At 42.6% G+C, this 283,145-nt stretch overlaps 6 protein-coding genes across 7 annotated transcripts; 2 read left to right on the forward strand and 4 right to left on the reverse strand.

Moving 5' to 3' along the window:
• Positions 1-912: 912 nt before the first annotated feature.
• Positions 913-63,367, reverse strand: FEZ1 (fasciculation and elongation protein zeta 1). The gene is made up of 10 exons (XM_054998263.1): positions 63,225-63,367; positions 55,921-56,262; positions 43,733-43,832; positions 26,758-26,844; positions 16,054-16,222; positions 12,074-12,345; positions 10,210-10,290; positions 5,496-5,571; positions 2,526-2,591; positions 913-1,188 (listed from the first exon to the last, which is right to left on the reverse strand). The coding sequence occupies exons 2-10, from the start codon at positions 56,229-56,231 to the stop codon at positions 1,172-1,174; spliced, it is 1,179 nt and encodes a 392-aa protein (XP_054854238.1). The 5' UTR covers positions 56,232-56,262; positions 63,225-63,367; the 3' UTR covers positions 913-1,171.
• Positions 63,368-68,439: 5,072 nt separating this feature from the next.
• ELMOD3 (ELMO domain containing 3) lies at positions 68,440-90,529 on the reverse strand. The gene is made up of 11 exons (XM_054998629.1): positions 90,444-90,529; positions 89,010-89,087; positions 86,442-86,511; positions 83,912-83,977; positions 80,131-80,222; positions 77,015-77,138; positions 76,530-76,652; positions 75,435-75,565; positions 74,593-74,669; positions 73,010-73,137; positions 68,440-69,728 (listed from the first exon to the last, which is right to left on the reverse strand). The coding sequence occupies exons 1-11, from the start codon at positions 90,456-90,458 to the stop codon at positions 69,511-69,513; spliced, it is 1,122 nt and encodes a 373-aa protein (XP_054854604.1). The 5' UTR covers positions 90,459-90,529; the 3' UTR covers positions 68,440-69,510.
• Positions 90,530-94,464: 3,935 nt separating this feature from the next.
• On the forward strand, positions 94,465-120,104 carry RETSAT (retinol saturase). Of its 2 annotated transcripts, none has more exons than XM_054998409.1 (11): positions 94,465-94,671; positions 98,505-98,687; positions 99,254-99,495; positions 100,406-100,607; positions 102,350-102,547; positions 104,506-104,625; positions 110,109-110,247; positions 113,295-113,404; positions 113,801-113,967; positions 116,281-116,440; positions 118,669-120,104. In XM_054998409.1, exons 1-11 carry the CDS (start codon positions 94,500-94,502, stop codon positions 118,812-118,814), a joined length of 1,839 nt encoding a protein of 612 aa, XP_054854384.1. In that variant the 5' UTR covers positions 94,465-94,499; the 3' UTR covers positions 118,815-120,104. The 2 variants fall into 2 exon arrangements, with proteins under 2 accessions (XP_054854384.1, XP_054854385.1); XM_054998410.1 differs by lacking the exon at positions 94,465-94,671 and adding an exon at positions 95,037-95,053 and having other exon boundaries at positions 99,243-99,495.
• A 125-nt stretch (positions 120,105-120,229) lies between these two features.
• Positions 120,230-125,978, forward strand: LOC129342299 (caspase-7-like). Its single transcript, XM_054997988.1, has 4 exons — positions 120,230-120,478; positions 121,707-121,879; positions 123,780-123,930; positions 124,173-125,978. The coding sequence occupies exons 1-4, from the start codon at positions 120,286-120,288 to the stop codon at positions 124,418-124,420; spliced, it is 765 nt and encodes a 254-aa protein (XP_054853963.1). The 5' UTR covers positions 120,230-120,285; the 3' UTR covers positions 124,421-125,978.
• Positions 125,979-130,965: 4,987 nt separating this feature from the next.
• On the reverse strand, positions 130,966-141,466 carry TGOLN2 (trans-golgi network protein 2). Its single transcript, XM_054997681.1, has 4 exons — positions 141,287-141,466; positions 138,819-140,161; positions 134,929-135,012; positions 130,966-134,053 (listed from the first exon to the last, which is right to left on the reverse strand). The coding sequence occupies exons 1-4, from the start codon at positions 141,402-141,404 to the stop codon at positions 134,048-134,050; spliced, it is 1,551 nt and encodes a 516-aa protein (XP_054853656.1). The 5' UTR covers positions 141,405-141,466; the 3' UTR covers positions 130,966-134,047.
• A 22,148-nt stretch (positions 141,467-163,614) lies between these two features.
• On the reverse strand, positions 163,615-257,900 carry TCF7L1 (transcription factor 7 like 1). The gene is made up of 13 exons (XM_054997544.1): positions 257,877-257,900; positions 256,991-257,338; positions 256,277-256,340; positions 253,923-254,053; positions 191,797-191,880; positions 175,577-175,709; positions 175,217-175,319; positions 173,274-173,357; positions 172,175-172,318; positions 170,572-170,731; positions 169,608-169,715; positions 168,040-168,100; positions 163,615-164,740 (listed from the first exon to the last, which is right to left on the reverse strand). Exons 2-13 carry the CDS (start codon positions 257,216-257,218, stop codon positions 164,304-164,306), a joined length of 1,737 nt encoding a protein of 578 aa, XP_054853519.1. The 5' UTR covers positions 257,219-257,338; positions 257,877-257,900; the 3' UTR covers positions 163,615-164,303.
• Between the last annotated feature and the right edge of the window lie 25,245 nt (positions 257,901-283,145).

Genomic DNA, 283,145 nt, shown 5'->3' on the forward strand with positions numbered 1-283,145 from the left:
GGAGTTTTTGTCTGTACGGCATGTAGCAGCTGCTTCAGCACAGGAGGGGAGCAATAATACACAAGGATGCTATGTAGCTGAAGAACTTGTATATTTCTACAACACTAAGACACTTCTCCAACCAAGATATTATTCTATTTGGCTGGTGGCCCAACATGTCAACAGCTGTTTTTTTCCAAAGATGTTCCCCTTTAAGTAGAATTATTAAACCTCTAGAAAAAAATGTACAAAGCTCTGGGCCACAAAATATCCAATGAATATTCCACCTCCGTGAGCTTTTAATACTTATTTCTAAATTCCTTCTGATGCCGAGAAGGTAAAGGACCTACTCAGATGGACGCAAATGAATGAAGCAGTAAGAAAGTTTCAGGCATATGGAACCACACATCTTCCACTTTTCTATGTTTGCTACCAATATATATTTTAATAGTTTTTCCCTTTTCTGCAAGGGTTTTCTTTTCTCTCTCTAAAATCTATTCTATTTCTGTATGGCACAGAGTAAGTCACATCCGGGCCCATATTCTAAAATCAGGTCCATTCCTTTAATTTGGGTCCCTCCGCCCTTTGACTAGAGGATTAAAAAACCCAGCAATGAGATCTTGAATGGCAAACCACTTCAAGATGGTCAGAAACATTTTTTTTAATGAAAGCAACGTTTATTTCAGTATTCAAATTAGTCTCGTAGCTGTTTGGGGGAAGTTGGGTCTAGAATACACCATGGGGTGAAACAGAGGGCCAAGCTACAAGTGACGAATGGCACTTGAACGGCAAGTGAACAGACTCACGTGTATTCCTCCCTGTTCACTTGCGCTCCACTACATGATCAAGTGGAGCGTGAGTGAACAGGGAGGAATACACGTGAGTCTGTTCACTTGCCGTTCAAGTGCCGTTCGTCACTTCTAGCTTGGCCCAGTGCCTCTCCAAGATGGAGGTGGGCAAGAGAGAAAGAGACGAGCAGCACTTGCTTGCAGTCATGCATTCAAATGTTTACTAGAACTAGAAACGGACAGCAAAGGGGAAGACTTTTGCTCATGTTTAATCCGGGTTAATGCTATACATCTTTAAATACACAATTCAAAGTTTACATTTTATGTCATGCAGTCCCTGTGATGGAATGACACACTGGCCTCATTGTCTCCTGTTGGTTCCACAACGCTCAGAGCCTCAGAGCTTAGGTAGGACAGAGAACTGGAAGAAGGAAGGAAGAGAGGAAGCAAGACAATTCAAGTGAGGGCATTTTATGGATCACATTTTTTTCCCTTATGTCGATGACAGAATTAAATGGAAGGCTATTTTTCTTGGTAACAATCGTTGGACTTGCAATAGTTGGTCAATACATTTGTGTTAGAAGACTGAGGATTTTTTTTTTAAAAAGTGTTATTCTGCTGTGTCCTCCACCCAGCACACCTCCCATCTGTTGGCACTGCAGCAAAAGAAAAGTTCTCAGGCAACCAGCTAGAACCCACTAGCATAAGAGACATGAAAAGCTTGTCCCCGTGGAGTTTGTGTCAAGGCTTCAATAGGATGAAGTTTCTGCAAACCACACAGCAACTGTCCTCACCACTAAACTCATCTCTGCTTGTTCACAGAATAGATCTGGGGAAGTGCTAGTGTTGCCAGCTTCTGGCCGGGGCGGGGGGTGGGGCTGGAGATCTCCCAGAATTAGAACTGGCATCTAGACAACAAGGATCAATTCTCTGAAGAAAATGGCTGCTTTGGAGGGTGGGCTCTATGGCATTGTACTTGCTGAGGTCTTTCTCTTCATGAAACCTTACCTTCTCCAAGTACTACCCACAAATCTCCAGGAATTTCACAACCTAGAGTTGGCAACCCTAAGAACTGCAGACCTGGGATACAGCACGTAATAACCCAAGTACAGGAATGCTTTGAAAAAACCCACGCAATGTGTTGCAACCTTTTGGGGTACACTACATCTCTCTCTCCCCTCCACACCCCTTTAGTGCAGCGCTAAAATTCTGAACCACTTTTTCCTTGTAACTTCTCTCCCCCACCCCTTTTCTGTTTCTTGAACTCTAAGTATAAATGTAACCTTATTGGATGTATCTGATGAAGTGAGTTCTGGCTCACAAAAACCCAAGCTGAACCCATACTCAGAGTGCTACTGGATTCCTGTTTAAGTTAGCACAATTCCCACTCTGGAATTATGATCAAGTTTTATCTAGCATGTCTTCATTAGCCATATTAACTCACTCCTGCCTTTTTCCCTCTCCCCTCTGCAGAATACCCCATTCTCTATTTTAAAATGTAAGCTCCTTGGGATCAGAGACCTTTCCATTTTGGCTACAACAGGCCATTCCTACAGAGGTTTCTAGAAATAAGGAATAGCAGCATTAAAGTGTGCCTCACGTGTCTGAATGAATCGTCACATATCGAACACCACAGTCAAAACCTTCATGTCAGCTCACACTGCCCCAAACACAATACTTTTCAACTAAAGCCGTTCACACATTCAGCTACAGAAATTAAATGATGTGTGGACAGCCCCCTTACACATTCATATTTACCTTTTAAAATGTAGTCAGTTAACAACGTAGGGACCTTTTCATTGTCTTCCTTCATTGCAAAAAGAACTGGGAAAAGAAATTGAAGGCAGGGGAGATCATTAGTGAATCATTCAAACGAGCAAAAGTTTCATGTGGGGTTTCAGTGACACACATGCGCTCATTTGGTGCAGGTGTGGGAACTTGGATACGTGTGCTTCCCTGCCTAGGCACCTAAGAGCTGCTTGTGTGGAGCCAGCTGTTTCCTTGCACAGAAATTTCTTTTCCTATGAAGTTAGCAGGACACTTGCAGGCTTAGGACGCCCTTGTATGTTTCAAAGCTCATACAGGTTCGGCTTCAAAGCAGGAACACTCAATCATACTCAGGGCTTTTTTTCTGGGAAAAGAGGTGGTGGAACTCAGTGGTGGAACTCAAGACCGCACAATGACGTCATTTTGGGTCAGCTGGAACAAGGGGGGAGTTTTTTAAAGTTTAAATTGCCCTCGGTGAAAATGGTCACATGGCCGATGGCTCCTCCCCCTCATCTCCAGACAAAGGGGAGTTTAGATTGTCCTCGGCAGCGCGGAGGGCAATCTAAACTCCCCTCTGTCTGGAGATCAGGGGGTGGGGCCACCAGCCATGTTACCATTTTTAAGAGGTGCCGTTCCACCGCGTTCCCGCTGAAAAAAAGCCCTGATCATACTACTGCTATAGCAGGAGGAGCTATGCCTGTCAGAATTCTAAGACTCAAAGGCCTAAGAACCCTGCACCATATTGAATCTAGTAATTCTATTAATAGATTGCAGCACAGCGGTTAAATTTAGTCTTGGTCAAAACAGAGATCTTTCTCCATACCATAACATTCAGAGGAGCCCTTACAAAAGAGACCTGTGAGATGGGAAATCTACCCAGAAAATGGGAAAGTTAAACATACAAGCTGCATTACTTCATGCTCTGTTAGTAGCAACTTGGATACTAAAGATTCAAGGGCCTGTATTTGGAAGGGTTGGCTGGTCTTTGAACGTTATTCAGGAACATTTCTTCCAGCTCAGTAACTGGTCTCATCTAAATATAACTTATGTTTGCATCACTGTCTGATGTAGCTTTGCACACTAGTTAATTAGGAAAAAAAAAAATCCCACCAAATTTGTCCCTAGTAACCTCTTTGCCAAGGCTTTGCCTCGAGACACAAATTGTCACTTACACAAAACTCTCTGCACAAAACAGCCATTCACAGCACTGCACTCTTTTCAAGAGGACTAAGCCAGTGTTTGTTCCAGCTAGTTCAAAATACAGTTGCCATGGAGACTCAAAAGGAGACTGACGATTCTCCCAGAATGCACAAGGGCCTGTCACAACATCTCAACCTTTCAATTTTTGTTCTTCAAATTGTTCAGTCAGAGTTAGAGGCTAAAATTCTCTAGCTTATGAACCTGGATGTTTATGAAATAGCTTTGAAGCAACAAACTGTTCCGGAACATGTTGACTTCTGAGGGCAGAAACATGGAAATTAAGTGCCACCCAGAAAAAAAGAGTGCAGCAATTTGACAACAGATACATAAAGAAGAAATTGATGACACGACATAAGAATTTCAAAAGAGAAAAGCCAGCTGCTACATAGTATTAACTTGAGATAGTCTGGCATTTAGACCAGCTCGCATTTTGACCCACTCCTAAAATTACATCTCTGATTACGTGTGAATGCAAACCAAACCCAGGTCTACGCAGATCAGAGAATGGGAGCGTCCTTCATTAGAATTTTGTTTCCACAGTAAGGTAGTTAAAGGGAAAGATAAAAAGGATGATAACTTTTAAACATTTTGCAAGACATCTGAAAGGAAAATGAGATCAAGCCATTCTAACATGACAAGAATTGATAAGGTTCAGCTTTAGAAGAGTGCATAAACATTAAGAATTTCAGTTTAATAACTGAATATTCTGCTTACGAAAGTCATAGAAATGTCTTTTCCAATCCAAAGCTAGACAAAGCATACCAGAGATGCTTTAGGTACAGGATATACAGTCATATGCGTTTTATCTAAAATGGATGCCTGTTTGTGATCAAAAAGAAGGCAGCTAACCAGGGCCGTTTCCACACTACTCACCTTCATCTGGAATGCTGCAGAACGTTGTGAAAAAAATGTGGAAGGTAGAGTCTCCTCATGCGAGAAGATGCTATCTATCTTCCATGTTTTTTTCGCAACATTCTGCAGCGTTCCGGATGAAGGTGTGTAACGTGGAAACAGCCCAGCATTTTGTTAAGTTACAAAAACAGAATTCTCAAAGAATAAAAAGGAACGACAATAAAACTTCATGTCAGTAACATAAGCAACATCCTTTTTTAAAAAAACCTGTCTAAATGAAAAGTGTTTTGCCTTTATTCCCAGAAGATCTACAGCACTTTGTTGGGCCTCTCTCAAGAAGAACTTCTATAATCCTGGATCCCCAAGTAGAATAGGTTGACCTATTGTATTTAAAGTCTTGTGTGATATAGTTAGAAGGTACATGTTCCTACCAAAAATCTGGGCCATATATGTCTCTCAGAAATGCTGAACTTCTCTCAATATTGGGCATGTTGCACTGTGCCTGCTCAGGTGGTCAGTGCACCTTCCAGACTCAGGGCCAAGCTAGAAGTGACGAATTACACTTGAATGGCAAGTGAACAGACTCACGTGTATTCCTCCCAGTTCATTTGCACTCCACTCGATCACTATGTGTCAAGTGTAATTCAAGTGTAATTTGTCACTTCTAGTTTGGCCCCCAGTCAAAAGGGAAATCCAGCTAGCACAGATGGTGATTTCTTCAAACCCATTCATTACCACACCACTACTTCCCAAAATGTTAGCTACTGCTGTTTCCCTCATGAGAAAGTTTGAGGATTTTATTATCCTGGTAGTCCAAAGATTCTAGAATATTTCCACTGCAAGCGGGATGGGTTGTTCTCAAAGTTGAGTTCTTAACCACGTTCAGTACACAGCGGACAAGCAACTTACTATTTGTAAGCATCTGTAAGTCTTCAACTGAAGGAGGCGCACCTTTCTTCTCGTATGGAATAACTGTGTTCAAATACTGGAAAGGAATGATAGCAGCATTTATCAGTTTCCCCATTCCTTCTGGGAGGAACAGAAAACAGAACTACCTGCCCACCATCTCCATTGCTCCCCAAGGAAAGGTTGCGAGGCAGTTCACAAAAACGTTTTTTAACAGGGGGCTGAAAGCAAGCGAGTGAATGTTTTGACTGGTGTCTGGATCACAACTTTTAATGTCCTCATTCAACCACCTTTATGGAGAGTCTTCAGAGTGTCGACACATGCTATAGTGTTCTCAAGAGTTGCCCGCTAGAGATCTCTGTCTGTGTGGAATGCTGCAACATTCCAGAGATGTACTCTAGTTTTTGAGAATGCAAAGCACATTTTTAGACCCCAGAGATTCAACACTTATGAAGCCAGATTGGCACCCAGCTGTAATGCACATCAAATGAGACAGCACTATGAACTCTACTCCTATATCTATGAAGTTGCTCAATAGCTTATAGCAATTATGGTCTGAGTTCTAATAACAACAAATTAATGTTTTAGGGTCATTATACAGTTCTTTTTAAAGACTGGAAAAGTGGTCATATTATCAACGTCACTCAGAAAGGGGGAGGGGGCTTTTCCCATAATATAAAATGAAACATCATGCCTGTTTGTGGAAAGATACATAAAGTGACCTACAGTCAGGGCTTTTTTCCAGCTGGAACATGGTGGAACGGAGTTCTGGAACCTCTTGAAAATGGTCACATGGCCGGTGGCCCCGCCCCCTGATCTCCAGACAGAGGGGAGTTTAGATTGCCCTCCGCGCCGTTGGTGGCGCGGAGGGCAATCTAAACTCCCCTCTGTCTGGAGATCAGGGGGCGGGGCCACCAGCCATGTGACCATTTTCTCCGAGGGCAACCCAGAGTTCCACCACCTCTTTCCCCAGAAAAAAAGCCCTGTTAATGCACCCGGAAAGCGAGTTGCAATGACTGCTAGGAGCCTGGACAGTCCAGCTAACTGTGCTCTCATCAGCTTGCTCTTCCTCCCTCTCTCTTTCTCTCAGAGCCAAGCTACAAGTGATGCCTTACACAGGTTGGACACTTGTCAGCTTCCCTCAAGTTTTGAGGGGAAATGTAGGCATCCTGGTTTTACAGCTTAGCTCTCCATTACCGACGAAAAAGGGAGAGAAAAAATTCTCGCGGGAACCAAAAAAGGAATTGTTCACTTCTTACGTGATTATATTAAAGTGTTTTCAATACCAATTACAAGAAAAATTATACAATCTGCTCATATACAAACAATAAAGATGTCCAGAATGTCTATCATCTGTGTGTGTTCTCCTTTATCACGGTGTGCAGATGAGTCTTCACAAAGTCTTCTCATATAAATTCAGTTTGAGAGTACAATGAACAGAAATTGCCACGCCCAATCTGGGGCCGGCTACAAACAGATTTCGTCCCCTTCGTCAGGGGCGTGGTTTATAACTGTAAAAAACAACATTCTTATATTAATATACAGTTAACATCACTAAGTGTTTTACACTCCCCCAAATGGAACTGACCTGTTGTATTCCCACAGCATAAAGTATTTCAATCAATATTTAATATGGACGCGTATGTCTCCAGTATCCAAGCCACAGCAGCTGTATCTTCTCCTGCGTGTGGCCAATCACTTCAACTACGGTTTAAATCACGTCCTCATTATTCAATCTCAAAACTTTAAAGCAACATAACTGATTACAAAAAGCAGTTCAATGACAGTTCCGTATTGAGGCTGTGCGGTCTGACCGTCTGCAAGAAGACAATCCAAAAAGCTTCCCTCCTCAATAACCTAATTTGATTTGCATGTCCCTTAGTTACAACCTCCAATACCGCTACTTTAAAGGAATTATCTTCATGGTGATGCTCGATGAAATGTTGTACCAGGGGCGCCTCCATTACTCTGTGTCTAATCCTAGACATGTGTTCAAAAATCTTAGTTTTTAATGGTCTTATCGTACAACTCACATAGAAAAGAGCACAAGGACATTCAAGTAAGTATACCACACCTGATGTGTAACATGATGCAAAATGTTTAACCGTCAGTTTCCGTTCCTTAACAATAATCTCCTTCCCCTCTAGCATTAATTTGCACAAAGTACATCGACCACATTTAAAATTTCCCACAGGTAATGATGTTTCCTGGGGCCGAATACGCATATTAGCATGAACTAAATCATCCCTTAGGCTCCTAGATCTTCGTAAACCACATAACGGTGGTTGATCACATCCTGCAATGTCCTCAATAAGAGACCAATGACGAGCAACAATTCTTTTAATTTTGTTTGTTAAGGGTGTATAATCCAATGCCCATCTAATTCTTTGGTCTGGTTGGGCTTTCCGAGTCTGAAATAATACAGATCTATCTATAGCTCTAGCCTTAGAGAGGGCTTGAGAAATAATTTTAGGTGGATAGCCTCTGTTTATGAACATTTGTTTCATCTGCCTGCCATCCCTGTCAAAATCAGTTATTGCGGTAGAATTCCGTCTAATACGCAAAAATTGGCCATATGGTATATTTTGTCTAAGGTGCCGAGGGTGGAAGGATCCAAATTCCAAATATGAGTTCCGATCTATCTCCTTAGTGTAAGTTCTAACCTGTATTTTGTGGAAAGCATCCCGATACGTAACTACATCCAAAAAATTAATTTGGTAGGGATCTGACCGCCAGGTAAACTTAACATTAGCATCTTATTCATTAAGCCATTTACAAAAGTCCGGTATCTGGGCAGCTCCCTGAAATAAAAAAATATAAATCATCCAGGTATCTGCAAAAGAAGAGGATGTTACCCCTGAAGGGGTTATTATCTTGTAAAATATGAAGTCTCTCCCATCGAGCCATAAATAAATTTGCGATGCTGGGCACCACAGGGGACCCCATTGCAACGCCTTTTTTCTGAAAGAAAAATTGGTTTTCTGAAAGAAATGGGTTTTCTGAAAGAAAAATTGATCTTCAAAACAAAAATAGTTTTTTTCCAAAACCAAATCAAGGAATTGTAGAAGGCAAGATGATGGAATGGTATTTTCTGTTGATGTAAAGACTTCTTCTACTACCTCTCGGGCTTCCTGATGAGGAATAATGGTATATAAAGAGTTAACGTCCATTTGGATGGAATTTGGATCCTTCCACCCTCGGCCCCAGATTGGGCGTGACAATTTCTGTTCATTGTACTCTCAAACTGAATTTATATGAGAAGACTTTGTGAAGACTCATCTGCACACCGTGATAAAGGAGAACACACACAGATGATAGACATTCTGGACATCTTTATTGTTTGTATATGAGCAGATTGTATAATTTTTCTTGTAATTGGTATTGAAAACACTTTAATATAATCACGTAAGAAGTGAACAATTCCTTTTATGGTTCCCGCGAGAATTTTTTCTCTCCCTTTTTCGTCGGTATATTTAGTGGGAATAGCCTCCGTTCCTTTCTCTTAGCTCTCCATTACAGCTGCAAGACCAGGATGCCTACATTTCCCATCAAAACTTGAGGGAAGCTGACAAGTGTCCAAACTGTGTCAGGTGTCACTTGTAGCTTGGCTTTCAGCATGGAGTGGTGATGCTTGCAAAGGCAGATGGTCAGGCAGGGGAACAACAGGCAATAACCACAGCTGCCAGCAATGCTGACCTAGATAGGCCTTTAGGCCATCCGAACTAGATGGACCTTTATTCAGACCTGGCAGGGCTCTTCTTTTACTTTTTATCATTCTGCTAGGATTTTTCAACCAAGATTTCAAACATATTTATTCATTTAGCACTTAATGGAGTCTAGGGAGGGCCTTTGAGAACCCATGTTGATTAATTGTGCAAATTAACTTATTAAAATTTGAAACTCCTAAGAATTCATGTTACTTGGATGGAGCTGGGGTGCAAACCAACAAGTGGCTTGGCTTGTGCAGACGGTGGCAGATTAGCCACTATCGATAACCACTTCAGTTTGGCTTTTGATTCAAATTAGGGACTGATGCCACTTTTGATTGCCAGATGCCCAGCAAAGCATAGTTTAATTTTCAACTTAAAAGCAAAATATGGTCCTTCTTGCCACTAGGCATCGGCTGCCCTTGGTAGGGACTTATTTTTCTTTTCCTCTCCAGCTGCCTAAACATCAAAGGTGTTGACCTACAGGTCAGCAGGATTTCCCTCCAGCTGGGGGACAAACCATTGTACACAGAGCAGCAGAATGTTTTAAGTAGCCTACAGCAAGAAATGAGAAGGGTACAAAAACTCCAAGGTAATTCAATTGTTACACGAGTAGCAAGAATTTAGTACCAGTGTTAATCCAATAATCCACTCTGGGTGGAATTATACTTTATGAGGCAAACACAGTGTGATCCATGTGACAGTGGGGGGGCAACAGCAAGGGAGGACTGGTGCACAGGAGTGGGGCTCTTATCCTTCCCCCAGTATGCTGCATCTCTCCTGCAAATGTCTCCCACCCGTGTAATGGATGTGCTTGTTCTCCTGTTATAATAGGAAACAACTGGGAGTCATTTGTAGGCACAGGGGGAGGTTAAGCCCCCCCACCCGCCCTTTCCTACCTTCTAGCCCTCCCCTGAAATTGTTCCTGCAGTCATGCTGTCCAGAGGCTTAGGAGAAACGAACATGCTGGTATAATTTACATTTTCACTCTCAGCGGATATCGTTCCCACCTGTTTATCAGCTGCTGAGTTCCCAAATGTCTGCCGGATACCGGTCTGCAGGATATTTGAGATTCCTTCCATACTGAACCGCTACACAGAAAAAGAAAACAAAACCTTCAGGTTTTCTTTCAGATTGTTGGTTTCAATTACAAAATTACCTAATCAGATACAGCAGTAGAGTCTGTTGTTTCTGTCTCCCGCACATATGCATTGTACAGAATTTGTGCAGTGTACCAATGCATTTGTTTATGTTTTACTTCATTTATACCCTGGCCTTCCTCCACAATGGGGCCCAAAGCAGCTTACATCATTCTCCTCTCCTCCATTTTATCCTCACAACAACCCTGTGAGGTAGGTTAGGCTAGGAGTATGTGACTGGCCTAAGGTCACCCAGCGAGCTTCCATGGCAGAGTAGGGAATCGAACCTGGGTCCCCCAGATCCTAGTCCATTCCTCTAGCCACTACATATTCATGGATGTAAGGCTGTGACTACAGTCAACTCCTTGTCCTTAGACACCTATATTAGAAATTCAGTATCATTGTCCATTCAATCACATGGTTTCTGAAGTTTAACACACCTTTTTCTCTCCACGTGGAAAGCTGGCAGAAGCCCACGACAGAATTTGTCGTTTTGTTTTTATGAACGGCTCCAAGCACATATGCTGGCAGGGCAGCCAGTAAACCATATCATCTTTGTGAACAGAATCATATTGCAAACATTTCTCAAGCTAATCATTGAAATCTCATACGCTAATAGTGGGGTGGGCAGAAGATAAAACTACTGGAGGGAGCACTAGCCAGTTTGTGGACCACTTACAATTTGCAGATTGATTGGATTCTTGCAAAGAATATTGTGTCAAGCAGACTTTGATCCAATCCTACAAGGCACTTCTTAAATTCTTCAGCAAGAGTACCAGTTCACAAACACTTAGCAGTGATCAGTTATGCCTTATCTGTCAATATATATTCATTTTTTTTAATTTAAAGCACGTTTTTAGGCCCCAGAGGTTCTCATTAAAAAAGCAAAAGACTACACAAGACTGAAGTCAACTCAACACTGCCACAAGGATCTACAAGTTTCTCTATACAAGACATCTGGCACGTGAAGCACATGTGTCAGCAGATGCAAGGTTAGCTGGGAAGGACAGAGCCAGTGGCAGAGCAAAGGCTTTGCTATACACTGAAGCTGTGTGAAGGGGTTGTGAAATGCCAGAAGGGAAACTTTAGCCCATTTGAATCTCTCTAGGTCCAAACCCGGCTCTGGAAGGCAGCTCCAGCCCATTTCCATTTTTCACTGCCCTCTGGTTGCGATCCCAAACAGTTGGAGAGATGAAATTGACAGAGGTTTCCCAGAGGCGAAGATGGAATTAACAAACCCTCTGAGGAGCGATCTCCGTTAGCTCTGTCTTTTTAAACTAAGTTTCCCAGATAACATTGTGCCTCCCTACATTTGACGAACATGCACTGAGGTGTATCGTGTAGAGACAAGACTCTTAGCTGTATAATGCATACTTACCTAAGAGAAACATCCATACATGTGATTAAACGTATATAAGCTTATGCAGTAAGAAATATGCATGTGTAATATGAGAATCAATTTCTTGCAGGTAATTTTGAAAAGCTGAAGCTAGCCCTGCTCTATGAATTCTGTAAACATGGTCTGTTATTGGGTTTCTATACTGCACTCATTCATGCTTACTTACCGTGTTTCTATTGGTTTGCATTAAAATAACACAACACAAACTTGCAGTGAAAAAACCTCCCACTGCATACAGCCTTGTGAAGAGAACCTTAAATCCCCACTTCTGAGCCAAGCCCAGAGTTCTACTTTATAAACCCTCTTACGGAAGGAATGCTGGGATTTCTCACCCACCTTGAGTGGCATCTGGGTTGCCCTTTCTATCCGGCTGCTCTGCAGGCTTAGCCCTTTCTCTTTCCTCCTCCTTTTCATCAGCTCTCTGTGCTCTTTCTGCTTGTTCTGGACTTCGATCAGCACCGTGATGAAGGAGTTCTTCACCTCCTTCTCAAACTCCAGCTCGTCGCGGCGAGCCAGCTGCTGCACGAGTTCTTCGGAGTAGTCGCGGATGGCACCTTCCACGCGATCCAGCATCTCCAACAGCTCTGAGTCAGACATATGCCCCAAGCCTTTGAAGAATCAGAAGAGGAGAACAGGCACGTTGTCTGCTAGGTCTATCGCCCAATTAAAGAAATGTTAATTATCAGCGCAATCCTAAGCAGAGTTACATACTCCTCAGACCATTTAAGTCAATGGGCTTTAAAGGGTGTAACTGTTTAAGACCGCATTGTAAACTGCATGAATTTTCAATCAATGAATAAATTTAATTTATATCCATTTATGTAATAAGATACTTCTTTTAAAAAGGCATGCTTTCCGCATTTAGAGATCAATAGAAAGCCTTTTTAATTTACTAAAAGGGTATCCCCAATTAATCAAGCTGCAGATTTTAAAGAAAAGGCTATTATTTTTAATAACAGAATTTCTTTTAAAACTTGTAGCTGACATATGGCATAACCCCCCCCCCTTTTTAAAAGAGATATGCAATCTTCGAAGAGGTATTCCCCCATGTGAAAAAGAGGAAAGCGTATTCTAAGACGGTACATGCCACTTAAATCTTTTAATTCTCATCTTAGAAACAATATTTTTCTAAAAGCTTCCCAATTTATCAGAAGCGCTTTTTTAGCCAAGTAACAAGTTTTAAATCAATTAACCTTATTGATCAACTGAATGTTGCAGCCATACTATTAGTATCTCAGCTAGGCAATATTGGTGGAGGTTTTACATTTCATGGACTGGGATTTTCTAACATCAGTTAAATCAAGGCCACGATGAGCCACTGATGCTCTGATCAGAATAAAAGTCAGGCTGGAGTCAGGTCACATAGTGCTCATAGGATAACGGCAATAATCACGATACATCTTATTTGGATTTTCACTAAATAAAGTTTTAGTTCAAGTGTTTAAAAACTGTCTACTGGGATTAGCCTGGTGATTCCCAGACTGCGTTGCAAGAAGCATGCTTCAAAAATAAAACCTATCCGAGAAAAGTACAAAGCAAATACTTGCCATTATTTCCCACCTGGCCAGGTATGGAAGGTGAATCAAACAAAGACAGAAAGATTCAGGAAGAGAGCTCCAGAGGCTGTTGGGGGACAATGGGAATCATACTGCAAGTGGGCAGTAGCTTTTTCTTAGCACTACTGCTGGAAACGGAGAGGTTCCACCCCAGGTTACGTCTAATCACTACGCATTATAGAGAAAGCCCTCTTGTCACATAAATGACATCATCATCTGGAGATGAGCAGATAGGTGTAGCATATACCCCATCACAATCTTATCATTATTTCATCTGTTTTGGATAGCAAACTCATGCAGTTCGTGGCCAGCCCACAAGTACATCGGAGGAGTGGTCCATATCTGAAGATCACTTCACACATTATGTTTTCAGCACGCATACGCAGACACTAAAATTATCATCAAAGAGCAGAAAAAGTCCATGTTGTGTTTGGATACCGGTGAACCTCTGACTGAGCAAAGTACTAGCAAATGGCTGAACATAGGCAGGCAGCTGAGGACACCTTTGACACAGCTTGTTCTTAACCAAAGAAAGATCTTCATTGTATTACAGTAGAATATAAAATACCAAGAACACACAATATGTAGGAAGGTATAGCACACTAGGCTAGCAGCTAAGTAAGAAAAGAAAGAAAGTTGCTAATGTATAACTATAGCACTTGAGAGTTACAAAGATACCTTAGTATCCCTTCTGGGAGTATGCATATTGGGTTAGAGACTCCAGGAGAGGAGACGAACTTCCTCTACCTCCCCCTTTTCTCCACCACTGCCATGAGCTCAGCAGGTGGCCTTGGGTAAGCCACTCCTCTCAGCCCCAACTCCCCAGCTGTATTGTGGGGACAATAACAACCCTGACTTTGGCCGTTGCTCTGAGTGGTCCCTAATCAGTCTAGAAGAGTGGCATTTAATTAATTGATTGATTGATTAGATTAGATTAGATTAGATTAGATTAGATTAGATTAGATTAGATTAGATTAGATTAGATTAGATTAGATTAGATTAGATTTTTAGTCCGCCCTCCCCACCGAGCGGGCTCAGGGCAGAGCACAACATTTTAATTTACATAAAAGCAGATAAAAACATTAAAATAAAATTTAAAACACTACATACAATAAAAACTTCTCCTCAGATGGCAATGGAAGAGTTACTTCATTTCAAACATGGCCCATATATTCATATCTATAAATATATATAGGGTGATGGACAGATCTTTTCAGGTCAAGTATGGCCGGCGGGGGCCCAGCCTAGCCTCCACCATATGCCTGATGGAACATCTCTGTCTTACAGGCCCAGCGGAAGGATAATAAATCCTGCTGGGTCCTGGATTCATCGACAGAGAGTTCCATCAGGCCAGTGCCAGGACTGAAAAGGCCCTGGCTATGGTAGAGGCCAGGCGAGCCTCCCTTGGACCGGGGACCACCAAAAGTTTTCGTGTCCTCTGGGGTATATACACAGATATGCTGGACCCAGTCCACATAGGGCTTTATAGGTCAGCACCAAAACCTTGAACCAAAGCCGATACTCAACTGGTAGCCAATGCAGCTGGCATAATATAGGTGTTATATGTTCCCCTATCGGGACTCTTGCAATCACCCGCGCAGCTGCATTTTGAACCAGCTGTAATCTCCGGATGAAGCCCAAGGGAAGCCCTGCGTAGAGCAAATTGCAGTAGTCTAATCTAGAGGTATATAAGCACACTGTCATTATTAATATAAGCGTACTGTTGTTATTACGTGAGATAGCACAGATGATTTTCTGATAAATTCTGTCAGGTAGGAAACAACTGCAGAGAGGGCTTTCTCACTGGTAAGCCCCAAAATATGGCTGCAGTTCCCTACTGAGGTTCAACAGATTAGCCCTTTAAGCAAAATTTAAAGACTTATTTCTTTAAACAAGTTTTTTTCACACTTAATGTACCTGTTTGGTTTTATTCATTATTGAACTTGGGTTTTTTTTCTGCCTAAATATCTTCTCTAAATACTTTACTGTTGGGTTTAAGATGTATTTTTGTTTTTAATAATAATATGTTTGTTTATTGCTTTTCCGGCCGAAGCCATAAGCCATACAAACACCAACAAAATATGAACTGTACACTTGAACATACCCAATTCACACAGACATAACTCGTCATTATCACTTTAAACTATCTAAACTCATGAAGATTTTGTTTCTTTATCACCGTGGCTAAAAAGGAAGCCACTATAGCAGAGGTGTTTTGTTTTTAGCTGTCTTTTCCACCATGGGCATTATAATATTGAAAGGTGTGGTGTATGTTTTATAAATAAATACATAAATAGTGTTTCTGCAAATGCCAGAAGTGTGTACATGCAGGACTCCACCAGTGAATGACCAGGTTTCCCTGAGGCAAGCACAAATCCTTAAAAGTTCATACCCATGATTTCTAATGAATGAAGAAGTTCTACATCTAAGCCACTTTCAGAAGCATTACAAGTCAGGGTGCTCCTAAAAATTCTCCTCAGTGAGAAATCGTCACTGAATATAGTGTTTTCATCCAAATTGTCCGCGTTGCAGAACAGAACTGCTTGAATCTGGTAGTCCGTGGAAGCAAAACCAGTTAATCTTTCCTGACTGATATACACAACTAAAAGGTGGGAGTGGGTGGGCAGGAAATGTTACACAGAGAGGCCAGTTCAAAACAAGACCCCAAAACATGTATAATAATAGGAACAACCATGGACCAATAGAAAAGCAATGGACCAATGAACTGGGCCATCAGAAACTCTCCCCCCATGTCCTCACCTTCACAGGACCAATTATTGTTGAGGGTTTGTGACAAAGCCTGTATCTCTTGCAAAAGGACCGAATCGGCCTGACTGCTGGTTTCCCCACCGTCATCTTCCTCCAAAATCTCTTCTTCCTCTTCAGGGTCTGGCGAGTTCTGCATCATCTCCTCAATTTCTTCAATCACCTGTTAAAAGAACAGTCGCATCAAATCACGTCAGAATGACGTCTGGCCTTGATGCTAAGAAACCATGGCTGTTACTATGGAGACAGCACCTTTCAAGTGTGCTGGTGCAAAGTGTGTGGTGTAGCATTTCTAACAGCTACAAAGCTTTTCCTTTATAAAAGCTTCACGGTCTAAGTAAATGTCCAGGAATATCATACCACATACATTATTATACCACAAATGCCAGAGCGTACTTTCAAATGGGGATTTAAAGCAGCAGCTACAAAACAGTCAGCTACGCCCAGCCGTTGCAAATGGGGACTGACAGAAGGATATTAAAGTCAGGACATATTTTACTCGGCTGCTACTTAAATAAGAGGCTTTCAGGTAACCAAGAATGGGAAATGTTTGCAGCAGCTATGTCAACCCCTGCACGCACGAACGCTAAGAAAAGAAAAAAGCAGAATAGTGCAAGATCTAAAAGCAATTTCATGCTCGATTTACACTTGCACTAAGGGCACGGAGGCGGGAAGGTCACGCAAACGGAAAACATTTGAATGACTCCACATGTGGGTAAATTTGACAAACTCTTATTTAAAAAATGAACTGCCATGGCTTTAACTTGGAAGAATTTTTAACACAACCGTTACCATTCCTGTCCCTAAAAGCCAGCTCTGTGAAGGGCCCAGACATCACATGCCACTGAAGCTTTGTCACAGCGGAATTCTCAACATATTCTTTGGCCCTAAAAAGCAGCAAGGGTGGGTGAAGGATATGAATTGGGGTTGTGGCACTGAGGAAAGGGGAGTTTAATATGCCATCAGGGTGGCTGTAGTGATTCTGGGGCCCTGGAGAAAAGTCCGTAAGAAGAGCCCTGCTGGGTCAGACGAGTGGTCCAGCATCTAGTCCGGCATCCTGTCTCACACAGCGGACAACGGGTTCCTCTGGAGCGCATAGAGGCCAAGGCCTTCCCCTGAAGTTGTCTCCTGGTACGGGGATTCAGAGGTTCCCTTTAGTTACCATGGCTAGTAGCCACTGATAAACCTATCCACCATGAATCTGTTTAATCGCCTTTTAATGCTGTCTGTGCCTATTGGCATCACTACATACTCGGGCAGCGAATTCTACATTTTGATCAGTGGCACAGGACTTCAGAATCCACCACCCTGCCTGGAGGGGAGGGCACAGGAGATGGCTGCCAAGTAGGGATACCATACACCCCTCACACCCTGTCCCCACTTACCTGGCCAACAGGGGGGCGCGCACCTTCTGTGCACTCTCCCTGCAATGCTGCGCGCTCCCGTGCACACCAGTCACCTGGATCAGCCCAGTTTGGCCTGGATTGGGGCTGCTGCAGAGCACAGGAGCACTCCTGCGCTCTGCAGCGGCTCAAAACGGGTCAAATCCATGCCCAAACGGGGCCGTTTTCGGTGCTGCAGAGGGCAGGAGCGCTCCTGCACTCCACAGCAACTCAAAATGGGCCTGATCCGTGCCAAAATGGGCCCGAAACGAGCCCGTTTTGGCATGGATTGGGCACATTTTGCGTCGCTATGGAGGGCGGAAGCCCTCCACAGAGGCCCTGATCCAAGCCCCTGTGGAGCGTGGGCGTGCTCCGGGAGGCGGGGGGGCGCCGCTTGATGACATCACTTCCCAGAAGTGACATCATCACACTTGCGAGAGCGCTGCACACATGCATGCACACACCCCAGAAGGTGAGTGCCAGGCCCCAATCCCCCTGACGGGAGGTTGAGGGAGCCTGGCAACCCTACTGCCATGTCAGTCAGTGCCTCTTCTTTCCTTTTCTTTTCCTAGGCAGCTATCATTGGGCCAAGCTACAAGTGACGAATGACACTTGAATGGCAAGTGAACAGACTCACATTTATTCCTCCCTGTTCACTAGCCCTCCACTTGCGTTCCACTTGATCACTTGTAGCTTGTCCCCCAGATGTCCTGTGGCTAAGACCTCCTGTTAGGATGTCTCCTGTCATACTTTACTAGGCCTGGTTGGTTCTGTGTCACTCTGGAAGGATTGCTTGATTCTAGGTAGTTCTGATGCTAAAAGTCGTTCTCTGCTTGGAATGTAGCAACTGCTGTTACCTCTTTCTCAGTTTATCTTTTGTCTGGGAGGCTGGGAAGCGCTCACATCCTCTCTGCTGTTTTTTGCAGTTCGTCTATTAAACTTAGCTAACTTTCCTGAAGGGGGATGGGAACTTTGGGGCTGGGTTTATAATCCTATAATACATTCTGTGCTTGTAGAAAAGCACCATTCCTGGCAAAGAATGTAACCGTGAATGAACTAGTAGCTTATCAAATAAAATACTTTAACTCACACAGTTCCTAGACTCATGCAGTGAAGGTTCTGAAAGTTACTTGGCAGAACCTTACACCTCCACTGTATACCATTGCCCTGACTGAAAATGACCCGTCGCACACATACACTTCAATCCCTGGCTAGTAAAAAGACAGATACTGACATTCTGCCTTGTTTACAGTTTGTCAAGTTTTTATCCTATCATAAGCTTATGTGAACTAGAGCCCACAGTCTTTTTAGTCATTTAAAGAGCCACAGAACTCTTTTATTTTTGATGTAAGATGCCTGGCTTCAATCAAGCACTTGCGTGTGTGCTTCTAAACGGGGGAATCTTTGTCAGGGGGCCAGAGGAGGCTCTCAGCAGTCCTGCATAACAGATCTCATGTCATCCAATAGGGTGGGGGACACAACTGCAGTCTCAATACCCCCCTCCATATAGTAAGTCTTTCAAAACACTTGAAAGGGGCAAAAATAGGATGTTACCTGTCACTTTTCCTCCATAAGAATATACTTTCCAATGTTACCTGTTGTATATTTATGATGAAGCATATTTTAAATATAAATCCCAAAGACATTCAAGGCAAGCTCGTTTACCTTGTTTTTATCTGGATAGTCTAGCTGCTGTTAATGGAAGCTGAATTATTTAGGTCACTGTACATATACTCTGAAACAATAATTAAATGTAATGTTCAGATAAATGTCTTTTAAAGTTTCAAAATCTACTCTTTCTTCTCTGCCCTGCCTTCAAAAATGTGCATCTGTTGTTGTTAAAAATGGAGGAAACGTGGCAACAATCAGTGTAACAATTGTTGATTAGGACACAGTGGAAGCCCCTAACAAAAAATGATCTGGTATTTACTGACTTCATTCCTCTCCAGTTGTACAAGATCCTTTGCTTTGCTTACATCCCTTCATGAATATACTGGAGGGCATCTGCACAGCAGCCTGAAGGCATCTCTAATGAGCACATGGTGAAACAGTTCTGCAGCAGAATACGCATTGATGCCTCATTAAAATCAGTTAACTCAGCACATAGCAATAGGCAGAGAATACCTGAACCTGTACCCTGCCAAAGGGGGGAAATTTCCTTAATTATGTTTCCACTCCAAAATATAATCTTTGACACCAGTTAATTAATAAACAGGCAGACCCCAGGGCTCTAGACCACCTGGAAATCCTTCCTCCAGATAAGAGAAAGATAGATATAGTTACTCATTGACAATGAAAACATACCGCGCACGTTTTCAGAGGCAGAGTCTTCTTTGTAGCTTCCCAGCGTTTGGGAGAAGATACATGTTGCAGTAAGCTTCATAATTACTGTGGATCAAAGCCTTGGCTGATGTTCTATGTCTTGGTTTATGCAATCCTCCAAACCATGAACTGGATTCAAAATTTGCTACAGTTTCACATGCTACATGATCCTTCCGCCATTTTTTTTGCTTCCCTTACAAATTCCCTTTTAAGTCACCCACAGTTTCCCATTATTTCAAAATTGGTAAACTACAGTTGACACCTTCCTCCCAAACCATAATCAAAACTCATTTTGAACCACAGTTTACAATTATAATCAAGTCTGCCTATTCAAACGTTATGGAAACTAAAAGGGTGGCTATGCATGAGGCAGGGGGAAGTATGGACATGTGATTTGCTTCTAATCCATGAAAACTATGGTTTGCAAGTTTCATATGAATCCAGCTAATTTTTTCTCTGTAGGCTGCACCTATCAAGTCTTTTCCTGCCAACTTTCCCCACGATTACATCATCCATTCCACCAAGTAAGGCTCAACAATGAAAACAGAAATCTAGGGCACAGACCACGTTGGGAGAGAACCCAATATCACATTCATTCCATCTCAGCATTTATCTGCTTTGCCCAATGCTACTTGTTCAAAAAGGAGAGATTTGGGGCAGGGTTTTTTCCCCTCTCTTACTCAAACATATTTTGCACAAATTTCAAGATATCAGGCAGGCAGGCATGATCCCATTTGTTCCACTTTGCCTGAAGACTCAGTACTGATTCAGCCACAACACTCTGCATAATGAGAAGTGAAGTACTAATAAAGCAGGAGGCAAGCACAGTTCCAACGAGTACCAAAGAGAAATCGGAAACCATGACTGTGCATCCCGGAGGTCTCAAACCAGCAATGCTGTCTGCAGGGTACAGGCGCTTTACTTACTCTCCATAGCAGCTTACCATAGGATAGAGCTTCTGCATCATGCTCTAGAGTGCAGCATTACACGTCGAATTTTAGATTACAACTCAACAAGAAACATGTGATACATGGGGTCAAATAGGGTTCTATTAATCCCTATAAAATGGGAAATTGTAGCCTGGCTCCTGGATCTAACTGAATCCTTGTTGGATTGTCCATCCCTGACTGATCATCTGCTTGCCTCCATCCACGCTACCAACCCTTACAAAGCAACCAGATGCATGCCATTCGTTGTCATACTCTTGAAGAATATAAAGATCATGCTGTTTGGACCAGTCTTTTTGATGACTACTGGCTCCAAATGGCATTCCAGAGCAAAGACACATGCATTTCCATGACCATATAACTGGAGAACAAGGTAAGAATCTAAGACCCCTTCTGGAGCAGACCATGTATGGTGCAATCCTGAGCAGAGTTACTCCAGTCTAAGTCCATTGATTTCGATGAGCTTAGACTGGAATAACTCTTCATAGGGTTGCACTGATAGTACAGTATCCTGTTTTCTGCACTGGCCATCCAGATTATTCTGGGAAGCCACAACAATGAAGAAATAACTGTACCCTTCTGTTCTCCCTACCCAGCATTCAGTGCTGTTGTTGGTAGCGTGACTGTCTCATTGAATCTGCAGTATTGAGGAACAGGGCATTTTAGTGGCAGTACAGACCTACCCTGTGAAATTCTTTGCCCAAGAAGGTGAGTTAAACCCTTCAAAATCCATTGACTTCAATGTGCTCTGGATGCCTTAGACAGGTATAACTCTGCTTAGGATTGCCCTGCTTATTGGCCGGATTTCATAAAGGTTACAAAACGTACTTTTTACAATTGGGTTTTAATTCCTGATTGGAGGGGTATGCAATATTTATGCCTCGTATTTTAATGTACAGATTTTTCAAAAATTAATTGCTAAATTGCTATAATAAGAAAATCCTGTTACATCTTTCAGATTAACTATTTTTTTATTTAGATAGCATGATCTTTTGTAATCTAATCCCTACCTTTGCAAAAGATAGTGGGACTGATGAAGTAGGAGATCACTCCAAGGAAAAGTTTATACTCTAAAAATAATTAGCTAGGGATTTTCTTAATATTTTCTATAAAGACTAACATAGCCACACTTGATTAATTATTAGACTTACATTTACACAGTTTTAACTCTTACAGAATTTTGTATCTTTGCATGTTGTGAGCCATGCTAAGTGCTAGATACAAGCTTCTTAATAACTAAGCCCCTAACATGATTACCAGCCACAAACGGATTATACCAGACCTTTGGAAAGAGTTTCAGGGTCATCATTCAAAATGATGAGGGGGGGGGTCTCATCCTTTCCAAAACTGAATTAAAAAATTAGAATACCTTAGAGGAAAAAGAAGGAAAATGTTACCAATTTATTTAGGTCTTTATCAAACCAACTATCTTTACCCTCCTTTTATATAAATAATAATCCAAAAACACTCACTGGGGAAAAAATCCAACTGCAAAACACATCACTTGGAATGGTGTGAATCTGCAGCAGTTCAATGAACTGGGTATCATTGCCATGGAAACCATGAGAAATTCACAGGTGCAGCCAAGAGCCGCTCAGTGTGGAATAAGCATCATACATTAATGACTGACTCACGCCAAAACCTGAGAGATGAAAGAGGTGGTCTCGCTGGACCACAAGCTCAGGATTCTATGCAAGAAAGACCGCATAGGATTCTAAGGCCAGTATTATGCAGAAGACCTACCCATAACTCTAGCAACCCCACCTTGGGCATTCTCCAACTGCTGCAAATTTGTACAAGAGACATTCACCATTTTTAGACTCTAGTAGAAGCTCAGCACAGCCTACGCTTGACATGGCTCAAGAAAACTCTTTTCACATGCACCACACCAACATGTTCCCCATTGCCTACTAGTGAAGGCAACTGTTGTACAGGAAAGCTACCATGGGAAGGTCGTACGTGCCTTCCATCTGTTAGATCCAAGAAGCCTACTTCTTCCCAGGGATGTGGCATGCAGAATGCTTGGGCTTGAAGTATAAGTATCATGTGCACATAGCTCTGGGAAAGAGTAAGGGTCCGGAATGATTGAATTCAGAATTCCTTGGGAGAGGAAACTGTTCTACATTTTCAAGTGATACATCCCCTCTTGAGCTTTTTCTGCCATTCACTGACTTATCCTGCCTATTCCCCCCAACATCCCCATGCATCTCGCCATCCTCTTGCATTTAGCCAGTTCTGGCATGACCCTTTGTGATTTCCTTTTCTTGGAGAGTGACACTGTGAGCAAAGAATGCCCTTTCCCAAAAAAAGATGAGATTTATGCCCCATATAACTGATGCACAGTTGTATAACTTTTCTTATTTTGCATGATTTATTCTCTATTTTTTCCATTTTGCATAATTTATTCTTCTGTTGCTATTTATGCAATGGGACAAGGACTGGAAATCTGTTTCATCAGCTCTTTTAAAAGAAAAAGAAGTCATTTAAAAGCATGCATTTTCCCCTCTTTATAATGCTAACAACAAAGCAGAGAGCTCGGTTTCAAATACTGAAACTGAGAATACATTGAAGGGTTAAACTCTCTCTGCCTTCCCTGCATGGGCCCAGAGGCTATGCAAGTCTGCAATTAGACAGACTGAGAGTGGAAACACACGAGGCGAACTTCACGTGAAGAGCACTTGATTGGTCCCACAATCTTTCCTGGGAATCGTAGTCTTACCCAGCCACTCACCCACTCCCAAGAAACTAGAGGAAAACCAAGGGCCAAACCAGAAGTGATGAATTACACTTGAATGGCAAGTGAACAGACTCACATGTATTTGTCCCTGTTCACTTGCACTCCACACAATTGCGTGGAGTGCAAGTGGAGCGCAAGTGAACAGGGAGGAATACATGTGAGTCTGTTCACTTGCCATTCAAGTGTAATTCGTCATTTCTAGCTTGGCTCCAAGTGCAGTGGATTTTCTTCCAAAGAACAGCCACTCGGCTGGAGAGATTCTCTTTCAAAAAATCCAATCAGCTGGTTTTCCTTCAGGAGCTCAAGAGATGGGATGGGGGAGAAGAAGAATGGGACTGGGTTTCTCTCTTGCTCACAAACCACCTCAGCTTTTTTCTTGTTATGTTATTCCCCACCCCACCCCCACCCCCCACCCCATCCTGAGTTCCTGGAGGACTTTTGAAGATAAGAAAGAGAGAGAGAGAAAGTCCCTCTCCCCGGCTGAGCTGAGATTCCCATAGCGCTACAATTCGCAGGGATCTTTGCAGGATGAAACACTTACCTGTGTGTCTCGTGTGTTTTGACTCTGAGCGTCTCTCTACACAACATGTCTTTCACAGGGATGCTCAAGTGACTTACTTCCTGTGTGGTCTTATATTCAAGTGTGCTCTGTCTCCCTAGCAGTGCGTGTGGATCCACAATGAGAGAACAAGTGTAACAGCCAAAACCAACGAAATGCCTGACGCGTGGAGGACAATCGTCAATTTCCTGCAAGGCTCCACAGGAAGTGTACTGAGAAAGAACCCCTGCCAGGGAGAAGAGGGAGAGAGTCCCTCTTCTCCCTGGCAGAGATTCTTTTTCTAGGCATCTCCTCTAGTCTGCTTGGCTTCCTCTCGCTGCTGCCAGTTCCCCTTGCTCACCTAAAAGCACTCCGCAGCCAGAGGGGTTCTTTCTCACTACATTTGCCGTGGAACCTTGCAGGAAAACGACGAGTGTCCTCCACGCATCAGGCATCTCATCTGTTTTGGCTCTAAGATCTTTCACTTGAGCATCCCCATAAAAGATGTCTTGTGTAGAGAGTCCCTGAGATACATGATAATCTTCCCATCTTGGCTATCAGAGCTGTTAGCAACTTCCAGTTGCTACAGTTTACTGTTATGTGATACGTCCAAACCATCAAACTAAGGCTTTGCTTACAAATTCAGATTGCAAACCAGCTGCAGTTTGGGTTTGGGTTAGTCTGTTGGTACTAATGTAAAAGTAAACTATGATGTGCAATAATGAGAAAGTCTTCAAAAACATAAGGAGTGGGGGATACACAAGCATGTAGAGCAAAACAATGGTTAGGTCTTCCACTGAAACCAACCCCATATATATCAAGAATACTGATAAAGTCACACTAGAAATGGCCTGTGGTATCTTTTCTATCAAGGGTCCACTGATAGTTTCATTCAGAGAAGTATACAATGGCTGAAGTAGTACTTTGATTGAGTCATACTAAAAAGGGAACATGAAGTAGACTGGTACGTTAATCTTTTACAAAAATGCATCCCTGAACTCCTGAACACTGGTATTCAGAAAACAACAAAAATGTAGTACTCTTACAGAAGCCAACACAGGATATATGGAATGGATGTGGATAACTAAGATTGTCTTGTAAGTGAAATAGGGAGTGTTACCAATGTTACAAGTGTATTCATTGAAACCAGGAGTCAGATTAGGTTCTAAGACAGAGATATATTTTAGAAGATGAATAAACATTCTTAAACGAAGGGGTTCTGATTCAAAAAATCCTTTCCAACTTTGTTCCATGTAACGTACAGTGTAAGAAACAGCTACACCCTTCTAAGACTGCTTACTTCAATGGACTTAAAAGGGTGTACCTCCACTCACTATTAATATGTTATTGGATGTAGAGAATTATCTCAAGAGACCAAATGAAGACAATTCTTGATAAAAAAAAATAATTAACAATTAATTTAAAAAGTTAATGTGAATAGTGGTGCTGATGGAGATGCGAGCAGAGATTAGTTGGAGCTGTAACATTTAACTAAGGGAACGCTCATGAAATCCTTTACTTTGGCAAAACATCCATTTTAGTGTTACTTAAACTCTACTGAAGTTTCCCAAGATAGAACTTCAAGGCTGGAGGAGCAGCAGAGATATGACACTGATTTAAGGTTTTTTAAATTATATACTCCATAAACTTCAAGAATGATTAATATTTTATGCAATGAGATTTGCCCTTTGCATTCAGAAAAAGAGAACAGCAATTTTGGAGGGTGTACGTGCGCGCATGTGTGCATATGTGCACAAATATCACATTTATGACACTGTAAAAAAAGTTGCATTGTACCAGCATCACCTATTCATTCTGAGAAGTTCTTTAAACGGTCCTTTTCTCTTTTGGCAATATTGTTTCAATACACTGTGGAAGCTGTTTTCACCCACATATGAATTGTCAAATGCTGCTGCAGAATTCACATGACAATCTCTCAGCACCGCAGACAGATTAGAAGTAGCAACATGTTTTAACAAGCAGAGAGTGAGATTCACAGAACTCTTGAGTCCCAGGATGCCCAGAAAAAGGGCAGAGAGAGAGAGACAGAGACAGAGAGAAACAGACAGATGCTCTTTCTCCACTATCACATAGCAAAATTAAAGTATGGGAAAGACATGTGCAAAATGTACACATACCATCAATGGCTACTATGGGGTAGAAAGAAAAGAATGTAAAGTGAGGTTATTAATGTAAACCGTAAAAGCTCTGTACAGATTTTAAATTTGCTCTCTGCCTCTACAGCATTAGGTATAACGGCATTTAAAACCACTCAACAGCCCACATCAGACAGCATATGCAACAAATGCTCCTACAGGGAAAGCAGGATTTCACCCCAACCGATGCATGATCATTGGAATATCAGTACAGAGCCTCAGTGCACAGGGCTTTCCCCACTTGACTGGGTTCCCAGTTGCATGGAGAAGGGCTTTGTGCTTAGGCTCCATTAATAAGTTTCATACACGGGGAATGGAGCTCGCCATTGCAATCCTGCTCACGCCACACGCACGCCCATTGTACATGATTTGAAGAGTGCGAAGATGGCCCAAATTAATCAGCTTCCCAAATATGGTTACGATCAGTTTGCAAAACAAATATGCCGAGTAAGAGAAGGAGCTGGTGGTAGGTGTGGCACAGTGGATGAGCACCACTGCTTTGCTTGCTAACGTATAAAAGATGACTGTCTTACGGAGACAAGCCAATTGCCTTAACAATGTGGTGGAAGAAAACCACCTTCTTAAAATCTACATCTTTCAAGGGCAGGGTGTATACCTGATCTGCAGTGAGTAGAGGCTCCTCATTAATACCAGAGTCATTTTCACTCTTCTCGTTAAGCTCTTCCTCCTCCTTCTCACGGATCTGAAGGGAAAAAGAAAATACCCCAACTGCATTCCGATTCAGTAGCTGGTATGGGCTTCACCAGTATGTGATTTTGTCTCCACTGATCTTTTACCACTCAGGCTGTCCAAATATTTTGTCTCTTAAAAAAAAAGTTCTAAGAAGCAGTTAAAGGATCCAGAGTATTTTGCAAAATCAAAACCCCCTTGAGATGCAATGCAGCCCCTTCATGCAGCATGCTTTGGTGGTTCAGCTTTCCCTCTCTCTGAGTTCAGAGAAGAAAGTTGGTTAGGGAAGCGGAGAGGGGAAAATTCAGAAGAACGAGATCTCAGAAATGTAGGCGCCTCCATGGCATCGATGAAGACGGCCAACTTTAACTATGCTCTGCAATGCCACTGAAACATGCACAGAGAAGCAGTCCCACAAAATGCTGATCATGTGTTTTTATGTCAATATTTAAATAAGCTATACTTGGTTAGGTCGGTTTCAGGAGACAAGCAAGTAGGTAGGAATGCAATGTACCTGTCAACATATGGTTACAGAGGCATAACAACTCTTTATATACAATTACTATATTACCGTGTAGGAGAGGTCCGGAAAGATACTGTAACCGATACTCATATTAAGGAGTTACAGGTTGGGTCAAGAATCCCTATTCTCTGTCCTGACCGTCATATATGAGTTGTGGGTGGCTCCTCAATTCCTACATGGAGAAGGGTGTCAGCTCCCCCACTCCCCTCCTTTTTGCTGACTCACTGTGGTCCCAGGAGTGTGCACTTTAGCCCATACAAACACTTGTGGGTTTCCCCCCAGCAGGCTAAACAGGACTGTTGCAAGTCATAAAAATGGTGCAGAGGGAAGGCTGAAGCCCCTCCTCCATGCACACCGCAGGCATGATCCAAATCAGGCACTGTGTGAGTGGGAATTGAGGAGAACCCATATAACTCACATGTGTCCATTACAGGATGGGAACCCAAGGCAGTACTCCATAATGTGTGAACCGGTAGAATCCCAAATCTCTCATGCAGTTCCTTCACCTTTGCACCACAGAGAATGCATATAAAGATACCACTTGTAATATTTCAGTTTAGGTACCTCCTAGTATGGTACAGATATACCCAGATATTAACTACAACCCCAAATTTAAAAACTGAAGCCCAGCTGGAGAACAAAAGTGTCATTTCCAGATTATTTTTCTTCTTCTGTTACAAGATCTCAGTGCCCGTCCTTGCTACCAAGAGGTTGTTGCTCAGCTGCCAGCTTGTAAGTGCCATTCCATTCAAGCTGAAAATGCCAGGAAGTCTGCCCTTCCCGTTCTAGTTTTATTTAGGACATTAATCAATATTGGCTTGTATCACTGTTTCACTGGCCCCAGCACTTTATTTGACCGAATTGCCGCACTAAATGATGATTCTCTTTCTGTGCAGCTGAACTCACGTAACACCAGAGGAAGAGATCAATGCTGCAGAATCGGAAATCTTTTCCAATCCTTATCTTACTTTCCCTTGTAATATTGCTGTGTATAAATGTATCCTGTTAAGTACAAAGAGCTCCCCGTGAGAGAGCATAGATGGTTCTGTGTGCTCTTTACGTAGCGCATTACTTCCATGCACACAATGTCCACAGCTCTCTCCAGCACCAGGGAAGCAGCTTTTTTTAATTAAAAAAAGGTGATCTCCTCTCTCAGCCCAAGTCCCAAATGCCCAAGAGGTGCCAGAACTCCATATAGTGGTGCAGGAATGAAGTTCTGGTGCATCCCCTCTGAAGAAAGCCCTGCCAAGACCTATGGCTTGAAGACTGCATTGAATTCTGCCCTGGACCCATTGTGACCCATCCATCGCTCTGTTCTGCTGAGACCTGAGAACCCAGCATGCTTAGTAGGGAATGTAATTACTTTCTAGAATTCACTGCCACATAATCTAATAATGATTTTAAAGAAGGATTGGACAAATTCAGGGAGGATAACTATGGAATCTCCATACAGCAGTTGCTGTTCAGACAATGGAAGCGGGATTTTCCTTGATGCTCTTGTAAACTTCCAGGATGCTTTTCACTGAAATAGGATGTTAGACTTGATTTGCTCTTGATGTTATCCAGCAGCAATTTTCTTATGTTCTTCACCTGTATTTCTATAGTATTTAGGATGATTATTGTCAGGCTAGCTCCAAGTTTTTGTAAGTTCCTTGGCAACAGCCTTACAATAGCCTTGTCCTACCCCAGGGAAGACTGGGGTGTTTGTTCATCTATAAGCAAGTATTTTCTTTGGCTGGTCCACTCATCAACTCTACTGAGTCCGTTTCCACACGGCTTACCTTGGCCATTTCCACATGGCTTACCTTGTTCTGGAAAACAGCGAAATCTCGCACGAAATTGCACGAGAGGACGCTGTTATTGAGCAAGAAGACACGATAATAGCGTCTTCGCACGAGACTTCACATGAGATTTCACTGTTTTCCGGAAAAAGGTAAGCCATGTGGAAACAGCTCTTGTCCTGGAAAACAGCAAAATCTCGCACAAAATCACGCGAGAAGACGCTGTTATCAAGGTAACAAGGTAAGCCGTGTGGAAATGGCCCTGAGTAACCTTGTCTCCAAGTTCTATTTTTTTTTCACAGCATGCATAATTTTTATAAAACTCTTACATCCCCCATCCCTTCATTGGTCCCCCCCCCAAAAAAAAAACTAAGAAGGCCCTAAACTCTTTAGACTCATCCTGTAGGGAACGCTTCCCCTTGAGCAGTAATTTTCAGGCAGGAATTGCTTTTTGCATTTCCTCTGCAGCTGTGCATTGCAAAGGAAGATGAGAAATAGTGGAGAAGCTGTTGTTTATCTTCCCCCTGAGGAACACCGGAGAAGTTACCAAGGAATCCCTGAGATTCTCTGGAATGCAGATTGAAAGCCAGTAGAGCAAAGGTTACTCCAAAGCAACTACAGCTTCTTTAGAGCACAGCATTTAAATGGTACACTACTTCTGAACAACAGAATATCAATGTAGGGGGGATTCCTTGGAGCTAACTAACTACAAACTGGTTGAATATGGTTGTGCTGATTAATACTTCTCAAAAACTCAGTGAGTTTAAAAACTGAGGCTAGCTTAGCATTCAGGATTTGGGGTGGGGGGACCTTGGTAGCAATACTATTTCTAAACTCATTATTAAATGTTAAACTAAACATCCAGAAAGCCAAAGGTGCCAGTAGCTCCACCCAATACTGGTGTATCTATTCAAGCCCATCTGGCATTCTTCACAGGATGTAGAGAAGGGGCTATAAGATTATGGAGTCAAACACATACCTTCTGTTTTTTTAACATCTAATCTGATGAACAGTCATAAAGAACTTAAAAGCTTGCACATTCTTTTGTGTTACTTTGATTGATCTTTATAAAGGTAATATCCGACTTTTGTCTTTGGGCCAATGTTGCTACCTGCAGCTTTATCTTTTAACTGAATTTGGTTTCACCAAACATTAGCTTTCATTGACTTAAGAAGCTGGCTTATACCATTGTTCTATCTGACTCATTATTGTCTTCTCTGGTTTGCTCTCAAAGGGTTTAGGTAGAGGACTCTTTCCTGATATTTGCTGCCTGGATTGCTTTAACTGGAGATTTCAGGGATTGGACCTACATGGAGGTCAGATGTAAGCCAGCAAGAAAGCATCAAATGGGTAGATCCTACAAATGTCAGTCCAAGAATTGCTTATGCTCTGTTTCAGCATTTTGTCAACTCTGTATTGGATTCTTGCTAATGTATGTCTTTGTAAACTTGTACTTATTTACCCTATGGCATTATTTATATAAATGTCTTAGATATTGAATGTACTAATCTCACACTACCCTGACCTGGTTAGCCCAGGTGAGCCTGATCTCGTCAGATCTCAGAAGCTAAGCAGGGTTGGCCTTGGTTAGTAATTGGATGGGAGAGGAAGACCAGGCCTGCAGAGGCAGGCAATGGCAAACCACTTCTGTTAGTCTCTTGCCATGAAAACCCAGAGCCAAGCCACAAGTGATGAATGACACTTGCCAGGCAAGTGTCATTCATCACTTGTAGCTTGGCTCCCAGTCAGAGGTTGCCATAAGTCAGTTATGGCTTGAGGGCACTCTAGTCTCCACCAATGTCACACTATGTAATCCACCTTGAGTCTCAGTGAGAAAGGCAGACTATAAATGACATAAATTAAATGCAAGGTGAGTTTTCATGCAACCCTTTGGCTGCCTAGAGAAATAAACAATCATTCTTATCTATATGCCTTTTATTATTCTTCCATCTGCCAATGAACCTACCTTATTCTCAAACCTAAGGCAAGGGTCTTTCATCACACGCTTTAGAATTATTTCCATGACAAGCACATTTCAAAAACAAAGTTCATCTCCAGTAAGTTGGTTCATGATCTAGTAGTATTCTTAGGTTTAAAAAAACAGAACTTTTTTTATCCTGAGAGAAGGAGAGATTGTGTTATATTCAGTGACTTCCAAGGTCAGTGAGTGATGCTGGCAACACTACAAGACAATATAGGAAGAAGCTATATCATGGAGTGGTTATTCAAGGTCAGTTCAAAGATTTAATCTTCCTCAGCTTTCGTTGAATGAAATTGCTAGCAAGCAGGGGTCATTTTGTAGAAAAAGAGCTGGAGGAACTCATTAGCATAACTCATTAGCATATGCCATGCCCCTTTACAGCATCAGAAGTGTGTCATTAGCATAACTGATTTGCACATGCCACACCCCCTGACATCACCTATCCTGGATGTTTTGGACCCAATCCTCGCCATTCAGGGACGAGATGGGGCCCAAAATGGCAAAAAGGGGCTGAAAATGGCCAAAAAGGGGCACAAAATGGTCAGGATTGGGCTGCTGCTGAGCGGGAGAGAGATCCACCACCCGTCAGAGGCCCAATCCGGGCCGTTTTGGCCCCGATCCAGGCTGAAACGGGCCCAAATGGCCAAGAGTCAGGTGGGCAGGGCCACCTGACATGTGACCTCTTTGGGGAACAGCCGGAACTGTGTTCCTATGCGTTCCCCCTCAAAATGAGCCCTGCTAGCAAGTAGGTAAAACGCCATCTGCATGGACACACTGTGGCTCAGTGGTAGAAAATATGCTTCAGAGGCAGAAGGTTCAAAGATCCTTTGGCCTTTCCACTTCAGAAAAATCAGTTGACAGCAAACACCTTTTTCTGCCCAAGACTCTCAAGAACCACTGCCAGTCATAGATAATGCTGAACTAAATAGAACAACCATCTGACCCAGTTGGGATTGCCAGCCTCCAGGTAGTGGCTGGAGATTTCCCGGAATTACAACTAGTCTCCAGGCCACAGAGATCAGTTCACCTGGAGGAAATGGCTACTTTGGGGGGTGGACTCTATGGAATTATGCCATGCCAAGGTCCTTTCCCTCCCCAAACCCCACTTTCTCCAGGTTTCACCCCCCAGATCTCCAGGAATTTCCCAACTTGGAGCTGGCAACCCTAGACCCAGTGTAAGGTGACTTCAAATGTATGGCATTGGGCCACCACTGGAACATTCAGAAAATTACATGGTACAGACCTACAGGGACTATACCACTTCAGAATGCAGGTGGGAGCTTACAAGTTTAACGATTCCCTTGCATTAGAAATTAGGGGACATTGGGGACGTGCGAGGAACTCGTGGAGAGAGGAAATCCCTACTGCCTTCTCCACATGGCTGCCCTCACTTGTGCACCTTCTTTCTGGGGAAGTAACTCAGAGGCACCAGGTAGAGAAGAAAGGAGAACTGCATTTGCTCACATTCTTTCATGTGTGGGGGGTGTGAAAGGAAAGAAAAAGCAGCAGCAGCACCTCCACCTCCTCTTTGTCCCAGCCACTGTTGTTTGTCCGCCTTCTCTCAAGGGCAGCGTCACCCACCACGAAAGGAAGGAGGAGGCAGAGCCCTGCCTCTTGCCTCAGGCACTGCCTTTTTGCCCCACCAGTGTCCTTTTAATTTTTTTGCAGCAGCTGCTGCCACCAAACACTGCCAGTGCTCCTCCTGGCAGTCTCTTCTCCCCAACAGTGGATCTTAACAACAACAACAACAACATCAACAACTGTGCTTATATACTGCTCTTCTAGACAGATTAGTGCCTCACCCAGAGTGGTGAATAAGTTAGTGTTATTATTATCCCCACAATACATCTGGGGAGCTGGAGTTGAGAGGCTTAACCAAGGCCATCTACTGAGAGATGCAGTTTGGTGTAGTGGTTAAGAGCATGGGACTCTGATCTGGAGAACTGGGTTTGATTCCCCACTCCTCCACTTGAAACCAGCTGGGTGACCTTGGGTCAGTCACAGCTTCGAGGAGCTCTCAGCCCCACCCACCTTACAGGGTGTTTAGTTGTGGGGATAATAATAACATACTTTGTAAGTTGCTCTGAGCAGGGTTTTTTTTCTGGAAAAAGAGGTGGCGGAACTCAGTGGGTTGCACAGAGGGCAATCTAAACTCTCCTCTGTCTGGAGATCAGGGGGCGGGGCCACCAGCCATATGACCATTTTCAAGAGGTTCCGGAACTCCGTTCCACTGCATTCCAGCTGAAAAAAAAGCCCTGACTCTGAGTGGACATTAAGTTGTCCTGAAGGGCAGTATATAAATTGAATGTTATTGTTGTTATGGCAGTAGTGGGATTCAAACCAGTAGAGTGCTGATTTGCAGCTGAACCACTTAACCACTGTGCTACAGCAGCTCCTTGTGGGTTTCAGAGACCTGGCAGTGTTTGGGCTGAGAGGGAGCCCATGGCCATGCAGCTCCCTCCCTTCACAGACTCCATCAGAGTTCAGCTGCCACCCTCTTAACTGTCCTACATTCCAATGCATAGCCAACCATCAAGAAGGCACCTGAGAACTCACGACGGAACATAGCAAGGTCTTGCTTTTCTTTAATGTTTTTAAAGGGTTTTACATTCCCCTCACCTATTCTGTGCATTTTGGAACTGAGGTACGGGAACAGGCTGAGTGTTTGCTGCACCAAAAACCATTTTACTGCATTGTGCCCCTCCCCCCACAAAACATATAGTTCCTTAGAAGGAAGTGCCACCGATGAGTGACAACTTTGAAGTTTAGGACTCTGTTTGAAATGTGAGCATGAGCACAGAGAAAGAAATACTCGAGTAGCACATGCTCCCTTGGTTTCCAGTTGGATTTGAGAAAGCCAACAATTTCTGCGTGATCTGCCCGCTGTGTGGGGCCAGCCCTGAACAGCAGCAAAAGAAAGGTCACAATATGGTGGGAGGGGCCAGTCATCATTGGAAGTGGACTCTGTACATTCGGCAGTGCAAAGGCACTGCCCTACGCTATTGACGCTAAGCCTATGCATTCAGACTGTGCTGTTTTAAGTTGGTGCTAATATATACTCTTGTATTCACTAGAATAAATTACAAGCTGCCTTAAATGTCAGTCATGGTATAAAGATGGGATAGAACTTTTTTTTTTACAATAAATTAAAATCTATTAGGCTTTGTGCATGAATAAAACTCTACAGCTGCGTTGCTGCAAGTTCACAGTCTACCTGTTTACACTCATGCTCTGTGTACTTCTAAGCAGTACGAAATACATGGATTTTCCTATAGAGAGACTAATCCCCATGTATTCTCTGCAGGAAAAAAGCACGCATTTTGTATCGCATGAAGTGCAGTATGTGCACAAATGGACTGGGCAGCTGTTGTCTGCTTATACACACCGTCTTATGTGTGTACCTCTGGTTAAAAATACTCTCACAGCAGGCCTTGTACAAAACAGATACTCATGTTCCTATATGCTTATAATATTTATATGTCATTTTTTAAAAAAAAATGTCTAGAGCAGAGAACCACCACAGAACAAGTATCAACCAAGACAAGAGTTTATGGTTCACCATTTAAAACATTTTGTAAAACTCTAAAGGATTAACAACAGCATGCAGGCAAAGGATCCGGTTTGATTAGCAAAATCATACATGGAAGAGTAAACTCCACAACCATTACCTGTGAGACCCTGACCTGAACTGGGGGCTGGTGCTGCTATAACTGAGCTTTCAAAGACAAAACAGAGAAACTATCTTATCTCGACACAACTAAAATAAAAATAATATACAGTGGGTTGGATCAGATTAATCCCTTCTACTAAGATGGATCCAATGGCTCTCTTTTGCTAAATCCTGGTCTACACATTTGGTAGAATGAGGTGGCAGACTGAACTGTGCCGATTCACACTTCCAGTGCAGGATTCATTTTTTGAAAAATGTTCCTCTGTATACAAACATTCCCTCAGGTTAAAAATTAACACTATAAAGAGTGGGCTGACATGCTAGTTGTTTCCTTGCAGGGAGTTTTTTATGCTGGAGAACAATAAAAATGCATCTGCCAGCTGCAGCCTGAAGCCGTGTTGCACGTCCCTCCAACCTCTCCCACGGGGCAACCTTGCAGCATTGCCCTTCCGATCACATCACATTTCTATCACCTCATTCCACTGCAGGGGCAGACCATAACTGTGCCTTTCTCTGACAGACAGAGACTTCCTCCAATGGCAGAAGACCTTTTGAGGAAGACTTCGCAGAAGAGAGTCACAGCACCCAACGCAATATAAAACATTAACGGATACAAAATAGGAGTAGTAATTTATCAACAGAAGTATAAAACAGCATGGAATACAAACCTGGCTCTGATACAAATCCATATAGGAAAAAACAACATTCTAAAAATACGTTGTCCATATTATGATTTCAAATAACATATTAATGTTTCATTAAAAGAGAGGGGCAAATAAAATGAATATTGACTACGCTGGAAGATATGATAGACAACTCTGTTGTGCTGTTGGTTTTGTCATTTTTGTCTCCATGGAAACATCTGAAATGCCACATTTTATTGTGTTTTAATGTGTGCTTGCATTATTTTAACCTGTTGGATTTGAATAATATTAGTTGTTTGTGCATAATATTATGAATGCCTTTTTATACATTGGTTATTGATATAATACAGCTATTATTTTTAAAGAAATGAAACTGTATCTTAAGGGGCAGGCTTAGAACTCATACAAGGCAGACTCAGTTACTAATTCCTTCTCCCAAAAGCTTGGTATTATTTAGCACTTGTAGACAAGATGAGGTTCAGTACCGGCTGGCCCGTAACTTTCAGGGGCTTATTTTTCTCTTTCACTATCATCAGCCAATCCTGCTGGGTTACTGCCACTTGCCACCATTTCTTCCATATACACCAGTAACCAGCACTGCCTTGGATTCCTTATACATTCTTGTTTCATGGCCAAGTCATTTCCTTACCACCACAGAATCCTTTAAGAATGACTTCTTGCTTTCACCCGTAACTTTCTAGCTCCAGACAGGAAAATAGAGTAACAGAAGACTAACTTCACTAGACCATTTTCAGCTGCACTTCAGCACCATCATTGCAGATGGCCAGAAGGTAGTATCACAGTTCCTACTCAGCAGCCATCAGGTGACACAAGGGGCCAACAGAGTTCACCTGGTCCTATAAAACTGCTGATTCCAGTCTGGCTTTTCAGCCTTCTTTTAGATTTTCCTCCCTATTTTATCTGCTTCTTCACATCTTACTTTATCTCACAGCCACCAGCCTCTACACACTCTTAAGACTAGAGATATAATTGGTGGTGGACAAAGCCCTCAAGTCAGAGTTGACTTATGGTGACCCCTGGTGGGGTTTTCATGGCAAGAGGAATAATAGAGGTGGTTTGCCATTGCCTGCCTCTGCAACCCTGGTCTTCATAGGTGGTCTCCCATCCAAGTACTAACCAAGGCTGACCCTGTTTAGCTTCTGAGATCTGATGAGATCAGGCTCACCTGGACTATCCAGCTCAGGATAGAGATATAATTACTTGGCAGTAATTTCTATAAAGTCAAGGAATTCAGGAGATGATACAAGGATGAATCAGATATACTAATCTTGCTACTCAACTGTAAGGCAAAAGAGAAGCCATCAAGAGAGAAAAACATCCTAAAATGAGAACCCCAACATATTTAGTTACAGGCTGTAATAGAGGCGCTACTATCTGGGCATTTTGTTCATTATATATACAATAGGTCTATAAAAAACTGGGCTATACCCTGAGCTAAGAGAAAGAAACAGAAAGTGAAGAAAACAGGAGTAAATGTGAACAGAAAGCAACTAAGGTCAGACACCACTCTCAGCCATGCTTGTGTGTGCTATGTGCCATCAAGTCACCTCCAACCTATGGCAACCCTATGAAGGAAAGACCTCCAAAACATCCTATCATTAACAGACTTGCTCAGATCCTGTAAACAGGAGCATGTGGCTGTTTTTATTGAGTCCAGCCATCCCATTTTAGGTCTTCCTCTTTTCTTCCTGCCTTCCACTTTTCCTAGCCTTATTGACTTTTCCAGAGAATCTTGTCTTCTTATGATGTGACCAAAGTATGATAGCCTCAGTTTTGTCATTTTAGCTTCTAGGGAGAATTCAGGCTTGATTTGATCTAGTACCCACTTATTTGTCTTTTTGGTTGTCCGTGGTATCTGCAAAACTCTCCTCCAGCACCACATTTCAAATGAATCAATTTTCTACCTATGCTAAAAAAGCATAACTTTAGTTTGGCATGGAACTTTAGCCAAGGTGTACCATTCCACTCCACCGAGCAATTGATCATAAAATAAGCTTTTGATTGGTGACATGACCATTTCCATTTAAAGAATGAGAACTTGCATTTATAATAGGAAAATCTCTGGTTAAAAAAAAAATTAAGGCTGTGTCTATGCCAGGGTAATTGAAGGAGGTAAAAGGTAATTTCCTTGAACAAGGTATTTGTGGACAGGATTCCTCCAGCCACAATAGCTTGGATCCCACAGAATGTATCCACAGATTGAAGTGATTTCCATCCACAAAATGTGACCTCCTTTCCTCCACAGGATCCAACCCAACTTTACCACTTTTTCACCTCTATGAATATTGGCTTGGGTAGGTCCAGCCCTATCTGGAAATATTGTAACCCCACCTTGTGTGGAAGATTGGTAAAGGGTTAGTGAGTTAGTGATATCTGCGTTGACAAACTATGGTTTCCAATTGGCTGGCACACCAGAATCAGAAACAATGGTTTGTAGTTGGTTTGCTAACTGTGGTTTGGTGAGATGTCTGAATTGGAAAACCAGAGGTGCAGCATCACTCCATTACCAGGGCTGTTGCACCATGGTGTGTGAGTGGGACAAGAAAAGCTGACAACAAAACAGATAGGCCGTTTCCACACGGCTTACCTTATTCTGCAAAATAGCAAAATCTCGCGTGAAGACGCTGTTATCGCGCGAGAAGACGCTGTTATCGCGCGAGAAGACGCGATAACAGCGTCTTCTCGCGAGATTTCGCTATTTTGCAGAATAAGGTAAGCTGTGTGGAAACGGCCCTTGACAGCTCTAAACTGTGCAATCTGGATGATCAAATCACGGTCTGGGATCTAAACTGTGGTTAGCAGCTTATATAGTTTTGGTGTAATTTCTGTCTTGATCCAGAGGAAGTGGGAGATCAAAGGGAAGACAAAAAAAAGTTTAAAAAGTAAAAGTGGGATTGAACCTGAAGTTAGAGATGGATTCTAGGTCTGAAAACGTTGAAGACTACTTTTAGATATATGGTGTGACCCTAAAATTATAGGCACTGAGTTCAGGCTTTGTATAGTTTGCAGGAACACAATTTCTTTATGCTTGGTTAAAGAAAGAGGTCCTTGATTTCAGAGATATGCATTATGTTGAAGCAGGTTTGGAAAATTAAATAGTAATAGTCCATAGGAAGGCAATGGCAAACTACTCCGTAAAAAGTCTGCCAAGAAAATGTCGTGATGCAACGTCCCCCATGGGTCAGTAATGACTCGGTGCTTGCACAGGGTGCTCTGCACCTTTACTAAGAGCCCATGGTGCAGAGTGGTAAGCTGCAGTACTGCAGCCCAAGCTCTGCTCACGACCTGAGTTCGATCCTGGCGGAGGCCAGGTTCAAATAGCCGGCTCAAAGTTGACTCAGCCTTCCATCCTTCTGAGCTGTAAAATGAGTACCCAGTTTCCTGGGGGTAAAGTGTAGATGACTGGGGAAGGTAATGGCAAACTACCCCTTAAAAAGTCTGCCAAGAAAACGTTGTGACGTTCCCCCATGGGTCAGTAATGACTCGGTGTTTGCACAGGGGACTACTTTTACCTTTTTTTACCTTTTACCTAATAGTCCATCATCCATAGTGTCAGTACAAAATCAATAGGCTTAATTCACTGAATGCATCTACCACCCAGCCACAGAGAGGGCAAACTCATGCCAAGCTTGGCCTAATGCATTTGCTAGATTTTTTATCCAGCCCTTCTCCCAAGGAACTCAGGGCAGCATATATGGGTCTCCCCTCTCCATTTTATCTTCCTAAAGACCCTGTGGGGTACATGAGGCTAAGAAAGAGTGGCCCAAGATCATCCAATGTGCTTCTTGGCTGAATGAGGTTTTGAACTTGGGTGGCTGCTGCTGAGCTGTCATTTAGGATGTTCCGAACGAGTTGATTACTAAGAACCACAACTCACTTTAACATCCATTCTAGAATGTGTTGCCTTTGAGGACTGGATTTCAGAACATTAGCTATATTGTTTTTTTTTTTTTTTAAGAGATCACCCAATGCCATGACTACCACATATAGAACACCAAGAGTTGCCCTTTGGAAAGTCCCCGTATGCCTCTCAAAACAGTATACACTACTGGGGGAAATTCTGTATAGTCTGAGGGCTTCCATTGCCAGCTGAAAATAACATCTCTTTGCCATCTGTTGTTCATGCTTCCCAGCCTGATTAAATTAGCTCTTTACTCCAGCAAAGCCATTAATAATGTAAGGACTAATAAGTTATTGTTGACTGAACAGGAGAACGAAGCTAGTGGTGGAAGCTGCAATTTTCCATTAGTTAGTCTGCAAAGCATACGCGCACACGTGCACACACTGTTGACATAGTTTGGGACCAAATAGTTGCCCTCTTCATTTGAATTGGGGTATGTAGATTCAAAGACAGTCAAAGACTGCTCAGCCAGCCACCTTCATTTGCAGATGAGGACATCCAGCATGATCAAGGGGAAGGAGGTTCCTGTACTCTGCAGTTGGAACACTATATTCTAGCCGCCCAGGGGTGGCCAAACTGTGGCTTGGGAGCCACATGTGGCTCTCCTAGACATATTGTGTGGCTCCTGGAGGTCTTTGAGTATCGCTGTGGCTGTACAGTTTAGTTTAGTTTAGTATTCCCCTCCCACCCTTCCCTTCTTTCTTTCCATGCCTTTCATATTTTCAATAAAAATGTTGGTGTTGCCAGGTCCAACTCAGAAAATACCTGGGGACTTCGGGGGTGAAGCCTATCAAGGACGTGATATCACTTGTGTTAAAAGTCAGGTGATGGCTCTTCGCAAGCTCCACCCCTTCCGATTATGTCACTTCCAGCATACTGCACCCAAACCCCACCCCTTCCTGTGATGCCACTTTCAAGACACTCCCCCAAACCCACCTCTTCATCTGAAGTCACTTCAATGCATCATGTCTTGCGGCTCTCAAACATCTGACGTTTATTCTACGTGGCTCTTACATTAAGCAAGTTTGGCCACCTGTGTTCTAGCCCCACTTAAGGCCATTGTGGAAAGGAGATTGAAACTAAAGCAAGAACTAGTTCAGCAGGGACCAAGCAGTGAGAGTCAAAGAGCAGCAGGACCAGCTGCAGGTTTTTATATGCCGTTGGTCACCAGGTACTCACCATTAGCCCCTCTGTTGCATGACATTTCCCTCCCAGTCGGACTCATGACCCAACTTCCCTCCTGCCCAGTCATGGTTCTCATCTTTCTGCCAGCTGCAGAAGTGCTGGAGGGAGCAGAGTATGACTTTCTTGCATTCCTTTCAGGCAGCCCATTTGTGTTGGTAATTCAGAAATCAGAAAGCCATTGTAATATTGCAGGAGAACCTGGGTCCAGTGGAAGGGCTGCTCTTGCATTTTGCTTTCTCCATTGTTTGTAGGCTCTTTTGCCATTAGGGAAAGGAAGATCGATGGAGGAAGGGGGTGTCTTCAGCTGGGGGGGGCTCTCTATCAGGTTGTGGGTCTCCCTACCACACGTCACCTTGCAAAAGGCTTCTCTAGAGACAGCTAAGCAGATGCCTTGGGAAGAGGATAACATGCACCCCAAAACACATAGTTTGATTTGCACAAAGAGAGAAATGCTGCTTGTATTGCGTTTCTCAAAATCTTCCCATTTAACCAGAGCTTTAAAAAATCTCACACAAATCCAAAGGCCAAAGAACTGAATTCAAGATTCAGTACTGAAAGTATAGCTTTTCCTCATGCATATTCAAAGTTGAGAACTTCTGTATAAATTTAAGCATTGCAAACTCAGCCATATCAGATTTTTTTCTCCGAAATAAAAAAGAATAATAAAATGTTGGTTTTAAAGTGAGGAATTGTTTATGCCCCTCTCTCTTGATCTGTCCAAATCCAAGCCCACAATACAAAGGAAAAAAAATGACCGTTCTACTTTAGGATGGAATATTTCAAAGGAAGCCCCGTGGCGCAGAGTGGTAAGCTGCAGTACTGCAGCCCAAGCTCTGGTCACGACCTGAGTTTAATCCTGATGGAAGCCGGATTCAGGTAGCTGGCTGAAGGTTGACTCAGCCTTCCATCCTTCCATGGAATGAATACCCAGTTTCCTGGAGGTAAAGTATAGATGACTGGGGAAGGCGATGGCAAGCCACCCCGTAACAAAAAGTGCCAAGAAAATGTAGTGATGTGACGTCCCCCTATGGGTCAGTAATGACTCGGTGCTTGCACAAGGGACTACCTTTACCTTACCTATTTCAAAGTATACTTATTCCCTTAGAGACTTCCAAGTCTTCATTTCTCTTATAATTCTAATCATGTTACCTCTCCCAGCCCAAATCTCTACAGGGCTTCCTAAACACTCCTTGATGCTGCATAAACTCCTCATCCTTACTCCCACAGCCTTGCCCCCTCCCTGAGCTCTTGAATATTCCAATATACCCCCCTATTCAAAATCTTTGCTCCTCCAGATCTATCACCTTCAGACAACCAAAAATCCCTTGCTTCCTCAAACAACTCTGCACTTCCCCCTTGCTGCCCCATATGCCTGGGAACTGCATCCCAGAACAGCCTCTCTTATTTCAAATTCCTCTTCAAAGCTTACCTTTTACAGGCAGACATGGAATGCAGGGAGCCAACACCATCAGACAGGATAATGAAAGAGCCAACATTATTTAATTTTACATCCATTATAGCGACTTGCAGTGTTAAGAGCAGGGCCGGTGCACCCATTGAGGCCAGGTAGGCGGTGGCCTCAGGGCGTGAGGGCGCCGGAGGGGCGCCGGAGGGGGTGTCGGGGGCGGAGGCGCATGCCACAGAGCTGGTGTGGCTGTGCCGCAGCTGCTGCAGCCAGCCAGCCCCATGCCATGCCAGCCAGGTGCACCAGCCGCAAGCCGTTGACGGGGCGGCGTGCGGAGCGCGGAGCAGCCTCCACCCACCACCCCAGCCATCCGCCAGCCAATGCCCCTGGCTTGCGCTGCGTGATGACATTGTCGTGTGATGACATCATCACACAGTCCATAGCGCACGTGCAGTGTGTGCATGGGGTGTGTGTGGCCGCAGGCACCAGAGACCCTGGAGCCGGCAGTGGTTAAGAGGCAAAACACATCTCACAAAACACATCCCACAAACACATCCCACAATGTGGGCCGTTGATGGGATGCCAAAGAATCAGGCCTCCACTCACTGAGCATCCCTGGACTGATTGACTAAGGCTACACGGGAAATAGAACAAGGTGGCCAGATTGACTGCATGCATCTGCAGACTGCAAGTTGGCGGGCGGACTGCTGTACTTGTTAAGATGTTAAGAAAAAACCCTGCAAATGAAAACTAGTACAGAAGCCAAATGGTTGGTCTAGATCCTTTCTCCCTGATGTGCAAAGGTAGTATAGCCCACCGGTAGTTTGAAGTGGTACAGTCCGTGCTTCAGCTCTACCTTCATTCCACTGCTCATGTAGACCTGGCTTAACATTCCTTCAATAAGCTGACAAAACTGTTTGGGGAAGAGACCATAGCTCAGTGGCAGAGCACCTCCTTTGCCCACAGAGAGTCCCAGGTTTATTCCCTGGCATCTCCAGCCAGGGAACAAGTGATGTGGAAGACTTCCCCCCAACCCCCGAGATCTGCTGCTGGTCACAGCAAACAAGACTGACCAGTGGTTCAGTATAAGGCAGCTTCATGTGTTTTGGGGCATACTCTTCTCTGGCAACCTTATTATTCACCCCCACTTTGGTTTAAGGTTATGGGAAAGGCCAAAAGTGCTATAATCCCCTAAGAGCATTCTACTTCTGGCCTCTCAGCAACTCTTCAAAAGATGCAATGGCTGCACAAGGCCTTGGTTTATTCCCTGCAGTGCTTTGCAATGTGCATTCTTCCCCCATCACAGTCAGCTTTGTTCAGCAAACGGCCAACACTATTGTTCTGAACGTGTCAGGGTAGAAGGCGGTACAGACCTTGTCAATGTCCGTCTCAAAGCAAACAACAGCCTCGATGACAATGCCTCTCTTTACATACTCATATTAGACTGTTTCATTCATTATTCTCTCCCTCTCTCTTGCTTACACACAGACACACACACACACAGCATTAAGCATGCTTCTTCATTAAACCAAAGGACGACAACCTCAGTTCAAACAGCACTGGAAGATCTGTTCTGCTATCCCACAAAAGCTTCGTTCTCCCATTCTATTAATACTGCTTCATGGAATAGCAGCCAGTTTCCATTTCCATTCTACTTGCCTTAATGCTTAACTATTGTCTTCCCACAGGCCATTTGACAAACTGCGCATCCACACCAGCCTGACATGATTGTTTCATCTTGAGATTAATGGAGGGAGGGAAGGGGAGAAGGCACTAATCCAGGTAAGTACCTCTGTGTCAGAGACGTTGCCATTTAGCGTTTCGATGTTAGGGTCCCTCCAGTCTTCAGTGATGGATGGGATATAATTGTCTGTAAGAGCATCCCAAACCCTAGGGGAAAAAGAATACGATGTTAATAGTAGGAAAGTGCTTGGACAAGGGTCTGTGGGTAGGAAATGGCAATATTTCAGGGCAATTTCTTCAGCAGGTAGAGTTCAAAAAGGATGGTGAAAAAAATGGGAATGACAAAGCTGCCTTGTTCTGTTTCGTTGAATGTCACAAACAAACAAACAAACAAACAAACAAACAAACAAACAAACAAACAAACAAACAAACAGGATCAAAACTGTCTGCTACATGCAAGAGGAAGACAGTATTTCAAACAGGTCAACTCTGCACATATCCAGTGCATAAAGTACTCACAACTGGATGATACAGTTTACCATCACAAATGTAGCTGAAATATTTATTCCCAGCGTTTAAAATTGAATTCCTCTGCCCCTAAAGAGAAATTACTTCATTCAGCTTCATGACAACCCTATAAAATAGGTCACAGCTGTTCTCATTTTACCTTGCGGGGACCCAGTGGAGAGATTGTGACTTGCCAAATGGCTACCCAGTTGAGTCCACAGCTAAATCAGGATTTAAATCCAGGATGCCCACATTCTCGAGTCCACCTCTATACACTCTGCAATACTTCTCTTGGGATTCTCACATTTACAAAATACACAGGTTTCGTCTGATATCCTTACCCTGTTTAAAAATTAGATCGAGGTGAGTTATGGATTCTCCTCAGTTCCAGCACACTTGATGCCCAGTTCAAATTGGGAATGGAGAAGGCTTTCACCCATGCCATTTTCCCAAGATGGAATAGTCCAAAGGAATGTTATTTGGCCCGGTGAGGAGGATACCCGCACATATCAGAGGGGAATTGTGGGTTTCCCCAACAGGCCAAATTGTGTCTCCCAGAACCTACAGTTGGGAAAACATTGCTGGGCAGAATGTTCAAGCCCTTCCTGCCCATGCATTCCAAACCCAACCTGTGTATTGTGTAATGTGTGAATTGGTAATATTCTGCTTGTCCCCCATTCTCTCCAGTCATAGCTGAAACTTAGTCTTAGGCCAACCAAATACAAGGCTGATTTTGCACAGTGTACCTTCTCTAATCCTGGTGAGGTGGTTATCTACAGTAAGCAAGTATGAGCCTCATAAAATCTAAAGTGATTACTCACATCTGCCTATTGCCACTGTGAATGAATATTATTACAGTCTGCATCACTAACCCTTTATACACTTCAACTTAATTGGGGCGGGGGGCAGCGCAGTTGCAGTGGTAAACCTTGTTCCTGGCCTATATACTTTCAGTAGAAGGTCTGAACTGGCCATAGGCAAATACAAACTGTATGCAAAAAACAAGGTCTTCAACCAGGTGGACATACAGCTGCTATCCACACTGGGTCAATTTCAACTGCTAGTTGAATATACGTAGAGCAGGGGCAGACCTTGCCACCACAGTTCAGTTCCTCCCACAAGGTGAACTGAGTGCGATACACATTACACTTTACATTGGTCTGCATTTTTGAATACAACTCAGAGACTTCAGTTGGTGCTGAATGTTACATCTCGAGTATGCACTCAGCAGTCATTCCATTGGCTGCCCATCAGGGTTCAATTCAAAGTACTGGCTAGCGGCTATCACATACATGGTCCTTCATGGCTTTAGACCACCTCTCCTGCTATGCTGCGCCATAACAGCTTCTCTCATCTGAGCAGGGGCTTCTGAGGATGCCACCCTGTAAATGGGCAAGATCAACAGCTGCCTGTACACAGGCATTCTGTGTGGCCCATGCCTTGTGGAATGTCCTGCCGGATGAGGTCCAGAAAGCTCCTCATCTCCTGGCATTCCGCAAACAATGCATAACTGAATTCTTCAAGAGGGCATTTTTGCAAAGGTAACAGGGCTGTGTTATAATGGAATGGTTCAGGTAGGCATGCTTACAAAGGGAACCGAACTGTGGATTATATCATCCATTGTGAGCACGCACACAAAGATTTTCTCTGCTGCTGTCTCCCCACTCCTTCATACCACCAGATCCAGCCCAAACACCATATGAAAACAAAGCACAAGACCTGCTGTTAGCTTGGATAAGCCAATACTGGGCTCTCCAAAGGGTCGCTCATGAGTTACCAGTAGCTCCCCGGCAGCTGCAGAGCAGCTACAACATCCAGGAAAAGATTGCAAAAAGGGCTGTTTCCACACGACTTCCTGCTGCTCGTAACAACCCGGAAGATCGTGCAAAAAAACGCGGAAGATCGCGTTTTCTCGCGCTAGATTTGCGTGATGTCACGTGACATTGTGCAAATCTCATGCGAGAAAACGCAATATTTCGCATTTTTTGTGTGATCTTCTGGGTTGTTACGAGCAGCGGGGAGCCGTGTGGAAATGGCCTATATCTGTTCTAGATTTTTATTTTATTTTTTTTTAAAAAACCCTTTATTTCATAGGATTTCTTTGTGGATAGCTTCACCGCCAATGCTCTTTCAAGTTCACATTTTGTTTCTAGGCCCAAATAAAACTTGGTAACAAGCTGGGGTGGAGGCAACAGGAAGTGACTGTCAAAGAAAACTTTGGCACCCTCCAAGCTAATCGTTGTTAATCACATTTGACCCCAGCTTTGGTAATGTTGTCATCTGGGAGCGCTCATGTTATTATCACTCAGGGAATACATAAAGAAAGCATTGACCAAGGAAAACCTGACTCCCTTACTCCTCCTTGAGCACATAACGGAAGCATACATATCTGTGGGGAGAAGGAGAGGGGAGAGGTTGGGATTGGCAAATGACTGCTGAATTTATAGATGCACAACAGCTGGTGCCCTTTTGGGCCCCCAGAACTGCTGGCCCCATCCCCAGATTTTGTCCCTTACAGTGCCTCCTTCTTGAAGGCCTTGATATGTGGTCCTGAGACCACTGGTCTGTGGTTACACTGCATGTTCTCTTTATATGTATTTATTGACTGTCTACTATCTAACCAGTTTTATTTGAGTCCTGTTCTGTTGGCACGCTTTTTATGGCCAGTGGCTGAAACAAGTGAACTGAACACTCAACTGCCTCTCAGTTTCCACTTTGCTGCGTGCTTGCAGAATTAATTCAACACAAAATCAACGGGAGTCAAGCACAGTACTTGGCTGACCTCAGGCCTTTTTCACTCACATGAGTGCATTCTTCTCAAAATCAATGAGACTATCGTATAAACAGATATATTTGAGTGGTCCTTGGATAATACAAATCACTTTTATCTAGAAAACAAGGGAACAGCAATACTGGTATAAAGTTCCACGGGGAGGACACAAACGTCCATCCGCTGCTGGATTCAAGTTCCACCCTGTGGAATGACCTGCCTGAGGAGGTCAGGAGAGCCCCCACCCACTCTCTTGGCTTTCTGCAAACTATGCAAAACTGAACTATTCAAAAGGGCTTTTTACTCAAATGGGAGGGCTGTATTGTAGGGAGGGGGTCCCAGATGCTTCGCTAACGAGTTAGGGACTGTACACTTCACCACTACGTTTCCTTACATATTATCTGTTGCTTTAAATATGTACTCCTATGTACTATCTGTGTTTTGTGTTGTCTGATGTCAATCCTAGAAGTGATTATGTTCTGTTTCAGTATTTTCTTCTACTTTGTATTGGATTATTGCTAACACTACGTCTATTTAAACTTGTATCTATTAACCTTATGGCATTGTTTATGGAAATGTACTTGATATGGATTGTACTAATCTCATACTGTGTAATCCGCCCTGAGTGTCAGTGAGAAAGGTAGACTATAAATGATAAAAATAAATAAATTGGAATTTATCTTTCATTCGGAGAGGAGGCAATCCAGTTTCAAAAGCCAAATCAGTCCTGAAACTCTCCAGGCAACCTTAAACCAGAGTTACCATCTCAGCCAGATCTATTTAACAGGATTTTTGTGTTGCTTGGAGGAAGGGCAGAGTGGATAGATTGTTTTCAATTGGCCTAGGTTTGCACCTATGAACTAAGAGGTCGTTATTTTGTATAATTCGGTCTGAAAAACATGGAGCTCTACAGTACATCTTTATCCATGTTTTTCCAATGGTAAACACAGTTTCTATTCAGAAAAGAAAGAAACCACATTTTTGGAGCCAAGCCAAAAAAAAAAATTAACGAGAGCAGCTGCAGGGAACCAAACAGGGAAGGAACAGATTCAACAGTAAAAAGAACAAAGATAAAGTGAAAAATCTGGTGGTTGTAGTGTAATACAAAGAGAAATTATGCTTCCTTCCACGAAAGGGATGCTGAATTTATTTGAGCTACCAACACAGAAGAAACCTCCATTCAGCACTACTGCCAGCGCTAGCCTGCCGCTCAAATTCCCAAAAATATGAATACTATACTATGTCATGATTTAAGAAATTAAACTAGTTGTAACGTTCAAGTTCAAGAAACTGGTCATCTGTGCCGAGTTACCTAACCCTAGTTTAACAGATGGTAGGACAAATCTCCCTGAAGGATCGCCTGTTCCCAATCAAGCTCGACCATTTATCTTCCGAGATTCCTCTCCGAGCACCCCTGCCCTCAGAGCTTAGGCAGATAGAAACCAGACACAGGGACTTTCCTGTGATGGGAAATGTCAACTTTGGCACCACCCTCACCATCTCCCAGGCACCAAGTCAAAACGTGTGTTTTTTAATGGATGCCGATTTTGCTTGGCTAATCCTGCAGTGCTACTGATGCTTTGATTGCAGATTTTTTTAATGGTTTGATGGAAGTTCTTGGTTTTATTTGATTCGTTGTCATTGTCAGAGTTTACATTTTCTTTTTTGTTAGCAACCATGAAATATAGCACATTCTTTTCTTAAACAAAGGAGAGTAAACCAGTATTTATTTATGTACTTTGTTTATAGTCTGCCTTTCTCCCTGAGAGTCAAGATGGATTACAGGACAATGCAGAAAAACATTGTGAGAGAACCAATGACTAGGACTAGGTCTAGGTTCGTGAGAAACCAAGGACAGGACTAGGATTACAGAATTAGAGTACAATACAAATAACAAACCATCTAAGGACAGGTATACTCTAAAGCAGGGGTCCCCAACCTTTTTGATTCTTTGGGCACCTCAGGAATTCTGACACAGAGTGGTGGGTGCTACCACAAAATGGTTGCCAGAAGAGGTATGGAACCAATGACAAAATGGCTGTCACAAGAGGAAGAGCCACATACAAACAGGAAGCTTACATGCAGTGGAGAAGAGGAATAATTTTAAAAATATACTTAGAAAGGGGAGTGAAAGAATGGATAAAAACAACAATGTTATTTTAATCTTAAAAGCCGATCAGATCTCAAAAGGCCAATCAGAAGCCCTGCTGGGCAAAACCCCCACCTGGCCCCATCCACATTCTAAAAACACTTGGTAGGTAAAATGGGCCCCATGGGTACCACTAGGGTTGCCAGCTTCAGGTGGGGCCTGGAGATCTCCAGGAATTACAGTTGATTTCTAGGTGACAGATCAGCATCCCTGGAAAAAATGGCTGCTTTGGAAGATGAACTCTATGGCATTGTACACCACTGAGCTGCCTCCTCTCCCCAAACCCTGCCTTCCCTAGGGTCCACCCCCCACAAAAAAATCTCCAGGAATTTCCCAATCCAGAGTTGGCAACCCTAGGCATCACCCTGTCCTGCTGCCCTAACAATACAGAAGGTAGTTTACATGGTTTAAGACAATGCAGTAAAAGCTGGCAATGCCTGCAACAACCATTGCAATGGATTATAATCTGTTCTGTTATCAAAGTGCCCTCCTGGGCTTTTCAGAGATGCTGTGCTTTTCTTACATGTGAAGCACTGCTGTGTAAGGGAAAATCATTATGATGGTTAGACACATGTGTCTTTCACTGTGTATACATTAAGGTTGCCAGGTCCCCCTGGCAACCTGGGGTGTGTGTCCCCAAACCTGGGGACGGGGTGTGCCTTGGGGGGGTACTCACCATGCATGCGCATAAAGTGCGCACAAGCACACTGAAGCTTTCATTGTAATGCTGAGGATGATACCTTTTCTCCCCTGTTGGCTAGGTCAGAGGGGGCAGGGGGCAGAGCCTGGGAGTGGGGGACCCCCTCTCAAGGGACTGGGAATCCTAGTGTACATTTGAATGGAAAGACAAGCAGCAGAGTACAGAGAGACGGGGAATACAGGGGAAGTCCTACTTTTCAAAGTCTTTATGCCAGCTTTTCTGTGAGATCCAAATCAACGTAAACAAGCTGAATTTCTTGACCACATTTTGAGCTTCTACATAATTTGAAGTGCTCATAAAGCAGATTACAACTAGGGCTGCCGAACTCCTAGTTAGGCTCCCGAGTTGCTCACTGATAGCAGGCAATATCCCAAAGGGTTTGCCCCATTGCCCACTGATACACAGTAGGTAGTAATAAGCCCTCTGGAGATCGTCCGCCAGTAGCAGGTTACCTGAGAAAGAGTGCACCACGCACACTCCTGGAATGGTGCGATGATGCCACTTCCTGAAGTGACGTCATTGTGCCAGCCATGGGCATGCTCTTGTTCTTTGCTGGGGCCAATTTTGGCGCCAAACAGGCCAGAGTTAGTCCTATAAAAAGCATGGGCGCATGCCCATGGCCAGCATGATGATGTCACTTCCGGGAAATGACATTATCATGCCTCTTGGGGAACATGAGGAGATCGCTACAGGTAAGTCCGAGGTCCCCCCTCCCTCTGGGAGGGTATAGGGACATGGGCACCCTACTCCCAGTGGCAACTGGAGAGCTCCCAGAATTACATCTGATCTCCAGACTACACATATCAGTTCCCCTGAAGGAAATGGCTGCTTTGGAGGGTGAACTCTGCAGTATTATACCCCACTGAAGTCCCCTCCCTAAGCTCCACCCGCAAATCGCCATGAATTTCCCAAACCTAGAATTGGCAACCTTAAAGCAAACAAATTGAATGAGTTCTTTCTTTTTAGATGATGGCACAGCATCTGAGTTCACTTTACTATTGCACTACGTTTTGCAGTGAAAAGCCACAATGCCAAACAAAATTGAGAATTAGGGAAGCCAGCTTGAGGTTGGGAACTTCCTGGAAATGTTGGGAGTGGAGTCTAGAAAGGGTGGGGTTTGAGGAGGTGAGGAGAGACCTCAGCAGGGTATAATACAATCCACCACAGCAGCCATTTTCTCTAGGGAAACTGATCTCTATGGCCTGGAAATCAGTTGTAATTCTGGGAAATCTTCAACTACCACCTGATAGTTGGCAGCCCTATACTTGACAGAAAGCAACTGCAATGTTTTATATGACTAGCTGGTCTAACAAAGTATTTAGGTGATTTAGGTAATCTGTTCACTGTCCTTTGATGATCAAATCATGATGTTGGCTTTTTCCCTTCTGATGGTTTCTTACAACAGTCATCTCCAAACTTTCTGCTCACAGGATCTATATTTAATTCCAGTCTGCGATGGTACCCCCTCCCTTTTTTTCAACTGTATAAGTTCATGTTTCTCCACTCTTTGTTTCTGTCACGTTCTCTGTCAGTCTCTCCCACCCTGCTCCTTCTCTTAAAAAAAAATAACTTAAACAAAAAGAGAGAAAAAATGGTGCTGGCCCATTTCCATGACTCATTTTAGTTTACAGCAAGGCCCAGCCCAGTAGTCATGACCCATCCGCTGAATAAAATAAAACTTGAAGCTTTGAAATCCTAAGCACACCTAGGCCGATTCCAGACGGGCACAAATAAAGCGAGTGCTTTCGCTTTTCCAGCGACCTCACTCGTAAAAACCCGTAATGTCCCGTCCCTGCTTACCTCCGGTTCATGGCGCTGTGTTGCGCTCCAGAAGCGGACGGTGTGAACGCCGTATTGCGGGTTTGCACACTTCTGGACGCTTCGTTGCCGTGGAGAGGCCCTCCCCTTTCCCTCCTTCCTTTGCCGGCTGGCCGGCAACAATATTCCCTTAATTTTTTTTTTTAAACCGAGTGCCATTTGCGCAGTTGCACATTTGCGCACATCAAACTGCGCAAATGCGCACAAATGCACAAATGCACAAATGCACAAAAGTTGACGCTGCGTATTCGCATACCTGCACATTTGCGCATTTGCGCATTTGCGCAAAACTCGTAAAAAATTTTTTTTAAAAAAACCGAAATGCGAACCAATGAAGGCCCCCGACGTCAACTGTGACGGGGAGGAAACAACCAATCCCGGGTACCTCAGTTGGCCGTGCGAACATCCGGAAGCGGGATGGCACGGCACGCTGCGAGACAAAGCGGATGGAGACGAAAGTGAACGTGTGGCCGGTAAGCGATTATTTCCGCAGAAAAACCGCAATTTCTGGCCATCTGGAATCGGCCTTAGTAAGAGGAGTAAGCTTCATTTAACTTTACTAGGACTTACTTATGTGCAAGCATTGTAAGGATCATTGTTTCAGGATATCTAAAGCTTATCCGCAGAAAAGAGCAAGAGTCCAGGAGCACCAATAAGACTAACAAAATTTGTGGTAGAGTATGAGCTTTCGTGAGTCACAGCTCACTTCTTCAGATACTGGAATCTAGAGCATTATTGTTTTGTTGAAGAACGGCATGTCACCATGGCTTTTGGCTAGACTAGTCAGCTTAAAGGTTTGCACCGGAGAAGTAATATACTCTTTAGCTTCTCAATACCTGATTATTAATCTCCTGGCAAAGGTGCATCACAATAATGCTCTAGATTGGTGTCTGAAGAAGTGAGTTGTGACTAACAAAAGCTCATACCCTTCCCACAATTTTTGTTAGTCTTATAGGTGCTACTAGACTCTTGTTCTTTTCTGCTGCTACAGACAGACTAACACGGCTACCCATCTTGATTCTAGTATCTGAAGAAGTGAGCTGTGACTCACGAAACCTTCCCACAAATTTTGTTAGTCTTATAGGTGCTACTGGACTCTTGCTCTTTTCTGCTGCTACAGACAGACTAACATGGCTACCCATCTTGATCTAAAGCCTATCAGTATTGAATGGACCCTATTCCAACAAATCAGCAAGTTCTGGGTCCAATAGTACCTCAAAGACCAACTAGATTTCCGAGGTATGAGTTTTTTCAAGAGTTTGATGAAGGACACTTTGACTCTCAAAAGCTCATACCTTGGAAATCTAGTTGGTCTTTAAGGTGCTATTTGGACCCAGATCTTGCCCTTCAACTGCAGACCAATGTAGCTACCCGCCTGAAACGACCCCATCCAGACAATCATAGTAATGGCACAGGATGACGTCCTCCTACACGGATCATGTAAGAATTACAGTCATCATGTGAATAACTCTGTTGTTTGATTTCACCCTGTTCCTCGTAACAGCAGTGGTTGGGGTTAGCGCTTTAGAAGATCCACATCACTGCTGCTGCTCTTTGCATCAATATCTTATCAACCCAAATTTACATGATGCGCTTCACATTCGCTTCAGTATTGGGGGTGGGGGTGGCTGTGTATATTTCTTTAAAATGTTTGTATATTGTACTCTCAAGTCTCAAGGCACATCCAAGGCACATGTTTGTATATTGTACTCTCAAGTTCTCAAGGCACATCCAAACAGTAAAATATAACAAGAACATAAAACACTAAAAACAGGAACCATGAACAGCAATATAAAAATTGATCTAAAACCTTGTACTAATAATTAAAAAGCAGTTAACAAGGGTAAACTGTTCCAGTGAGCCACTGAAACACCATCACCACAAAATGAAACCGTTCATATTATCCAAATCAGACAAGCACAGAAAGCCCACTGCATAAACAGGGCCAAAAAGAGGAGTTGGATTATCTGTGATTAGGATCGCCCATGGTTTTTAAAAAAAACTAATTAGGAACCCCAGGCAATTGCTTGGAAGATTGGGAAAGGGTTGCTAGACGAGAGGATACTTAACTCCGTTCTTCCAGAGCTCCAATCCACTCTGCATCGTGGGTGCAGGAGTTCCAGATACAATCATTGAGGCGAGTTGAGGAGGGTGAATCATAACAGCAGCCTCTAGAAACCAACTGCTTTACACGCTCCAAGATGTTTATTAGCACTTTATTCTGGGCCAACATGCTGAACCAGCGGTAGAGATTCAGGCTTCCTCCCACACTGGTCAACCCAAACCAGCCCTTATCCTTACAGCATTTTCCTAGGTCCCCTCGTCAAAGTTCTAACTGATGTTTCTACTGCACTTAGTAATGAATTTTGTTGCTGGGTAAAAACAAAACTCCGAGATCTGTTTTAATTACATTTATTTTGGGAAACACTATAAAAATGGTAACAGAAGACCATCAATTAAAGGGAGGGAGCATAGCTCAGTAGTAAAACACACTGCTTGCTACAGAAGCTCGCATGTTGCATCCCCCGCACCTCCAGCTAAAAAGCACTTTGAGGAGCAGGGCTGGAAAACAGCAGTGTAGGTGGGTTCCAGCCTCTACACATTTTGCTTTAGACGCACAAAGATGGCACCTGCAAAACACTGGGGCGGATACTACCCCCTGCGCTCCTACGCCACTGAGCAAAGTTTGAAGTCTTCCTGACTATGGACAGATGATACTTGAAGATGATACTGAATCAGAACATTGGTCCATCAAGGTTAGTATTGTCTACTCAGACTGGCAGAAGCTCTCCAAGGTCACAGGCAGGGGTCTCTCATAACTCCTCCTACTTGATCCTTTTACCTGCAAATACTGGGGGACTAAACCTGGGATTTTTGCATGCCAAGCAAATGGTCTACTATTGAGTCATGGCCTATCCACTAACAGCTATTCCTCCACCTTAATGGCTATTTACTGACAAAAAAGCACTAGAGAGCCAATCATGGATCTTTCACTGTTTCATCAAATTTGATCCTCAGCCACGGATGTTCAAATTGGCGTCAGGGATTCCAAAGCAGGGGAAGCAATCTATTTAGATCAAGTAACCCTGTGAAGAGGGTGATGTGCCAGCAAAATGAAAGGTGAGGGGGAGATTAGGGGAGTGCTTAGCTAGACGTACCAGGATACGCTGAGCCCCAGTGGTTCTGCCAGGGCTTCAGGGGCTGCCTCCGAACCTTGGCTAGAGAATTGGCTCTGAACAAAATGAAGACCCTGACTGGGCCGGCCCTTAAATGTTGAATACAATGTTGTAATGTTGGATATAAATGTTGTAAGTAAATAAAAATGATCTGGCGTTCCTCTTTTTAGCACACATGCAAGGGGTTTGTTTATGATTTACTTTATTCATCCCTATACTTTATTTATTATACCTTTATTTAATTGTTTTATTTATACCTCACCTTTCTCCCCAGTGGGGACACAGAGCTGCTTACATCAGTCTCCTCTTCTCCATTTTATCCTCACGACAACACCTTCCGGATCCTAGATTAACACTCTAACCACTACACACACTGGCTTGCCTACCCCTATTCTAAACAGATGCATATACTGTCTGTAGACAGGAGCATGAAATATTGTAGTTTTATCATTTTGACCATGATAACAGCAAAATGGCTGCATGCCTGTTAATTAATGTTATGAGCAAACGGGAGGATTGCGAGCGCCAGGTTGGGAAATTCTTGGAGATTTGAGAGGTGGATCCTGGAGAGGGCGGGGCTTGGGGAGGGGAGGGGCCTCAGCAGGATAAAATGCCTTAGAGAGCCAAGCTACAAGAGACAAATTACACGAGCAGGAGCATGTGAAGGGAATGTTAGCGTGGAAGCTGAGTTTTAAAAGAGATCGGAAGGCTTTGTCAATTTCCCCTCTCTACAGAGCCTAAGAGATGGCTGCTCAGAGGGTTTGTTAATTTCCTCTTTGCCACCAGAAGGCTCTGTCAGTTTCTCCTCCCCTTCTAAGATTGGAAGAGGAAATAAACCTGAGCAGCATCTCCCTGGCTCTGTAGAGAGGGGGAACTGACAAAGCCTTCCAATCTCTTTTACAACTCAGCTTCCCGGCTAACATTGTGACTCCCTTCATATGCTCCTCCTGTGTAATTTGCCTCTTGTAGCTTGGCTCTTAGAGTCTATCCTTCAAAGCAGCCATTTCCTCCAGGGGAAGTGATCTCTATGGCCTGGAGATCAGTTTTAACTCTGGGAGATCTCCAGCCACCACCCAGAAGCTGGCAACCCTAAAAGCCAGTAGTACTATTTCATTCACACACCAAATTCCTTTAATATTTCTTTTCATATAATGGAGCATTTCTAATCTACTCACTCCTCGTCCTGCAGATTTTCTTCCTCTTCTTGTATCTGGAGGTGGTTTTTCACAGGAGCCAGGTTCTCAGTTTTAGCATTGTAATTCCGAAAACAGACATTGAGCTTCTCATCAAACTCATTGACCAAGTCTTCCATGGATTTGAAGCTGATGATTTCAGAAGAGAAGTTCTCAAGCTCAGAAAGGGAGGGGTCTTCCAAATGCAAAGGGGAAGATCCATAAAAATAGCGGGATTTCTCATCCCTGTCATCAATGTAGCACGGCCTTAGGTCCTCAAACTCTTCATCCAGGTTTACCAGAGGGGCTTCCATCTTGGGCTGGCTAAGGACAAAGTGATGACTTCTGGGATACAAAGAAAGGACATTAATGAACCAAGAGCAATAAAAACGATGGCAGGTGGTGCCCACTGGCATTGGTAGAACAGAGAAGTCCTGCATTGCTCATCTACAAAATAAATAGTGAATGCAAACTACATACTGTCTCAAACTGAATTTTTATACACTGACTTCAGACTCAGATAATGCACTGCCTGATCTAACCTTAACGATAATAAATTGTTACACAGGCTGAGTGAACAACAGCAGCCAGGAAAAGTACAGATCTCTGCAGAAAAACTAAACTAAGCCGGTATTTGTTCTTGCGTGAAGCTGCTTTACTGAGTCAGGCCATTGATCTATCAAAGCCAGCATCATGAGTGGCAGCAGCTCCTAGAGGTCTCAGGACTGTCTCCCACCTCACCTAACACCTGTACGTTTTTTAAGCTGGAGATGCTGGTAGAGATTGAATCTGGGATCTTCTGCATGCAAAGTGGATGCTCTTCCACTGAGCCCTTTTCCCCAGACAGTAGTTATATCAGCAGTCCAAGCAGAAGAGGCCTGCTCCTCATGTAGGAAGCTATATTGGCCAGCCGGCTGGCCAATCTAGGGCAGACCATGCTTGTCCACCAAGCACAGGCACCAGGGTGCTAGCATCTCTGTTGCCTTTCTGAGTCCTTAATTGGTTAGTGGATTCCGTAAGAATTAATTGCCTACGCTTGTCAATCTTTACTTCCTACTAAGCCTCTTCCTCATCTACTATTTTTTTAAGAGTAAAGATTACCAATGCCCATGAAGAGCCTTCCTTTCCCTTCCCCTCCCCTTTACCTTTAAGGTGCACACATGAGACTTTTCAGGTAGGAAATGAGATTGACTCAGGAGGAAGCTGACAGGCTGCCATCCCCTAGACTGGTGCTAAGGAAGAGGGCAGACATAAGGGGGCTGGGGGCCACTCAGCCTGATAGGTCAGTGCCTCCATCACCCTAGTAGGCCAGCCTCCCCAGAGTATGCATGTCCAGTCTTACAGTCCTCCCCACAATATTGGACATGCCAACAGGGCAGCATGGCGATAGCCAGCCAAAGCACCATTAGCCTAGGAGACAGGCTAAAGCAGCACTTTGAAAGAAGCATTTCTGGAGCAGTAAACAGAAATCAATTTTCCTTCACAGCATCACCTTGGTGTGCATGCTCACATTGCTCAGGACAGTAAAAAACAATGGAACATTTGGCAGAGACAAAGACAGAGCATATGATAAAAATGAAAGAATCCCCCTGCCAAACGTCACTTTAGTCTATTATTTTGTTTTGCTCACTGGCCAACCTGATACCTCCAGGGCACCCATAAGCACAGCATGAAGGCAATTGTCCTCCCGCACTATTAGTCCCCACAGCATCCGGTACTCACTGCTTCTGAACATGGCAAAATGGAATTGATAACCAGGAGTGAATAGATGTAGCCTGCTGTGACCTAAAACAGAGACTGCCAACAACCACCAATGGAAAGGGAACAAAGGCAAGGTATCCTTTTAATTTGATCAAATAGGACACAATCCAGTCAAGCATTTTTAAGAAGCATTGAGTGAAGCACATGCTAAATTTTCTCAACATCAATCAATTAATATTTAAAGTTCATATATTACAAAATCTCACTTAATAACTGGTTGACAAAGTAGTTTATCTATGAAAGAAGATTCACAGTTTTTTTAAATTACAGTGAAAAACATCTTTAAACCCAGAACAGAAAACCCCAATTAAAACAGCAGCAAATATATACAAAGATATTACCTAAAAGGGACACTATGTTTAAAGTACCCATCTCTTTAAAAAAAAAACTAGTAATGGTTAATGTACTCAAAATATTTAAAATGAAGGATGTGTACTATGAAATTACACAGAAATTTTCAGGGCAAGATTGCCAGAAAGGGTCAGTTGGGAACCCTGGTTGGATGTAACTTCTGAGCAAGGTGTGCAAAAAAGGAAGAAATTAAACCCTAGTTTGTCATGTGCTCATTAGGGAACAGTGCAATTAAAACAAAAACAACAACATTGTCTGGAAAGGCTCTTCCACCAGGGGTGGCTCAGTTTGCTTCCTGACTTTCAGCCTTAATTTGTTACATTTATCATTTCCGACCTGACCCAGCTGAAGTTCCAAACTGTGCTGCTAACTGCTTTGGGATATTACAGAGTACGTTCATTACTGCAACCACACATGGCACCAAGCTAATGCCCTGTAGTCCACATGCCTCATCCAATCTAAAAGGAAACTGTCCATTTGCCTGCTGTTTCCATCCAGTCCGCTTGCTAGTGGATGGATTGCTGCCAAGAACTCTTCTGCTGGGTTAAATTTTCTCCATTGTTAAAGAGGCCATTGCAAACACTAGGAATCATTTGGCCATTGATCTGCTTCTGTGACAAGCCTCCAGCACAAGGCAACAAACTGTTACTGTTGTTTACGTGGATTTGCAGATATCCGAAATCCTGCTGCAACTTTTTATGGGGGCCAGTCTAATTTGGATGGCAATTCTTTATTCTAAGGTGGTGCACATAAACTTCCATTCAGGTCCTGAGCTAGGCCTCAGACATGTTGCAGTAGCAAAATTAGTTATAGCTGGACAGTGCACTAATTTCAATAGATTCTCCTGCTCAGCTCGGCCAAGATACCTGCGCATCCTAATCCGTATTTGCTCGACTGTTCAAAGTCCTGCCCCTTTCATATGGTTCCAACTATAGCTACGCTTCATTCTGAACTCTGCAGCGTGACCATTTGTTATTTCACTCCTTAACAGCTCCTTCCACTCCCCTTGGCTGCTGACCTTTCTGGCCTCTAATTTTTAATTTTATCTATCTTCATTTTGAATTCCCCTAAAATGACCCTCTTCAGGAGCAAGAATCACCTCCATTCCCAAGGGGACACTGGGCTTCTAGGCAAGAAACAGAGGGAGGCCAGAGCTTCCAATGCACTGCTTCATTTCACATGCGGCCTCACATTCCCTCCAGCCAAACACGATGTGACAGAACCAGCTGAACGTGCAAGTGGGGTGGATGGGGGAGAATCAGAAACAGGAAAATATTTCTACAAATGCCTCCAGTCTCCCTCTGCCTTTCTCTTTGGCAGGATTCTACCCAGCACCAGGAGCACCCCTTTCCACACACATAAGCCACTTTCCACCAAACTTTTCAGTGAACAAAAACGTCTCTATCCTCTGTATCTGAGGTAATTCTCATATTTTCACTCAGAGATCCCATGAGATTTGTGGCTATCAGCATCCTCCCTAAGGTCATAATATTCAACACCTCGTAAATTTGACTAAGACCAGTGGTCAACATCTAATGCAGCTCCGTATTCCAAGGTGGGCAGTCTTATCCATACGCCCACCCTCCCTTGAGTCTACAACCTAGGCCACAATACCTCACCATTAAATTCTGCATAGTGATCGTGAAAACAAGTAGGGGAACTGCAGGGACTTGCTGAGGGGAATCTCATTTCCCCCTGCATCTCCTCCCCCATTCTTTCCTCTCCCTTTCTTCCCTCCTACACATTCACTAACAAACCTATTAGTTGCCCCCCATCTTCTTCTGCTACATTTATTATTTATTTACTTCATCTATATCCCAACTTTCTCCCCAGTGAGGACCCAAAGCAGCTGACATTCTTCTTTTTTTATTCTCACAATAAATTTGTTAGGAGGATTAGGCAGAGAGGGTGTGACTGGCCAAAAGTCCCCCAGTAAGCTTCCAGAGCAAAGTAGGGATTTGAATTTGTGTCTTCCAGATCCTAATAACCCCACGCTGGCTATTGTGTTGTGGCTGCTGTTGAAAAGTAGCAAGCAGCCAGCCGTGGGTGAGTCATGCAAGTCTCAGGATAGTAAGTCATTTGGTGGTGGGTTTCTGGGCCTGGCCCAACAAGTCCTCCCTCAAAGGCCAAATCAGCCCTGCCCCCTCTCCTACCTTTTACTGACAGAAATTAAAGTTTGAAGGCTGGCAACCCTGTTGTGGTTGCCTAGCAACAGCCAATGAGCGCATTCATTTTTTAAAGCTACAGGTGCTGCTTCTATAATTTTGGAGGTTTTAACTCCTCCAATGTATTTTTTTTTAGATTTCAGATTTTTCTGCAAACTTGGGAGTTTTTCTCAGGTTTGTAGAAAGATCTGTTTTGTGTGTCCATGGCTCTAGTATCTGGATTGAAGTATCCACAGATTTGGCCATGTTGAGAATTTAATTTAATTTATTTTATTTTATTTATTGTATTTATATTCCGCCCTCCCCACCCTCCAATATATCAATCAATTAGATATATTGATAATTCCAGATTGCTGAAGCAAGAAAACCAAACCACACACAACAACATAATCCCACCCTCTATCACGAGAAAATACTAGGGAGCTAGCTAAGATATCCTGGGGAAATGCCTTAATGATCCCAAACATGGCAACCAGCCACATCCTGCACAGGGAGGCCTGGTCAAATTACGTGAAGCCAGATGATGTGCTAGAATTTTAAGGTAGTAAAGGATGGTACCACTTCAATCCACATTTTTAATATGTGGTGTAAAAACTCCCTGCAAATAAAAAAAATAAAACATAGCACTTTAAAGTAAAAGATTCTGCCCTTCACACGTCACATAATGCTCCTGCACTACTTGCCATTTACAGGGAATGATTAAACTAGCAGAACTGTGAAAATGCAATCCGTCACTTAGAATCTGAAGTGGTACAGTCCATTCCACCATCTCTGCCTCCTCATTACCACTTCGTTCTTCAGGGTTGCCAAACACCAGGTAGGCCCTAAAGTTGTCCCAGAATTACCACTGATTTCTGTACTATAGAGACCAACTCCTCTGGAGAAAACGGCAGCTTCCAAGGCTAGACTTTATGGTATACCATAGATTCTAACTGAAATCCTTCCTAGGAAGTAGGGTTGTCAGGTCCCGTGGAGGCCAACCTGGGGGATGGGAGGGCTGTGGGGGGTCATGTAGCTGTTCCTTGTTGCACTGGAAATGATGGGGGGGGGTGATTTGATTAAAATTAAATCAAGTTTCATCAAATAAGCCCTGTGTAGGGGCCTGCCTTTCTTTGTCATGCCAGGAATGAAGTCATTCCTGGCATGACAAGGAAGAGCTCTGGAGTGCATGGGAGCGTGCTCCAGAGCTCCTGGATTCATTCCCTGCACCCCCCCCCCCTGTCAGACAGGTGAGAGGTCGTGGGGGTGGAAGCTGGGAGCAGGGAACCCCACTTTCACCAGGGGACTGGTAACCCTATTAGGGAGAAAGAGTTGGGGTGAGGATATGAGAGGTGCAATGTCAGTTATGCAGCTACATTATTTCTGCAGGGAACCTGGAAGTGACGTAGGATAGCTTAATTCCTAGAGTTACTTTACATCACCTCTGGAGTTTTCCTAGAAGGGGCACAGTGATTCAGGCAAAGTAGACTTAAAAAAAAAAACTCCTCCCACCACTCTGAGTGATGGAGGGAGGTCTAGCACATTGCAGGAGGCCTGAAAGTCTCAATCCTTTCCCAAATTCCCTCCTCCACAGGCACCACCCCCAAATTTCCAGGAAGATCCCAGGCCTGAGTTGACCAACCTAGGTCTTCAGCAGAGGAGTCCTGAGCCTGAGCAAAATTAATGTAGTGAGCCATCTTCTCAAGGAAAAGTGTGTCCCAGGGCAAATTCATATCCTTCCAACAAATAATATTCGTTTCAACTCTTTGCAAAACCCAAAGGAAAAGAAGTAAAAGGTTGGGGATATCCCAGCATTTCTTTCTCTTTCCACTGCCACAACAATCTTGTAAGGATTGCCACTTTACCATTTGGTAGGCCAGGAGCTGAGATTAGGCCCAGGCTTTTCAGTTCCAATATCCCCCTTTCCAAAATTCCACTGGGTAAATGTTTGTAACCTATAAATGATGAGTGTCAGGACCAAAAGCATACGCAGAAGGTGTAAACCTTGTGCTATCTCAAGTCCACCTGACTTTCCCTGTTGTGCTCTGCTTGCAGTATCTAAAGGCCTCCCCAAGGAGTTACAAACACTTTGTAGTAATTCTGTCAGGACAGCAATAAACAGGAGGTCACCTTGTTCCCATCACCCAAGCGATGTATAAAAGCGTCCTTCCCTCAATCTAACCTTACACGAGAGATGAGAAGCCAACACCCTTCTGCACCCACATACCACCTGCTTTTGCCCAAATGGCCACTCACAAATAACTTCCCCTTCCTCACAAACACAACAGCAACTGTGCCCATGCACAATCTCCTGTCTCATGCAAAGTTGCAGCTGAGAGAAAAAGCATTATCACGCTCTTCCAGAGGCATAAAATACCTCACAGCGGGCATTACCACTTTCTTCTCCAGGCTCAAAGCTCATCATTTCCCACACAAACAGTACACAAATATCCCATACCGCTGGACTTCTTGTACACCCTAACAGCCTCTTTGTGAAAATCCCCCCTACACAGCCTCCTGACCTCATGAACGAAGGCCTCGTTGTCTCCAGCATAGCGGAGCCACTGCAACCCACTCTTCAAACAGTTCTCTTTGTCTCACTGACACACACAACACCCCCTCCCACCCTCTTCATATGATCCCAATTGACCTGTTTTGCATTGTGCACACATTCCCACCTGTACACACACAACCGGACTGGTGTACACAAAAGTAAAAAATCTATTCTCTCTTCCAAACAGGTGTGCAACTTACACACACACAGACACACATACATAGAGCAGCCCCCTCCCATTCCATTTTCTCCCAGGCTCAACATATACAAGATACCATACATGGACATATTATACGCAACTGTACTCCTTCCTCCCATACTCAACAGTGCTGTGTCAAGCCAAAATTATTCTATCCAAGACAGAGGACCAAATTTCCATGTTTAGCCCAGCCTTTTGCAGCAAACAATGGGAAAGGAGTGCTTGGAAACCCTTGCGGATGAGCTTCTCTAGCGCTCATCACCCCCCCCCCTTCACTCCAACGCCCAGAAATACACACCTGAGTGTAGCAGCAACTCTGCTCTCAGCTCAACATCCCATTCGGTGGGCCCAGATGATGGAAGGATGAAAAAAAGAAAGCCCCCAACACAAATGTGTTTGGGGGAGCCAGCCAGAAGCTGCCTGCCTGCCTGCCTGCGCAGAACAGCGCTGTTCCCAGGCACTCGGCTGCCTCCCCACTCTGCAGAGAGCTTTGGCAAGCTGTGAGCCCAGCCTTCCTCATCAATATGCATTCGCTCCAAGACACTGACACCAACACGGCACTTCACATCCAGATGTCAGGTCCCTCAAAAGGCACAGGAGCCCTACTTGGACCCCCGCCCCCCACACACACACAGGAAAAAAGACCCCTCACTCTGGGACCCCAGAGAGGCAGCCAACGTAGGGAAAGAAGGGTTTTCCTTCATCCAGAGGCTGTGAGACATTGCAGTCAATGCAGTCCTGAGGGGGCTCCATTCATAACAGTCATATCTTTTTTGCCCTCCAGCGGAGTCAATTCAATACAAAAGATTCGAATAAAGCAGCGCTGGAGCCAAAGCATCTGTTCCTTAGCAGGCTATTCCAGGACCGAGGGAATGTGTCATTCACACTGCAGGGTGGAAATGTTGTCATACAATCTGTTCTTCAACCCCCAAAGTGTGTATAAATAAGAAAGATTGGGGGGGGGGTGCACTGCAGGTAGCATCTATTCCACCTGCTTTCTGCACGTTTCCTACAAATCTGTTTCAGACAAAATATTTGCAGGAGTTTAACTTTGTTGATTTTAAATATATATATATATACTTTGTTATCTTTTACATTTAAATAGACTGTGCTGCACATTGTGAGACCACAAGTTTAAAAAATCAAATTCAAATAAAATAATCTATCATGGTTTTATCCCGCCCCTCTTCCAATGAAGTCAGGTTCCCTTCTTCATTTTATCCTCACAACAACCTTGTGAGGCAAGTCAAATTGAGTACAAGCGAATGGCCCACGGTCACCCGCTTTCTGAACCCAGCTCTCCCAAGCCAGGTTGCTTTCTGGTTGGGGAGGTGGGATTTGTCAATGGATCACAAATTAATTTGTTTCATTATTGTTTATTATATGTTGATTTTAGAATTGTTGTTTTCTTGATTTTATTGATTTTAACTTGTTCACCGCCCAGAGCCCCTGAGGATGGGCGCTTTATCAATTGAAATATAAATATAAATAAAAGCAGTTTGACAATGAAGAGTTTTTAGAAGATTTTATACATATTTGTTCTTTCCCGTTTCTCTGTAACTGAAGACTTGAAAATATAGATGGTATAATATAAACATGACTTCTTTGACATTATCTGAAGCTTGATTGCTTTAAGCAGAAGAAAGCATTTACAGTTGCATAGAACTGTACTACAAATCTACAATCCTTATACCTCAATGTAAATCCCATTGCTTTTGATGGAAGTTGCTTACAAGTTTCAGCATTAGTCTAAAACAAGTGGGGGACCCATGAAGACCTGCGAGGGGCATCTAATTTCCCCCTTCCCCACCATGTCCTCTTTTCCTTCCCTGCCCCCATAGCACCACCTTTTCCTGCTTCCTTTCCTCTTTCCCACCCACTTTTGCCAGCCCCCCCCCGTTTTCACCTTTCCCCCTCCCGCAACCAGCAGCCTCTCCCCTATAGCCTAGTCGCATGATGCCAGATGAGCTAGCCCCATGCATGGTGGGAAACCTGCAAGGTCGGGTGGTGGTGGTGCTTTTGCGTTATTCACTTCTCCTCATATCCCCTTCCCCACACTATTTCTTTTTTCCCTCCTCCTGGCAGCCTCCATATGCTCACCTTTTCCTATGACCTTCTCTCTTTAAACCCACTAAACAACTTATCTTTTATTGCCCCCCCATCTTCATCTATATTTATTAATTTACTTCATTTATACCCTGCCTTTCTCCAGGTTACATCATTCTCATCTCCTCCAATTATCCTCACAATAACCCTGAGAGATAGATTAAGCTGAAAGGGTGTGACTGGATCAAAGACACTCAGTGAACTTCCACAGCAGAGTGGTTATTCAAACCTGGGTCTTCCACATCCTGCTCTGAAACTCTAAATCACTACACTACAATTACCTTTTTTTTTTTGGCAGTTGAAGCTGTTGTTGAACAGTAGTAAACAGCCAGTCCTGGGAGAATCATGCAAGTCATGTGGTATCAAGTCATGTGGTGGTTGTTTTGGGGTCTGGCCCAAAACACACACACACACACCCACACACACCATTCACTGACAGAAACCAAGCATGGAATAATGGTTGAACTGTTATGGTCGCCTAGCAACAGGCACTGAAGGCAGATGGTTAAAGATAAAAGGTGCTCCTTTTATTATTTCGGTTTTTTAAAAAAATTGTTCTGTTTTTTTTTTTAGATTTCATTTTTTTCTGCAAACCTGGTGCATTTTTCAGGAGTGTTGGAAGATTTGTCTTGTCCATTCATGTTTCTAGTCTCCAAATGTAAGTATCCTCAGATCAGGGCAACTGGGCTATTCGTATACAAGATTATAACAGCAGCGTACTTTGACAAGTTTAGATTATCAGATCAAAGTGTCAAAAATACCTAAACTACCTTTGCACAGTCGTGTGCAAAGAATTACAAGGCATAAGGCATCATAGAAAGGCAGGAAGAGAGCATTTAGCTCATACAAAAACCTGAAACATTTGAATACAGCTGCTCACCACTGCAGTGAACTGTCAGAAAACCTTGAAGTGTAGGGGGGAACAAAGGGTCAAAGGAATGGAAGAAACAGCAATAATACATGCAAGCAGAAAATGTCCATGTGCAAAAGGTCAGGGGAAACAATGGGAGCATAGAGACCACATTGTTCCAGTGTTCCTTTTGAGAAATGGAAGAACAGACAGCAGGAAGAACTGCGGATGAGAGATCTAAAAATGCCTAAACAAATGAGAAATGGTTTAGCCCTGGAGTGTATTTGGATGACACATTTCACACAACAGCTACATTTATTAGTTTTATCCCTTCTTTCAGCAATGATCCTGCTCAGTGGTTAATTTTGCATTATGACTACTCAGTTGTCCAAAGCCTCCAGCATGGATTCACTGTTGTAGTAGAGGAATGCAGCCTCAGATCCATCAATCTTTCCTCTGGTTTCTAAAGCTTATTTTCATACAGAGCACAGTCAGCATGTTTTAGTCTGACTTTCCACTTGAACCAGCTTTCTGGTTTCACTTTTATCTGCAAAATTATAGGCACCAACCATCACTGCTTCCTGTAAGGGATTCCAATGGGATGACACAGACTGTTGTTGGTACTGTTCTAATCTTCTCACACTGCTCAAAGGATCACTTAGTAGTGAGCTTCTACATTGCTAGGCAATAGGAAAGACACCACTCTCCCACTTCTACAGCCTTACCAGCGACAGATTTTTACAGGAAAAGAAGCAAGATTTGGGTCCAGTAGCACCTTAAAGACCAACTAGATTTCCAGGGTATGAACTTTCGAGAGTCAAAGCTCCCTTCATCAGAAGCTCTGACTCTCAAAAGCTCAACCCCTGGAAATCTAGTTGGTCTTTAAGGTACTACTGGACCCGAACCTTGCTCTTCTACTATAAACCCACACAGCTACCCTCCTGAAACTATTACTGGGAAGGGCATTCTTACTCTTTAACAGGCCCATAAACAGGAAGCCATATTCTTCCCATTGGTGCTGTTTGGTTTTCCTTCCCATCTTCCTTCCATACTGCTGAGAAGCAAAATTTTTCCTTTTTGAAGACTGTTTTCTGCCAGTATGGAGCCCCGTGGCGCAGAGTGGTAAGCTGCAGTACTGCAGCCCAAGCTCTGCTGGCGGAAGTTATGCCCTTCTACTAGGGTTTCTAACCTCCAGGTGGTAGCTGAAGATCTCCTGGAATTACAACTGATCTCCAGGTGACAGAGATCAGTTTCCCTGGAGAAAATGGCTGCTTTGGACAGTGGACTCTATGGCATTATACCATTTTGAGGCCCCTCCCCTCCCCAAACCCCACCTTCTCCAGGCTGCACCCCCCAAATCTCCAGGAATTTCCCAAAATGGACCTGGCAACCCTACCTTCTACATTGATGCCAGTGGACTTAGAAGGCCGTAACTCTGCTTAGGATTGCACTGTTAGTCTATAATACACCATAATCAAGGAGTCACACCTGGATCTATTCAGACTCGCACCAAATTATCATTTAGAGGAGTAAACTCTACAGATTTTTTTTTTAAGCTCTACAGATTTATTAAGTGTTAGTTCGAGCTCAGTGGTCTCCCAAGTTTCCCTTAGGGCCCCGGACCGGTGCCCCAGAAAAGGTGGCTCAGCCGTTCTGTGGTATCAGAGCAGCTAAACAATTGGCAGGTACTGAACTGTGAGCCCTCTCCCAAAGTTGAGCTTAGAGCATATCCAGAGGCTACAGTCGATTGCCTCTTCATGCGATTACACCTTCCATTTTAAGCAGATTCTTAGTCAGTCATTTTCCTCTTGAGATGTTCTTCTCCAACAGCTTCCTCAGGAGCATTTCTGCCTGGCCATTGCTGGAGACAGAGAAATGATGAGAGAGGGTTCTGGGTTGATTTCGCGTAGTGATAAGGCTGCTTACCTTAACGTCACTCCACAAAACAGCGGCAAATTCACATCACTATTCAGTACTTGCTTAAACTTGGGAATTTAGCCGCTTGAGAAAAATCTGGGCATAAAGGATTCTTGAAATTCAGTATGCAGCAGTGGTTCAGGACACAAAAGCCCGCTCTTCAGGCTGGGCAACATTTCAACACAACTGTGAATCCACCCTTTGTTCACACATCATATTGGGAGAAAAAAAAAACCCTCCACAAATGGAAGACGGGCTAATTTTCAAAGGCGCTCGGCCACTGCAAGAACTTGTGTTTTCTCCTCAAAGTGGGTCTTGGGTCACCACACTGTAGCACAAGCCCAAATGTACTCAAGCTTCTGCTCTAAAGCACACATGGCAGATTTATTAATTTAGCTCTAAGAAATGAGCAATTCTTTGTCTGTAGTGGGCACAGCCCTTTATAAAATCCCAAAGCACACCTCAACTCATCTTCCCAGTTTTGCCTCCATCTAGATAGTTGTTCTTCACTTGTGCACAGAACTCTTCCACACAATATACCACCAGTACCTGTATTTGGAATTTTTGGTAATGTACAGGTTTATTATTTCTCAGTAGTTTGGAAATGTAGGATGAACAAAACAGACACATTTTGGGAGGGTGGGGTTGAAGACTGCAATTGGTTTAATAGAAAAGCCCATCATCAGCCAGGGCAATCACTTTACATATACAGCTCGTGTGCCATCCAGCATGTCTCAATGCCTTAGGGTAGAAATAAGTCTCTGGGAAGCACATGGCAGCTCCTCAAAGGCCCATCACATGGCAGCTATAACTGCATAAAACCAAATTCATCCAAAGACTTAAGCCACACAGTCAAGGACCCAGCACTGACACACACTCCCACCTGCTACTCAATAAAGGAAGCAGGGTGTGTCACAACACAATGTCTGCCGCGTGGTTGGGAGCTGCAGACCTTGTCTTGTGGTTCCAGCCACGGTATGGTAAGATTTTAAGCAGCTACTGTGTCATTGCTGGTTACTTGTTACCACCCTTAATAGCATGTGAGTCGGGCAGGTGCACATATACAGAGGTACCTCTTGACAATCTCATTAAACAAAAATATGTCACCAGGCAAATGACAATGGAAAATTTATGCTTTCAAAGGGATGGAATAAAATGATTCAATAACTTGTATAGTCCCAGATGAAATCCTTGCTAGGGAGGAAAAAAAACCAAGCCCCACGATTAGCATCTGATTACAACAATTCAAGATTCACTTTAAGCTCAAGTTCCAAAATGCAATGCACATTGTTTGTTTAGCTCTAACAAACTGATGTCCTCCTCAATTCTGGGAACTGGAAGAACATTTTATTTTCAGGGTACAAGAGAGGATTTTGAATTCAAATTTACACTCCTGCTGCAAAATGTGATTGCTTGGCAGCTTAGTGCTACTAACTGGGGTGAATGAATCCTGGTAGGACTGGCATTCTAGAATGAAAGAGTTTGCTCTTGATCCCCAGACTCCACCCCTTGGGCTCTCACTATACCACACTTAGCGGCTCTGACCCACACTGAAGCCCTGTGTTCTACTCGAGCAGCATTTCAAGAACTTCAGCCCTTCAGACTCCTGCGTGCCCTTCTTGCAGCAGCCAACGAAGCCCTTAGGAGACCACACCAACCAGCACCGTTGATCAATCATGTGCAAGGACTTTCCCCTCCTTCTGGGCTCAGCTCAGCTCTCTTGCTCTGGCTCAGCTGGCAGGTCACACACTCCAGTAAAACTGGACTCTTTATTGTTACTAACAGAGCTTAGGTTGGGACCAAAAACCTCGGACGAGACAGCAGGGGCCTGAGAGCCGTCTTCCAGCGCTGAAACAGAATTCCCATTCATGTACATGTCCAGATGTCTAAGCAGTTGCTTAGGGTTCCTTTTGGAAAATGCCTCCAGTTCTGTAAGCAAAGAAACACGACATGTTCAACTAGACAGAGTATGCTTTCACTCCCATTTTGCAGTCACCCCATTGGCTTCCCATCAGTTGTTGGGCTCAGTTCAAGGTCACACCTATCACATTCAAAGCCCTTCATGGCCCTGGCCCCTCCTATCTGTGCAACCGACACAGAAATTTTATCTCTATGCTTGACTTTATGCTTGTTTTCAAATTTTCTGTTACCGTACCCTATTGTATCTGTTCACTGAATGTCCTGTTGTTCATTATTGTACTTTGCTCAGTGCATGTCCTAGCTGTTGATTATATTGTATTTCACTTGAACTGTGTAATCTTCCTTGGATCTCAGTGAGAAAGGCAGACTATAAATCAATCAATCAATCAATCAAAACTGTGCTTATATTCTGCTCTTCTAGACAGATTAGTGCCTCACCCAGAGCGGTGAACAAGTTAGTGTTATTATTATCCCCACAATACAGCTGGGCAGCTGGGGGGCTGAGAGGAGTGGCTTACCCAAGGCTGCCTACTGAGCTCACGGCAGTAGTGGGATTCGAACCAGCAGAGTGCTGATTCGCAGCCGAACCACTTAACCACTGTGCTACAGCAGCTCTCATAATAAAAGTATAGTGAAGCATTATACCGGTGAAAATAATTGTGCACCCCTCTGTGTGCCACAGGTGTCAGACTCCTCTTTAAGACCCTATTCTACTACAAAACTCACTGGGAGACCTTGGGCCAATCATGGTTTCTCAGCCTCAAGTACTTCACAAGGTTATTGTGAGGGTAAAACTAAGGCATGGAGAACCACGCACAACTTTCTGAGGTTTTTGGAGGAAGAGTGTAATGAAAATTATAGACTGACAGAAAGAACACAACATAGGTCATATGGTAAGAGCCACTATTCACCAAACTGACCAGATACAAAATTTTGTTAGCTGAAAAAGTTTATTACAGCCTATGTTGTTATAACCCAGATGTGATTACTACAAGTTGAAAAGAGGTGGGAAAAGATTGGGTCAGCACACAGGACTGGTTTTTTTTCTTTACTTGGGGTATATTGTGCTTTTTCCCTCATCAGTGTCAGCATTCAACAGCTATACCAATGACACTCCCCAACCCCATCCAAAGCAACAAGAAATAAACAAAACTGCATCTTGCAAGTCTTTAGATTTTCTAAACAGTCAAAGGCAAAAGGTATAAGTAATCTGCAGGCCTGCCGTAAGAGCCAAACTATATGTGCTTATTTTTAAAGAGTTCAAAAATATGCATGCATCCTGAAATTTTCATTTTGATTTTTAAGAGCATGTTTAACCCTAACTTTTTTTTAAATTAAAGCTCAGAAATTGTGTACATACACGTATCTGAAACACAAGTTTGTCTAGTGGGTGTGCATCAGATACTAAGGCTGAGTTCAGACATCATGACAAACTATCATTAAATGGCAACTGCGCATGGACACAGCTTGGGGCAAAGCTTCCCTCCTCCCATTTCCCATCTCCTCTTGCGCATGTGCAGAGCTTGATGAAAACTTTCCAAACTACTTGCATTACATCGAAATGCAGGTGGTTTGGCAAACTGGACCTTATTTCATCCCCCACAAGTTGGTAGTCAAAATGGGATTCAACAGAGGTTTAAAATCTTGGCTTGTGGAGGAAACAAAGTCTGATTTGCTGGGGTGCCTGTATTCATATATCCACTGGAAATCGGAGCTTAAACTAGGAAGATTTTAATCAAGCTCTGTTCACAGGAAGAGAAGTGATGGAGTGAGGAGGGATGCCTGAGCATACAACAAGCTGTGTTTGTGGTTGACTGCAGTTTAATTATAGCTACTTGTGACGTCTGAATGCAGCCTTAGATACTATCACTTATGCAAATTAAATGACTGCTTGAACATTTATGTAATTTTCATAATTAGGCCAAGGCACTGAAGCTGTATTTGCTTGATGCAGAATTTAGACTGGGGAGGTGGGCACACAGTCTTATGATTGCACGTAGCAGTTGTCAGGGCCTGCCGCCGCTGCCGCAGGGCGTGGCACTGGGCGGTCTGCTCCTGACATCATAGGGGGGCCAGGGATTCTGCAGGACCCTGCTCTGTGGAAGGAGGGGCAGTATACCTCACCCAGACTCCCTCTCAGTCCACTCGCTGGCCTGCTCAACCTGGCCTGCTTACCCTCTGCGTCCTCCATCTCCTCCTTCCAGAACTCTCCTTCAAGCTTCCACCCTTGCATCTTACTGCTCTCACTCCACATCATCACTCCTCACTCACACCCACCACCCCAGGGCTCTTCCCAGCCAGCTTTTATAGGGCTTCCTTCTACTGTCCCACCCCTCTTCCAGCCTGGTCTTGGGCTGCACCAAGCAGTTGCAGCTGGGGTAGCCGATCTGGCCCCACTGACCAGCACCAGCTGTGCCTTGTTCCCTGGCTGCCCAGCCTCCCTGCCTTGGCTGATTGCTGAAGGCCTGTCCAGCTGCAGTCCCCTGGCTAGTAGCCCGGCCTCCCTGGCTGAGCTGATGGCTGAAGGTGGGTCCAGCTGCGGCTCCTTGGCTGGTTGCCCAGGGCTTCCTGCAGAGTGCCTCCAATAGCTGCACCTGGAGTGGCTTGGCTTTTGGCAACTCCTGGGCCAGGCTACTATTTTCTAGCTGGGGCGTGGCTTTGGGTTGTTGGGGCTGCTGCTGCTTCTCCTCCTCAGGTAAGGTCTTTGGGTGGGTGACTGCTGGGCCCCCAATCCCTCTGCCCTTGCCCCCTTCTGCCTTGCTTAGTCCCCCTTCCCTCCTCAGGGGAGTGGAACTCGCTGGCTTCTCTCTGTCTCCCCCTGCCTCCTGAGGCCCTGGGCCTTTGCCCCTTGCCCCTGGCACCGGCAGGTTCTGGCTCCCCTTGCCCATGGAAAGGGTTGACCTGCTGTCCTCTGGCTGCCCCCTCTGTCTGCCAGTCAGACCGGTTGACCTGCTGTCAGCTGGCTGACCAGTTGACCTGCTGTCTGCTGGCTGACCAGTTGACCTGCTGGCTGCTGGCTGCCCCCTCTGTCTGTCTATCAGCCCGGGTGACCTGCTGTTCCCTCCTACCAAGTCTGGGGGCTGGGACACAGACCCCAGACAGCAGTATTCACTTTATTTAACTGATAGCACATTTCAGTAAGCAAAGGTTAAAGTGAAGAAGTATTAATAAAATTGCACACTATTTGCACTTTGCTATATAAAATTCCAAAAATTGTAGTTAACAGTGGTCTTGCAGCGTTCCTCCGATGTTTTCTGTGGTTTAGGTTGAACAGGATCCGAGCAACCCACCTTTTAGAACAAACCCAGAGTCAGAAATTGTCTTCTGTTGCGTCTTCCAGATGTTGAAGAGACGCAAAAATATAGCCACATATAAATCATTCAGTACTGCAATGACCTGCTGCCGTCGATTACACTCTCTGTAAGAGACAAGCACACAACGTTTTACTCCCAGAGCTGCATCAGAAGAGCCCTGCAGGATCAGACCATTGGTCCATCCAGTCCAGCAACCTGTTTCATACAGTGGCCAATCAATGGCCCTGCAGGGCCCCAAGCACAGAGGGCACAGAGGTCAACGCCTTCTCCTAAAGCTGCCTCCCAGCACTGGCATTCAGAGGCTTATTGCCTCTCTGTTCCGAATCACTAGGCCGTATCAACACACAAAAACAGGACGACTCAAAACAACTCAAGAGGACCCTCTTCTGAGAGGCTGCCGATTTATGTTTCCATGATTAAAAGAAGCATGTTCTTGTAAAGACATGTAAGTTTGTCGGGAAAATTAAAATTAAAATTCCTGTTCAATTAGAAGCCGTATCGGACAGTCACATTTGTCACGTGTCCTCTGTAAATTCATTCGTTTTCATTTCTTCTAATTCCAAAATAATTTTTAGCTGCTCTAGTGTGAATCAGCCTTGTAGCAATTTGGCTACAATGGTTTAAATAAAAAAATTCAATGGAAAATTCAGACATATAGAATTTGCTCAGTTAATCTTTTAAATCTTTAAAACTTATATATAAAAAAGTTTTAAAGATTTAAAAGATTGACTGGGCAAATTCTATATGTCTGATATACATGTATCCTGGAATGATTTAGCAGAAAGTTGATATCTGGAAAGAAAAAAAATAAAAGACAGACATGCCATCATAAAATGGCCATCATAAAGAGCCAGTGTTGTACAGTAGCGAGAGGGCTGGATTACGATCTGGGAGGCCCTGGTTCAAGTCCACACTCTGCCACGGGAACTTACTGGGTGACCTGGGCCACTCACTCTCTCTCAGCCCAAAGTCCCTGACAGGACTGTTGTTATAAGGATAAAATGGAGGAGGAGAGAACAATACCGTAAGCTGCTTTGAGGGCTCACTGGAGAGAAAGGCAAGGTACAAATCTCTCTAAATAGGGGTATCAAACTTGTTTGTAATGATAAAGGGACAGTGTTATCAGAAGAGGCCTGGCTCCCTGGTCTTTTTCATGATGCTCAAGGGAAGTTGAAGAGGAAGCAGAGACCTATAATTATTTCATTCAACCTAGAGGGTCAATATGGTCTAAAGCAGGGCTGCCAGGTCGCCTGGTGGGGGATCCCCTGCTCCTGCCCCCGCCATCACTCACCTGGCCGGCGGATAGAAAAGGCAGGGGAACAGGCCTTCTGGACATGCTCCTGGTACAGCACAACGACGTCACTCCCAGGAGTGACGTCATTGGACAGGTGCCGGGAGTGCTCCCGCGCTTCTCACTGGGCTGGTTTGGGCCCCAAAGTGTGTGCACGAGGAGAAGAAAAAAAAAAAAGATGAGTGCCAGATCCCCATCCTCCTGCTGGGAGGGCAAGGGACCTGGTAACCCTAGTCTAATGGCACAAGTTGCATCACATTAAACCCACCTGGAAAGGCGTTCTTCTCTCAGTACCTGGATCACAATACGAGTGATATTGACTGACATTACACAGAAAGGGAAATTCTGAAAAAGAGCCAGGAAAAAAAGTCAGAAACGTGGCTCCTCTTCTGTCCAATAACATGAAATACCTATTTAGGCTATTTGTACCCTGCCCTCTCAGTCTGTAAACTGTTGCAGATTCATTTTGATTTAACATATTCTCTCCCCTCTTTAAATGCATACATACACGTGTGTCAGACAGAAAAGTCCACATACAGCCGTGGATCAGAGGCTCCCACCTGAATCTATCGTTAAAAAGTGAGTCAAAAATTTAGATTCCAAGATTTTAAAAAGCAAGTTCTGGTTTTAGATAGCAAATTCTTCCAATGGATCTCGAGATTTGCTTTTACTGATTATCTTTCCAACAGTCCAGCTAAACTTAGCCTTTGATTAACCCATCTGACTGGTTCCACAGCAATTTCTCTGCTCCTTCTGTTAACAACAGAATAAAAAAATATACCAAATAACTGAGACAGGAAAAAATGTATATATGATGTCAGAAAAGTTTCTAGCCCTCATGATTGTTAGTGCTTTCTCTCTTTTCGTTAGAAACTGGGAACAAGAGAGTGTTAGGGCTCTGAGAAGAAAGAAAGTGAGAAATCTTCACTCAGTAGAAATTCTAGACCCTCTCCATTCACAGAGCCTATGGTTCTATTTATAAAACCCATTTAAAAATAAAACCTTGCAACCAAAAGAGGAGCAGGACTGCAAAGTTTCCCTTGCCATAGGCTTACAACAGCTAATTTAAAAAACACACACACACACCAGAATCAGAGAAAAGGAACATGCCTGTGTTTCATGATGGGATAGTTTGAAAATCTCTCGCGCTATAGGTAATATCCGAGAATCCATCACAAAATACAGTGTTTGCATCAGTCCTAGCAATCCAGTCCCACGCAGATCTGTGCCAGGATCCATCCCTTAAGTGCAAGACAGACAGACACAAAACTGTTAAGCCAAGCCAATAAATACTCTTACGCAGGTCATATTTGAGAATTATTGCTACATTAGAGGATTAATTGCTACGCACACAAAAGGCAATGCTAAAATTAATGTGGCCTGATGAAAGCTTAATGCTATCCCTTGTGAGCCAACAGTACAATACATCCTTCCATTATGTAATCAACATTCTGCTGCCTCGGAACTGGAAAGCTAGGGCGAAATGGCGATCAGGATGACAGTGTGAAATTTCCTGGGCCTTCATCTTGTAGTTCAGGCTCACAGGAGATTACTAGAAATCCAAAGTGAGGAAACGTTAAGATAGTCACACCTCTTCTGCTGAGACGTATTGTAGCATAAGAGCACAAACTCCGCACAGCAGCACTTTAATCATCTGCAGCAGCCAATCTGCAAACCTGGTTTTGCAAGAGCCATAAATGCTGCATAACTGCCCTGACCTAGATGGCCTCGGCCAGCCCAATGTTGTCAGATCTCAGAAGCTAAGCAGGGTTGGCCCTGGTTAATACTTGAATGGGAAACCACCAATGAAGTTCAGGGTCACTATGCAGAGACAGGTAATGGCAAACCACCTCTGTTCATCTCTTGTCTTGAAAACCCTACAGAATCGCCATAAATCAGCTGCCACCTGATGGCACTTTACACACTTAAATGCTGCAAGCTTCGGGCTACACTGATCCCACTGCCTATCCACACATTAGATGGTATCTGCAGCAGGATCACTGCAGGCTTTGGAGTCTACACAGACAAGCTTTATAGTATCGGCTCTAGGATGACTGCAAGAGAAAAGGTCCAGGTCTTTCTTATAATCATGACTGACTTTTAGCAAGGCCGCTGAGTTACAATAAGCAAACAGAACCAAGCCTATCACCGTGATGCAATCGCCCAAGAGTACAAAGTCTCCTCCTTCCACTCATTGCTCCATACCTTGAAACCCCAACTCTTCCCAATGAGATCCATAGCGGGCACAATCAAATCGGGATCCTGTTAATTTCTTGTAGATGGTTTGCAGAATTCTCATGTGCACTTTTTCATTATTGTCCAAGCCACCTGTAGAGGGAAAGTGGATTAACTTTTCTAGATAAATGAGGGTGAGGGATACAGTTTCCTGACAGACCGCGTTGATTGTCCAGGGCCCTGCTCCTTGGCTTCTCCATTTCAGGATCTCAGGCCAGAGAGAAAGACCAACTTTTGCCAGACTTCTTGGTAGGCAGCTGCCAGACAAGGCAGGCAGTACTGCACTACATGATCCAATGAGGCAACAACATAGCGACCTGTTTCTTTACATCCTTAAATGTACCACGTCGAAGGACGTGGTAAAGATAAGAAAACTGTAATCAAAACAATGCAGCTTGGCAAAAGAAATATTGGGGAAAGACTTGCCTCTGTTGTAGGAAGGAAGCAGTACTCACACTGAGCAATTGCCAAGGCTAAGTCCCTCTCGCTCTGCAGCTGCTGATGGAGACGGGGAGGACCAAAAAGGAAGTGGGCAATAGCTGCCAGCCCTCTTCTTTGTACTGTTGGCTGAATCTTTTTCTGGAAAAAAGAAACAGCAGGACTTGAGTCCAGTGGCACCTTAGAGACTAACAAGATTTTCAGGGTGCAAGCTTTCAAGAGACAGAGCTCCCTTCTTCAGACACAAGGGATGTATATGCGGAGAGGCCTCATGTCGAACTTGCTGTTGCTTCCAACAGTTATATTTTTGACTCAGGTTTAGAACATGCTACTAATAAATAAGAAATTGTAATCCAGACCCCGGAGAGGTCTCTCTAAAGTTGTATTAAGTGCATCGTGCCAGATCTGATGGAAGAGTACTTCCATTCAGATATTATCTTGGATATAAGCAGTGAACAGCACGACCCATAGACTGCTTGAGCTAATGTCGGCCCTTAAACCTTCTTGTTTCCAGTAAGGTTAAAAGGATTAATTCATCTTATAATTTGTATTTAGTCTATTTCTAAACTTTTCCTATAAAATGCCCAAGGCAGCTTACTACTAACAGCATAAAATGCCATAATTACTCACCAATTACTTACCAATCAATTACTCACAATAAAAAAATTAAGCCCCAAGTAAAATAGTCAGATCTCCCTGATGGCCTTCCAGTTTTTCAGACAATGTTGGAAAGCCTGTAGTAGGGATACCATTCCCCCGGTGGGGGTGGGGGATCCCCCGCTTTCACCCTCCACCCCCTGCCTCCACTTACTTGGCTGGTGGGGGAGGAAGGCAGGGGAACGAGCCTCCTGGGTGCACTCTCAGAGTGCCACAATGATGTTACTGGCATCACAGCACTGCCCTGAGAGCACTCCTGCACTTTGCCGCAGGCTGATTTGGGCCTGTTTGAGGCCCAAATCGGTCTGCTGAGAAGTGCGTGCACACTCCGGCACCTGCACAGTGATGTCACTGGAAGTGCCATCACCAGAAATGGTGTCATCAAACAGCCGTGGGGCCAGCTGCACAAATCCATCATTAAGAGGGGAAGAAGGAGGTAAGAGCCAGGTTCGTTCTCCCTCACCCTGCCTGGAGGGTAAGGGGACCTGGCAACTCTAGCCTGTAGAGAATAAACTAAATATACCTCCTGGGGGAGTCCCACAATCTGGGTGTGGCTGTTGAGAAGACCCACCAAGAGCCTTCTAAATCAGTGGGCTCTATAAAAGGCCTCCCCAAATGATCTCAAGATCATCTGGGGAGGCCTTTCATAGAGCCTACTGTGTTGATGTAGGTGAAGTTGGTCCCTCAGGTGCTTTGGGCCCAAGCTGTTTTGAGCTTTCAAGCTTATTACCAGCACTTTGAATTGGGCCCAGAGACCAAATGGAAGCCAGCACAATTGATACAATACCTGCTGTATACATTCATTCCATCAGATGACTGTTAGTCTTCTGACTGCTGAACTTTATACCAGTTGTGGTTTCTGAATAGTTTCCAAAAACAGCCCTGAGTACAATAATCGAATCTAGATTTAACTGGATCCATGATGGTGGCTGGGTCAGCTTTCTCTGGGAACAGCCACAACTGATGAACCATCCCAAGCAGTTGAAAAGCGTTTCTGGTTTACTCTGCCATCTGCTTATCCCCTGAGAGGAGTCCAGGAGTAAGCTGTGATACCTACATTTTGTCTGGATTAAGTTTTAGTTTATTGGCCCTCAGCCAGTCAAAGCAAAGGCACATCTGCTACCTGAAGGAGCACCAACTGCAATTTCGGGCATCGAAAAGCTTCACATGAAATTGGTGATAGTTCTGCATGCCTCTGGCTGCAAACGGAGAAAATTCCATTGGACACTTGCAGATGATCAAAGGTCTACTTCTCTCCCCTCCGCACCCCTATTCTCACTTCATTCACACCCCCACACGAAGGGAAGAGAAATATAAGGCTGCATTGTAACAGAATGAGATAAATCCTCAGCTAAGAGCTTTGTGGTATTGGACAAGATCCTAAAAGGTGATGATTATACCTTGAAGAAGCATGAAGGCACCGCAAGCAGGGCTTGCATAGAACTGAGATTATCAAGTAGGGTAAAACAGCAGGGCTTTTTTTCAGCGGGAACGCAGTAGAACAGAGTTCTGGCACCTCTTGAAAATGGTCACATGGCCGGTGGCCCCGCCCCCTGATCTACAGACAGAGGGGAGTTTAGATTACCCTCCGCGCCACTTTTCCCAGAAAAAAAGCCCTGTAAAAGAGGAACATGGAGGAATTTTTACAAGGAGCTAGCTAGGGAGCTAGCTACATTGGACAAACTGGCCAGTCCCTTTGACAAAGAATTAATGGACATAAGTCTGACATCAGGAACCAAAACATTCAAAAACTAGTGGGGGGACATTTTAACCCTCCAGGACATTCAGTTGCTGACCTAAAAGTAGCAGTTCTCCTGCAGAGGAATTTCAAAGGGAGATTAGAAAGAGAGATTGCTGAATTGCAACTGATAACGAAGCTCAAAACAATGCATCCACCTGGTGAATCGAGACAAAGGCTTCCTTTCTCATTACCAATGCTAACTCTCCACACCCACTACCCCTCTGCATACTCCACCCTATTCAATCACACCTGCCTTTGTCATTCCCCTGCTATTATCATTCCGCTTCTATAATCACTCCACTCTCCAAGATAGAAGGACAGATGGACTCACATTCTAGCTGTATCTGAAGAAGTGAGCTGGGGCTCACAAAAGTTCATACCCTACCACTAATTTTGTAAGTCTTATAGGTGCTACTAGACTCTTGCTTGTATCATGAAGAAGTTCTATAACAGAGAGACCTCAAACATCTCCCATGACAGCAAAGTACAGTATGGAACTTTCAGTCCTGTGTGTTCCTTGGCAAAGAGACAGCCACAGATTAATGGGGTAGAGAAAGGAGATTTAAGCTACCATCTGAACTCTGTAAGACAAGGACTGTTTATCAAAATGAAATAAGAATACTCACCCCAGAAGTGCTTTGAGGACTGAACAGTTGCTGTCAGCAGAGCATTTTGAATGCCTGAAACATTTAAGCAGCACAATTGTTTAATCAATCCTAGTTGGCACATACGTACCCTGCAGTCGGAGAGATCTGCTGTTTGAAAATGCTGCAGTGCTTCATTGAAAGAGATTAAGGGGACAGGCCCAAGAGGTTTCTCCACAATTCCTACAGTTGCAAAAGAGAGAGACAGGATAGGTGCACAAGGCAGTCGACAATCCTTAAATCAATAAATCCATCACACACAAAAATATTAAAATCATAACATTTTATGCAACCTATTGGGATCTGTGCCATTTAACTTGTTCATAAAGAAATTTATAGTCAGGGTGAGAAGGGAAGTGGCAAAGTATACCGAATTATGAAATTTGGTGAAATGCAAAGCTATCTACAAACTTTGGAAAAATCTCACCAAACTGGGTGAGTGGGAGCAGGCAGACAGCAAAATGAGATTCGGTGCATGTAAATTCAAAGATACACACGAGGCAGCAAAAATCCTAACCTGATAAGGTCTGAGATGATAGTAACTACCCAAGAGATACTGAAACTGTGGGTAGCTCAGTAATGAGTGCAACTCATTGTGCAACAGCAGTGAGAAAGGCAGCATGCAGTCTGTAATAGTCCCTGCAAACTTCATTCTTTGGCTCATACTTATCAAAGCATGAGAGAGAAGCCTGCCTCTGGGGTAATATCTCAGGACAGTAGACGGGGAAATTTTTGAATTTTCACTTATTAAATTCCAAAATTTCCCCTACCTCCATGGGTATTGAATTAAAGTGGTATAAATCAATAAAAGGATAGGGATTGTAGACTATACTACTGTGCACTGTCTGTTACTGTTATTTATTATGTCATGTCTAATTGCTTATTTTTTTTCAACATTATCATCTCTTTATCAGGCTTCTGCTTGTTTTCATATTTTTGCAATCTATATCCTATTGTATTGTTCACTGAATGTCCCAACTATTAATCATATTGAATTACACTATATAATCCAACTTAAATCTCAATGAGAAAAATGGACTATATATAACGTAAATTAAAAAAATACGTCTTGATTTTTAACTTCTAGTGACCTGCTGGTGGCAGCAGAGAGCAAACCCTATTTTAGAATGAGAATGAGTGAGAAAACCCTGGAGAGGTTTTCCCTAGCACCTTAACAGTATTGTATACTTGGCCAACATCCTAGCAGTGTTGTATACCTAGCCAAGACACCAGTATTTCAGATTTTACAACTGTCTGCATCATTTCTTTGTACTTGGGAGATGACAAAAAACTGTGAAGCTGAATAGCGTGTGTTACACTGAACGGTAGCTAATTCCATTTGACACAGACCTTCCTGGGCTTTTGCATTCTATGAAGGTGACACTGTTGCTAGCAAAGAGGAAATTTGCCACACATCACCAATGTGAGTACAATACTGCTACCAATTTTCAAAACATGTCTTCAGCTCAGGCAAAAGGTCCGTTTCCTATCCGCCGAACTGCAGACATACAATGCATGCAGGAAGGAGAGAGATCCTTGTGAATTTGTAGTCAACAATCTCTAATTTCTCCCCAGTTCTGACATCAGAACCAGCTAAACACATTCTGTTGCAAAGCCATCACAGTCCCGTCAACTGTTGATTGGCAATAGGTCAAACGTGAGAATTTCTGCAAGCGATTCTCTGCTTACTGTTATTTGCTGAGTGCTTGTAATGCTCTTTCTATGTTTTGCTTGAAGTTTCTTTAACATGCTTGCTGTCTGATGGACATGAAGCAAAAGTGGACAACTGCAAGCATTAAAGCCTCGATGACAGTATGACAGGAGCTGTAACCTTCCATTAACCCCTTAAGTTTTCTTCAATATCTTTTATCTATGGAAATACTACCGCACAACAGTCACACCCACGTAGCTGATGCTGACACAGAATCCCCAGAAAAAAAGTAGCTCAGGATGATTTAACGTAGCAGAAGCTTGCACAACACGTGGCCCACAAGCTAACTGTGTGCTCCTCCCTACGTATCAGCAGCCCCTCGCCACTGGGATGGGGGAATGGTAACTTTCCGTTTCTTGCAGCCCGCCTCTCCTCAGCTCTTTTTTTGGGGGGGGGGGTCTCTTTCAATTGCAAGCTTCATGATGCCCTTACAAAGATCATTGACATGCACTTGCTCAGCACTTCATGGGCAAGCAGAGGAAGAAACTCGGCATTGTTTTATGTCTGGCAGTTATGAAACTGAGAACAAAGAGCAGGCACGGGCGCACTGCCTGCAACATGTTGCTTCTTGGCTTATTCTCTCACATACACACCCTTCACCAAATGAGCAGTAGTGACAGTGGCAGCATGTAGGAGGAAGCATGTGCTCTGCATTGCACAGGCACCCAGCCCTGGCTGCATTCTTTTTAAAGTCAGGTGTGGTACTGGGGAACTAACACTCCCAAGCACACCAGGGTCCAAGTCGGCTTGAGACTGCAGCTCAGGGGAAAGGTACATTTTTCTTCAGACCAGTTGGCAACCACACTTGCCACTCACTCCTTTCAATATCATCATCATACACTATCGCAAACGAGCCCACTTTGTGAACACTACAAACCCCGTGATGTGGTACATCATGATGACAAACTTATAGACACACCAAATTGCAATGGGGGATCCAAAAATTCTGGAAAAAAACCCACACCATAGTCCACGACTAGTGGTATTCAAGATGCATTTTGCTTGTAAGCAGGGCTTTTTTTCCAAGAAAAGAGGTGGTGGAACTCAGTGGGTTGCTCTCGAAGGTTGCCAGCGGCGCAGAGGGCAATCTAAACTCCCCTCTGCCTGGAGATCAGGGGGCAGGGCCACCAGCCATGTGACCATTTTCAAGAGGTTCCGGAACTCCGTTCCACCATGTTCCAGCTGAAAAAAAGCCCTGCTTGTAAGACACACTGGAGAGAGTTGAAATGGTGTTCATTCTCATTCATTTCCTAGGGCTTATCCTTGCATTATGTTTGGCCAGGAGACTGCATGGCTCTCTAAGGATCAAGCAAAGTCCATACACTCTGCGGATGCAGAACTATGCAGCCCACATGTATTGTCGGCCTCCCAAGACTTCATGACTAGCTGTACTAGGGATTCATTATTCTTACAGTCCTAATCAATGAAGATTATATCAATCTTACATGATAGCTAGTGCTGAAAAGTGGTTAGAGTGTCGGACTAGGCCCAGGACTCAAATCTCCACTGAGCGATAAAACTCACCAGGTAACCCCGGGCCAGTCACTATCCCTATCTCTCAGGACTGTTCTAGGGATAAAATGGAGGCAAAACAGAATGGCCTACCTGATGAGGTCTGGGTGGCTCCCACCCTACTGGCTTTCCATGAACTATGAAAAATGGAATTATTCAAGAAATCTTTTTGCACAGGAAATAGGACTGTACGATAACAAAATGGCTCAGAAAGAAGAATGATGTAAAAAGGTTACATACTGTAGACTATACTAATGTGTACAGTTCATTGCTATAGGTAGCTTCCTTCTATGTACCTTTTGCATCATTTAACACTTTATGTTAATACTTATTCTTTGCTTCACCTAAGTTTTCAGATCTCAGTTTAGTTTTAGATTTCGACAAGTCAACCCCCTTTTGATAGTATTGACTTATTTTGTGCAATCAGCCTAGAGTTCCAGCGAGAAAAGCAGACTATAAATAACATAAATAAATAAAATAGATAGTATTTTAAATTAAGAATTGGAATGCACCATTTCCACATCTTTTATTTCTACTACGCCATTAGACACAGTAGCTAACGAGCCACAGCACCCTCCTCCCGTCAGCAAAAAGCAACTATTTCAATGTTTAATTGGTCTCCACTGCAAAGGAAATGTTACAGCTGTACCTCCTGGATGAACGTTTTCCACAGCCTCCCATTCTTCTCGGGCTCGTAGCACCTCTTCACTAATATCTGGCAACAGAGAAAGAAAGGGGTGGGATGGGGGATGGGATTCTACTGCAGAAAACTTCAGAACCCTTTTCAAAATTAAAATGGTAAGGCTCGCTTTACAAAAAAAAAATTAAAAATTTCATTCTACATACAACTGGCTCCACGTCATTTGCACATATCTCAGACTCTCCAAGAACGGTTTCAACATGGGAAAGCAAGGCAGTGTGTTTTTGACACAATGTACATATTTGCTTTTCAGAAGAGGAGATATTAATGGGAGCGTCAAGCCCAACATTATGAAGACTAGAAGCTTGCCTAATCCATGCTGTTTGGCATTTTTATAAAAACTTCCATGTCAGCAATTGTGCAAAAGTGTATACATTCTCTATTACCTCCTAGGGGATAGTTATGGGTAAACATGGAAACATTTTAAGCCGAATACTTCAAGTATTTTTAACTATTCTGTAAGCCTATGCATACTTACGAACAAGTCCCCTGAACTCTGCAGGACTTACTAATAAGAAAACATACATAAGGTTTCAAGATCAATAGCCATGTTGGACTGTAGTAGTAGTAGTAGAACAAACTTCAAGTCCAGTAGCACCTTAAAGACCAACAAAATTTTCCAAGGTATAAGCTGTCGTGAGTCAAAGCTCACTTCATCAGATACCAAAGGATTGTGCCACAAGTTGATTTATTCTCGGTTGTAAATTCCAGAGGAATGTATCCTATTCCCTGCCAAAGCACTATGGATAACTTCAGAAATCTTCAGAGCAGTGGCACAGCTAATCAAAGATCCAGAGGAGTTAGCCGTGTTAGTCTGTAGTTGCAAAATAGTAGAGTCCAGTAGCACCTTTAAGACTAACCAACTTGGTTTGCAAGAGAGTCACTGCAGCCCCGCAGGCGTCACCAGCATGTCAACCAGTGGTCCCACCGGGTCTGGGGCTGCCTCTGGCAGCAACTGTCGTCTTCAGCAGACTCAAAACCAAGTCAGTGAGGTGGTAGATATCATGAGAGTGAACGTGGACAAGGTTTTGGAAAGAGATCAGAAGCTATCTGAGCTGGACGACCGCACCGATGCTTTGCAAGCAGGAGCAGCCCAGTTCGAAACAAATGCTGCCAAACTGAAAATACCGGTGGAAAAATTGTAAGATGTGGGCCATATTGATAGCTGTGGTGGTGGTGGTTCTCATCATAATCATTATTGTTTGGAGCGTGTCCCCATGAACTTTGAGAAGAAACCCTGAATCCGACAAAGTTGTTTCAGTGAGACACTCCGGTCTCTTACGTCAGACTTGCTATATTGCCAAGCTTCTTGTGGGTGCACAAATCAACCTCTTTTTTTGATAGCAAAAGTGTTAACTTTTCTGTAGTTTATGTGCCTTTATATAAATGATGCACTGTAACCTGTAAATGCTGTTAAAACTGGCTGTGTTGTGTGAACTTGCAAGAAAATGGTTAAGACTTCAGGATTTTGTGATTTGAGAGTGTTATGATAGTAATGTCTACTTCTGGAATGTATTTTAGAAGATAGCAAGTATATCCTGTCCTGCAATACCAAATGATTGTTCAAGTGTTGCTGTCAGAAATTTGACTGTACAAAGTGTTGTTTACTAGTTGCCTTGCAGTAAAAGGTCTGATCCAGAAAGGAATTGTCCTAGGATTTAAATCACAGCTTTTCTAAGACTGACTGAAAAAATACTGCTTTGGCTTGAAAGCCTTGCTTCTTCTGAAGGGTGGCCTTTTCAGAAAATGCCCCAGCAAGGTGAGAGACAGGCTTGTAATTGTTTATTAAAAGTGCATTCTACCCCCCCCCCCAAAGACGACTAACCAACTTTATTGTAGCATATGCTTTCAAGAACCACAGCTCTGTTCGTCAGATGCATCTTAAAAGTGCTACTGGACTCTTTACTATACAGTTACTCAAGTAATCTATTTGCAAAGTACAGCTGCTGCAAGGAACCTAAGGATACTAATAGAATTTCTATCTTGCCTACTGCCTGAGAAGAGCAACGTACACAAGGCTTTGTGGCAGCTGCTGCTTTCTTCTCACAGCAAACAAGCAGTCTGATATCTTTCCCATGAATAGAAACTACTATGCAAAACATTTAAATCTTTCAGTGGTTGCCTGTAAAGTTGCAGATCAGTGAACAAGGCAGATGATCCCTTTACCATGAGCAGGGAGCAATTGCAAACAGGAGAGAACTGCCCCCACATCAGTCCTCAAAAGTAGCATTTCAGGACGGAAGGCTCCCATTCAGAAACAGCCACGAGAGGCTGTCCTCCAACACTGCCCTTCATCAAGCGCTTGTTTAGCACTCAAAAGCAACAATCTGTTTGGTTATTTAAAACATTTCTGCCCAGCTTCTCAAGAGGAAAATCATCATAAAGGCAATACAACCACCATTCAGCTACAGAGCTTCAGTGTCCTACATCGCCAGTAAAGCAGAAGAACTCAAGGTGGAACATTCACTGAACCCCTTACCAATTTCTCTGCATCCATTGGCTGCTGTGGACAGAGATTGTAGGAGCCCATTCTGCTTCAAGGCAGAAATCTTAAAACAAAAACAGAGGAGGGGGGGTCAGAATACAAGGTGATGCATGAAGCAGCAACAGTCTTTCTGCAAAGGAATGTCTCATCCTAATGCTCCTTATGGTCTTGCATGCACACCTTACTCAACATCTGAGGTCTTCTCCATGTGTTTCCACCATATGAAGACCAGAGGAGGATCTTGTCGCTAACAGCATTCCTTCCTGGAGTGTTCTCCCAAGAGAAGCTTGCATGGCACCATCCCCATTCATCTTTGGCTGGCTGCTGAACATGGCCTTAGCCTTCAGCCTGTAAATTTTTAAAATCTTTTTCTGATGAATTGTAGTGCTGCTGGTCTTGATGAATGCTTTGATGATGGTCATGGCTATTGTTATTTATTTAATTTTTTATTTATTGTGTTTTTAGATACTGGAGCTTGCTAGCCTTTAAAGGTTTACAATTTTAAAGGCTAAGACTATTTTTTTTTATATTGCTATGTATTATACATAGCAGATTTTTCTGTTTTAAAATTTGTTGTAAAATGGGACGGAAAGAAGAACCAAGCTGTAACGTTTTCTGTTTATTTTAACCTAAGACCTTTATTTACAGCTCCTCCTCATGTTCCTTTAAACTTTTACCTCAGGAGGGCCCTGGCTGCAACCAACACTCCTTTTATTTCTGCACATACAGAGCATCAGATACTCTCTACTTTACCAAGGCTTTTTACCTCGAGAACATTTCCCTTTGGAGTTTGAAACCCATTACTAACACCAGGGCCGGATCAAGGGGGGGCAGGGGGGGTAGTCTGCCCCCAGCGCCGCCAGGGAGGGGGTGCCAGGAGCAGCTGCCAGCTGCCGAAGCGCGCAGGTGGCAGCATGGGCAGCCTCGCAGCCCCCTGCACTGCCTTTCGCCTGCCCCGCGGGACAGGGGGCGCCCGGCTTGCCGTGCACCCCCTGTCCTGCAGGGCAGGCAAACGGCAGTGCGGCTGCCCACGCCATTCACCTGCCCCGCAGGAGAGGGGGCAGCTGGCCGCCCCCTGTCCTGCGGGGCAGGCGAAAGGCAGCGTGGGGGGCTGCAAGGCCGCCCGCACTGTTTGCCTGCGGGGAGGCGAACGGCGCGGGCAGCTTCCCAGCCCCGCACACTGCCTCTGCCACCCTGCGTGATGACATCACCAAAATGACGTCATCACGCCGCGCCAGCTAGGGTTGCCCCGGGCGCCGGCAACCCTAGATCCAGCCCTGGCTAACACCACCTGTGGCATTTTGCCCCTATGTGCAACCAATATTTTGCTGCCTCCCAAACGTTTTCCAAACAGTTTTCAGTGCCATCAAAGGCTTTCATCTTAGATCTCTTCAGTTTAACTGGCACTATAAGAAAGTTTTGTTATAGATGGTAGTACGACAGAATGGTCAGCACATGGGGATGGCTGTGAGGTAAAAAAGGGATCCTTTTTTGCTTACCCAAAAGTAGAATTTATTTATAAGTATATATGCCTACTGTAATATACATGAGCATCATCTAAAAAAGTGGATTGCTTTTTTTCTTCAAAACTATTGTTCAAGTTTGAATGCAAACATATGTAGGCATATCACATAATCAATTAAAATGCATATAATTAAGATTTTTAAAAAATCAGCTGAGGAAAACCCCCTATTTTTTAATAATCAGCCGCAACAGATTTAAGCATATTACAGTGCTATCCTAAGAACTGAGAAAAAGCCCCACTGAATAGATCCAAATAAGATTCAGAGCAGACCAGTTTAGGATTGCTCTCTTAGCTGCAGATAAGCCTAGAACTGTGACCTAATGTTGGAATTCTGTTCTCAGGAGCAGAGGCAGCACAGTGTCTAACAGTGCAATCCTAGATCAAGATGGGTAGCCATGTTAGTCTATCTGTAGTAATGGAAAAGAGCAAGAGTCCAGTAGCACCTATAAGAGTAACATTTGGGGTAGGATATGAATTTTTGTGAATCACAGCTCACTTCTTCAGATACAAGGCGGGTGTATCTGAAGAAGTGAGCTGTGACTCATGAAAGCTCATACCCAACCAGAAATTTTATTAGTCTTATAGGTGCTACTGGACTCTTGCTCTTTTCTAGTGCGCTCCTAAGCAGTTACTCTAGTCTAAGCCCACCAAAGCCAATGGGCTTAGACTGGAGCAACTCTGTTTAGGATTGCACTACAATAGTATGAGCTGCAATATAAACTTCAGTTCAAATCTTGCCTTGGCCACTAAGTCAATTAATGACCTTAGGTAAAGCACACCTCTCAGCTTCACCTCCCCATCTGCAATATAAAGATAGCAATACTGACCTTCCTTATTGGGCTGTTGTAAGGATTACTGAAATGATGCACGAATATATGAAGAATGCTACCTAAACAGCACAAACTCTGGTCTGAGCTGAAATTACTATAGTAAAGTCTATTGGCACAGTGTTGCCCCACCACAGCAAGCCTTGTGAGTGCAACAGGTATCTGTTGCAGAGGGCTTAAAGGTTATCAGTTAGTCACCAGAGTACTCACAGGTACAGATTTAAAAGCTGAGAAAGAAACTCCTTGCTCTTCAAACCGGCGGTTGTCCGTGCTGCATCTGTTCATACCCTAATGGAAACAATGAGATCACGGTCACCAGGGAATGAACCTCCCAAAGGCACCCCGGTTTCTATGAAGGAACAGAGAACACAGTCAAATGGTATGCACAGTCGCCTACCATGAAGGAAACTACTGCTCTAAGGATAACCACATGTCAGATTCAGTCTAAACTGTACAGCCTTCAGTCACCCTCTGCCACAAATTCTTTGTGACTGACATGCATAAAATGTCAGATTTAAGCCTTGCAAACTGAAACTCGCTAGCAATTAACAAGAGCACCTTCAAAACAAGGATTATTTGTTCAGTGCTGCATTAATGCAAAAAGGTCCATCTAGTTCAGTACTCTGTTTCCAACAGCAGCTTGCCAGGTAGCTCTGAAAGCTCACAGTTCAAGAGGAACTACTAGAGCAGCCTGCATGGATCTGCAATCCCCTCCAGTTTAAGAATGTCAACTTGTTGGCCACCCAGAGGCTTGTGCTTTTAACAGCTGCATACCTGACAAAGATCAGGAAGTGACAGTTGCAACCTGGAGGTCTGCTACATATGCCTTCAAAGCCCCTTCTGCAGCAGGAGAGGAGGAAGCTGCAGCATCTCTCACCTGTTCCTCTTTAGACATTGTTGTCCGCTTCCCTCTCCTGCCTGCTGTAAGAAGACGAGCTGCACAGCAGACATGGAAATGGAGGAGGGACAAAAGGACCAGAGAAGAAAAGCTGCTATCGCCTCACTGCATCATGCAGTTTAATGGCAGGGCTATCTCCAGGTTGTGCTCTGGTAACCCAAGGCAAACCCTTTCCCACATCTCAAATCTCCATTCTAGAAAAAGTATCAGGTAGCCGCTTTGCCTGCAGATGTCTGCCTGTTACACAACCATGGCAGGAGCCCTCTGAGGAAAAAAGTTGGCCACCTCTTAGCAGAGGGGCCAACTTTGGAAGCACCCGCCCTCCTTTGAACAGGAGACTGACTTGCAGCAACTGGCAGGTGCAAATTATGCTTTGCTCCATGCCATTCCTGCAAATCACAGCCCTACCTCAAAAGGCAGGAGCAGGCCAGCTGGCCACCTTACACAGAGGCCAATGTGAATTTAGCAACATGGCTCCCAGACCAATACCTCTCCCCTCCGCCACCTTACCATTCACACAAACCCTTCCCCCTAGCACTACTACATAACTGCTATTTGCACTCACTTCCAACCCCCGACACGCCCCTTCCTACCCTACCTGCAGAGAGATGCATACACGTGTATAAGCATTCACACATACATTCCAGTCACGCCCCATCTTCTCCCCTATCGGTCTCCCCACTATCCTGCTTTACCTCTCCCTCCACTCGCTTCTCCCCACCAGGCCCCCACTCCCAACAACGCACCCACGGAGGCGTCATTCCCGATCAGCCGAGCCGAACAACGGAATTTTCTCCCCCTCCGTTTTTCCTCCAATCTCAGCCCTGTAGCTAGCCTCCCTCAACACCTCACACTTTTCAACAGCGCATGCGCGTCCCTTTGCATGCTGGGAGTTGAAGTTGTAGGCACCCGCCGGCCTAATACCGCATCGTTGATGGTGTTAGTGCCTCAGTCCCTGCTATCCGTGTGACGCTCGTTGCTGGTGGTGGTCGTGCGTGACAAAGTGGTCCTACTCAGGACGGGATTTCACCCCAAAACGGAATAATATTGTTATTGTTGTTAGTAGTTGTATTTTTATTGCAACAGTCATGCCTCTGAGCATGTGCAAACTGTCCCACTATCATTACGGAGCAAGTATAGATCTGGGGTTCAAAACTGCAAAGGGATACGCTGTTTTAGTCTTTTGCAACAACATCAAATTAACGTGCAATCCTCTGCAGAGTGATTCCATTCTGAATCTATTGATTTTGATGGGTTTGGAGCTCGAGTAACTCTACGTGTTCTACACCGTTAAGAGTCTTTTTGCACCAATTGGTGCACTTTACCACAGTCCAGGCAGGCTCAACTTGAGTTGCAAGCTTGATTTATTGATTTATTTATTACCTTGATTTATTGCTTATTTCATTTTTTTCTGTTTATTTCCAAAGCAGCTTTTTTTTCTTTCATAATTTATGTAGAGTTGTCAGCCTCCAGGTGGGGCCTGGATATCTCCCAGAATTGCCACTGATCTTCAGATGACAGAGATCAGTTCCCCGGGAGAAAATGGCTGCTTTGGACTCGCTGGCATTTTTAAAAAATTTATTTACATCATTTATAGTCCACCTTTCTCACTGAGGCTCAAGTTGGATTACACAGTGTGAGTTAGCAATAAACAATGTAATGGGTCCCTTCTCCATCCCCCAGGCTCCACCCCCAAAAATCTCCAGGAATTTCCCAACCTGGAGTTGGTAACTGTGTTTATGAGACAGGATGAGATGGGACTGAGGAGTGTTTTGCATGTTTTACAGAGGCCAAAAATTATGCTTGGGCCCTTCATATAAAGGGGAAATTGTGAAGTCAGATAGGTTACAATGCCTTGAAATGCAAGAGGAACAGTCTGACATTCCTGTTTAAATTTCAAAAGTACATAAGTATGATATTGATAATTCTGCCTTCCTGCCTTTGTTAAACTTCAACTGTTAAGACAGGGTGCAACCTTTCTAGGTCAGAGGGTGATAGACAGGACTGGCTCCGGCTCCACCTCTCCTGAGAGACAGCCAATGGGAGCAGGTGGACAGAAAGTTTTTGGGAACTGCTGAGAGAAAGGTTTTCACTCTGCTGAGGGAAGGTAGCAGAGAGAGAGAGAGCTGATTAAAAACCTGTTACACTGAAATATTCTCTGTTTAACTCCAGTTTATTAGTTTAAACAGGGGCCATTTAGTAGAAAAAGAGCTGGAGGAACTCATTAGCATAACTCATTAGCATATGCTAATGACATCACCAGATGTCAAACCCTTTGACATCCCCAGAAGTGTATTATTAGCATAACTGATTTGTATATGCCACACCCCCTGACATCACCTATCCTGGCTGTTTTGGGCCCAATCCTGACAGTCAGGGCTGAAATTGGGCCCAAAATGGCAAAAAAGGGCTGAAAATGGCCAAAAAGGAGCCCAAAATGGTCAGGATCAGGCCACTGCTGAGCGGGAGAGTGATCCACCACCCGTCAGAGGCCCGATCCGGGCCATTTTGCCCCCAATCCAGGCCGAAACAGGCCCAAAATGGCCACCTGACGTGACCTTTTTGGGGAACTGCCGGAACTGTGTTCCTGTGCGTTCCCCCTCAAAATGAGCCCTGAGTTTAAAATCTGTTCATTCTTATGTTGCTTCTTATAAATAAAGTCTATTTTTGTTTGGTTTAACCCTAGCTAGCCTAAACTTGTTAGCTGAGGGGGAAATAAGAGACACACACACACAAACGCTCTGGTCATGTGGAAAGAGCCTAGTACATTAAATGGTGGCAGCGTATATTGGGGGAAGTAGCTTTTAAGTTCCCTTTTCCTCAATAGCCCTGGGCTGTAGCTGGGTGAGGGGAAGCTGTAGTTGGGTGAGGGAACGGGTTGCCTCTCTTGTGGAGCTTCTGGAGGAGGAGAGAGGTGACCCAGTGAGGATTTGGGTCAGGGCTCTCTGCCCGGTATAGCAGAGGTTAGATGGGTGGCATGTGGTGGACCGAGCCTTTACTTGCCTGGGAGGCCCCAAACCTGTGAAGGGAGAATTGGATGGGTGGCAGAGAGTGTGAAAGCCTAAGGGGGGTGGGGTTCACCAGCAGAGGTAAGCATGCCTAATTTTGCACTGATATGTGTTTGGGTATACCTGTCTAAAATGGGGCTCTGAGGGAGCAATCTTAAACACTCTCATTCTGACTAAAGCCCATTGAACCTCGTATGTCTTCTTCTGAGTAACCACACATAGGTTCAGGCTGGGTCTGTGACTGTTGCTAGAGAAAAGATGTTGATATCTAATAATCTCTGGGCATGTTAGGTATAAAACAAAGACAACCCATTCATTAGGAGTGCCTCTGAAAGGCCACAACAGGAGTTTACTCAACCATTTCACTTTTAAAAATTGAGTCCTTTCACTTAAGCATAAGGCACTGCCTTTTACTGAATCACAGCCTCGGTACATCAAGGTCAACATTGTCTACTCAACTGTCTGTTGCTTTCCAAGGTCTCAGGCAGAGGTCTTTCACAGCACCTACTACCTGGTCTTTTTTAACTGGGGATACCAGGAATTGAATCTGGCACCTTCTGCATGCCAAGCAAATGCTCTATCAGTGAGCCACAGCCGCTGCTTGAAGTTCCAGCAAACTAGGGCCTGAATTGGATGTATGCATAAGGGGAAATTGTTCTGCTCACAACCACTGATGTTATGGGTGCTAACCTCTGAGTGATATACAACTATTGTCCGAAGTGCCATGTCCACAGCAATGTCCACAGTGATACGTCCACAGCAAAATGTATTCAACTAAAACCTATTTTTAAAAAATCTTAGGCATATACTTAGAAACATAACGTCCAAAGTAGATCCTATATGTAACGCATTATGCCTGTGATGAATGTATTAATGTTATTACAACTGCAACATTAATTTAAAAATTGCTCCATTGTCCCAACCCCGGATCCAGTCCTTTCAAGTCCTTCAGGTTGGAGAATTCTGCACTACCTTGCCACTCACACCTTCCCTGTATTTATTTAATACCAGGTTCCCTGCCTTCCTTAAGGGAAAGAGGTGAGGTGAATTTATTTTACTCTGTGCTTAGACACACACTCAGGATTCATTAATCTTACACCAGAGAGCACATCAGTTTGAATCTAGACTTCTTTGGATTTTGGCAGACTCTTGCTGCGATTTCTCTCCACCTAATCTGCCTCACAGAGCTGTTGTAAAGAGAAAATGGAAGGGGAAAGAAGCCCCCTTAACTCTTTAGAGGAAAGTGGGACAAAAACCTACTAAAAAGAAGGACATGTAGACTTGATAATCAATTAACCCCATGTAGGCAGTTGGACAGCCGTGCTGGTCTGTAGTAGAAGAGCAAGATCTGGCTCCAGTAGCACCTTAAAGATCAACTAGATTTCCAGCGCATGAGCTTTCGAGGCTCAAAGCTCCCTTCTTTAGATACATTTAGAAGTGGAAATATTGCAGTAGTATTTTTTATACTGTACCCCCTTACTTTAAATACCCCTCCCTCCTCCTGGCTGGATAAAAATCCTACACTCTTCCGCTTCTAAACGTATCTGACGAAGGGAGCTTTGACTTTCAAAAGATCACACCGTGGAAATCTAGTCGGTCTTGCAAGTGCCCCCGGACCGACTCGCGCTCCCCTTGCAGGCAGCGCCACCGCCGCGTCGCTGCCATAGCGCGCCACTTCAAGGCCCCCGTCGCCTGCGCCTTTAAAAGGCGGGAGCGCTTCAGTCCCAGTCCAGAGACTGGCGCTGTCTAGTCACCGGCCTCGGGGCTGAGCTGCCTGTTAAGCGGCGGAGGGTCATGTGGGGGTATCTGCTCGTCGTAGCGCTGCTGCTGCTGCTGCTGCTCTTTGCGGTCTACCGGGCGCGCGGCGGCCGGCGCCGCTCCCCCAACCCTTTCCTGGCAGATTCCAGGCGGCCGCCGTCGCCTTTGGTGACCGACAAAGATGCGCGGAACAAGGTTCTTAAACAAGGTAGCCGGAGAAGGCGGAGGAAGCGCGGGATCGGAGGCGGGCAGAGGAGGAGGGCGCTCTTGTTCGCCTGGGAACCTGTAGCTGGGCTCTTGTTGCAAAGCTGCACAACAAAGCTGAGAACCAACTGCCTCTTGGCACGAGCTTTCTGGCCAGCTGCTGTCCGGCCCCGCTTGTTGGGCTTTGAGGGGCCGCTTGGTGGCGGGGGAGTTCTGCTTGCAAAGACTCGGGCAGGCAGGGCTCCCCCCCCCCCTCTTCTGCGCTCCGTCTCCTGTGGCGCGGTGTTGGTGTGGTCTGCAGTCGGAATAAGCTGCATTTTATTTATTTTGATTTATGTCATTTATAGTCCGCCTTTCTCACCGAGACTCAAGGTGGATTACATACAGTGAGTAGTACAGTTAGAAAGTGGCACAATTTCAAAAGTTACCAAAATGCCTAAGGGCTTGTATGAGACTCGAACGATGGGGCGATCACAGAATCGTGGAGTTGGGAGATCTAGGGTCATCTAGTCCAACCCCCTGCATAGCGCAGGAAATTCACAACTACCTTCCCCCCACACCCCAAGTGACCCCTGCTCCATGCCCAGAAGATGGGGGAGGGGGGGCCCTCCAGTATCCCTGGCCAAACTGGCCTGGAAAAAAATTGCTTCCTGACCCTAAAGTGGCAATTGACATTTCCCTGGGCGTGTAAGAAAGGGTCACAAGAACCAAGCACTAAGATGTTGTATATGAGTTGAGCTACCATAATTAAGATTGCCAGTTTTCCATATAGATCAGGGCACAATTCAGCCCAAGTTAAGCACTTTGAAATCCTGTTGCTCATGCTCATCATGGGGCCTAGTGCCCTTTGTGTGCCTAGGCTTACTTGCACTTCACTCACACACACACAAGCTAGCTCAATGTCATTCAGTCTAGAGTAGGAAGCTAAGCCAGGTCAGTCCTGGTTAGTACTTGTATGGGAGACCACCAGAGAAGTCCAAGGTCTCTACACAGAGGCTGGCGATAGCAAACCTGCTCTGATTGTCTCTTGGTTTGAAAACCCAGTGAGGGGTTACAGTCCGTTACAACTTGAAGGCACTTTATACACACAAGAATAAAATCCAAGCTGGGAGTTTTGACTGCGAATTGTCAGGATTACTGTGATAATGGAGACAAAGGTCTGTACAAATACCAAGTGTTCCTATTAGTGTTTAAATGCTCCTCCCGCATATAGTCAGCACATTACAGCAGGAAACATACGGACTTTGGGCAGTGGCAACTTGCTTAGTTGTGGGCTTGTTCAGAGGCCTTTGAATGAACTATTACCTCAGTCCTTGAAAAACAAAATAGGCAGGATGGTGACATAGTCAGAGTTGTTGCTGCAAGGGCAAAATGAGATAAAACAGTATAAAAATCATTAGACGTTCAAAAAAATGATAAGATGCTCACTACAGCATTTTCTCTGCCTGGAAAAACCTTTTGATGCTTTCTTTTTAATTGGTGGCTTTAAAGTACCACATATAGTAGTGGTATATATGTGTGTGTTTTGCCTCGCTCTTTCCTGGGATGACCCCTCAAGGTTGGGTTTAATTTTATACTCGGGGGAATTAAACAGTAGCTCAGTTGGTACCTTGACCTTGCAAGCTGTCTTGCTGAATCAGGAGTCACTGTCACGTAAAGCTGCTAGGCCATTTGAAGAAAATATGTTGGATCTTACCATTTGTTCTGCTTTTTTCTGCCAGTACAAGGAGACTTTTGCTGGTAGAATTTTCCTCTTTAGCTGGTGGAAGTCTCCACCATGAGTGGAATGGATTCATAGGCGCTAACTGAATAGTTTGGATACAAGCCAAGGAGGGCCCCCATCTGACTATCCAAAAAGGCTGTGCTGGGGATCATGGGATTTTCTTGGGGAGAAGACATGTGAGCCAGTTTGGTGTAGTGGTTAAGAGCGGCAGGACTCTAATCTGGAGAGCAGGGTTTGATTCCCCACCCCTCCACTTGAAGCCAGCTGGGTGACCTTGGGTCAGTCACAGCTTCTTGGAGCTCTTTCAGACCCACCCACCTTACAGGGTGATTGTTGTGGGCATAATAATGACATACTTTGTAAACCTCTCTGAGTGGGCGTTAAGTTGCCCTGAAGGGCGGTATATAAATTGAAAATTGTTGTTGTTATGTAGGGGCTGCAGTTAAGAGGAAGTTGGGTGAGGTTAACTGAAAAATCTGGCTGCTGCTCTTGAGAAGTAGTGTAGCAAAAAGAGAGGAATAATTTGAGATCCTGAGGAAAAAAATGCGCAAAGGATTGCGCTGAAGTTGGTTTCCCTGACTTGCTATCTTTCATCTTTCTTGGTGAATAAAAGAGAAAAGGGGCTTCCAGAGGGCAAGGTGTGTGGCACACAAACTTGCATGTATGAAGTGTCTGAAATCTGAAAGACACATCTTATTTTATCAGCTTCCATAGGGCTGCCCCAGGAGCACTGCGCTGGAGGGCTCCCAGCTGCCCATCTACCATGGCACGGCTGTTTCTGGAGTAGCAGTGAATGGTGGTGGCTTCAGGGCAGCAGCTGAAGCAATCAGCTTTGGGCAGTGACCCCTACCTCCAATTGTCCTGCAGCTGCTACCCCACACCCAGTGATCCAGTGTGGACTAAGAGGCTGAAGTGGCCGTGTAAAGCCCTCCTTCCCAGCAGAAGGGGGAAAGGAGAAGGAGCAGGGTCTTGTGGGGTTGGGGCCACCTGCTTTAAGCTGCCTTGCACAGGGCCAGGGATGCCCCTTGCTTGGGGCTGGGGTGGTCCTGGATGGTGGTGGCAGCAGAGGAGGTTATGATTCTGGAGCACCGTCCAGGGTTCCAGAATCCTAAAGAGTGCCTCTGAATGCATGAGACAGCCTTTCGGCTTACAAAAGCTTTCTGTTGAGAGTTGGTGTAACAAGTGCCAGACGATAGCACGGAATTGGGGTGAGGGGGCTGCAGGAGAGGGAATGGGGCCACATGACTCACGCTTGTTCTTGAACCAGCACAGCAAGTTCTGCACTGGTATGACAGTAGGAAGAGGAAACAATTCTGCGTGGTTCCCTTTTCTCATGGCAGTCTTCTCATGCTATTGAATGCTTGGCTCACAAGCATCTCCCAATGCATCAGCAGAAAGTTTGAGGGGCTGCTAGGAGAAAGAGAGATCCTCTTGTGTGAGCTCCTTCCACCCACACATCTTTAGGAACCAACCCACTGTACAGTGTTGAATTGGAGGCTGAACATATGCTAACTATATTTCAGGGTCTCTTGGTACTGCTTTGAGGCAGAGGTGCCTGGTCCCTGAATCTACAAGCCCATCACCTGACTCTTGTCTTCTTGTAGAAGCACATGACTATTCCACTTCTTCTGAACAGGCAGCCTGCACATGAGTATAAAGTCATTGCTCCTCTAGGGAGAGCAGATTTTCCCGAGAAGTTCCCAGATTTCATTGCCGTTTGGACCTTCTTTGGCCTGGGGCTCCATTATTTAGCAGATTGCTCAGGACCTGCAAGGGTGCAGTCCCCATCTGTTTTAAGTAGACTGTACCAGTGGCACATAATTTTTTAAAAGGATCTTTGAGAGACAGGTAAGCAGGTAAAAAAAATATTCAAAGTGCGTCCCATGTTGCAAGCTGTGTTTAAAGGCAGGTTCTAAGGCCTGTTACAACATTGTAGTTTGTCTGGCTATCATGTTGGAACAGGAAACAATCAGAGAATCATAGGGTTGGAAGGGACCTCTAGGGTCATCTAGTCCAGTGCAGGAAATTCACAACTACCCCCCCCCCCGCAACTGCCCCAGTGACCCCCTGCTCCATGCTCTGTGCTGATGGTGTCCTTTGCTTCTCTCTTCCAGCATTCTCCCCTGACAGAGTTCCTGACCACCTGGATGCCATTGTCGTTGGGAGTGGCTACGGCGGCCTGGCTGCTGCTGTGGTCCTCTCTAAAGCGGGGAAGCGTGTGCTGGTCCTGGAACAGCATGGGAAGGCAGGGGGCTGCTGCCATACCTTTAATAAGAAGGGCTTCGAGTTTGACGTAGGTAAGTTTAGCCAAACAGGCTATCTTGTGGGCAGAAAAGAAACTTTTGACAAAGACCCGGGTTAAAATCTCTGCTCAGCCGCTGAAGTTTATCGGCTGATAAGCATGATTTGGTCATGTCCAAAGTGTGTGTTGAGACAACTTTTCATAGGACTAAATCTTGCTCTTGAAAAACTTCAGCTCCCTATTCTGTCTCCTTAAGTTTTCATTAAAGTGAAGGGTGTTGTTCTCCAGGTCTGTTGGAAACCCTACTCAAGCCACCTGTGAGAGGGTCACACCCTATAGTTTGAGAATTGCTGGTCATACTGGGTATATGTAAGAAAACAGAACTCTGATAATACATTTGCCCACTAATCTTTCTTCAAAAAAACCTATGGATGATGGGATGTACCAATGAGCTACAGAACTTGAAATTGAATTGAGACTTACAAAAACTTACATGCTGGCACATTTCTTTAAGCAAATTACTCTAACTAAGGCACTTACATAGATGTTCAGGGATGTGAGTACCGATTTCTTCCAGGTATAGGTGGTCTTCCATTATAATGCTTTGCAGTTGCCTTCCAGGTATCCATTACGTAGGGCAGATGCGGGAAAATTCTTTTCAACGCATGATTGTCGACCAGCTCACAGATGGACAACTCCAGTGGGCTGAGATGGACTCTCCCTTCGATGTAGTTGTTCTGGGAGGTCCCATGAATGGCAAGAAGTTTTACATGTACAGTGGGCAGAAGGAATATGTTGATGGCTTAAAGAAACAATTTCCAGATGAAGCTGCTGCGATCGACAGATTTGTGACGCTTGTGAGGGTAATTAATCCTTTCTGTCTTGGTGGAATGATTTCTTTCCATTTCATTTATACCCTTCTTTTTTTCCCCAGTGGGAACCCAAAGTAGTTTACAACCTTCTTCTACCCTCTTCCATTTTATCTTCACCACAACCTGTGAGTAAGGTTACAGTTGGAGAGAGTGAGTAGTCCAAAGCTACCCAGAAACTTTCATGGCAGTGTAGGGAATTGAACCTGGATCCCTGAGAGCCCCTAGTCTGATGTCCTAACCCCTACACCATGTTCACTCTTGCTCAGTGTAACCTTCATGTTCAGAGACAGTTTGCCACTCTCAGCCATTTTTAGGTGGGCAGCAAAAGCCTCGAGGCTCTGCTTGTAGACCTTCCAAGGGCCTCCGGTTGGCTCTGTGGGAAATACTCTGCACTAAGATGGACTTTCTGGTCTGATCCTACATGGCTGCTCTTATGTTATCATCAGTGCTCATATTATATTATATCTGTATCACCCTTTTGAGCCAAATTAGCTCCCAAAGCACCTTGCACTCAAAGCAACTTGAGTGTCGGTATTTATAAATAAAAGAATCCTTTTCTTTCATACAAGAGCCAAATATGCAGATGTGGAAAGGTAAGGCAGTTCAACAAATGAACAAAACGAGTCCATTGTTACTCTTGGCAGCACAACTATAACTGGCCAGGGTGGAAATGAAGTAGCCAAAGTACAGGGTAAGTTTGGAACACTGTACCTTTTAGTAAGAAATTAGTATGCCAGATTGGCAATTCTATACAGTGCTGGATTAAAACCGCAGCCACCTTCCTGCTAGTGAAGGTAAATTTCAACATTCCTAATTCTTATGCTTTGAACACTGAGATCTGCAGCTGTATGTTTGAGATCTGTGCAAAACTCTCTGACTGTCCCCCCTTCTTCTTCTGCAGAGAACTGCCAAAGGAAGTAGTCACATGGCTCTTCTGAAAATGCTCCCGATGCCCTTGGTCAGATTTCTGAACTCTACCGGCTTGCTGGGCTTGATCTCCCCATTCTGTAGGATGGTATCCAAAAGCCTTTCGGAAGTCATTGCAGGGTTCACGACAAATGCAGACCTGAAAGCAGTGTTCAGCTATATCTTCCCCACCTACGGTAGGCGACTCTGGCCTGTTTCCACTGGCGTGGGGGCCTGTGTGAGGCAGAGTACACTCACAGGCTTGTCCCTTTAGGTAACACGTACAGATGTGAAGGGGAAGTCTCTTAATGAGGTCTTGTCTCTTGTGGTCCAGACACCTGATATCTGGAGGGGAGAAAGTGGGGGGAAGAAGGGGTGCCTAGCGGTTCCCCTGCCTGCAGCATCCCCTCTGCACTTGTATCTTAAGACTCTAGCTGGGGAGATACAATTGGTGTGTTTTTGTAGGGAAGAGTTATCCACACTTTTTCTCCTCTCTCTATCATGCCTTCTCCTTGTCCCTATTTAAATGTGGGGGGCAGGGGAGGTTTTCATATCCAGGCCTGTGGATGTCTGTCTAGTTCAGTCGGGCATCATTTCAATTCCCTTGCTGATCCCCGTGTCCTATTTTCTTAGCTATGTCTATGATACCACATGTAGTTTTGACTTATAGATTGTTAATATGTTTTGACGCATTTCATAGGGTCCAGAATTAGTCTGGCAGCCGAGTTCTGATCACATCTTCTAGAAGAAATGTATACCATGTATGCCATTCTCAGCTTTGCAACTTTTAATGGCTAATGCGAAATAGACTTTCAGGCATGAAGTTGGCCATGGTGGTAGGATGCCAGGTGTGCAGGTTGCATGGCAAGGGGGTGTCATTGTCTTAAGGGCAGAGCTACATGTCACCTTGGTAAATATGTTTCTGTACATGCATTTGTGAGAAAGGGAGTGTTAGAGGATCATTGGAGGGAGGGGTACAGAAGTTCTTTCTGCCAAGGAGTTTAACTAGTTAAAAGAAAAATGAGAGAGGAGGGTGTTTGCAGGGGAGAACTCTTGCTCCAACATGTCAGGTTCTAGCCTTGCAGATCTGGCTGGTTAAATAAGACTTTGCAGTTTTGTCTTTAAACATACACAACCATTTAATCTTTCTGCTTGCCGTTGTTCCAGCTCTTTATGCCTGGGAGGGTTTTAAGTTCAGGGTAAAAGGGGAGGTGGAGTCTCCTTCAATAACTGTTGAGTTGCCTTTATCTAAAAACACAGGGCTTCTGTAACTAAGTGGAAATAAAAGATCAGGAGATGAAATCTGCCCAGGTTTTCTCTTCCCTTTTCTCATGATAATTATATAATAAAATGTTAGCGTGTGACGTGAGTTTGTCACATCGCGTTTCCTTGCCTTCCGCCATACCGCTTCATTAGCTGCTGCTGATAGGAACAGGGAAACACAACATAACATTACATCACACTGAGATTTTACTGTATGTTAATAGTAGAGTAGGAAGGCACAATGCAGGGCTGCTGCTTTCATCAGTAGCCAAGCGCCCTCCATATTGTCCCATCCTGCTTTGCGATTCCCTTGATTTGGTATCTTAAATGTACCGTATGCTATTACTTTGCATCATGTCTTCCAGAAGCGCTCGGGGGAACTCCAAAGGGAGTCTAGCCTCTCCCATATCATTTCCATTCAGATCTTAGAGAAAAACAAAAAGGAGGAGGGTCTACTCACTAGGACGTTCAGATGAAGCTTTCCTGGCAGCTTCACCCTAATCACAAATAAAAAATATGAATAGGTGAGCTAGTAAATTTTGTGAACCTATTTGCAAAGCTGACTAGATCTTGTTGGGCTGGATTCTTGCATTTGGGAGGGCAGAAAGACTCCTCTTCCCGAAATGCCGTTTTGCTTTCCTGTCCCTTCCTCCTCCTCTCCCCTCTTTTTTTGCAGGAGTGATTCCTACAGAGTCCAGCTTCCCTCTGCACGCGCTCATTTCTGATCACTACTCAAAAGGTGCCTGGTACCCTCAAGGAGGTGCCAGTGAAATTGCATTCCACTCCATCCCCATAATCGAACGGGCTGGAGGGGCTGTCCTTACCAGGGCACCTGTGCAGAGCATTTTGGTGGATTCCCAAGGGAAAGCCTGTGGTGAGTTAGACTGGATTAGGGGGTATCTCTGAGAGTTTAATGTCATGTATTATAAAGTTCCCAGTTCAGTTTTTAAAAGTTTGCTATGAACTTGGTGGCCAAAATAAGCCTTTCTCTCTTAGCTTTAGCCTCCTATCTGCAATATAGCGATGGTAATATTTTTCTACTCTATAGGGCTATCATAAGGATTAAAAGGTATTGTATACAAAGCACTTGGACAGGTGAAAGTGCTATATATAGTGGCAAATGGGTAATGCAAAAAGCAAATTCATCTTATATATTTAGAATGCCCCCCCCCCTTTTATCACCTGTGCCAATTACTTGTGATGGTTGTATAAAACCCCTGTCTTGGGAAAAAGCCAGAGCCGTTCTTAACTAGAGGAGCTGATGAATGGGGCGAAAAGAGGGTTGCAATCCAGGGGACCATGCAATGAGTTTTGTCCAATGATCTAGATTACAGACACAAAACTGAGGAGTTTCAGAATCGGTCTGCAAATAGGCTGGGGGAGTGGTTCAGGACAACCTGCTTCTGCATCTTTCCTGAAGCTAAGCAAGAACAGCCCTGATCCTTGCATGAGAGACCACCAAAAGCTCCAGGATGGGAGAGAACTAAGAAGCTCTTATGTGTTTCTACAAGCCCTTGGCTTTGCCAGAAGGGGCTCTGTACCTAACCTATTAATGGAGGTTCTGGTGCTCGCATCTGCATAGAAGTAACACTGTTATTCATGACTGCTGTTTGGTCACCCTTCACCTCATACCTATGGCATAAGTCTGTGTAGTACATTTGTATGCTTCCCTTTCTCCAAGGAGCTCTAAGAATTGGACATGGTTCTCCCATCCCCATTTTATCCTCTCAGCCCTTTGAGGTAGGCTCAGCTGTCACTGGGCTCATGTCATCCAGTGAGCTTCGTAACCGAGTGGGGAATTGAACCAGGGCCTGCTCGATTCTAGTCTGACTCTCTAAGCACTGCTACAATTCTCAGCAGGCCATTCTATTGGGAGAAAAGCATACTATATTATCCTCAATTATAGGGTTCAGCTGTCATGTTAAAAATGGGATTGCAGAGCTAAATCCTGGCGGAAGTCAAGCCTGGTATACACTTCTCACTGAAATGTAATGGAATTGGTCTTGCATCTGATGAAGTATCTCTTAAGGATCTGTGCAAGGCTGATAAACTGGAGCATGTTCCTTTTGACTTGCCAGTGTTTGAAGGGTCTGGAAAGTGAAATGGGTGGAACTTTAGCACAGGATTCACCATGTTTTCTTGCCTGGTAGCGTTCAGTGAAGTTCTTCTCTTCTAGATATGTGTTAATGTGAGAAGCAAATGTTCATACAGCACAGTCCCTCTGGCTTGTGTAGGATATGAACATATAGCAGGGGGCTCAAAGAAAAGAAGGGCTTAGTCTCTATGTAAATCAGCAAATGAAGCCATTCTGCCAGTGCTCTTCCCGTCGTATTAAGTTTCCTTGAAGGTGTTTAAGTGGGTTATCTGCCTAAGCCTATCCATTAATTACACTGATCCTCCTTGCCTTTTGAAGGATTTTCTGTAATGCTGATCAGCATGCTATATCCATGAATACTCTGCCACCCAGAGTATTATTGTTAGCATGAGACTTGATCTGTTAATATACATGAACTGTTCTGTGTGTGAACTGGTGTGGCATAAAGGGCTAACAATGGGCCAAAGTGAGCCAAAGTGTCTCCAGTTTGGCTCTGCTCTGAGCCATGCAATGTGGCCCTTTCAGCCCATCACCCTCCTGTCTGCAATTTGAGAATAACATCCCAATGTTATTCTTATACATGACTACTATAAGGATCTCATTGATCATTGTAACATTTGGTGCCTTGAAGAAAATACTGATCCGTTGGCTTCAACTCTAAATTGTCATTTCTGGAATAACACGAGAACCACTCTCAGAGAGCTTCACTCATTTGGGTTGTGTTTTGCCTCTTCCAGGTGTAAGTGTTAAGAAAGGGCAGGATCTCACACATCTCTTTGCTCCTGTTGTGATTTCGGATGCTGGAATTTTCAACACCTACGAGAGGCTCCTGCCAGAGAAATTGCGAGCTTTGCCAGGTAAAAGGCTTCTGATCTGGTATTTCAACACTGTAGAAATAGGGAGGGTTTTTAGACTGTGTGAGCAAAGGGATCTTTCAGACACATACCTAGGTTGCCACACTTCAAACTATGGAGTACAAATAATGTGCAAATACTAAATTGCTAGAATCTCCCACCATCCTTTTTTCAATGATACTGATCTCAAAGGATATAAGAGCCCAAGAACTTTTATGCCCCTTCAATTATCTTGTCATGATTCAGCTACCTAATATTTGCATCTCTTACTGCCGTACCTCGGCAAAAGTATTTCATCCTGCCAGAAACAGAAGATGTTCAACACCTATCTGAGCTGCTTTTCTAAATCAATAAAAATTCTTATAACATCTTCTGAACTCTTGTTTTTGCAAACCTTTTCCCCATCTGAAATATGGATATGCAAAGTTTCCAGTAAGAATCTCCATCATGCCACGGACCAAACTAATACTCCCAGCTCCTAATCTCACTTAAGTTCTGGTTTCACATTAGCTGCTTTAGGGATTCCTCTGCAGGCTTTTATTTGTCTCATAATCGACTGTGATCCTTATGACCCCTAATCCCCTTTGTTGCATCACTGAATTCTTCTAGTCAGGTGTTTGTGGCCTATGGTCTTTGGCCTGTTTTTTTTAAAAAGCATTAATTTGGTTGATTTGAAACACTCTAGCAGTTTAAGTCTAGATCACTTCAAAGGACAGATTGCTCTAAAGAACAGGCTCCAGCTTGCCAAACTAATATACCACAGCAAAAATTTGACACAGATTTTCAATTAAAAAGCTGAATAGCAATGAGTAGACAATGGCCATTTCTACACACGTTGAATAATGCACTTTAGCAATCCTTTGGAAGTGGATTTTTTGTTCCACACATGGAAAAGCAGTTCACTAAAGAGTATTGAAAGTGGATTATCCAATGCGTGTGGAAGCAGCCAGTGAGTCTCGCATGATACAACAACAAATCTTTGAATTCTAAAGCTTTCCCCAGTGATTGGTCCTAATAAGTAACTTGGTTTGCCAACTTCCCAGAGTTCTCTGCTGCAGATCATGAGGTCTCATGCCCACAATAGCTGCCATTGGATACATTTGTGCAAATGAAGGTTGGAAGCTGAAACCTTCCAAAGCAGAAAGGAATTGTGGATGTGGAGCCAGCTGGAATCACATTTTGCTCTGTCCAGCCATTTGACTAAACCCTACCAAAGTCCTTGAACCAAGCAGTGACCTGAGGGCTAGTTTGGAAATAAATGTGTGTGCAGAACACAGCAAAGTAGAGAGAGTAGTGACTGAAGGGGCATTCAGATAGAGTAACCGCTTTCTTGGGTGATTGTGTTGAGCATGAAGCTGAAAGCACGCTTATGGGAATTATGGCTAATACTTCATGGTGGCGTCTGTTGACTCGCAAGGTCAGATGTTACTGCTTCCACGCTGCAGTGTGTCGTAGGGGCTTTTTGCTCTGCTTCATGTGAAAATGGCTATATTTATACCCCACTATTTAGCCCTGTGCTATCGGACAACTATTTAACTAGCTGGGGATATCCCTCTCACTTCAGATCCAGCCACAGTAACTAATCTGTATCTTTCAGCTGAAAAGCATTTGAGTTACTTCAATGAGCTAGTGTGATACAGTGGCCAGAATGTTGGAATTAGAATTGGGAGATGCACGACCACATCTGAAACTTGCTGGGTAACCTTAGGCAGGATACTGGCCCAGTCCCCACACTTGTCTAGCCGGTGCTGCAGTCATAGAATCATAGAATTGGAAGGGTTCTTATAGACTATCTTTTCCAACCCCCTGCCCAATGAAGGAACAACCTAAAGCATCCCTGACAAGTATTGTCCAGCTGCTCCTTGAAGATTGCCAGTGAAGCGGAACCCACCACATCCCAAGGCAGCCAGTTCCACTGCTGGATTACTCTTAACATGAAGAAATTTTTAATGCCCAGATGGTACCTTCCCTCCTGTAGATTAAACCCATTGTTTCAAGTCCTATCCATTGTTGCCAACAGGAACAGCTCCCTTCCCTTCCCTAAGTGACAGCCTTTTAAATAGTTAAAGAGATTAATCATGCCTCCCCTCAACCTCCTCTTCTCCAAACTGAACATTCCCAGGTTGCTTGGTCTTTCCTTGTAGGGCTTGGTCTCCAGGCCTCTGATCGTTTTGGTTGCTCTCCTCTGCACCTATTCCAATTTGTCCACATCCTGTTTGAAATGAGGCCTCCAGAACTGCACACAAGAGTCCAGGTGGGGCCTGACCAATGGGTATATAGTGAGACAATGACATCCTGTGATTTGGGTGTTTTGTCTTTGTTGATACAGCTCAAGATTGCATTTGCCTTTTTTTTGCTGCTGCATCACAGTGACTGCTCATATTTAGCTTCCCATTTACTTGTATCCTAAGATCTTGTTCACACACACTGCTACCTAGAAGTGTATCCCTCATCCAGTATGCATGCTTTGCATTTTTGTTACTCAGGTGGAGAAGCTGGCACTTGTCCATGTTAAATCATATTCAAATCTGCCCACTTTCCCAGTGGGTTCAGATCTTGTTTGGTGGTGGGAATAGCATCGCCTCATTGCCCTTTGTGGTGGGTGTGTAGTGAGTGCTTAGAAGGGACACACTGTCCATACACCACCAGAACTTGGAACGCAAGCCCAACCACAGTGTAAACCTATGAGAGCTCTTGAAAGGAGGGTGAGATGTAAACTGAGACAAATAACTCAAGCATGGAATTTAAAGCGGACATTTGAATGTTAGTCTTTAGCGACTTCTTTTCATTTCTACTAACATAAGAGACTTGGGTTACGCCAATGTACCATTTCCTGGGAGCAAGCCTTAAATCACTAACCATGAAGAACTTATCTTTAAGTAAATATAAGCTAGCAGTGCAACCCTGTGCAGAGTTAAATTAGTGAGTTTAGAATCAAGAAACTCTTTCTAGGATTGTACTGCTATGTTTTCAAGCTGATCAGTCTATAGGCTGCTCAAGTGCCTTGGTCCTGCTAAAGCTCATTGGGGCTTGCTCTATCAGTACATACTGGAGGGTTCAAGCTACGTGCAAACATTTCATGAGATTTTATTTGGCATTAATTTCTTTCAAAGGAGAAGTCATGAGGTACGGAGCATGGCAAATGCGGTTAGCTCCCTTTGCAAAGTAATCCTGATTAGAAGAGAAGAGATTGCCAGGCACAGAGCTGGATAATGTCAGGCCATGCCGTGTGCGTAAGCTTTCTTGCTGCTACATATTGAAGAATGTTGGGACTGCATTTGACAATGGCAGCAGAATGGAAGTACAAAATTTGGTACTGTCTTTCAGAGAAAGTTGAATAAAGAAAAATATTGAGGCTTTTCTATCAAATTTTGGCTTCTCCGCTGAAAATTGGCTCACAAAGCCCCTTAAAGTAGTAATCAAAAGAAACCCACATAAATATCAACTACAGTATAGTAAGAAAGGTCCTTTACTGGGGGGGTGGGGACTTCCAATAAGGTTGTGGCCTTGTGCAATGGAGTGATGTTTGGCAGCTGCCACATCTCCCTCTGGCCACTCTGGTGGCAGTGAACATGAGGATTTTTTCCCTTTGTGGAATGCAGGAAGCCTCCCAGTTTCAAGGGAGCTTCCACACAGATGGGCTTCCCAAGGCTTTAAGTCAAATTGAAGGAAAACTTCCTTTCATCCCATTTGAAGGAGAAACTGCAGGGTGGTGATAGGTGGAGCATCCCTGAGAAAACTCTACAAACTAAGTTCCACCAGCAAAATGGTGTGTGTGCACGAGCGCGTGTGCACACACACGCTCTTTCTGCCCTTTTTCTTTTTCCCATGCAGCACAGCTTAGCTGGTAAGGGGGAAAGGGAGGGTTGCTGGGCAGCAGGGAACAGGCATGATCTCAGTGTGCCTGTACTTTTGTACAGATGCAGTGGAGGGGAAAGGGGTGGGCTGGGGGTAAGGGAGTGGAAAGGGGACTTGTGTACACTGTTCCCATGTGCTCCCATGCCATTTGTTGCTGCTACCATGGCACGGGCATGTCTTGGCAGCTGTGCGAAGGGAAGCTGTCTGCCAGAGTGTTGGAATTTGTGCAAGTGTCCTACACTCAGTTGTGAAAGAGAGAAATTGTTGTTCTGTTTGTTTAGTCAGATAGCTAGTTAGCATAGGACCACTTAGGCTTTGAGAGAAGTTCCCGCCAGAGAAAGTGGGTGTCTTTAGTCTTAATGAGGGAAGTATTTTTATAGAGCTAGAATCACAGAAGTCTGTCTACTTATTTCCACTGTGCTATTATCAAACTCTGCTACTCTGCAAACTTATTATTATATCTAATTGCTTTGCAACCGCCAACACAGAGCTTATAAAGCCAGGCTGCTGCCTCTTCCTTCTGGTCCCGCTAGTCCTCCTAGGCCTTGAGGCAAAGGGTCTTGAGCGTGTGTATGCAAATGAAACACATTTGCATACAAGTTACACAAGTGGCACGCTTGGCACAGTCTGCAGAGCCTTGTTCGTGTTGAGTAATAAGAGATCTTGGTTCTCTTTGCACATGAATTGCACTTGACCCAGATACTGGAGATGGAGGTTTGCACGAGAGAATGGATCCCTACTGAACTCCAGGTTAACGTTTAAGGGTTTGCAAACTTGCTGAAGTGACTGTGGTTAACTGGGGATGATGGGGAAATCGGAACTCCTATGAACCTCTGGTTTTGTGATAAATTTGGAGCAGGTGGTTCTGGAACTGGCCATGCCAAAACCACATTTCACCTCTGATAACCTCCCTTTCAGAAGGCTACTCCAGGAATTATCCCTTTCCCATGAAAGAAGTAGTTCAACTTCTGACTAAACTGGAGTTGTAGTTGAGGTGTGAGTCCACGCAATCCCATGGAAGTGGCAAGAGAGAGTATCTTGAACTGCAAGATCATAGTTTCAGACATTAAGGTGAAACTGGAGCATGGATCACTGAATATACCAGAAGTGGGAAAAGAGAATCATCCGAAAAAAGGAACGTGCACATCTTTGTGTGCGAGATGCTCAAGTTTCCCCTTTATGCATTACCCCCAAACCCAACAGATGTTCACCTCCCAATGATATCATCTTTGGAGACTTGTTTCTAAGTGGTTCTTCCCTTCTAAAATCAGCTGAGTGACTATCATAGCCTGTAGTGGCATCCCCTTTTCAGAGAGATTCAAATTGTATTAACCTCATTAACCCTTAAGAGACAATAAAGACGCTCCCTGTTTTCCCAGGCATTTTGATTGGCAACTTACTTTACTGCTCCTTACTTTTAACTGTACTGAATGACGCCCCCCCCCCCCGCATTGTGCTTATCAGTTACCTTGTCTTCCATCTGTCCATTTTAAGAACTTTGTTCCAAATTTGCTATCTTGTTGCAATGCAAGATGGTACAGTTTTGGATCCACATTTTACTTCCAGAATTTCTAGGCAGCCTATCAACTTCCTCTTTAAAAAAAAATCTTTATTTTTTCTTCCTGCAGCTATAAGGAGCCAACTGTCCATGGTGCAGCATGGTGTAGGAGGGTTCAGTGTCTTCATAGGACTCAGAGGCTCGAAGGAAGAATTGGGACTGGAAGCCAAGAACTATTACGTCTACAAGCACAACAACCTTGATGAAGCGTAAGTTGTAGCTTTGCTCCTGTAGCCGAGAATGCTCTCTCTTGCTGTGCGGGCTTTGAAAAGGTCTGCAGGAGGATCCTGGCAACTTGTTGGAGCCATTCAAAAATGACTCCCGAGCTCTATCATCAAGTGACCTCTGTTTAAGCACTACAGGGAATTTGAAATGACGTAGGGGACAGGAGAAGGAAACAGTCCACTGTTGGAGAAATGGTGACTAGTGAAATCGGGCCAGCCCATCTGTTTGTCAGTGATAGCAACTCTGCTGGGCCTGCATCCCAGCTTGGCTTCCTCAGCTTCTCTGCCAGGCTTGGGAAAGAATGATGCTGGGCTATCCAGTTGCTGCAGTTTGTTTATGACCGAGAAATCCACATATTGCACATACACATGAAGCTGCCTTACATTGAATCAGGCCACTGATCTATCGAGGTCAGTACTATCTACTCACACCAGCAGCGGCACCCAGCATCATAGGCAGAGGAATTTCATATCACCTACTGCCTTGTCCTTTCTAACAGGAGATGCCAGGGATTTCCTGCATGCAAAGCAGAGGCTCTCCTACTGAGCCACAGCCCCTGCCAGTGACTGCCAGTAGCCAGGTTCATAGAGCAGGAGTAAAGATCTTGGTAGAGAGGGAACAAAGCACAGCAGGGCACTCCTTGAGGGGCGAGAGCGCAGAATGCCCTTTGCTAACCTGATCTACACATGGAGCAAAATGAGATGGTACAATTGTGCGGTGTTGGACTTTACCAGTTTGCGAGAGGAAAGGACAAGCGTGCATCTCTGAATTTCTCTGCAGGGACTAGCGCTGCGAAGAGTTGGCTGAGCTGCTACTTTTCTACCTTACATGCTAGTTGTTTCCTTGCAAGAAGTCTGTGATGAGGGGAACATTCAAAAATACCATCTGAAGCCCAAAGTGGTACAGCCCAGTCTTCTATTTCTTTTTGGGTGGGTTGGAAGGGTGATATGGGTAGACTGAAATGCAAGGGTTAAACTCATTGTTGCCCTTGTATTACAGTATCTAAGGGAGGATGCGTGTGTTTGGTTTTTATAGCCAGCTACGATCAGTGTCTTATAAAACTGGGACACATTTTCTGTTACACAGTAGTGTATCCATGCAATCTTGGCACCAGACAGTAGGGGTCATTAATGATTGCGTTGTTGCTCCCAGCTCCATGTTCCTTCCTGTCAATTAAACACAGTCTTGCAGCTTCACTGGCTTTGTGAGCAGAGCTTTGTAGCAGCACTGAACATTATGCCTCCTTTGCATGCCCTTGTTGAAATAAGCATGCTCAGTTCCATAGAGCAGAGTTGAACTTGCAGAATGCCTTGTGGCTTAGTCCAAGACTTCAAAAGTTACTAGGAAAATAGTGTGCCACAACTGCATGCATTTGAATGCTTGAATATCTTTGTCCTGCTCCTGGAACAACTTATTGGTGAACTTCCAAGAGGGGGTTGAACATGGAAATTTTGATCACACCAACTCATTCCTCAAGAAATGGTACTAAATACACAAAAGCACTCCCACAGAAAATCTGTTTTATCTTTGATACTATTCAAGGCAGAAAACAGCAAAGCTCAAATAGACACAAGTGTTTTGTGTGTTGATGAAGACTTGATTTTTCTTCTAAACACTTTAGAGCAAAGTTTCCTAATGTGGCACTTAACGTACTGGCCGGGCACCTGCCAAACTTTTCAGCATGTAGGCACAGCCATTGCAAGGAAGGGACTTATTATTAGCTATCCTCATTCTAATGAATGGGTTTTTCATGGCTGCAGTAGCAACTGCAATCCCTGGCAGATCAGGAGGGCTGGTAAGCATTTGGGTTTGTGGCTCCCCCTTGGTCTTTACGTCTTTTATCTCCCCTTCTTTCTCTGATTCTCTCATTTCTGCACTTTCCTTCATTCTTTATTCCTGTTCTACAGTTCTTTTGTGAAGCAAGGAGGGGTGGCACTGGCTCTACTCCTGCTGAAGCCGTTTTGGGGTGGCGCTCACCATCTTCTCTCAAAATTCCAAAGATGCCCAAAGGCTGAAAAGGTTGGGAACCCCTGCTTTAGAGGATACACTGACAGGAGTGCATTGCCTTTGAAAGTTCAGGATTACAGCCCCTGCTTAAATTGGTTATTTTTGTCCATTTTTTATTGTTCCAAAGGGAATGTGGTTAATTTGGGGTCCTTTCTTTTAGATGTCTACCCAAACTGACTTCCTTTTATAAGCAAAAAAATCTGCATGCTACAGTAATGAGAATATCTTCATGATTCAGCCACGTCCCAGGGTATCACTATTTCAAGCCTGGTACAAACTTGTCATAAAAACCCCTCCCTAATGGTAGCCTTACAATCCTGATTCAGAAAAGAAAATGTCCCATTTTATATGTGACATCTTATGTAAAACCATCAGTCATGGACTTGCAGCCCCAAACAGCACCCCTCCCAACTAACAAGTTTTTTTTCCTCTTCCTCCACCGCAATTCTTAATCCCTGGGTGCAGCTCAGTAGAAAACATGTATATGTGACAGAAGCTTATCTTTCCACCTTAATTATTCTCTAACTATTGCTAGTTTCTAGGGCTGCCAGGTCCTCTTACCCTCCCGGAGGGGGGGGGTGTGCGCAGAGACCTGGCACTCACCTTTACTTGACTCCTCATGTCCATGTGTGCTCGCAGGAGCAGCATGACAACGTAACTCCCAGGAAGTGACATCATCATGCAGGCCTGGCAACCTGCATGCACTTTGCAGCAGGCTGATTTGGGCCCCAAACAAGCCTGTTTGGGGCTCAAATTGGTCCACTGTGAAGTGCAGGAGCAGCCTGACAGCATGACTCCAGTGACATTGCGCCGCCCCAGGAGCATGCCCGGGAGGCCTGTTCTCCAACCTTCCCGCCCCCTGACCTGCTGGCCAGGTGAGTGGTGGCAGAGGCTGGGAGTGGAGGATGACCCGCCCCCACCAGAGGATTTGAGATCTATCTCCTGCCCAAGTTTTAAAATACTTGTATAAGAAGTGCTTTTTGTAGCCCAAATTCATGGGGAAATCTTTCTGTTTGCTCAACAGGTTCACATCATACCTGAATTCCTCCAGAGAAACTGCTGCAAATAACTTTCCTTTTGTGTATATTGCCTCTCCATCGGCTAAGGATCCCCTGTGGGAGAAGAAGTACCCAGGTACAGGGAGAAGTTTGATCCTCAGACATGGCTTGACTTTGGAGAGTGTGGAGAAGGGACAGCCAACAAACATGCGGGGCCAGGAAACCAAACAATCTGAAGGGATCCCTGCCCTCCCTCCCGTCTCCTATAAAATGCCCTGTTGTGGTAGTAGGGTTGCACTACAAGTGACGAATGACACTTGCCTGGCAAGTGAACAGACTCATGTGTATTCCTCCCTGTTCACTTGCCATTCACTTGCGCTCCATTTGATCAAGTGGAGAGCAAGTGAATGGCAAGTGAACAGGGAGGAATACACGTGAGTCTGTTCACTTGCCAGGCAAGTGTCATTCGTCACTCGTAGTGCAACCCATAGTCGCATGCAAGTTAAATGCAGGCTCTCTCCTGTCTTTACAGGCAGGTCTACTCTGGTCATTCTGACAGCTGCAAAATATGAATGGTTTGAGGAATGGAAGGATGAGAGAGTCTCTAAGAGAGGAACGGAGTATGAGGATCTTAAAAATATTTTTGTGGAGAAACTGGTGGAAACCGTTCTTGGAATTTATCCTCAAGTACAAGATAAGGTAAGATAATGTTTTAATTTTAAAATTTTGAATTCTCTGCTGTCACAGAAATGTGGATCAGAGCACATGATACTGAGAGCCAAGCTACAAGTGACTTTTTTCACGCGTAGAACACTTGATCGTTTTCGCAAGTTGTCCTGGGAACTGAAGTCCCAGTGTCCTTCCCCTCTCTGTTAGAATCGCTGCCTGAAGAGCCAGAGAAAGCCGGCTGCAGCAGCAGCTTTTGCAAATCCAGAGCAGCTCCCCGGGAGCAAGACGCCCAGGGAGAAAGCTGCAGCTGCCCACCCCCAAAGATCGTTGAGAGCAGGCTTGTGACTGGAGGAACAATTTGCAAAAGCTGCTGCTGCAGCCGGCTTTCTCTGGCTCTTCAGGCAGCGATTCTAACAGAGAGGGGAAGGACACTGGGACTTCAGTTCCCAGGACAACTTGCGAAAACGATCAAGTGTTCTACGCGTGAAAAAAGTCACTTGTAGCTTGGCTCTCAGTGATACACATGTATTCTAGTTAACTCTGTATGAACTTTACTGTTGTTTTTTCTAGCATGTTGTGTAACTACACAGGTGCTCTTTCATCTTTGACAGTCAATTAAAAATAGTGGACAGTAGCAGATAAATGTTCTCTAATTGTGAGATGGACCAATAATGATCTGCTCACTTAACTTTTCCTGTCATCTTTACTGATTTATATCTCTTGTCTGGCAGCTGGACATAATGTCACTTTTTGGCTAGACAGACTGTCACATGATATAAAATATGAATAATTAATTAACTCTCAAACCAATCATTGTTTATCTATGATCAAAAAGAGTCCAGTAGCACCTTTAAGACTAACCAATTTTATTGTAGCATAAGCTTTCGAGAATCAAGTTCTCTTCGTCAGGTATCAGGCATCTGACGAAGAGAACTTGATTCTCGAAAGCTTATGCTACAATAAAATTGGTTAGTCTTAAAGGTGCTACTGGACTCTTTTTGATTTTGCTACCACAGATTAACATGGCTAACTCCTCTGCATCTATGACCATGTTTATCTATGCTATCGCATGAAAAAGACCTTAAATTTCTGCATAAGATTTCTGCCTGCCTCTACAACCCCAGTGTTTGTTGGAGGTCTCCCATCCAATTACTAACCAAGGCTGATCTTGCTTAGCTTCTGAGATCTGACACGATCAGGCTCACCTGGGCTATCCATATTAGGTGACAACCCTTTTCCAGTTCAGCTTCCATGATGTTGTTGGGAATGATTTGTATGCCTATGCTCTATAAACTTCAGTCTGTCTCATCCTTTTGATTTCAGCTGAGAAGCTCAAACAGCAATGTTGCAAGGGGTGCCATTAAAACACACACACACACACAAAAGAACTTGTATGTTTCCTCAGCCAGTCTACTGAGGAAACTGACAGTCCTCAGATGATACAGAGGAAACTGACAAGTTCCCCAGAAAGCCTGTAGCAGAAATGGGGCATTTTTCAAGTGCAGAAATAGAAAAAACAGACACCACTTCAGTATGACTCCCTCAAAGTGTAGAATTAAAGAACTGAAGCACTACGGGGCCAGAACTGACAAATAAAGTGGACCGCATTTTCATGGGTCGAATCACAGAAAGCCTGATGTAATGATAACCATGTGGAAGAGGCCTGAATCAAATACAAGTTTGTACTCTATCTCTGAGGTCTTCTTGTGCTGGCCCAGAGTTTAAACCGAAAGTTAGGATGCCGTCTACTTGTAGCCTGAGGACTGTCCTGTGAGAATTAATTTAGGCTATTAGGTTCTGTGCTATTATGATTTTTAAAATGGTTTTTATGTTTTATTTTGTGAGCTGTCTTGAGCAGGTACACTGGAGAGGCATCATATAAATTCTCCAAATAAAACGGGATGAAGAACAATCATGCATAGACAGTTGGGAGACAGATCTGAGTAGGAATTGGGAGCCTGCTATAGTGGTTGGCTGGAAAACACCTCTCAGACACATTTCTGATTTTGTTTCTCAGTATATACATTTATACCTACAGCTCAGTCTTAAAACTAATCAACCAAGACAGACAAAACCAGCAAGCAGCAAGACTAAAATTCTGCCCTTCAAGCTCCAGACCTCCAATTTTGGCTGTTGGGCTTGGCAAACACATTTCACCTTTTTCCAAAAAGAAACAAAGGCCAATTCTAAATAAGCATCCCGAGGACATCACTGAGAAGGCTGAGCTTGTAGCTGATGCCAAACTGTCATCCATCAAGATGGTGACCGTAACATGGCTTCTTTTTATGATTCTCATGAGAATTACATTCTATGATACTCTCTTGCCCCTCTTTCTCTCAACAGATTGAGCATATATCTGCAGGGACTCCTCTCTCCAACCAGCATTATATAGCTGCTCCACGGGGAGAAATGTATGGAGCGGAACACTGCCTCTCTCGCATGCAGGTTGAAGTCATGGCAACAGTCAGACCTCAGACCCCCATCCCGAACCTCTACCTGACAGGTGTGTTGTTTGTCCATCAATTATAACGTGCCACAGCTCAGACCATCGAGCACTGATTTGCAGCCTGCTCCGTCCCACGCACATAGTACGGATAGTGCACTGAATCTGAGCGCATCTAGGATTGGGACCTCAAACAAGGCAGCAAAATCAAAATAACTTATTGGACAAGAACAAGTTTAAAAAATGAAAACTGCCTTTATAGTTTTGTGTTCTTTACTGGGCTGTATTATGACAGAGTCTCTTTTAATGTTATCTTCAGACATTTTTAGCAAATGAGTTTCACATCAGATCTGGTGTTGTCTCAGTCAACTTCTCTTACATAAGATTGGACCACATTGCATAAAGAGGTTTGGAGGCCAGTTAACTCTTACATGCAAAGGTGTGTAGATGAAACCTTGGCAGTAGTGGTTCTTTTACCTTACATTTTTGCAAAATAAAAACCAGTACAGATGACTTTCAGCCCATGTGCAGTAGGAAGGAAAAGCTAATTACGAGCAAAGTCTCAGTTCAGATTACCTATTTAGTTTAAGAAGATCTAGTCAGTTCTTGTTCCATACATGGGTCAATAATGTCATTTACAGGAAGGACAAGGTCAAGATCTTAGTAACTTAATTCCTGCTGCTTTAAACAACGTGAATAAAATTGTTCCATACAGGATGCTAAACTGTAGCAAAGATCATCCTTGACTTTATAACTGTGACTAAAATTCTTTGGATTTCTGTGTGTGGGAGGGAATTTGCTGGTTTTTAAACCATGGAAACAACTAATGCAGTGCTGTTCGATCACATATTTTCATTCCCATATGTGGCCCCAACGTGTAGATCAAAAATCTGCACATTGGGGCCACTCAAGTCTAGAGAAGATGTTTCTGAAAAGTAAACAAAATCCCCAAAACTAGAGAAGCAATGCCTGTGCCGGACACTGCAAAGACGGGGGAAAGAGATCAGGGGCAAGGAGACAGTCTGGAAGGAGTAGGGGGGAGTAGAATTCCATCTCTCCTGATAGTCCTCATGGAGCCCCCTGTTGTGGAACTAAAATGCTGTAGCTCTGAAGCATTCAGTTATGGAGCTTCAGATCCAGATTCTTGTAGAACAATGTAGTCGGCCTTGCGAACAGAATAGGAGCCACATTAGATATGACTGGGGAGGGGGTGTGTGATGTAGATCAAGCAACTTTGTGGAGTCTTGATGTGGATCATAGAGACTTTTCTAATCCTCCCCCTCCCATTGGCAAAAACTCCAGCTATCATATGCCCCTCCACAAAGCTAATAGGAGCTCTGGGGGACCACTTGAAGATGGGAAACCATTTTGGGGGGGGAAGGATTAAGCTTCCCCCACCTTTGATTGGAATGGAGGAGAGAGCGGCAACTGCTATTAACCTACTTTAAAAGCACGCCCATTGTATAAGTTGCTTGCAGCAGTAAGATGAGCAGGATTTCGAATGAGCTGGGTATGGTAACTGATTATCTGCATGGCACTTCACAGGCGCACATGACTAGTATAAGGGCCAAGCTACAAGTGACGAATGACACTTGAACTACAAGTGAACAGACTCACGTGTATTCCTTCCTGTTCACTTGCGCTCCACTTGTGCTCCACTCAATCATGGAGTGATCAAGCACAAGTGAACACGGAGGAATACACGTGAGTCTGTTCACTTGCCGTTCAAGTGTCATTCGTCACTTGTAGCTTGGCCCTAAGCTGCATCCTTTTGCAGCAAATAATTTATGCAGGTTAATTTTGTGGTTTGTTCCTTGACTACAACATTTTGTACAGTCCTAAGCAGAGTTACCTAGTTCCACTGGAGTCAGTGGATTACACAGATAGTTAATAGTTGGTTAATTTTGAACAGAAAAACCTCTTGATCAGTGAAGGGTGCTTTCAGCTAAGTGGGCAACAGCTCTTTAAAAATTCAGACATAAAAACACAGCTGGCAAGTGCTACGTAGGAAGAGGCATTCCTCTTTCTCTTTTGCACAAGACAGAGGATTCTGCCACCTAAAACACAGGCGTGCATCATCTGAGGCCAAAAGCATGCTTTGTTCTTAAAACTAGTTTTACTCAAATGCATATTTAATCGATTGAGATTTCTTAAACCTAGAAATAGGTGACCATAGTAAGAATATTGTTTTTTAGAATACATACAACTCAGATCAGGAACAAGGGAGAGGATGGTACAGTTAAGAGGGTACAGCAAAGAGTAAAAAAAACCCTGCCTTTGTTCCCCAGGCCAGGACGTTCTTGTCGGGGGCTTTGTGGGAGCGCTTCATAGTGCCCTGGTCTGTGCTTCTGCTGTCCTTCAACACAACCTCTACATCGACCTCTTCCAGTTACACCGAAAAATCAAAGCCGATCATTTCAAAAAGAAAAACTGAGCCTCTGCTTGCTGAAGGTTCTCCGTTCTCTGCAGATAATTTTGGAAGTTGTTTGCATTTGACCTGCGTTTGATGCCAAGTGAGTCCCCAAATGAGCCACGCCTTGAGTTCTGCTGCTGTGCTCTGCAGTTTTTTTTGGCTGTCAAGCTTTATAGGAAGAAGTCTAGCAATCTCATTGGACCTTCTACGTGCAAATGTTTCTGTATGCCGTCCATTGATTTATACATACACCCCTATGAAGAAAGTATTCAGGATTTACATTACAGAAGAGTGATCAAGTACGCACTTCCTCCGTATGTATTGGATACTTTAACCTGTGCTGTACATTGTAAACAGACAAGGGAGCCTGAAAATGAGCAAGACTGTCTTCAGAAAAAAGATAAGATTGGAGGTCTCCCATACTGATCCAGAGTATTTTTTAAAAGGTTTTAACTGTCTCTTAATGGTAGAATGAGCTGGGCCTTGTATACCGAAACGTTTACTGGTATGGGCAGAAACGTCAGGCTGCCAAACGGAGGGGAAAGTACTCTGTTGGTTCTGACTTTCTTTTTGAAGACTAGACCACTTCTCACTTGCGGCCTTTATAATTGCCTGAGTGAGGTACCCCAGACTTCCACGCAACTTGTTTCTTGGAATTACATGCCCTCTTATGAGCTCCTGCGTCACTGGAATATGCAAAACAGCCCGATGGTAGGCGACACCAGCCTGAGGTCCAAGAGCCCCCAAGAGATGGCGTACCCTTCCTTACTGCAAGGACTGCCAGCCGTTAGAATGTGAGCCTTTCCCCAACAGGGTGTAGATTCTAACGTTGTTCTGAAATTGTCAGATTTATCTACTTTCTACTCTCCCTTCTGTTCCCCTTGCCTTGTGATTCTTTTAATATGTAAGCCTGAGGGCAGGACCTGTTTGTTCGTTTTTTAATTGATGCGATGTATAGGAAACAGTTATCTGAGAAATGGTTTGTCTACCTGTGGGAGGAAAAGATACGGGAGCCCCTTGTCTTTTCCCTTGAAGGTTGGATAGTGTCAAGGGATTGTGTTTTTTTTAAAGTCAACAAATGGGACACAGGGAAAGGGTTAAGCATGTCCTTTGTCACCTGGTTCTGCTTTTCAATTCAGCCTCCGAGGCTGCTTTTCAGTTTAAAAGAAACCGAGGGGTGGGGGGAGGACACACCTGTAACTCTGTATCAAGTCTAGTTTAGCCTTGAATGTGCAGGATGCTGATATTCCTTATTCCCAGAAAGTGTAAATGTTTATGGCACTGACTAATAAACGGTTCTTGACTAATGAATATGGCTTATGACGTACAGTGTTTGCAGTAAATGACAGCTAATCAAACATATGAAACTTAAAATGCCCCACCTTACAGCCGAGTCACATTCAGCTGGGCAGAGTCTGCATCAGCTGCTTTCACTCTTAACAGCCAGCACGAGCAAACACCCTGCTTGGTGATCACTGAAGATTTTCGCAGTATGGCAAACCACAAAAAGAACCGGGCTCTTCTCATTGTCAATTACAATTTCTATAGAAGTCCGGAGCTCAGGGCTAGACCAGGCGCAGAGAAGGAAGCAAAGAGGCTTTTCAAAGCCCTCTCAGCCTGCAATTACGCTGTGCAATTGCACTATGACTTAACAGCTGAGGAAATACAAGAACTCTACGAGAAAGGTATGTAGTGTGGTTTGCCAGATATGTCATGTGCTACTTAGATGAACAAGGCAATACCGGATGATTGGAGGGAATCCTAGCCATAACTGCATATCATCAGAGAAAGAAGACTGTGCGGCAGTGCCCCTTGGTCTGCGCTTGTTAAAAACTGAGAGGGGTAACTTGAAAAAATTAGTTAGGGTGACAAAAGCTCCGGGTTGTAGCCAGCCAGCCTCTTGTAGAGGTTTGCCTGCAGAATGGAACATACCCTCCCAGTGCAGCCTACTACGTCTCTGGAAAGTTGTCTTTGGTGTTGAGGGGATGCCTAGAAACAGTACTGGGTACAGTGGCAGGGTGGTCTGTAGCAATAAGTGGAAATGAAATTACCTTCCCTCCCTTCACAGGAAAAAATAACCATTGAATTACAACCCAATAATTCAGAGAGCAAGATTTTTGTAACACACAGTGAGTTGTATCCTATCACTTAGCTAAGTGTGGAGCTTTCTTCTTTCAGGTAGACAATTATAAATACAGTTTAAAAAATCATATCACTATGTGGGGGGTTAGGCTTGCCAGCCTCCAGGTGATAGCTGGAGATCTGGAATTACAACTGATCTCCAGGCAACAGAGATCAGTTCCCCTGGAGAAAGTGGCTGCTTTGAAGGGTGAACTCTATGGAATTATACCCCACTGAGGCCCCTCCCCTCCCCAAACCCCACCCTCTTCAGGCTCAGCCCCCAGAATCTCCAGGAGTTTCCCAACCTGGACCTGGCAACCCTAGGTGGGTTTAGTTGCTGTATAGCTATTGAAAGACAAATCTTTTCAGAAAAAAAGATTGACAAGGCTTTGTAGACCCAAGTAGGGGAAGGTCAGCACCACCCACCAAGATCTGTGACCAATTCCTTTATTCACCACCACAGTGTCACTCTTAAGCCTGGTATTGTTTGAGGTGGTAAACGAGTCTGGGCTATAATGCTTCTGCAGGGGTAATCGTGCTTGAATCCGTCATATAAAAATTCTCTGCACATAGAAAAATAACTTACTGGAGAGAAGGATGTTAGAACTCATCTAATTTTCCATGTGTGAGCTAAAGTAGTACCGCCCAGGCACAGTTTTAGTACTTTTATGAAAACTAGGCTTATCTTGAAAGCACGGCATGCTCCCTAATTTTACAGAGGGCAATGGAATAGGGTTGGGAAATAGAGTTTCTATTGGTACATTCCTGTTTCTATTTCCCACGTCTTTGCAGAAGGTGATGCCGATCATGGGGACTACTTCGTAAGCATCCTATCCAGCCATGGCGAGGAAGGGGCCATATTTGATTGCGATGGACAACCAGTTCAGCTAACACAGATTTTCCATGCACTGTCTCCACAGAGGTGCCCCAAACTGGCTGGAAAACCCAAAATCCTCTTCATACAGGTAATATTCAGAGCCTCAGGTAGTAACTTTAAGGTGTAAACACTAGTAATGATGGGGAATAAATAAATGAGTTTCACTGAAATGCATTTCCTCTTATTGTGTGCTTAACTTCAGTTTTATAACAAGTGTGACTATGAGTCAGGTGCCAAAAAGCAGCATGAAGAGTCTACTTCCTGCTTATCAAATTTCAGGAATTACCTTTTCCTCTGAACCAAGAAATTGCCTGCTTGTTGAATTTCCTGAACTCATGATGTTAATATGGCAAATGTACTCTATAGCTTCCTGGAGCGCAATCAGAAATGGTGCAGAAATATGTCCTAATTAATAACCAAAGCCTAACACATCTAAAGCCACAAATTGTCCTTTATTGGGGGATACTGAACCAAGTATATATAACGCATCTATCATCAATATAGTGCAGTTCTATTAAAACTATGGTGAAGTTATTTTTTTCAATTAAAAAAGGGACAACAGATTTGGGGAAATATAACCATATAATGCAGATGTGAAAGAGCACTTTCAGAAATTACAATGACACTGCTATTTGACACCACAGTGCATACAAACTGACAGGCGTGGCATGTCGGGGTTGTCATGCATCTGACATTGGTCTTTTCATTTTTTTTGGTCTTGCCCTAAAATTACTCAGTTTTGGGGGGGAAAGCATTGAGTGTAATAACAGAAATTGTTGGATAAGTGATCCCTGTGGATTCAATAATTTTATTGCTGAGATACCTGAAGGAGGTGCTTACACAAGTTGTTTACGACCAATTATATTCTTTGACAGCAGGACAAATGTGTATAGCAGAAAGATGGAAATACGAGAGCGCTAACAATAATAAGAATAGCTTAAATAACTCTTCATCTTACCAAATGGATTTCTTCTATCAGAATGACACACATGAATAATTTTTGGAAAAGTTGTGTATTATTAATACTTTTGAAATGGTAAATTTAAGCATTGCATTCAATCATATATTGTTTTCTTTGATCTGTTGTAAATGTTGGGAAGTCTTTGTAAATAACAAAAGATCATTTCCAAAGAATTCTAGTCTGGGTCCAAAATGCTTCAAATAAAGTTCTGGGTGCTCACAGTAGCTTTTCACTGCAGTCCCTCAGGCCTCCTCCTCCCTTCAAAGTAATTCCTGAAGTTCAAAAGTCACTCGGGTGAAAACTGTAAAGGATTGCAATAAGGACTTAACATTGTCGATTCATTCAGTTTTTCATGTATGCACACGGAGTAGTTTGAGTTCTGGGCAATAAATTCAGAAAGCGACAGTATCAAGCTGGCATTTTGAGCTTGATAAATGACTGTATGATGGCTGATGTGTAGATTCAGGGGTGTCAGATACAAATAATGGTTAGGAAAAAATCCAAAAAACAGAAGTCATGTAATAACTTTTTATTAGGACTAACCAAAATAGCAACGGTGTGCAAGCTTTTGAGTTCTCCAGAATACTTCATCTGATTGGATTTATGTATGCATGCATGATGTCTTAGGCCATGATCTTATGAGTTCTTATTTGCATCCTGAGTTGAATGCCAGATAGATTTGAATAGATAAAATGGAGCTGGGATAAAATGGAGCTGAAATCCTAAACTGGCTTACTCCATTCTAAGCCCATTGAAGGGAGCCCAATAGTAATAGCTTCATATGAGGGTGGCATGTTTGATTTGTTTCAGAGGTTCTACATCTCCAGCTCCCTAGTGCTAGAAACAAACAACACCCTGCTTATGATCTGAGTCTTGTAACAACATGTGGCTGGCCATGAGAGTTGCAGAAGGTAGATCTATTCCCAGAGTATGGGAGCCAGACTTTATTCTAGTGACACTGGTATTTGACTATTGTTGGAAATGAGTAAAAAGCCATGTAATGGCTGTACACTAGCTGTGTTTCTAGGCCTGCCGTGGAAAGGAAATTGATCCAGGCGTGTGGATTCAGACGGACAGCGGTGAGCTGCAAACAGACAGCAGTGAACCACAGACAGACTGTTTCTCACACTACCTTTCCATCCCAGAAGATACTGCAGTAATGTTTTCTTGTAGTCCAGGTACGTAAAGCCTAGCACTCTTTCCCTACACGTATTTATTCTGGAGTAAATTCCATTGACTAATCCCAAGAGAATGGAGTGGAGACCTTCAACAGAGTGAGGGGGTGTGCACTCATAGCTTTTTAAAATGGTCACTAAGGGGGCCATCACAAAAGGGAAAGTGGCTGGTGTCCTTGTGGCCCCTTTTAGTATGAATAGGAATTAATATCACTCTTTCATGCTTTTTTCCCTGGAATTCTCAGGCTATGCATCTTTCATCAATCAATGGGAATCTATGTTCCTCAAAGCTTTACTGGAGTTACTGGAAGGAAAGGAACGTGAACTCGAACTTGCCCGTTTAATGACCTGGATTAACTGGAGAGTTGCATTTCATTTTCAGGCAAAGGGAAAATACAGCGGTGGTAAAGAGATGCCTTGCTTTGTCACTAATATGGTGAAAGAGGTTTATCCCTTCTCTTTGGAAAGGAGGCTACCTCTAGACAGTAGCTGATCTTGCAGGAAAGAAGCACGAACGTGGTTCTTAGGACCTTACTCAAGAACAGCGGAAGCAAAGCGGACGGACTGTCAGAAATCAGACAAGGGAAGCTTTTCCCATCACTTTCTCCTCATGCCAAAGACACATCTGTTGAATTTCTAGATGTCATGCAACTGACATTGCAGGAAAAAGTGAGCATTCTAAATTAGGATGGGAGAGACCCAGCTCCTTTATATCATCCTTCTTCCTGAAGCTTCACACAATTCCCCTTTCCTTCCTTCTCATACTTAATTATCTTTCTGAGTATTCAAGTAGTATAAACACACCCTAATCAGAGCAACAGAAGAAATAAAATTGAGTCATACAACTTTAAACAAATTAAAAATGGGACCCCTTTTTCAGGTTGGGGCTCAAGGTGAGTTTTGGGTATAGAAAGGGTAAAGACTGCTGATCAATACAACAAATTGTGGGATTTATTTTTTTTATCCCCTCAGTCAAAACAGACTTTCTTGTGTGGGCTGACTGTTAATGGCTGGGAATAAAGAAGTCAGGCAATTGCAATCAACCAGCTGTAGCGATGATGTCATATTTAATTATATATTCTGGTTTCATTGTGCTATATTTTAAAACTGTTATAACTTGGCCAAGTTCTAGGAAAAGTGGAAATGAAATGGGGCGTGAATGCATGCATATGTGTATACATAAAACATTTATTTAAAGGTCATCTTAAAACCCCTTGGCTAAAATGTTACATCTTGAGTATCTGAGCTGTGGCAAACATCCATTCTTACCCTTGTCTGTCACCCTCTCATCGTGGTCTAAGTATACAAATCTACCTCCACGAAATATGGTAAAGCACCCAACATGTAGATAGCACTTTCAATGTTTTGCTGTGTAAATAAATGGTGTTATTTTGTTTCTGGTGGTTAATGTGGCGTTTTGAATATGTGTTGCTACAGTATAATATGCAGACTTCTAAAGGATGAAGGAGAGGGGCTAGATGGGTGAATGAAGTGTGCTGAGATTGGATGGTACCTGTACCCTAGGGGGAAGAGTGAACCACAGATCAATTAGAGCACTGAAAGAAAGTGTTCAGAGTCAGTCAGTAAAGTTCACTCAGTCTGTGTGGAAGTCTGTGTCTATGTGGGTGAAAGGAGAGAGATATTCTGTGAGTGAAATTCTGAGAGAAGAAGTCTGTATGTTTTTACTTGGTGGATGAAATCAGCCTGTGTGTACTTCTGGCAACTCAAAGAGAACTCCATGATCGTCGTCGTCCTTCTGTGCAGCCCCACATTGGGACTGCGCAGGCGCAGGCCAAATGTGTGTCTGCACAGAAGAGACTCGACGATCAACAGTTACAGGTGAGAAACCCTGTTTTTCTTCTCTTCTGGGGATATTTTAGCTTACGAGGTAACTGGGTGGAAAATTAGTCTTTGTAACTGGGTCTGTGGAGAAACATATAAAGACGTATACCTATTTCAAAACCACTACGCTTATAATCTATTCTGAAACCAATATGCTTATGAATTATCCTGAAACCATTATGCGTATCTACTTATAAAACAACTGTATTTCTGGTTAAGTAACATGCCTATTTCATCTAGAATAAAGTATCTTTTTAACACCTCACAGCTGACCATTCTGACATATTACTATCTACAAGTAAGACTTCCTGTACAATAAGTCAAACTGAGACAGAACTAAGGCAAGAACCTTTGGGGGCAGTGAAAATCTAAGAGAACATTAAGGGAATCGCGGGCAGCAATATATAGGTCACATAAAGGGCGGGGGGCACCAAAGCAGTATAAAAACAGTAGATAATTGCAGCCTTCAGAAAGGATGGGAATCTATGGTGGTATCATAGTTAGTACTTCCTTTTCCCAACAGGTCAAAATTCAGCTAGACCAAATCATGTGGGAGGCTGCAGTTTTGAGTTTTATGAAAGAAAAAGGGCAGAATATATGTGTAATAAAAAAGTTTCCATTGCAAAGTTAATCTTTGTTACACCACAAGGTTAAGGGAGCTATATAAGCTGCTGCTCCCAGAAATACTGCACTGATAAAAAGTTTTAAAGAGCTGTTACTTAAAGAAACGTAAATTGCCTGATTATGAGTTTTATGTTGCAACAGTGCTTATCTTTTAAAAAGGCATCCCCTCTTCTTATGCACAAGAGGGAATGCTTCTTCTAAAACAGCACCTACAGGTATTTTTTTAAAGAAATAATCTGCCACATAATCATGGGTGCCTTTGTATCTATTAAAATGCTTTGTAATCAGTTCATCAGAGTTCACTTCCACCTTGCCCTCCAATCCAGACTGAATAAACGGTCTCCATATGGCAGACCTTTCCAACAGGTAACTAAAAGTTGAATGCGGTTGGATGAGTATTGAATTCTTAAGGCTCAGAAGAACAGCCCCCCTGATTCTACCTGGGCTCATGCTGAAAATACCCAAGATTTTAATTTGGTTTGAAATTTTAGAAGTCTGAAGTCTATGCTTAATTCTGCTTTGCATTCTGTTATGGAAACAAGTGGCTTTGTCTCTTCCTCTGATCTGCTTACCAGAAAAATAAAAATAGTTTACAACCTGAGCAGTCATTTCCTGCTCCACCTCTGGTTTCCACTAATAAAGTCTTGGTGATAGGGTAGCTGAACTGCTAGTATCAGGTCCTGCATCTGTCATCTAGGTTTTACTGCCCTGAACTTTGTACACTTGACAAAGTCTGCCTCAATCTTGCCAATCAGAGCAGCCTGCAAGCTGGCCATGCTTGCCTCATGTTTAAAAGATTTGATAAAATGTTTAAAAGGGAAATTAGGTGTTTCTCTTCCTCTTAATTGTGTAATGGGATGTAGATGACCAGGGCAAGAAACAGATCCAGAGAAGTTAGCGGTCAGATTACATCTGACGAAGAGAGCTGTGGTTCTCGAAAACTTATGCCTCAATAAAGTTGGTTAGTCTTAAAGGTGCTACTGGACTTATTGCAGGGCAAGAAAGAGGGTGTTGGACATAAGTTAGGGGGAAAAGATCCTTTTGAAAGCTGCTTGGTTTAAAAGATCTGGTGTTAACATTAGGGTCTCCTTATATTGGGCTAGATGTTGGAATGACATTGAAAAAAAAACTACATGCAGGGGAACAATAGAGATGGGGGTGTGGTAACAGGGAAGGGGGAGGGGTTACTCCCTCTGTGATTCTTCCTGAATTGAAATCTCAGCCTGGGCTGCTTTAATCTACAAAAGGTTGAAAAGACACACACAACACAGGCACATACCTTTTCTCCCCCAGGACGGCTTAAAGCAGCCCTAGGGAAGGACATTTTCAGAAGAGGGGGAAAGACTTAACCCTTTTCTTCAGCCCAGGAGCACCAACCTATATCCCACTGCTGGCCTCATTTCCCCATCCATAATTCTGGGATAATAGTATTGCATTAGGCTACAGGATGGGTGTATGGATTAATGGGAACAGTGGAGCGTCCCTATATCTGGTCTGGGTCCACCAAAATCAGAGCCAGGGCTCCTTTACAAGATTTTTCCAGTCCCTAACTGGATCTCAAGGCATTCTTACCATCAGCTGAGGCCAGTCTCACTCCCAGGCTTTCTGGGGGTGATCTATGCTCAGTAAACCACAGTGTGTGTGTGGGGGGGACATTTCTCTCTCTGAAAATCCCCCCTTCCAGCTGTTTTAATCCCTGCTAGAAGAGGGAGGGAGACTGAACAACATGGGCATTTGTTTCCCCCTTGCTAGGGCTTATCACAGCCCTGGGACAGGGGCATTTTCAGTGGGGGAAGCAGTGCAGCAGAGGCAAAGTTAAAACCTTCCCAAATGTCACAGCCTCAGTCTGTATCCTCACCGCTGTGCATCCGCTTTCCAGAACCAAAGAATAAAACTGAAGTTCCCAGAATTCATGTAGGGCTGGGCTGACTACTCACTGATGGCACATGCTTATAAATAGGATAAATTCTTCCAGGTCCAGTTGCTTGAAAAGTGCAGGTTTGGTACAGTAGTAGTTTCAAGCCTGAGCACACCCAGGTACAAATCCCTACTTGGGTGCCCTTAATTCTAACCTACCTTACAGGGATGTGGTGAGGATAAAAAAGGAAGCAAGAAGCATGTATGTCACTGTGATCTTTGGAGAAAGGACAGAATAAAAATCATGTAATATTAATTGAAGACAAAAAGCCAATCCAGAGCCAGGAGCCGGCATGCTCATGACAAACAGCACACACCGCAGCAGGAAAACCCCCAACGATAGGGCAGCCGGGCATTCCCCACCAACACGGCAGCCAAGCCTGCAATGGCGTCATCTATTGGGCCAATAGACTCCAGTTGGCCAGCTTCGCTCCCATCACCACGCAGCAGTGCCAGAAGGCACAAATGTTATCTTTATACCTGCAAGCTTGATGTTTATCTTGCACATACACTCTTTTACCCACTAACAAAAGGGAAAAACCAAGCAGAGGTCCCACCCGTCAGCTAAACATTTCTCTCCAACCAAGTTCAGCAACTGAAACTATATCCACGCAAACATAAGTAAACAGCATTATGTGCTTCTACAGGGACTGAGAAGGCACACGTCACATTTAGGCTGTTGACACATATATTTTAGTCCAAAAATACTAGAGGCAACCCTGGTGAACAGATATATAGAACAACAAACCAAGGCTCAATACAGTCAAAACCCAAAGATATATTTCAATTTTACATATTATAAAGTGCAAAAGTGCTACAATTTCATATATGAAAATTGTAGCACTTTTGCACTTTATAATATGTAAAATTGAAATATATCTTTGGGTTTTGACTGTATTGAGCCTTGGTTTGTTGTTCTACATATATTTTAGTAACAAGAGCACATAATGGTATGTTTCCTTCGCACCCAGATCACAACACGGTTCAGCAGGATCATGCAAGCCCTTCTTGATCACTTCTCAGAGTGCAAATACTACCACTCCCTCTAGACCCCACCTAGAAGAGACGTTCACACTCATTCAATGAGCTCTCTAACCCAGTCACTCACTCAGTTTCACTTTCAGACAAATTGGAGGTGATGCCGGGCAGTAAGGCAGATACTCTGCTAGGGGTGAGCCTTTCATTGGCAAAGATTTCGGGATTTATATGTTGAATCATACCTTGCTGATGGAGAAACAGGTTGGTTTGGTGGCAAAAGTGCCTTTAATCATCTGTGGCACCGAAACGGTCTTCCTTTCCAGGCTCAGCTGACCCATGATAGCGTAACATCAAGACTTGACTACTGTAACGAAATTCTGTGTGGGGCTGCCCTTAAAGACAACTTTGAATCTGCAAGTGGTGCAGAATACATCTGATTGCATTTTGACTGGAACCAGCAGATTTGAACGTGTGCCAACTTTGAGATTCCTGTGCATCTCAAAGTTACCTGTGCATTTCTGGGCTCCATCTAAAGTCCTGGTTCTTACCTTCAAAGTCTTCCACTCGCTTGGACCCACATACATTACTGTCTCTATGTATGAATATACCGGACAATTATCCAAGTCAATTAGAACAGTTTCAACCGATTTGCAGGCATTCTTGGCAATAGAACCATCTTCTATTAGGTTAGGTGCTTACCTCCTTGGGAGTCTTTCGGATATTATGCACAGCAGTTTTAATTAAGAAGGTTTTAAGTTAGCTGCAGATACTGTTTTTATTGTTTACATAATGTTATTGACTTTTAGCAAATTTAAATATTTGGGGCTGATAATTTTGTTTAACTATTTTTGTGTGCTACCTTAAGCACCGTTTGATGGTGGGGAAGGCAGGATATGTTTTAATTGGTAACCTACCTCACAGGTAGGGTTTTAAGAGCAATGGAAATTATCTATGGCTCAATGGAGAAAAGACATTGCAATTAATAAATCAATACAATTTAGAGCCAGTTAGAAAACCTGGGTTCAAAGCTCCAATCAGTAATAAAATTCACGGAGAGAACTAATACCAATCAGCACCTGTCAGCCTAACCTACACTGAAGGATAAAGGGGGTAGGGCATGTACACTGCCCTCTACTATTTGGAGGAAGGGCAAGATAACAATACAATACATAAAATGTTCAAGAGTAGGGCTGTGCTTCCTTAAAGTGTCTATAGTCCTACTGACTCCTCTGTCAAAGTCATGGCAGACTATCACATGGCAGACTATCACCCTAACCCTTCCTGTAAGAACCCTCACTTAGCAGAAAAGAGGTGGGTGCTGGGTCCCTCCAGTATGTGCACACAACTGAAAAACAAAAGCCAAGATCTCATGGAACTGGGAGCAAGTGGTATAACAGACATGCACCTAATGCAAAAAGCCCCACACAGACATGCACATGCAAAAAGCCAGAACAAAATTAGTCGCATCAGCAGCTTCTCAATCTATATTTTGCCACCATTGAAGTGCAGCAATGAAAAGAAAAACACAACCTGGGGACGGAATGAAAGAGAATATGAAGATTAAGGGGGAAAGGAATGCTCTCAGGTGTAGATTCCTTTTTTAAAAAAACTTTGTACGCTACCTTGCAAATGTTGGAAAAGCAAATATTAACTATAATAATGTGTCTTTAATCAAAGTCGCAGTCAAACAAGCAGATAGCTATTTATTAAGATATTTTTATCCTGCTTTTGGGATACAGAGCAGGCTTTTAGTACTCCAGTTGTTTTATGGCTATCCAGACAGCAAGCTTTCTTCTGGCTTGGCAGATAAACACAAGCAAAGAAAGACCGATTGCATTTCTCATCACCAAGTTAAGCTTATAACACAGTGAAATCAAGCCGAAAAGCAGCTAGGCTTCATCTCAGAGACACTGCTCTTTTCCTCCATAGTCTGAAGATACCTATACGGCATTTCCCTTTGAAGGGAATGAATTCAAAGGTTGGCCAACTGAGATTTTATTTTTTGATCTAGAACACTGCTGGAAGTGCCAAGACTGTAGGACAGTTCACTATCAGAAGCTGCGTTACCAGGTGGCTGATGCTGCCATAGTTAAGTAAATCATACACAATCTGTACAGATGTCAATTGCAAAGCGTAAGAGGGATGTATCATATACTTCCCAAACTGGGGAAGGAAGAGGGAGTATGATAACAGCAGTATCCTGTCTCTACTCCCCGTTCCATGAATGTTCTTCCACTACAAATGGAACACAGAGACTACCTCCACCCACCCCTCTCTGCTCACCATGAGGAGGCAGGGCTGTCTCCAAGCAGCAGTTCTTGTAGGCAGAGTTTAAGGAGTTCTTGTGAGCAAGGACACAAGGGAGTATTTGGAATGGAGAGGTCTTAAAGATCCTGTGATCTCCATACAAGGTAGGGCCATTTAAAAGTTGATGCAATGTTCCAAGAAATGGTGGGAAAAGTTTGGTATATCCATTTATTCAGTTCACCACACAGAAAATTACAAAACTTAAAAACAAGCCTGAATTCTGCCTGAATTTTTAAAGTGTCTCATTTTAAAGCTGCCAGAAACAAAAACACACATTTGTGGGTCCAAACAGCACTGAGGACAGTAAAGGAAAATCCACATTTTGGCAAGAAAGGTACCCAAGCAAAACAACTCCACTCATTTGAAATCTAGGTAAAAATGTGAACACAACAAAGAACATGGAGCAAGTTTTCACTTGTAGGGGACAGGGGACTTTAAGTCTCTTGCCTGAGAGAAATCACAAAATCAATTAAAAATAAAAAAATAATTCCACAGATTTTTACAGTGAGAGAATTAAGGAAAGAGCATACAGGATTGTACATCAAGCATAACAGAAGTCAGCCTCCAGTGCTTTAATTGCAGGGAGCAACAGAACACGGTCTCTGACAATTTCCATTTGGTATTGGAAGAGGAGGACCACTGCTGATTGCAGGCAAGTTGTCACTTACTGGCCCTGGAATTCTCAACATGCTGGTTTTTTGCAACTTATTACATGCCTAGCTACAAACCAACTAAAATTATCATAGAGTTGGCATGGGACTCCAGGGACAGACGATCATGCCAGCATTCATATTTTTAATGGTGAGAACAATTAGCCAGCAGAAGACTGGGCTTGAACTAAAAGACTCCTTTCCAGGTGCAGGAGAAGGTGGTCAAAGCTTCTCAAACAGCTATGCTTCTCCCAATTTGTGCTGACAGAAACTGCTGAAGGGAGCTGCAGAAAACATCAGCATTAGAGGATATTCTAACATCCAAACAGACTGCCAAATTGCAATTACGTGACTAAGCAGGGTTTGCGAAATTGATCCTCTATTAAGAATTGTAAGTGGAAACACATGCACAGAATTGGAGAGATTGAGGCAGAATTAGTTTCTCATTCACATTCTCACCTTCCTTAGGATGGACAGAAATAAGGAGCCTCAGAACAGCTGCAGTTTGCCAAAGGCCATCAAACAGACAGAAAGAACAGGCTGGTTTGCATTAAAGATTGCTCTATGGAATTACGAGGCTCTGTAGGAACACTATTTCACTGATTTAGGAACATGATAGTGCTACTATGGAATTAAAACATTCAGTGCATCGGTGAACCCTAGCATACATTTCTAGCCAAATGTTCTTCACACTTTGAAAGAAATGCACTAAAAAAAAAGCTATTAAGTGAAAAAAAGATGTTTAGACTTATGCAAGAGCAATCGGCCCACTCTTAGGATCAATAGTGAGGATCTATGTGGGTCTGAAATGGTGGATTTACACAGCAAAAAGCAACTTATGAACAATTTATTCTTTGCAAATTACCAGTGAGTGCAAGTTACCAGAAACATTTGAAAAAAAAATTACTTGCAGTTCTTGAAACAGCCCCGACAACTTCGCTCTTCTGACATTTGTATTGTGAGGATGTGGCACTAGTGGCAGACAAAATTTTGTTGAAATTCTTTTCAAAAGATGATTGGCACAGAGCAGAGTGGGGAAGGTCAAAACACTCCACCCAAATTCTATCACACCAGCAAACTTTGAATCCTCTGATCTTCAGCTTAACAGGAAGCAATGTACCAAAAACAACAACAAATAGAATTGGGAAACCACAAACTGAGCCTTATAACCCCTCCTTTTCATAGACTTTCCTCTCTAGAAAGACTTGTAAACATTAATGTTAATGTCCAAATTTTGTCATCTACTTGTGGATGATTTCAAACAGATCCCTCCCCGCCCCCTCCCCACAAAACGACTAGTGCAAAGGACCCTGAAGTGAGCTTCTAGTTTCCATACCATGAACAGCTGTTGTCAGCATTCAACCTACAATCCCACCACACTGATTACCAAGATTGTGCCAAGGAATTTAGGAGAGCGTGCAGCCTGCTCATTTGACAGGCAAGGTGCCTCCAAAGCACAGCCCTTTGTATCACCATTGCAGAACAGTAGCACATTATTTGGACACAGGTCGTACATAACGGTTCGTGTATCACAGTATGGGAGAAAACAGTCCAACCTCAAGTAGCTGAGAGGGGTGCATGAACATGTGAGGACTTGGAAAGAATGACAGAAAGATGACCATTACAAAAGTGCACGTGCAGAATTAAAAGCACTTCTTTTCCTCCCTTCCCTTGGGCACAACTGAAGAGCATCAGGGCTGTACGGATAGAAGGCGAGACATTGGCCCATCTTTCTGTGTGCTTCTTCTCAGGGCGAGTCCTTATTCAACCCAATGTCTAGTAGGGATTTGGGGTTTTTTGCTTTAGATCTGCAAGGAAAAGGAAGATTTAAATCAGTTCACTAGGCCAATGTTTCCCGCCCACACACACTTTGGATGAAATAAAACTCGATTATTTAATTACTGGTTGTATTTTTTGTATTCCAGCCAGACTATCAGCATTTAAAATCCACTACAAATACCAGTTAAAATAGAAAAAAAGCTGACTAGGAAGTGAGTTTTCAGCATGGCCTGAGTCCATGCATAATAGAATAATTCCCGGCTTCTGCCATGCCTCTTTTTTAAAAAAAAAAAATTATAAACATTTGACAGAGCATAAAGGCTCTTGAACAAAGTACAGAATAACAGATTAAAGCTACAACCAAAAATATAAGCAAGATACAGAACACAAAACTTAATAATATTGCTCCTCTCCCTCTCCTCAATTACTTATACCCAAAGTTTTGTACTCAACATTCTATATTCAATTGTATACATCACATTTTATATTCGACATTCAGCCTCATAATATTTAGTATTTTGGCTTATTAATTTAACTATTTAGCTTAACAATTACTCTATTTTGATATTAATTATACATTCTAAATTTGATGAATTAACCTGTTGTGTATATAAAAAATTCATCCAATCACGCCTCTTTCTGATAGTTTAAGCAGTAGCAGCATTTGTCACAACGTTTCTGTCCAATCTGTATACAAATTGATTCCCTCCACCAACTGCCTAGCATAGAGACTATTCTGTGTTACTGGCTGAAACTGCAAATGTTCATCTTGTCAAACCACACTCCTAGCTACCGTGTGCTGAGCGGGTGTGTAAACTGCACTAAAACAGCACGGAGAGCAAACACCAGTTCCGTGTTTACTGTCAGAGAGGCTGCTGAGTAGTCATGTGCTGCTGGAGCTTACCTTTTGATCCAGTCGCTGATAGTCACTGGATTTGGGCCTTCGGGTTAACTTTGATCTCTTTCCTTCCAAAGCAAAGGCAATGATCTTTGAAGGCAGGAGAAAGGGAACAGGTAGATTAACTGGCAGCAGTGAGAGTTAACATTCAACCGTACGCATATGCCACACTTAATCAGCGATACCCAAAGTGATATCCAATGGCAACATGGTGCTTGCCAATGGGTTTCGTGGGGCCCATTTTGACAGCTTCTCTTCCCCAAAGCAAAAAGGCAGTTCTGCTTTCCTCCACCCTAATGGAGTAGGGAGTGCTTTGGATGAAACAAGGAATATCCACCTCTGTCTCGGCAGGGAACACCCATTCAGCAACAACTGCCTCTATCACTGGAGAATAACTGGCTTGTAATCTCTAAATATTTAGTGACTGGTTCCAGCACCCCATGGAAACCATGACAGCCTTCCAACAGTGTGTGATGACTTCACTGTTTTAATAGCCTGTCCTACCACATAAACAGAAGCATTTAGCAATTTCACTGAATCTATTCACTATCACCCCAAAGCTCACAATACTAAGGGGAACAATGGCTTGGGGAACCAAGCCATTGGCTTGGGGAATCAAGAATTTTCTGCTTCGTGCAAAATGCAGTTCAGCTCTCTGAACAGCTGTTTCAGCCTCCATTACAATCCCTTAATAGTATCATATATGCACATATCCACTCTCAACGTTATGTTCAGAAGTGGGCAAAGCAGAGGTCCCCGACCTTTCTTGAGCCTGTGGGCATCTTTGGAATTCTGATACTGTGTGGTGGGTGAGGCCACAAAAGGGCGGCCAGAGCTGATTTTCAGCTACAGTAAAGATCTTTGTGTTGTGGTGGCAGCTGCTGCCAAAGCAACATTATAAAAAATCTGCACAACCAATCAAATCTCCAATGGCCAACCAGAAACCCTGCTGAGCAAAAATCTCACCCAGCCCCATCCACTTCCTTTGGCAGGTGCCATGAAAGGTGTCAGCAGGTACGATGGCACCCAGGGACACCATGTTAGAGGTATCACATTGGGGACCCTGGGGTAAAGTTTCTGGTGATACCAAATGCTATGTGTCACTTTCAACTATTCATGTATTACGTAAACCTTCAAGCACACTAGAAAGCCCAGTTTAAACAGGGTATATATAGCATCAAGAACGGTCTTCCAAAACTTACAACTTTTCTAAAGATTTGTACAGAAAAGGTTTTAGAGGGATTTGAAGGATATCTAGTTTTACTTTTCTATTAAAAGTAAAATTAAATATAAACTGCAAACAACTATTCATGTATTACGTAAACCTTCAAGCACACTAGAAAGCCCAGTTTAAACAGGGTATATATAGCATCAAGAACGGTCTTCCAAAACTTACAACTTTTCTAAAGATTTGTACAGAAAAGGTTTTAGAGGGATTTGAAGGATATCTAGTTTTACTTTTCTATTAAAGTCCAAAAGACATCATACAAGTGTCAAAAAACTGGCCTCTCTGAGTCTGTTTCTTCACTTTTCAAATCTTTGGTTCAGGCTTTTGGGCCTAGTTAAGCTACAGACGGCCCATCTCTGGAAAATTACAGTCACTATGACTCTGCAGTGTCCAGAGAGATAAGGGATGAGCTGGACCTGAGGCATGCAAGTGCAGATGAGACCATAGGATCAGAAAGCTTCGAGGCCAGAGACCAGGAGAGAGTTTTGCACTCGCATTCCATCTTATTAGCGCAAGGAACCCAGGATGAGGGTAAGTTGCTCTGACTGTGAATATGGCTCAGCTGCAGAGGAACGTGGTCACATGTCCTAGTAACACCTACTGATCGGTCAAGCAGGATCAGGCCATGCTGCTGGCAGCCTGGCCTAAATTAAGTGTCTTCATTCTACTTAGTGCTCTGCTTGATGCTGCTGGTTTAATACCAGCAGCTACACACCATTCCGTGCTCTAGACTTAACTATCAGGATAGGTGTCAGCCCAGGACTCTTGTCTCTGGATTCTGGAGTTCTATCTTGAGTTTTGTGCCTCTGGTACGACAAGGCAATATCTGTGTCACGGGACCAAAGCCTATACAGTATTTTAGAGTCATTATTTAAGTTTATTATTTTCTGTCTTGCGCAGGTTCTACATTTATAATCCTTCACGCACTTCCTATTTAACTTTATTATGCTTCTGTGGTGTTATTTGGCTTTGGGAGCTTCAGTCTAAACCCAGTACTTTGGCCTTTTTGGTTACAGCTACTAAGTAATTGCTTTTTTGTGGAACTGAACCTGCAGGTGTCCTACTTTGCAGGGCTGACTTTCTGATTAACACCTAGTAGGGATGGAGACTTGGTTCCTTGGTCTCCCAGCTAAGGGTTAGTTAAGAGGAACTGGCAGAGGCTCGTGTTACCCTGGAAGGCAATGATTCACACATGCCCCCATCAAGTATTTTGTTCTTTACCTGCACTCCAGCCTCTTCAGGATACAAGGGGCTGCAACAGCGAGCACAAGAGTTGTTTTTCTATGCTAGGAGAATAGAGTAAATCTACTGGGGGGGGGGTGAGAGGAAACTTTTCTAGAGTTAGCTCGCCACAGTCAGCTGACTGGTCAAATATCCCACAAAGTTAAGGAAGTCACCATATAAATGGCAGCTTACTGTTTTTATTTCATCGTGGTATTGCCTGTTCACAACTGCAATACATTTAACAACAGCTCCCTTTAATTTTGATTTACTTTCATATTCTGGCATTACAGAATAAAAGTACAAGAGAACTGTTAAGTAAATCATTCACATTTATACACACATTCCCTAACACTGTTAAAAGTTAACTAATCTGTTTGTACAACGAGTAGAAACATCTAACTATAGATGATTATAGTATCTTTTGTTGTCCAAATGTAAATGCTTTAAAAATACTTGGGCACTTGACCATTCGATAAAAGACTTGGTCACATATTGATCAACCCCAGCAAATTCTGAGTTTGGCCATTGGTAGATGCAACCTTGCTTGCATTCCCCTCTCCTGTCACCTTCTATTCATTATTCTAGCACAAAGTCATGCACATGTCTTTTGTACAATTTTCCAAAGCAGTTCTAGGATGTTAAGGAGTATTCAATCAACTGGATTCATTTCAAAATGAACTCTTGGTTTCATGTCAGAAAAATTCTTGCTTAAATGTGAACTGCCATTAAAGCACAGCAACAATCTTAACTCTTTTACATTCCCTGTGCATCCTTTATATAGCTGGAACACAGTACAGGTTAACTACACGGCACTTTCTTTCCATCAAACCTCGGTCAGTCTCAGGAGATGGCAAAACTGTATCACCATTAAAAGCCTCAAACAGTCAGATGCATTTCAAGAAACACATTTAAAGAAGTTATCAGAACTTCTACTATTACACACAGAGCTCAGATTAGTCCAAGGCACTTTCTGAATGGTCTTGGTTGGTACATTTGAAGTCACTCTTAGACTTTCTTCTAGGCATATGTGGGGTATAAGTTCTAAAATAACTATGAAAAAATAACTCTCCCATCTCACTGATATGACAACACCCATGCTCTGCAGTACTGATGGATCTGAATTTACCCTACCAATGCTTACAGAAGTGTTCAGATGTAAATGTTTTAATGGTCAAATACTTCAGAGGACAGTATGTGACAATTCAAGAGCCAGCGTCCTCAAGGGTTTCCTATCCAAGATTGAAATCCCACCATTCACTGAGTGGTGGGTAGGAATGCAAACTCCCATTAGAGTTAATTTTTAGAATATATGAGCTCTTCATGACTGACAAAGGCAACACACTCTTGCCTGCCATGCACATGGAGAAGAAAGAGTTTCAGATCGTTCAGGACCAAGACATGCAGAAAATGGCACGCACTCTCTAACAGAAATGAAAACACTCACCTTTCGTTTATTGTGGTAGGCAATGTATAAGGCAGCAACAACAATAGCAGTGGTCACTAAGTAAGCAAAGAAGTGGCTATTCTCAGATTCTTTGGAGGCTGGATCAGGTGGAAGGAGGGTCTTTTTCTCATCTGCAGTCTTGGAAACCTTATCCTTTTCCTCATTGTCTTCCACATCATCTCTGTCTTGATCAGCATCAAGGTCCTCATCAACTGATTCTTTACCTGCAGAATCTAACTTTGGAGCCAGAGGATTTAACTCACCAGGACTCTGAGCAGCATCAACATCCTTTACAGGTGGATCTTTCGGGAGGTCTTCTTGCGAATTCCCATCTTGGTTGGATTGGCCATTGTCTGGTGGTTTAGCAGGACTCTGAGCAGCATCAACATCCTTTACAGATGGATCTTTCGGGAGGTTTTCTTGTGAATTCCCATCTTGGTTGGATTGGCCATTGCTTGGTGGTTTAGCAGGACTCTGAGCAGCATCAACATCCTTTACAGCTGCATCTTTCGGGAGGTCTTCTTGTGAATTCCCATCTTGGTTGGATTGGCCATTGCTTGGTGGTTTAGCAGGACTCTGAGCAGCATCAACATCCTTTACAAGTGGATCTTTCGGGAGGTCTTCTTGCAAATTCCCATCTTGGTTGGATTGGCCATTGCTTGGTGGTTTAGCAGGACTCTGAGCAGCATCAACATCCTTTACAGGTGGATCTTTCGGGAGGTCTTCTTGCAAATTCCCATCTTGGTTGGATTGGCCATTGCTTGGTGGTTTAGCAGGACTCTGAGCAGTGTCAACATCCTTTACAGCTGGATCTTTTGGGGGCTCTTTTTGGGAATTCCCATTTTGGTTGGATTGGCCATTGCTTGGTGGTTTAGCAGGACTCTGAGCAGCATCAACATCCTTTAGAGATGCATCTTTTGGGGGCTCTTTTTGGGAATTCCCATTTTGGTTGGATTGACCATTGCTTGGTGGTTTAACAGGACTATGAGCAGTGTCAACATCCTTTACAGCTGGATCTTTGGGGGGCTCTTTTTGGGAATTCCCGTTCTGGTTAGATTGACCATTGTCTGGTGGTTTAGCAGGACTTTGAGCAGGGTCAACTTCCTTTACAGCTGGATCTTTCGGGAGGTCTTCTAGCGAATTCCCATTTTGGTTGGATTGGCCATTGCCTGCTGGCTCAGCAGGACTATGACCAGTGTCAACACCATTGTTCACAGAGTCCTGGCTTGGATGGGTATCTTGCAAGTTGCCAGTTTGGCTGGATTTAATATTGCTTGGCCCATTTGTAGGTACATTTGAAGCCTCTCGTACGGTGTCTGGCCTTTTTGCAGTTGATGCTATCCCTGAAACACAGAAGTTTGTATTTAAATTATATAGCACATCTCACTATAACACATTATTATACAGCACTACTGCAAGGATGTCAAGGGCATCTGCACACTGCAAACAGACTCAGATCCATAAATTATTTCATTAAAATATTTATATGTCAACTTTCTCCTAAACATCTCATGACACAAGGCAGGTAACAATATATCACAATTTGATAAACAAATATTAAAACATATATAGATATATGAAAAAAAATCTAAGAGCATCTTATGCACCCAACAGCAGTGTCCGCCCTGAAAAAGCCAACAACAGCTTGAGAGAATTCAGTTCTAATATCACTGGTTCTGTGAGCTACTTCAAAATCCATGCACCCTGAGGGGATGGGGAAGGTAAGAAAGGAAAGAAGGGTCCAGGGTCATCATTTCCATATGAGAGAAACTCTACTCCTTGCAAGGTCAATTGTTTTGTCTGTTTGCGCTTTACACAGGAAATTGCCCTAAAGTGTCTTGCCAAATAAGCAGTGCATAAACGGAACAGCTAGACAGACACACAAAGGCAACAAAGAAAGAAGTGATTGAGCGTATGCTTTCTACAGTCATCCCAATCTAAACTGTAGAGAGCTAGGGAGGTGGAAGACTAGACCCGTATCTGAAAAATAACAACTGCAATTATATATTGTTCTAGACAGATTAGTGCCCCACAGAGCAGAGAACAAAGTTTTTGTTATTATCCCCACAACAGAGCTGGGGAGCTGGGGCTGAGAAAAATGGCTTACCCAAGGCCCCCAGTGGAGCTCATGGCAGTAGTGGGATTTGAACAAGCAGAGAAATGTCTCGCAACCCAACCACTTAACCGCTATGCTACGGTAGCTTCCAGGGAGTAGAGTTGCCAACTCCGGTTTGGGGAACTCCTGGAGACTTGGGAAGTCTCTGGGGAGGGCAGAGTTTGGGGAGAGGAAGGATCTCAGCGGAGCATAATACCACACAGTCCACCCTTCAATGCTGCCGTTTTCTTCAAGAGACGTGATCTCTGTGATCTGAAGATCACCTGTAACTCCAGGAGAGCTCCAGGCCCCACCTGGAGATTGGCAACCGCGCCAGGCGGCCTTTCTCTCTTGTTTATGACTACGTGCTGACCTTTCGTGCTGCCTTTGGTTGTTTTTGAGCCTCTCCCTTCAGAATTAAGCGGCACCGCAACGCTCAACACCGCCAATCCAAAGAGAGCCAGAAAACTCAGCCACCCCACCGCCGCCATGCCGGCTAAAGAATCTCTTCCGCTTCCGGCACACCATGAGGGGAAATCTCTATGGCTTCTCCCAAGCCTCCCACTTCCGCCGTCTGTCAAAACGACGACGCTCGCCTTCCCCGTTCGCTCGTGTCCGTTACTCTCGCGAGATCAGATGATCACGCGACAGCTGGGCGCGTCAACGAAAGAAGAACGTCATAAAGGAAAGCCTTTCTGGCGGCTGGAGGGACCGCGAAGGATCATAGAGATAGCGGAAGGTTGGAGGGAAACGTCTAACCGCACATCCGCTAAAGCCATAATCGCGAAGGGATTTGTTAATCAGAGCCGCATGGTGTCGCTCTAGGCAAGCGCAGCTCTATGGTGAGTTGTGGTCTGGAAGTTATGAATCGAAAAAAAATATTTTAGCCTCAGTGGCGGGGGTCGCCTTCGGGTCTTCTTCTGTCTCCATAAGGAGGGTAATGGTACAGCCAGCCCCTTGTTTTAAGATGCAGGTTTTATAGGGTAGGGTTTTAATTTTGTGCGTCCTTCATTAACTTGCTTCTCAACGGCGTTTGTTTAAAATTTTATTAATTGCGGTGTTGATTGTATGTGTGCTGCTTCAGTTCATCTGTTGTTATGGTATCTGCTCTTGAGTGTCAGTAAAAAAAGTAATGAAATGTAAAACTGCAGATTTAAAAAGAAAGCATAGAATATAAAAATACAGCAATAAATAATAGCATAAAATAATAAATGCAGCTGTGGCGTGGAATAAAACAATTTTGTCCTAAGCAGAACATTTTCCAGCAAAGACTATAATCAAACATTCACATAAAGCTCAAGGGATTAGGAAAGTTTCCACATGGTGCCTAAAAGGCAAATTCATATCACTAGACAGTCCCCAGTTGCCACCACTAAAAACACCCCGCTTCTTGTAGGGTTTGATTTAAAACATGAAGATTCCATGCCTCCAATAGAAGTATTTTTGAAACATCTTATAATGTATGTTAACACAATAAAGCAAAAATTCAGATGCAAAAAAACATCCACAAAGCAGCTATAAAATAATTTAAAAGGGCAGATCAAAAGCAGCATGTGCCTGAGTTTTTAAAACTGCCCCCAAATAGCAAAATAGTTTTTGATTGCACCTTGGAAGACTTAAAGTGGAAAAGCAGCATGTAAACATCTTAAAGAAATACTAATCCTGTCTTTCCCATTCCCATTTTCTCCTTGCATTTAACTCTCCTCACCCTTGATCTAAAAATCAGTGTCATCTTAGTCATTATTATATGTTCTTAAGTTTTAATATCAGGATGCAAAGTCTTTGCTTTAGTTTACGTTCAAAGACAATTTAGAATCTTTTGAGAGTGCAGAATGCAGCAGCAAGTGCCTGCTTGACCCTTCTGTACATTTTGCCAGCTTGAAAAGGCAAAAGTGCTTTCTGTATAATGGATCGTGTAAATGCCTTTCCCATCCCAGCATGTTATCCATAGACTATACATAATTACTAAGCTAAATAATAGTAATGCAGCACCATCTTGTGGTCTCCATCACATTTCCTGAGTTTTGCTTGAGAAACAGAGATGGTGATCTTTTATTTCTTTATAAACTTGATTTTAAAATGGGGGGCTTTTTGACCTTTCTTTAGGAGACTCTCCACCCATGTTAGAGGTATTGAGAGCAAAAAATAAAATCAAGCTATTGGGGCTGCAGATTGAATTACAAGTCCTGCCCAGAGGAGCATAGGGTTAGTTCAGATTACATGGCTTTTAAAACTGGAACAGTAAAAGAAATGCAAGCTCGACTGGGTAGGGCATTCCTCCATCTTTGGTTACATTTGAGTCTCACAATTCTCTTGTAAGGCAGAGAACAAATGAGGCAAAAGAACTAGGTGGAGAGTTATTAAGTACTGGCATCATCTTACTGCGATGAAACTAAATAGTCTTCCTTGGCTTTGTTGGACAGAACAATTTAATGGACTCCATTCTTTTAATTGTACTTGGGTTCTGTGCTCTTTGCTCCTTTTTTACATAACTGGTCTTTTTCAGTTTAAATAGTAGGGCCTCTTTATATAACATGAGATGCCCAGAATATGGCAGATGGAAAATCTTGCTAAACTAGCAACCTGCAGTAATTATTTCTTTAAAAATATTTACATGCCACCAACCGAACTCAACCTTTTCTCATCCAGAGCATTGGGAGCATCTTCTAGGTCACTACTAGCTCTCATTCCTCATTCATTTGTATTTTATTATGTTGCTAAGACTTAACTTGTTTACCAGCTCTGAAGTTGACTTGATGTCTGTATTCTTTCCCCAGATATATTGTAAATCATATGAAACAATAATTTGACTTGTTGTAAATCATTTGAAACATCAATAAAGAAATTTAAAAAATACTAGCTCCCAAATCTGTTGGAAACACAATGTCTTGTGTACAGAGAAGGCAAAAGACAGAATACCTGCAAGGGGCAGCGGGTCTGACAGTTAGATAGATGACAAAGTGGGATCCTTCTTTCCTCCTCTCTTCTCTCCTTGTACGTCTCCAGATTGGTATTCTTAAAATGCTTCCTGTTTCTTCCCACAAATTCCCTCCTCCCTGTTTACTGAGAGTTAGTATCTATTCTGTTTCTCTCCTTTCTGTCAAAGTTGTAGTTCCTGAATAAACTCTCTTCATTCACTCCTTAATCAGACTAAAGATCATTCCTAAGATATACCAGAGCCTACAAAATCACACCCCCAAACAAGCTGAGAATCAGTGCAGGTATTTAAGCACTGGCGTAATATGCTCAAGTAATGAGTCTCAGGTAAGGTTGCCGACTTCGGCTTGGAAAATTCCTGTAGATTTGGGACAGTACCTGGGGAGGGTTTGGGGGAAGGGAGAAAGCTTAGAAGGGATGTGATGCCATAGAGTCCACCCTCTGAAGCGGCTATTTCATCCAGAGGAATTGTCATCTGTACTTTGGAGATCGGTTGTAATTCCAAGAGATCTCCATGCCTCACCTGGAGGTCGCCAACTCCCGTCCCACGTGACAATGATTACTCCATTTTAGACCAAGTGTAATTTCTGTCAAGGGCAACCCCATATTGCCACAAAATAATCAGGAAGTTACCAAGAGATTCATGGTGCTAGTAAAATCTTCCTTAGTAAACCGACATGTATGTGAATGGGAGTCGCATTATCTATAAAGCCTCTCATATTATATGTAGTGGAAACAGCAGGAAAAAATGGACTAAAACCAATGCTGTGGCCATGAAAAATTTATCCCTCAGTTAGTATGGGCTGGAAACTTTCCTGACTTGGCTAAGGATTCAACTTACTCTAAGAGTGAAGTCCTAAGAAGAGTTACTCCAGTCTAATGCCTGCTGATGCAGGGAGGCTTCTGTACCTTGCTGGAGTCCACTAACGCAAGAGCCCCCGACCTGTTTGCTCCTGTGGTCACTTTGGTCTTCTGGCACAGGGTGGCTGTCACAAGAGGCAGAGCCAACTACAAAATGGCTGCCACAGGATGGAGCCAACCAGAAAATGTTAGGGAGTGAGGTTGTATATAATTCTAATATTAAATCTTCATTACTAGGGTTACTAACTGCCTGGAGAAATAAATGTCCAATTTTTTAAACAGGCTTAATGTATGGAAATGAAGAGTTGAAGTTTCTTATTTATTTATCTAGGTATTTATATTAGCTGGTAAATAATATCCCATTAAATCTCTATTAAAAGAGCCAGGATTTCCCCCCACAGGTTATTAGTTACCCTTTTTTCTTTCTGGGTAGAATGTGTACATGACAGAAGAAGCATTGTAACCAATGAGACAAGATCATGGATGTTGGAAGAAGTCTGTTAAACAAACATGTATAATTGCTATATTTTATTTTAACTGTTATGTTATTGAAAAATATGTTCACCGTATAATAAACTATGTTGCTGTTGTTGACAAGGCAGGGGCTTAACAGACTATCCTTTTGGTTCCAGAAGTCACTTTTAAAAGTTTTTCCAAAAATTTGCCTTCCCAATTATTGTTTCTCTGTAGGTGACACCATTGCATGTCACAATGAAACCAACTTAAGCCTATTCTAGCCTCATCAGCTTTCTCATAGGTCCATAAGGATAGAGTTCATCTGGAATTAAAATGTAAAGAATTGGCATTTTTGCAGCTGAGTGTAAGGAATTCATCCAGAAAAGATGAGGAGCTTCGAACAGTCCCTCCTTGCAAACATTGCTGAATAAGCTCCCACACAGAGAGAACTGAGGCTGAGCAGGTGAGTTTGTATTACAGTAATTATATTGTAGGAAAAGAAATTTGACTATTCAGAGAAAGTTAACATGGTGCTGCTGAGTGTCCATTTGTTCATTTTCCTTGTATGATGATAAAGCAGTAAATTGAGGACATTGCGGATGACTCACCTACATGCTTCTGCTATATTTCCAGAATGCTCTCCCTTTTCTCTCTTCATTAAATCTACCTGTGCAAATTTAAATCTGCATCCACTGTTTATACTACTAAGGCTGCAGCCCTATGCATACTTCACCAGCACTAGTTAACACAATCAGACTTACTTCTGAGGAAAGCTAGACTACAACATATGGTTTACTTGCTTGCAACTAAGTTTTATTGTACAATGAAAAAATGTTTCCAGTTAAAGATGCATAAGCTCAGAGAGTATGACTGACATCACATAAGGGATGGCAGGGTTTGATGCCATCTGGTAGAACTGCTGAGGACAGAGCAAGAATCCATTAAATGTCAATATGGGCGATCAGTAAAAGTCTAGATCTGGACTGCCAGTGAATGTTTTATTGATTGCCAATCCATTGATGATATTAAAGATCACCCACATGAATTAGGAGAAACAAGGTTTGTTTTTTACGACTATCACGGCTTTTTCAGTCCCCATTTCCTTGCTTGCTGAAGGCCAGCATAGATCTGCATTTGCAAGAGCCTACCCCAACCCAGTGAAGTTGCCACTTTGCAACTGAGACATCCTCGCTCTGTTTCATCAGGAACAGGCGTGAAACCTAGTCACACTCACCCTAACCTGCCTCATAGGCTAAAATGGAGAAGGGGAGAATGATGTGCTCCTCTCTGAGTCCCTTGGAGGAAGTGTAGGGTAAAAACATACTAAATAAACAAACAAAAAGTCACATAGAAGCACTCTTGGACTTACACACTGCAGCAGTGATCCCAGAATTGGCAACCCTAGACGTCCCCTCTCTGTGTGTGCCATGGCCCTGATACAAATCAGGGGTGTTTGCTTGAGAACCGAGTTCCCGGCAAAGAACTCCAGAGGCACATCCGATTCGAAGTCCTTGTGGTGATAGGGTTACCTACCTCCAGAAGGAAGATGGAATGACAACTGATCTCCTGACTGCAGATATGGCGGAAATGGCAGCTTCAGAAGGCAGGCTTTATGGCAACACATACTACCAAGCTTCCTCCCTTCCACAAATTCCACCATTGCCACCGCCATGAAATTACCAGTTTTCTTTGCCAGATTTGGCAACCCTGTGGGGTGACCTTGTATCCACCATGTGAATTTAGGGCTGCCAGCTCTGGCATAGGAAAGTCCTGTATATGTTGGTGCAGTCAGTGTGAGGAGGGTGGAGTTTGGGCAGGAGAGGAGCTCGGTGGGGATGTTATTCCATAGAGTCGTTCCTTCCCACCCACCCCACCCCTGCATCAAAGCTGCCATTTCCTCCAGGCATCAACTGACCTCTGTTGTAATTCCAGAACTCCCGTCCCCACCTGGAGGTTGGCAAACCTAGTGAATTTTGCAGTGCGTGTATTGGCTTTACAGAGATCTCATGCAAGGGAGCTGAACCTTGAACATTAGCAACTGGCACTAACAAAATATCACCTAAAGATTAAAAAAGAAAGATTGTAATTTACCAAGAGAAGGGACTCCCAGATACGAGCAGCTGGAGCATAAATTCCCCCATAAATCAAAGTGAGGTATTTACATGCATTCTTTATAGAAGTTTTCCCCTGCTTTTCATACTAGGAACACTGAATACTAGGAAACAATCCCATATCCTCCAGAAGACTTTTGTTCTCCATAGTCATGTGACAACTGTTGGATGCTCTAAGCATGAATTTCTGCCCAGGGGAGCTGAATTAATTGGTTCCTTCTGCAGGACTGTTCATACAAGCTTTATAGTTCCAAGACATGCATCGAACTGTTGCAAGAAGTTTATGCACTAGTTTAAAGGACTTTGAAAGCCTGGAAGAGAGAAAGCACTCGGTGCAAACCCAGTCTGAGTTGCATCCCTATATTCTTTTAAATGAGAAGAAACTATTGTGCTCCGTAAAGATATGACAGACAGTGACACTTCCTAATGTAGAAATAAAAGAGAACAAATTATTTCCTTTATCATGAGACTGGCTCTTATTTTGAACTGGCTGCTCTTTGTATCATCCTCCTTCTGTCTTTCTGTTGTGTATTTAAATTGGCCTGGTGTACACCTCATACATCTGATGAAGTGAGCTAACTCACGAAAGCTTATGCTGGGATCAGGCTCCAACTCTTGTGAGCTGGAGTCCAGGGCATGCATGCCCTCCAGCATCCCTCTTTCAGCAGGTTGAGGGTTGGGCCTCAGGTTAGAGAGGGGGGTTCCGTTTCACCCCAAAGCCCTCTCCAGCCCTGTGGCAGTCCTCTGGCTGCAAGAAAGCAGCCTGGAGCTTCCTACCCAGCCCTCCCTAGGCCTGAGTAATAATATGAGGGCAGGCTGACCATGGACTCCCCCCAATGCCCTCTTTTCTGGGATGAGCCCAACAAAAGTGAGGAGAATCTGGTCAATGGCTTCCCAGGCTGGGCCCTTCCCTCGCCTGCTCCCCCCAATGTTTTAAGGGGCCACTTTGCAGGCCCATGCAGGCCCCAAGAGACTTGAGCCACCACCAGCTGCCTCTGGTCTGTGCTTGGGTGCAGCCAGTTTTCTCAGCCCCACATCCTTTCTGAGGTACATGCTGGGCCTGCTGGGCTCTGAGGCTACAGCTGGCATGTTTCCAGGTGCAGCCGTATCCCCGTTCTATTCTTTGCAGCCCCTGGCTGGGCTGACTGACTTGGTGGTGTCCAGGTGAGGCTGCCCAACACCAGAATCCTCTCCATCCACCCCAAAGGTCCCTCCATAGTGGGTGGGTGTGGAGGTAGGGCTGCCTCCCCTGGATAGCTGGAATTCATTTTGTTTAATCTGTAAAGTGCTACTGGACTGTTTTATTCTGCTGACCAAGGCTAACACAGGTACCATGGCAGACAGGAGGCTACCCTAGACCTTAAAGGTGAAATTTAAATGCAGCTATAAACATCCAGTCACCTCTAAGAAAGCTGATGGAATGTTGGGAGTAATGCAGCAGCAGACACTTTTGGTCTGCCTCAACAACAAAGATTATTCATTTATTTATAAGATTTATACTCCGCCTTTCTGCCCTTATTGGGGTCACCAAGGCAGCTAACAGATTTTTTAAAAAAATACATCTTAAAAACTATTAAAAGCAAACACAAATACATCATTCAAACCATTAAAACCAAGGTTTTACACATACAGCCAAATACACATACATAACAACAATTATAACCAGGGCCAGTAGGAGAGATCACTAAGGAGATGGAACAATAATACCATAACATTCAATTTATATACCCCCTTTCAGGATAACTTAATGCCCACTCAGAGTGGTTTACAAAGTATGTTGTTATTATCCCCACAACAAAACACCCTGTGAGGTGGGTGGGGCTGGGAGAGCTCCAGAGACCTGTGACTGACCTAAGGTCACCCAGCTGGCTTCAAGTGGAGGAGTGGGGAATCAAACCCGGTTCTCCAGATTAGAGTCCCGTGCTCTTAACCACTACACCAAACTGGCTCTCCAAACAAGAAAGGTCTTTATCTGCTGGCAGAAGACAGCAATAGAAAGGGACAGGCAAGTCTCTTTGGGGAAAGAATTCTGATTTTGGATGTAGAGAGTAGCTATGCAGAGAGAATAGCTCTGCCTTAGATGGAGCACAAAGTGGAGTTAGCTCTGTCTCGGACCGATTTAGGCTTGTCTTTGGGGATGAGCCGACCTGTAATACTTTAGACTAGGTTTGCAAAGTCTGGGTTTGGAAATTCCTGGAGATTTGGGGAAGTTGGAAGGATGGACCTCAACAGGGTATAATGTCATAGAATCCACCTTCCAAAGCAGCCATTTTCTCCAGGGGAATTGATCTGTGTCTTCTGGAGATCAGTGGTATTTATTTATTTATCTCAATTTCTATTCCACCCTCCCCGCACCAGCAGGCTCAGGGCAGATTACATTCAGAAACTTTAAAATTTACATTCCACAATTAAAATCACAATAAATACAATATATTTAAAAACAAAGAGCAGCACAAAAATAATTTGATTCAATCCAACACCCAACCATCACCGAAAATACTTTAAAAGAGAAAGGTTTTGGGGTGGATGCTCTGATAGGGAGGGCCCCATTCTACTTTATTCAGCCGGTAGGGGCCCTGCCCAGCATCAACCATACACCTGGCGGAACAGCTCCGTCTTACAGGCCCAGCAGAAGGATAACAGATCCTGCTGGGCCCTGGTCTCATTAGACAGAGCGTTCCACCAGGTTGGAGCCAGGACCAAAAAGGCCCTGGCTCTGGTCGATGCTAGACTGGCCTCCCTGGGGCCAGGGACTGGTAATTCTGAGAAATCTCCGGGCCCCACCTGGAGGCTGGCAAATCTGGTTTAGACTGACTGTTGGGGAGAGGCCAGGCTGATGTGGTTAGAATCTCCATGCATGAGAGGGTCTAACTTGGTCTTTGGGGTGGAGAAGTCTTTCAGAAACAATTTGGTTCAAGGAAAAGGCCCTGAATTATAAAAGGCTGAACAACTAAGGTTCACCATAAGTTGGTGGCAACTTGTTGGCACTTTACATGAACATCTCTATTCACATGCATTGTCGACGGCTTTCACGGCCAGAGAACGATGGCCGTGACACTGAGAGGTCTCTGTCTTTTGGTGCTACACCTCTGAAGATGCCAGCCACAGCTGCTGGCGAAATGTCAGGAACTACAATGCCAAGACCACGGCTATACAGCCCGGAAAATCCACAACAACCATCTCTATTCACAGTTTGTAGGTGCAGCCCATCAGAACTGAATCCAACCCACTTTGCTTAGCCATGTTTGAGGTCTTCCTCTAGCCCCAGGCGCCTTCCTCCAACCTATGCAGCTCTCCCGCTGAAGAAAGAGCCAGTTAAGTTGGAGCAAAGGCTTCAGACTGCTGGGCCGGGCAGTAGGGCTAGAGGCCATCATCTCCATTGAACTATAATGCTGCCTAAGACCAAAGTGTCATCTAAGCCTGACCTGCTCTGTGTTCTGAGGTAGAACTATCCATCATTTCTCCTCTCCCCCTCCTCCTGCCTAATAAATTTTGTTCAGCCCATGCCCCAAAAAACTGCATGCCAAGAGCACAGGTGCATTTGCTGAAAAGAGCTTGCAGAGCAAATTTAAAATGACTCATAAAATCATGCAAAGCGTAAAAGCTACAGGGGAAAGCAAATATCCTTCCACCCAATGACTTGGAGCAAAAATTCCAACTATGGTGAAGTCAGATTCTGCGCAAAACCCACCCAACTTCAATTGAAAAGTAATATAATTGGAACCAATTCTCCAAGCTATCGGTTAGAAGTTGCCAGGGCAAAAACCAGGAACCTAAAAGTTTGTATTGCTGCCTTGTGTGGTAAGCCAGCAGAGCTGCAGGCTCAGGAATTTCCTGGGTAAAATGATCCTAAACTGAAAAGCAGCAGTTCCTAACCTGGTGCCTGGTGTTGCCATGGTGTGCGCTGTGTTTCCTGGTGGCTGTTGGCATCCTGAATCTTGGGGTAAAGTCCAAAATATCCGGTATGGGACAGAAAAATGGAGCGTCAGATCACACCCTACCAATTGACTAGGAAAGTATTGCGCTCATACCATCTTCCCTAAAGCAAAGAAGCAATGACAGCTTTTCTTCACCTCTGCAGTGCAAGTGTTTCAGAAGAGCCTACGATCTTTGCATCTGCAATGACAGCCCATTTGGAAGCAGCTGCTTCTGTTGCAGGCCAGTGCCTGGTTATGATTGCCATTGCCTTCCTGGCAACCATTTTGTGAAGCCACTCATTAGCCTTTTCAAAATTCCAGAAGAACCCTAAAGGCTCCACAAGATTGGGAACCCCTGCTGTAAAATGGCTTCTACTCACACATGGTCAGTCATTGGCTCCTTTAGATCTAGATGGACTATAAAGGCTTCCTGATCAAAATGGGATTTTGCAAAGTCTCTCCTGCTGCCTCACAAAGGGACAGTTTGCTAATGAATCTCCCTGGAGCTGGGTTGATGAACTTAGGTATGGAAATGCATGTTCCCAGAGACAAATTATAAACTTATCAGTGCTAATGGATTGCTCCTCAATCTTGGGGTGAGGATTTCATCACGGAAGGAGAGTATCAGAATGTGCTAAGAGGGGAGATTCAGTGAGACCCTTTGTCATGTCTGTGCCCCATCCATGCCATTATTTTCATGCTGAACCAGTAATGATGTTCTGAACCAATGTTTCATGCTGTAACTTGATGTCATATTACCAATGCCGTTATCTAATGGACTGTAGAAACTCTCAGTGCTTCTGACCTTGTACCCTGCTCACTCTCATGCACTGTTATGTTACAACTTTGATCTCCTGCTTTCTCAGTGTCTAGACATGATAGTACAAATATGTGAGATGTTCTCAGGATGCGTTCGCGCCAAAAGTCCTGTTTGGCTTAATGGAGGGGGAAGGAGTAAACGTGTGAGTTAAGAGGAAGGGTTTTCTCACAGGTTGCCATTCCTGTCAAATTGATCCTTACTGCTTAGTAGCTTACCTTGCTTCTGAGTAACCCTATGGACATATCTGTGGAAATGATTTGATTTCTGAATAAAACCATTTAACCAAGAGCTTTGATTCTTGCTGCAATGGTACAGGTATCTATCTGCCATAGCCTGCCATCCATAGCCTGACACCCTTTCTTATCACGGCTCACGCCTGCAGCTGGTGGGGCCATAAATCAATCACCTCGGTCTTCTGCATTTTCCATGAACACTCCTTTCATGCCTTACACTCCCGGATGGGACTTGGCAGCGCTTTGCTTAGCCGGCTGGAATTCCTCTGATGCAGATCAGGCTGTATTAATCCAGGGCCCCTGTGATTTTTATATCACAGGCCTATATTAAACATAGTGGAGGCTGGGGCCAACTGCTTACAGAAGGTGTCAGCTGAAGACCACATGGCAGCCTGACAAATATCATAAAGAGGAACTCCTTGCAGGAATGCTGCTGACGAAGCTTGTGCCCTAGTTGAGCATCAGACCTGCACCTCTTCTGTTACCAGAGAAGATGGGTGTGGGTGGTTAAAGGGCAATCCTGTTAATATTTCTGTTTTTCTGTAAGTTGCAGGGATGGAAGCTGGAGTTATCTAGACATTGTGTGCAATGTCCAGTAGATCTTCCACTGGTGGGAAGGCTATCGAAGCAGGAGAGTCAGGCTTGTAGCACCTTACTTTTTGGTTTTGGAGTGGATGTTGAAACATCCAACTCAGGTGCTCTGGCCATGCACAACATCTGTTCTGAGAACAGGTGATAATCTTCTTTTGAGGAAGATGATGTAGTATCTCTCACGGCCTCCTCTGATGATGGATCCAATGGTAATTCAGAGGTGACATTGGAACATGAAGCAACATCCTCCTCGTTTGAACCTGAAAAGGCAGGTGAGCACGACTGATACAGAAGAGGTGGAATGGAGAGACTGCAAGAATTGCAGTGATCAGAACTAAAGAAACCAAACAACATGTGGGGTTGGAATTGGTGGAATCGGAACTGAAGAAGGAGCTGGAAACTAATGGGATCTGAACCGACTGAAAACCCTGAAACTGCAGGGACATAGGAGCAGACTGCAACCAATTAACAAAGTCTTGCTGGTTGTTTGCAGGTGCCAGTATTGGAACAGAGGGCCAAGACACTGTCAGTTGTGAAGCCGGCAGTATAAAAATATAATTATGTTGTTTGATATACCCACCTTAATATGAAGCGAAAACGTACTTTATTTATAAAGTCGAAGGCAAATTCTTGTTTACAGCTTTATGGAAGTGTGATTATTGTGTGTCTTATGTTTATTGTACAAGGCTATGCAACTAAAATTAAATAATTTTTTTTTAAAAGATATGATGCTGGCAGTATGGACACCATGTGTGATGGCCACAGAGCAGGAGATGGTTGCTGTAGACCCAAATATTGAGAAGGACTTTGAGAGGACGCAGGAAATGGTGTCAGATCCATAGCAAAGCTCGGTGCCGGGAAGTCTTCAACGGGAGTATAGTCCACATCACCTTCATGCAGAGATGGGGTGTGAGACGGTGAAGGAGTCAGAGGTGGGATAATGACTTCTTCCTCAACAATTATGGATGTGGTGGAAGTCAGGAAGCAACTGCGTTTACTGCGCGTAGCAGATGATGACCGCTTCTGATGCTTGCTTTTCACTTTTTTGGCAGGTGGTTCAGAGGTGGCATATTCCGGATGAGCCAGATCTGGGGAGTGGTACCTTTTTTGTTCCAATGAATGAGATAGCAAAGAATCACTTGCTTATGAATGGGAATCCAACAAGAATGGCTGGAACTGACAGTCAGTGTTTGGTCAGATCTGATGATCTGGCCCTCAGAACTGAGGAAGATGGTTTGGATTGGACCGATGGCTCGTGGCAGATGACTTTGCTGTTGGTTTGTCCAAGCTGGAAAGTGCTTTCTCTCGTAACACTACTTTGAGCCGAGAAGCCGTGCCACTTCTTTGGCAGTATTTGCACCCTGACACTTTATGCCCCTCTCTAAGGCAAATCAGGCAGAGGTCATGTTCATCTGCGTGAGGCATCTTCATCTCACATTGTGAACATTTCTTAAAGATTTTTGAGACATGATGAGAGCAGAAACATCCAGAAACAAGGAGAAAAAGTAGAAGAGAAATACAAGGGAGCTAAGAAGAACCTCTCTTGAGGGCAGAAAAAGAAGAACTGAAAGAAATGGGGGCGCTCCGCCTAGCTACTTGTTTTTTGGTGGGAAAGGGCTGTACGCATGTGCAATGAAGTCTCAATGTGGGACTGCACAGAAGAACAATGATGAACTGATCTTAAGGAGGGCTACCAAGAATGAAAACTTTGTGCACATAAATAATCCTTTGAGTTGGATACTGTGGAAAGTTTCTGCTAATGAAAGGTAGTATTTTTTTTGCTAATCCCTGCATCCTTTTACAGACCTCTGACTCTCCTCTTAGGTTGTTCCTCTGGAGTCCCCCGTCCCCCAGGAATAGCATTTCAGGGGCATTTTGGGCTACAGAGGAAGGGGAGCTAGAAAGTCATGATCCACAGACAAAAAGCCTTTATATCCGTGGAGATTTATCATGGGATCCAAGACAATAAATGAAGGGCATTCTGCTATCCCAAGTGACTACCACATCCCGTTCACCACAGCATCCTTTCCAGCACTGGAAGCAATCCAAAGATGCACCACTCAATGATTCATCATTAGCGCTCCAAAAACTTACATCGCCCAACACCCACCATACAGACCAACAGCCCTACCACTGAGTCTCATTCAGAACAGATAATAAAGTCTTCACCTTGCTGGAAGCATATACATATCACCCATTCCCTTCCCCTGAGGGTTAATTTGGTCAGAATAGAAGATCAAAAGGAAAAACAATTAGCAAACTGAAGAGTTTAATGATGCTAATTAAAATGTATTAAGTATAGCCTCTGCCTCTGCACCAGCTGCTTGGGCAGGCAAGTGGAAGGCTGGGGGGAGCTTCTACTTCACCCTGATGTGGGGAGTTGGGAAGGAGGACATCTGGCATTCCTCCCCATAGTCTGTCTCAAAAGGTGGATTCAAGGAAATCTTCATTTTGTCTTGTGCCATTAGAGGGGCTTGTATTCAGCTCCCTAATTAGTGCTTTAGCTGCATGGTTCCCCTGAGACCTCATTAGGCATTTCAGTTAGTGAAAAGTCTGATTTGAAGAGAAACAGAGGAGGGGAAAGGTTGGGAGGATGTTACTCCAGCGTTGACCGTGATTAGTTATGCAAGTGAAGGTGGCAGAAGAAACACACACCCCATACCAAAAACTTAATAAAAGCTCTGAACAGCAACCCAGATGGTACCCACACTCAAGAGGCTTATAACAAGCTATTTAAAATGTTTCACCCACCCCAGGCTCTTAATGAGCTGTCCATTAGATCCCCAAAGAGAAGCAGCCATAGTTTTAGGACCTGGCTACCCAGTTCATTATTTCAACACACACACCCCAAATCCTGATGTTTGGGGCAAATGAAATGAAAGAGCAATAAATTGCCATGTCACCCTGTATAGCTTTTGGTGTCTCATACTAATACTATCTCCTGGGTGTGTGTGTGGGTGTGTGTGTGTGGGGGGGGGGGCCTGCATAGTTCGTGGAGGTTTGCTGTTCCTGTATCTTGTCCCCTCTTGTGCCCCTTTTCTCAGCATTGCATTCTTGTTTATATATCTGGCTCCTGAAGGAAAATCTGAGAACTACTGGTAGTCCGAACAGCAGGTTAATACATAACCTGGCAAGAACAATTGCTGGATGTTTTGGAGGGTTTTATTTTAGAGGGGGAAAGGATGGGGGAATAGTGTAAGCACAGTGAGTCCAAATAATCAGCATTAGCTATATAATTAGCTATGTCAATTTTTATGATTGACCAAGCAGTGAGTATTTTGAATTTAACTGTTCAGTATTCCATTTGTTGGTTAATCTTTAATGCGATATTCCTGACGAAGACTGAAACATCCTACATGAAATTTGCAACATACTTCAAAGCACAAGTCTATGTTTCAGGACTGAGTAATAACTCTACATTTTGCAACTATTTTCAGAAGACAATGCAAAATACCACACAATGTGATACATCCCACAAGTCACAAACACCAGAACTGGACATCAGAATAAATGTTGCATGTGTGCATAAATCACCATTTTATGCTTAAGGAATGAGCGCCAGCTGAGATGCTTTCTTGCTGGAATTTGTCCTTCAAGCAGAATATTGTCCTGAAGGTGCACAACAGATATAATTGAGATATTGCTTTGTAATATGATATATATTTTGCCATTCTCTTTGAAACTGAGCTTGAGCTAGGGCTCATACTTGGCTGGGAGACCCAAAGCTTAATCCTAGAGCTCATGCTCTACGTATAATAGGTCCCACATTGAATTTATTGAAGCTACATTATGATAAATCAGACTTGTCACATCTAGCTCCAATGTTTATTTAAATATTCATACAGTGCTTTTCTACCCAATGGGGACCCCAAGCAGTCTACAACATTGTTGGCCCTGCTTCCATTTTATCATCACAGCAACTAAACTGTGAAGTAGGTTAGCCTAAGTGAAAGTGGCTGGCCCAAGGTCACCTGGCCAGCTTCTATTATACAGTGGAGATTTGAAACTGGGTCTCCCAGAGCATTGTCTGACACACTAACCATTACACCATACTGGCTGTCCATGCCTCAAGGATGAGAAACTCTCCTATGTGGTTTAGAAGGATGGACACAGCTGAAAATTGCACAAGGTATTTCAGGAGCCTGTATGTTATTTTTGCCACTAAAAAAACTTCTGAATACATGAAGTTGCCTTATAGTGAGTAAGATGACTGGTCTATCAGTATTTTCTGCTCCCACTGGCAGTTGCTCTCCAAGGACCTGATTGAATCTGGGACTTTCTGCATGCAAATCAGATACTCTACCATTGAACTACAGGCTTTCCCCATTGTATGATGTCTTGCAAGTTCAGCATGTTCATCAGCTTGAAAAAAGATACATAAACCCTGATAAGCAGCAGTTCTAAACACAAATATATCAGCATGGCTTCAGAAGAGAAAAGGGTCATTACGTACTGAAATGCCACAAAGCAAGGCTTGCATTTTGCATCCGCTACAGCTGCTACTAGTTTTTTGGGCCCTGCAGGCCTCTTTCTCTGTTGCTGCTGTTGAAACAGGCTTCTTACTGTGTGCTGGTTCTGGCTAGAAATTCACTTCCTGAGCTGTGACATCAGAGCTCTGGCTTAGTTTTTTGGGGGGTGGGGATGGGGGTGAAGACAATGAAGCGTTGTGTTTCACTAAGTCTCACCTGAGAAATGAATTCGATTTCATTTGGAAATGAAAGCAGTCACTTGAATAGGAAAGTGCCCGAAGGATTGTAAGCACAGAGCAGATTCCAAACAAAAGGAGTAATTAATTAAAACATTTTAGTTCAACAACGTTTTGGGTAGTAGAACCTCAAGAGAGGTGGAGTTTTCAGTTAATATTTCAATACAACATTTCCACTGTTATAAATCTGCAAACTAATACCAATGGATCAAGGTAGATCTTATCTGCTTTGAAGACCAGACTGGAAGAAGTCGCTGGAACTTGGCATGGTGCACAATAGACCTGCAATTAAGCACTACAGCTATTCTTCTCGATGAGTGTTGTATCTGGCCCTTTTAAAGAATAAGAAATGTTTTGAAATCATTGAAAGAGTATTAGCTTACAAGGGAAATATGCAATACTGGGGTTGGGTCGGAAGCAACTTAACGGCACATAACAACAACAACCAGGGTTAGAGTGTCAGTTGCAAGTTTTTGAAAATAGGCTCAACTGCTTCATTTAACATTATTTTCTATACCTTTCCAACCAACCAAAGAAATAAACAAGAAAGGGAAAAGGAACATTTTCATTAGTTTAGACAGCTCATTCGGCCATTAGGGAGAATGGCTTTAAAATGGCCACTGAATGGAACCCCATGGAACGTTTCTAAAACTGATTACATAGTAGAAATGTTAATCAAGGGCAGTTTCTTGTACTTGTGATAGTTACATTTCTGATGAAATGGTACTTCATTTAGAGATGGTCAACATATAGTTAACCAATGACCCACTAATCTGTCTGTTGCATATCTAATACTAAAGCGATTATATGTAGCATTGAAATTTTTAGCAGTGGCCACATTCGGACAGTATGCCTAATAGCATATAAAACTGAGAGGCTTCATAAGGTGTAGAAAATTATCACAGCAAAACTTAACAATATTTCAGATTCAGTGATTAAATATCAGACTGTAAGCAAAACCAGTGCTATCACTATTGGATTACTATCAGATCACAATCACATCACAGCTTTTAGTTCAGGATCATGGTCTTGCATATGTAGTAAGTCTAATTTGAAGTATCTAAGTGACACTTAGATGTAACTGTTTAATTTCAACATGTGTTTAGCAATAAGGATCTTCTATTGGCTGAAGATATGACATTTTTAAAGCTCAAGAGATAAATGAAAAGCAAAGTTTTTGTTTGAAATAATGCCGAATTTACCTATAATCAGCCATGCTTAACATGATGGGTGACTGTAGGCAGGGGGAAAGCACAAGGAACAAAAATTGAAACGGTGGATTTGTAAAAGAGGAGCAATTACAAAGTAAAGAAAACACTATTGGAAGGGATTTTGAAATACTTGCTTAAATAGCCCTTGCTTAATAACTGTTTTCTAAGGACACTAATTTTTGCTAAAAACTCCAAAAGCAGAGTAAACATTTGGGGAAGAGGGGAGCATACCACATATGATGTTAGCATAAGCTACCAGCAGTACCTACTTGGGCAATCTTAATTTGTGTACCTTAATTTGTGTATTGAGATGTTGTATAATAGGCTTTATCACATGAATATTTATGCCAGTTTATATCTCAACTTGTATAAAAATAAGATACATTTAAAAAAGTATTTATTAAACAGGTTACAGATATGTGCAAAAAAGAGAAAACATTTCTAAGATACATTGCCAATCTAAATGCCCTTCCATTCTGCCTCCATGGCAAAAACAACCCTGGCAGCAATAATAATATGTAAGGCATATTCATTTTATTTTAATGACATAAAACATATTTCAGATGCCAGGATGCTGATTTTCCCAAGGTCTAGGCCTCCTTCATATGTCACTTGACTGCAACACCAAATGATTTGAGCTATCTCAGATCAAACACCAAGACATAACTTCTGTATCATCACAAACAGAATGCTTTTCAAGGCAGTCCGTTTTCTGGAAAGCAAGTAACTGCAATCCTAAACAGAGTGACACCCTAAATCCATGGAAGTCAATGGTCTTAGAAGGGTGTAACTCTTCTTGATTGCTCTGAAAAAATGCATGATCTGGCCCTCTGGCTGTGACTTAGCTGTGACCTAATTGTAGGCTCTCCAGTTCCAATGTTAACACACCATCAACTTTGCACTGGAGAAAAAATAACAGGGAAAAACAGTAAAGGCTAAACCCCAAGGCAGTACTGTTATTTCAGCAATCCAGATTAAATGCTAACATCTATAGTTCTCTCAGATAGAAAGGGAAGGTGAGAGACTGAACAAGCCTTCAGTGACCAGAGTGATGGAGTACTATGGTTGTGCAAGGCTAGTGGGCCAGGTGGATAGTGTTCATGAGCCTCATTACTTTCAGTAGCCTGGTGGACAGATGGCAGTACAGTCTGCGATTACTCGAGGCAATGAAACTATCTGGGATGCAGTCAGGACATGTACACTGTCTTTTGGATGATGCAGGTTTGCCTCTTGATCATCACTTGTCCCATTGGATGCCTGATAGGAAAGGATTGTTGTATATCCACTACCACAAAGCTACCTAAATTCACAGTGACAGTAACAGAATTGCACTGATCAAATGGAAATCTGATTTTCCTTCACTTCCTCTTCTCATGAAAGATGCCAAGTCAGAAGTGCTGAGCTATTGCATGCTCCAGGCACCATACGGAAGTATCACACTTATGAAGAATGCACTGAGTTCATTAGCTACACAGCTTTGTTGAGGGTGTGAGAACAGGGGAGCTTAACAACTAAGTGACTTCATGCCACGATATCTGCTCCAGCAGCAAGGAAAGCAGACGTGTCCCTGGGCACATAAACCTAAAGGCTATTTTACCAATTGCATCCCTTTAGCTAGGGTAGAATCCAAGCCCACCCGACCATGGTAGCTCGGCAAAAGCATCCTAACAGATGTTCTTTTCTGTATGGGAAAATGTAGTGTAAAACAAAGAAATATTCTCCTACTGAAGCCCAACATCTGTTTGAAGCTGTCTGGCCCTGGGTCAGACTTTAATTATTCTGACAGGTCGCTTCATGCCCTTAATTTTCCATGAAATCTGATTCAAGAGACTGCTTGTCTGCAGGCTGCTCTTGGGGTTCTCAGAATGAGGTTGCACATGACCCAGGTGATCCTAGCCAAATATCCGATGTTTTCTTGAGACAGACTTTTTATTATCATTGAACTTCTGCTTCTAGAAAAGAAAGGCTATTGTAGAGTTGTTAATAACTTGGATTCCAAGAATCCCATTTTCTGTGAAAAATGATGAAGACTGATTTTCGTTGGTGCTTGCTGGATCCAGTTCTTGCCAAGTTTTTTATACCTTCTTGAAGCTGCATGCTCAAACCATGTGGTGGATTCAGATTATTTCTTTGCCTCTGGACTAGTCTTGCTGCTACTTCTTTTACTGGAGATTATGTTACTGATACATTATTCTTCTTTTTCATTTTCTTCTATCAGCGCAATTCTGATGCAATAGATAACAAGCTCTAACATAGTAATATTTTTCTAGTATGACTCAACTGTCAATTAGTACAATTAAAAAAACCCAATTTAAATCCCAGTCCAAATAGTCTTAGTGGATTTCATTGTTGAAACAAAGCAGCTTTCAGAGATTATTTTCTAGTGCAAAGATAATTTTGAGCCTGGCAACTGTAACTGACATTAAATAAAGTTCTCAGTGGAAGCCACCAAGATGCAGCTTGTAAAATATCCTTTAAAAAGCAATTACAATTTCATCATATTTTCTCATTTAGAGCAACCCAAAGCATTGGAGTAATAAGAGGTTGAGTTAAGCAAACAAGAAGCTTGATTAACTTCATATGCCAAGGAATGTGTTACTGTTGCTGTGTGTCTCCTGCTAAATACTTGCAGCATTTGAAAGAGAGAAGCATACTTGAAAATATGCAGTGCACACACATCAGGAACCATGATCAATCATATTTCCCTGTGCAAGAAATGGGTTCCCAGGTATGGTGCTATAATCTTGCTAAAAATAACTGGGTCTGTCTGGTGTATACCTGAAGTGGAGGCTACCTGTGAATGTGTTCCACGATATAAGGTAAGATACAAATGTAGTAAATGTTAAGGTTAACCAGGAATCAAACAGAAATGATAGACAAAAATAATTGCTATTTAAAGTGTGGACCAACTAAAACTAGTATAAGGACTCTCCTTGAGCCATCCTTGAGCTAGATGACAACTATATGATCACCAAAAACTGTTCTTAGTCATGACTTGATGCTGAGATCTGAAACAATATTTGCGCAGAAGAAGCCAGAGAATATCACTAAAAGCTTTTATAGGCTTGCTAGATTTTGCCTAGGTCTTCTTCAAGGAATTCAGTCACCTATTTTTTAAATGGAAAGCATTTTCAGGTAGGAAACCCTTGCCCCATAAAAACTGTGTAAACATATACTAATTGTGTACACGTGTATTTTTGTTCATGCATGTACAGTGAGGAATTACACATAGTCTGGAGGCATAGCCACAACTGAATTTGAGAAGTACCCTCACCTTCCTTTTTAAGCATTATAGTTGTGCTGCAGCCCTTCAGTTAAGCATGTGTGGACCAGATGAGCACTTGGATAGGAAGCTATTGAGAGCCCCACACAAGTCATCCTGACCTTGTTTAAAGGGATTGTGGAAGAAATAAATAACTCTGACCTGATTTCAAAGAGTTAAGTTCTGACATACACAGCTTTCAGCCAAGATATTGACTGGCCTTTCCCCATATTAACGTCACAGTTCCTCACCTGGACTCTCTAATGCTGGCCAGCAGTTGACTGTTTTCTAGAGAACTACTTGTATCATGAACATGTATCCCTGTATCTGGTGTTACCAAGAGCAGGACAATCCCTTATTGCAGACCCTTATACCTGGGAACACACAGTGAAATTTAGAAAGTGGAACACCCCCCCCCATATATTATACCAAACACCGCAAGAATGAACATGTCACTTACATAAGAAGCAAACTGTTTAGAATCTAAATTGTGAGCCTACCAACAGAATTTATGACCACCAACAATCACTTAGAATATAACTGCAAACTTTTACACATACTTTTATTATAATAACCATTACACGGTTGCTATTTATCTTTATTCTTGTTTGAATTAAGCCGGCTTTAAAAAGAAATTCAAATAATGAAATCTGCCAACTTGATTTTTGTAAAAAATTAGTGGCTGTGAAGATGCAAGATTTGCTTCCTGATCCAGATAGGAGATGCTTGACCTGGAACAGTAAGGCAGAAATTGGATGCAAATCCAGATGCTGTCTCATCACACTGCATCATTGCTGATAGGATGCACATTCAAATATACATTCAGGTGAGTGCAACCCTTTTCATTCACAGTAACTAGCCATGCATAAATATTTTACATGTGTTTACAGCTGGATTGGGCCATTGTTAACATATTAAATTCATATAAAAATCCCCATTCAGAAAGATGTAGATTTCATTACTGTAGCCAGCTGGAGTAAATTTACAAGTGCAGCTAAAGCACATTAAGTAGCCTTACCCATGGTCAAGTTATATGGTAAGTTAAAGCAAAATACGAGGAGTTTCAGTAAGTCATTACTGAATGTATTATTTAAGGTTTAACTCTTAAGGTTATTTAAGGTTTAACATCAGCTCCTGAAAACCTCCATTCAAGTTGATTTACCCTGGTTATATATTTTTTAAAATGGTCTATGGTTGTTCCCTGACAACTAGCAGGAATCCAGAGATCGAGAGCAGGCAAACTGGATGTGGCACCTATTCTCCAGAATCATCTGTTTCTGCTCCTCTGCAGCCCCTGAGAATGATGCAACTAGATACAGTAGCATCCAAAGCACTACTATAAGACTGATTGTCGGCTACATTCCCATCACAGAGGCTCTTAGGCTTGGCTATCACTTGTGCCTATGGAGAGGGATGAACATTATCTCTGTGCCAATTCAGAATCTGAGGTCAAAAAACTGTAACCGAAAACAAGAAGCAAGGAGGCACAATTGGTCTGATGAGATAAAGGAATGAAGGCTACTTAAGGAGGATAATGGGATACAAGATGGAGACTGTTGTAAGCTCATTGCACTCTCTCATTGAACACTCTCACACAGAAAGTTAAGATGCAGATTTATTTTCCTTCGTTAGAGTAACAGGAAATCCCCCAAAGCCCTTTCTCCTAGTTCCTGCTATACAAAATAATTTGGTGAGGAAACAGAGTGGATTGTTCTGCCGTTTTTCTGGGTGATCACTCCAAAGTACAGGAAAAGGATCTGGTCTTCCTTAGGGCTGGGCAGATTTGATGTGTGTCAGTGAGGCACCACATCTGTCTGATATTCTGTCTTCTGGTAACTATTGGCAGTCTCTTAAAAATGATGGAACTGCAGATTGGCTGGAGTATGTAGCGTAAACCAAACACTGCCTGGCCAGGGGAATGGGGAATAGCAAAAAGTTAGCAATATAACAAAACATGCAAACACCACTGAGAGATGATCCATCTGTACAAGTCCATGTGCCAAGGGGCACTGACAGGAACAAAAGACATGGCCTGCCTTCTTTTGTTTTCATCTTGCTCATGGTTTTGTAAAAAAATTTTTGTGGGAATTTTTTGTTTTTATTTTTTTAAAAAATAAAAAAAATGGTCTTTAGACAGACTACTGAAAACAACTCCGAGAGTAGAGCACCTTCTTCCTCAAGAGTCACCTTATGGAAGAGTTCAGAAAGGGTCAAATATTGACCAATAAATGGCTTGTTTGTAATCTCAATTGTGGCTTCAGCAGGGATGCAGGATGGGAGTTTTCCTCAGTCAGTCGGTTTGGTTACCAAGGATAGCGGTTGGGCCTGCAACACAGCCAAGGCAGCCTGAGGAGAAGGAATGGCTGCAAAGGAAGGAGGCGTGGTCAGGAGAGCTGTGGGGGCAATTGAGGAGAAGGGGAGGGGCCTAGAAAGGAGTGATGACTGGTGGCTAGTCAAGCTAGAGGAAGAGGCGGCAGCTTTGCTCGATAGGAAAGAAGCTGAGTGCAGAGACAGCTGGGCTCTGGCTTCAGGTTTGGTGGTTAGGGAGAGGGGCTGAGCCTGTTCAGAATGGGTGGCAGCAGGAGCTGCAGGCGATGCCAAGGCTGTGGAGGGGGTGGCTGGAGAATCTAACATGCTGCCATGAGAGGATGCAGGGCTGTCACAGGATTTCTCAGCAGACAGGTACTGCACACATGGCTTCTTGTTCTTTGAGGCCACAGAATCTGTTTATGACAAAAGCAAAATTATTTACTAGTTAATTTCTTTCCCAACTAACCTCTGCAGAATCAGACTAGGCCCCAAACTACCCTTAATTCATTTTATCTTCACAGTAAGTCTCATGACAGCTCAAGTCCAAGCCCTGCATTATCCAGAGCACCATGACAGTAAACCCTGACCAGTCAGGTAGTAAACTAATCAAATGCTTGCAACGAAATAAGGTTCTTTTAAGTCTATCTAAGAGAAGGCATTTCTAGGTAATACTGCAACAGCAGTACAGTTAGGATAACATCTAAAGCAATTTGGTTGAAACAGAGTAGCCTTTTTATAGCATTGGAGACAATATTCCTTCAAAGAGATCTTCCAGAAAACTGTACTTCAAAGATATTGAATAGCTTTGGGATATTTGTGAGTCGTCTTGGTTCTGTTTGAGCTCCCACACAAACAAAAGCTAAAGCTGAGCCGTATTTTTAAGAACACAGATCCTGAACTTTCAAGTTATTGGAAGTGACATGCCTATTCAGAAGTTAAAATAAGAACTCTGCCATTTTTTATTTTTGTCCCAATAACCTCTGGTGCCAGTCAAGATCTTTTTTGCACCCTGAATAGTTTAATTAAGCTAAGTCTACATAATACCTTTTGTGCTCCAACTGAAGACTGTAGCAATTTGTAGACTGAAAGGTTTTCCCCATAATGTCCAACATAACTTTCTCTCCCTCTTCTCCCCTTTTTTGTTTTTATTTTATTTTATTTATGTCATTTATAGTCCACCTTTCTCACTGAGACTCAAGGCAGATTACACAGTGTGAGATTAGTACAGTCAATTTACTTTACTTTGCTATCACAATTTCAAGGATATTTCCATAAACAATGCCAAAACACAATTTTACAAAGACATAGCATTAGTAAGAATGCAACAGAGAGTAGAAGAAATGCTGAAACAGAAAATAAGCAATTCTAGGGCTGACATTAGACCACATGAAGCACAAGTAGCTCATAAGAGCACATATTTAAGACAACAGATAGTATATAAGGCAACATAGTGATGAAGTCTATGGTTTTGCTTAACATCAAGCCTGATGAAGAGTTTAGGAGACTTGAAAGGTTACTCACTAGAAATGGGCATGAACCGGGAAAATGCCATGAACCATGGTTTGTCGAGTTTCACGAACCACAAACCACAAACTTTCACGAACTTGCCCCAGTTCACGAACTGGTTTGTTTTGTTCGTGGTTTATCACCTCTGGGGGCTCTAGAACAGCCCCCTTGACACTCAGAGATACCAAACTCACAGGGAGTCTTCAGCAGACTCTCCTCCAACCACCTTCCAAATTTGGTGAAGCTTGGATTTCAGATGTCCAAATTACACACTCCCAAAGCAGCTGCCCCCAGGAAAGTTCCACTGCAACTGACTTGCATTGGCTTCATTGAAATACATTGCAGCACCAAAAAGTTGCAATGAAAATATGGGATGGAGTTACAGAATCTTCCTCTGAAGATGAAGTTACAGAATCTTCCTCTCAATCCCATGTTTTCATTGCAACTTTTTGGTGCTGCAATATAATTCAATAGAGCCAATGCAAGTCATTCCACACTGGTGGCCGTCATTCCAGCCCCGGAGCAGTTTTTCTGCTCCCAGGGACTGTCCTCAGAGGAAGATTCTGTAACTCCATCCCATGTTTTCATGGCAACTTTTTGGTGCTGCAATGTATTTCAATGGAGCCAATGCAAGTCAATTGGCAATGGAACTTTCCTGGGGGCAGCTGCTTTGGGGGTGTATAACTTGGACATCTGAAATCCAAACTTCGCCAAACTTGGAGGGCGGCTGGACAGGAGCCTGTTGGAGATTCCCTGTGAGTTTGGCATCTCTGACTGTCAAAAGGGCCATTCTATGGCCTCAGAAGTGATGAACCACAAACCAAACGAACCTCTCTAAAGTTCATCATGGTTCATCAGAAATGTGCTCCCATGAACTGCTGGTTTGCAAACCATGAACTGGCCCAGTTCGTCACAAACTTTGGTTTGTATTTCAGTTCGTGCCCACCTCTATTACTCACTAATTCCTGACACATTGGGCTATTCCTGAGACTGGATTTATTCTAGACTCAACAGGGGTAAAATTTGTTTGCCATCTAAAGGGAAAATAAATGAAATTCTACACAGAGAGACAAGAAACTCAAAGGCGGAGCTTTTTTCTCCTCCTCTTCACACTTCTACTGGTTTATCTGATAATCCTCATTAGCATTTTGCTATCCCTCTGATTTGCAGGATGCTAGATAATGCTTACAAAAAATTATAATGACAGAAACCATTTACTTTTCATATGTATGAGAGTGGGGACACATTTCAATGTTAACATTAGGAATTTTTATCTGGCTGTTTCTGTTCCAGTGGAAGAAGAATTTAGGCTGTCATCCTAGTGTTCGATCAAGGAATCAGACAGGCCACTTCCTTCTATAGTACTCTGCTTATTAGCCGAGATCAGCATCAGATGCTATTCAAAGATTAAGTGACTGGCAACTAAAGACAAAACTTACTCTGTGGGGCCTTAAATACTTCCAAGTTCATTGAAGTCAATGGGCTTAGAAGGGTGTAATTCTTTACAGATCTGTATTATTAGTTATGAAATGACTCCCCAGTGGTGGCTCAGCTGATACCTAACTTGTTAAACTTTAAGTGCCAGGTGGAAGCTTCTTTAATTTTTCCAGGCATTTGGATGTCTGTACGTGCAAGTATGCTTGTTCTTACTGGCAGCTGTTATTTGATGTATCATCTGTTTTCCTGTTGTTTATTTGCTGCTTTTACTCTGCTGCCCTTATGGTTTTTGATATTATTTTCATGTTTTTAATCATTTATACTGCTTTACTGATAATGGAAGCTGCCTCAAACATTTTATAGAAGAAATGGCTAAGATACATTTTAAATAAATACCACTATGAACTGCAATGCTGATTCTGTGAACCTAGACAGATCATGTGAGGAAGGGCAAGAAAGGTTATATCAGTGCTTAGTTCTCGTGGCCCCTTCTTACACGCCCAGGGTAATGCCAATTGCCACTATGAGGTCAGGAAGCAATTTTCCCCAGGCCAGTGTGGCTAGGGAGCCTGGTGGTGTTTTGCCATCTTCTGGGCATGGAGCAGGAGTCCGTGTGTAGAGAGGGTGTGTAGAGGGGGAGGTAATTGTGAATTTCCTGCACTGTGCAAGAGGTTGGACTAGCTGACCCTGGAGATTCCTTCCAACTCTATGATTCTAAGATCCTATGAACTGCATCCAGCCTATGTAAAGATAATGTGCTGAGACTTACTTCCCGTTTCTTGGATTTGCTGTTGAGGTTGTTTTTCTCTTTTTCGCTTCTTTTTCTTACCCTGCCATGCATAAATCCACAAAAAGTGATCATCATAAAGAAAGGTAGCCAGTAATGTAAAAATACAACAAAGTCTGCCTTTTAAGTTGAAGCGATCAGGGGAAACTGGTAAGGATCTAGATAAGGAGTTATCGCTAGTGCTGAACAATTCCAGTCGAACAGCTCACACAACTAAATGTAAAACAGCAAAGAGTAATACTAGGTTATTAAGTAAGTTTACATGCTATCACTATAATGTTTATTTTGGTTACATGCTGCCTGGGAACCCAAACATATGCTTTTGCCAGAAACACTTGAATATGGTTTATATTTTCTGGATCTACACTATTATATAATGACAGCCTGTATAATTTGAATTTCAGTGCAAATACTGCATAACTCTTTGAAATACTGCACTAAGTGAGGGACAGCCATATGCACAGGAAGCTCTGGCTGCTATGACAAGAAAGTATCATGCAATATATAACATACATATTGAATGAAGCTTATGATCACAAGAACAGGAACAGTAGGCCTCCACCAGAAACATGCTATATTTAAAAATGTGAGAAAGCCCACAAAAAGCATAACAATAGGAAATGTCATTGTGAAAGTACTCAGAAGTCACAAAACCAAAAAACAGAGTGGCAGTGTCTTAAAGATTTTACAAATGAAAGAGGCAAAAGCAAAATAAGGAAATTATTGGACAGGGGTACACAGGTGGAGAGATAAACGTATCAGACATACTGATAAGCAGTTATCACAGCAACCTCTTATCCTTTATCTAATTATCTATTAATATGGTGACAATGAGAAGTTTCCAGGAAGCACTTAAACAGAGGCAACAAGGGAGTTTTTAGGAAGCAAACTGGTGTCTTGAGAGAAAGTAAGGAAGCAAAAAAGGTGGTCAGTGGCAATTTCCACTATAGGACCAAATGAAACAATTCAACAAAACCCTCAACCTTGCTTGTAATACCCCTTGCAAAGATGCCTTGCTATTATTTCACAAAAATGAGCAATACATGAAGCACAGAAAAAAAATCTTTATAAGTATAATCTGGATCTAGTGCAGAATATGGCCGTTTAAGGATTGATTCAATTATTCTTCATTTTAAAGCAAATATCTAACCTTTATACTTAATAAAGAATTTTTTTCCAGATGTCTAGTGAACCCTAAAGTCACACACCAAGCAGGGCTTTCATTTGTTAGTAGGTAGTTTCCGCCATCTTGCATAATTCCCTCTGCTACTATTCCTTGCCCAAACTTGTTACTTGATTCCAGCTTCCATATTCTTCTTCTCGGTCATTACCCTTGCTTCACACTATCTGTAGCACAAGCCCTTGGACCACCCCCAATCTCTTGCTCTCTTTTTTAAAACGTCACTCTTGAAAGCACAATTTTGAAGACCTACAAAATACAAAGAAAACTACTTAACGTGTGTTTGCAGAGCTGGGTTCCCTTGAAGGCAAACCTGAATTTCTTGAGCATTGAATACACACACACTCACACCTGCTTGATTAGGACTTACATAGTTATCTCGTGCAGACCAGGTAGGGTATAGCTGAGAATGAAGCTGTCGCTCCTTCCGGGCTAGTTCATAGTACTTGGCTTGCTCCTCACGGGACAACGAATGCCACTGAGGTACAGGAAAAGATTGTGAAGGCTGAAACACCTGGTGAAGTTTGGGACACCATCTCCCACTTTTAAGGCAGGACTGAAATCCATGTTTTCCCTTTATACATAAAGACCCAACAATGCAGTTACAGCTAGAAATCCTATGTCCCTCAGTTCTCTGGAACACAGCCCCCAGCCTCTTTGCTGATTCACTTCTTTTCTGCCAATATTGTTCAGCTTCTCCTACTACAAGAGCCAATACAGAGAGTTATCCATTTTTATATTATCCTTGTTCTCTACTTTTCTCATGTCCTATTTTCTTTAGACCCCTGTTTTTGAGCCTCCTGCCATTGTTCCAGTTCATTAATCCACCCTGTTTCTTACCAGCCTTCCCATCACTCTTGTCCAAGTATACATAGACTGTGCAGTGATGTGAGGTTTCCTCAGAGCCCTTTTTCCCAACTGCCCCTTCTTCCAATCAAGTCCCATGTCCACTGCCATATTCCTCATGCCACCTTTTCTTTCACCTATCTTTCCACCAAGTTCCTCTTTCTCAGTCCATTGCCTGCTCAGCATCTTTCCTGACATTTTGCTTTGCAGTTTCTGACCCACACTTTCTCTATCTCTGGGAATCAGCTGTTCCCAATGTTCAGCTGATCCATAAAACTACTCTAGTCCTTGTGAGAAGTTTATTCCTTGCTTGTGATTTCATCACAAGATGATGTACTGCAAATCTTCTACGCACCAGATCAGCCATTGTGTTCATTTCACTGCCACAAGATAATATAATATAGATACCACCCACCTCTGCATGTTGTTCAGTAGCCTAAATGATGGGAAAAGGGATTGGGTAGAGAAGCCAGTTATTTGTTTTGTACCCTTCTTCCTAGGATTTGATTGATAGCTGCACTCTCCTTCAGTGTACATTCTGCCACCACCTTGGCTCGCATCTCCTTCATGTACAACATAAACGCATTCAGAGGTTTCTTTATATGTGGTTTCTTCTCCTCCTCCTTTTTGACAATTACAGGTGTTTTTCTGGAACAATGATATCTTTCATTACAGTCCCATAGTCCTGATCATAACCACAGGCTTTCTCCTACCCATAGTCCTGATCTTAACCATAGGCTTTCTTCTGCCTGTTCTGCAGGCAACAGGTGGAAAGATGATTAGGTGAAGATGGCTTCTTTTTAATGGAAACCTGGTCAGATGGCTAAACCATGTAAATACTGTGATGACATTTTATGCCTGTAACCCAGAGAGGGAAACTTACTATTATCCCTGTAGCGAGCTTTCCCCTCTGTAGCTGTCATAATTAAGGTTTCTTATTTCACAGAGTACAGCCATCATGTAGTGAGAATTCCTACTCCACAGTCTTGGTGATGGTTATGGGGAAGATACTCAGTCTGTCATGGCTGTACTCATAAGGTAAGAAGAACTCAAGTTATAGCATGGTGGTGTGAAGAGGATCTATGTGGAGATCTTGACACACTGACACAGTATTCTACATCATCCTCATGGCAAGAGTCACTTTTAATCTATTCCATATATCCTAATATCTCGCAGCAAAGGATGGGCCCCTAAGAGGATAAAAAAATCTACACAATTTTAGCAGCCAGTGGTATAATTTATTTTAAGGTGGGTAGCCATATTGGTCTGCAGTAGAACAGCAGGATTTTAGTGCAGTAGATCCTTAGAGACCAACTACACTATATCTGAAGAACAGAGCTCTGACTCTTGAAAGCTCATACCCTGAAAATCTTGTTGGTTTCTAAGGTGCCACTAGACTCAAATACTGCTAATAAAATTTATGGTTCTGCAAACATAGGAACAACCCTAGATGTGCAAAAAACCCTGACTTTTTTAAAAAATGGAATGTGTGTACACTAACTCCCCGCTCCCAAACAGTAAGCACACAGATATTGCCACCCAAAAAGTAGAGTTTAAGTGCTGGAACTAGGGAGAAAGCAGGGATTGGCAGTGGATAACTGAGATCTCCCTTCCTTGACAAGTCCTCTGGTACCAGGTATAATAATATCCATACAACTGAGAGCTACTGGCCATTCCTGAAATATAGGAAAGTGGCAATGGAAAAGTATGTATACAAGTGGGTACTGTGGAAGCAGATAGAAAGTGAGAGATGAGTCCTTAATCTTGAGTTTTGGAATCCAGCCTCGCCGTGCTATTTAACATATGCTGGCAAAAATCCCGCTGGTGTTCCATGTTAACCTAAGATGGAGGAAAGGAGGGAGTTGTATATTTTAGATGAGCCACCATAGCCAATTCAAATAGTTGGACCACTTTTTACAGCACATATAAAACAGAGATAGGCTGGGGTGTAATGAGCTTTGGGAGAGGGGATAAACTGAAATAATAAATCCAGTGAAAATTAACAGTGTTACATTGATAGCAATTCTTTCTCTATTGCATTTCATTACAAAATAAAGCATCCAGACAACACCTAGATATCATATTACTTACGAGTTCCCTTCAGGGCTCAAGCTTGGCTGTGTGGGCTCTTGTTTAACTATGGGTGACACAATGGTGGGATGTGGGATTCCTGACGGATGAAGTCCATGAGCTGGAGGAGGAACCATGTGTGGAGAAAATCTGCTGGACATCAAGCTAGTGCACAATTAAAAGTAAAATGTTGAAAGTAGATTCATCTACTTTAAACATTTCATACATCAGCAATCATGTACCCATTCCCTCACACCCAACTTTTCAAAATACCCTACCTATTCCCCCTTTCTCTAATTTCACAACAATTTGCCAACATCTACAAAGATCAGTGAAACAGATGACCCAAGGTTTACACAGAAAATCAGGGGCATATCTTTTAACAGCAAGATTACTTTCCCTGCAGATAATACCTGAACAGAATTTCTTCACTGCTCCATCTCTTCCTCTTTTGCTTTTACTCTGAACTAATTTTAATTAAACTGTTACTATTATAAGAAATCTATTTCTGTGCATTATTAGAAATACAGTTGTGAACTCATTTTCCCTTGTGGCCTTGCTCACTGATAAGCAATACCTTTACAACTCAGCACAACAAAAGCACAAAATTGCTAATGTGTCTGAACACAGAATCATGGGGGGCATGTCTGTCTCATTCTTTCCTATGGTTTTACTTTCCATTCATCATGCTGCTCATGTTGACAATATGAGTTGTTACAATTCTATAATGATTGCAAATATCTAACATAGGACAGCATAAAGTCCTTCCATGAAGGATTTGAGTCCAGTGGCCCCTCTGAAACCAACAAGACTTTCAGGATGTAAGTCTTCAAGAGTCAAAGCGTCCTTCTTCAGATATAATCCCCGAGTAGGACATCCCCTTCTTCAGATACATCAGTGGACATCCCTGAGCCTTTATATCCCAGGCCAGACTACAGGCTTCAGACTATGAATGGCTGTTTACATGATGAACATGCCACCTCAAAGACGGTAAGAATATTTGTTCATAACAAAGCATTCCATCATGTAAGCTCCCCACTCCCTGCAGTTTAAAATAGTACAGCCTAGACAAAGGTTTACCACCTCAGATGTGAAACCTCAACAGTGCATTTGAACCTACCTGGACATTGACGCATTCATAGCCAAGGCAGGATATGGGTGTCTGAAACCACCTGGAGGAATGGAATACACTGGCTGTCCTTGCCTAAAATTGACAAGAAAAAAACAGAGCACTTTCATCATGGGGCCACAAATACAAGATTTTTTATTTAAAATTACTACCTTTCAAATTACCTGGCTATGAATATCAATTCGTAAAAAAATATACCCGTGTGTTAAAAATTAAAATGAGGGCTACCAATATTTTATTAATTAAATGGGTCAAATGACACACAGATGTCATGTTTGGATTTTCACCTGGACACGATGTTGATGCATTGTGACATTACACCCCCTTGATGCACCCTGAAAGCCCCAAAAGGTGTCAGGCAGTGTTCTGGCATCTCTAGTTGGCACTGAAATTGTTGAATTCCCTTCTCAAAGAAGTGTTCGTTCTTTTATGCACCATCTAAAACAGCTTTGTTAATCTGTTAACCGAGGTAAAAAAAAACAACCTCTCACTTCTAGAGAAAGGTTTTCAGTGGAGCTCTCTAGCTTGTTTAACTGCTGCTGGTTGGTTTTATTCTGGACTTTTAAATACTGCATAACTTTAAGTTTCATGCAAGCTCCTTTGTGGACCTTATGCATTAAAACATTAAATAAAAACATAATTTGACTAGAAAAACGAGACAAATCTTGCAAAGAATAAAATAAATAAGATGTACAAACAGTTCCTACAGCTTCCCATTCATTTCAGCACAGGTGGTTAATCATGTGTGGAGCACCTGCAGAGGTCTGGGCACTGTATGACCACATTTTCTTTCATGCAATGCAAACTCCCAAACCTTACATTGCAGATAAATTTTACTAAAACCTTGATCAAAGGATAGACATAGGGAACGTTTGAAAAGTTACTTTTTATAAATCTTTCACATAACTGAAAAAGTTACATTCTTACACAAATAACCGACTTGGAATACCCATGTCTTAGTACAAAGCTCTAAAAGGATTGCTAGCTATCTGAGAAGGAAAAAGCTATCAATGACTGTTACTAACCTACTGTTGGGACTTGAGACTCCAATGTTAACAGGTTTTTTTTTTAACCTTCAGGCGGTTTGGAATCTTCAAAGCCTTAATTAACAATAAGCCAACTGACAGTGCAATAGTAAGCAGAGTTATATCCTTCCAAGTCAACTGAAGTCAATGGGCCTAGAAAGGTGTAAATTCTACTTAGGATAGGTATTCCTTCTTTCTGAACACCTTTCCCAATACTACTGGAGCTTTCCCAATACTACTACTTATGTTTCAGTGCAAATATATGAATACATTGGAGTACTGAATGTATCTTACATGAATTAATATCATAAAATATATTTCTGTTTTCTTTTTGTGAGGTATTGTTTTGTATATTATGCAGAAACTTTGTGGTATTGAGCACTGAGTACCTCCTCAAACACAATGATCACAATAGCATAGCAGTATAATAGCAGATTTATACATGTTTACAAATCCTTACATTTATATATGAATGTAATTCTAAGCTCAACTGCACAGTTGTTGAATAATGATCTAGTGATCCAGCAGCTAGAATGTTAGGTTTAGATGGAAGAAACCCAGATTCAAACTTTTCTGTCTTGGAAAAATCCAAATATACCTCACAGGTTGTGAAGATATAACTGTATGCAATTAAGTTTGAACTCCTTAAAGAAAAGGGTTGCATAAAACTACAGTAAATAAATAAAATACCATTTATGGGTAGTGAAACTTAATTATTTTAATGCAATATTTTTCTTGGATACCATAATAAAGCAAAGTCTATTAAGAACTCTGTAGCAGATGATGCTGGTTAACTCAAGATGTACAGTTCATGTACCGAAAGATGATGAGCTCTCCATAGTGAATAGAACAGCCTTGATGAGAGAATGTGCAGCAAAGAAGGAAAATATTTAGAGTGATGATCCTTACTGTGGTACAAGCCACCCCAATGGATGAGGAATTTGCCCAATGGCACCAGGAGACAATGGGTAATATGGAGACAGTTCTGAAGGGTGAGGTGGTCGTGGAATTCCTGAGGGTAGAAAAAAACCAACACACGTTAAACAGTCAGGGTGCACCCCAACCCGACTTTCATTCTCAAATGGTTCCTACTTTCCTTAGTGTTTACAAAAATTGGAATTTCATTGGACATCACTTCAGGTAAGCTTACTTCAATATTCCTCTTTGTTTCATTCACGTTAATTTCATTTATTTACCCAGTAGTATCTTTTCTGGTAATCCCACACATACCAATTTAAAAAGGCAATTTTCTCATTCCGAAAATCTTACCTGTTTTGGGGTCAATCTCTGGGGAAAGATGGGAGGGTGGGGAGCCAGGCGAGAAGTGGTCATTGCTGTAGGTGATAAGTGGCGTCAGTGGGTGCATGTGATGTGGGTGTTGCACCACGGGAACTTTGTTTGACTACAAGGGAGGAAAAAAGGAAGGATATGTCTGCATTTTACTGTACAATTCATTTCCATTTAAAATATTCTATCATCTAAAAACTGAAGGGAACAGAGGCAGCTGGTTCATTAGGGCAAAAGGGTACTTCTCTACCAAGAACAGCTCCTTGCCTCCTTTACAGTAGAAGAGAAGAAACATAACAGTCCTACTGAACTTCCTACTAGTCCAGGGCTTGCAAGTTGTCAGCTCAGCTCCCTCCCTAATCAGTTTTATAGAATTACCTGCTTCTATTTCTGGGCCTCAGCCAAGTTCCCCTTATACTCACAGCTAGAGGACTCCCCCATTTTTCTTATAAATACAGGTTCTTTACTGGGACAAAACCTATGGATGCCCCATGTGAAAATATAGAAAGAGGGCAAGGAATATTGAAATCATAAACAGAACAAGATTGATACGCATGGTCAATGAATTTTTATGGAATTTATTTACTAATCAGAGATTGACCAATCAGAGATTGTACCAGTGGGCATGATTTTGCTTAAGCAGGGCCTGATTGGGCCTCAGGCCTTTGCTGTACTGCCTATTTCCTAACTTAGTAAGGTATGGGCGGGAAATGGGATTTTTTTGGTTGATTACTGGAGTTGATTGTTTCCTGGCTCATTTGGCCTGATAAGGAACAGAAAGAGCAAAGGAACTTAGCTGGAGGGTGTGGTATGATTTTTGGGGTATAATTGAAGATAAGGGACACTGAGTTGATTTATGATCTGGAAGTAATGTCATCGCAGTTTGCGTGGCACCAAATCTTATAGAATCGGCAGGGGAGCTAAGGTTACCAGCCCCCCAGTAGGAGGCGGGGATCCCCCACTTCCACCTTCTGCCCCCCCCACTACTCACCTGGCCAGTCAGGGAGGGAAAGGCATGGGAATGGCTGCCCAAGTGCATGCCCAGGGTGGCGCAACTATGTCACTTCCCAGGAGTGACATCATTACGCTGCCCCGAGAGTTCTCCTGCGCTTTGCAGAGGCCAATTTGGGCCCCAAATCAGCCTGATGTGAAGCGTGCGAGTGTTCCCACATGATAACATCACTTCCTGCACACAAGGAGCAAAGACAAAGTGCCAGGCCCCCTTCTGGCCAGGAGGGTAAGGGGACCTGGCAACCTTAAGGGAAGCACACCCGTGCAAAGTGCACTCTGCTGGGAGCGCACCTGTTGCCCACATGCCTGGGTTGCCTGCCAATGGCACAAGCGATTGTTGGGCAGCTTGCAAACTCCCATTGATAGCTAGCAATCGGTGGATATTAATGAGGCATACTGCTGGGAGTTTACCTGCCACTGGCAAGCATCTGGGAACCCTACTTCTGTGGGATCCAATGGCAAACCATGTAGGAATGGATTTTACTTTTTATCTATTAAAGTAGGAATACTTGATCCAGAAATATGAGGGGAGGGGATTTTGTTGTTCTGCTATTATCAATAGATTTTCCAGCTCTGGGCAGGGGAATTCCTGGAGATTTTAAGGATGAAACCAGGGGAGGGCAGGATTTAGGAAGGTAACTCAGTATGGTATAATGCAATAGAGTCCAACCTCCAAAGCAGCCACTTTCTCCAGGGGAACTGACTCTGTACTCTGGAAACTAGTTGTAATTCTGGGAGATCTGCAACCCCCACCTGGAGGCTGGCAAGCCTAGTAATCAAGGATGTGTGGTATTGAGCTTAGTGGATACTTCAATAGAAAGTGAATTTGGAATTTTGATTAGATATATGACAACAGCTGCAAGAATAGTTTGTGCACAATACTGGAAATCAAATAAACTTCCAACAATTGATGACTGGTCAATGAAGATGTTGGAGATTGTGGAAATGGCAAAACTAATGGAGTTGTTGAGGGATAAAACAACAGCCAATTTTGTGAAGAGCTGGAAACCTTTCATGGACTTTCTGTATGTAAAAGAGAAGTCAGAGCTAATTTGAGGATTTGAAAATTAGAATTGTAAGGTAGGCAACAAATAAGAGGCTGAAATATGGAAAAAATGCGGATATCTTCGCAGTAAAGTCGAAGTTACATATTTAGTAAAGATATGGGTATTACGGAAGAGTTATTGATTAAGTAACGAGTTTAAAGAAATTCTGTAAAATGACCAAAATGGTATGTCTCCCTCTATGTTTTCATTCATTCGTTTGTTCCTTTTTTAAAATGTTTTGTTTCTACATGCAAATTTTTCTTTGTTGTAACAAAAAAAAAAAGGATGTGTGGTCTCCCCACTCCATATAATTAGTTTCCTTCCAGATATAGTACACAAAGGCTGAAATTCTAAACACGCTTACTAGTGAGTAAGCCCCATTCCGCTCATTTCTGAGTCAACAACTGGCTTTGGGCTGTGTTGCAAATCTCTTCACTCCCCACTCCCCTTTCTATTTATTTTTCAACAACCAGCCTGTTAAAAAATTCTGAAAAGGTAGAATACTTGCATACTGTTCTGAGTTATTTTGATTGGTACTGAATGGTATTAATAACATTAACAAAAGATATAGCTGTGGTTCTTGTTTGGTTAGTCTTAAAGGTGCTACTGGACTCTTTTTGATTAAAAAATACATGTAATGTTTTAAATTCCTTTCAGGTACACATTGAAATCTGAACTCTTTTCCACACACTCCTTTAGCTTTTATTCCCCATATTACTGAAGATGGGTTTGAAGCACTTTATTGTAATATACTATTTGGCAACAGTTACACAGCAGTCCAGAAAGCCCATGAAAACAAGCCAAGTTTCCAGTAAAGACAGATCTCCAGCTCTAAAATCCCAAATATTCATAGGTTTATGCTGTTGCTCAGATTTTAAGGGTTTTCTATTAATACCAGCTTTCTTTCTAATCCCTTTCTTTTTTCTCTCTCCTCTCACTGGCTGTCCCACTGTCTAAATTTAGGTTGTAAGCTTCTTGGGGCAGATGCCTGATTTTTTTCTGCAAACTTTTATGCTGCAAAGCACTATGACCATTTATGGTGCAGTAGTAATATTAGTTTGTCATCTTCCTATAAGATGGTAGGCTTCTTTAAACAAATATAAAAGCAGGGAAAGTATACACAAAAATGCACAAGGAGAGAGACTGGGTGGTATAACCTAACTATTGGAAGGCTGGGTGTGGACAAAATTGGCTGGGAGGGGTGATGGAGGCTACACCATTTTTCCTTTAGAGAATCTGGTAAGAGAACACACAAGCTTACTGAGACAAGGTAAGTCTGTTCTTAAGTTTGTTTAAATGTTATTTGTTAAGAAATACTACGCTCAAGATTTTTTAATATTGCAAGGATGAGGACAATATCAGTTGATTTGCTCTGGCTCCACCCACACTCTGCTGCCCTACTCTCTGCCCAGCCAGTCCCACTTGATACCAGCCACCACTGGAAGGGAAAGGCTACTGGGGAAAGGTAATAAGCCATTTGTTGTATCCACTGAGAATTGTTTATAAAATCTCTGTGCATTCATATCCCAAATGTGTCAAGTAGAGCATCCAACATCACCTTGAAGTAGGTGTGAAATTAAACACATCATGTTGCACTGCACAATAAAAGTTTATACTGTTAGAATTATATAGATGACACTAAGGTATAACATTTTTCTAGTTTTGCTAAAAACAGTGTTCATCTAGTGCTTTTACAAGGGGCAAAAATTACCCTGTTATAACTGTACTTCTGTACCTAAAGAACACAGTTTAAGTAACTAGAGCATAAGTCACCAGTAAATTCCCTGTGGTTACACAAGGCACTCTGCAAGATAAATCGAACAAATAGAAGTGTTTGAATTATGAGAATTTTAGTAAACTTCAAAACAAACTAAAATCTTGATAATCTCAGTTATTTTAATATTATTATTAAAAACACAAAAATAAAATTCACATCCAGTAGCACCTTAAAGACCAACAATATTTTTCAGAGTATAAGCTTTCGTGAGTCAAAATTCACTCCCTCTGACAAAATAATTACTGTTCCTATATACCACTCTTTTAGACAGGTTAGTGCTCCATTGAGACTGGTGAACAAGGTCAGTGTTATCATTATCCTCACAGTACAGCTGGGGAGCTGGGACTGAGAGGAATGGCTTACCAAAGGCCACCTACTGATTCACAATCACAACCCAACCACTTAACCACTATACTACAGCCTATACCAGAAAATATTGTTGGTCTTTAAGGTGCTCCTATTTTTTTCTGCTACTACAGACCAACACAGCTAAACAAATAAATAGGATATCCACTCATCCCAATTCTTATGTTTTCTAAATATCGCAACTTTCCAAGGAGAGAGAGGAAAACTTTGTTCCAGCAGATGATAATGAGAAAACAGGGTTGCACTAACCTGTAACTGTTCATTGAGTGTTCTTCTGTGCAGGCACACATGGGAACTGCACATGTGCAGGTCAGCTGCAGATGTTCTAAAGCTCCTAAATGTGCAACATGCTTGCCTAGCCTTTTGTCGTGCTTTCCCCCTCAGCGTGGCTATAAAGGGCGGGGCGATCAGCTCCCTCCCTCAGTTCTCAAAGCCACCAGCATAGAAGGAAAATAACAATAAAGAGCACACGGCAGGGAAAGAGGAAGGGAAGCGAAGAAACTTTCTGTAGTGAATATTTATTGGAACATGAAAATACGCATCTTTTAGATCAATTGTAACGAACCAAACATGATTTCCCAACAGGGGTAAAATGTCTCTTAATGATAACACTTGAAATGTTTTGAAAATTATAAATTTATTTAAGGAATGGAAGTCTAGAATGGGGCAGGAGCCCCCTGACTTTTTGTCCACAATAAAATACCGAGAAAATATACCCTATTGGACCAGACAGATGGAACCTGTATTATGGCCTGTTTCTGCAGCAATGACTGCACTTCCTCTCAAAGTAAAGCTGGAGGAGATAGAGGGTTGGACAGAGGGGGAATGTTGGGCAGAGTTGTCTTGAACTCCAGGCAGTAACTTTGTTTGACAATACCCAAGTCCTCTGAGTGATCAACTCCCAAGACTGTAGAGGAAGCGATTGGCTGACTGACATGGCCCAAGAACGCATGGAGTCAAAACCTCTGTTTTCTGGATCCAGACTGATCCCTAGGGGATTGGGAACCATCCTTCGATTTGGGTCAAAAATACCTCCAACGAGGTTGAGTTGTGGCAGAGGAAGAAGGCAGTGTGCACCAGTTGAGGATGGAACTGATTGTATTTGCCACTGTAAGGTGCATATGCCCTTGGGAGGTACCTCTGCTTAAAGGGATTCAGGTATGGGGTGTTATAGCCAAAGACCTCACTGTCAATTTATCATCTTTAATATTTTTTTAGTGTGTCATCCATTGTGGACATAAAAAGATCTGTCCCCTCAAAGGGCAAGTCTTCCATCCTCATCCTATGGTGAGGGACTGAGCCACACATGCCTACATATCACAACTGGGGAGGCCACAGCTCTCTCTCTTTTTTTTAAAAAAAAATTTTTTTTATTAGGTGAGTACAAATTTACAAACGTTATTTCAATTATTAAACCTAGATATCAATTTTCCCCCACCCTTTCCCTCCCCCCTTTTCTGGTGACTTCCAACAGTTTTCCAACCCATATCTTAATCTATAACTTATTTTTCTATTCTCTCTCTATATAATTAACTCTTATTACATTAATAAACTAAATAATTTCCATTAAACTCAAATCTATTTAAAATTTAAACTTTACAATAATTAAAACTTTTCTTTAAATGGAAAAGATTACTGTCCCCACTAAATTCCCCTAATAATTTTCAAATTGCCACAATTTCCCCTTCACGTCCCACTTTTTTTCCAAATACTCCTTCATTCTACCCCAATCCTTAAAAAATTCTTCAGCATTCTGGTCTCTCAGCCTTTTTGTCATTTTGTCCATTTCCGCCATGTACAGCAACTTTTGTATCCAATCTCCAATAGATGGTATTTCTTGCACTTTCCATTTCTGCGCATATAGTATTCTTGCCGCTGTCGTCATGTAAAATAGCAATGTTCTGTGTTGTATAGGAACATCTTCCATATTTAAATTCAGTAGCAGGAGTTCTGGGTTCTTTATTATTGAAGTCTGCAAAATCTCATTTATCATTTCTAAAATATCTCCCCCGTACTGCCTAGCTACCTCACAAGTCCACATATGATACAGTGATCCTTCATGACTTTTACATTTCCAACATTTATCAGACATTTTAGCATTTCCATAAGCTATTTTTTTTGGCGTCAAATACCACCTATATATCATCTTAAAAGCATTTTCTTTAATACTGGTACAGGTTGAGATCTTCATTGTATTTTTCCACAAATACTCCCATGACTCCATTGTTATGTCTCTTTGACAATTTATAGCCCACTTCACCATCTGGACTTTAACAGTTTCATCCTCTGTGTGCCACTTCAAAAGAATTTTATAAATTTTTGAAATTTTCTTCTTACTTTCTTGCAATATAGCTTCTTCCAATTCCGAATCTTTCCATTTAATTCCACTTTTTGAGCGATCCGAGTTATATAAGTCTTTTATCTGCCTATATTGAAACCATCCATAACATAAACCTAACTTCTTCTGTTTTAATTCTTAACATATTTTGTTCCTGAATGAGAATCTTTTTATAGGACAGACATTGATCTCTATTGTAAATAACTCTCGGGTCGATAGATTCATATGGTACCACCCACGAGGGGATACCTTCGCCCAGGTAACTTTTATATTTTTTCCAGATTGCGAAGAGACTCCTTCTCACATAATGATGTAGAAACATAGAATCGGCTTTCAATTTATCGTGCCACAAGTAGGCATGCCACCCAAACAGTTTTTTATAACCTTCCAAAGTTAGTAGCTTACAGTTCTCCAACGATATCCAATCTTTAAGCCAAACCAAACAAATTGCTTCATAGTATAGTCTGATATTCGGCAATTGCAGTCCACCTCTTTCCTTGGCATCACACAAAACTTTCATTTTTACTCGCGGTTTCTTGCCTGCCCATACAAAATCGGAAATCTTCCTTTGCCACTTTTCGAATGGCTTAATGTCTCTAATAATTGGAATTGTTGGTAATAAGAACATAATCCAAGGTAACACATTCATCTTGACTGCCGCTATTCTTCCCAGCCATGACAGATTTAATTTATTCCATTTAATCAAATTTCTGTCAATTTGCTGCCATAGCTTTTCATAGTTATTCTTGAACAAGTCAATATTCTTTGCTGTAAGCTCAATTCCTAAATATTTTACTTTATGTGTTATTTCACAATTTGTAATTTCCATCAATTCTTGTTGCTTTTGTTTGGTCATATTCTTACATAGTATCTTAGATTTTCTCTTATTGACATAAAATCCAGCCAGCTCTCCAAATTCCTTTATTTTGTCCAACAACTTCGGCATATTTTGTATTGGATCTTCGACAATAACCATTACATCATCCGCAAAAGCTCTAACTTTGTAGGTGAAAAATTTAATTTTTATGCCTCTTATCGCATCATCCTCTCGAATCTGAATCAACAATATTTCCAAAATCAAGATAAACAACAATGGAGATAGTGGGCAGCCCTGCCTTGTACCTTTCCTAATTTCCAGTTTTTTAGTTAAATCGTTATTGACTACAATTGCTGCACATTGGTCTTTGTAAATCGCTCTTAAAGCATGAATAAAGTCTTTTCCCAATTGCAGTTTTTCCATTGTGGCGAACATAAAACTCCAATTTAAATTATCAAAAGCTTTCTCTGCATCCACAAAAAAGAAACCAACTTCCTTTTCAAAGTGTTTATCGCAATATTCTATCGCATTTAGAACAGTTCTCAAATTATCTTTGATTTGTCTATTCGGAAGGAAACCTGCTTGTTCTTCTGCAATAAATTCCACAAGCCCTTCCTTCAGTCTTTCTGCCAATATTTTTGCAAAGATTTTATAGTCATTGTCCAGCAGCGAAATAGGTCGATAGTTTTTAACATTACATAGGTCCTCATCCTCCTTTGGTATCAATGATATAGTGGCCTCATTCCAAGACTCTGGAACCTTTTGTCCTCATTTCATTCATTACCACCTTCAAAAAAGGTACCAACTCATCTACCAATGATTTATAGAATCTAGCCGTGATTCCGTCTGGACCTGGTGCCTTGCCTAATTTAGTCGACTGAATGGCTTCTCTTATCTCTGTCTCCATAATTTCTGCATTCAGCATTTCCTTCCAATTCTCCGATATCGATGGTAATTTAACTTTGTCTAAATATTGCTCAATAGCATCCAAATTTACTTCTTTCCTTTGATACAATTTTGCATAAAATTTAAAGAATGTTCTACTAATCGCTGTTTGATCGGTCAATGTCGCTCCATTTTCTTGAATCTTAGTTACCACCTTTTTCTCTTTTTTCTTTTTCAACTGCCACCCACGCTAAATATTTCCCAGGTTTGTTTGCTCCTTCGAACGACTTTTGATTCAATTTCTTCAGTTCCCATTCCAACTCTTTATTCTCCATTACTTTCAATTGTTCTTGCAAAATTTTAATTTCTTGAAATAATTTCTTTTTCCCTGGTCTTTTCTTCAGTTGTGTCTCCTTAGTTCTTATATTCTCCTCAATTTCTTTCTTTTTCTCCTCTTTTTTCTTTTTATCCCTTACATTTAAATCCATCAATACTCCTCTAATAACTGCCTTATAAGTGTCCCATACTTTGTGAGTTGGAACGGTATTATTCAAATTGTACTGTATAAAGAATTTGGTCTCCCTCTGTAGCAATTCTAAATTGTCCTTTTGTTGCAGCAAATCCTCATTTATTCTCCATCTTCGTCTTTTGGTGCCTTTTCCAAACTTCCACATGATTGAATTATGATTTGAGCCTACTTTTGGCATTATCTCCACATCTTTTGTCCATACAACCAAGTCCTTAGAGGCCCAGATCATATCAATTCTTGATAATGTCGAATGTCTCGGCGAAAAATACGTGTACTGCTTTACTTTGGGATTATTTCTTCTCCAAGTATCTTCCAGATTCTCCTGATCCTTCATTTCAAAGAAGGATTTTGGCAATAATCCTCTTTTCTTTTGTGCACCCTTTGTTTTCTTGTACACATCTAAAGCCGTAACTCCATTGAAATCACCTGTAAGTTAGCCCATCCAGTTGTTTCTGTAAGTCCTTAAAAAAATTATCCTTAGCTCCATTTGGTGCATAAATTCTAATCAGCAAGATCTTTTCCGTATTCCAAATAATTTCCACAGCTATATATCTTCCTTCCACATCGTTAAATATCATTTTAGGTTGCAGCTTATCTTTAATGTACAAAACTACTCTTCTTTTTTTTTGCTTCGATGAAGCTGCAAATTCCCCTCCCATTTTGACATTTTTCAAATATTTTACATCTTGTTTCTTAATATGAGTCTCTTGTAGACAAATTATATTACAGTGCTGTTTAGATAGCCAATGGAAAATAGTTTTACGTTTGAAAGGTGAATTAAGCCCATTTACATTCCAAGATATAATTTTGCACTCCATGGTCATATTCTAGATGTTTTAGGTAAGTCTTTTTCATTGTCCATAAAAAACCTCTCCATCTCATGACTAGACCTGATTGTTTTTTTGGCTGTTTGAAATTCAAAACTCAAACCCTCTGGTATTTCCCATCTGTATCTGATATTCAAATCTTTCAACATTTGAACCAGTTCTCTGTATTTCTTCCTCTCCAACAAAACTCCTCTAGGTAGCTCTTTCATTATTTGTACTCTTTTTCCAGCAATTTCTAGAGGGTTTTGAAACTGTTTACTCACAATATCTTCTCTTGTTCTTTTCGTTGTGAATTGCACTATCATATCTCTTGGTAGATTTTTTTGAGCTGCATATTTTGAATTGATTCTGTACGCCTCATCCAGTAAAACCAAAATTTCTTCCACTTCTTTGTCCAAAAATTCTGCAAGTATTTCTAATATCTGCTCTTGGGCTGACTTTCCCTCTGCTTCTGGGACCCCGCGAAATCTAAGTTGTCTTTCCACGTATTTACATTCCATCACGGCCATTCTTCCTTGCAAACCCTTAGTTTCTGTCTTGAAAGAAACAGAAAATTTGTCCACTTCATCCTCCATTACCTTCACTTTCAACTGCGTCGTTTGTAACTCCTTCTTGACCTCATCAATACTCTTGGTTACTTCCGCCACCTCCGATTTAAGTGTCTTTTTAAAGTCTTTCGCCATGTCTCTTATCGTATCTTTAATCTCCTTATTTCCATCCGCCACTTTCTTGTCCAAACTCTCCAACGCCGACTGCCACTCCTTCTTCAACATCGTGGGGCTGGCTTTACCTCGCTCCCACGAGTCCACTCTCTTCCGCAACTCCATGGCGAAAGTAATTTATTATTTTTAAAGTTAAGTCCTTTATTTAAAACAAATTCTTCTCCAATTAAACAATTCCGGTATCCAAAATGGCGGGCGTCTTTTCTCTATGGTTTTAACTCGAAGCTTCTGCCCTTAACCTTCTCCAAGATGTCCCACTTCCGCTTGAATTGAGGTCTTGCCCTTTCCATTTTTCAAAATGGCGCTCTTCCTTTTCCGGGTTCCCCTTAACCGCCGCTTCCAGCCTGTTACTCTATTGCTTTGACGCACTTCCTGCTCCGTCACAACCACACAGCGGTTCTCGCATTTTTTCAGATTTCCCACAGTTCACTATCTCTCTTAGACCGCAGGTATGTAAACAATAATTACTTTCTTCGCTCTAGTTCTTCTAAATAAATTCTTTTTAACTCAGTCACTTTACCGGAACTTAGCCAATATGTCCTTAACACTTAGCAATCTTTATCTTCCAAATTAATTCAATTCTTCTTACCAAATTTCTTCTTGGAAAGAGAGATAGCAATCTTTACCTTAATAGTACTATTTGCGGGTTGTAATTGCTGTTTTGGTACTCAAATTATTCCAAATTAGTCCAAATTAGTTACTGAAGCTTGGGTACGGTGATCCTATGCCAATTCAATGACTCCAAAGCCGCTGCAGAGATCTTTGCCGTCCTTCTTTGGGCGGGACCTCAAGGCTGGGTGGGGGACCGTTGTGCAGATCTCCCCCCTCAGCCGAGATCAATGCACCCTCTGGATCCTGAGCGTTCACGCCTGTTCTCCGCCTGAGAACAGGGGGCCCCGGGCGATCTAGCACCCCACTGGCCCTCACAAACAGCGGCTCGGACAACTCCGCTCTTAGAGCTGCGTCAGACCACCATGATCCCAAACCGGAAGTCCGGGGAGGCCACAGCTCTCGAAGAGCAATTTCCATTATGTTTGGCTGCACTGATTTGTTGTTTTGAGAGCCTTACAACCTCTTCCTGCAAAATTTTGCAAGCCATTTTTTCTCATCAGGCATGAGGTTCAAGTATGGGCCTATCTTTTCCCATAAGAAAAGCTGACAGTGGGCCATGATAGCCTCATAATTACCAATTATAAAGGTTAAGGCTGAGGAAGCATAAACCTTTTTGCCCAGCATATCTACTGTCCTCATCAATTGGAACTGAGTGGCCTATGATTTTCTAGAAGGCCTTGCCCTGGAGGGTCTTGCTAACAATAGATTTAGCAGGAGAGTGAGTAAACAGAATACCTGAACCTTCCTGTTTCATCTTATATTGTCCAGCTTCTTGGACATAGTTGGAGTCAAGGTCAGCCTGGACCATATGTCTTTCGTCACATCTAACATGCCTTGCATCGTTGGAAAAGCCATCAGTCTGGCCACTTCTGAGTGAAGGACCTTGAAGATCGGATCCAAAGAGGTTTGGGCAGAACAGGTCACCTCAATGTCCAGGGATCTTGACATCCAGACTAACTGCTCAGTATATAAGTGGAAAGCCGGGGATACAGCAGAATTCTCCATAAGGATTCTCCATCCGATGCAAGATCGGATCCGATATCAGAATCATCATCAGAGTGCACCATTTGGTTCAACACTGGTTCCAGGGCGGAGTTATCTTCTGGAACCATGGCTGGAATCAATGCAGGTTTCGATTTTCATTTTGGTTCTGCAAGAATGGAAAGATAGGGTTTTTACAGTGCAATTCTAAGGAGAGTTACTCCAGTCTAAGCCCATTGAAATCAATGGTCTTAGACTGGAGTAACTGTCTTTAGGAGAGAGTTACTCTTTAGGACTGCACTGTTAGTCATGGAAGAAGTAATGAGGGGGCAAATACATGCCCAGAGAAGCTTCAAACCCGTAAGTGTAGTAATGGTATGGGGAGCCATATAGAGAATACTGGAACTGATGGCATCTATGGTGAGCGAGTTCCAATCTATTGTCATTCTTCCACAGGTTGTAGTGGAGAGACAGCTGTCAATGTTTCCATAACTTCAGGAATCTCACCCTCAGAAAGGGACGGAACTGAAGCAGAGCACTGTCTAGAGATTGGAGATGGAGTTCTTGGAATCCTGGGTGGACTTGATGCAATCGACATGGTCAGAGCTGAAGAGGCAGACTTCCTCTTCTTATGCAACTTCGAAATCAACATGTTATCAACATACTTTGACTTGAGGTTAGCCTTTTTGGTAAGCTGCTTTGATTGGCACTGAGGTGGAACCAGCGAAGGCATGGCTGGAATTGACAGGTTCTGAGTAATAATAGTTGCCAAATGTGCTGGAGGATCTGAGGAGGCCTGTTCTGGGCCCTGCAGTCAAATATCTGCAGTGTTATGATCGGAGCCAGTAGAGCCCTTCAAGGCTGATTCTCACAGAGTCACTTTAAGCCTCGATGCCCTTTCATGGCGTGCTTTGGGAGTAGATTGTCTGCAGAAAGTACTCCACAAGGCGTCATGGCCCTCATCCAGACAAAGCAGGCATTGGTCATATCCATTGGATTGGGCTGTCTTGGTGCCAAATCATAAACACTTCTTGAACAGTATCTTTGAAGCCATGGAGCCAAAGGCCCAAACTTGCATCTATCATTGGAATTGAGGAGCAGAGAGAACACATCCTTTTTCAGTGGCAGCTAAAGAAGAACTGACGGAGGGAGCCATTCACCTTGCGTTTTACAGCCACACTAAGGGGAAAAGTTCATGAAAAGGCTAGGTGAGTGTCTTGCATCTTTGGGAACTTTAGAATGTCTATAGCTGGCCTATGCATGTGCAGTTCCCACGTGTGCCTGCACAGAAGACACAACAATGAATTAAATGTTGCATCAGCTGTCTGAGAAATATGGTCTTGTTCCAGTTGAAAGCTATGGCTCTGGAAACAGCAGACGATTACCTCCACATTTCTGTTCAACCATCCAAGAATTTAAAGACCCCCTAAAGATGAAGGTGGGCCCATTATCATCACAGGCACCTGGCAAAAGCATAAGAGGGCACCAAAGACCAAAGAGGAGGGCACAATACTGGAAGCTTCCCCCCCCCACTCAATGTGTGTAAATCTCTTGTGAGACAGTTTTGTGGAATACATAAATAGGCCTCTAATCAACTGATGGTAATTCTTACACTGGATTGTTGATATGATGGATTGCAAGGTCTCCATTATGAATAATTTTTCTTAATGCTGCAAACAGTTGATTTGAATCCAGAATTACTTGCCCTGTCTTCTCTGGGACAATAAAAGATTGAGTAGACCCTAGATGAAAGCTGTCCTGCTGGCACTGTCTTGATGGACCCTATCTCTAGTAGGTAACTGGTCAGTAGAATAATCAGATTGGTGTTTGCAGATAAATGACGCCTCAGCTTCTCTGGGGTATGTCTTGCCACCAAAAGAAGTATATTTCATTTCCAAAGGCTTCATGAAGTTAATTTCCATCACTCAGGGACATATAAAGTGGGACCATGCATTCTAAAGTGCTAGATACTTCCCACATCCTTGTTAGGATTGCAAGCTGTGCTGGTATATTTTCTATTGGTGCTTCCCCCTGCCCCTCAGTAATTAAGTGGCTGAAGGACACTGGTTTCTGGATGCTTGACCTCTTCTGAACGAAGAGGAAAATTTCTGTGGCACACAAAAATTTGATTATGTTTTCTTCTTCGAAGTAACAGATCACTAGTATACTCTAAGATAATGTATGATGGGTGCATGTGGATACAGAATTACTAGGGACTGCATATCTTATTCAGGGCCTAAATGAAAATTTATAACCAGTAAATATGAAATAAAATAAGTACTGGCACATAACTTGCCCACAATAGTTCTTCACTAAAGGAAAATTGACAAATATATGGCTGTAGTTTGTTGAAATGAACATGTGCACATTCTGAGCACTCTCACTTGAACACAATTTAGAGAATTCCAAAGTGAGGCAGTGAGTTATAATATAGCTAGGAATGTCAGGTGTGGGACAGTCAGCTCTTAACTAAAATTCAGCAAAAAAAAAGTGATGGACTGGTGGAAACCAGTGGATGTGAACAGGGCAAGAGTCTAGATGCATCTATTAGGGAGAAAAGTACTGTGTACTACCCATTGCCAGGAATTCAGTGCCACAATACAGATTATTACAAGAAGCAGGATGAAGACATGCTAAGAGGACATAAAAACTATAGCAGCAAGAAACAGGGTTAGCAGGTCCATTGGAGGTCAAACTGGGGGATGGGGTGGTGGTGAGTACAGCAGGTAAATACACAGCATCCCTGTGTGCCCTCTCATTGCTGGGAAACACCATCATTTTCCAGCAACGTGGGAACACACGAACACCCATTTCAGCCACATGCCTTCAAGGCACAGGAAACATGGTCAGTAAGTTCCCCATGCCTTCAACCCCCCTCCCCTGCTGGCCAGATGGGCGATGGCAGTCGTTGGGGGCAGAGAATCTCCCATCCCCAGAGGGGAACTGGCAATCCTAGCAAGAAGTTAAGAGTGCAAAACTCCTTGCCATTTATGTGACTTCCACACAGGAATGAGATTTTGTAGTTTCCTTATTACTGGTGTGGCTGCAGATAAAAGTGCAGCAGCACCACGGCTTCCACATGGCAGGTTTCGACACATTCTTCTGGGAGAAGGAGCCTTCTCTAACATGTATCTATCCACCAGCAGAAAGTGCCTCCACTAGCAGAACAGATCTGTGGGATCCAAACCCGTTCCTTCATATGAAATTACTATTTTTGAAGAGAGCTCAACAGTTTTACGTACACTTATTTTCACATGAAAATCCCAGATTTTATCTACTTTACAGTTCTCTATGGCAAAGTGAGAAAATTATTTTCTGCAGCTATGAAGTGCTATATATCATGATGGAACTAAATAAATAACACACGTTTTTAATCATTTTTAGTTTTTTTTAAAGATTGTTTACAACATCTGTATCATCTATCCATACTCCACCCATGCTGTGGAGCTCCAACAACCAGGCTCTGGGAAACCACCTCTTCATTTTCAACAATCTTATTTGGCTTTTTAAAAGAAATTTAGAACTTTATAGAAATTAATAAAGTCCAGAATGTATTCACTTAATCAAGCTATGATTTTAGTATTAAAAACTCTAAACTATTGGCAAGATAAGTAAGTAACCTGAAATAAAATAGCTCTAATAACTAATAGTCAGACAGAACACACAAGTCATGTAAAAGGTATCAATCAGCAAATTGCTTTCTTTTTTGGGATATCAGATAATTCCTCAACAAACAAAGTCCTATCTGGATGGAATTGAAGTGCTGTTGGGACAGGGATGATCATCAAGCAATGTTATACAAGCAAGTAATAGAAGATGGAAATACAAAAAAATATAGTATGGATAGGTTTTCAAGAGATATTTTGATACCTCATTAGACAATATTGTTTAATAATAAATTAGATGAGGGCATGGCATCAACTACACTAACACCAGAAAAAAATGCTACTTATCTAGAATCATACAGATCAGAAGTCCAAAATATTCTCAATTGTTTTAGCAACTAGAATAGGTGTTATATTATATGCCTATGTGAATAAAGACCAACTCTTAGGGGGCTCACTTAGGCAAACCTCCTCCTCCTCCTCACTTACAAAAATTTTCTTTTGCTTTTAACATCTTTAATTTCATAGAATCCTTCTTAGTCTCCTCATCAGGAGCATTTATTCAGCAAACACAGCAACTTTCGAATGAGCTGAAAAAGTAACCACCAGGATTTGAAACAAATGGTCAAAAATCTTCAGATGATTATGATTGAAAAAGTTAACAAAACCAAGCTATATATATTTACTAAGTGTGCAGGAGAGGGAGATCGTGCATCCTTCAGTGTAGCTCCAGCTGGTACATCAAGTAGCGGCCACTTCACCTGCAGATACTGAGAGAATTAAGATAAATGGAATAAAAATAACAAAATCAAACATACAGTATAGAAACCAAAAGGACAACAGATTTGTATAAACATAATGGCCCAAAAAAGTAGCTAAATCCTGCCAGTAGGGAACCTAGATCATGTTAACTTCTTTCCTCATCACAAGCAATGCCTTCCCCTGCCAAATCCAGCCAATGGCATTAGAGTGCAAAGCAATAGCACGACCAGTCAACCTGCATGTTAAGAGCTCTCCTACATTACTAAGGTGCTCTGGAAGCCAACTAGTCATGTATTGATTTGGCCTTCTTCCAACACCCTGATCCAGACTTCTGCATGCTGCAGCTCCCACAGAACTTTAAGTAAGGGAAGATTAATTCCATATATCCAAAAGTAATAAAAAATACATTCAGAAAAATATTTAAGTTGATCCATCAATGTTTTCAACATTAGGTATTTAAAACAATTTTTCAATTGGATTGTTTAAAAAACAAACTATTTTTTTTGGATGAATTTTAAAATGCATCCTTATTATGGAATTAAATGCTATCTTTCAATTTCATGAGTTTTCTAATGTCATTAATAAAGAAATTGAGATTGGGTTGATTGTTGAATATTATTTAGTCCCAAAGTACCCAAAGTAAAGATACTTTTTATTGTTTTTAATAACACCATTTCATGCCAAATAGCTAATGCAGTGTGTCCTGTGAAATGTTGGAGGTTTGGGAATGTGGACGGGATGAGTTGCAGCTGTGCAATGGAATTTCCCTAGCGCACAAATCTTCATGATGTAAAACAGCTGGAAGGAAATCCCAGCATGCCCTATTTAGAGGCAGAACAACCCATAATTTAAATGGAAGATTAACCCTTCAACTTAAAACAAACCTTTGCATTTCCTCCAACATATATTCCAACTATCTATTTCAGAAGGAATAAAAATAGAAAGGAGACATTTGGATACGTAATTTGAACAGATTCAATTCAAGGAATGCCAGTTTCTTCCAAAAAACTTAGGCTGGCAATCACGAAATAATTAAGAAAAACAGAAACAGCTTTGCTTCATCAAATGGGCTGAATTTCCTCTGACACCTCCTTAATTTAAACAAGAAAATAAAATCTCATTTTCCCCATCTTACCCATATCTGTACAGACAATACTTTCAATGTACACAAATGTAAGTCATCTCAATGGGTCTCTCTTTTGAGATTTTGGACTAATAGAGCAGCTCTAACCATACCACCAACACTTTAATAGCTTCCATGTAGATATTACAAATGATCACATTTCTACATACATGTTTCAGAAATATGTATTGCAGGAGAGGAGAAAGCCCTTTGGGTTCATTTAATGTGTCCAAGCACACTAAAATGTCATATATCAATTCAACCACTGTCAAGATATTTGCCTCACCACAGTGGAAGAGTTTTTAAAGGCTGTGGTGTGTTACGAGAAAAATGAAGAAATAGACATCACAGAAAAACAATTAGTTGTCAACGTTACTTACATAGCTGCCATATTTGCATTTCACAGTGTTCACCATTCAAAATATAGCATAGAGTAGAGAAAAGGCAGCTTTTTAAAAGTATTACTACAGTTTCTGTTTAACAGCATGCTTAAAAATAGATTTCATATCCACAGGCAGATTAAGATAAATTTAAGCAAACAGTCCAGAGGGTCAAAACGTATTTATTTTTTTATATTTAGTTTTTAGACTTTTATACCATCTCTCCTTCAAAGGTCGCCCAACGTGGTTTACAGCATTAAAAAAAAAGGGTTGCACTTACCTGTAACTGTTGTTCATTGAGGTCTTCTTTGCAGGCACACATGGGACTGCGCATGCGCAGGCCTGCCAATTTTGGAGGATTTAAAGCTAAACTTCCACCAAGGGGAACTTCCTGCCTAGGGGTGTGCACGTTGAAAATATTCGGATTTCCTGCTTCGGGTTTACCGTTAACAGCAGCAGGGAAACGGGCATTTAGACTACTTGACCCTTTGGGATTTCTGAATCGAGGCCAGCATGCTGGCCCCTATTTGGAAATCCCAACGCTTTCTGGATCGGGTCCGATTCGGGTATTTTACCCAAATCGGATTCCCAAAGCGCACACCCCTACTCCTGCCTCCCACTGCATTTGCACGGCTGTTTTCCACCAAAACAGCCCCCTTAGGAGGTGGGGCACCCCCTGTTACCCTCAGTCCTCTTTCGCCACCATACTCTCCAGGTAAGTAAGAAGAGCCTTAGCAGAGAGGGAGGGTATGTGTGCCTGCACAGAAGACCTCAACGAACAACAGTTACAGGTAAGTGCAACCCTGTTTTTCATCTTCGGTCCTCTGTGCAGTCCCACAAGGGAGTTTAACAAGTTTTTGCTGGGTAATGGAGCTTGCTTTCCTTCACAGAAAGCACTGCTGTACCCACTCCTGCTTCCCTTTCTATTGAGGATGTCCAATGCATAATGCTTAATGGAGGTGTCAGCCGACGACTCCGATGCCGCCATGCAGATGTCTTGGATTGGTATCCCTCTGAGCAGGGCTGCTGCTGATGCCTGTGATCTGGTCGAGTGTGCATGTACCTCTAAGGGGCAAGGTAGGTTAGCATTTTTGTAACAGAATCTTATTGCCTGAACCACTCATCTAGCTATGGTCTGAGCGCTTGCCTTCTTCCCTTTATTAGGGCCGGCATAACAGAGTCCACCCTAAACGATCTGGAACGATCCACATAAAACAGGATTGCCCCCCTGATGTCTAGTGTGCAAGGCTTTTTCCGCCTCATTAGACTGATTATGAAAGAAGGTAGGTAAGATGATCTCCTGCAACATGAAATTTCGAAGCAATTTTAGGTAAAAAATCCAACTTCGTCCTCAATACCACCTTCTCTGGTGAATCTTTAGGAACGGAGATTCAATACTTAACACTGCTGACTCGTTGACCCTCCTTGCTGATGTAATAGCCACCAACAGGGCAAATTTCATTGACAAGGTTCTAAGATGGCATGTTGTTAAGGGTTCAAAGGGTTTTGTAATTAATTTTGTCAGCACCAATTGTAATTGTAATGATCATTTTGGGACTACATGTTTATAATAATAATAATAACAACAACAACATTTGATTTATATACTGCCCTTCAGGACAACTTAATGCCCACTCAGAGCAGTTTACAAAGTATGTCATTATTATCCCCACAACAAAACACCCTGTGAAGTGGGTGGGGCTGAGAGAGCTCCAGAGCTGTGACTAGCCCAAGGTCACCCAGCTGGCTTCAAGTGGAGGAGTGGGGAATCAAACCCGGCTCTCCAGATTAGAGTCCTGCGCTCTTAACCACTACACCAAACTGGCTCTCAGTTGAAAACTGAGGAGCCAGGAGATCATAGCAGCTGAAAACATGTTACTGAGGCTTTTCAAGAACATCTTGGATGTAAAATGGGAGAAGACTGTCTCATTATCAACTGGGGCGTGAAAGGCCAAAAATTGCTGCCAAATACACCTTGATTGATGAATTTAACACTCCCTTCTTTTTGAGATCTAACAAGAATTCCAAAACATCAGTCAGTGCAAAATCAGTGGCACTTAAGCTTTTTTCTTCTGCCCATAATCTGAATTTCTCCCATTTTAACCCATATGACTGTCTTGTGGACAATCACCTGGCGTTTAGGATGACCTGTGCTACACCCTCAGTGAGTGTCTCTCCAGTATTATTAGCCATGTGGTCAGTTTGAGTTTCTCTATGTCTTGGTATTCCTTTCCATGATAGAAGGTCTTGTTCCTTGGGTAGGTGATGGCACTGACTTGCTAGTCTCATTAGTCCATGGAACCAGGGTTGCCTGGGCCAATAAGGGGCTATCAGGATCGTTCTCGTGCCCTCTGTCTGAATTTTGCTTATTACCCTGGCTAATAATGGTATTGGCTGGAAAGCATAGTTGAATCGACCTGACCAGTAAAGCTGGAAGGCGTCTGCCAGAGATTCGTACTCCTGCCCTCCCCCTGAGCAGAACAGATCTATCTTCCAGTTCTCTCTTGTAGCAAATAGATAGATGTCCAGAAATCCCCATTTGTGGAAAATAGGGTCTACAAAGAGTCTTTTATAGATCACTCATGGGAGATGTCTTCTAATCTGCTGAGGTGATCCACTATGATATTGTCTACCCCTGGTATGTGTACTGCATTCAGGTGTACTCCATGCTGTATTGCCCAAGTCCAGATTGCCATAGCCTCTCTGCACAAGCTTCTGGATGGTGGTTCCCCTTGCTTGTTGACGTAAAATATCGCAGTAGAATTGTATGTAAGTATTAGCACAGATTTGTTTTTTACTCATCTGAAAATGATGTTAAGGTATTATGTATCACTTTCAACTCAAGGTTAATGTGAGACTCCCTCTCCTGAAAGTCCCATATCCCGTGGGCATAGAGGTCCCCACAGTGTGCCCCCCAACCCAAACTGGAGGCATCAGTAGTGACAGACAGTTCTGAAGTCATATGTCCAAATGGGACCCCTGCCAATAAGTGTGTATCATCTAACCACCATTGTAAAGATCTTATTACTTTTCTTGGTATGCTAAATTTCCTTTCTTGGGAGTCTCTCTCATTGTGGAAAACTGATATAAACCACATTTGGAGTTCTCTCATCCTAAGACTGGAATAGGGGACTGCTGCCATGGTTGATGCCATGAATCCCAATAAGGTTTGTATTTTCCTTGCTGTCTGGAAACAACAATGCTGGAACATCCTAACCATACCCTTTATTTTTTCTATTCTCTCTATGGGTAGGAAGTCCTTATTTGTGCTACCGTCAAGGATTGCCCCTATAAATTGTACCCTTCTTGCAGGAGTCAACTTTGATTTCTCCTCATTAACAAACAAACCTAGTTCCAGACAGGTATGTAAGGTTAATCGAACCTGTCTGTTTATATCTTCCTCTGACTGTAATTACCCAGTCATCTAAGTACGGACAGATTCAGCGGTTCAGTATCCTCAAATAAGCGATAACTACTGCCACACACTTTGTGAAAACACAGGGTGCCATGGACAACCCAAAGGGTAAGACATGGTACTGGTACACTTTCTCCCCATAAATGAACCTCAGAAATTTCCTATATGTCACATGGATGGAGACATGGAAACGCATCTTTGAAGTCCAATACTGAGAACCAACAGTTGGGTGTTATCAGTGACATAACAGTATGAAGCGTGGTCATTCGGAATTTGCATGTAACAATAAATTTGTTTAGATTTTGTAAGTCCAAAATCGGTTGATGTCCCCCATCTTTCTTATCTACCAAAAAGAACCTGGAGTAAAATCCTAATTGCGATTCCCCTTCTGGTAATTGTTGCACTGCATCCTTTTCCAATAAGGCTCCAAGCTCCACCCCTAATTCAGCACATTTCTGAGAATCTGAAAAGTCAGGAAGTGTCAAACGTGGGGAACTTTTGAACTCAACTTTATAACCATTATAAACAATTTTAAGCACCTATACATCAGACATTGTAATGCTACATCAAACTGAGTAATACTCTGGTAGCCTTTCCCCCAAAACTGGGTCCGACCTCTGTTCTAGTCAGAACTGCTTTGGGACTTGTATTTGTTCTTCAGGGTGATGGGATTGAGACCCCTTCTATCTCTGGTTTTGTTTCCATCTGGCAAAATTGCCCTGGAATTGACATTGATTAGGATACAAGTATCCTTGGTAAGGGTGGTAATGATGCGACCGACCTCTATACTGGGACTTCTGTCTGTACTGGCTTCTCTCACCTTGCTGAGTAGAGGGTAGGACACTATAAGAGTGAGCCATCAATCTATCCACTTCTGGGAAAGATACTCATCTGTCTTTTCAGAAAATAATATCTTTCCTTCAAACAGTAGATCCTCCACTCTATCCCTTGTTTCTGTAGGTAATGGCATCGCCCTCAGCCACGCGTGCCTTCTCAGCACTATAGTGGAGGACATTGTTCTCACTGAAGTGTCAGCCACATTCCGGCCTGCATTTATTGGATGTCTGGCCAATTTTACAGCTTTCTCCTATATGACTTTCATCAAGGTTCTCTGATCCTCTTTTTCAAAGAAGGCTGATCTTTGTTTCACAATAACAACTGGTATGCCCCCATCATTGCAGCATAGTTTCTATCTTGATATTTAGTGCCACCAATGAGTAAAACTTTCACCTTAGAGCATCCAGATTCTTCCCTTCTTTGTCGGAAGGGGTTGAGTAGGGGTCTGGTCTTTATTTGGATTCTAATTCTTCTGTAACTAAAGAGGACAGTGGTGGATGTGCCAACAGATAAGGCCATGACTCATCCTTTTGTTTTATACAGACTTTCCGCCTTCTTGGTCGTAGCTGTGGCCAAAGCTCGTTTCTGGTACAGTGCATTCATCATATCCCTGAAACTTTCAGTTACTGGGAACACAATGCTGGAGGCAGAGTCTGAGTATAAATGCTGCAATATTTTGTCCTTTGGCTTAGGTTCAGCTGACGAAATGTCCATTTCAAATGCCCTGGCCATTCTTAGTAGTTGCTCAATATATGAGCGAAAGTCATCTGTGAGTGATATTTCCCCCAACTCTCCTACTGCCTCATCTGGCAAGGGGTCTGATAGCAGGTTAGGGCTGTGTCTCTCCTGATATGCGTCTAGCCCCACATCTGGTTCAGAAAATTGAAAAGCCACCCTTGAGCAGGAGTGACATCTCCTTAAGGATGGTGATGGCTCTCTAGACATGACGTCTGTATAGTAGGTCCTCCCTGCATCAACCTCATAGCGTGGTCGTTCTGCATAGTACCACTCTTCTCCTTCCCGATGGTAGCAGCGCTACTCCAACAGTGACCACTGGGACAGGTGCTTCTTACAAGGAAGTTCCCCTTCTTCCTCCAAGGACTGTACAGACCTCGACTTGGAGCGTAGAGGAGATCTAGAACATATACACGGTGTAAGAGGATGTTCCATGAGTAGTACCTCCTCTCCCATCCATTCCCATTTGGGGATGGTGTAGGAGGTTCATTAGTAGAGAGATGTTTTGTCTTCTTGGTCGTTTTCCACGGTGGTTCTTCCCCAGTCACTTCTTTACCACTCGGATCCATTTGTACTGTAGTCGGAACCAGCATTGTGGTAAAATCCATCGACTTTGATAGTTTCACTCCAGTCATTGGGTCCAGTTGAGACAGAGATCTCAGTTCCGAGGTCGGTGGTCGATTCCGTGTCGGATCCATGGAGCTCGAAGCCTTTGGTGAGGTAGATGGTGCTCAGCTCCGAGGGGTCTTTGACCCCTCGGAGGATCTTGGATCCAACAGTTTGGCACCATCAGTCTGGGCTGATTTCTTTGCCTTCGGCGCAGGACCCGCTGCCATGGCTTTTTCCCATAGCACCATCTTTAATCGACCAACTCTTTCTGCGTGGGCTTTCTTAATGAAGCTCTGGCAGTGTTTACATGCTTGCACATTGTGTCCCTCTCCCAGACACATTCGGAGCTAGAATGCCCATCAGTCTTAGTCATTTTAGCATTATATGTCACACAACGCTTAAATAGGGCTTTTCCCAACGTTGTAAATGCAGGAAGAATAAGAAACTTTACTACTTTATCTTCCACAACTAAGCTAGAACCTCTTCCAATGGCAGCAAAAGAGGAACTGAGGGTAACGGGGGTGCCCCACCTCCCAAGGGGGTTGTTTGGGTGGGAAACAGCCACACAGACGCAGTTTAGCTTTAAAACCTCCGAAATCAGCAGGCCTGTGCATGCGTAGTCCCATGTGGGACTGCAGAGAAAACCAAACAATAAATATTATATATTAAAACTTTAAAAACCCACATATCACTACAACAGAGCGATCCTACAAGAATACAACCAATAGTTAAAAAAAATACAACCAGGTGGCAAATATTTGATGATACAGCATGGCTGGTTAAAAGCCTGCCGAAACAGTTCTCCTTTGGATGCCCTGCAGAGCTTAGACAGGTACTGGAGGGCACACACATTGTCAGAGCATCTCACCATAATGGGGCCACCACAGAGAAAGCCCTTAACCTGGTGGAAGACAGACAAGACACTCGGGGGTTAGGCACCACCAATAAGCCGTGAGATGAAGATTACAGACTCCGTGGAGGATTATATTGGAAGAACTGATCCTTCAGGTATGATGGTCCCAGACCATGCAGGGCTTTAATGGTTAAAGTCAGCACCTTGAATTTGATCTGGAAACCAAGTGGAAGCCAGTGCAGCTGCCATAAAATAGGCTGCATATGGGCAGAACATAACTGGACCCCATCAAGAGCCATTAACTGCCTCTCTTTCCAGAGGCCCAGTCCTCTCCAACTACATAATTTCCACCTTAGATTTAGTTTCAGCCAACTCCGCCTTAACCATCTGACCACAGCATCCAGGCACCAGGCCAGGTCCGAGAAAGCTGCCTCAGCCTGCTTATTCAGCAGGAGAAAGAACTGGGTGTCATCAGCATATTGGTGGCACCCAATGCTGTACCTCCAGTCCTGATGACTTCTGTTAGAGGGTGCATATAAATAGTAAACAACATTGGAGACAAGACTGCACGCTGCAGAACTCCACACACCAGTGACCACTTGGAGGACCTTTTGTTTCCAATGGCAACCCTCTGAGAGCATCCCTGGAGGGATGAGGAAAACCATACTAAGGAGGTACTTTGAACCTCCAGCAAGGCCAAGCAGATGACCAGGATCAAATGATCAACTCTATCAAAAGCAGATGGCAGATCTAACAATATCAGCAGCTCTGACCTGTCTCTATCTAAGTGAAAGCATAGGTTTTCAACCAGGGCTACAAGCATAGCTCAAGAGTACATGGGAACAAAGAGTGTGAACTACACTTTAGTTGCCACATCATACTATCAATGTCTGTGTACAATAACTATTTTATTATTTTTTTATTCCACAAGGTATACTAAACAGCAGATAAATCCCTTCTGAAAAGGCTCAGGCTGGAGTAGAACATTTGGGGGAGGGGTTATTCATTTTCCCCCATGTTGTTCTTCTCCCTAGTGCCATTTCAAAACATTTTCAATATACTGCATTTTCATTTCTAAACGCTACCCTCACCCTTCCACTCCAATATTTTAAATTCAGAACTATTACTTTAAGAAGAATTTCCAGATGTGCCCTATTCTATAATGATGCTGGTGCATCTGTTTAAGAGCAGGTATTTTCAGGCAAGCATGTTCCCTTTAAGGCATTCAAATCAAACATCTGGGTGGACAAGATTTATCTTAATTTAAATGGGTCACTTCCTGTTTGAGACCCATACTCCTCCTAAGTCCAGAAATAGGCCCATTAGTTCAAAAGAGACATTCTCTGTTAATCAGGGGAGAGAAAATTATACAAAATCCTTCCATAGCACATCCTACTTTGTTGCATCCCTTAACTTCTGAAGCATTAATGCTATAGGTTTACTCTTGCAACTGAGACTAATGTGGCAAGATTCACACTTCAATTATACTTAAGTACTGTACTGAAAATCTTACTATTAGCAGCAGTAAGCATCTTTGAGGGGCTAAGTTTAAAAAGTCAGTGAAGATGGTTCAGAGGCTTTTTATTTATTTTCTTTATTTACAGCTTGCCTCTCCTTGAGACAGTAGGACTATCTCCTTGAGGCAGTAGGACTAAATTACAGAATGAGAAAACAATGAAAACAAACAAAACCTGTCTAATGTATAAATCCTTTAATGAAGACAGAGCAAAACAAAAATGGCCTGTATCCTACTAAACATTCCAAACACTTAGAGGCACTTAGGTTTTCAGAAGAGTGGATAGTGATTAGGGATGTGCACGTCAGGTTTCTGATTCGAGTTTTTAACCCAAACCCAATTTGGAAAGATTCAGGATTCCTGAATCGGCCCCAGCATTGCTGAGCCAATTCGAGAAATCCAAAGCAAAGCTTTCTGAAGCGATTAGTATCACTTCGGGAAGCTTTGGGCAAAGCGGCAGCAGCCGCGCCCACAGCCCTTTTCTAGCTGTTTGCAATGTAAAGTGCTGCTTGCTTTCAAACTTCTGCCCTGCCGGAATTTACACTGACATGCAGGAAACGCTGAGGAGGATAGCAGCAAGTATAAAAGAGAAAAATCTATGCACATGCGATGACTTAGGATGCTACCAAGGCTCTTTATCTTAAATAAACAGCTACAGGTCTTGATTTTATTTAATTCATTTGCACCCTACCTTTCTTCTCAAGAGACCCCCAAAGCAACTTAAGATTGGTCTCCTCTCCTCCTTTCCAACAACCCTGTGAGGCAGGGTAAGCTAAGAATATGTGACTGTCTGAAAGTCACTAAGCAAGCCTCCATGGCATAGTGGGGATTCAAACCTGGGTTTCTCGGATCCTAGTCCAACACTCTAACCACTACACCACACTGGTTCTCACCCCAAAAACTACAGCTGTCAAGGATATTATCCTAATTCCCAATGGTTGTATTAAATTAGTTTACTCCTCATCCAATAAAAACCCTGCCTTTCATGGAATAATTAGGAATAAGTGTTCAGAGATTAGGCTAATGATCTGCTGGCTTCACTCTGATAAGGACAATTGTGTACTACAAGAAAAGTAGGAAAACACAAAGTTGCAGTGATATAACCAGCCTGGAAGTGGAAACTTACTGGCAGAGTAAAGAAAGACCTCTGAGGCAACCTGTGAAAAGGTGACAAAAACCTGGTGATCTGGGCAACAGATAAAGACAAACTTGAGGGTCAGAGTCAAGATATTTCCATCTTGGATCAGCTCGGGCCATAGGATGAGGAGGCAGTAAGTGGGAGGAAATTCCAGCTTTCCAGAATACAAATACACTGGAAGGTAGTGTATAAACAGTAACTTAGTGTTTTATTTTTTTATGGTGTATTTCTTCAATATCCCGTACTCCACCTCACTAATCTCAACAAGCTCCTAGGATTTTCCCTGAAGGGTGAAGTGCTGAAAGGTTCAAACTGGGACAGGCACTGCTACATTTCCTAAGGGAATACAGGCCAAGCTGGTAAAGAACTGAATGGAGTTTCTCTACACTTAAGTGTAGTTGGTCTCAGAGGTCTGAGTGGAATCTTACTTATGTCTGGATGGGGAGCAGTGGGGCTGATCAGGAGTTGGACTGTCAAAAAGATATATGTGTTCGGTGAAAGTTCTAAATAAAGGACATCGTAGCCCATTCCCTAATTTCTGGTTGAAGTTACCAGGAAGAGAGAGGAGATATGACATGAACATCATGGAGCTTTTCCAAAAACTGGAATCCCTATGTGGAGTTTTCTTCTTTCCCAGAACATGTAAGAACACCCAACATATAGTTTCCCTGCCCTTCCAGCCAATGAGATCTTGTGGAAATAGGGAAGCTTACAATGTGATGACACTTAATCATGGAATGAGCATTCCTACTTATTAGGGGCAAAAACTGAGACCTTGACACAGGGATGCCATTGTTGGTTAATTCCAAGGCATCTGTAACATACAGTTACAGCCCAAACAGAAGTTATAAGATCAGTTATATTCCATAAACCATTATCTCTTTATATGTTGCCCTGGTGACTACTATTGTGATTTAGTGTGCAAAGAATGAGACGGATAGGAAAGATCCTTTGCTGCCTAATATATGGAGAATCACTACCATTTAAAAACCACAATACTGGGCTCGATAGTTAAATAGTCTGACAAAATGTAAAGCTGCTATGTTTATGCTTAATTTTTGAGTCAATGCTATCCTAATGGCAAAGTAATTGTCCTTGTTAGTGATATGTGGCATAATGTGTGTTGCAACAACTTGTTTTTGTGATATAAATCAACCTTCAAAGAGAGATGCATACAAAGACAGCTCTGTATTTTAAGACTTAGCAAAGATATAGTTAACACACCCAGAGCAATGTTGAGCTCTTACGGAAGGCAGCTTTATTTACTGAAGTCTAGCACCAGATAAATTCACATTCTTCCTCAGGAGCAAACATTTTAAAATCTAAAGCTATTGCCAAAAGGAATGCTTTTCAATATGGAAGATTCCAGATTGTTTTCCCTTTGGAGACTGAGAAGGAAAAATTGGAAGGTGACCAACATACAAAGCACCTTTGGACAAAGGAAGCAGGATTTGTGTACATTTGACATGGAACAGGAAGAAAGCTTATCTCACTCCTATAAAACATACAAACAGTCCACTGTGACAGACCAGCCTTGCCCACAATGCAGAACTGTTTCCCTTCAGCCTTTTACATTTAGCTACTCTAGCCTCCAAAATCACAGCAGAATGTAGCCAACACTAACAACTTCAGGGCAAAAATGACTGAAAATACAAGTAAGGGCCTTTGCCTTGATAGAAAGAAAAGTGTAACTGCAGCAACAGCCACTACCTATAAGCCAAAGAGAACATTTACCGAACAAGAAAATGATCTGCAAAATATTGAATTGGCATCATTAATTTGAAAAATGTCCTAGCCAGCTCTTGAGAAAAATACAATATAAACTCTGACATGAAATAACTAACACCAGCTTGCACACCTTGGTTTACAAACTTCCACTTAGGCTACTGGGCTCTACAACTGATTATGTGCTCACTTGAGCATAATCAAAGGGAGGGGGGGGAGCTTCTGGTCTGAATCCACCCAAGTCTAACCAGCACTCCTTCAAGAACATAGATGCCATGTACTCTCTACAGCCCTAAGGAAGTATATTGTGAAGCCCTAAGGAGGAATATTGTGAAAGTAAAGCCAGATCCTATTTTTAATATATATACATATCACAGATCAACCAAGGCACAGATACTGTCTATATACCCAATTGCTCAAACTTCTCCCAGAATAGAACATTCAGCTGAATTGTTGGAAAACAGCCATGTTTTCCAACAATTCTCAGCACAAACTATGGAACATTAATGTCATAGTTCATGTTGTATTTTCTCAAGAGTAGATTAGTAACAGTCTTTTACACTAAGAAACCCTGAAGGCCCTGAAGTCCTAGGCAAAGCAACAACAAAAATCTCCCTCAACCAGTTGTGCCTCAAACTGTATGCTGCATCAGCAATCTCCCACCTTCATACACACTCCCCTTTCTCTTCGCAGGACAAATTTTTAAATTCCTTCTCTTAACTGTCACTAATACATTTCTTTTCAGTTTGTAGTTTATTTCTATGCTTTCATTTTATTATTTTTTTACTCTTGGCAATTGCCTGGAGGGCTCTATCTGAAAACGTGCGTGCGTGTGTGAGAGAAATTAAAAATAGATGAAATCCAGAATGATTAAGAAAGTAAAGGAACAAATAGTTAAGCCACAGGATACCATGAGATTTCTGCAGCAAGTGTTAATTTTTAGCCCTTTATAGAGAACTGAGCTGGGGCTCTGTAATCAGATCTCAGTCTTTAAGGATCTTACAACTGCCAATTGTAGACAAGGCAGGGAGCCAGGGCTGTCATCTGTACAAGGAGCATGTTTGGTATGCAGCTGGCCCTATGACCCCCAACCAGCTAGAGCAGTGACCTACAGTACACTCTAGGCTTGGAGTACAGTAGAAGTAGTTTCCTAAATGACTGCCTTTGATCTGCTCTCCAAGCTCTGAGATCAAAGCAGCTGGTTAGTTTGGGGAAGTCCCTGGATCTGGCTGCTGTACAGCTCAAATCTGTTTCCAAACACTGAGTGGTGATGTGAGCTCACTTGCCTTTTATTGCAGAGTCATTTTAAAAGACACAACACCCATAACCACAGGGACAGCAAGCACTATCCCCATTTGGTGAGTCAGCTTTCTAGGAAGCACAAGCAACAACTGAGAAGCCACGAAACCCAAGATACCCCTAGAGGATGTGCAGAAATTTCTGCCCAATTAAAAGTCCTATGTGTTGTCATTTTCCAGCTGGCTTATTTTACGCTCCACCCTTCTTTTCTGCTCAACACTCTTGGTCACAAAGGGGGCTTTCTAATCCATTTTGTAAGCAGAGAAGCTGCTGGCAAATGGGGGTTGGTGCCTCAGTGAAGGTTGTATAAAGGCTCCTTCTCATTTTAAACAATTTAGAAGGCAGCATGTGGGGGTGGGGAAACACACTGAAAATATACAAGGAAAAGCACTGGGCTAATAGTTCAGGGGAAGTGTGGAAAGGAAAATTGAACACCCCTCTAAGTTCAAGACGGTGCCTCACACAGACATTCACTGTACAACCATGTGCAAAACAAAAAAAAGTGTGTTAATGGTATACTGAAGCTATAAAAGTTTCAAAATGGTTACATTCCAGAGAGATTACAACAAGCCCTAGTTGCTTGTTACCTTCCCTTCCTCCCCCTCTCTGCTAGTAGGGCGAAATGAAAAGGATTTTAACCATTTCTCTCCCACATGCTGTTGTGCCACACACACAGTACAATGCACCCTGCTGTCTGCACATTAACCTGCCATTTGCCAAATAGCTTCCCCTCAGCTGGGGATTAACATCCACCAATTCAAACAACAATCCAGTGGCCCTGAAGTCCTAGGCTTGAACAATGGGGTGTAGACAACAGGCTTTGGCTTGCCCATGACTGCAATAGTCTTTGCATGACAGTTGTTTCCAGAAGGAGCCTGCAGCAAACTGGGAGGAGGGATAGAGGAAAATCAAAAGAAAAGTTACTACAACCAATTAGGAGTTTAATAGCCAGATTTCCTGCCCTTGTTACACATAGAGTGAAGATGTTATCCCAATGCAGGGCAGAATTACTTGAGAACCAAACTATTCAGCAACTTATCATAACATGTGCTTCACTGAAAAGATAACCACTCTCATATGCACCCTTTCAAACATCTTATATTATGACACATGCATCCTTTTTTGAAACCAATTTTTATATATTCCGTGGAAGAACATTTGTTAGTTTGTTGCAAAAAGGATGCATGGAATGTTAAAGATTAACAGATTTATTATGGCATAAATTCTGTAGATTAGAACCACTTCCTCAGCTGATAGTCATGTGTTTGTGTTCAGTGTTACAGGAGAAAAATTTAAAGTCAACAAATTGTTGCATTTCATAACCTCATGACCCCACTTTTTCTATATAATCTCTCTATTTCATCCTCTTAAATCAAGTTACACTTCATGTATCTGATGAAGTGGCCTCTTATCCACCAAAACTCATGGTACAATAAATGCATTAAACTGAATTTAATATGCTTTCTATGGCTCCCTTAAGTACTGTCAGAAATAAGGAAATACCAAAAAAAAAAGGTATCGTATCTGTAACTGATGCTCTTCAAGCACTCATCTTTTCATAAATGTGTGTTCTGTGCTGGTTCAGAAGATAGCTCTGGAAAGTTTTATAGTTCTAAACCCCTCCCTGAGAGAAGGTTGTATGCACACCTGAAGAGAAGATAGTGCTTTTCTGCTCAGCTCCTCTGTATTGCTACTGACAGCTGCCATCAAAGATATAGAATACATGATGCCAGCAGAGGAGGAGGAGGGTAGGTTATATTAAACAGATGATTACTTGAAGAACATCTGTTATAGGCAAGCAGTATTATTTTTCTATTTTGTCGTCTCTGTGCAATCCCACATATGGGTGATTCACAAAATGTTTTAACTGGTGGATGATCCTAGTATCAGGTTAGGAGAAAAAAGAATGCAATCCCATTTGGCCAAAAGATTGCATCTTTTTGGGCTCAATACCATAATGAGAGATGAATACTGAAGACACAACTTTACAGGTACCATTGTAATGGTATGCCTCTGAGAAAGGTGGCCAGCAAAGAGCAATCTTATAGAATGAAGCAAAAGAAATTGTGCTAAAATGACAGTACAATATAGCTGTGGAAGTGATTTATTGGAAAGTCTCTGGTTCGATGTTTTGGAAATCTTTCTAGGACTACTATAACATAAGAAAAGATAGTAATCTTTCCTGAAATCTGTGTTATAATGTAACAGGGCTCATTGCATATCTAAAGCACACAATGTTCAGTGTCATCTTGGAGGACTGGTATTAGAATATTCTGCAAGTACAAAATGTTCACTGTCTGTCATCTTCAAGATGAGCGAAGACTGGCATTACAATATCCTGCAAGAAGCAGAATGCAGATGTCACTTTTGGTAGAAAAGTGATGTTAGGACAAAATATTATCTTATCCTAATGGTAGACTGTATATGGACAGTAATGTCTTAAGGCACAAAGATCACAAGTTCAAGTATTTTCATTAATAATTTTGAGAGAGTCAAGGAGAGGATATACACTAGGGCAGGGAGCTAAGCTGGGGGATGTAACTGAACAACCCCCTCAAAACCCTTTTTGCAACAGTGCTGGGAAAATGAGATTGCTTGAGAACTTGAATGTAGTGGCAGAGATTGTCATAAGTAGACTCAGAGAGTAGGTACTAAATCCTGATGGCTATTGGTAGAGAATGTGGCTAACAGCTCAGATAGAGAGGCCATCATGGGAAATCCACTGGTAGTTAGCTTAAGTACAGAAGTATTTCCATGTTGCAGTACAGGATTTTCTGGCAGATGGCTTGTAGAAGGTGAACAAACAGATGGTGGAAACACAGTCATGGATGTGCCACACCACTAGCTTCTCTGACAGCACTGTGAAGAACTGCTCCAATGAACTGCAGAGCACAAGCTGGAGTGACCTGTGATTTTCAGTATGATGCAGAGACCCAGAGTATGAAGCAAGTTGCTGTGAGTTGGCAATCAGGAATCAAGTGTCCATGTGTGAGAATATGCTTGTTGCCCTACAAATGCTGCCATTACCACATACCTTTGGAGAAGACCCATGGGACCATAGTTAGTCCATAGGCAAGGATACATTATTGATAATGGTGGTTTCCTGTGATATAGAAGTAGGCATCCTGTAGGTCAAAGGATATGAAACATACTCTACTGTGAGCGAGTGGCAGGATATTTTGTAAAGTGATAATTGTGAACTTTTTGTATGTAATGAACTGGTTAATTACTCTGTTGAAGTCCATAACTGAATGAATGTCTTCTTTTTCTGGACAGTGAAATAACAGGAATAGAATATGCTGCCATACAGTGACAGGTTCTCTGGCACTTTTCCAAAATAGAGACTGAACCTCTCTGAACAGAGTAGGAAAGAGAGGGGTACAGAGAAAATGTTTGGTCTGATTGGTTGTACAACTTAATAGAATATTTTCATGCTAATAATGTTAAGAAGCCAGGAACTGCTGATAATTAATTCCCATATGGGGGTGGGGAGAGAGATCTTGTTCTTGTTCCCATTGAGGGAATGTAACAGTGAAAGGGCACTCACTCCCCTTTTCAAATGTGGGATTTGGAAAACTGTGAAGAATATTAAGGGTGGCTGAAGGATCTTTCAATAGAGAAGTGGACTGAAACTAGGTGTGATATTTAAAGCTATGAAAATGGTCATGATCTTAAATGCACATTAGAACTATGTTTGAGAGCTGCTGCAGCATAACGGTTCGGTGGATGGGCCACAAATCAGCATTCTGCTGGTTTGAATCCCACTACTGCCATGAGTTCGGTAGGTAGCCTTGGGTAAGCCTTTCCTCTCAGTCCCAGCTCCCCAGCTTTATTGTGGGGACAATAACACTTACTTTATCTACCGCTCTGAGTGGGGCACTGTCTAGAAGAGTGCAGTTATTTATATACTAGAAACAGCCCGTTGTGCAAATAAATACAATGGGCTCTAGAAAGCTGGGGCTGGGGAGGGCTGGGGGGGTGGTTAGGAAGGGCTGGCAGGTGGGGGGCAAGGGGGGGTCTGGGGAGAGGTGAGAAGCAGCAGGGGTCTGGGGAGGGATGGCAGGTGGGGGGCAAGGGGGTTTGGGGAGGGCTGAGAGGCAGGTGGGGTGTGGGGAGGAATGGCAGGTAGGGAGGCAATGGGGTTTGGGGAGGGCTCAGAGGGAGGTGGGGTGTGGGGAGGAATGGCAGGTAGGGAGGGAATGGAGGTTTGGGGAGGGCTGAGAGGCAGGTGGGGTGTGGGGCAGAATGGCAGGTAGGGAGGCAATGGGGGTTTGGGGAGGGCTGAGAGGCAGGTGGGGTGTGGGGAGGAATGGCAGGTAGGGAGGCAATGGGGGTTTGGGGAGGGCTGAGAGGCAGGAGGGATCTGGGGAGGGATGGCAGGTAGGGAGGCAATGGGGGTTTGGGGAGAGTGGAGATGCAGGAGGGGTCTGGCGAGGGATGGCAGGTAGGGAGGCAATGGGGGTTTGGGGAGGGTGGAAAGGGAGGAGAGGTGTGGGGTGGGATGGCAGGTAGGAAGGGCAAGGGGGGTTTGAGGAGGGTGGAGAAGCAGGAGGGGTCTGGGGAGGGCCGGAAGGCAGGGTGTGGAGCCAGGGAGGGAGGGCAGAGTGGGTTCGCTCTTCCCTCCGCATGCCCAGCTCCAGTGGGCCTCACAGGGTGATGGGCGCATTGCTCATGCCCCACTGCCCTGTCCCTGCTGAAAGCGCCGCTGTGCAGGCGCGCTGGGGCTCCGAGGGTGACGGGCGTTGCGCCTGCCTGGTCCCCAGCGAGAGTGCCACGGCACAGCTCGGCGTGGCTCCAAGGGTGACGGGCATTTCGCCTGCCCGGTCCCCACCGAGAGCGCCGCCGCACAGCTCGGCAGGGCTCCGAGGGCGACGGGCGCTTCGCCTCCGGCCCGTGGCCCGGGCTCCACCGGGGCTTGAGCGCATCGCTCTTCCTGCGCCGCCCTCTTCCTCCAGCTGGGCTACCTAGCCCACGCCCTCCATTGGCAGCATTCCCCAGCATGCTTTTATCCTGGTGCGCCGCACAGGCGCACCAGGATAAATGTGCGTCGTCGGGAAGACGCTAAGGGAATTATATAGTAGGATATTATATATAAGTGCAGTTATTTATTATTGTTGTTATGTTTTACAATATTCACTTGCTGTTTAGATACAAAAAATAAATGCTTCCTTTGGAGTTAAACAAGGTCACACACATTCTCTGTCAAATGTTGAAGACAAGTCAGTAGGTGGCAAGACATCTATGTTAAATAACTGGCAATACATGTGGCAAGAGCTGTAGCTGAATGGTTTTCTGCACATGATGTCCAATTTTCTGCCCTCTTTATCAGTTATATGTTTGTTGCCCCTTGACAGTGGATGGCTGAACAACTACATAGTTCATATATATATAAGTGAAAAAGATTAAGAAATCAATTTCCCAGACCAAGTAAATAGACTCCAGGCAAGACACTGGGATATAGGCTGATTGTTTGGGCCATGCATCTTCAGTAAGCTGAAGGACTGCTAGCGTAGGGGATACTAGGATGTGGTGTAGCATTGAATACGCTGTGAAAATTTTTGGTTGTTTTAGAAGGCAGTTGTTGTTGACTTCATTTTCAGATCTTGGCTTCAATTAATGAAGTCTATGTAAGCTACAACAGTGAAGAATGGCCCCGGTATCCCTCTGCATGGTCTGGTGAGGATCTCTCAGCATGCCAAAATAAAAAAAAAAATCAGATGGATCTGTTTCTTTGGCAGCTTTGATGCTAGAGCAGACAGAAGAAAATTATGCATAGTTTGGATGGCATGGGAAGCAGTTAATGTTGGATTCAACTGAGTGGTATTATGGGACATCAATGGCTGCACAAAAGCTAGTAGTGGTACAGCAGGTGGTCGAATGAGAGTCTGCACTAAAATCTATCCTGCAGGAGCAAAATTGTTGTTGTTTATTTATAGTAGCCCTGTAATGCAGATTACATACTGCAAGTGAATACAATATAATCAAGAGCCAAGATGTTCACAGAGCAAAATGTGAACATGTGATCAACAATTAGGACATTCAATGAAAATAGATACAGTATGGTATCGTAGCCACATATTTGTGGCTGAACACACAGAAAGCTGAACACATGGATGAAACCTTTCTGAATTAAGAGTAATTAACACAACATCTTTAGCAATGTCAAACTAACCAGTAGGAACTTATCTACAGCAGCAGACAGTATCCAATAGTGTATATTGTCCATTTACAGGGTATTTCTTTGAGCTTTTTCTTATGACCCAGCCCTATAATCTGAGTAGAAAGCCCTCCTGAATAATGCAGTCTTGAGTAGTTTATGGAAAGCCAGGAGATAGGAGCTTTCCTGACGATTCCACAAGGTGTGGGGCTACCACAGAGGAAGCATATGTACAAGTAGTTGTTGATTTAGCCCAACTGCTTGGTGATATCTGCAGAAGGCCCTGTTCAGATGAGTGAAGCTGCTGTGGCAGAACAAAGGGAGAGAGGCAGTTGTACAGATATGAAGGGCCTGGGCCATGTAATGGTCATGACCTTGAATTGAGCCTGGTAACTGATAGGTAACCAATGGAATGACTGCAGAATGGGAGTGTTATGCATGCTACATCTAGCTCCTGAAAGTATGCAAGATGCAGCATTTTGCACCAACTGGAATCTCCTGAATTGACTTCAAGAGGAGTTATGGCTAAAGAAGTAGAAAATTACATAGGTGCCAACAATGGCAACTGAAGTGGCTGTAGCATGGAAGATATAAGCTGTACAACAAAAGTGATGGTTGCTAAAGGAACCAAAGAAAATAGTGATAACCGTAGCTGTGGTCCAAGAAGGAGCTGCTACATTATAGTGCATGTCCCACTATCATTGTCACTGAAGGCATATGGACCTTAAATTAGAATATTGGGTGAAATTGTCAAATTATCAAGCCACTACCACCACCATTCATCATCATCATGCTATGAGTAAGAGGATGCATCAACATCTACATGGGCAACATGAGGGCTGAAATAGTGATGCTCTTTCTCATCATCTGTGGAATGATTCTCTATAGTTATCCAGTGAACAATACAGCAGCTGGACCTGTTCCAGATGGCATGGTTAGGATAATCTGCTAGGCTTGAAGTGATGAACATGAGAATGGTATTCTCTGTTGGGAGGCCGGGGGAGCAGAACTGCAACCACCTTTACTGGCACTATGTCCAGTTATCCTATTGAGATGGGAGTGCCATCAGTATCATGTTGGACGGTGCCACTGGAGCCAAGATAGACGAGACAAGAATTTCCACAAGATCGGGTGATGTTATTTTAATATACTGTTTCTCCAACCTCCTCGTTTGTCTTAGTCCTTCAGCAGTCAATTCACTCAAATCCTTGTGATTGTATATGGCCAGAATGGAGGCTGTTTGTCAGCTAAAAGCTGCAGAAGCTGGTTGGTGAGCTGTACATCCGGCAGGAGAGGACAACTGAGGCCAAGTTGACTCACTGTAGGAAATGAGTTGGTGCAGTTGGTTGAGCATTTTTATGGCTCCTAAAGCCCGAAGTCTGAAAATGTGGTCCCTCTGAGAATGACTTGGGAATTTAGCACAATAAGAGCAGGATTTGACTTTATGGCAGAGGTTGTGAACACTGGAAGACTGGTTGTTTCACAGTTGTGATGCCCTGTCTTGATATTATCTAAGCAAGTCTCTCCTTGAAAATAACACTGCTGCCTCTTACAGCGAGACCAGGGAACTACTGACTGTATGAACAATTAATTCTACATTACACTAAACAGGATATGCTATGCACATCCCCCAATATTTTTCCCCACAGGACTGTATAAATTCACAGGGGCTTGAGAAGACTTATTTCTCCTTCCCACTGTCTTTTCTGTAATTAACTTTCAATTATTCTCACCATTCCATGTCTCCTGCAGCATATTTGGCCCTCATCAGGTAGGTTTTTGGTCCTCCCCTTCATTCCATATTTTCCCACATACCAAGGGAGTCCCTCTGAATAGGTTGAGAGATCTCTACCTTGTTTGTGGGTACCCCAGTTTTACTGTTTTTCATTATCCACTTGGGGGCTAACCAATTTACTATTAGATACAGTTATTTCTGTCTAAGGAGTAATACACATCTTTGTTTGTATGAGGCTATAAAGAAACAGGAATGAACCAACTTCAGTCCAGTCACTCAGAGATTATTTTCCTTGTCATTGTGTCAGTTTTTGTATAAACAGATATCCCACTCTTGCAAACAGCTACTCATCTGATCGTTTGTGGTAAGAACTGCCACCAGGTAATCAGATACTGATTATTTGAAGGCCTGGAAAATCCAGATGTGAAGCTGTACATGTATCTTTGCCTGCAGTTTTTTCTGGCCCTTAAAAATTGGAAAGAACCAAGTGCAGTGTCATGCATATTCAATATGCCACTGTTCTCAATTTTAGTTCAGAGAGTCAGTTTGGTGTAGTGGTTAAGAGCAGCAGGACTTTAATCTGGAGAAGTGGGTTTGATTCCCCACTCCTCCACTTGAAGCCAGCTGGGTGACCTTGGGTCAGTCACAGCTTCTTGGAGCTCTCTTAGCCCCACCCACCTCACAGGGTGATTTCTGTGGGGATAATAACATACTTTGTAAACCACTCTGGGTGGATGTTAAGTTGTCCTGAAAGGCGGTATATAAATTGAATATTGTTGTTATTATTATTATTCTCCAGAATCCACAATCCAAGCTGCAGGCTAAATTTGGAGAATTTGAAAGTTGGGGAAATTTTACTACCAATAAAAACTTAGGTCTGTCTCAACATGCTTCTAGAAGATTTCTGTAAGGTCTACTATTTGTTTTCTTTTTTTTACCCTGTCTTTCCACCCAAAGATGGTTTACAACAAATATATAAACAATAAAACCAAATTTTAAAACATAAAAATAGAAAACACACTAAAAACAGTATTGACACTAAATCCAAAAATCATAGTAAAATAAAATGACTTGCTTTAAAATAAAGTAACTAAGGAATTAGCCTTTTAAATTTCCAGAGAACAAGACTGCAATCATGTGGGAAGGAAGCAATTTCCCATGAATGTGCATTGCCACTATAGGGAAAAAGAAGTAATTAGAAACCCAATAACTTAATAATGTCATTTTGTTTAAACAACTAGTCCAAATTCCATCCCAAATACATATACCCTATCCCACCTCCCCACATTCACTGGAGAAGTTTCCCTGTGCTTGTTTATATAGCTACGATATGAAAGGTTGTGTCACCCTCCTTTAACAATTAAAGTGTCTGAACAGAGTGGCACAATGACAAAAGACCTCCTCCAGATACAGTACAGCACAGCATGTTTGCTTTTTGAGAGCTATAAATTAAAGCTTAGATTACAGTTAGTCTGTGATGTAACATGACAGATCACAGGTCTATATCCTAATGCTACAAGATTTTTTTGCAGGATGTTCTGTATGGGACTATTTAACCCTAGGAATGAAAATGTTTTAGATCTGTGAATTCCTGAAGGATAACAAAAGAAAAGCTTTTTCCAAATTGGGTTATGTCTGTGGGAATGCAAATTCCAAGGGTATAAACCACAGAGTCACTTACATTCCTCAGCAACCACAAATGGATGGAACCCTTGGACTTGCATGGCTGTTCATATTAGGCATTGTCTTGAATGGAGCAGAATAACAGGGCAATGAGATGGCACAGAGAATGGACTATACCACATCAGACTTCAGGAGAATTACATTTTAAAGTACACTGACATTAATAACTCTCTTTAAATGCAAAATCAGCACAGCATGCCAGTGGCCAGAACCTTTCTCCCTAACATGCCAAATTTTTGTTTGCATGGGGTTTCCCACATGAAGGATTCTAAAAACAGGGCTATTCCCAACATCATAAGCAATATGGCCCCATTGTACTATCTCACAGTTCTATCACCTCAGTTTGCTGCGTATCTGCACCAGGCTTTAAAATCTTAGGAAGCCTTTAAAAAGCTTCCACACTACCTGGATTATCAGTTACGGAGATGCTAGAATCTGCCTCCTTGCCTCAAGCTTTCCCCCCTGCTTGTACAATAAAGCATTCTACAACAATACAACATTTGTATTTGTACTTGCTTCACATGTGTGTGTGCAGAGGCAGGGTGGCATTTCCTTCTCAAAGTTACAAAAACCACCAAAGATTCCAGAGAAGCTATCACCATTACATAGCAAAATTACAATATTAATTAATATATGTTTAATGTTTTATTTAAGATTATGTTTAATATTTGATTTAATATAGTAATTCCAGGATATGAACAATCTGTTTTCTTTGGATGTTGAAAACTCTTGAGATAGAGGTTTGGGGAAAGGGAGGGGGGAGAGAAGGACCTGCCAAAGAACCTATGTTGAAAAAGCTAATAAAGAAACATAGTAGTGAAAGGAAACATTGTGTCACAAGGACTGGACAAACTGGTGTTATGGCTGTACTCAGGGCAGAGTCTCAGGAAGCCCCTGAAAGGCAACAGGGCCTCTCACCCGCATGGGAAAAGGGAAGAGACAGAACACTGGAGCTGCAAATCCAGGCATACCAAGGTTTAACAGGAGGGTGACAACAAGTGGGTCAAAGGTCAACCAGCCAGCCTGCTCTGGTTTCCATGGATATGTGGCCTATTCATACAGTGCACAGAGGGCTCTTCACAGCCACTTACACACAATTGAGCTACTACTCAAAGCTGTGCAGGCCTAGTCTTGGGAGCACAACACATTAGATGGGAAAGTTTAATGGAGTCAATTAAAACAGAGAATTAGCACTGAACAGAATTGGTCTTGGAGAAGTTAGGGTCTCTGTCACAATAGCCACATCACAGAAAAAGACAAATGCCAGAATAATGTAGGTTAGGGAAACAATTTGCAGATTTTATGCTGATTTCATGTTACCTACATGTCATATATATTGTTAGAAGTCACACTTAGAACTCAATATATACACCAAGCACAATAAATTGCCAGAATTGCTCATTTCCAGCACATCTTGAGGCTCACTGAATATCAAAGAACATTGGCAGACAGCTTTCTTTCCTGAGAAACTCAGTTTGCTTGCTTGGTATGTATGTATTTACATGTTAGGCTGCTTCATGGTTACAAGGGCTCCCAAAATAGCTTGCAAAAACCATTGTATAACTATGAAATCATAAAGTAGTATATGCAAAACAAAGCATACAATGCTAGCTGCAATTAAATTCGATCTCATTTTAAGACATTCCTAGTTTTCAGAAATCCTGTCAGATTAAAAATGGGTTCATAAGAGTCACTAAAGATTACAACAGATTGGATCTGAAGAATTTCCTCAGGGAGAGAATTCCACAACAGTTGGTGCCACCTAGAAATGTTCTCTTTCTGGTAATGGTTAATCTTACCTCAAATGCTGGTGGCACCTAAAACAAAAGCTCTCCTATGGACTTTAACACATGAGCAAATGGCCCGAGAATCAGAAGATGCCAAGATACTTTAAACACCTGGGATGGTGATGAAACAGCTGATGCAGTGGTTGCAGAGAAATAATGTTTCTCATCGCTGCTTCATAAGTCTTCGAATGGGCTCTGTAGCACGCTCTAACAGATTCAGCACGTTTTCCGCTAGTGTCTTTCAAGACATCTTCCAGAACTCTTGAGATCACCTAGCTCTGTGGTAGACCAAGGGGCTGGCTTCCATTGCAAGGGTGGGAGAGGTTGACAAAAAGCAATCTTATCAGTTGCTTCAAGGAGCTTCACATTCCAAGCCTCCACAGCCACCTCAACAGGGCATGTGTTTGGAATCCTAAAATCCCTCAGAGCATTTTGGAATCCAGAAGGTGAATCATTTTGAAGGATCCCCCTTTTTGCATGGTGTTAAGGAAATATTCATCTTTATCACAATGCAAGTCAAATCTCCAGTCCTGAGAAAAGACCTCCCCTTAAAGGCTAAGTGCAAAAGATTAAATACAAGGTGTGGCCTCTTTCACGTATTGGGCCTATCACTATCTGAGAGAGGCTCTCAAGGAAGTTATGAAATCCTGGGCCAGTTCTGATGTGGAATGTTCAGCATGGATTCTGGAGTTACCAAGAATAATCAATCTAGGTGTCTTCAGCACCATGTATAGGAGTACCTCTGCTAGCTCATAAAGGGTGCTTTTTGGGGAGCTAGGCAATTAGTAAACAAGCAGAATACTTAATCTATCCTTAGCCCCCAACATAAGGCATATACAGTGAATGCCAGCTATGGTTTGTACTAGCAGGCTGTGGAAGTTGAAAGACTTGTGGAGTATGATAGCAACCCTTCCTCCCCAGCCTGTATGGGGTTGTTGGAGGACTGCATAACCAGGTGGAATTACTTGGGACAAGCATACCACATTATTTTCTTCCAACTATGTCTCTGTTATGCAAGCCAGGTCAATTTCCTGTTCCTGTTTTGCGCTTCACTAATCTTGCATTGCATAGTAGTAGCAAAAGAGTGAGGGAAATGGGGAGGGCAACAGCAACTAGAAGCCAATGATGCTGACAGAGAATAAATATTCCAAGTAATGGAAAAAATAAATTTGTGTTGCTACATTCTGGACATCTAAGGTTTCTGATCTGTCTTCAAGAGCAGTGCCACATGAAGCACACTGCAGTACTGAAGTTAAGAAGTTAACAGAGCATACATGGTAGTGGCCAGGTCCTTTGCCTCCAGAAAACAGTGCAGTTGACATACTAGCTAAAGATAGTAAAATGCACTCCTGGTAATTCTTGGGTATCTAGGCTCCAGGGGCACTCCCAACTATCAAGAATATCTCAATGGTGGGGGGAGTGTGACTTTGTCCAGAACAGGCATATCCTGCAGAGTTAATAGGGCCACCATCAGTATATCCACTTTTCCTGAAAACTTCCTCTTGTTCACCATTATTCCATTCAAAACTGATTTCAAGTACCCATTCACAGAGAAAGCTACCATACCTTTCATAAGCTCAGAACAGAAATATTATTTGGACTATGAAGGCAAGCTTGGGATCAGATTCTGAGTTTCAAGGATGACACTAGATCTTGGGCAGATACACAGAGCTATACTCCAGAAATCAGGATTCAAATACTGATAGCTTTTTCTCAATCTCCATCAAGCTTGTCGAGATCACTTCCCATTCACATGGGATCTCAAAATCATACAACCTGGATAGCGAGGCCAGGGCATCAGCCTTTTAAAGCAAGGATGCCAACAGATTAAAAATCTTTAATCAATTAGCTGTCTAAGGAGACAAAAATATTAAATTAAACATAAATATTGCAAAATCTCAATGATGGTGCTTTTTTGTGACGAGTGTTTAGTAAGGTAAGTTTCTCTTAAATGTAATATACACAGTTCAACAAGCTGTGACTATAAATTGGAAAAACAGTCTTAACAACTGCAGGCTCTTCAAAATTTTCAAATCCTTTTCTTCATTGTCCCTCTCACCTTGAAGCAAAATTTTAATCTACAATTAAAGCTTCAGGGGATTTAGAAGATACCACATACTCTTCCTTCATTCCCTATACTCATTCCTTTCCCTTTCTGAATTTCAGGACACATAACCATCAACATCCATTTCCCCTTCAAATTCCACAGCTTACATTAATCCTTACCCTCTCTCCTCAAAAGAGGGGGGCCAGTAGATGCCTGTGAAAATCACAATTTCATGGTCAGCACAAGCAGAAGGGAAGTTCTCTATCATTTCCCTTCACAGGAATCTGGAAAAAAAATTCACACCAAAACCATAGATCCAGTATGACTTTGTGCTTCCATGATATTATAATCTCTACCACCTCCGTTATTTAAGAACCAACAGGCTTTTCACTTCCATTAAAAAAAGCAGCAAAAAGAGTCTTCCCTCACCCTTGTTAAGAGGATCTGCAGATTTGGCGACTCTATAAACATTGCTTTTTTCATTCTTATGCAATGGGCATAGGCAGCTTCAAAACTCGAATTACAGGCAACCTCTGTAAAGTCTGCAGCAGGGCTTTTGACATCCCAGCCGCAAGATGATCCTGTGATAAAGAAACAATAGGAACATATCCCTCTTACTAAGAGAGAGACTGCCCTATCTCATTCTGATTCAAAAGGGGGAGGACAACAGAGAGCAGGCCTTCACACATTTCCCTTCTATATCTTGAAGAAAACAAAGTGATACTACACACAAGCAGAAATATATGCCATGTTCCTGAAATACTGCTGTTTGTAAGACTTACAGGCGTGCATTTCAGTGGTTTTAGACTGGACTAATTCTGCAGGGGATTGCACTGAGTACCAGCTATCACTTGGAATCTTATCTTTTGAGAAATGCTTTAAAAATTTAACCAAATAATATTTTGTTCCTGGTAGCACAGACAACTATCTTGCTGTTCTCACTTAATTGTGCAGCTGTTTATGGCTCCCCATCTAGAACTAAATACAGTACAGCAATCTTTCAACTATTACTTCTTTCTCAGCGTGTGTTACATCAATTACAAAAAATGACCAATGATTAGTTATTTGATCCAACTCTCTTATTTCTAAGTCACATGAAAACAGTGTCTTGTATTCCATAGTCTCTTTGGTTTTCCCTTTTTGGCCTTTATTGTAATACAGGTATTTACTAGTTAGTTGTCACAATGCTTTCAGGTCGCAGAAGTAGCATAGTTCTAGGAATATTATAGTAATTTTTTTTGCAGCTTGATTCTAAACATCTTTACTATGGAATAAATCCCAATAAACTGTATAGGACTTACTTCCTTTTAGTATACCTAGGGAAACAGCCTTAATAGTTCTGTAGTAATTTCTTTTAGCCTGTACAGGATTTGTTACAATTAGATTCTTGAATTCCTCTTGCCTACATCAACCTGTATCTGTACTACTATGTAGTACAGAGGTAGCAGAAGCACCAGAGGCCCACCTACTGGGCCAAAGACAGCAACTGTTCCAGGCCAAGGAGAGTAGCTGCTTGGGAAGGAAGTTCCAACATGATGGCCCCAGCAGGAGTGGTGGTGCACCACCTGCAAGAGAGTCTTCCTTCTCCCAGTTGCTACTGAACATAGCAGAAAGAAAAGGTTTGCCAGCCCAGGGCTTCAACTGGCAATACAGTGAGCAACAAGTGTCTCTGGCTAGCCCTATGCAAATCCATCTGTGGCAAAGCATGGCAACAAAGGCTCAGAGAAGAGAGGCGCAGTGGTGGGCTGCTCTAGCATGTATGGAGTTCCAGGAACAAAAAGGGAGATGACGAGAAAGACAGAGGAGGAGGAGGAGGAGAGAGGAAAGCTGGCCAGGAAAGGCTGAGAAGACAGAGAAGGGAGGAAGAATAACCTAGAAAAGGATAGACTGTACATTATGAAAACCTCCCAATTTCCCTGCACAATTTTCTATATTCTTTAAAGCTTGGATCCACTAGAAAAGGATTTCCATCAGCAGAGCACAGCATTCTTGCCTTCCTCACACATGCAACCCAAAATGTTGCTCCTGCAGCAGAAAGGGGAATTGGTAAAAGTTGCTCCCCCTTCTGCCACAGAAATTCTTTTCTGTATCTAAACCTAAATTTAAGATGTGTATACAAATGTGTTGAGCGCTGGTGACATGGGTGGCATCGTACACAGTTCTGTATGCAATTATGCACTGCAATGAACACACACAACATAAAAGGAGTTCTTTATGTACAATCCTGCATAGTATAGCTTTTCACTTTAAACAGCAGAACACAAGAATATGACAAGAATTCATGTCACTTGCATATCCGATTGCCTTCCATTCAAATCTGGTCAACATAATGGTAACTCTGAACAATCCAATATGTTTACCATCAAATACTAAGCATATACATTCACATAAAATCTAAAGGTAAATGGCCTAACCCCGCAAACCCAACTTCTACATCTTTACTATATGGCAATTTCTTTAATTTTCAACAATCTCAAATCACTGTAAGAGTATTCCAACATCCTTTCCCTCAATGTGTGTTGATTTGTACATGAAACCATAAGTGGTCAATTATAACCACCAAAGCTTTTAAATAGACAACATGAGCATAAATATATGCAATACTAAAGAGGTAAAAACAGCCAGCATGGTGTAGTGGAATGTTCAATTAGAATCTGGGAGGCCATAGAACCTTACTGGGAAACCTTAGGATAGTCACATACTCTTAGCCTAACCTAAGGATGAAATAAAAAGGGGGAGACTGTTTTAAACCGCTAGGAGTCCCCACTGAGGAGAAAAGTAGGGTATAAATGATGTAAATAATGATTGTTCAATCTGATTAACATAGCACAGTCCCTGCTCTGTCCTCCCCTCCCCGCCCCTGCATTCTGAAATTAAGCAGGTGTGTACCCTGACAAGGTGTTTTTATTCATACTCCCTAATACTTTATCTTTCTCTCCCCACGGCCTAGTGCCAAGTTTATACTCTTTTTACATGCCAGGCAAAGATATTTTTATTTTCTCAAGCCTTTGAAAACCCAGCAACTGTCTTTTAACTACCCTAACCATGCTGATACTATTATTGCAGATATGTAAGATATTTATTATTGTATCCCTCTAACATGATGTCTTTTATTGCTGGCTTTAAATTGTTAATTGTGTTTTTAACTATTTCATAGGTTTATTGTTAGTTATTTGTCTTGTAAACCACATCCAATATAGTTTTTAGAAAGGCAGGATATACATATTTAAAATAAATATATAGTTTTAAATATTTAAAATAATAAATTCAGCACACAGTATTTTAAAGTGAGACCACTTACCACACAGTATCAGTTTCAATATCTGCACAAGGCAAAGCCTAAACTATGCTTATCTTCTGCACTACAAGCAACAAATGGCCCGGGCAGCTCAGGATTTTGTTTTAAAAACAACTTCTTCCTTTGAACACTGATGTACAGAGAAACTTCTCTTGACTTTCTACCCATTTTAATGTTTACAGAGAGATGGGGGAGGCAGAGAGAATTTTTTTTCTAATAAGACAAGATCTGAAATACAATATGGCCCCCCAAACAGGTCATTGCACACTAGCTAAAGTTCTTCTAAAGCCAGAACAAAATGTCAGGAATGTCAAATCTTTTTTGTATAACTAATGACAAGATAATATCACAATGGTATACAGGCCGCCCACCAAACAGTACTTACAGCATACACTCACAATTGCCCACCTGAAATCTTTCATCCTTTTCTAGGCCTCAAACCACAACCTGCCCACAAAAACCTGGCCTCTGGTGTTTCTGAGTATCAGATTCCTTCAACTGCACTTGGCGGTTTACTGCCTGAACAAATTACATTAACAATGCAGAGAAATGTATACATGGCCTTAAATACACGATTGAGCTGGGACCAAAACAAAGGCAACAGTATCCCAGCAACAAGCTTTAGCCTGCTCCCCGCCGGCCCAGTTTCTGGACTCTGCCTGAATTGGGAACCACTGAGTTTCAGTCTTTGCTGCAAACAATTAAGGACCAAGAAGTTCCAATTATAGCTGGGATTTACAGCCAAAGAAACATTCTATAAATCACTACCACAGTCCCCCTACTCTCTCTCAAACCAAATAATCTCATCCAGATGTTTAGCTACAGCTGTCTAAATGTGTGGCATATTGTTAAATTGGTAAGACTGGTTTTCTCTGTAAAATGTCAAGGACTGAAGCACTAGAGTTTCATAGGAGAGGAGGCTTCCCAGCCTGAAGTCATCAACTACAACATGTGGCAGTCATCAAATAGTTACTTGCCCAGGAGGGCACAGGAGAAACCTCGTCATGTTTTCAATTCTCCTGTAAAAGATGCACCTTGTTTTTCCTGTGAATAATACTTCTAACAAACAACATTCTTTCTATACTATTCCACACCCACCCTTTCACTAATGCCTATTAGGCTGGGCTATGTATAAACTTTATTTTACATAACATATTCTGGGTTTCCTAGCCATGGAAAAGGTTTAAAGAGTTAAGTGCTGAAGCCCCTCCCATCTACCACTAGAAATTTTATTCAGTGACTACTTCACCTTCTGAGATTTTACCAGCCTCTGATACTTCCTCAGATGTTGCACACTTTCAAGTATATTTTCACACCCATAAAGCTAGAACCTTATTTTGTAATCCAAAATTCAGATTTTTCTGAACCACAAATCACATTATGTTGTCTTACTTGCTGGTAGGAGTGATAAGCTTGGGGGACAGCTGAGATGGAGGGCGGTGCCTTAATTAATAATACACGGGATAGGAGATATGATGGGGATAGGGAGAGATATGATGATGGGAGAGGAACAGGCTAAGGAAGGGAAAACAGACATTTACATGTTGTTGTCCTTTCTGGTTCTTCTTCCAGACAACAATCTACTGGGCTATAAAATCTTGCTGTTAAATGCCAGGTCAGTCTCAAGAAAAACAGCAGCCATCCAGGATTAAGAGATACATCCCAGAGTGGATAAAAGTTTAATAAAAAGGTTTATTATATTGAGACTCTGTAAGAGTGGGTGGAAAATATCTCCCGGTTGTGTCCTCTGAAGCATCTGGTGATACATCAGTATAGATTGGGTGGGTGGGGAGGTAGTGTTGCTGTAGTCTATAGGCACTCTGTCCCCCTAGCATGATGCCCTGACCAGAACAATTTTGAGCCTGCATACCTAGAGTTGGAACTGACAGACAGGACTGGTATTCTGTTGGTGTACTGTCCACCCCTGCTGTCCAACTGTCTCCCTGCCTGACCTAACAGTGGCTGTCTCGGAGGGGGTGTTGAAGACTCTAGGCTGGTTGTCCAGGGGGTCTTCAAACATTCATGCTGAGGCTTTCTTGTCAAGAGGAGCTCAGGATTTCATTGCCTCCATGATAACCACGGACCTGTCTCTAGTAATAAGTGGTCACACTCTTGATCTGGCATTTTGCTCTGGGCAAGAAGAAGCTAACCTGAAGATGAAGGACTTTTGTCATGGACAGTTCACTATCTGCTTAGACTGACCCGCATATCAAGACTCTGCAAGGGTGGAAGATCCATTAAAATAATCTGCACTGGAGCCAGTTAGATCCAAATGATTTTCTGATGTGCTGTGTGATTTTCGAGATTTTGCTGTTGATATGGTTGGTGCTCCTGCTGATACCCAGGCTGGCCTGGGCATCAGCAGGAAAATTACTCAGGCAGCTAACAAAATTGCTCCAAGGCACCCTCAGGTATTAGAGTCCAGGCAGCTACTTGGTTTACTGAGGGGCTGTGATCAAGTTATAGGAAACTGCTGGAGCAAAAGTGGAGAAGACTCAGGGCAAATCCAGTAAGACACAGGCTAAAAGCAGTTTTAAAGCTTATTCTGTGGCAGTGATGGCAGCAAATAAATAATACTTTTCTGCCACCATTTTGTCTGCTGTACTGGGTGATCAGAGGCCCATTGGGATCTGGCTTGCAGGAGGACCATTTTGCTCAACATTGTGGATAAAATCTCTTGAGGATATGGACAGGACCCTTGGATGCTTAAGACATGTGCTTGTATGATCCTTGCCTTCATGGCTGCTTCCAGCTACCAGGAAGGGGAGCTGACTGACTTGAGAGGCAGGTAACATGTCTTTGAGAGAAAAAGTGATTGCTGCAGCCATTAAACAGGCTGTGGTGTACCCCCTACTAAAGAAATCTACCCAGGAGATTTGCATAACTAACCAGTGTCAAACGTACATTCTTGAGCAAAATGACTGAATGGAGTATAACATATTATATTGTCAAAGGCTTTCACAGCCGGAGAACAATGGTTGTTGTGGATTTTCCGGGCTGTATCGCCGTGGTCTTGGCATTGTAGTTCCTGACGTTTCACCAGCAGCTGTGACTGGCATCTTCAGAGGTGTAGCACCGAAAGACTCTCAGTGTCAAACTCAGAGATCTCTGAGTTTGACGCTGAGAGATCTCTGTCTTTCGGTGCTACACCTCTGAAGATGCCAGTCACAGCTGCTGGCAAAACGTCAGGAGCTACAATGCCAAGACCACGGCGATACAGCCCGGAAAATCCACAACAACCATCTATAATGTATTATGTTGTTTATTAAATGTCTCTTCGTCCTATTGATTGCACTGACATTACGTAATCTGCCTGAGCCTCAGTGAGAAAGGTGTACTATAAATACCACAATCAAATAAAAAAAAAAACTGGGCTGAGTTATCACCAATATCTGGACGGCAATATATCTCACGCTTCCAGATGATCACACAGAAGCTGTAGGAATTGTGAACTGGTGCCTGGAGATAGATTTGTAATGGATGTGGGATAATCATCCATTACACTGTTGTTAAACCGTCCTGAGCCCGTTTGACAGGGAGGGTGGTCTAGAAATGTGATAAAATAAATAAAAAATAAATAATAAACTGAAGTTTAATCCCAACAATATAGAAGTGCTACTGGTAGAGAAGGGCTGACTTGGGATTTGAGGGTCCTGGATTCAAACTAGGGAGTTGGATTCAAATTCACACTGTGCCATGAAGTTCACTAGATGACCTTTGGCCAATCTAACCTAACCCATAGGGCTGTTGACAGGATAAAGTATCAGTATTCACACTTTGGTAGAAGTGTGGAATAAACCTGAAAACAAGCAACAAATAAGAACAAATAATATCACACGCTGCCCCCCTCAATGTCTGTAATTGCACAGATTCAATGGATCTTGATGTACTGTTGAGATGTCCATGTCAATCTATCCCTACCTCGTTATACTACAATAAAGAACACCCTTGAAAGAAGAAAAGATGCTGGCTAATTAGGAAAAAAACAGTACACAGCTGTATTCCTTGAGATACTGTGACTGGAAAAGAAAAAAAATTAAATCTGCTAGAACTAGTAGTTCCTACTTAATGTTTTAGATCTGCCAAGCATCAGCATTTATGTGGTATAATAAACAATGGCTTTCAATTGAACTGAGCTAAATTCACCAAAATGTGCATGATATAATAAAAATTTATTAGCCGCTTCCCCTTGCTATTTAAGTTACTTGGCAACACATGAAGATACATGTTGCAACAATTCATGAACTAGTAGCTTTGCAAGTAATTCTCCCTTTTAGGACTACTGAAGTAGAACTCCTCAATCCTTTCCCACCCAAAATCAACAGCATAAAAGACTATTCCTAAGGACAGAAATGCACTCTTCGTTAGATTTTGCGTTAGTCTGTATTTCAGGCATTTCAGTGTTACAATGAGTGTAACTGACCTCCACTAAATCCAATAGGAAAGTGGATAAAAACAGATGATTTATCATTTTAATTATAAGCAGCTTCTGCATTAAAATAAGCTTAATACAAATGTTCCACTTAAGTCTACACTTGTAATCTCTAAAAACTGAATGTGTCCCTTTATCCAACACATTGAGTTGAGAAAAAACAATCACAGAAAAATAATTTGCTTTTGAAGTTATAAAGTATCACTCTATTAAGAAATGCAGTGAAATGGGCTACTCAAAGATATTAGTTTCTGCCCTTTCAGAGAATTCCCTAGTTGTGCAGAAAATTGTAGTTTGTTAATAAAGCAGACTCATGGACCTTCAGCAACCACAGAACACTAAGAGCAAATTATTATTTGGGGTGGGGAGGGGGGAGAGATTGGCCAGCTTGAGGTGGCCCTAACAATTTCAAAAGGTTGGGAAACTCTGGCCTGGTTAATAGTTACCATCCTACTGTACTTTGACTTAAATCATTAGCAAAAGATATCAAGGAATATATCATGTATTTGTTAAATTAGCAAAAATATTTTCAAGAAATTATACATACTTTCAGGTTACTCTCTTGTTGATGAATTCCTGATAATTATAAAAGCAGCCATTTTTGTCAGAGCCTGGTAATTAAACCAGCAACATCTGGTCTTAGGATGTTGTGGTAGTGTGGGACACTAGCATCAATGTCATTTGAACAGTTTGCAACAGAGGAGAAAAAAAGCCAGCACAGTTACTTTGATGCCTTCATTTTAATTGGTTTTGTCCTCATATAGGATGGTAAAAATATTGAGAATAATCTGTTTACTAGTATTCAAGCTGTTAAAAGATTTGTAGACATAACTTATCTTGCACTGGAGCAAGCAAACCAGGCAAGCCCAAATTCACTTATACTGAAACTCAAGATCCCTTTTATAAATCCAGTGGGGGGCCCTTATTCTTTATTCTTATATGCTAAAACCAAGGGTAAATCTGTGATACAATTCTTATGACATGGCTGCATAAGAGACTAAAAGAAATGATATGCAATTTTGCCTTCAGCTAAGACCAAACAAATTCAATTGTACAGGATCCAAAGTTAAGCACTTCTACATCTAATTGGAAAGTTGTATGTGTCTCCTAAATTAATCTTTGGAAATACTGGTAGTCTGTTACATAAAACTGACTCCTACGAGGTTATTCAGCAGCATGCTCTCTTCCCAGTTTACGTGATGGCATTATGGCACATTTGAGAATATGAGCCCCATGTGGTTATACCTAATTTTTTTTCTGTCAGCTCTGGCATTCCACTTTACATTGAAGTGTGCAAGTGATGTCTTCTGATAAACTGGGAGGAAGGAATTCTTGATAGAATAAAGAAATAAACTTCATCCCAGTAATTTCCGAATTGCTACTTCAGTACTTATACAGAGAAACCCAGCATATAGAAGTGCACAAATGATGTGCATATTTTGAAGGAAGTGCACAAATGAGGTGTATATTTTGAAGGAAAGTGTGAATTAAAGATTGTACTTGGCTATTAACTAATGAAAGGCAGAACTCAAAATAGCGTAGTTATAATAATTAATCTGAACTGCCCAATTTGACTTTAAATAGTTCTAGTTCTACATAAATGTAGATTAAGGAACTTCAGGTGACATGGTATCCAGAAGTCAGTAAAACAGGGAATTGTTCCCAATAACACCTGAATTGCATGCCTTTGTCAACAGCTATGAATATTCTAACCATTCAAAGTTGTGAGACTAATTTGCAGATTGTCACTGAAATCCTAGGCCAATCCTTTTTGTATTATTTTTTCTTGGTGACGACTAGCAAACACTGCTTAACTCAGCCACTGAATGATACTAGCTGCTATTAAGCATTATCAGCCAACTTACAAGAAGCCTGCCACCACAATGCACACACCCATTTCAGTTTTCACAGCCTCAGTATATTACGTCACCAGCTACCTATCCATTGTCTTTTTGGTTGTAGGGAATGGTATCAGCTCAAAGTCCCAGTATAGCCTGTTCACTGTTCTTTGTCACTTATCAGCATTGCCTTGTTGAGGGGCAGGGCAAATACTGAAGCTGCTAGTTCTCCTGACTGCCCAGTGGCTTTTGTGTGTAGGTTTTAGCTCTTGTCCATCAACTTGAATGGCTCCATTCATGCCTATTCAGACACTGTCACCATCCAAGCCAACTAGATACAATCAGATGGGAGAGCTCTTGCCCAGCAAATGGAAATACCACCAGCTAGACAGCCTTTGGACATCCTTGATTGTTCCTCTGTCTCTAGTCTCTATTAGATAAACCAAAAAGGATATGACATGGATTAAACATATAGAAGCACAAGTATTTTCAAACCTTGTAATAGGACTTTAAGAATGTTGTGTCAAGTAAGCCAGAAAACATTCATTAATTTCAAAAATCTTGCACTAAGGACAGCAAATGGTATGTATCTGGCAAACACCTAATTCAACCAACTTGGCAATTGATTTACCCAATGGTACTGAATACAGCAGCTATTTTCACTTACTCCTCTATTCTAATTAAACTCAGAAATGGTGTTTAAACGTGTTGCATTCCATAACCATCTCCTCAGGAATGATAAAAATACAAAACAAACCCAACTGCAATTGGTTCATTTGTAAGACAAAAAAATCAAATGGTTGATCCTTGGGTTCTAGGATTCTCAATCATCTACAGAGAAGGGTAAAAAGCTTTTCTACATTTAAAAAGGAATGTTTCCTAGAATACAAATTTCTCATGAACTTATCTATGAATAGGCTGTCATCTTGTTGATCTTCTCTGAACACTACTTTTCCAAGTGCCAGCTACATATCTCTATTGTCTCTAATAGAGAGAATCAGGGCATAGATATGAAAGAAGGTTCAACTTCCTGTTCTGTCATGGATTTATTTGATGGTCTTCAAATAATAACAGTAAGCAAAGCCTCTAACATTCAGCTGAAAAGCAAGAAGGAAGTAGCATGGAATGTTTCCCTTGTCTTCCATACTAAGAATAAAAGTAGGCTGCATATTTTCTAGTTTCTGGAAAATGACCTACCTTTTTGAGCACTGGTGTGGATTTGGTATGGGTTTTTAATATAAAATCTATCTGTCCTCTCAGATAACAATATCGTTCTATTTTCCAAGACTCTTAAATAATAGCCATGGGATCACTTTGTTGATGGAGTACTGGCAAGACTTACTGTGCAATCCTTCCATGGACTGCTATGGACTTTAAAGGATACAACTCTGCTTAAGACTGCACTGTTAGTAACTGAAGCAAGCCTTCAGCCAATTGGCACTGCATTCTGCCAAATTTATTCAAGCAGAGTTTAGTAAGACCATGTAATACAGCATGTGGCAAAGCTCACAATGTTCACTTAAAAGACTCTCAGAGACTTCAGTAAACAGCACGTCCTTCTACTACTTGCTACTCACTATCAGATAGTTCACCTCGTGGTAATACAATGAAGTATGAGAGATGCAGATTCAAAGGAAGGACTTGGAAACAGCAAGCTCCAGCCCTACAGTCCGACACAGTAGCATCACAGTGCTACATGGGCAAGTCCATCGAGATATGGTCCCAACTGAAACACTTCCTAGGTTGCCTTCTGTCATATAGGAACACTTTTAAGGGCTGACTAGCCCAAATAAACATTCCAAAAAGTGTAGTGTGTTGGCATTTATACATGTTTTGAAAGAAAACTCAGTGGCACCTTCTAAACTGTAGAATTTTCATTTAGACAGCAAGACCATACGTAGGTTTATTTTATTTTTATTTTTTTATTTATGTCATTTATAGTCCACTTTTCTCACTGATACTCAAGGTGGATTATACATATAATGAGTATATACAGTTCAAAAGCTCCAAGAATAGTGAAGCTCCTTGTCAAACCATCAGGACAATGCAAGAGGCCCAGATGCTGACTTGCAATATAAAAGCAATCCTAAACTAACAGACAAATTCCTAAATCTCTTGGACGGCTGGAATTATTCAGTTTCTTCACACACTTGCTTCACGATATTTCTATAGAACGATCAATCCAATTTTTTTTGTTTGCCAGTTCCTCTTTCCTTGCTACTAAAGTAAATCCAGGAGGGAAATAACAGTTTAGTGAAATAATCAAAAACAGCTGCACATAACAACATGCATATATCACCCCTATAATGAGGCCCCTTAAAATGAAGTACTATGAAAGGCAGCCTGGGGCACTGTATTGCTTTAAGGTGGAATGAAATTGTGAAGAAGCAGCTTGTAGGACTTGTTTAACTAAAAGCTTGAGGTAAATTATTAGCTGACTGGCATAATGAAACAACAAAAAGCTGATACGAAGAACAGCAAGAGACATCTAAAATATAACAACACTTCGCCATTCCTTCTTCTATTCAGCACATTTTTATCCCCCCCTTGTTACAAGAAGCTTAAGGTGATATATATGGTCACTCAAACTCTCACGCACCCCTTATCTTCTCAAAAACTCTGTGAGGTAGGTCAAACTGGTAAGAAGTGACTGGGCCCAGGTCATCCAGTGAGCTTCCTGGCTGACCAGGAATAGAAATCTAGGATACCTCAGTCTATGATTACAGCACTCTGGCTCTGATCAGATTCTTATTAAATTTTGATTTATCTTATATTTAAGCACACTGATTCTCCAAATACTTGAAATTCCCACTCTTTTGCTACAAATCACCTTTTCAAAGAAGCAAAGAAAATGATTCAACATGAGAACATAAATGGTCTATGTACTACAAGAGCCTAAAATCTAAACAGCAGTACACTTTGACAACAGAATCTCTCTTAAGGGAACAATCCTTTGCAAGATATCTCTGCATCTTCCTGTAAGCCTGAGGATAGATGAGGTAGTAATGAACAGTATTGAACAATTACTACCTGTCAAATACCTTCAGCACACAGGGACTCTGTTGTGAAACAATCCAAACTTTTATTGAATGGAATAAAATGGAATAGAATTCCAAAACAGTTACTTAAAAGGGGTTGCAAACTTTCTTGGCTTTCGAAGCAGGACAACAGGTATAGCTTTCCCTCTCACTGCATCCCCTTGCCATAAGCAATTTGTAATAGTTCTTGCAAAACTAGAATAAGAGAGCTGGATGCTCACTGGTCACTGTAGCTGCTGGTCTTTTTGTTAATGATGGCAGACATGCTATGTTGCATTTTTCTATTATCTTAGTTTTATTCTGAAATAGTTATCGCTAAATAGGATGGGAAGGGAGATTCAAGTTGGTCCCCATACCCTAGGATAGCCATGCATTAAGTCACTGCATTTTATAAACTAGTTTAAAATATTTTATTTACACTTGAGGTATCTCTTTACTGTTCTGGTTTTACAGATAGTCTCTGTCAGATGAGATGCTAATATACCCAGACATCAAACTACCAACATGTGACTTGTGCAAGAGGCACGTATGCAAAATCACTACTTCCCCATTTCAATCAATCAATCAATCAATCAATCAATCAATCAATCAATCAATCAATCAATCAATCAATCAATCAATCAATCAATCAATCAATCAATCAAGTACCTTTAACCCATTTCAAAGATATGAAGAATGGAACTTAAAAGGTAAAACAGCAACTTGATACCAGTGCTCTTTACTGTTATCATAATGAAATCGAAACTTGGTACCTGCATATAAAGTGTTTACCAGAAGTTTCTCTTACAAGACTATTCTGCTCACTGTCACACAATGGATCTACAGGAGAGGAGGAAAAGAAACCTGGTTCTCCAAGATTCATATAGCTATCTATTAAGATCCATGTATTTTTTTAAAATAACATTTGATTTTACTATACTCAAACTGAGTTCACAATCAGTGGAACAAGCAATAACTTATGAGGGAGTGCCTCCATTACTAGATTGGATACTCCGATTTTCAAAACTGTACAATAATGGAAAAGAGGGAAATATGGGAGAGGACTCAGAGGAAGTTAGTGGACAATTAACAAAGACTCACAGAAACTGGGAAGAATAAACTAAGTCTTTTCCTCTGTCTACTGTAGGTCATTCACTCACACACCCCTCAGAGAATTTACTCCTTACATATCCTACCTTTGTTTTCCTACGTGACTATGAGTGTTGGAAATTTAATTCAAGGGGAAAAAACAGCAAGTGCTCAGGAATACTTTGGATATGTGCTTTTATTATTTTTACATTGCAATAAATTCTCAAATTTTGTTTGTTATAAGATGGTTCTACATTGAAAATTCTTCAACTGAAAAGATTGAAAGAGCTGTTATCTATCATCCTTCATTTTGTCAACAATTTGCTCAAAATCTACATTTTATAAAAGGAATAAAATTCACATCTATTTTGCAAAATTTCCTTCTCAGCAATAGAAGATGCCTAAAGGAAACATATCCAGTTAAGTCTTGCTTTGGTTTAATTCCAAACTGACAGACCTAGTGAAAATAATACATGTGTATTCTTTGACTAGCTACCTTTTTTTTTACCACTGTAAGTATGTCAAATTATTAACAGCCAAAAATTGGCTCCATAAAAATATTCCAGTAGTAGAGACCTGGTTTGGGTTGCGTTGGCATTAGTTACACTTGCATATCTTCTTCATCACTGCTGTACACCTGCACCAACTTACTGGGTTGTTAACCCTTTTATACTTAGTTTCATTTAACTTGAGAATAGATCATTAGAAGCCAATCAAGCAGTGATATGAAGTAGATTTTTGTATCACAATAAATATTTTGAAAAATAAAAACAACAAATATACATGTTAAAATGTTGGGAAATGAATACGGTAAATATGGAAGACCTCTAATTTCAGCTTTATATGCAGCATTTTCCTGCATTGATATTGCTTCTATACAGAAAAAAACTTGTACTTTGCATGTATGTAACAGGCGATAATATTTTTTTATTGCAACAAAACAAATATACGATTTTGCTGCATATATTCATGTAATTAGGCTGTTCTCTATGTTGGAAAATAGTAATATATGGAGATGCCCTAAGAGCTTAAAGACTTCTTTTGTAACTTATGGAAGACATTTTGATGCACCTAACAAACATTTTTTAAAAGTAAAACGCAACAAATGAACTTCACAGGGTGCTGGCAGAACAAAAGGTAACATTTTAGACTGCAATTTTTACACCCATTAATGTTGCCCCACCTTATCTTCCATAGACTGTTGCTTTGTTCAAGGGCTTACTTTACTGTTTACCAATCTGGGGAGGAGGTTTAAGAACTAATTATGGCATTGTACTCATCTTAGTGTGTTAATATCCTAATGGATTACATCACAAATTCCTAGGCTAAGTCAAGCTTTCTGCAAGACTAATTCAGAATAAATGAGTATGACAAATGTAGCATAATCCCCCAACCCCCCACCCCAAAAATGAATGCCTGAGCATTAATACCTTCATCAGAAAAGTAGCAATGCTGCACTGAGATAGAGACAGAATGCTCCTTTGAAATGAAAAAGGTCAGCCAAAAGAAAAAGGCGTGTATCACAAAGAATGCATACCCTGGATTAGTTACTCCAATTGCTACTCATTCTAGTCTCAACCTGTCCCCTAGAGAGTCAGATTTTGATTGTTCTTAATTTAAGATAATAAAAGGTGATGCCCATGTTATTCATCACTTTTTGTAGAGCCATGTTCTTATTCAGAGAGATTAACAGAACAATCTTACCTGCAAGATAAGCAGGCTAATCTACTTTAGTTGCATGAGAACAAGAGAAAATACCTCAACAATGAAAAAAGGATTTGGATAGAATTTAACTTAGAGGTATGTGAGTAATACAATATTTCCATACTGCCAAACACCTGGGCTCTCAAGCACCACACACCAACATTTCCTTAGCAATATATGTTGCTTTCTGATAGAATCCCCAAAGGAGGATTTTTGTTTACGAAACTCTTCAGTCTATATCACCATGGCACTCTTAACTGAAACCAATGGTGTCAGAGTTAGTAGAATGCCAAAATGAATCCTAGTTTTCTTTCCAAATCCCATTTAGGCTTTTAAAAAAGGTTGCTTATCTGTAACTGAGTGTTCTTTGAAACATTTTTGCCTAAATTTTGTGTTCTGTGGGAGACAAAGAGAGAATCAGATTGTCTGAGAGTGGCTGTTCTTTTGATATAAATACGAAGTGCCCTCCTGATGTCTAATTTATGCCATAGCACCTCCTTAGCATGCTTGGGTTTAGGGCAGAATGAAGGTAGTGCCAATTGCTGCTACTTGACTTTTCAATGTATTGGGCCTTAGACCTTTTTTTCAACCCATATGTAGAAAAGAGATACCCTCCTGTCTAGACCGGTTCCATGGGTCCTTATTTCAGTTAATAGACCAGGAATAGAAGGTTGCTCATGTATGTATAGTTGTATATTTTTCTGGTGGCCGGTCATGTGGCCTGGAACATAATGTCTGTGATTTCTCTAGGTAGTCCTTCTAATTCAGTCTCCATGCCATCAATTTTATCCAGGATGGATCTGGATGATAGATTGGTCCCTGGGACAGCAGGTGGTGCCTGATCAGAAGTTTCCAGGGTCTCCTGATGTATATCTGTATTGGTTTGGAGTACCATGATCTCCTCAGCCAATATGGGGCCAGTAGAATGATGTCCGCTTTTTCCTGCCTTATCTTTGTCAGTCCTCTGGTGATCATCGGCAGAGGAGGAAAGGCATGAAGTACGCCTTTCACCCAAGTCCAATACAGGGCATCTATCCCTTCGACCTCTTGTCGAACCTGGACAGGAATCTTAGTACTTTCCTGTTCTCAGCAGTTGCAAACAGGTCCATCACTGGTGTTCTGTAACATCTGGTGATGTCCTGTCATTCAGAGACCACTCTGCCTGGTCCATATCTTGCCGGCTCAACCAATCAGCATGTGTGTTTAACGCTCCCTGAATATGTTGAGCTCAAAGACTTTCTAGGTGTTTCTCTGCCCATTGGAAGACCTGTATGGCTTCCCAGTGCAGAAGAAGGGCTCTTGTTCGTCCTTGATGGTTTATATGTGTTCTGGCAGTTAAATTGCCTTACCAACACAGACTTCTCTCTGATTTGCTTCTGGAAGGCTAGCAATGCCAGTATTATGGCTCTGAGCTCTAGCCAACTGATGCTGTTCATTCTCTCTGTTTGGGACCACTCCCTTGAACTACCTTGTCCAGGCAGTGGGCTCCCCAACCTCTCAGGCTGGCATCCATCATGACTATGATCTGACTGTTCGGGCAATGGGGAACTCTCTGTGATAGATTTGACAGAGATGTCCACCATATTAGAGAACTCTTTAATGCAGTAGTCAACATGATGCTTGTGTGTCTCTTCTCCCTTATATCCCTTTGGTAAGGGGTCACAGTCCACTGCAGTGTTTTCGCATGGAACTTGGCCCATGTCATTAAATATATTGTAGATATGAGAAGTCCCAGAAGTTGTGCCAGCATCATTACATCTGCTTTCTTTTGACATAGTGAGGTTGTAATTACTTTTTTGATTTTTAATTGTCTTTCCCATGGCAAGTACACTCTCTCTACTAGAGTGTCTATCTTGGCTTCAAGGTGTATCGAACTTTATGATGGAAGCATATGACTCTTTTGAGTGTTTGTCAGAAAACCATGGTCTTGGAGAAACTGCACTACTGTCTGTATGTGTGAGCTGTGCACTTCTCCTTGTTTTGTGCCCATATAAGGATATCATCCAAACAGGGATATGTGTATATTCCTTGCTGTCTTAGAGCTGCCACTAAGGTAACCAGTATCTTTGTAAACACCCTTGGAGATGATGACAATCCAAAAGGGAGAGCCTTGTACTGATAGTGCTGTTCCCTGAAGGCAAAATGAAGATGCTTTCTGGAACATGGGTGTATGGGAATATGTAGGTAGGTTTCCTTGAGGTCCAGGGACATTAGGAGGTCTCCCTGTTGTACTGACTGCAAATGGACTGCAGGGATTCCATTCTGAATTTCTGCTGCGACAGTCAGATATTGATGTCCTTTAAATTCAAAATAGCTCTCCAGTCCCCCACTTTCTTGAGGACTAAAAAGAGGATAGAATATGCCCCTTGGAAATGTTGTTGAAAGGGGACAGGCTCTATGGCCCCAGTTTCTAGCAGGTGCTGTATTTCCTCCTGCATCAAGTTTGCCTTGGCTGTATCCTGGGGTACTGGTGACTGTATGAAGCGACGTGGGGGATGTGTCACAAATCGCATCTTGTATCCAGCCTTCATCACAGATAAGATCCATTGATCTGTGGTGGTCTTTTCCCAATTGTTCATGAAAAGAAAAAGTTGTCCCCCGATCCTGGAGGCATGCTGAAAGTTTTACTTCGCATGGCATGGAGACTGTATACTTTCACTTAGTATTCTCTTATTCTTTTGGAGATAGGAAGGCTGGTACCAACTTTCTAGTATCCCAATCCCATTCTCTCCAAACATCAGTGCTTTCCTTCAGTTGTTAACCCAACCAGGGATCTCTTCACTCTCTAGAGCTACCTCCCTGTTTGACTGAGCAGGGAAAATCTCCTCTCCTCAGAAGTACTATCCTTTTTCTTTGGCCCAACTGGGAGTCTGCACCTACTTCCCAAACTTCCTTGCCAACTTTTCCCCAGTTCTTCTGTTGGTATTAAAACTTCTCTTTGTTAGGACTTTGTCTCCCAACTATTCACACTGATTCTTCTCAGCTAGAACTAAAAACAGACCCTCCTCTTTCCAGCTCATGGTACTCAATCAGATTCCTTGAAGTAGCCTGTCACTCAAAGCTCTCTGTATCTGTGAGGGATTAACGCTTCTGCTGTTTGTACAGCACTTCCAGGCTTTTAAAAAGTGCAGTCTGACCATCCTTAGCAGTCTGTACTTCTAACTGTTATGAAGTTTCAGGTCTAGGATGGCTCTGTAACCCGTTTCATTTATCCCTCCCTCAAACTCACTCACATACACAATGCTTTCCCTCTAATATTGCTGCCCTCCATTTTGCCACAGAAACCATATCTTTCTTTCTATATAGGTACTACTGTTATCATCACTATCAGAGAAACAGAGCACAGTTTAGTGAAATAGAATGAATGTTTAGCTATTATAATAGCACTAAGAAAAAGAGCTGGTTGAGAAGTAAGAAAGGTAGATAAGGAAAGAATGATAGACTTGCAACTTGCCACTTAGCAAATTATCCAAGGGCAGTTGCCACTCACTCTAAATGAATAACAAATTGCATGGCTAGGCACAGCAAACATCTACTAAGGGTGGTTTCAGTAAAGGACACTTTGTCTTAAGGCAGGAAGTTGAATTACAGGATTTTCTTTATTGTGACTAGAAGATTAAAAAGCACAACAACCTACTATATATAATTCCCTTAGTGTCTTTCCAACGATGCACATTTATGCTGGTGTGCCTGCGCAGGTGCACCAGGATAAAAGGGTGCCATGGAACGTTGCTTCCAGAGGGCGCAGCTAGCAGTGGAGGGCTGGGCGAGTACGCCTGGCCAGCTGCTGCTGGGCTTCGTAGCCCGGTTGGAGGAGGCGGCGGGCGGCAGTGCGGGAAGGGCAAATTGCATGGCTAGGCACAGCAAACATCTACTAAGGGTGGTTTCAGTAAAGGACACTTTGTCTTAAGGCAGGAAGTTGAATTACAGAATTTTCTTTATTGTGACTAGAAGTTTAAAAAGCACAACAACCTACTATATATAATTCCCTTAGTGTCTTTCCAACAATGCGCATTTATGCTGATGCGCCTGCGCAGGCGCACCAGGATAAAAGGGTGCCATGGAACGTTGCTTCCAGAGGGCGCAGCTAGCAGTGGAGGGCTGGGCGAGTACGCCTGGCCTGCTGCTGCTGGGCTTCGTAGCCTGGTTGGAGGAGGAGGCGGGCGGCAGTGCGGGAAGGGCGGTGCACCTGCAAGCCCAGGGGAGCTGCGGCGGGGGAGAAGCACCTGCAGCCCACTGCCCTCTGACACCCACCGGAGCCAAGCTGCGCCGCTTTTGGCAGGGACAGGGCAACGGGGTGAGGGCAAAGCGCTCGCTGCCATGTCAGCCCTGCCAGAACCGGGCGCGCCACTCTCCGCAGGCGAGAGCGATGTGCCCACCGCCCTGCGAGGCCCACTGGAGCCGCACCACTCTGCTCTCCGTGGACCCGGAATGAGAGCGATGCGCTCACTGCCCTGCGAGGCCTGTTGGAGCCATGGCACTCCGCTCTCCGCAGACCTGGGGCAAGAGTGATGCGGCCGCCACCCTGTGAAGCCTGCTGGAGCCACGGCGTGCTGCTCTCGGCGGACCCAGGGTGAGGGGGCACAAGCCGGGGATGCAGCAGGAAGAGCGAGCCCGCCTGCCCGCCCTCCCTGGCTCCACATCCCGCCTGCCAGCTGTCCCCACACATCCCTTGCCCCCTACCTGCCAGTCGTCCCCAGACCCCTCCTGCCTCTCTACCCTCCCCAAACCCCCATTGCCTCCCTACCTGCCATCCCTCCTCAGACTCCTCCTGCTTCTCACCTCTCCCCAGACCCCCCTTCCCCCCCATCTGCCAGCCCTTCCAACCCCCCCCCCCACCAGACCTCTCCAGCCCCAGCTTTCTGGAGCCCGTTGTATTTATTTGCACAACGGGCTCTGTTTCTAGTGTTAAAATATTTTCTTCTCAGACCTGCCATTTACAAAATATTTGCTGATGTTGCTGGGCCGAGCTCCTTTTCTTTCCCATTTTATCTACCCCTCCATGCTACATGCAGACCTTTCTCACATCCAACCCCCCTTTGTATATTACCTTCTCCAATCAATTAGTTCCCTACTCAACCCACAGAAGACAATCCTCTCTTCAGATCTTTTGTAATTTTCCTTCAATTTTGTTTTGCTTCCAAGCTGCAATTTTCACAGTCCCACTGAGACATCATGCACTCCACAACCATTGCAGTGAAGTAACAGGGCCCTTTAGGAAGGCTGCACTGACATTTATGCGCAGCTGCCAGGAAACAAGCACATGGTCTGCAGGATACTCAGGAAACTAAAGTTATTGCAACTCTTTTTGTCCATGGTACCTATTTCAATTATTACATTTGTGCAGCAAGTAGATTAGCTTCTTGCTAAATCTGGATGGTCAGGAAGATGCTGACACCACCATCCTGCAACTCCACAGAGAGCTGGGGCAGGGGAAGGTTGTGCATATACTTATAGTGCAGTAAAGGAAATAAAGAACACTAGAGTACTGAAATTCTGATATGACAGTGGCAAATGAGAGAAATGCAACTGGCCATTTCACTTTCTGCCATCTTCACATTGGGATTTCATTACTATGCTGCAAAAATGAATTTGTCTGGAAAGCACTACACCAACACAGTGGGTACTCATACCTAGTCATTACAGAGAGTTGATCCTTAACATTTATTTCAATTTCTCCGGCTGCTATTAGAGGTGAACAATTCTTTCTATACAATGACATCCATGCATCCAACTTACAGTCTTCAGTTGCAACAGAAGAGCTTTCACAGAGCTCCCTCATTCTGTATTTATTAGGTAAGAAAGCAGCTGCAAGTCATCCCATAAAGCATTTTTTTCACAGCAACACAGAACTTGGGGTTTATCTCATGCTTGAAACAGTTACAGCACGTATAAGAATGTAACAAAACAATAACTCTAAATAAGAAACAGACTGTATGCTAGAAAAAAGACTTCTCTAGAGACAAAGCATTCAGGCTTCTATCTAACCTTCTAAACCCCTCCCCAACACAAGATACTCAAATAGCAGAATAAAAATTACACAGCCAGCAGATTCAGTAAGGAACTTAAACAATGATCAGTTCCGAGCTGTCCTATTGCAGTTGGTCAAAATAATCCACACCATTTATAAATAAGCCACTTGAATAGGTATTTTAGAAGCCCTTGGGTGGTTGTCAGCAAAATGCTGCATCTCACAATACTGCCTTGCCCCACCTTACTTTTTTTTCCTCTGCAGATAAAACAGCTCTAAAATCTCTGGGAGAAAAAAAATCTCAGACCTTTCTCTTTTGTTAAAATCCTTCTCAGGCAACAGTAATTCATTCACCCATAAGCAAAATGCATTAACATTGTTTCAATGTAATTGTTCACATAACTACAACAGTGTGCATACAACTGACATAGAAAAACAAATCTTTCATCAACTTCATCGTGTATGCCAGCAGTTTATTTTCCAGTAACATGGTACAATACTCTCAAGTTGTCTAAGATAATTAAACTAATTTCTATATTTTTAAAGATGTGTTGCTATTAACAAATTGTTCACATAAGAATTAGTTCACTAACAATGCAATTTTAAGCAGAGATACACTGTTTAAGCCCACCAACTTCAGTAGACTTAAAAGACAGTGTAACTCTGATTAGGACTTACACTATTAAGTTTTGTATAATCTTCTAAAAGTGAAAGAATAGTCTTTCTGCATAGTATATGGGACTATGTCCCAAAAACATCTTAATGCCTTCAAAGCAGCAAGGAGAGGATACAACTGTGAAGTCCTCAGGGATCTAAGTGCTTCAAAAAGACAAAGGAAGGAATCCAGCACATATAATATAGGAAGAAGACTGGGACATAGTTGTCTTGTTTAGGGCTAGAAGTACATGCTTCTTTTATTTTCACTTCTCCTGAATATGGGCTTCTCTTACAAAACAGTCAAGCAAGAGGTAAATTACACAGCTGGACAATGTGGAAAAACTGCTAAGGAAAATTCCAGTTTTCAGTTATAAGTGCCGGTAGGTTCTAATTACATTCTTGTCTAACAGCTAAAGGCAGTATCATCAATTATAAAATAATTTAAAAATCACATCTCACCAGGGGTCATTTCGTAGAAAAACAGCTGGAAGAACTAATTAGCATAACTTATTAGCATATGCCACGCCCCTTGCCATCACCAGAAATGTGTGACTAGCATAACTGGTTTGCATATGCCACACCCCCTGACATCACCTATCCTGGCTGCTTTGGACCCAAACCTGGCCATTCAGGGCCAAAATTGGGCCCAAAATGGCAAAAAGGGGCTGAAAATGGCTGAAAGGGCCCCAAAATGGTCAGGACTGGGCCACTGCTGAACAGGAGAGTTATCGGCCCCAATCCAGAACGAAACAGACCCAAAATGGCAGAGAGTCAGGTGGGCGGGGCCACCTGACATGTGACCTCTTTGGGGAACTGCTGGAACTGCGTTCCTGCATGTTCCCCCTCAAAATGAGCCCTGCATCTCACTACCAGCAAGGTGATATGAATTCCTGTGTGCCAATTATCACAATGCCTACATGCAGGATTTGGAATCTGGAGCAAAATTCAATACCCTGAAACTTCCCACAAGTTTCTAGACCATTTGTTTGTGGAGAGAAGACATACCTTGAAAAGATATGAGCTGCAAATGTTTGAAACCTCAGAAGTCAGGAAAAGTCTATGCAACACCTCCAGTTCTTAGGGAGTTTTCTTGCTTAGCACAACTCCACAAGGTAAGGGAGTGCTCACATTCAGATAACCATGTGATCTTGTATTTAAATAATCATGTGATTTCTCAGTTTCTGCATTTTCCTCTAAACAGAAAGAGGAGAGCATGACGGTATATACACAATCCCAGGCAAGTTCTCTGATTTCCACTTCCAAATTTACATCCTTCTGCCATTTGTTACTTTCTTAGTCCTTGTTAAAATATTTTGAATTCTTAGAAAATTCAATTTTAAAATCAGTATTAAAAGTTTGCAAGGCAACTTGTTTTTCATATTTTTGCTGAATTTGAACCTTAAACAGGGTTCATGAATGAAGAACGTTAACATGAACAAATAACCATAAAATAAAGAATTTATAAAAAATCAAATTGATTTGTCTTTTCAAAGGAATGTGTTCTAGTGAAATACTAACAATTTTACAATTTGTTTTGCCTAAATAACCAATTCAACTTTATGCAGAAAATACATTTTTTCTTTAAAACAGGACTGAGATTTTGATCATTGTGTTCCCAATGCCACCCTAAGCAGAATTATATACTTACAATTAATTGAGAAGGGGACAATTTTGCTTAGGATTGCACCGCAAGACAGTATCAAAGCACAGCTCAACAGTGCCTGGCCTATTTATGGACCATTTTGACCCAGTCTCCATGATGGATGTTGACAGGATCCTGGCATCTGTGGAAGGTAGCTACTTCTGCCCTGGATTCTTGCCCATTCTGGCTGTTAAAATCATGAAAGAACCACATCAATGAGCCCCTAGTGTCTATCATAAATCAATCACCAACCAAGGGCACCTTTTCTCGGTCACTGAAAGAGGCAGTTATCCATTCTCTACTTTAAAAACCACTCTTACAGAAAAATCATGTGGCCAATTATCACCTACTCTCTAATCTGCCCTTTCTGGGCAAAGTGGTTGAGAAAAACCGCAGCAGACCAACTCCATGTTTTCTTGAAAAATACATCTGCTGTGGACCCTTTTCAGTCTGGCTTAAGTTCAGGCTATGGTGCAGATACAGTGCTGGTGGCTTCAGTCGATGACCTCCATCTGAATGTAGTTAAAGGCCTGGTCTCTTTGTTGCTCCTAATGGATTTATCTGCAGCCTATGATACAGGGTACTATGCCATCTTGTTGAGACATTTGGAGGCAAAAGTAGGTATCAGAGATGTACTTTGGATTGCTTCAAATAATTCCTGATGGACTGAACTCAAAAGGGTTGCCATTGGAAACCAGTTGAAACCACAATTCTACCCCCCCCCCATGCTTTTCAACTTCTAAGTAATGCCATTCAGACAAATCATTTGTACTTCTGTGCTGGAAGTTGTATTCATATATTCCTTTTGTTCCCTCTTTTTATCTCTACCATTTCCCTTTCAATAATTTCTTTGCCTAAAAGCTTACAGTCACCTTTTTCTTTGTATACAATTACCTACCTTGAACTTTCAGTAAATAAGTATCTTTTTAAAAGGCTAATCTTGTTTTCAGTAACATTGGAAGTTTGAAAATACAGCTGTCATGCTTTAGGCATCACAAGTGGAGGAAGTATTGCTGTTTCTAAAGGGTTGGTATTTACTAGGCAGAACAGTGTTTTGCCATATCATAGAAAGTTAATGCTTATGCAATTTGGCGGAAGATTTGCAAAATACCTTCAGTTCAATTAATTTTTTCCAGCCACAAGCAATAACCAAAGTTCAAAGAGCTACACCCCAAAAGTAAAAATGACCATTTCCTTTACCAAAGCATCTATTTGAAAAGCTAAAGGAAATCTAGGATTGGCTCTTTGCTTTACAAAAGTAGGAGGTGCTCCAGAAGAACCCGTAATGCCCTTAAGAGTTTTCAGGGAGCACCTACTTGGAAATAGCTACTTACAGGGCTTTTTTTGAAGGGGCACACTCCGGAACAGCGTTCCAGCAGCTCTAGAATCTATCCATGTGATTCCTTCCTCCTTCGGCCCTAAGGGCTCTGCAGAGGAGGCTAGGCTGCTTTGAGTTCATTCTGCTTCCTTTTCATTCCTCTATGTAAATGAGCGAGAGAGAGAGAGAGAGAGAGAGAGGAGGAGGCTCTGCAGAGGAGGCTTAGCTGCTTTGAGTTCATTCTGCTTTATTAAGTGAATGAGAGAGAGAGAGAGAGAGAGAGAGAGAGAGAGAGAGCAGAGCTGCTGGGGCCGGCTCTGCAGAGATTTTGCTTTCATTTCATGCCTCTATGAGTGAGTGAGAGAGAGAGGGAGAGAGAGAGGGAGAGTGCAAGCAGAGCTGCTGGGGCCAGCTCTCCAGAGGATGCTAAGCTGCTTTGAGTTCATTCTGCTTTCTTTTCAGGGGGCGGGGCTGTGTGTGTGCGCACATGCGCTTTGAGTTCATTCTGCTTTCATTTCATTCAGGGGTTTCTGTATGTGTGCTGCTTTGAGTTCATTCTGCTTTCTTTTCATGGGGGTGGGTGGGGCTGTGCATGTGTGTGTGTTGCTTTCATTCTGTTGACTGAGTTGACATTGTTATGGTTCTCACAGCTTTTGAATGCAGATTGGTTCTGTGTTACTTAATATATCAGTTATGGTTATTTGTATTAGTTAAAGTATCAGTTATGGTTATTCCAGTTTTATGCTAGGAATGGATAGCTTTGTCCAAGTCACAGAAGGCTTTCATCAATATATTCATCAGCATATGTGTTCTTATGTCTTAATAGCTTTAACTCAAATGGTTCTCCTCACCCTCAGCTGAATAACATAACTGAAATTGCAGTGGACATATGAGTGTTAAGGAAGTTTTTATGAATATTGTTTGTCTGGGACATTAGAATATTTATGAGCATTTGACAGTGTCACAACAGCGTAGCCATTAGTAAGGTAGAGTTGGCAGGCAACAAAAAAAGGCATTTTAAACTAAGTATAAATCTAATGCAGCTAAAGTTGAGTATCTAATTTTGAATTGCTCCAGTAAAGCAAAACCTTCCCTGAAAAGTTGAAAATTCAATATTCATTAGATTAGGAACTTCAGACTCTCTTAGAACACTAACATCTGTTAGAATCTAGATTTGTGAGATGGGTTTTGGATTTTTAGAGGCTCCCTCCTTCTTGCATGTTTTAAAATATGATTCCAAAGAAATGAAATGTTTGGGAAAGGGAATAGAAGATTTCACTTTTTGTAGAGGATACAGAAAGGAAAAAAAATCCTCTCTCATAATAGTGCAATTTTCCAACCTTACTAACATTTATCTCATCATAATACATTGTGCTGAGTTCCCAGAAGTGGCGTCACTTCCAGGAAGTGGCATCATCACGCATTTTTGGGAGCGCGCACATGTGATAAGAGAGAGTTCCACCAGCTCTTTCCCCACAAAAAAAGCCCTGGTTACTTATTTCACAGGACAACACTTTTGTCCCCATGGCAGCTATTATGGCCAGCCACACCTCACTGGGAGCCATTTTGTGGTGGCACCACAAACCGTTTTGAAATTTCTCAAGTGATGAACGGCTTTAAAAAGTTAGGAAACTTTTATTTAAAACTAGAAACAGAGCCCGTTGTGCAAATAAATACAACGGGCTCTAGAAAGTTGGGGCTGGGGAGGGGGGTTGGGAAGGGCTGGCACGTGGGGGGAAAGGGGGGTTTGGGGAGAGGTGAGAAGCAGGAGGGATCTGGGGAGGGATGGCAGGTAGGGAGGCAATGGGGGTTTGGGGAGGGTGGAGAGGACTGGAGGATTGGAAGGTAGAGGGGCAAGGGGGTCTGGGGAGGGCTGAGAGGCAGGAGGGGTGTGGGGAGGAATGGCAGGTAGGGAGGCAATGGGGGTTGGGGGAGGGTGGAGAGGCAGAAGGGGTCTGGGGAGGAATGGCAGGTAGGGAGGCAATGGGGGTTTGGAGCGGAGAGCGGTGCGCTGTGGCTCCAGCGGCCTCTCAGGGCGGCAGCACTCCGCTCACACCCCTTCGCCCCGGGTCTGTGCAGAGCGGCGCGCCGCAGCTCCAGGGGCCTCACAGGGTGGCGGTGCTCCGCTTGCGCCCCCTCGCCCCGGGTCTGTGCAGAGCAGAGCACCCGTCTCGGGGGGGGGGCCCTGATGCGGCAGCGAGCACTTCACCCTCGCCCCGCCCCTGACGAAAGTGGCACAGCTCGGCTCCAGCAGGGGTCAGAGGGCGACGGGCCACAGGCGCATCTCCCCCACAGCGGCTCCCCCAGGGCTTGCCGGTGCGCCGCCGTTCCTGCACCACCGCCCGCCTCCAACTGGGCTATAAAGCCCGCAGCAGCAGCCCGGGCCTACTCGCCTGGCCCTCCGCCGCTAGCGGCGCCCTCCGGAAGCAGCCTTCCACAGTGCCCTTTTATGATGGTGCACCCCGTGCAGGCGTGCCATGGCTCCAGGGGCCTCGCAGGACGGCGGCGCTCCACTCACGCCCCCTCGGCCCGGGTCCATGCAGAGCAGTGCGCCGCGCCCCGGGTCCAAGGAGAGGCCCCGGGTCCCTTGCCCCAGGTCCAAGGAGAGCGGCATGCCGCGGCTCCAGGGGCCTTGCAGGGCAGCAGCGCTCCACTCATGCCCCCTCGCCCCGGGTCTGTGCAGAGCAGAGTGCCCGGCTCTGGTGGGGCTGATGCGGCAGCGAGCGCTTCGCTCTCGCCCCGTCCCTGCTGAAAGCGGCGCAGCTCGGCTCCAGCAGGGGTCAGAGGGCGACGGGTTGCGGGTGCTTCTCCCCCGCAGCTCGCCAGCGCACCGCCCTTCCCACACCACCGCCCGCCTCCAACTGGGCTACGTAGCCCGCAGCAGCAGGCCGTGCCTACTCGTCTGGCCTCCGCCGCTAGCAGCGCCCTCCAGAAGTGGCCTTCCACGGCGCCCTTTTATGCTGGTTCGCCCTGCGCAGGCGCACCAGCATAAATGTGCGACGTCGGGAAGACACTAAGGGTATTATATAGTAGGATAAGCATTCTCAGTGTGTTTAATAGAGGGATAGGATTCACTTTCAAGAATCTGTGAGTGAGTCTAAGTCCGCTATTATATTAAACCAGGTTATTCACAGGACACAACTCTGATTTTTTAAAATGTATTTTAAATTAAATCTGATTTAAAATTCTAATTTTAAAAGATTGGTTTTATCTTTTAAAAATAAAGTAATTGATATGTATCTATCTGGCAGGTGAATAAATCTAGCTTGTGATCTTGGAGATCACTTATTTTTGACACATCTTCGCATAACACATTATCTAAAGCATCCCTGGATAAAGAAGTACTCCCATCCCGTTCCCTTCAATGCAGAGAAGACACATGCATACTTTTTAATGATTTTTGTCCTCTTGTTAAGAAAGAGAGAAAAATGATTTTCTAGTTACCCAGCACTAGACTGGCCAGAAGACTTCTTACCTCCATCAGTCTACGACTCTTAAAATTTTAGATACAGGAAGCCATTCATTTCCAGTTCCTACAACTAGCAACTTCCTCTTATGGCAGAAGCATTTCTCTTTCCAAACATCCTTAAATGACATTTTCTAAACAATCGTGATTATTATTTTGGAGATGCTGCTCCTTAAATAATATTTAAAATTGATTACTATTATATCACAGTTCATATTCTCTCCCTTCAACAATGACAGGAGCAGCATTGTAAACTCTCATCTTACAAGTTTCCTACTAAAATTATGCCTATATTTTCAACATGTGCTGGAGATAGGGTTGACAAACTTTGGACGGGGGCTGGAGATCTCCTGGAATTATCATTAATCTTCAGACAACACAGGTAAGTTCCCCTGGAGAAAATGCTAGCTTTGAAGGGCAGTCTCTATAGTAAACTAGAATGTAGGAGAAACAGAAGTTCCACTTCTAGGTACTGCCCCCAAATCTCCAGGAATTTCCCAAGCCAGAGTTGGTAACTCTGGCTGGCAACCATTCAGAACCAATCTAGTAAGCCTGTTCTCATGCTAGAGTTGCTGCATTTGTGAGCAATGAGTCTTAAAGCGATTGTTCAGAAACCTGGTTTATTTCATCCATTAATGATAAAAATAAACACTGAAGTAATTGTGTGCATATTTCCTTTCCCAGACAGGATCAGGTTCTTATGTTCTAAGTTTTAAATTAATCACCAACTCAGGGCTCTTTTCCTTGATTACAAAAACAAGCAGTCATCCATAAAAAAACATTACCAGAGAAGAATAATGTGGCCAATGATCCCCAGGTCTTTTTGCCCTTCATAGGCAAAATGATAAGAAGAGCAGTTGGAGATCAACTGCAGATCCTCCTAGAGGGCTCTTCTGTTCTAGACCCTTTTCGCAGTCTGGTTTCAGGCTGGGCTAGAGGATGCAGGCAGCCCTAGTAGCTTTAGTTAACAATCTCCATTTGAATGCAGACAAGGGCTGTGCCTCCTTGTTGCTCATACTGGATGTATCAGCAGCTACCAATACTGTGGACAATACCATCTTGAGATACATGGAGGCAAAAGTAGAGATTAAGAGATGTGCTTTGGTTTGGTTTATTTTTATTTATTTATTTACAGTATTTATAGCCCAGCTTTCTCACTGAGATTCAAGGCAGATTACACAGTGCGAGTCAGTACAGTCAATTTCAAAGACATTTCAATAAGCAATGTAATAGGGCATATACATGCAAATTTGCAATGATTTAAAACCATAAGAAATCCAATACAGAGTTGCAGAAAAGCTGAAACAGAGTATAAGCAAGGTGAAGATTGACATATTAAACATAGAAACTATCCAGTAGGTTCATAGTTACAGCAACAGACAGAACATAATAGTAAAGTCTATAGCCTCTATCCCTTTAACTGATGCAGCTCTTCAAGACCACTTTAAATTTTTCCTTATGGGCAGGACTCAGAGGGTTGTTGTGTGATACCAGCTGTCAGCAATGTGGGACTTGTCTTGTTGGGTTCTACAAAGCTCAGTCCTATCCCCAATTCTATTTAATATGTAAGTAAAGCCCCTCAGAGAAATCCTCTGTTTGCTGATGGCATCAAGCTCTGTATTTCTTTATCCAAATTGCCCAGTGATAACACAGAAGTCCTAAACCAGCAATTTAATGCTGTGGTTACATGGCTAAGGCTGAAAAAGTTGAACCTGAATTCTGACACGGTAGAGATAATATTGGATGGGAGGGCTGAGATTTTGAAGGACACTGTGTTTCCTACTTGTGATGGAGTCTAATTGACATTCACTTGTCTGAGATAGAAGCCTAAAGTTTATACCAGCTCCAGCATTACTTCTAAAGAAGCAAGTTAATGCAGCTGCACCCTACATAGATCTGCCTTAAAGTCAACTTCGAAACTTCAGTTGGTACAGAATGCCATAAAGCAGTTACCACTGGGCAATAAGCAAAGCTTGCATGTCACAACCATTCTGCATGCGACTCCACCAGTTATCAATCAGTTACGGGGTTCAATTCAAAGTACTGGTTAAAAAGTTCTCTCTTACAAAGCCTTTAATGTCCTTTTTCATCTTGCTTGTACTGCATTGTCTTCTACCTTGGTTATTCCACTACATGCACTGGTTACAGTATACTTCAGTTTAGACAGTCTGTTGTTGACATTGCTTTGTAATCCTAGCCGTATGGTTCTATTCACTGACTGTTTTACAGTGTCTGATCACATTGTTTTATATTCTGTAATCTGCCTCAAGATTCAGTGAGAAAGGCAGGTTATAATAAAGAACAAAAATTAAAATTTTCTTGAAAGCCAGTTCAGAGTTCCCAGTTTTTCCTGCGTGCACAGCCCTGATCACTGCCCTCCTGCAATCTCTGCGCCCATATCACAGCAAAACCATTCCCCATTGATCTTATTTAAAATATAACAATATAAAAACAAATTGATGCATAAATACTAAAACAACAGATAAAAACCAAACTAAAAATACCTTACACCCTAGAACAGAAGTGTATTCCGGGACCAATTCAAGGAGCAAACATGTGTGTCTATCTGCAAAGGTTTACGGCAAGATACATTCAGAGGCAGTTTGCCATTGCATGGCTATGTATAACAACCCTGGTCTTCCTTGGTGGTCTCCCATCCAATTACTGACCAAGGCTGACCCTGCTTAGCTTCTGACATCTGACTATATCAGACTAACCTGGGCTATCCAGGTTAGAGCATGGCACTATTATTGACCTTCAAAAGCCCTACACAGTTTACAGCTAGTGTAACTTAAGGACCACAGAAATATTTTAAATAAGCAAAAATCCCCCTTTTGCTCAGGCTGTCCAAAAAGCTCCTTGGAATAACTCTGTTTTGCAGATTTGCCAGAAAACTAAGAGGATAGGAGCCCCCACCCCCACCCCTTCTGGAAGTCTTTCCAAGAAAGGGACAGCTATTGAAAACGCTTGAATCTTTGATGTGGCTGAACGTGCCTTAGGAAAAGAGGGTACAGACTGTAAACACTGGAAGAACAGAGCTGCTAAATGGGAATATGTAGGAAGAGGTGGATCTTTAAGTATATGGTTGCCAAGTAATGATGTGTTTTAAAGGTGAGCACGAACACCTTGGATCCAGAAATTAAAGTGAAGGGACCTCAGAATATGAGTGACATAGCTGTACCAGCTAGCTCCACATAATGAACAGGCTGCTGCATTTTGCACCAGCTGCAGTTTCCAGGTCATCTTCAAGAGTAGCCCCATGTACAGCATGTTACCTCAAAGTTACTGAAACACAGCCAGATGAGCACAGCCAGATCAAGCATTTGCAAACAAGGAGCCAGCTTCCTAGCTAGATAACGCTGTAAAAAGCATTTTTCACTGTCATGGACATCTGTTTCTCCAACAGAAGACCAGAATCCAGAAAGATACCCAAGCTTGTAACAATATCTTTCAGTAAAAGCTGCACATCATCAATTGTACAAAGAACAGCTCCATTTAAAGCAGTATTTCTTCCATCCAGCATCACCTCCATCTTATCTGGATTCAGCTTCAGTTTGTTCTCCCCTTAGCCACCTGGCCATCACATTCATTGTTACGATCAAGTAAATGTAATAATTACAACAGTGCTACATATGAGTTTCCTGTGCCCATTTAAAAATACACCCAACTATCAGATTATCATCATTATTAAAAACATTTTTCAGATTACAAAACATTTTCCTAGCCTTAGGGATAAAAGCTTCAGAGTAAGTAACAAGACTGGTAATCCTTGATGAGGAAACTGATAGCTGATAAGGTGTTCATGCCACAGCCCAAAGAAGAATAATAGGTTCATGTTTAGGCATGATAAGCAGACAGGCAGGGAACCCTTAATGGCCACTAAATACAATGAGCTCCTGAGGGCTATAGTATTTGCAGAGTTTGGAACTGGATTTGGGACTTTTGAGTCTGTACTCAGAAGGTTCAATCTGCTGTCATTTAAACTGTCTAATGCTTAGTTAATTTGCTTAATCACTTCTTTAAATGTTGGTGGAGAGAGACACAATGTCAAGCCATTAACACCTTTTAAAGTCTCCCCTTTAAATGAGAAAAGTGTGCAAACAAGATGAAAGAGGGTGTTATTAGATTTGCACTAGCAGCTCAGTATCAGTAGTTCTTTTATTCATTTGTTTCCAGGCCAGAATTTACAGTCAAGTGCTAAAATGCAATCACATTTCATTTGCATTTGCTTAGCATCATTGCAAAACTGACTTATCCACCCCTCCCAGAACCAAGGCAAGAAATAAAGAGGCAGACTATTTTCTCCTTGAGCCACTGATTAAAGAAACATTTTCATTATTTTTCTGAATTTTTTTTACAAAGCCTATATTCAACAGCTGGAAGAAAATATTTTGTTTTTGCGAATTTGCTATATTTTACTACTGTAAAAGCTATACAATGGAAGTTAAGAAACATTTGTGATTTCTTTGTATATAAATGAAGTGTTTACAAGGAATTTACAATGAACAAATAATACTACACCAATACAGGCCATTTTTATATTGGATATACAAAAATGTATTGAATGTGTGTTTTATAATATATATATATAATATAAATAACTGCAGTATTAGTCTTAAAGTGTCCTATATGCTTCAAAATAGTTGATCTGCAAATAATTGTCTAAAATGCCCCAGAAACCGCTGTTTGGGACACTGAAAGCAATTCTGTGTAGGCAATGTATTATCTGAAACTGCACCTAAGTACTACCGAAAAAATTATCTGTTTTAAATTAATAGTACTGCACTGAGGTTCACAGCTGCTTGTGTGGATATTTGCCATTTGTTCACTTTCAGCATAGATCTTATAGTTAAGGCTGGTGAACATGCAATGCTACCAATCTCTTACAACGGGTAAGAAACAGTTCGGAAGTGAGCTGAAGGCTCATATATGTACTGGAACCTCTCCTCTCCCATGTAACATTCTTCCCTCCACTAAACAGCATTAACTTTTGCTGTAGTTGCACCACTACATCTGCACCAAAAACTACACCCAGGTTACCTTTAATAAGAGTTTGCCAATTAGTTTCAAACTCTGAAACTCTGGTTAAAAACTATTACTGATTAATATAAATACAATTAGTGCACAGAATATACTATACTATGATTAACGCTGGGAAGAGAGAAGCATGTGAGTTCACATAGTCTTTCAATAGCAAGTGAAAGAAACTGGATTCCATGAAGCACTTCTCAACCTTCTCTCTGAACAGATGAACCCAAAAACATTTTACTGCACACAAGCACCAATTCTACAGTAACATGACAAAACATTTGCATCCTGCCACAGAGTAACAAAAAAAATACTTTCCATTCCCCCACCTACAAGAAATTCTGGAACCAGCATAGATTCTTAAGCCACCACTCAATGAAATTTTGTTGTGGCCAGATAGTAAGAAAAATTTGTTGCAACCAGAAACTCAAGATAGTCACTTCCAGAAATTGCTTGGATGCATATTAACAAAGCATCTGAAGTATCTGCTCAGGAGTAAGCAGAACATGATTCCATAATCCTTTTTAACAAAGATGTAAGGATAGAACAACAGTTTTCAAATGTTGTAACTTCAGGAAACCATTTCCACATTGACTAGCTTGCCAAGAAAACTTTGTGTATCTGTCATGGAACACCTGCATGTTCTAGAAGTCTCTGGTGCTTATTCTAAGGAATATACATTTCACATAGGCTTGTTGAGCCTCACTCTCACCGTGCATGAACAGACAGTGTGCCCTAGAAACTCTCAACATTCCTCTGTGGATACATAATTCAGGAGATCTGTAAAAGTGGCAAGCCATCTTTCTGGGAAATTTGTTCCACTTTATCAATTAACTCATTAGAAACTTGAGCTAATCCAAGGAAAACCAAGGATCCTTGGATCAGTTTTTAAAACTTGGACAGAATAATGCATGTGTGCATAACTGTTTTGAAGACCAGTAAGTCTACTCTTTATTTTAGCTGTGAATCTATAAGCACACACTAACCCTCCTAAGTTTTTATATGATCTTAGGAACATTTACTTGCCCAATAGCAAGGGCATCTTATCTCTTTAATGCAATCCTATTATCGGCCTTTCAGATGGATATATGATATCACCTAGCAAGAACTCTTCTCACAAATAAATTAAACCCACAGGGGGGAAAAACAAGGAAATCCTCACATTTCTTGACTCTCTCAATTGTCAGTTGAAGTGCTCACATTCTTTACCCACTCTTAAGCAGTAAAATTGAAAAAAAACCAAGTTGAAAACCTCACTGACGTAGCAAAATCTCTTCAGAGTAGTAAATCACTAACATTGAAAATTAGGTGGAAAATAGGTTACATGATATCTGTTTCAAACTCCATATCTGGAAGAGGTATATTTAACATTCCATTCAGCAAGAGTTCTTCTCAGATTTTGGTTATTATCTTTAGAGATTATCAGCAAAACAGAAACCTTCAGCAAGGCAAAAGAACATGCACGGACTACATTCATCTTAACTTCCCCTCCATTTAAGTGGAAGAAAAACTTTAATCACTTCATATCTCAAAGCAAACTAAAGCACTTACTGTGCGAGCACCACTCGGGGACAAGGCTCCATTTGGCAAGTAGGGACTTCCTAATTCTGGGATCATCAAGAAGGGATAACTTGGATAGGGAGTCCCTTTAAAGAAACTTCCATCCTGCTGTCTTCTGATTGCTAGAAAAGGAGGGAGGGGGAAAGCCACACTTAGCTAGAAATATTCTAAGACTGCAAAGTCACAAAAACTCACAAGTTCAAAAAAATGCAGGAGAATTTGAAGGACTGAAAAGAACGTCAAACAACTTTTCTTAAGGATAAGCAGAGCTCAAGAAAATAGCTAGAATGGCAGAGTATGGAAGTATTAAGTGGTGTATTTTGCAAAACACTTAAAGCTGCATGTGACTGGCATTTACCTATTTGTCATCAATGCTTCTACTTTTAACTAAGGTAATGGGGCTGTACTGTAACAAAATGGTTCAGAAAGATGCTTTGACCCATACTGTCTGTTGCCTTAAGTTTGATCCTACTATGTAATTTCTGTATTGTTTAATGTGTAAAATTAATGTTTATGCTTTGTTTCAGCTCTGTTTCAGATTTCTGCAATTCAAACCCTATTGGTGTCCAATTCACTTGATTAGATTTAGTTCCACAGTATAATCCACCTTGAGTCCATGTGAGAAAGGTGGACTGTAATGTAAGTAAGTGATTTTATGTGTATGTGTTTTAAGAAATTCCAATATGGTTTAAAAGACCTCTACACCTGAAAAGACACACAGTAATACAAGTCCATATATTTGGAAGCAAATCCTACAGAGTTCAAAGGGACTACTGATCAAGCATGTATACACTCATAGCCTTAGATTACAATTCTAAACATATACAACAAACTTGGTAAGAGCTGATGCCTGCAGTCAGTAAACAACCATCTACAAATAACCAAGGAAGTTGTATAGAAAGCACTTTTTTCCCTCTAGAGACATAAAGTACTAATACAGGCATTGTAGACAGGCATACTGCTAAAAGAAATTGTTAGCTAGTGGACATATTAACCAGCTGACCTACATAAATTCATCACACTGAATTCAGTGAGGTGTTTTTAGAAGTATGGTCTACATATGACTCCACAACTGTATTTCATGTTCAATTTTGAGAAAAATTGTTATCCTATGATTCCACAAGCGCAAACATCAACACTGATAAAAAAAACTTTATTTAATAAGCATGTAATTGATATGGTACCAATATGGTACTTGAAGAAAGTAAATAAATAGGATGCAATTCTTAAAAAAGACTTATTAAGGGAGCAATTCCCCTTGAACTGCCTTTGACTATATTTAGGAGGACCCAAATCCTCCCATTTCACTGGATTAAGAGTGCCCAATTCTGTCTAAAACTGTGGTACACACACTCTGCGGCTCATGGAGAACCACATTTGCAATTACCATAAACCAAAAGAGCCACAGTTACTTCCATCCCCAGCATAAGACCTGCAGCTCAGAGAGGCTTGCAGCTTACTCATTTCTCCAACGGTGGCTGTTTCAAGATGGGAAACACCAACCACAAGCCCTATTGGGCCAGGACCTTGCCTACTTTCTTGAAATATGGATCAGACACCACACTAGGGAATCGTGATCAGAAGAGCCACAGGTGGCTTGTGAGTCACTGAGTATCACTGATCTAAACTATATATTTATTTTATTTAAAATATTTATACCCCACCATATTTCCACAAACTTAAGGTGGCTAAATAAACAGCAAAAGCTGAGGGACACAGACATCATAACTGTCTTGTGGGGCACTTCAACGACTAGCAGATTATTATTGCATGAACTTTCATGGCCTACAACTCACTTTGTCAGATGTTCACATGGGCCCTATAACAATTAGTCTTTTGGGGTGCCACATTAATTGTTTTTGGTTTTGCTGCAACAGACCCCAGCGGAATTTGTGACTTTGGCTAAGATGCCAGCAGGGTTTATTGAAAGCCATTCATTTCAGCAAAACTTATTTCAAAATAAGAAAACTTGCAGCCTGATTTTGTGCACATTTACTCACAAGGAAGTCCACTAAATTCAATGGAAACTACTCTCCAAAGTATAGGTACACAGAATCACAGCAGGGGTAACTCCAACATTAAGCCAGGTGCACTGGCTTAACTGACTTAACTCCAGCCAGCGTAACCCAGACAGCTCCTCTATACTTGTCAGGATCAGGCCCAAAATGAGGCAGTAGCAAAATGAAAGGAAGAAACAGGAGGCCAAATGGAAGCTCCACATCATTCCAGAAAATGAAGGAAGAACCAGTTGCCGCAACAGAAGTTCAGTAGGAAGATCTCACCATCTCTCCCTTCTTTTCTTCACCTCCCCACTAATTTCTAAGGAGAAAAAAAGGAATCTTTACCTTCAGCTGGAGAGTCTCGTGGCTTCTGGAAGTTTTCCCGAGGCTGCCGTGTGGGCCTCTCTGCCTATATAGTGAGAGGAAAGACACGAAAAAGAAGAAGGGTTGAAATGAAGGAAAAAACACCCCCCTCAAAGACCAGCCGATCCTCCTCCTGCCCCCCCCCACCATCACTTTCTCTTCTATGGCCATAACCCACCCACCTTCAAGTCACCTCGATACTGGATCCACCTTCTCCCCCCTCCCCCACAATCACTCTCACTCCTTTTGGCACCTCAGGATCGGGACTTCCTCCCCCAAACATCCAAAATTGTTACTGAAGAACCGAAGGCAGCACTGCCGCCACCACCACAACGCTCATCCATTTTACCACAACCTCCTTAAACTCTGTCTCAGAATCAGACCTCTGCCCTTCCCCCATCATAAACTTTACCTCAAATCGGGAGTCACCCGTTTTACCCTCCCCTTTAAACTTTACCTCAGAATCAGAGGCTCCTCCCTCCTCCGTAAACTTTACCTCAGAACTGAAACTATCTCCTCCCCCCAATACACTCCCATTCTGCAACCCCCCCCCCAGCCAGTCTCCTCCTTCCCCATCAACCTCACTCATTTTACGCCCCCTCCCCTAAACTTTTGCCTCAGAATCAGAGTTTCAACTCCCCGTCTTAAACTTTACCTCAGAACCGCAGCCACCCCTCCCCCTCCCCCAAACTTTACCTCAGAATCGGAGCCCGAGGCGCTGCCGCTCCGGTTTTCCGACTCGTTGACCAACGACGACTTGAGCTCGTCCAAGTCCCCGTGAGCCGAGCCGCGCCCCCCGGCGCCCTTGTCCTGCTCGTCGCCTTCGTCCTGGAAGGGGATGAGCTCGTCCGGGGCACCCAAGTCGTCGCCGCCTGCGCCGCCGCCGCCACTCCCGCCGCCGGCAGGCGACTGTAGCTGAGGCATGGTGCGGCGGGGTCCCGTGGCGACGGCGACAGGGGGCCGCTCCCCACACCCCGCCTGCCTCAGCCCGGACTCCCGCCTCAGCCCCGTCCCGCCGCCGCCGCCCAAACAAAGTTTTTGACGCTGGAGAGGGAGAAAGGGAAGGGGGTGAGGGAGGAGGCGCCGCAGCCTGGGAAGGAGGAGAAGGCGCCACCGAGCTTCCTCAGCGGCGAGGGAAGGGAATGCCGGAGCGGGATAGGCGGGAAAGAAGCACCCGGGACCGAACGGCCGAGGAGGGAGGGGAGCGAGCAGACCGGAGAGGAGAGGAGCCGAGCGACCGAGACTCCGGCAGCGGCCGGCGGGGTCCCCTGCTTAGCCCACCCGGGGAGGGTCGAGAATGCGAGCGAGGGGCCGGGGCGGAGGAGGAGGCGGGAAGGAGGAGCTCCCGCTGCAAACTGACACCCTCGGCCCGTGGGGGTGGGGGAGGGGGAGGGGAACGCCCCCCCTGGCCGCCACAAACAGGGACGCCCCCTCCCCCACGTACTGTCTCACTGGGGGAGGGGAGGAAACAACGCCCCCTCCTCCGCTAAGCTTCCTGTGGCTGAGTCTCCCTCCCCCTGGCCAAGTGCACACCCTCCCCACATTTCCCAAATGGAAACCAGGGACACGCTGGTGCGCGCACTCTCGCCTGGGGCTGCTGCTGGACTCGGGTCCTTCTTTTCCTCCTCCACCTTCCCCGCCGGCGCAGTTCAAGGCTCTTCTGGAGTGGGGAGGGGGGAAGTTTGTAAAAACTTTTTTTTTTTAAACTTTCTTCACAGGGCTCTCGTTTAGCTTCCCTATTCGACAGTTGTTTCCCACGGAGTTCGAGGGGCCTTGCTCTTCGGTAAACTGCACATAAGGACAGCAGCCTCACAGTGCAATCCTGAATGCAGTCGCGCCCTTCTACTCCGAAGTCGTTTCCCACGGAATTCGAGGGGCCTTACTCCTTGGTAAACTGCATATAAAGATTGCAGCCGCACAGTGCAATCCTGAGCAGAACTATGCCCTTCTAAGCCCTTGGATATTGAAAGGTGCCGCTGTTTAGGTTTGCGCTGCCAGTTCGGTCAACTGCACAATGACTGCAGTGAACAAGCCTAAACAGGAGTCCTATGGCATTTTCAAGACTTGAAAGTTTTATCCCAGCGTAAGCATTTGTGGTCTACACAAATGCTTTTTCGGATCTACGAGATTTTAAATATTCAGATGTTCTTCCGATATGTGCTTGATCTGAAGGAGGATCCTGTAGTCTACAAAAGTTTGTGCTGGGATAAAATCTTGAGCCTTTAAGGTGCTCAAAGACTCCTGTTAATTACTGCTGCATTAGACTAACGCTGCTGCCCCATGGAGTGAACCAGCGTGTGCATGTCTACTCAGAAAGTAAAGCACATGGAGTTTAATAGCATCTACCCCACAGTAAAATCCAACAGAGGGAATTCTTTTCACGTCAGTATGCATAAGATTGCACTGTTTATGGATCTGGTCCTACTTGCTGTAACTCCAAACATTTTTGTCAATTTTGATTAACTAGAAAGGCAGCTTGGGGGGGAGGGAGCCAGGCGCTGGCGTTTTGTGTCCATTTACATGCGTGTGCATGAGAACCCAGATTCATCCTCCAGTACACCTCCCCTCTGAAATTTAACTCCTAGAGATCCACAAAAGTGAAACAACAAGATTTCTGTTGCAGGTATGTATATGCCTACCAACAGCTTTCTTTCAAACACACACACACACACAACTCTTCCCCAAAGATAAAATATACAGGGACAGCTGGAGATTATGCAAGTGTTGTATCTCCTTCCCCTCCCTTTTTACTCAGTTGACTGTTTTCCTCTCTGTCTTGATTTATCTTCTCCCCTCACTTTCGGTCTTGTGTCTCTGCCAAACCTATCTTTTCTCCCCTTTGCATATATAGGCGTGTATGGTATGTCTGCATTAATTTGTGAGCAGCACTCATGATTTTTATCCAACTTTCTCCCTGTACAGTTTCTTCAAACAAGCTCCAGTTACATGCCACACCTCCACACCCAGTCCGGCTGCTGTTCCTTTCCAGGCTTCCTTCCTTTTCCTGAACAATTCCCCCTTTCCTGGATAGCCCCAGCTCAGTTCCTTCCACTTCGTCTTGCTATTTCTTTCACTGTGCTGTTCAGATATATTTTCAAAAAGTGTAAAGTTGCACACCAATAGGACAGATTTCAGAGACTAGGATCTGCTATATTAACCTGGATGCACCATTTAGGTTGCTATTCCTTATACACTTGTAAATCCTGAATCTATACTACTACTATAATGCACACCTAGTACTATTGAAAGGCTCACATTTCTTGAGGGGTTTGTCATGAAAACAGTGTCGTACAATGGTTAGAACAGTGTGGGCTTTTCCCTCCCCCCAATTTTTTTAAAAGTGGTACTGACTAACCGTAGCTTTCCAAACCCAATTGCAAAATAATTAGACATTATATTTCTTTCCCCCAACATAAAACACAGAAATCTCACATCAGATAATACTAAACACGTTTATAATGTTTTGTGTTTAGCATTTAGAAATACATAGCATTACTGAGCAAGAGACTGTTTTACCTGGCCATTGTGTACATTATGCAGATGCAAACCCAAATTTGCTATTGAGCTTCCCAGAACCTCCTTTTCTTGTGCACCCTGTTCCTCCTGCTTTCACAACCAACCTGTGATGGTCATTTACTTTAGAGTTCTAACCCATAGTTTGAGAACCACTGTTAAGAGTGTCAGTCTAGAACTAGAGAAGTCTGAGTTCAAATCCCCAATAACCATGAAACCCCTGGGTGATCTTGAGTCAGTCACAACCTAACCTACCTTTAGTGGAGAGAGTACACTGCTCTGAGCTCTATGGAAGAAGGGTGCAATAAAAATGTGATAACTAGAGTTAGAGTCAGTTATTGAAAGAGGATTGGGAAGAAAATAATGAAGGACACAGGCTGTGGAATAGCTACTGTCTTAAAAATAAGTCATTGGGTAAGAAGCAATTGCATTTTCCACCTCACTTAACAGACCATGTTGTCCTCAGCATAAGATGTGCAGTGGAGGAAAACTAGGCAAAAAAGTTATGTCTGGTAGAGAAGTGAGGAGTTAACACTCAAGATTCACAGGGGATAGTAGGGATGGAGTCAAGAGTTTTAAACATAGCAAAGCATAACAACTGCTTCCCTCTAACAGCACTGTAAACAAAAATTACTCATATTGCACTTCAGGTATATCTCTACCACAAGTCAAATTCCATTGTATCTTGGGGCAGAAGAAGTCCAAAAAAACCTGGGGTTTTTTTGTGGTTGCAGAAATTGTGTTTCACAGTCTCACATCCGCTCCCCCTCTTTTGCATATTCGATAATTCACATGAAGATGGTTCTTTACAGAGCTATACATTTTTAGGAAGGAACACAAATTATGGTTTGAGATTAAATATTAGACAACAAACATACGCTTTCATTAATTTGAAAGGAAAGCATTTCAAAAAATTGAAAATCAATAATTTTTAACATTTTTGATACTTGGGGTATTTTTCCTGATGAGGTAAGTATTCTCTAGGTTGTCAGGAAGGATCTTCAGATTATCTCTCCAATGTACTTAGAAATGGTTCCCTGGATCAGAGTTTTCTTAACTCCTGGAGTACCCTGATACGTTACACGTGTGGGGTTTAAAAAAAAACAACCTACCCTAATGGCAAAATGTATAGATTTCTGGTGTGTTTTTTCCAGAGGTACTTTTTTCTTTACAGAAAGTAAACTGTAAGTGGTAACTGGATATACTTTGGAGATAATGGTGTAGGGGGGTAAGGAAATACACACACCCCAGTGTTATTCTAGGGTTTTAACATCTATACAATAATATTTTTGCATCTTTTTGCAGATTGTCAAGCTTGAGAGCATGTGTGCTTCAGAGATCTAAAGCATATACAAAATGTCTTCTACTTAGAAAAGATGTGTAGCCCTTCTTGTGCATCATTTATTACTCAGAAGTAAGTCCCACTGAGTTCTATGAGGCACGCTTCGAAGTATTACAGCAATAGCTATTTTGCTTCTTTAGTTTTCTTTAAAACTCAAAATACTGAAAGTGACCCCCTTGGAAATGCTTTCATATCTAACTGAATAAATGTGTTAACAACCAAGAAATAGGTATTTAAAACATCTTTCTTGCACATTTGGATACTTACACATATTATTTATTTAAAATATGTATGTACTACTTTCTCTGCTTAAAAGAAGTTAGAGTGCTTTACACATGTTGCCTTTGTTTGGGTTCTGTCTGGCAGGGCTTACTCCACACAAGCAAAATATTTGCTCTTGACAAACAGGATACGCACCGTCTGTTAGAGCTATTCATTCAAACTGTTTTATGAGCAATTTATCAAGGAAGTTTGATGATCCTATGATGGAGTAAATAGAAAAGAACCACTTGCTTGAGCATATGTTGTATAGCAGTCTGGATACATGAAGCGGTACACATACACATACAAACCCTGTGACATGGCCATATATCATACTACATTCACTGAATGCCAAAGGTTAATATCTTATCATCCCTTGGAAATTGGTCATCATCCACCCTCCTGAATTAACACTTGGGTCCACCTGAGCTACCTCATGGAAAGTACTCCAGCAGTAGACCCAGGCCTAAGAAAGAACGTCTCCAATGTTTAATTGAGTTGTATACATTTACTGTTCTGGGGTGCACTGGAGAATTTTTATACTTTATCACAGGTTTACTTTGGTCTGTCAATAGACTGCTACATAATGATTTTTTTAACCAATCAAAGAACTCTGAAGGTTACAAACAATATTTATTAGTATTTTTTCTAGGGGTGAAACTAACAGTGTCCAGGACCAACTGCTTCCTAACTAGCAGAAGTTACTGTAAGCGTACCTTAGTTTTTCACACAAGTTTTGCATGCCAAAATGAGGACCACTGTGTTGTCAATGTTAGGAGCTGGCCAATTTTTATTTTAAATGTTTATATGCTACTTTCCCAAGAGTTCAGAGTGGCTTACAAATATAAATATACAATACTTAAAACTCAGAACAGCAATAAAAGCAGCACAAACACCAAATAGCATATAACATCCAGTAAATCCAAGCATTTAGCCAGCTAGGCTAATCAAAAGAGAGTCTCCTGAATGAGGAGGAGGAACAGGAAATGTTAACTTCTGTCAAGTTGGAACTATGGTGCTCTCCATAGGCTGTACCAAATTGTGCTAATTTATTAAATATTATAAAGTTCTTTCATTAATAACAAAGTACATGAGTTAATATTTTATTTGCTCAGTGGTACTCATTATAAGATATATGCTCCATGTACCCAACAAACTGAAAGACTAATCCTATCCAGCATCTCACAGCATCTGTTCAATGAGGCTTACTCCCAGGAAAGTGTTCTTAGGATCGCAGTATGAATGTCAGTGATCATTTATGTGTGTTCAAACATGCATCACCACCCCCTGGTGGCCAAATCCTGCTCACCATCCTGGTCTTCAAAAAGAAAAGAACTCTCTGCTCGCCGGATCAGGTTAATAGAACTTGCATAGGAAATTACTTTATAATGAGCATTACCATGCTGGGATTTTCTGCCAGATTGCTGCACCTTTTACCTTTAAATGCCACTACTATAAATCACTCTTTGAGACTTCCTTGCCCAGAACTGACTTAATTTTCGTATCACTGTTTGCTTTATTTCACCCCTATAAAAACAAAGCATAAGCCAGGTAACTGGTAAAATTAACTGAAGATTAAAATAATGGATTTTATAAGAAGGAAATATTATGAGTAATTAAAAGCAATACTATTCATTAGCCTTAAAAAACAAAAACCTTTGAATCTGTCCTTGACATCTCGGTACCTTTCCAGATTTTTGGCCCATCACATGATGAACATTTATGCCTGGTTCTGTCAGGCAGATTTCAAAGCACCTTAACAACAACAACAGCATTTGATTTATATACCGCCCTTCAGGACAACTTAATGCCCACTCAGAGCAGTTTACAAAGTATGTCTTTATTATCCCCACAACAATCACCCTGTGAGGTGGGTGGGGCCCAGCTGGCTTCAAGTGGAGGAGTGGGGAATCAAACCCGGCTCTCCAGATTAGAGTCCCGCGCTTTTAACCACTACACCAAACTGGCTCACCTTTCCCCTAATTACATTATTTGGATTATGTCTAATAATGAAATATAACCACCAAAACAAAAAGCTAGACTGCTTCCCAATAATACAATTCATTAGCTCCAAAGTGGATAGCATGATTAGAAGACAGAACAAAAGCCACATGTATATATCCTATGGGTATGTCTGTAATAATTTTGTTTTTCACAACAGGTCAGTACTGAGTAGTATCATGAGGAATATCTCTGACATGTGTTATATGCACTGAATCTAACTTCTTGCATAGCTAATTAAGGAACCGGCATAGATACAGCAAGTTCTGAAGCTGGCATTCTATGGTTGCATCTGTTTGAAGGGTGTGTGTGTCAAGACTTCATGTTTCACCTTACTCTGCAACAACAGCAACTCAGAAATTCTCCTTATCTCTGTTGTCGCCAGCTCTCCATCAGTTCAGAAGGTGCATTTTGTGGTTTTCAGGTTCTGCCATGATGGGGAAAAAAACAGTCTTAGTCATCATTAGGCGGAGACTGACCAAGAGAGAGATCTTGGAGTCATGATAGATAACTCACTAAAAACGTCAGCACAGTGTGCGACTGCCATAAAAAAAGCTAATGCTATGCTAGGGGTTATTAGGAAAGGGATTGAAAACAAATCAGCCGGTATCATAATGCCTCTGTATAAATCGATGGTGAGGCCTCATTTGGAGTACTGTGTACAGTTCTGGTCGCCACACCTTAAAAAAGATATCATAGCACTGGAAAAAGTACAGAGAAGGGCAACTAAAATGATTAAAGGGTTGGAACACTTTCCCTATGAGGAAAAGATTGAGGCGCTTGGGGCTCTTTAGCCTGGAGAAAAGACGACTGAGGGGAGACATGATAGAGGTTTACAAGATAATGCACGGGTTAGAGAAGGTAGAGAAAGATGTGTTTTTCTCCCTTTCTCACAATTCAAGAACTTGTGGGCACTCTATGAAATTATTGAGCAGTCGGGTTAGAACAGATAGAAGAAAATACTACTTTACACAAAGGGTGATAAACACATGGAATTCGTTGCCACAGGAGGTGGTGGCAGCTACAAGCATTGCCAGCTTCAAGAGGGGACTGGACAAATATATGGAGCAGAGGTCCATCAGTGGCTATTAGCCACAGGAGATAGATGGTATTCTCTTTGTGGGGAGGTGGTGCTCTGTTGTCTTGGTGCTGGAAGGAAGGCAGTGGGAGGGCATCTGGTGTCCTGGCCTCACTGACAGTCCTTTAGATGGCACTGGATTTCTAGCCACTGTGTGTGACAGAATGTTGGACTGGATGGGCCACTGGCCTGATCCAACATGGCTTTGCTTATGTTCTTATGTTCTTATCTTCATAGTAAGAAGTAAATAAGTATGACTGCTAGTTAGACAACTTTTATCAGATACTTCAGTGAGGTATAGGATGACTTGGGTGGGGGGAACCAAGCATATTCCCTCAATTCCTGAGATGTCAGGTAAATCTACGAAAGAAAGTTGGGGGATGAGAAGCTTCTTGTAGCATTTTGGATATACTATGTGATGTTGGCTGCTTCTCTCTCTCTCTAAATTGCCATATGATATTCTGAACATACCCTCCCCTTCAGAAACTTGTTGCCTCTAGGTAGGAAGGGCAAGATTCATAATCCTGCTTCTCCCTCATCTGAGAGGTGGCATTTTAGAACATGCCGACCCAAGAAACTTGTGTCCCAGAGTAGAGAGGGAGTAGAATTCACCTGGATGGGCCCCAGGATCAGAATGCTGCCACTCAGCTAAGAGGGGGACCATTCTGGACCCCCATCCACTCAGGAGGCTTCTCTGATATGCAGTAGAAGCTTCTGGAGAGATTTGTTCCCTCCCAACTGAGAGAAGAGGTACTCTGAAACCTGCTCTCCCTCCAGGAAGCTTCTGCTGCATCCCAGAGCAGGAGCACAGCAGATGCTTCCAGGAAGAAAATAGGTTTAAAAGCCCCACTTCTCAGGTGTCCGCCTAGCTGGAAGGGGGCCTCTGAACCCTCCCCCAGGGGAGGGGAAGCTTCTTGCTGCTTCCCAAAGGCTTGCAGGGATGCAGCAGAAATTTTGGACGTGGGGGTCGAGACACGAGGTGCCAGTGCCTCATCTTCAGGCTCATGGGAGAAAGCCGCAGGCCACGGGCGTGATTCTGTCAGGCTGCCTGTGGTCCTTGAGCTTCCTAGTCTTCCCAGGTTATAGGGGTAGAGACTTCAGTGCTTGTTTTTGGAATTCTTTTTCCAAGCCTGTTCATCTGGCCCTGCCGCTAATATCTTTTAGTTTCTGGATCATGTCTGGCCTTTCTTCCCAGTACTTTTAATAGAAACACTTTATTTGTTCAACATTATTACTTTATATTTATTGATTCAGAGTTATTTCCTGTTCTTTCAGGATCTTTTGTCCCTTCTTTTATTTATGTGTGCAGTTTTAATTTTTATCCCTAGCCTGCCTTGAAAAAAATTATAGTAGAAGTATATGGCATATAAATCTTAGTAACAAAATAAGTGATGCTTTCAAGCCAATTTGCAGTGCACTTGCTGAAAAGATTGGCCACCACTGGGTTAAGCAATGTAGCAGGGACTCCTTGCGCACTGCTTGAAAATGGGAAGTCTAAGAAGAAGCAGCTTTAAACATCTTGAAAAGCCCAGAGTAACCTTTCCTCCCACAGTACCCATTTGGGTCATTGGCCTCATAAAAGACGTAGAACTGAATTCTACACTGTTCCCCCCACCTTTTTTTTTCTATTTTCACTGCCATTTGATTTTTTTGTTTCTAAGATCATGGGCAGCTTCTTCATTTAACACCCTAGCTCCTGTTCATATCTGTAGATACAGAGGCCGTTGTCACACGGGCCCTTATTTTGTCAGTTTTGCACTAGAAATTGTTTCTTCTGTTATCGTTATTAGAACAGATTCTCCCATCTTTTGACTACTGCTTGCACTTCCAGTCAGTCACATTAAAAGGGAAAAGCACAATTCAACAGTCAGTCAAAGGGCCTCTGGAAATGGGGCCCTAAAAATCCCACCCCTTTAAAAAAAATTTTTTCGCATATTTGTACTATATCACTCTTCTGTTATACCAATGTTGTGCTGGGCCAACCCAAAAGCCAACCGTGATAGGTAGCAGAGGTTTCCTGCCCATGGCAGAATAGCGCTATAGCACTATACCGCTATAAGGCTGATGTTTAAAAAAAAATTAATTTGAGGCTTAATTGCGGGTCACACTGGGGCTTGTGGGAATGTAGGGCAGGAGAATCAGTGTTAGGTGAGACAGATGATCGGGGAGAGTGAGCGTTTTGGTGTTGCAAAGCGTTCATAGTCGATCCAGGGCATTCACATGGAAATGGATAAAGACGACATAAGTCACAAAGCGTGAATTGGGGAGAATGGTGAAATCGCAAGAGAGCCGGAATAAGGTGAGCATTCAGTGGGAGATGGCGCTAGTTTGGCGCTAAATTTATGGCCGTGTGACGACGGCCAGATGTGTATTTGTGGGAGGGGAATGATACCTTTGCCAACTGTGCCTTGATAGACAGGTAAATCATGACATTTCTTGGAATATTTTCTGTTGCTAAGGGTATCTTTTCGTATGTGTGTTTGTGTATCTTATTATCTTGGATGAACAGGGCTACAGCTCTATACCAGCCTATTCCTTGATCTCAGAAATAAGAGCAAGACAGGAGTCCCAAATCCCAGCTGCACAGAGCAAGAATCAGAATGCTGATAATAAGAGTGTAATGACACATGAGAGAGTTTCCTTCTGGTCTCACTGAAGCTGACATTCCTGGAGAGAAAGTAGCTCTCCCACAGAATGTAGCACCTTTTGGCTGGCTACAATAAGCGTTTAATTCTAACTATTTTCTTTTTGTAACCTTTTCAGGGGCATGGTTTAGCTACTGTTTATCTCTACTCCTCCTGTAGCCAGAGGCTGGCGCATCATCAACAACAAGAGCAATTGGTGTTGGGGTGTGTCAGGAATGATGCTTGATTGACAAATTGGGGCCCCAATGGAGCTAATTAAACCCAACCTCAATTCTCTCATGGGAGGTCTGGATATGAGACCCCTGTTACTCTGCTATTAGAATATTCGACTCCTCTGTTGGTCAATTGAATGTGCTCCCTGCCCCCTCCCCATATTAATTCAGTTTTGAATCACAGATGCTTTTCCTGCTAATGAAGATCCTCAGCATGAGGTCAGTGAGAAAGGTAGGGTAGTCTTTGCTGTAGGACCTCAGGCAGAATACAGTATGATTATTCATGAAGATGTCTCTGCCTGCAAATACCCTCCCTGCTGCCTCTATGCTCTTTTAAAATGAATTAAAATTACTGGAGGGGGGAAATGAACCCACCTACTTCTACTGAAGAAGTAAGAATTTCAAATAAAAATTGGTTTTGGTCCAACTGTGATTGCCAAGCAGACTTTTAGATGTTGCTTTAAGTATTAACACTTGACAAGAGCCTCAGAATATTCATACCTCTAGTCTTCATAGGTGCAAGGTTTTTTAAATCCTTTCTTTAGGATTCCATTATTAAGCTATCTTGGATTGGGCGACTTGCCCAGTGTGCATATATGAAGGCTTGAAGTCAATCCCTGGCATGTCCCACTGAAGGACTCCCAGAAGCAGGACTGAGAAAGATCTCTCAAGTACAAACTAGATGCCATATTGGGAGACCTGTGAATAGCTGTCCCCAGGGTTTTTGTTTAGGGGAGGGAGTTTAATATCAATCATAATAGCAGAAAGAAGGAATGTTAAACCTTTTCCCAGCACCATTTCTCCAACTTTTACCCTCTATGCAAAAGAATAAATGGACACAAATCTGACATTAGAAATGGAAACGTCCAGAAACCAGTGGGAGAACACTTCAATCTACCAGGACATTCCATCAAAGACTTAAAGGTCGCTGTAGTTCAACAGAAACCTTTCAAAAACAAAATCCAACGGGAGGCTGCTAAACTGGAACTCATATGCAAATTTGACTCTGTCAAGCTGGGACTGAATAGGGACTATGAATGGTTATCACATTATCACAGGTAACAGATTTCCTTTACAGAGGTGGGGTCTGGGGGAGTTCAGTGGCACCTGGCATGGGCTTTCGGGGACCACAGATCTCTTTGTCAGATGCATCTGGCAGGGAGAGCTGTGGTTATCAAAGGCTCATACTGCATTGGAATTGGATGGTCTAGCTGTTTGGCTGCTACAAACTAACAGGGCAAACTCCTTTGAAGCCAACTGATACACACACTAAAAGGAGATGTTTACATATACTAGCAAAGGAATGTTTTGGTCGCTCCCTCCCCTTCCCCCCCTAATTGCCTCTTCTCTCTCCTCCTCTTCTCCTCCCTCCTCTTCTGTATCTGACCAGACTCTGTATCATGCATCTGACGAAGAGAACTTGATTCTCGAAAGCTTATGCTACAATAAAATTGGTTAGTCTTAAAGGTGCTACTGGACTCTTCTTCATTATTTCTGTGTTATCAGTCAAAATAAACAGCATCTTGTATACTCTTGAGTTAGGAAGTTTGTTATATGACATCCATGTAAATTTCATAGATGTTATGCAACCTACCATTTCATATGTGGGTATCATTCTCATTATAGCTTGTATTCCACCTCATTCTATGCCACAATCCTATGCCGTTTTTAATCTCCTGCCGAAGGGAGGCAACAGTAGCCAGGGATTTGCAATTGCACTCAGTTTTGAGATAATAGTTTTTAAAAGTGCTGAAACAGTTTGAGAGAATGTTTGCTTCCCACAGTTTAGCGCGCGCACACATTTTTCTGTTCCACTGTTAGGTTTGGTAAACTGGCATTGCAGGTTTCTGAATCAATACAAAAGCCTGTTTACTGGAAGTCAAAGTGGGATGAGTAGATGCCACAAGCTATGATCCTTTTTCCAAACTGCCTTCAACTTGATTAAAAAAGACTATCTCCAGTCTCACACCAATCCCATGCAAAGTTGTTTATGTCATCCCTGCTGGTGTCCCACATGTCGCTGCTTGTTAGGACTTTTAACATACAATTAACTTCCATGATACAAACTTTAGCTGTCCCAGACCTGTACAGCTGGTTCACCAAAAAAACAAGCACTGGTATCTATTTCCTTCCCTGATTGTGTGCACTTGCATAGAGAAATTTTAATGTGACCTGACTGCATGGGAAAAGGGGAAGAGCCATGGTAGAGTATGGTATGTACAAGATTCTAGATTAAATCCCTGGAATCTCCAGTTGGAATCTCCAGTTAAAGGATCTAAGGTAACAGGTGTTAGGAAAAACCCTTCTCTCCAAAAGCCACTGCCCATTAAGGCAATACTGTACTGAGCTATAGACCAATGATCTCACTATAAGATAGCTTCATATGGGTCCTTTTCCTTTCCCCTGGCTGTCATCCACCACGAGTACCACTCCCATACATTACCTCCTGCGTCCCACTGCTAGTCCTCCCAATGGAGGATTATCATGAAAGCGGCAGCCCAGCAGAGAGGGGACTGCATTCACACTATCTGGGGTGGGGACAGGTGTCTCCTGAGGCACCTTCTGGATACAGGTGAATTAATAATAACAACATTTGATTTATATATTGCCCTTCAGGACAACTTAACACCTACTCGGAGTGGTTTACAAAGTATTTTTTATTATCCCCACAACAATAATCACCCTGTGAGGTGAGTGGGTTTGAGAGAGCTCCTAGAAGCTGTGACTGACCCAAGGTCACCCAGCTGGCTTCAAGCAAAGGAGCGGGGAATCAAACACGGTCTTCCAGATTAGAGTCCTCCTGCCACTCTTAACCACTATACCAAACTGGCTCTTGTTGTATATATGAACCTCATTGCGGGGAGGTCTAATGTCACAAGCATATTAAATTAGGAGGTGCAAGGCAAACGGCAATTCAATGATATTTTCTAAATGAGGTAAAGGGTTACAACTAGTTAATATGAGGATTCTAGCCACATCATTATCCAACAGTATGAAATGCTTATCTAGCTTCCTCCTCCCACTCTCTGAATTTTTAAGAAGCACTTCCAATTCTGAAAAGGAAGCATCCAGTGGCCACACAATCACATGGCTTATGGCAGCATCCCTCAGTGTGGTGCCCACCAACATGTTTCTAGATACCTGCTTGCTTCATGAATCTTGGGAGCAGAGTCCAAATATCTTGGAGAGAAGAAGAAAAAATGAGGGAACTTTGTCTTTGCCAGGTGATTGGCTAGCAAGGGGCCAAATTCATCCAAGGGCCATGCACCCTTGCCTTGCCATAGACACAGGCTTTATTATGTCTCTGGACTTGGAAACTGTTCCCTGAGGCTGCCTAGGAAGGAAATGGTCCCTTTTCTTTGTAAACTAAAATGAAACAGTGTCTGTTCCCCAAACTGTAGATATGGCCTTCCTTCACTTCCTCAATGCAAGCGGTGCCTCAGAAGAATCCAGAATCTTTGTCTCTACAGAGAACACCCATTTGGAAACAGCTGCTGCTGTCTTTTGTCTTGAAGTCTCTGAACCTCCTTGTGGAACTTTGGCACATTTTATGATTGACCCAATGTATATGGCAGCCATTTTGCAGTAGCACCCGCAGCTTTTTCTCAAAGCAGCCTCAGGCTCGACAAGGTTCGGAGTTCCATGTTTAGGCAGTCTCCCATGATGTGAATAGAAGGATTTTTTCTTCTTTTTATCTCCTAGATCTGGCAAACCTTGGTTATAAAGTGGTGGTCAGCAATCATCACCCCTTAGTAAAGAAGAGTTCAGAAATTTTAATTAGTGCAGAATGCTGCCGCCAGGATATTGACTGGAGTGTGTCGTAGGGACCATATCATTCCAGTCTTGGCACATCTGCACTGGCTCCCAGGGTGTTTCTGAGCACAATTCATGGTACAGGTGTTGACCTTTAAAGCCATATATAGGGCTATATGAAGGACCACCTACTCCCTACCTGACCACTATGGCAATCTTTGGAGGCCCTGCCTTAGTTGTCCCACCCTTCTGAGATTAGGTGAATGGCAACTCAGGACAGGGCCTTCTTGGTAGTGGCACCAAAATTCTAGAACTGTTTCCAGGGAAATTCACCTGTCCCCTTCTGATGTCATCTTCTATCAGTGGATGAAGACTCTTCTCTTTCACTTGGTGTTCCCTGAGTGATCCCTCCTTCTAACCCAATGTTTTAATTATTATACTTTATGTTTTGTATGTATTTTAGCTCTGGTTTTAATTCTTTTAATGGGTTTTTCCATTAGTTATAATGGTTTTAAAATGTGATTTTACTTTGTGTGTTTTAATTTGTTAGCCACCTTGTTGACCCTTGTGAGGGCAGAAAGGCAGGATTTACAAAATAAATTCTGTGAAATAAAATAGAAACAAAATAAAGATGTAACCTTGATGATGCTGGTAAGGACACTGGATTTTTTTTCAACAGGTATACGCTCAAACCTTGCTTTCTCTGCAATCCAAACTCCAAGAGCTTGCATTCTTGTTACTAATACCATTTGAATAAATATCATGATTTAGCAGCTGTTTGTGTCTGGTTGTTCAACTGTCCCCCAGCTGTGCAAGAAGGCAGAACATTAGGAATGTTAATCCTTTCAAAACATCTTGTCAGCAAAAAGAATGTGTCTTTTCATGTAGCCATTGCAGCAAATTTGTCTGGTATTTATGAGGGGCTGGAGACTTTCCCAAACAAAAACCTTGGCCTTTCAGGAACTTAAGGCCAGACAGGGACCCTAATTCTCACACCTCCAGCATAGCAAGCGAATGGGCAATGTGTAAATCAGCTCTCTCTGTGGCACTATTCTTTTGCCAAGGGCACTACAATTAATTTTATTTGAAATTTGGGGGGCTGGGGTGGGAAGAGAAGTAAGGAAGTCTGAAAGTAGTCTGTTCTGTGCTTTACCTATTAATCAATAATGGTAAAGATTAAATAAGCTATTTTAAATATTTACTGATAGAACACCTCTAAACAGTTCAGAATTTGCCATCATTTGTGCACGGGGTGGGTGGGTGGGGTATCAGCTTGAGTACAACGTGCCTGTTAAATATGGAGCAATACAGTATTTACTCAAATGCAAGACTGGGTTTTTTACAGGCATGCATTTAAAAAGGGGTGTCATCTTAAATTTGCATGCAAGTTATGGTTATGTCCAATAATAAACTTTTTGTGTATAACATGGGGGAGGGGGTCATCTTCCTTTCAAGTATATATGGTAGTCTGAGATGTCCATGGTTCAGAGTGCAATCCTACACACACATTTTGGGAGCAAATCCAATGGAATTCTGTGAGACTGACTTCCAAAGAAATGTGATCGGGCTGTTATTCTACCCTCTACTAGAGCAAGGGGAGAATGAAATAAGTTGTAATCCTACCCCCTGGCTATTGAGAGCCAGAATCTGAGCTGTTTACAGTGCAATCCTATACAGAATTATACCCTTCTGAGTCAATTGACTTCAAAAGGTTTAGAAAGGGGAATCTCTGCTTAGGACTATACTGCTAGTTATTTGAGTTGCCTAGTCCATCTTTAGGAAGAGCTGTGTTCCAGCAGAAGTCAGGCCTTACACAGATTTCTGGCATCTGTGGGAGCCTGCAGTGTGTCCAATGGGACAAGTACTGAGTGACCTTGGGCCATTCATATTCTCTTAGGCTAACCTACCTCATAGGGTTGTTGTGAGGATAGGATAGGAGAATGCTGCAAGCCGCTTTGGATCCCCATTAGAGAGGAATAGGTGGTATAAATGAAGTAAATACATTTTAAAAGTAGCCCAACAGGCAAGGGTCAAGTTCTAAAAGCAGCAACATTAGATCAGAAGGACCAAGACCAGAGAGCATAATCCAAGGCAGGCAAGTCAAGTTCCATAAACAGTAACACTGAAACAGAATCAGGTGCTTAGCCTGTCAGGGCCATCTAATAGTAAAACTAGGGCAAACTATAAGGCTTTATACTATCTGGTGGAGCTGACTTCTCTGTCAGATGGCTGGGCTGGAACTGCAGCCTAAGCAGCATTCTATTTATTTGCATCCCACTTTCCTCCTACATTTGGGGATACAAAGTGGCTTACAAAACAAATGCAAAAATACAATTTAAATAAAGACATATGTACTATGCTACTCTAGCATCCTGGGCTGTGTCTGGATTCACTAGTCTGGCTCACTCTGGGCCGCAGGTGACAAACCACAGGCAAAGAGCCAAGATCTCTTTGGCTCACATCTCTGGCCGCACCCAAATGAAATACTTGTAACAGAAGCTCAGCTCATCCCCCTACCCTGTTGAAAAGAGTTGCATGGCCTGCAGCAGAACTAAGGCTCTAGTATAGAGCAGAAGTCTGCAAATATGGCTCTTTTAAAACACAAAATCTTTATGTTAAGGTACATTGGAGGGGTAGGTGAGATGTTAGATTTCAATGGGACTGAAGGTCTTCTAGATGTTCTACAGAAAGAGGAATGATACATGTGAACAGTTGCTAGGAACCCAAGTATGAACCATGTGCAGATTTATGCCAGTTCAATAAAACAATCGTGGGGGAGGGCTCCTGTGTATATTTACTACTTGCTATAAGACCTTGTATGTGCTACTTCCAAATTAATGCCTTATTGCACCCAATGTTTGGGCTGCAGGAACGGTAAGGATTTTTTACTTTATTAAAACAAAAAGGGAATACAGAAAAGAAGGGGAGAAAAAGGAGATGAGCAAGGCAAATATAAAACTGTGTGCTACAAGGATTGTTAAAATATAGGGTACAAAAATCTTAACCTTTATAGATATTAGAATAATGATTATAATCATAATTAAGCCTATTTAATATATATTTTTTCAAATAAACAACACATGCAAAATTCAAACCTATTTCTACTAGTTGTTTTAGTAATAATGATTTTAAAAAGGCAATTATTAACAATAACAATGCTTATCACTTAACGTAACTGATTGTCATAGCCGTTAAGAGTATTAAGATAAAAGTACTATTAAAGAATCTGACCTATTTCAACTCCTTATTTTAAAAAATGAAAAAACCCTTATTTCCTCGATATTTATCATTACTTTATCATATACTTTCATTTATCATATATCATATACTTTATTGATCATCTATTTTACTTAACAATAACAATGTTGACTTTTTGCCAATATTTCAATATTATGCAGTCTATTCTACCAATTATCTTAATAATATAGGAACTGTAAGGATTTTTAATCAACCTGTCAATTGTAAGTAATGTTAAACTGTATCTTTTCAGTTACACACATAGACATATATTGGCTCTTTATTGATCTCTGGTTCTGAATATTTATATAGTTTGAGGGGCTTTTTAATTATAAAAATTTGCTGACCCCTGATCTTAAGCTGAAAATCTAATTTGAATCTTCAGTCTACCCTTGTGCCTTGTAGCAGGTTAGCCTTGTAACATAATAGAGGCTGCCCCATGTTCAGTTTCCCCCATTAGGGAGGAAACGTGTAAAAATGGGACTTGCTTGGAGGCTTCAGTTATACCTAAACCACCAGATGATCTGAGACTGTGCTTCGTTTATTACAATTACAAATATTCTGTTGACTTCAGGAAATTCGTGTACAGTTGTTTACCATTGTGAAGTTCAAGAACTGTTTCTTGCCTGTAGGCTCTGTTTTCCGTCCCCCAAAGAGCAATAAACATGGTAGGTTGGAGATAAGTTCATTTTTAATGCTTAGTACTTCACTTCTGATGGAGTTTATGGGTGTAGTACTCTGGGAAGAATAGAGCACAGCCAGAAGTTTCCCATTTCTCCTTTACTCACAGGTGTTTTCCCTGACTCAGCTTCCAGGGAGGTGGTCCAGTTTCTTCTGAGGCCACATGGGGTATCCTTACTTTAAGAGCAGGACAAGACGAGCTGCCCCTCCAGTGGCTCACTTTGTGATTCTCTCTCTTTTGAGCTGAACTACCTATGCCAATGGGCTGGCATAGTCCCCCAGAAGTTGTGAAACCAGCTTTCCTCCTTCATGGCATCTTGCCAGAGAGCTAGGCCTTTCCTTTCCTCAACCATTTATCTACAGCTTTGCAGACAGGCCTGCCTCATTACTCATGAGCAGGTCTTTATCCACGAAGCAGTTGTTAAGATGTGGCTGTGTTCCACCACTATAGCCAGGCTCCTCATTTTGACTTCCTTTCCTGGCTTGCCTTTTGTTCTCTCTCTCTCTCCTTCCTTGTCCTCTGGGTCCTTTGACCATGATGTGCTGACAACTTTTAATCATTATGAGCTAAGATATCAAAGGATTTACAGGACCCTGCTCTAGTGGATCAATCCATTTCTCAATGAGCAGTCCCAACAGGAGATAATGCATTGTGAATTATCATCTTCCATCCTACCCTGGCTACCTCTGGTTCAAATGGGGTCACTGGGAAGATCACCTGGAAATTGCATCTAAGAGAGGCCTTCCATTTGAGAATTCCCAGCTACAACCTTGTTCATCTGGCTGAAGTCAGGTTGCCAACCAACCAGCTGGAAAATAAATTGCTTGGCTAGGTCTTTAGTTTTCGGGTCATTTGTCAGAAATGCGAGGGGCAATCCTACTCTCCCCCCCACCTCGTTCTTTTTTTTAAAAAGCAAAGGCATCACAATGCTGGGGTCAGTAACCTTGTATAATTAAAGAGCCAAACTACATCAAAATTCAGAGCAGGAGATCAACAAAGAGCCAGTAAAAGGAAGTCCATTTGCATAACTGAAAATGTACAATTTAACATTACTTATTATTGACAGGTTGATTAATAATCCATAAAGTTTCTGCTGCCCAAATATTGTTGTGAGTCCTTTATGAGAAAGTGGCACACACAAGGTCTCTCAATAAGAAATATATGCAGGCGAACCTCGTGTGATTGTTTTACTGCACTAGCATAAATCTTTGTGTGGTGTGCACTTAGATTCCTGGCAACTGTTCACTTATGAACACATTAATTTGCCTTATTCTGAATCAGACCATTGATTCATCAATGTCAATATTGTCTGACTGGCAGAGGCTCACCAAGTCTCAGGTCAAATTGTTTTACATCACCCACAACCTGATCCTTCTAAATGGAGGGCTGAAACTGGGTCCTTTTGCATGCCAAGCAGTTGCTCTTCTTCTGAGCCATAGCCCTCCTATAATTTCAATTTCTTTAAAACATCTCTAAGAAGCCCTTTAGTTCCATAAAAATACTTTGCCTGCCGTTCTTTTCACACACTGGTTATTCTAGCATCCCTCCTATCACTCCAATATATATTAACTTGTTATTTTTTAAAGAGCCATATTTGGTTCTTTATTAAGCTACATTTTTGGCTTTGGAGAAATAGCTTGCCTTAATAGATTGAAAGCTGTCCTGGACTCGACCGCCAGGCCTACTTTTAAATCATTGCTCTTTGCCCTCCAGATCTGCACCAAACTCTTAGGTTCTGCCCACGATTTAGATGATGTCTCCATGCCCTGCCTAAGTGCCAGCATTTTTTTTAAATTTCGAGACCTATCAATTCCAGACCTCGAGATGTTGCTTGCCACTGGAAACCAGTTATCATCAGTGTGGGACCTGTTGTGTGCTGTTCCACAGGGCTCAATCTTATCCCTCATGCTATTCAACCTCCATGTAAAACCCTTAGAATAAATTATTCACAGTTTTAGCACTGGCTGTCATCAATAGGCTGACAACCCCCAAGTCTGTATCTCCTAGTGATGCGGTAGATGTCCTGAATCACTGCCTGTTTGCTGTGGTTAAATGTGGTTAAATATGGTGAACCTATTATCAGGAGCCAGGCAGAACATGCATATCACTCTCATCCTGCAGTCATTCCATGGGCTGCCCATCAGTTACCAGGTTTACTTCAATATATTGGCTATCACATACTAAGGCCGTTTTCACACAGCCAAAGCCTCCGGAAGATCACATGAAACTCACGGAACAAAGCATCTTCCTAGTGCAATTTCCCAGCACAATCCCATTTAATGGCGCGATTTCTGACATCATCACACCATTAAAGGGGATCGTGCCGGGAAATTGTGCTAGGAAGATGCTTTGTTCTGTGAGTTTCACGCGATCTTACGGGTGTGTGTGTGAAAACAGCTTAAGTCCTTCATGACCGGGACCCTCATATTTGCAGGATCAAATCTCTTCCGGAGCTCCACTACAGCAGCTTTGCTCATCTGATCAGAGACTTCTGCATGTACCACCCTGCAAATAAGCAAAATCAACAACAGCCTGTACATGTGTATTCTCTGTCGTGGCCCCTGCCTGATGGATTGGCCTGCTGATGAGGTCAGGATGGCTTCCATTCTCCTGCAAACTGTGCAAAACTGACTATTCAGGAGGGCATTTGTATACATGTTATATGACTATAAAATGGTTCAGAAATGGTTCGGACCCTGACCTGCAATAGGCTGCCTCCAGAGCACGTGTTAGGATCTGCCTTGATATCTGAAGGTCCTGTGCTATTTATCTAGCCTTTCCTTGTCTCATCACTCTACTTCAACTTCAGTCTCAATCCTGCCAAGGAATCATACTTTCAGCTCTTCATGGGTCCATCATCCAGTGTTCACACTGCCAGATGCTACTAGCATTAATATAAGCGTTACATAATTCTGTACAAATGCCCAGTCTCAGTCTTTGACATACCTCCAGGGAAAGGGATTCATAATTGTTATGATGCTATGTTTTTGTAATACATACCTACATTGAAATGTTTACTTTCACGAGTCTTGTTGAGTGGACTAGAAAATTTAAGTGGAACTATATTTTGTTGTGTGATTTTCATTTTGACTTGGTGCTTGGACAATGAAGAGGGTGCCCTCCATTGCAGATTGCACCTACCATTTTAAATTGGTATCAGCTCTTTGTCTATGCATGTCTACTAAATTGTCATATCAGCTTATTTATTTTATTTTTATTTATGTCTTTTATAGTCCGCCTTTCTCACTGAGACTCAAGGTGGATTACACAGTGTGAGATTAGTACAGTCAATATCAAGGACATTTCCATAATGCCGTAGGGTAAATACAGTTAAATCACTATTGCATAGTCCACATTTAAGCTGCAGTCCCCTGAATGTTTGCATAAGTAAGTCCCATTGAACAAGCCTAGACTTACTTCTGAGGAAACATGCTCAGCATTAGTCTGTTACTGACTTTATCAGAGTTTTTTTCCCCAATGTGTTGGCTAGTTTTGCTGTTCATGTTTTTCTGATGACTGTTTCTTGGTGAACTGTGCTCCAAATGGAAGTGCTATTTCACTGCCTGTATTTACACAGCTTGCTTCCCACTCTGGTGGTATCTTGAGAAAAAGACGCCTGTATTTAGTACTCAATCCCAAATATCGGTGGGAGGGGCACCAGGAGGTATAGTGAGGAAGAAGCCAAGGTCAGAGTTATGGAAGCATCTTTTTCACTGCTGAGTGACCTCATCTTGCCACCCCGCTTCCTCAGAGGCACAGAGTTCTTGCTCTCTGTGCATACACACTAGCAGCATATCCTCTCAAAAGGCAAGGGAAAAATGGTAGTCCTGTGGGGCTTGCCTCCTAATGTGTGGGGTTCTGTGACCCACCTGAAAGTACCAATTCATGGGCTGAAGACCACTGTCTTAGGGTTCAGCAGTGCATTTGATATGGATATAAAAAAGAAAGTGAAAACTACTTTTAGCATTAAATTAGTGACAATGGATTGTAATTTCTTCTGTTGTTTTCAGGGTGTAATTTACAAGGTCAAAAAACATATCAGCACAGGCCCAGGATTCTGCCGTTGTACAAGCAGAGCACAGTTTGGAAGAAAGTGGTAGAGGAACAAGGAACCTATATCATGAGTTAGTTCACTGAGCAACTTACCAGTCTGCCAGTGTGAACTCTGCTGTGGAGGAGCACACAGAAAACTAGTACGTCAACTGAAATATAAAGTGCCATTGCAAATGGAGTCATAGACACTTTTAAAAGAAATTATGTAAGAAGGACAAACTGGAAGAAGCCAGTTCCTCCCATTCATAATTTGCCTATTGCAAGAATCGTTTAAACTGAAGACACTTGGTAACCTATTCAGGGGTTCATTTCCAGGTTCCCAGTTTTAGCACAGTGATTACAAAGAATGTTGTAAGACACAGAACAGTGCCAAGCAATTGTTTTTCACAGAGGGATTGAAATAAAGCAGTAATGTAGGACTGATTCTGCCACCTAATGGAGAGTGCAGAAATTGCTTTAAAACAACGGAGAAAAGTACGGATTGTTTTCCGTTCCTTACCCATAAATAAAATTATTTGTAGAGACTTGTAGAATAATGCTATTGCCATGAAGCAAGAAAACAACTTTTTCTTTGTCATGATCTGTTTAATGAATATGGTTGCCAGCATGGTGTTGAGGTTATAGTGTTGAACTAAGATCTAGGAGAATCAGCTTCAAATCCCGACTCTGCTATAGGTAACTTTGGGCCAATCATGTTGGTTGTGAGGCTAAAATGAAGGCGGGAAGAACAAGGTTATAAGCTGCTTTGGGTCCTGATGGGGAGAAAAGCAGGGTATAAATAAATGTAGCCAGCAAAGTAGATGGAAGTCTGAGTTCTGCAGTGTCTTGGTACTCTGAGCGTATATTTGCTTTTGTGGGCATGGATGCTGTTTTAAAGATGAGAATGGTATGGATGTTTATCTGTCTCACCATGTTCAATGTGTATATTTGTAAATAAGTACAAAATCAAACCTCTGGCATCCTCTACTTGCAGGAAAATATATGCTGTAGTGGGGCTCTTTAAGGTTCCTACAGCTCATGGAACAGGAGACGTGTGAAAGAAAAATTAATATAATAAACCATTAATATAATAAACATCCTGCACAAAGTTTTGTCTCAAAGGCACTAACTGAAGGTTTACAGTAAAATAGCAGACTTTTACTTTTTGTATCCCGTTTATTAGAATTAGTTTATTAAAGGAGAACCCTAATGAAGAGACACAAGTGATGAAGCAGTGATAAATAATTTTAAAAAATAGATATATGATAGAGAAATGAGGGTTTTTTCATTTGTGATGTAATTTGAAGTGCTGGTTAAACAGTTATGTCGAGTCAGTTTCTTACTAACCTCACATGGTGATGGCAATGTTTGGTGAACAAAAGGCTCTTCTGTACATAGATAAAAGCATCCTCTTTATTATAATTTCCCAATAAGTTTCAGTAATTCAGGACTGGTGAAATGGGACTCAAATGAAACCCTACTATAGGGGTACTTCTACAGCTGGAGATGTAGCATAGCTGAAATTGTTATCTGAAAGCAATTAAGCTACTTACAGCATTACTATTAGTTAGGGTTGCCAGTTCCAGATGGGGAAATTCCTGGAGATTTAAGGGGTGGGGCCTGGAGTGGGTGGGTTTTGGGGAGGGGAGGGATCTCAGTGGGGCATAATGTCATAGAATCTACCCTCCAAAGCAGCCACTTTCTCCAGGGGAACTGATCTCTGTGGCCTGGAGATCAGTTGTAATTCTAGGAGGTCTCCAGGCACTGCCTGGAGGCTGGCAACCCAATAATTAGTTGAGATAATAAATGCTGTTATTTTAAAATACGGACTTGGCCCCCTGACATTTTAAAAATTCTCTTTCCCAGTGGCTTTTTATTTAAAGAGTGGATTTTTATGGTAGCTGTGCACCATACACACTGTATGTCCTTTTCTTAGTTTTGGCCCACATTATTATTTCTGAGTCATCAGTTTGTATTTTAAGGAATTGCAGCATTCTAATGATGCACACGCTTTCAGTGTATAAAGGCTGAAATCACAGCAAGCAAAGAGAAGGGGTAGAATCTTTCTCCCTACTGTTCTAGTTTTCTATTTTCATGAAGCTATTTCTTTATGCAAAGGAATATTCACAGCTGGAATCTACCACCTATGAGTTTAGTGGTACAGTCTGTTTTACCACCTCAGGGTTCTGCCACTTCATTAGTTGCATGTGTGAACCATCCCGTCTATGTACTACGCATGCAACTCTGAGTTCCTTGGAAGAAGAGCAAGATAAAAATCTAACAGATGTGTGAGCATGAGTAGTAGAGCTGCCAATTCCAGCTTTGGAAATTCTTAGAAATGGGGGGAGGGGGGTCGTATATGAAGAGGATGGATTTGGGGGAGCGGGAAGAATCTCTGCAGATATAATAAACTGTTATCATTTCTTCTAGAGGAACTGATCTTTGCAGCCTGGAAACCAGGTGTAATTCCAGGAGAACTTCAGGTCCCACCTGAAGGTTGGAGACCCTTGGGCAGAGGGAAATGACACTCTGCACCCCTTAAAACTGCAGGGGCAAGGTATAGTCTGAAAGCACACAAGACAGCAACCCAAATTAAGCTTAAGCAGATATGAGTTTGGTCTGTACCTGGATAGAACCTCCAGGGCACTGTAGATATGCAATCTTGAGTTCCATTACAGAACATGGGAAGCGTTCAAACAGGGCTACTGAGAAGAAGGGGATTAGGGAGACATACTCCAGGGGCCCTAGTCATGAGAGACATATGGAGCTGGGTAAGTCATGAGATTTGCTTTGGGGTATGAAGATGTCTCTATGGGGACCAAGATAATCCATACTATGGTATTCCCCATTACTATGTATGGATGTGAAAGTTGGACAATGAAGAAAATGGATTCATTTGAAATGAACTGGAGGAATTTGCAGACACCATGGAAAGCCAAAGAGACAAGTAAGTGTGTTCTAGATCAAATGAAGCCTGAATTCTCCCCTAGAAACTAAAATGACAAAACCGAGGCTATTGTACTTTGGTCACCTTATGAGAAGACTCACTTAGAAAATAAATTATGCTAGGAAAAGTGGAAGGCAGTCGGAAAAGAGAAAAACCCAGAATGTGATGGCTTGACTCCATAAAGGAAGCCATGTCTTTCAGTTTGCAAAATCTGAGCAAGTCTGTTAATGATAGCATGTTTTGGAGGTCTTTCATTCATAGGGTTGCCATAAGATGGAAGCTACTTGATGGCACATAACATACAAACAGGAGGGGATAGAAGGAATCTTTGTTTGGGTCCCCATTAGGGTGGCCCAATATCTTTTTCAAAGGACAAACCTATTTTTGAGGCCTGTCCTCTGGAATGTTCAGGTTCTACTTCCATCCAGTAATCAACTGATGCGTTGGGTTTTTTGGTTGAATTTTTTTGTGCAGCATGGCGCAGAACCATGGGGCAGTTGGGAAAAAATGGTTTATTTCAGTATACTGCTCTAATTTGTTTCCCTGACACTTCTGTATAATAACATCAAGAGCAATTCCTCTGGAAAAGTTTTTTTTGTGAACATTTTTATGACAGGCTGTCACTCAAACCACTGAGATCAGCTTGCTGCCCCAGACAGAACTGGCAATGGTGAGTTGCATTCCTATTTTATAACAACACTGACTTTGCTCACTGCTCAGAGTGGGGCACTAATTTGTCTAGAAGAGCAGTAGATAAACACAGTAAATAACTATTATTTTTGGCAATTGTTGTAGAAGCATCTGAAAAAGTGAGCTGTGACTCACAAAACTCATACCCTACTACAAAATAGGGGCTACTGGACTCTTGCTCTTTTCTATTGCTACAGACATTGATCTATCTCCCTGTAGTACTTGTTGTTTAAATTGTAGTAATTGTATGTGTGTGTGTGTTATGTGCCGTCGAGTCGCCTCCGACCTATGGCGACCCAATGAATGAAAGACCTCCAGAATGTCCTATCCTTAACAGACTTGCTCAGATCCTGCAAACTGGAGGATGTGGCTTCTTTTATTGAGTCAAACCATCTCGTTTTAGGTCTTCCTCTTTTCCTATTGCCTTCTACTTTTCCTAGCATTATTGACTTTTCCAG

The sequence above is a fragment of the Eublepharis macularius genome, chromosome 14 (assembly GCF_028583425.1).
Source record: "Eublepharis macularius isolate TG4126 chromosome 14, MPM_Emac_v1.0, whole genome shotgun sequence".
Taxonomy (NCBI): Eukaryota; Metazoa; Chordata; class Lepidosauria; order Squamata; family Eublepharidae; genus Eublepharis; species Eublepharis macularius.

Excerpts from the sequence above, each read along its gene's own strand:
- RETSAT (XM_054998409.1), top strand. The coding sequence starts at position 94,500 with ATGTGGGGGTATCTGCTCGTCGTAGCGCTGCTGCTGCTGCTGCTGCTC. Across the intron at positions 100,608-102,349 it reads CTATATCTTCCCCACCTACG|GAGTGATTCCTACAGAGTCC; the intron begins GTAGGCGACTCT and ends CTTTTTTTGCAG. Across the intron at positions 104,626-110,108 it reads GAAATTGCGAGCTTTGCCAG|CTATAAGGAGCCAACTGTCC; the intron begins GTAAAAGGCTTC and ends TTCTTCCTGCAG.
- FEZ1 (XM_054998263.1), bottom strand. The coding sequence starts at position 56,231 with ATGGAAGCCCCTCTGGTAAACCTGGATGAAGAGTTTGAGGACCTAAGG. Across the intron at positions 10,291-12,073 it reads CAACCCAGATGCCACTCAAG|CGGTTCAGTATGGAAGGAAT; the intron begins GTGGGTGAGAAA and ends TTTTCTGTGTAG. Across the intron at positions 5,572-10,209 it reads ACTCAGCAGCTGATAAACAG|TATTTGAACACAGTTATTCC; the intron begins GTGGGAACGATA and ends ATTCCTTTCCAG.
- TGOLN2 (XM_054997681.1), bottom strand. The coding sequence starts at position 141,404 with ATGGCGGCGGTGGGGTGGCTGAGTTTTCTGGCTCTCTTTGGATTGGCG. Across the intron at positions 140,162-141,286 it reads AACCAAAGGCAGCACGAAAG|GGATAGCATCAACTGCAAAA; the intron begins GTCAGCACGTAG and ends TCTGTGTTTCAG. Across the intron at positions 135,013-138,818 it reads CCTACCACAATAAACGAAAG|ATCATTGCCTTTGCTTTGGA; the intron begins GTGAGTGTTTTC and ends CTGCCTTCAAAG.
- TCF7L1 (XM_054997544.1), bottom strand. The coding sequence starts at position 257,218 with ATGCCTCAGCTACAGTCGCCTGCCGGCGGCGGGAGTGGCGGCGGCGGC. Across the intron at positions 256,341-256,990 it reads CCTCGGGCTCCGATTCTGAG|GCAGAGAGGCCCACACGGCA; the intron begins GTAAAGTTTGGG and ends CTCACTATATAG. Across the intron at positions 191,881-253,922 it reads CCCCGAGTGGTGCTCGCACA|TATCTGCAGGTGAAGTGGCC; the intron begins GTAAGTGCTTTA and ends TAATTCTCTCAG.
- LOC129342299 (XM_054997988.1), top strand. The coding sequence starts at position 120,286 with ATGGCAAACCACAAAAAGAACCGGGCTCTTCTCATTGTCAATTACAAT. Across the intron at positions 120,479-121,706 it reads ACAAGAACTCTACGAGAAAG|AAGGTGATGCCGATCATGGG; the intron begins GTATGTAGTGTG and ends ACGTCTTTGCAG. Across the intron at positions 121,880-123,779 it reads CCAAAATCCTCTTCATACAG|GCCTGCCGTGGAAAGGAAAT; the intron begins GTAATATTCAGA and ends CTGTGTTTCTAG.
- ELMOD3 (XM_054998629.1), bottom strand. Across the intron at positions 86,512-89,009 it reads CAGCTTTTAAATCTGTACCT|ATTTCTGCCTTGAAGCAGAA; the intron begins GTGAGTACTCTG and ends TTTTGTTTTAAG. Across the intron at positions 77,139-80,130 it reads CAGATCTCTCCGACTGCAGG|AAAAAGATTCAGCCAACAGT; the intron begins GTACGTATGTGC and ends TCTTTTTTCCAG.